The sequence below is a fragment of the Sciurus vulgaris genome (genome assembly GCF_902686455.1).
Source record: "Sciurus vulgaris genome assembly, chromosome: 19".
Lineage (NCBI taxonomy): Eukaryota > Metazoa > Chordata > Mammalia > Rodentia > Sciuridae > Sciurus > Sciurus vulgaris.
Genome location: NC_136480.1, coordinates 7,987,360 through 8,275,717, shown reverse-complemented (window position 1 = coordinate 8,275,717; position 288,358 = coordinate 7,987,360). Strand labels below are relative to the sequence as shown.

The 288,358-nt window shown below is 46.6% G+C and overlaps 2 protein-coding genes across 3 annotated transcripts; both read left to right on the top strand.

Moving 5' to 3' along the window:
- Positions 1 to 72,509: 72,509 nt before the first annotated feature.
- SLC6A11 (solute carrier family 6 member 11) lies at positions 72,510 to 199,270 on the top strand. Of its 2 annotated transcripts, XM_079122170.1 has the most exons (15): positions 72,510 to 72,819; positions 75,919 to 76,053; positions 76,175 to 76,315; positions 79,694 to 79,784; positions 103,643 to 103,775; positions 135,420 to 135,554; positions 171,652 to 171,755; positions 178,604 to 178,728; positions 186,187 to 186,299; positions 188,494 to 188,631; positions 193,194 to 193,296; positions 194,456 to 194,556; positions 195,596 to 195,766; positions 196,237 to 196,270; positions 199,038 to 199,270. In XM_079122170.1, exons 1-15 carry the CDS (start codon positions 72,558 to 72,560, stop codon positions 199,118 to 199,120), a joined length of 1,869 nt encoding a protein of 622 aa, XP_078978296.1. In that variant the 5' UTR covers positions 72,510 to 72,557; the 3' UTR covers positions 199,121 to 199,270. The 2 variants fall into 2 exon arrangements, with proteins under 2 accessions (XP_078978296.1, XP_078978295.1); XM_079122169.1 differs by lacking the exon at positions 196,237 to 196,270 and having other exon boundaries at positions 72,511 to 72,819.
- A 45,425-nt stretch (positions 199,271 to 244,695) lies between these two features.
- On the top strand, positions 244,696 to 287,664 carry SLC6A1 (solute carrier family 6 member 1). The gene is made up of 16 exons (XM_079122606.1): positions 244,696 to 244,873; positions 269,039 to 269,094; positions 270,122 to 270,451; positions 271,199 to 271,330; positions 271,781 to 271,881; positions 273,444 to 273,553; positions 275,758 to 275,890; positions 278,861 to 278,995; positions 279,230 to 279,333; positions 279,692 to 279,816; positions 280,621 to 280,733; positions 281,128 to 281,259; positions 282,614 to 282,716; positions 283,505 to 283,605; positions 284,529 to 284,696; positions 286,709 to 287,664. The coding sequence occupies exons 3-16, from the start codon at positions 270,214 to 270,216 to the stop codon at positions 286,811 to 286,813; spliced, it is 1,800 nt and encodes a 599-aa protein (XP_078978732.1). The 5' UTR covers positions 244,696 to 244,873; positions 269,039 to 269,094; positions 270,122 to 270,213; the 3' UTR covers positions 286,814 to 287,664.
- The last annotated feature ends 694 nt before the right edge of the window (positions 287,665 to 288,358 follow it).

Here is a 288,358-nt window from a genome sequence, read left to right as displayed (position 1 = left end):
GAAAGGGCCTCAGCGTGCCTTACCGACGCAAATGATAAATATAGAGCCCGGAGCAATTTCTCTTGGAGATTTCGTGTCAGTATTTTAATAATCGTTGAGCAGAGCCTTGGGAGCCAATTACAAAACTAGGACAAGTTTTTTTTTTTTTTTTCTAAAACTATTTGGTTCCCAACTCTGAAAACTTGTGGGCATCTGATACTGATGGGTCTAGAAACTTCTGACATAGTTTCCCCCAAGCATGAGTGACACAGAATCTGAAATTTTGTTCCACTAAAGCAGAAGCCAGGATGCTCCGTGATCCCTGCCTCCCACCTTAGCCTCCCTTTTAAAGCAGTCTCCTCACTATACTAAGTTACCCTAGGATTTGAACCTGAAGGTCGGAAGCTGCCCGATGGTGAGCCATAGGTGCTTGGAGCCCTCAGCCTTCACTGTCCTTGCTCTCTCTGCAAGTCCAGGGCCGGGGAACCTGTACCATTCACTCAGCTGCAGGGGACAAAGTATGGGGAAGCTCTTGGACTGTGAAGAAGGCCAGGCCTCCTGGGGACAGTCTCAGAGTCAAGGACCCTCAGGGAGCTTGCCTGGCTTCCCCTTTCCACTGGTGATTTCCTGATTTCAGGTGCACAGCTGGCGCAGGCCTGAGTCCTGGTAAAATTAGATCATCTTCCCAGGGTGCCTGTGGTAGCTGGGTGGAGCTGTCACTGACAGCTGTCACCTGTCAGCACAGGTCATCATCAGGCACTTGGTCATCAATATGAGACTTCAAAAATGTAAATTAGACCATGTCACGACCCACTGTCCCCTGTTCACTATCTCTCCATCATATCTGGAGGAAAGTAAAACCTCCTCTAAGTCCAGCTCCAGCAAACTTCACTGACCCCATTTCTTTCCCTTAACCCCTTTGCTCTGCCCATTGGCCACACTGGTCTCCTTGCCTCCTGTCCTGCCCCAGGGCCTTTGCACAGCTGTTCCCTCTTCCCCAGAGAGATGCATGGCAATTTCCTCACTTGATCAAGTCTCTGTTGAAATGCCACTTTCCCAGACACCCCTCAGCTAAGAACACCCCTCTCCCCTTAAGCTGCACTGTTTTATCATGATGCCAACTATTTCCCATGTAATTTGATTTACTGGGTCTATTGTTTGTCTGTCTCTCATGAAGGCTGGCCCCGAGTCTAGCCTTTGCTCACCATGGTATCCCCAGTCTGGGAGATTGAGCTTAAGCATTAAGCATTAAGAAATGCTTGCTCAATATTGGATAGATGGATGAACAGATGGATGGATGGATGGATGGATGGATGGATGGATGGATGGATGGATGGACAGATGGACGGACGGACCCACTGACAGAAGAGACAGGGAAAACTTGCATAGATTTTCCCACCCACCCTGCAAGGTAGGATTGCAGGCTCTCTGTTTAATGTCACAAAGGCTCATCCAGGAAAGAAGACTGACTTATCCAAAGTCACACAGTAGTAAGAGGGCCTGGGCTAGGAATCCATGACTTCAGGGACTCCAGGCCTGTGGCTGGGTGGTTACCTACTGAAAGCTCAGGTTAGGCCCACTGCAAGAGGGACCCTCCCATGGTGACAGAGCACAGCAAAAGGTCAGAACCTGGGGGGCAGGCGGATGGGATCGCTGTTGTGAGGGAACTGAGTGGTATCCCTAAAGGTAGACTGAGGATGAAGGCAGGGATATAGGCGGACTTCATGATAGGACTGGGAGCAAATGTTCAGTTCCCAGAGTGGGAAGGGGGATCTGAGAGACTCTAGGGACCAGAGCTGGTCTCGACTGGCTGGTCTCCAAATCTTTCAAGTCCCACACCCACGATTCATGGAGCTAGCTGGCTGCCATGATCCCACGCTGCCAGGATGGGCTTGGGCAGGGCTGATGTAAGAGGTGGCGGGGACAGAGTGGCTGGACTGGGGCTGCAGACCCTGCTGGTGGGTTGTCAGCTTCCAGCCAGGACAACAGCAGACGGTGCAGAACCACCAAGGGAGAGGGGTACTTGTTCACTGCTCAGAGCATCCCAGAGTAACAGACAGGAGTGAAAAGCGAGGACAGTGCGGGGCCCAGCACACTCCCAGAGGCAGGTGGGAGAGAGTGGTTAAGGTTTCTCCACTCCAAGCCAAGGAGGGTCCATCCAGCTAAGCACAGGAGAAGAGGAGGAGCACTGCTCCAGCCGGCCGAGCCTCTTCCACGCTCACTCTGCAGGGACACTGGTGTCCTTAAAAGCAGGACAAGCCTGCCACCCAGTGCTGCCCAGCATCACCACAGCAGCCAGGCAGCAAAGCTGCTTCTGGTGGCCCCACCTGGTGGCCCCAATCCCGTGCCTGGCTGCTGAGAACAGCCAAGGCCCTCAGGACTCTGTGATGAACCAGAGTTGCCTCACTCCCTCACCTGAGAACGGGATCACGTGCCAGATCCATCAATCTCCATCATCTCAGAAGTTCATCGGGAGGACGTGAGACCCCAGGAGGGAAGCCCTGTGGGAGATGTAGAACGTCACTGTGGAGCAACTTACAGCAACCAAATGAGCAACCAGGGCAGCGGGGGAAATGGAATGTCAGGCTCTCAGGAAAAACAGTCACTGTGAGAAAGGGGTAGCCACAGGATTAGGGGGCTTCACTAAACGGAAATCAACATTCTGCCTGGTTCGTCCTTACTACTTGGGGAAGATGGCTTTGGAGTGGTGGAGGGATTATACATATTTTTTAATGTTAGTACTACATAAGGTTACATAGCATACATTCTGTTATACTTCTATGTCAAATATAATCACATATTATGCATTTTATAAATATGTTCATAGTGTTTAGCAAAAGGTAATTATATTAAAGATATAATCAGGCACTGCTTAATTTCCATTCAATGATGAACAGCAATATGGGCACCTCGTGAGATTCTATCACACGGTAGCAACACGGCCATCTTAGCGTGAGTATGCTCTGTGATGTTCCCACAATGCATTTATAAGTGTCTCTCCATTATTAAGTAATGCACGAGTGCAATTAAAATAAAATTAATGATAATTTTCCTGCTACACTAGGACCTAGGAGCCCTCATTACCTGTACTTTGCAGATGAGGAAGCTGAAGCACACAGAGGTGAAGTGATGAGTCCAGGGTCTGAGCTAGGACAAGCCAGAGCTGGGATTTGAACCAGGTCCCCAAGTCCCCAGGGCAGAGCTCAGTAGCCACCATCTCATGGAGGCTTCCTGGTCATCAGTAAAATCCTGAAGAAAAAGACATTGCCTTGAGGAAAACTGTTTCCGAAATTACCACTACGATAGAGTTTGATGCACATTACTCTTTCGTTGTATGTGATAAGTAGTTTTATATTTCAAAAGGACTAAAAAGGAAAGGAAATAACACCACCAACAGGGCTAGTTGATGGTGAATGTGTGAAGTTCTCTCATCTCCCAAACCTTTGCTCCCCCCTTCTCTCCCTATCTGGGGTCCCGTCCCTATTGCTACATTTTGGGTCTGGAACGTCTCCCAAAAACCCAAGTGTTAAAGCCTCGATTCCCAGTTTAGCGCCAGTGGGAAGTGGTAGAACCTCTGACAGTTGGGGTCTGGAGGGAGGTCTTAGGCCCCTGAGAGGGTGTGTCCCTTAAGGGGAGGGGACTGTGGGACCTCAGCCCCTTCTTCTTCCTCTTTTCTTCTTCCTGGCCACAGGTGACTCATTCTGTTCCATGACACGCTCCCTTCACTGCCCTCTGCCACCCCACCAGAGGGGCCTGGTCTGCCCAACCGCGGATTGAGGCCCCCCAAAATCACATACTTAATACCCCAGGTTTGTTTCAGAGATGGAAAGCCAATGGACCCTCCCACCAGGGGCCACTTCTCTTAGTTCTTAAACATGTGCTTTTATTAGAAGACCTAATCAATGGATCAAAACAGTTACAGGCAGTAAGGATTCAATGTGGGATTTGGGGACAGGGGGATGGAAGGCAAGAGAGAGGAAGGAGTGCTGAAAGAAGAGACCAAGGGAGGAGGAAAGAGCTGAGGTTTATTAGGCTTCTGACAAAGGACACAGGCGTCTCAGGTGTGTTCTCTTATTTGGACCTTATCACCACCTCTGGAATGTATATGATTTCCTCCCTTTAAAAGATGAGGAGGCAGGGGCTCCGAGATATTTTGAAGATGAAGTCAAGCAGTTAGAAAGTGATAGAACTGAGATTTGCATTCAGTTCCCTTGATTTAATGTGTAGAGCTTACTGGGTATTCCTTGAGCCTCTGGAGGTGCCCAGACAAATCCAACCCAATTCCTGGCCTCCAACATCTTGGGTTAGACTGGAACTTACATCCAGTGGGGCTTGTATGACCAGATATTTTGTTCAGACTGGGCCAATCCTGTGTTTTGGACTGTTGGAATATCACACACCCATCCAAAAGGATCACGAAGGAGACAATGCTGTTCACCCAGATACAGTAGAAAAACTAACAAAGGAAGGAGAGAGTGTGTACCAAGAAAAAAGATGAGATGTGATCTTTTAAGTGACTCTGCACTTGGTTAGCAGAGGTAGGTCATTTAATCTCTCTGGGCTTTAGTTTCCTCATCTGTAAAATGGGTTTTCTTGTCTCAGTCTATTCCCTCATGGTGCCAGGAGAACTAAAATAGCATAATGGGTGTGAAAGCAACTATAAACTGAAAATGTTTCACTATCCAGGTAAAATTATGATTATAATAAAGTGTTACCAGTTGCTTTCTGAATAATTCCTATAAATTAAGCTGGTGCTAAGTGCTCAGTCATTACACGTGAAGAATGTGAGAGCAGCTTGGATCATGGGTGACTCTCCTGAGGCCCAGAAACAGTAGAGGGAGTATGGTGCCCTTCACGTATGCCTCCCAGCCTCCATCATTAAAATACTAATTTGCATATAGGTCCTCAGAACAATAAGCTTTCCCCCAACTTACAGATGGGGAAAATGAAATTCAACCTGCCCGGCATCCCTCAGCTTGAAAGTTAGAGTCCAGATATGCCAGGTTCTCTGCCCCTTTCTATACCTCACCTGCCCCCTCCAGCCCCCATATAAAAGATGAAGAAATGGGCTGGGGATATAGCTCAGTTGGTAGAGTGCTTGCCTTGCAAGCACAAGGCCCTGGGTTCAAATCCCCAGCACCGCAAAGAAGTGAAGCTGTAAGTGAGTCTGCCATAAAAAGATAACCCCACAACCTAGGACGCAGATTCTGACAAGCAAAGACCTCATTTATCCAACCAAAGACAGTCCTGAGAATAGTCAACTAGAGTAACGAAATCCCGAAGAATTCAGCACTCCATTTGAGAAAACTATTTTTGGCTGAACCAAGATGAAAAGACAAAAGAATGTGCACCAAAATTGAAGAGAAACTAATTTGGAAGACATAATAGAGAGCAAACTTCTCAAATTTCCTCAGAGCCCAGGAGACGTGATTATTCAAGAAATAATTAGATGCTATCCTGGGGGTAATGAAAGCTAAAAATGAAGAGGAGAGAAATTGGAAACTGCTAGAAAGGTCATGGGCTGATCTCAATATATATATATTTTTTCCCTTTACAGATTTGGAGATGCAAGAATTAATTTACAAAAGAACAATAAAAGCTGTTTAAACTAATCAGGGAGGAAACTGAAGTGGGAGGAGCTAAATATCTCACCCATCTATTCTAGATGATTCTACTGGGAAATCCAGGGCCAGGTGTACCTTGGACCTAGAATAAGAAGACCATCCTTTTCTCAGATGGCTGCAGAAGAGCAAAAGTATGTCCCCTGCCCAAAGTTGAACTATTTCCTGACCTGAGGGGTCAGCAAACTTTTTTTCTGCAAAAGACTAGTGAATATTTTAGGACTAGAAGAAATACAGTCTCTGTTCCATAGACTCTTTTCTACTTCTGTAGAGTGAAAGCAATAGTAGTCAGCATTTAGGTAAGTGTGGTCATGTTCCAGTAAAACTTTATAAAAATAAATAGTAAGTTAGATTTGATCTGCAGGATATACTTTATTCCATTCACCGAATGACTACAAGAGTTCCCATGTGGGCTTCCCGTTTGCACTTTGACCCACTCAAAAACATTGGTTATTCGAAGAATTTTTTGAGCTGGGTGCACTGGCTCACTCCTTTAATCCCAGCAGCTTGGGAGGCTGAGACAGGAGGATCACAAGTTCAAAGCCAGCCTCAGCAAAAGTGAGGCACTAAGCAGCTCAGCGAGTCCCTGTCTCTAAATGAAACACAAAATAGGGTTGGGGATGTGGTTCAGTGGTTGAGTGCCCCTCTACCCACAAAAGAAGAATTTTTTGAGACTTAATAAATGGTAGTGATGATAATGATGATGATGATGACGATAATCACAATTATAATAACAACGATAGAACAGCTTCTAGCATAGAATCAGAGTACTTATGTGCTAGGTATGGTTCTTAGCACGTGTATAACATTTACTATCCTTAAAACAAGCCTTATGAAGAAGACAGGGAACTAAGGTCCAGAGAAGTGGAATAACCTACCCAAGATCATATAGCCAATGAGTGTCAGAGGCAGGATTTGAACCATTCAGTCTGGCTCCAGAGTCCATGTTTTTGACTTACATGTTACTTCTGTTCCTTATATTTTTGGTTGTACTTAACTGCCTCAAGTATGATTAGCTCCAAATTCTTCAGTAGGTTCCCTCGGCTTACAGCGTCAGGTCTAAACCCTTCCACTCAGTATGCAAGGTCATCTCAGCCTCTGCAGCCTCATCATTTGCCCAGTCTCATCCCTGCCCTAAACACCCAGAACTACTTAAAGAGCCCTAGGCTCCCAGGCCTTCGCTCATGCTGTTCCCTCTGCCTGGGATTCCCTTCTCCTCCTTCATTCATTAACACCTATTCTCCCTTCCAGACTCAGCCCCAGTATCGGCTCCTCTAAATAACCTCCCATTTTCCATTGCAGGTAGATCGAGTCACCTCCCTTCTTTGGGACTTAGTTTCTGTTCCTACAGATTGGTGAAGAGTCGCAGAACGGCTTATTCCCCAGTTGCCACTAACACTTTAGTAGAAAGTACCCTATCAGATTAGCTTGGTGGTCCAGGAGTTTTAGAAAAAATGAAAAATGTAAAAAATAAGTGTGAGGAGCTGGGGCTGTAGCTCAGTGGCAGAGTGCTTGCCTAGCATGTGTGAGGCACTGGGTTCCATCCTCAGCACCACATAAAAATGAAACAAAATAAAGGCATGCTATCTACAACTACAAAAAATTTTTTAAAGTAAGTTTGAGGGTGGGAGAGAGAAAGGTTGTACATTGTATGACTCAATTTCTGTTAAAACTGACACTATGCAAGTTGGAAGCAACCAGGTTTGCCTGGGACCCTGACCGTTCATCTCCCTGCTGTGTTTTTCTGAACAGGGCTCTGTATTCTGTACCTGTTTAAGAAGAGCAGCTGTTTGCCTTGAACTCAGATTCCCTAACTACAAAAACAGAGTGATTTTTTTTCCCAGCCCCATACTATATAAAGAAGATATATTTGTCAGGCTGAGCAGCTTGATTAAAACTTTTTCTTCAGTATCCCGACTTCTTCTGCTCTAATTCTGATCCTCCAAGGAAACTTTAACCTATAAATTAGTTGTTCAAATCTGATATAAATCTGTTGTCCCCCAATGCACTATTCACTATTTTACTCTTTTATCCATTTCTTGACTGATAAGCACCTGATTTATTTCACTTAGCATGGTAGACAAAGACTGCACGATATTGTATATGTGAAATCTAAAACAGTCCAACTCCTAGAAGTAGAGAGTTAGGATGATAGTTACCGGGGACTGTGGGAAGCAGGAGATGTGGAAGACCTTGGTCAAGGGGTACAAAGTTTCAGTTACACAAGATAAATAAGTTCTGCAGACATAAAGCACAATGTGACCTGCAGTTAACGATACTGTATTGCATACTTGAAATTTGCAAGAAGGTAGACCTTAAATGTTATGTTCATTAGCTTGATCGTGGTGATTATTTCCCGATGTACATGCATATCGAATCGTCACCATGTTGCGTACCTTAAATATGCAGACCTTTTATTTATCAACTGCATGTCAGGGGGGAGGGTAAAAACTAACTTTGAAACTTAGCCCAGGAGGTGGACTCCTAATGTAGCATGTCATTCTCCCATTCTTCTCTCCACATACCCATCCTTGCAGCCTCCCATTGATTTCTCCATGCTTCCCTCTGTCATTCTTTCTTCCATCCATTTTTGACCCAACCCTCCTTCCATGCATTCTTTCACCTGTTCATTCACTTGAAAACTGCATGCCACTCTACGTCCCCTGACAGTAGGGTTCAGTACACAGAGGTGGACCCAGCAGATGAGGATCTGCCTTCGTGGTGCTCCCCTGGAGTAGGGAGGTCAGACGTGAGCAAGTGCTCGCTCTCCTGCCTGTGGATGTCCCCTCCTTGGCCACTGGCTATAGTCCTGTTTCCTGGGAGCACCCAAGGTCCTGCCCCCACCCTCGTCACCTTCCCTCCCCTCCTCCCCCTCCCTCCCTTTCCAGGCTAATTCCTTGAACTGGCTTCAGTCATTTGTTTTATCATTTAACATTTCTTTTCTTATTTACTTTAATGTTTTTATATACAACAACTACCCCCTTGGGATGAGCCACTAGAATCTCTGGTCTGGAACCTCTTCACTGGTTTCTCAGGCCTCCCCCCATCTCTTTTCAAGATGCTGATCCCCATAAGACGTCCGTCAGATATTGACACTTGCTGCAAACCCTGTAGTGGATCCCCATCTCACTTGGAGTGACAGTCAGGGTCCTTACCCTGTCCCTCAGGCTCCAGGTGATCCTGACCCACCACGTCTCTGGTTCTTCCCAGCTGCTCCCCCGACTCACAGCCACCCACACTTGGCTGTTTCTCCAACACACCAAATGCACGTGCCTTCCCTCCACCTGCAGAAGCTCCTTCAAGCTCTCACGTGGCTGGGGCTCTCAGCCCACTCGGGCTCACGCACAGATTCCCCATGAGCAGGACGTTCTCTGCAGCCCTGAAGAACTGCAGCACCTCACTCTCCCCAAGACTCTCTGTCTCTGTTCCCCGTCCTTTTTGATCTCAGAATACTCTGACTGGACACAGTGCATTTCCTTGTCTTTTGCTCTTTTCCCCCCATTAGAATGCAAACCCCATCAAAGCAGGGGGCTTTCTGTTTTTATTTACTGTAGTAGCTCTACTACCTAGACCCGTCCCTGGCACAAAGTAGGGCTTAACATACATCATAGGATGAATGAATGAATGAATGACTGTCCACCTCCTGACTGAATCTTTCCCCTCAGCCTAAGACATGTCCAGGCTGCATTCCTCAAAAAAAAAAAAAAAAAAAAAAAAAAAAACAAACCCTTTTTCTTGCCTCTTTGGCTTATTATCTTTGTTTTTCCTTTCACCACAAAATTACTTTTTGAAAAATTACTCAAAACATGTTTGTTGCATTCCTAAAAAGCATGTCTATTGCAGCCCCCTGTTCACAATAGCCAAGATACGGAGTCAAGTGAGGTACCTGAGGATGAGTGAATGAGTAAAAAAAACATGGCATATACACAATGGAATATTATTCAGTCATAAAAAAGAATGCAAGTCTGCCATTTGCAGCAATATAGATGGACCTGAGGATGTTATACTGAGTGTAAATAAACCAGCCACAGAAAAACACACACTGCATGCCTTCACTTCTGTGTGGAAGCTGATCAGTTTTCTATGTGAAAACTGACCTGAAAGAAGTGTAGAACAATAGTTATTTGTACCTGGCAAGGGCAGATGAGACAGGATTCCAGTTAACAGGTACAGGATACAGCTGGATAGGAGGAACAACTCCTAAAGTTCCATTGCACAGTAGAGCAATTATTGTTGACAACACTTAATTGAATATTTCAAAATAACTAGTAGGAAGGATTTTGAAAGTTCCCAGCACAAAGAAATATATGTCCAAGTTGATGGATATGCCAATTAACTTGATCTGATAACCACACACATTGTGTACATGGGTTGAAATGTCACCGTGTCCCCCAAAATGAAAAGGGTCACAAGGATACAGAGCAATAAAAATTAAAAATAACTTCATGATGTCATAGAGAAAAAAGAGTCACCCACGATCCCGTCACTATCCACAGCGACTACATTTGTCTTTCCCTGTGGACTCTTTCAATCCTTAACCAGATGCGCAACTACTTCCGACATAAATGCTGTCAGGGCGTGTAATTTTTGAGGTCTTCCTCCTCTCTAACCATCCCTGGTGGAAGCTGGCAGATGTTCCAGATGCAAGGTGGCGCAGGACAGCAGCTCCCATGTTCCCTTCATTCTTGTTACACTTCCCATCTCTTGATACATCCTCACCCTCCCTCACTCTCGTTAATTCAATATTTTTCTTTAAAATAACTCATTTTTTTAAATTTAAGTGGAGTTCTTTTTAAAAGAAACCTTATGCAAAAATAAGGTGACTGGCCAACATTAGACTGTAACTGCAAAAATAACGTAAAAATAAAACAATGTGATTAAATTCTAGATGGAGACCGTTACCTGCTGGGCCTGGACCTTCCCATCCTGACCCTTGGTTCCTGGTGTAAAGTGAGCAGTGAGTGTCAGAGATACATTAATATCCCAGGAGCTCCAAAGTGAAATCCTCCAAAACTCCAACTCATTTTTCTGAGTGGAGCATGAACCACTTTGGAAGATCCTTCTTGTCACTCTAACAAATGCCTGGGATAAACCAACTTATAAAGGGAAAAGCTCTAGGTTGGCTTATGGTGTTGGAAGTTTCAGGCCACGATCAGCTGGCCTGAGGCTTCAGGCAGCAGATAATGGCAGAAGTGTGTGGCAGAGTGAAGCCACTCACCTCATGGTTGAGAAGCAAAAGGAGGAAGTAGAAGGGGCTGGGGCCCCAAGATCCCCTTCAAGAGCATAACTTCACTGACCCGAGACCTCCCACAGGCCCCAGCTCTTCAAGATTCCATCACCTCCCCGTTGTGCCAAGCCTCTAGGGACCAAGCCTCTAGCACGCAGGTCTCTGGGGGACTATTCCAGACTACAGCAGTCCTGAGATGGTGGGAAGGGCACCAGACTTCCAGGCAGTTTGTGGGGCTAGTCCTGCCCAGCTACTAACATGTGCACAACCTCAGATAAATCACTTCTGTCCCCTGGAACTCAGCTGCTGTTGCTGTTGTTGTTGTTGTTAATTTTTTTTTTTAGTTGCTGATAGACCTTTGTTTTACTTATTTATTTATTTATATGTGGCACTGAGGATCGAACCCAGGGCCTTATACATGCCAGGCAAGTGCTCTACCCCTGAGCCACAACCCCAGCCCAGCTTCCTTGTTTTTAAGAGAAGCAAGTTCCTTGTGGGATTTCTAAGTTATAATCCACTGGGTTTTATGTTATCCTTGTGTAGCATTTTAGCTGAATTTAATATTCCACCAAATTAATACACCACAACCCACTTAACCTTACTATAGGACATTTATATGGTTTCTGGTCATTCACAATTCTGATGTTTCCTCCAAAAAGCACTTTTTCCATTTTTAAACTACTTCATAGGATAAATGTGTAGAATTGAGATTCCTGATTTAAAGCACGTGAGTCTTGAATCCCCAGAGGCCAATCTGCCCCCTCCCCCCCCACAACACACACAAGGCTTGCAGCATTTCAGAGCTGCAGACACAATCTGGGGAGATGCTCTGGAAGTAGGCCATGAATGTTAGGAATATCTGACATACTTTTTAGACACACTAAGTCGTCTGGGGCTTGGGGTAAATGTGAGAACTGGAGGGGAAGAGCTGGTCTCCCTTCAAGAAAAGTGCTTGGGTTCAGAGCTCAGCCCTCAGAAGCTCCAATGGTTGCAAATGTTTCCCCTCTTTGCCCAAATCTCTGCTCTTCCCTTTCTCCAGTTCTCTGACACCTAGAACAAAGTAAAGGATTCTGAGAGCAGCTTTCCCTCCTTGCTTTCTCCTTCCACTTGTTTCTTAACCTGCTTTCCTCCAGGGAGAAGGCTCCTAGCCCCCGTGCCCCTATCTCCCACCAGGATGGGAAACCAAAACTGCACCCAAGACCCTTGAGGTTGGCATGGATGTTTGGGAATATCTTATCCTTTGTTCAGAAGGAGGATGTGTGATCTTTCTAGAGTTCCTCTTGTTGCTTTCTCAGACTTGATTTCCCAATGCCAAGCAACAGTGGCGAAGCTTTCCTCTAACAGCAGCCCACCATTAACTCCTGCGTTTGTGTGTCAGCTTCTTGGGGAGGGACACATGTCTGTCTTGTTCACAGCTGCATTTCCTGTACAGAGAAATGCACTGACCCCTCATGGGGGTTCAGTACACATTTGCTGAATGAATGAGTGCTACAACCGCATTTCTCCACTTTGATGAGGGATGGGGTAGGAGATGGGGTTGCAGGAGCTTGGATCTGGAATGTCATGTGTTAAAGGCTTGGTCCCCAGCAAGGTACTACTGGGCAAGGTGGTGAAACCTTTAAGAGGTGGGAGGTCTTTAGTCACTGGGTCTGTCCTCTAGCAGGGGGTTGTGGGATCTATGCTCTTACCACCCCTTTCTGTTTCCTGGCTGGTTTTGCTCTGCCATACGCTTCCCAGAGGTCCCCAAACAAGACCAGTCCATCATGGATGGAACCCTCCAATACCTAAGCCCAAATAAACCTTTTATTTTATAAACTGTCCTATATTTGTTTATATAATAACAGAATGCTGAGTAACAAAAATCAAGCCATTTCAAGTCAAGCTGTCAGCCTCAAAGGGAAAGGAAATTTTCTAACCACCATGACAGGTAACAGAGAAATAAGAATTTTCTAGATAGAATTTCAGGATTATTGAAGTTCAAATTCATAATGTGAACAAAGTGAAATCCATACTAATCATTTTTTTTTCCAGAGGATAATTAGAGAGTATAGCTTTCTGCTCTTGGAGAAAGGGGTCACTCCATCTAAGAAGAAAAGGGAGAGAAAAAGATGTGAGGGTAGAGAAAAAAAAAAAAAGAAAAGCAAGAAGGATAATAGGGAGGAAAAGGAGAATGTTAAAGAATAAAAGCAAACAATGAATAGAAAGAAAAAAATTCCAACCCTAGGTTGAAATAATTAAACAGATTGTTTAAAAAAACACTGGGAGGAACTAGTTTTAAACCTGGTTTAAGATAGGTTTCTGAATGTGTTCAGGGTGATGTAGCAAAACCGTCCTGAGCTCTGGATTCTGACATTCGAGGCTGTGTCTTCAGGGGGAAAGTAGTGCAGGGATGCGGAGCCAGCATCTGGTACCGGGAACAGCAGCCAGGAGCAGGTCAGGACCCTGGAGAGCTCCAAGACCAAAGCCACTCAAAGCTCAGCCTCCTAAGGCAGATCTGACCAAACCAGAAGCGTTTCTGACTTTTAAAGTTCTGGAGCCTTCCATTCCTTGTGTTAATAAGGGATGCCGAGGCTAAAAAACGGAATCTTGGGATGCTTGGGTTGAAAGTGCCTGTTGATGATCTCCCTTTGAGATTCCAACCTCAGATCTGACTGCATTGCCTGATCACCACCTTTGAGTCTGCGGACTCGCAGGTCCAGTGCATATTTGATTCTAGGGACCAGTGATTCTCTACTTTGCCCCTGTTATAGGCAACTGAGTCCCATAGAAATGAAGTAAAGCAATCATGAAATGATGCCTCAGATTCGGAATGAGAAGCAGGCTGGGGATATAGCTCGGTTGGTAGAGTGCTTGAGTTGCAAGCATCAAGGCCCCTGGGTTCAATCCCAGTACCGGGGGGGGGGGGGGCAGAATGAGAAGCAGATGACCAAAGGGTTGGAGGGCTGTGGACTACTATTCCTCCATAAGAGAGTAGAAAGATTCTTTGGGGTTACCACAGGCATCCCATCTAATGGCCCCCTTCTCATGATCCAAAGGACTCCAATATGTGCAGTTCTGTGTACTTTACCTTACCTTGTTGTCCTCTTTCTCCAGAAGAATATCTACAATAGGAAAGCTACTTAAAAACCCACAAATGGCCTACTTTCTATGGGTAATGGTCATCATGCTTGTCATAGCTCACTGGATAGTGGCTGACTGCTCACGGCTTAGAGAACATATAAGTCCCCACTCAATACCAAATTTTCCATGGTTTGGGTCTGGCTGCAAATGCAGAATCTATAAGGCTCAGTGACCACAGCAGCACAAGACAGCTGGATTCTGGTGTCATTTTACAGCAGGATTCACAACACAGTTTAGAGAGAAGAAAAAAATGCTCAAGGTCAACAGTAAAGACACAGATCCCAGAGCTATGGTGGGGACAAGAACACAAAGTGCTCTGGATTCTCAAAGGGAGAGCCAAGTCTCAAAGTTAAGCCATCAAACGTGGTACAACTTGGGCTGGGGCTGGGGCTCAGGGGTCGAGCATCTGCCTAGCACCTGTGAGGTACTGAGTTCGATCCTCAGCACCACATAAAATTAAATAAATAAAACAAAGGTACTGTATCCATCTACAATTTTAAAGAAGTTTTTTTTTTTTTTTTTTTAAAGTGGTGCATCTCCCAGGGCCTACAGGGCACCCCCATGTGTGTTCAGCATCGGGTTTCACCCCCAGTATATGCTACAGGACGTATGAAAATGTAGTCTCCTGTCATTGAGTGTTCCCTCATCAAGGCATGACAAGGTCAGAAATTCCACTTGCAGATGACAGGTTTTATTTGGGATTGAGCACTACCCTTTCTCCTTGCCCTCACGTGGTAGGCAACCAGTGCCTGGCGGCGGGTGGGGGTGGACCCCAAACTTCCAAAGCTGGCCTGTGGTTTCAGGTGGAGCAGGGCTTCGTGAAGACCCCTCTCTCTCATGACCCTCGCATCCCATGGCCTGGCTCTACTCCCAACCCCTCCTAATACTGCTGCTATGTTGTACTATTATCTAGGAGAGGTCTGTCCTTCAGCTGCCTGTTGGAACCACGTGGGGAGATTACAATACAACCCAATGCCACGGCCATGCCCAGACCCCTAACATCACTTCAGAATCTCCAGGGATGGGCCAGGCCAACCTCAGTGGTTTTTAGAGCTCTCTGAGTGAGGCCAGTGCAGCCGAGGTCAAGAGCCACAGCCCTCCTGGGAGAACTGAGAGTGGTAATTCAATCACCTCCATCTCCACTGGGCTGAGCAGGTGCTCCACCCACAGAAGGCAGGTTTTTTTTTTTTTTTGTTTTGTTTTTGTTTTTGTTTTTGTTTTTTTTTTAATACTTTTTGCACTGACTTCTGTTGCAAGTAAAACTCACAGGATTTTAAATGACAATGCTGACCGGTTTAAGGTTTATTGTAGAAAAAAGATAAAAGACAGGAAGAGCGTTAAAAAAAAAAAAAAGATACTGATATGTATGACCTCCTTGTAAGGGATCCTGAGAGGCTGGGTGAGATCTCCAATACTGTGTCACATCAATATGCCAGCTGAAAACTGCCTCAGACCACGGTTACAAATCAGGACCCTCTTTGCCTTGATGCAGGGGTGGGGTGTCAGGACTGTGAAGGCACATGATCTGCAACTTCAGCAAAACAGCCCAGGCTGATTCCAGACTAACTGCAAAAAACTTTCAGTACACCTGAGACATAAATAAAATATGTTTCTAAACCTTAATATGCAGAGCGTGGTCTTGCAGCCACGGCATCAGGGTCGCCTGGCAGTTGTAGAAATGCAGAATCTCAGACCCCCTCCCAGACCTAGTAAACTAGAACCTACTTTTTAAGGATGTGTTCACCCAAGAAGCCCTCTGCACCGTCAAGTCTGAGGCTTCATCCCGGTCCCCATGCCCACGAGGTCAGCTCAGGCAGGCTGGGGTCTCCCTCGTGGGCTGACCCTGGGTGGGGAGAGTGTGGGTCCTATGGCCTGGTCCCCTTTGTGGGGGGGGGGTTCATCATTATCAAGGGTGGGTGACTATGCTGCTGGCCCAGGGTCACTGGTCCTAGGTGTCCATGAGGACACTCCCACCACTGGCCCTTTTCTTCGACCCAATATGTGAATTCAGATGAAGTCAGGTTAGGGCTACAGTCAGCAAAGCCTTCCAGGAGAAATCAGAATGACAAATTTGCTCTGAATACTACTTGTCACAACAGCTAACTCCTTGAATCAACCTATCCGCTAGGACTTCTTTGGGCACCTAATCCACACCAGGCACCACACCAGGTATCTATCCACATTAGCCTATTCCTCTGAACAACCCTACAGAGAGATGGTTGCTATCCACATTTTAGGGATGTGGAAACTGAGTCTTAGGTATCTTGTCCAAGGTCACAGACTAAACAAGTAGTGCCAGGACACATATTTAGGTACATGATTTCAAAGACTCCACTCTTATCTCCTGCCCTGCTCTTCTTTGGGAACTGACCCCACTGAACATTCTGGGTTATGGAAGCAAACATATAGCTATAAGGTGTACCTTTGTGAATGCTCCAGTCTCAGCAGGAGTCATTTCTGTGCACGTGTGGTATACACTGAACTTTGCTTATATTCAATCATCTATTTATATGACAATCTTAAAAAATAATTGAGTCTGTTAGTTTTCCCACTTTGCACACTGAAGCAGGGTTCAGAGAGGTTGAGTAACTTCCTTGGGATCACACAGCTGGGTCTAGTAGGGTGTGGAAGCAAAAAGTTCAAAGCTGTGCATTCTTGAGCCAAAATTTGGAATCCTCTACACTTCAATGGAGAGTGTCCTCTGCCACATTCTCAGGTTCCTTGCCCCACATTGCTGTGCCCTACTTCTTCAACTATGAATCTTTCCCTTTATCTGGCATGGCCAATGTGATGGCCAAGTGAACCAGTCCATGGAGGAGTGTAATCAATAGTGAAATGCTGATACATGTCAGTTACTTCTCTCCAATCTCATGACAGCTGCGAGGCCATGCAAAAGTCACACCCCCTTTGGGAGAACATTAGCAATAGAAAGTTAATATGGAGCATGAGAACTTTTGAATATCAGCAACATTTCTTAACATTTCCCAGCTCATAGGGAGCGTGCAGCCACAGACCACAGAGACGCAGCCCCTCTGGACCCAGCCCCTCTGGACCCAGCACTGGCTTCCAGGGGCTCAAGGGGCAGAGGCCAATGCAACAGTGCAATACATATACTGGCCACATGAGGGCAGCACATACCAACAAAAAGCGTGGCTCTAGCCACTGGGTTCCTGGGATGGGGATCTGGATGTGTCCAGAAGGAAGAGCTGCTGAGCTCATGCACAGAGCACTCTGGGAGGTGTGCCCCTTGAGCCCACCCAAACTACTCTGCCCAGTGTTCTTTCTCTCTCTCTCCCCTATTCACAGACAGCATCAAATCCTCTAAGGTCAGTGCTTTATTTGAGGGTTAAAGCCACAGGCTAAGCACCTTCCTGTCCCTTTCCATTCAGCAAATAGGAACTGCACCTGCTTCATGCCACATAGTGCCGCAGGTGCTGGGGATTCATTCATCACAACACAGGCAAAGATCTCCATCCTCACTGAGCTCCTGGTCTAATGGAATTTATTAACTGACTTCCTCCATACAGTGTACTGTGTAAAATGTTCAAATCTGCAGAAAATCATTTTTTAAAAGATTGTACGATGAATTCCATAAACCTACCACCTTATTAAATAACAGTATGCTCATTTATCCCTCTATCCACACATTCTAATTTTTTATGCTTTCCAAATAAGTTGTAGACCCTTCTAAGTATCTGTTGTAAATCACCATTACCTAGAGATCAGTGTTCACTCATGATTTTTGTTTTGTTGTTTTTGTTTTCTTGTACTGGGAATTGAATCCAGGGGCACTTTTACCACTGAGCTTCATCCCCAACCCTTTTTAATTTTTTGTTTTGAGACAGGGTCTCACCAAGTTGCTTAGGTCCTCACTTACTTGCTGAAGCTGCCCTTGAATTTGCCATCCTACTGCCTCAGCCTCCCAAGTTGCTGAGATTATAGGCAAGTGCCACTGTGCTGGGTTCTTTCATGCTCTTTAAAAGCATGAATCCAGGTCCAGTAAATGCCCAGACCTTAAGTGCACAGTGGAATGAGTGTTGACAAATGCAAACATTTGTGCTTCTAAAACAATCAAGATATAAATATCATTAGCTGTTTTTGACTAGTTTGGCAACTTTGGAATAATTCAATTTTCGTGAATTAGTTTTCTTACTTAAGAAAACAAAGTCGTTGAGAAAATTAAGTGAATAACATATGGCTACAATGAACATGGGTCGCAGAGTCAGCATGACTGGAATGGGATTCTCACCCTGCTAATCTGTTTGACTTTGGGAAAGTTGCTTAACCTCTCTAAGTCATAAAAGTGGTTTTAAAGCTCACTTTTTAGCCCTGGTCTCAACCCTGGATGACCTGAGGAACTTTTAAACATGATCACCTAATTAGTCCTAATTATTTGGAAAGGAATAAATATATGTTCTCATTGGAGAATGACTGGAGTTACCACTGGGTTCAGGTAACTCTTCTGCAGACCTGGCAGACGTTGGTTAAGTACACTGAAGCTCTCTGGACCTCAGTTTTTCCATCTTTTAAATGGCTGCATCATGGGCTTGTTGTGAAGTGCCCATGAGCTACAGATACAAGAGGTCAAGAACTAGAAAGTTTCTACCCTTATGAGATATTCTTTAGGAACTCTGGGGTCAGAAAGCACCTCCTAAGTCTTAACCTGACAGAATTAACCATTTTAAACAAGGAGAAGTAAGGCACAGAGAGATAGCAAACTTTTTAATTAATCACACCCGAGTTGATGCAACCTAGCCTGCTGATGCCTCAGACCCCTGGGGTGAGTGACCCTAAACCACTCATGTCTTCCCTCCTTCAGACAGCTCTCCTAGTCACACCAGTTTCTCTTTTCTATTTTGCTTTCTTTACATAATTAAGAAAGAACTTGTTACAAACACTTATGCTCTCTATTGTGTAGAAACAAAGAAATTAAACTTGTGGCACATAAACATCCACCACCCATTTCTGTGCCCCGTCATTAACAATGCAGGCTTGCTGACGTTTTCCCCTCTGAGTCCTTGGCTGTCTTCGACGTCTGTTCCACAGACTTCTTAACCAAACATGGCCAAATCATTAGGGCTGACAGATGAAATGAAACCTCTTTTGCCATTTTCCTGATAAGAAATTTGAAGAAATATTGGCTGGCAGTGTGAGTTGCTTTGCTTCTCCAAAGAGAATCAACTCTTCAAGGATAGGACCATGTGTTATTTTTTCTGTATTCCAATAAAGTACCAAGCAGGTTAGGAGTAAGTTGTCCTTAAGTCACCCCTCTTTGGCTGGAGAGGTCATATGCCATGGTGGGGAGCTCTTGATCTCTGGGTAAGACAGTCCTGACTTCTAAACACAGTTCTGCCACTTACTGGGACAAGTGACCTTCCATTCTCCGAGCTCAGTTTCCTTATCTATAAAACACGGTCTCTCTTGAAAGATTCTGTGAATCTATGTAGTTAAAGTCCCTTGCACAGTGCCTGACACACAGCAGGTGCTCAGAAAATGACATGTGTCGATAGCATGCTTACAGAGGTAGAGGAAGAAAGATGTGAGCCAAGTTAGATCGTAATGTGAGATTCACTCACCAGAACCTGATGCAAAGACTGATACTACTGCCTGAGATAGGTGAGGGAATGATAAGTACATTTCACTTTACATGGTGACTAATATAGGTATTTGTTACTACAAAGGTGATAACTTCTGGGACAGAGCTACATCAAGAAATGCTTGGGTGAATTTGTGTCTGTAGAGCACATGATATTTAGAAGAGGAGGGAGTGAAGATCAGGTCATGCCAATTAGCTCACTGTGTTAGAGAAGGTGTTGAAGAAGGTGAGCCTGCCAGGTGGGACTAGGTGTCAGGAGAGGGCAGCTGGTGAGCCATTCCTACCAAGGAGGATGATAGCAATACACGTCATGTGGGTGAGCCTATGGGTGAGCAAAACCACACAGCCACCTGGGAGCAGGTAAGAGCCAGGGATCCAGGGAGGCAGGCACAAGAGAGTTGTCACCTCTGAGTATGGAGGTGTGGAGGAGGGTCCCAGGCTTAGGGCCAGGGATAGCAAAGAACAAGAGCAAGGCAGACAGGAGGGATTTGGGTCAAACAATGAGGCTTCATTCAGGAAAGGCACCAAAGAAAGGGCAAGGTCAGAGAGCTGGGTTACCCATGCCCCAGAACCAGCAGTCAACCGCAGGGGCAACGGGCTGTACGGGGTACCCACCCCTTCCGCCACTCTTGCGGCTCTTGAGGTGCCTCGGCCCACCAGCTTTCCTGAGCAGCCCCTCTGGCCCAGCAGGGCTGAGCAAACATCATTGGCCTCTCCTTGTCAGCAGCTGTCAGAGCACATTTGTGACAGCAGCCTTCATCCACGCTTCAGGAGGTCAGCAAGGCTGGGCGCTTCAGGGAATGGCCATATTTAGTGATGTCTAATATCCCTGGATGACATCAGTGGACTCATTTTCTGGCCCAAGTAATGGAAAATGGGACTGGGAAAAAAAGAGAAAGAAAGAGAGATATCTATAGAGAGAAAACAGAAGAAAGGAGAAATCTATTCAAATGCCACCACCTTGATTGCACCAGGACTTCTTACCATGGTGGTCAGAGCCGAGGGCCCTCAGCACTTCTCCTGAGCTGCTACTCAGTTGCTGGGTGCTGCAGGAATCCCAGTTTCATCTCCTCTCCTGTGAAATGAAGGTAGCTATACCTTCCTTGACAAATGAGGCTTGGATGTGAGCAAGCTCTTCATGGAGCACAAAGTAAGACCAGAGATGACACATGCATGTCCTACTGGGCATCAACTTTGCATGGCAAATGGCTACCTGAGCACTGTGTTGAGAAGGATTCTGAAGTGAGATCATGCTAGGCTGAAAAGAGTGCTGGGCTCGATTAGCTATGCCTGCCATGGGTGAAGGACTGGAGGTGCCCCACTCTACCCTATACTAATCTAATGTATTTGCCATTTCCGTCCTAAATGGTCTTAAGATACCATCATTGTTGTTTCTTTTTCTTTAGTCTGAAACTAAAACCACCCCGAGAAGAGGTCAATGTACAAGGTTTCCATTCTAGGATTTTCTCCCTTCCTTTCTCCCTCACTCCATCCCTCCCTCCCTTCCTTTTCCTTTTCCTTTAAGGATCATTGTTAGGGTTTTTCCTTTCTTTCTTTCTGAGTAGCATAATCAGGTGATATAGACGCAGGTCAGATTCCAGAATCAGGACCAACCATGTCTAGTCTTAAGGTAGAAGAAACTTGAAGCCAAGGTCATGTTGGTAAAAATCTGCTGCCCTATGGGCAGCACACAAAGAGTAAGAGAAGACTGCAGAGGGGCATCAGCGCAGGGACCATGAGGAGAAAGGAGTCCTTTCTTTGCACAAAGGTCAGGCCCATCGGAGGTCTGAGTCCAGGGACAGGGGCAGCATGAGGAAAGTCAGTAATGGAGAGAAAACGGGTCAACTCGGTGGCCACTGGGTTCACACAAAAAGCAAAGGCCCTGCTGACTGCCCAGTACTCTGCCCACCTCTGCCACTTCCCAGCTGCCTCGCTCAGTGGATAGAGCCTCAGTTTCCTCACCTGGAAAGCAGAGATGACAATCCTGCCTCTAGGGGTTGTCGTGAAGACTAAACAGCTCATGTAGGGCCTGCCCGTCTCTGATGGCACCCCTCCTACCATCTTCTGGTGCCAAGTGTATCCCTGCAGGCCCAGCCCACCAGCTCCATCCAGGACACCCGGGGTTGAATGGGCCTGGGAAAGACAAGAACATACAGTCTGGGTCATCAACCACTGATGGCCTCACTTGTCCCTGCGCTCTAGATCAACGTTTGGAAGGTGGAAGCTCATGGCGTGTCTGCTCTGCAATTGTTCTGGAACTCCAGAGTCCCACATAGGGATGGTCACGATCCATCATTGTTCTTCGGAGTCCCAGCCTCTTCCCAGGTCTCAAACCCATTTAAGGGGCACCAACGTTGGGGTTCGCTCTCCAAGGGTCTTGAAGAAAATGGGGAAAAGGGACGAGGGCATGTGTGTCCGGGTCCATGGCCTGCCAATCCAGCGGGGCTGCTTCCTGGCTCGGAAACCTCTGGGCCTGTCTGGGCCTCAGTTTCTTCACCATTACCTCCCATCCAGAGGGTGACATGACTAAACTAGTGAAAATATACGAATGGGGTCTGTAGCCTGCAAAGTACTAGATATGTACTCGGCCCAGCCCTCCTCAAAATCCACGTACTACTTCCTAGGGGCTTGTTCAGTCAGGGCAGTGACTGGGAAGTAGAAGACTGTCTGGGTCACTTCACATGGTCATTTCACCTCAATGACTATCCCATTTTTCAGCTGTGTTCCTTCTTTACATTAGTTTAAAAAAAGAGACTTTCAGTTACTCTCTAATCATACCACATACGTTCAGGCCTCAGGTCTTTGCTCAAGCTGGTCTTCTGGCCTGGAATGGACTTGCCCTCGCCATTTGGCAAACTCCTACGCATTCTTCAAGACCCAATCCAGCCACAGCTCCTCTGGGAAGTCTGTCTGAGTGTCTAAAAAGCCTCCCCTAGGTCGAAGTGGGGAAGCCTCCCTCCCAGAGACCTCCAATGGGAAAGCTGCACTAGAATAGGACCACTGAGAACAAACTAAGTTGTCATGATGTGCATCTCCCCCACACTCCCCCAGCCCCCGGGCAGAGTCGACCTGAGCAGCCTCTGCCACCATGATGCTGTGTCTCTCTGTGTTGGGGGTGTGTGGCCATGGAGGGGCAGTGGTCACAGGGGAGCCAAGAGGGAGCACCGAAGGCCGCTTGTTGCCATGGAGACAGGGCCCCATGGGCCAGCCAGGCCTGGGCCGGTCAGTGAATGAATAAACGTGGCCCATTTTTCTGCCTTTGTTTGGAGCCTCCCTGCGGCTTCCTGCTGTCAGCCCCAGCTGTGGGGAAGGCGGAATTTGCCTGATATCGCTGAGCCGCCGCCTGGCAGCGCCAAGCCTGGCCTGGGCCGCCCCACGCCAAGATTCATGCCCAGCAAACAAGTCGTACTTTGTTCCTGTGGGAAAGTCCAGCCTCTCAGGAAAGAGCCCTCTCTCTGCCGGCCCCTGGTCTGGGGCGCAGTGAGGCAAACAAAGCCTCCATCCGCTGGCGACAATTCATGGGCCCCAACGTCCACCTCCGCACCGGGCGAGAAGACAGATCTGCTCTGGGAGGTGGAACTCCGGGCCATCCCTTTGTCCCCCTTATCCGGAAGGCCCCAGATGCAAACCATCTGGCAAAGGGTCTCTCTGGCCTGCCCCTGCCCATTCCTATCCTGCCTCTGGTTGCAGAGTGGGGAATGGATGTGAGGCAGGTGGGCCTGCATCAGGGCTGCATCAGGAATGGAAGCCAGCAGCTGCCTGAGGCTCCTCCCCTGCACCCTGCACTGAGGCCCAGGAAAGTGGCAGCCTGCTCATGCCCTGGTGCTGTGTGAAGTCCCAATGACACCACTGTCCAGATGGGTGGCCTTGGCCTCGTCACAGACACTCCTGAGCCTCAAGGATGCTGTCTCCTTGGATGTCTCAGGATCTCCTCCCAGCTGCCTCCCAGATGTCTCAGTGATCATTAACACAACCAGCAACAAGAAGTGACTTTACTCAGTACTGGTTGTGTGCTGGGCTCTCAGCTAAGGGCATCCTAAGAATTATCCCATTGGAAAGGTTCTCATGATGAGAATTCACAAGCTCAAATTCACAAGCACAGGTGTCCACAGGGAAAACCACACTGGTAACGTGAAAGAAGGATGCAACTCAGAGGGAAGGCCGCTGAGACTCTTGGGGATCCCTGCTCCATCTAGCAGGACCTAATGACCCAGCACTGGCAATTGTTACCGTGTGGGAATGTGGATCCAGCTATGTTGAATCTTCTGTTTTCCGAGAAGTTGGAAATATGGATTTTGATGTGAAATTTCCCAATTTGTGAAAATGCAAAACTAAGTAATATATTCTTTATGTCTAAAGTAAAACTGTATATAAAACTTAGGGATGAGAAACATGAAGTTCAACAGGTTGGTAACCTCTTGGGGATCGAGAAGAACTGGGAAGGGGTATTCAGGGGCTCAACAGTCTTGAGGTTGGTCTGTTTCTTCAGCTGGGAGGTGGATCCATGGATAGTTATTGCATAACTCTTTGTCTTATATGTTCATTATATATTCCTCTTAGGAATTCATAACGTAGAATCAGTAACAAATTATCTAAAAAAAACTACCCGGGAACCAGATCACACTTATTTGCAGGCTACGTCTAATCCCCAGGTCACCTGTTTGTGACACTTCCCCCTGAGACTCAGATACCATTTCATTGAGGAGAAAGCTTGGACCTCAGGCACTTAGGTCACATTTAGGACCTCAGTTCTCCCTGATTCTCCCAGAAGCAGAGTTTGAGATGAAGGTCTGAGGGATGTGATCCCAGATAGCACCAACTGCAAAGTGGACAGTCAAAGAGGCAGGGGGAGAAACCAAAGTAAGGGGAGTTATGAAGTACATGCAGGACCTCCAGGGAACAGAACAAGAACAGATAGGACATCGACAGAGACACACACGAGGGGAGTTATGGGGATAACTGGTTCAAGTGATTATGGAGGCTAAGAAACCCCACCAGGCCTTATGGCTGGAGCCCCTTGGATGTTTGTGCATGGCTCTGTACAAGTTCAAGGCTCTGTACAAGTTCAAGGCTCTGTACAAGTTCAAGTTCAAATCTGGGGGAGGCTACAGGGTAATTCATATTCCAAGGCAGAAGGCCTGAGAACCTTGAGGAGTCATTGGTGTCCAAAGGCCAGAGAACGTAGAGTTCTGATGATCAAGGGCTGGAGAAGAGTGACCAGCACCAGGGGAGAGAGAGACTTTATTTCCTTTGTCTTTTTGTTCTATCCAGGCCCCTAGCCAATTGGTTGGTGCCTGAAACACTCACATAGACACAACAAAAACTCATACTTTAGCAACTGCCTGGGTATCCCCTAATCCAGCCAAGTTGACACCCCAAATAAACTATCACACCAAGTGAATAGCCTCTTTGGGCAAACGGAGCTCAGTCCTACCTGGGACTTCTGGGAGATAGTGTAGTTATCCTGTCAAAGGACAAGGGAACTGAGGTATTTATATCCCACTCCCATCAGACATTGGTTCAATGTACCTGCTCCCAGGAGGCATGCGTTCTACAGTATGTCTGGCCTGTTGATTGCAAGGATAGAGTGTCTCTGGGGCCAGAGAGAGCCTTCAAGAAGGGACACAGTGATGGCAGGCAGGTGGTCAGAGTGAGGAGCTAGACCAGGATGCTGATGCTGCCTGCTACAGTGCTTGAGCCAGATTTGAAAGACAGGTTGCAGGGATTCCACTTGCCTGCTCAAATTCTTGTGCCTGAGTAGCTCCCTACCCTATATCTACTGAACCATGTACAAGATGGGGGAAGGTCTAAGTTCTTGTGTTTTCAGCGGTCTTAGGTAATCCTGATAAACACTGGAGTCCTAGAACCGTTGGTATAGAAGAGAAAAAGTGGTGCGTGGCCTGGTATCCAAAGTTGCCACTGCACTCTGCTTCCACCCTTCCCTATCCTCCCCTGTCTCAGCCCCCTGGGCCACGGCCCCCTCAACCTGCTCTTATGTCTTAGAGGAACGGCCAGCTCTGGAAAACGCAATGCTTGCAGAAAAGTTCATGCACAGCAATTTCAGACTTGTGGGATTTAAGAAACTGCCCAAATTGAGGGTTTCTGAAATTACTCCACTTATCTCTTCTTGGCCTTAAGATTTCTTTTTATAAATTGGGATGATGGAAATGTTTCGCTCTTCCACAGAGAGGCATAAAGGGAATCAATTCCGTTTTGTAACCCAAAACACAAGCTTTAATTTTCTATTTCCTCTGTAGCCACAGTAAAGCTGTTAATCTTTAAACCTGCACTGATATCCCCATCTTGGATGTTAAGGGGATCTAAGCTCCCTCTGCTCCCCTCTGGTTTATCTGAATAGAACCCTGTGAAACAGACATGGGTCACTAAGGCCTTGAGATCATTAGGGAGTCGTTCAAGATGAGGAGGGCATCTGTACTCTGAGGTACAACATTTAGTGAGCATCTACAGTGTGTCTGGCATGGTGCTGGGTTGTGGGGAAACCAAGGTAAGTAAGCACCAGCCCCCACCCACTGCAAGACAGATGGAGCACTGGATGACTTTCCTGCCATCCAGCAGGAGGGGAGACACAGGTGCAGGGCTGTGAACCTGACTATAGTACCCTGACCCAGTGAGATACCTAGAGTCATAACGGTAACACTGACCACCTTGTCCCACTTGGGGGATGAGCCACAATCAAACCTGATGCAGAATCTGACTGGGGCAATTTCTGTGCTAGCCCCTCCCTCACTCTTTTTAGGCTCCTACTGAGCATCTGTAGAGTTTGCATAGAATGCTCAAGTTTCAGCCTCTGTCTTTTGGGGTCTTCCAGTTTCTACATGGGAAAAACACCCCAGTCAAGAGCTAAGATGTCTTTTATATCAAACATTTTGGTTCTCAACAGAAGATCCCTGGCAGTTTCAGGGATCAATGAAGGCCATTCAAACCAGTGGGCTATGGCTTTCCTTAACGTCAGCCTTTTGGTGATGACTATCTTACTATTCTTGCAAGGAAGGTCAGGGGACACGATGTGAGAAGCAGAAGAGTATCTCAGTGTCAGTGGGTTCCTCAGTTCTCCTCGCACGCTTCATGACATGCTGGGGATGGAGTATGCACCAAGCACCAACGATCCATAAAACACAAATTTTGAGACGAGCCTTTCTTTAGGGTCAAGGAGTTCAAGGACCAGTAGTACCTAGAGGCCTTTTAGAAGAAGGTTTATGATCCAGGAAATGTGAGAACATATACATGGTTGTGAGGGTCCCAGCAGGATGAAGATGATATTGACAGAAACTCACCACTAATATAAAAAGATCTAAAATGTTACTAAAGGCAAAGGACAAAGAAATGAACATGTTTGGTCTAGAGTTCAGTGATAAACCTGGTGACAGTACAGCAGGTACCCTGGTGGGGGCTCAGACCTCTGCCACCTCCTAAGTCCTCATAGAGACAGTGAGTCATCTATCTCAGCAGCTCTTGGTGTAAAGCTTCTGCCAGCATCAGAACCTTGATTCTTTCATTCTCTGGGATCAATATTCTCCCCTGACCCATCTGGCTGAAGTCTGTCTGCTCAGCAGGAACAAAAATCTTCTTGAAGTCAACTGCAATCCCTTACTGAATGCTGTGCTGCTGGACCAAGTTTGTGGAAGGGCAATTTCCAGATTTATCATCCTCCAGCAATGGTTCCCAAATGCCGTTGCCCATTGGAATAGCAAGAGGAGCTTTAAAGAATACCTATAGAGGGTCCCACCTGAGGGATGCAATGTGTCAGTCTGGGGTATAGCCTGGGTGTCATGATTTCTTTAAAAGTGAATCAGGTGACTCTAATGTTCAGCTAAAATTATGAATGCTGACATAGAATAAGAAAGTGGTCCATGTAACTCTCCCTCTTGAAAACCAACAATGTACATTACATGAAAGGCCCTGAGAGAAACTGAAAGAAAGAACCCCATTTTTAAAATTTATTTAACTGTTGAAATCTTTTATCTCTGGATACCTACTGATATGGAGGACAACTGTATCTGCAGAACACATGTTAGGACGTGCTGGGGACACAGCCAAGGGACTACAAAATAAGAGGCTTTCAGACAATCCGTAGGGTGAAGGGTAGTGGGAATAAAAACTCTACAGAGGCAGGGCATTCTGCTATTTGCCCAAATGGAAAACTGTAGAGTTGATCAAAATAGTCACTCTCCCTACACTGACCTCTGGGTGGGTCAATCTGACTTGCTCTGGTTAAAAAAATGTGAGAAGGAATGACATATGTCCTTTGGAGTGTTAAAATATGAAGAACCACTGCCTGGTGTCAATGAGTTCTCTAATTTTCTTCTATCATGAGGCAGCAACATATAAGACAGAGGCTTCTCCCTTAGCCTGGATCCTAGAATAAAGGAGACATGGAATAGAAGAAAGTGATCCTCAGCAGACAAGTAAGACTTGTACAAGAAAGACGTCTTTGTAATTGCAAGCCACTGAGATTTGGGGGACATTTGTTATTACAGCATAACTTATCTTAAACTGACTGATGACCCAAGGAAATGATGCTGATAACATGCTTGTTTTTTCCATAAGGAGCTAAGCTTACACTAAATGTGATTCAAACTATCTGTATGATTTGAATTTTCCCTCTTGAGCATGTATTTCATTAGAAAATTTAAAAAGTATTTAGAAGTGTTTGAAGATTGACCTTCATAGATGAAATCTTCCTTTTCTGGCTGGCAGAGTCAATTGGAAGCTCTAAGTGCATTCTTTGCTCAAATAAGACAACAAAATGCCTTTCCTGGAGGAGATGCCTAACCTTTAAAAAATATCCTTTCAGAACTTGGATGTGCAGAAGGAAATGCTTTGGGGGACATGACTTTAAAATCAGTGAATGCTATTTTTGGTCTGTGCCCAACACACACAGGCTCTGGGTCACCCACCTGGAGGGGAAATGGTTCAGTCAAAATGTCAAGGCAATAACTTCCACAAGACCTTTCAGTTTCCTGCTCTGGGGACAATTAGGCAGCAGAGAGTAATGTATACACAACCTCAGAAGAAGTATCCAAGAACAGCATGGAGCTCATCCTTTGACTGACTTACTTAAAGCCAGCTGGATCCCCTAAGTTTGACCCCTATTGAAAAATATCTCCCTCAATTAACCTATCACAGTGTCTGTGATTCCACCATTAAAACTTTATCCTTCAAAGCCTCAGGCCTTCCACAACCTCTATGATAGTACCTTGCCAAGTGCAATCTGTGAGGGAGACTGTTTCCTTGTGAATAGGGACATGAAATCGGCATCAGGTTGGGGAACTAAAGGGTGATATTATGGGATGGAAGTGATCCATAGGAATCACCAAGTGTGGCTCCTTCTGTGTCTAGGCAAGGGGGATCCTGAAGGAAGAACAAGCCTGGCCATTGTTTAATGGCCATCTGGACATTCTCTTTGTGAAGGGCTGGTCAGGGTGGTGTTCAGCTGGAATGGAAAGGGGAACAAACCTACAGTTAAACAGCTGAACCAGTTCCCTTCTAGTGTAAATAGGTGCTATCGTTGAGGTAAAGCTTGAATGGGGAAAACTTGAGCACAGGAACAATGATGGGACAGCCCTAGGTACCTTCTGAGGTCTACCCCTCACCTCACTCTCCTAAGACTCCTTTCTATTGAGTAACTAAAGAGAAGGGAGCCACCTGGTCAATGTACATTTTAAAAGTGTATGGGTATTTTGTGTTGCTTTGTTTTCCAGCTGAGAAAAGGCCCAGGGAAACAGAACCAGAGTGGTGGGTTACCAAAAAATTTTAAAGAAGAGGCATAGAGAGAAGGTTTAGCGGGAGGGAGCCAGAGACAGAGTTTTCTAGCTTCTCTGAAAGAGAAGCATGAGCCTCTTGAATAATCATACTCAATGGGTTTCCATCAGGACCAGAGCTCCCAAAGTGAAATGTCTGAGTGAGAGGTGGGGAACCTTTGAAAAAGTCCTAAATTCCTGAGTATCTATCATATATAAAGAACTCCTACAAATCAATGAGCAGACAACTAGCCCAACAAATGCCTTGGTAAAGGACTTAAACAAGCCCTTCTAAAAGAGAATTTCCAAATAGCCATTAAGTATCTGTAACAAGGTGCAACCTCATTTCTGATCAAGGAAAGGCAAATTAAAACAACCAACGTAACATCAAAAGACAGAAGCTTAACATGAAACACTATATACTGTAGGTATTGTTTACGTCATGTTAAAAAGCAGAATGGTGGAACACAAGTCCAAAGTTGCAAAAGCTCTTCCTGTGCTCCCTCTCACTCCCTCCAGATACTCTGGTGTTCCCAACCCCTTCTGTTCTCCCACCCTCAGGGAAAGGATTCATTTTCCCATTATGTGACTTGGCCAAGACCCCTTTTCTCTCCAAGCCTCAACCATATCACTCAAAAAACAGGAAATCTGAACTATATAAATTTCACAGTCTCTTTCGGTTTTCATATTTAGAAATTTCCCATTGAAAATAAAACTCCCAGCTCCTTCCCTACAGATTAAAATTAGGTCCAGGTTAGGGTCAGGGATGGAACTTCCTTACATTTCAATACAACCCCTGAGCAACTCTAATGCCAATTAAAGGCAACTCTCTATGGCAATGGGTCCCAAACACAGTTCAGAATTTCTTGAGAGTATATGCTGGTAATTGAAATTTTAAAAAATGTTATTTTGTGCTTTATTGACACATGATAATTGCACATATTTATACAGTGTAATGTTTGGATAGATGTATACATTATATAATGACCAAGTCAGGGTATTTAGTCTATCTTATCCCCACCTACATTTATCATGTGTTAGTGACTGCAGGTAATAATATTGTAGTGCATATTCCAAACTAACTAGAAGAGAGGATTCTGAATAGAAATCAGCATCTTTAAATACCTCCCAGGATATTCTGATGAATTGAGGTACAAGAAATACCAGCCTCCCATTAAGAAAATTTCTGCTGCCCCCAGCTCCTCTAATTGGGACCCAAGTCTTCCTATCTACCTGTGCCTCAGTTTCCTTATACTTGAAGTGGAAATAATGACTTAATTTAACCTCTGACAGGTGGACAGAGACACAGTTGGCTCCTGCAGCAGTGAGGCAGGGTGCCTGATCCAAGACCCCCACCAGGGAGAATTCTAGGCTCTGTGGCTCCTGGACAAGCCTGGCTTGGGGTGGGGAGGAGGGAGGCCAGTCCAGGCCCACCTCATAAATCACAGGCCAGGAAACCAGGGCAAGTGCCCCCGCCTCGATATATACCACGCATTAGATGCTTCACTGGTGTCCCACAAGCGAGCTTTGTGAAGCAAGGCTCAGGGAAGAGGGTGGGCAATTACCAGAAATCAAACTGCAGGCCAGCTCACCCCCAGGGTCTCCAGTTCCACAAGTCTCCTCACGCAGGGGCTTGAAACATGGCTTTTTTTTTTTTGAAGGGGAGTTTTTGGCTCTGAGTTTGAGGGCACACAAAAGGCCCTCAAAAAGAAGACAGAAATCTATTACCCGCCTGGCCAGAAATAGCCCCGGGTGAGGCTGGGCTATAGCCAAGTGCTGAGAAACAGACCTTGGGGAGGGGGAGTCCTCAGCAAGGGGAGCAGGGCCTGGTGGCTGTAGGGAAGGGCTGCAAGGGAACGCGTTAGCCTCAGGAAATCTCGGAACAGCCGCTTTCATTCCAGACTCCCCAGCTGTTGAGGAATCCCTCAAAGGTGTCAGAAGCAGTGATGATCAGCATTCAGGTGCCCAAGCCACGCACCAAGTAGTGGGTTCAGGTGAGCCTGTACCCACCAGAGAGGGCGCCCTTGACTCATTCATCTGCCGGAAGGTGTGCCTTTGCCTCATTTATACAAAGGCTCTATACAAATAGTAGGAAGCTCTGGCCAAACTTACCTCCAAGGCAGCTTTGCCTAGCCAAGGGGAGTGTTGAAGGAAAGTACAGGGTGTGCCAAGTGGCTGAGCAGGAATCCACAGATTGGTCAGCACCCGTCGGCATACAGAGAATGTCCAGGTCAAGGTCAACAGCACCTGCCCTGCCCACTGGGTATTATCCTCAGGCTCAGAATTGTGGGGAGGCACTGGATGATGGCACCCAGGTTACTAGCATATTTCCTGGATGGGCTTAGAGACTGGAGTGATCCTGTGACTGCAAGGTAAGTGTATCCTGAGATGGGGGATGAAGTGGGGAGGATGCCTGAGCTCAGCCACCCTCCAGGGCTCCCCAACATCAGAAATCATTTATTTTCACTCTTTCTCAACATCTCAGTGCTATCCAAGTCTACATCTAGACTGTGTCGCTCCTATCCGTCAACTTGGCAAGAAGCAGAGGAGGGAGCCCAGAGCATAGCAATTTCCTGCACAGGGATCAGGGTGGTTAGGCAGGTACCAGGAGGTCAGGAAGGCTCCTACTAAAATAAACAGCACCTCCCCACACGTGGCTGGCCCAGCCCAGAGGCCACCCTTGGAATCACACCTCAGAGGTCTTTTCTCTCCTACTTCAAAAGGTTCCATGGGAGATCAGCCAGAATGAATACTCAATTAAATGCATTTAAAGGTAATGAAGTGTAATGTCCCTGCTGGAATTGCAAAGGCAGCTGGGAGACAGGGGGAATAGCAGCACTACCAGCCAATTCTTGGTGTCCCAGTTTGGTGGCCAGATAAAGGTGGAGAATTTGGGGGAAGTGGGAAAGGATGCTAGACACGGGCACATGACTCTGAACGAGGACACCCACTATAGATGGAGGGTAGGGAAAATGTTCTATGGACAGGAAATGAAGGCTGACACCCAGCAGTGGCAGTATTGGAGCCCTTCAACCTGCCTATAGCGGGCTAAGGGGAAAAGGACACTTGGGATGGAGATTCAACTTGGAAAAGCCTACATGACAACTGTTGAAGAGACTGAGCTTTGAACCAGACATAACTGGCGTCAGACCCTTGGTCCATCACTCACAAGTTAGCTGATCTTGACTAAAAGATTTCACCTCTTGAGTGTCAGTCTCCTTATCCATAACATGGGAACTGAAAGTTTTGTACTTATTTCTAGGGTGGTGTATTAGTCAGAGTTCTCTAGAGGAACAGAATCAACAGGAAGTATGATTATAAAAAGGGGATTTATTAGATTGGCTTACACGGTCAGAAGCTGGATAGTCCACAATGGCCATCTTCAGCTGGAGAGCTGGAAGAACCAGCAGCTGCACAGTCAGCAGAAGGCCTAGAACAAGAAAGATCAACAGTGCTACCCTAGTCTGAGACCCAAGGCTTCTGGAAACTACCTTGAGAATAACTGGCAGAGTCCACTTTGGAAGAGTGAAGAAGTGAGAGTCCAATATCCTCAGATGATCAAAGCAGCGATCAAGAACCCATTCAAAAATCCATTTAAGAAGCGCGGAGTTTGCATCTGCATCTGCTTCCTTGTTCTTCCAACTTTTATTATATCCAAGCTATCAACCTATTGGGCGGTGCTCTGCACGCTTAGGGAAGGTCTCCACTTCAGTTCACTGTCCCACATTCCAATCATTCCTAGACACACCCTCATTGACACACCCAGAAAGCTCTTAATTACCTAATCATTGGCATCTCTTAATCCAATCAAGTTGACAATTCAAATTAACTATTACAGGCGGGCAGGAAGATTAAATGGGAAAAGGCATAGAATACCTAACTGTGACTGGCACTTAATTATCACTAAGAAAGACAGATGTTTGTGGTCTAATACAATCAATAATAGCATATGGATTGCCTACTATGTGGAGTCCTTACCAAATACTCTATGTGCATTTACTCATTTACTCAAGCAGGGAGCAGGGGCAAGCAGAGCCTAGACAGACTAACTCAGCAATAAGGAAGGGCTCACATGATGGTCAGCAGGGGAAAGAGGGCACACCACTCTTCATGGGGGCAGTCAATATGCATCCGTGTCAGAGGAAGAGGAGAATCCAGGTCATAGTGGTCCTTGGAGCCTAGCAGGTAGCAAACATGGCTTCACTGGGATGCCAAATCTGTGTCCTGCATGCTACCACTCTGCAACCTGTGTCTCTGGTAGGTATAACCAATCCATCACAAAATGTTCCTGCTGGAAGCCTCCAAGTCCTTCTCAATAAGAGTTGCCAAATGATATCCAATCAACTTGCTCTCTTTGTACTCAGATGAACTCATAGGGAAGGGGTGGTGGGTGTGAGAAACAGTTCTCCACCTGACATAGGGGTTGCTGCTCTCAGAACCCCAGCCTTCAACAAAGTACAACCTCTGTGGGCCACTGGGATGCTCACACCCTCTTTTCCCATAACATGTGTGACCCTGTGGGTCAGGATTGTCTCGAGGAGGAGCAGGGACTGAGTCTGCAGGTTTAAGAGGTTCTAGGACTGCAGCTGAGCAAAGACTGGAAGAGGCAGTGGCCTCCAACAGTCCCTGGCTCAGTCAGTGCCTCTGTTTCCCCATTTCGAAAATGCTGAGGATGGCACAAGCTCTCAAACAGTCTCTATTTTCCTAAAACCAAGTTGGCCAACCCTGCTATGGGGATACCTCTAAAGAAGACATGTATGGCAAGGGGCATACTTGAGACCAGCCCCAAAGAGCTTCCCTGAGAAGAACTGAGGGTGCAGAGTCAAGATTAAAATCTCCAAATTCTGACAAGAGCCCAGCTGCTTTAAGCATACTGTGGCATTTCTCAGAGGTTCCCCTGTTGTCTAGTTCCAAGGGTGAATGGTTCATTTTATGCTTTCCCTGATCCAATCACTCAATTACCCAGCCAGCAGGTGCTACCTCCCTCTGCTATGTCACCCCTAGCATGACTCAGGAAGAACTAGAAATTTCTGCCCTCCAAGGACTGGCATTGCTTCTGTTTTACACTCTCCAGGAAAATACAGTCCCCTGCCAGTTTCTTTCTTATCACCCCTCATTCCCAAGAGTGTCTTTGTATTTTCTTCACTTTCATTTATCTTTCTCAGCTCAGGGTGGTATAACTTAAAATTTATTCTGCACTATTCTGGGTGCATTTTGACTGGTAATATGTGTCTTGATGCCTTCTTATAGGCTAGTCAATGAATCAGACTGAGTATATACACAGATTCCTAAAAAGGATGAAAGAATGGTGTAGATTAGATGTAAAAGCCATTACTGAGATTTTTTAAAAGTGTCAAGTCTTCACTTTTATGGCTAAAAGGCTCTTTTTCAATACTCCAGCTTTTGGTTCTCTGGATACTTCTTCCCTTTAAACTTGATCATAACATGACCAGAATGATTTTTGCCTCTTACTACTATCTGGCAACAGGTCCAGGAGCTGGTGAGCAAGCTGTAGTGTACTCAGAGGAACCAGAGCCAGCAGGGGTAAGGGGAGGAGTCTGAAGATTGTAGCCAGGATGGATGGGGGAATGTTTAGCTGAGAATGCAGGGTGACAGCAACAGTTAATCAGTCACAAAGCAAGACTGGACTGGGTGTTAAAAACCAAGAAAACTACATCCCTCGGTGGTGTCTGAAATCAAAGTCCCCATAATCAAAGTCTTCACTGTGGACTACTCCATACAATTCAGTTCCCCCTAGCAAGTTACACAGGCTTTGTGTTTGTCTGTTTGTTTTGTTTTGTTTTGTTCTGTTGGCAGTGCTGGGGATCGAACTCAGGGCCTCACACATGCTAGGCAAGCACTTTACATCCCTAGCCCTACAGAGGCATTTTTAAGAGCAAAATCCATTCACATCGTAAGCAAGGGATGTTGCCTCACATGGCTCATTGTGTCTACATTTGTGCACATCTCACACTGTAAGCTAGACTATATGGTTGGAAGCAAGGGTGCAGAGTCCCTGTCTTCTTCGTAATGCCCACAGAGAAGGGCAGAAGTAACAATGATCCTATAGTTGGCTGCCATAGGTTTGCGCAGCAGGTCTTCTACTTAAGGTCATTTTGAGGATTGATGAGACTATATGTAAATTACAGGGTAACTGGCTGCACATAAAAATTGTCCATCGTCCATTCTTCTTTCTACTAATCAGTATATGTTTACAGATTGCTTTTCTTATTTGTTTGCAAGTGTCAGGGCACAGAAGCATAGGGAATGTGCTTATCCATCAGGTAGCTTCTGATATTTGGGGGTAAAAAAGAGATTCAGAAAACAGTAACTGACTCTTAGTGGCAGGTATAGCAGCATGAATCATGGACACTGTAACTTAATAATTTGAATGGTCACTTTGCCTTCTCTATTAGATTGCTTGGGCTGTTGTAACAATGTACCACAGACCAGCTTCAGTCTTAGACATTTTTTTGTCTCCCAGTTCAGGAGACTGGCAGCTTAAGATTTGAGTATGGTTTCCTCTGAGGCCACTCTACTTGGCTGTCTCTCTTGATCCCTCTTCACGTGGTCACACCTCTGAGTGGTCACCTCTGAAGTCTTTGTTCTTATGAGAACACCAGTCACTGGATTAGGGGTCACCCTAATGGCCTTATTTTACCTTAATCACCCTTCTATCAATCCTACCTTCAAAAAGCAGCCACATTCCAAGATACTGGAAATTTGGGCTTCAACATATGGAACAGGGATTAGGAGCACAATTCATCCCCTAACACCTTCCACTCCTTCTAACTACACCTTGCATGAGTTTTGTGCCCTCTGAGAGTTCTGCAGTTTGCATAATTCCCTGAGAGTCACAGTAGCCTGTGAGTTCTGGCCCTGGGCATCGCCTTTACCAGGCTCACAGTGTCTGTCTCCGTCCTGCCCTGCAGAATAGCTGGGTGCAAACTCACTCTCATACAACGCTTGCAACAGCCCCTGTTCTCTCCCCACTGGGTCTCACCTCAGCCATGCTAACTGCTTATCAAAGAACAGCACACACCTTCTGGACACCATGAAAGGGCCAGAGTCAGGGAAAAGCTGGTGTGTGAAACTTTCCATGGCTCTCGGCCCCCTGGACTCTGCTAATCTGAAATCTCCTCCTGCTCCAGAGAGTGGAGAGAGACAAGTATTGGCCAGACGGATGGGTGGGGCATTTTAGCAGGGGTGGGCCATTTACAGGATCCTAAAATACTCCTGCCATACTGTCAACACTACGAGCTGACCTGGGAACTGCAGAAGCCTGCACTGGAGTCCTGGCTCCACCACTAGGAGAAGTTATACTCCATCCTAACTTTGGTTCCTTGTCTTTGGAATAGGATTACAGGTTGCTGTGAGGTCAGAAAAGGATCGTGGAATTTGGATGGAAGGAGCCATTACTCTTGCTGGGGAGGTATCCCGTGCAAGAGTGGGGAGGTATTGTCAGTCCTGCAATGTAAGGCTGGCCCAAAGACCCACCTGAGGATGGCACATGAGGCACTGAACCCTTGGGCTCCACCTGCTTCCTAGATTCATCTGCTGTTCCCCAGCAGGCAAGTCATCTGTCTCTTTACACTTGCTCAGCAATAACTTCCTCCTGAAAGCCCTTGGCCCTTCCTCCAAATTCCTGCCTCGCCTACCCTGTTCTGCTCTGCTCCTTCAGTATGGGACTCGGTGCTTTGGGAGCAGACCTTGGTTCTATCCCCTGTGCCATCACTTACCAGGTGGGTGGCCCTGGTCATGTTACAAAAACATACCAGGCATTTTATCTTTTTTAAAAATAATCCCCTTTTGAGAACACATCTGGAGTTAATTCAGACCTCACATTAAATTTCCTCCATCTTCCTTACTCATCTCTATATCCAACAGAAGGACAAACGCATGACCAACCTTGATTAAGAAAGACAGATCCAGCAACATTTCCTGGACACACGGGTAACATAAAGCCCCGATGGCTACCTCGTGACTGGAATAAGGGGATACTCACCCTCAGCTGCTCATGAGAGCTTTAGACACATGGTCCCCATTTCCGATGGTTCAACTTAAGACAATTTGACTTCAAGATGGTGTGAAAGCACACCATACAACCATTCTCTTTTCAACTTATAGTACAGTATTCAATAAATCACATAAGATGTTCTCCTTATTAGAGAACAGGCTCTGTGTCAGGCGACTTTCCCAACGGTTGGCTGCCATGAGTATCTGAGCACACTGAAGGTGGGCGAGGCTGAGCCCTGATTCTGGGTAGCTGAGGCGTGTAAGATGCAGCGTGGATGTGTTCATTTTGGATATGTTCAATGTATGACGAGCCCACTGTACTTAAGAGTATCTGGGCTCTGTCACTCCACCATATCACCCACAGGTGCCCTTCAGTGCTCAATCCAACATGTTTTCTCTTGGTTGTCTCACCCACCTCCTCAGATTCATATCCACCACTACTCTGATGACATCCAGTATATTTCCCACATGAGCTTTCCCACAAACCCAAACCCATGCAGCCAAGAGTCACCTGGACACATCTACCCAGATACCCCACAGACAGTACACAGGTAACAGGTTCAATGCCAAAGTCATCATTTCCTCTCCTCACCATTGGCTCTTTCTCCTGGGTCCCCCAGGTCAGGAAGAGAGCGCTGTTCAGTTACCCAAGCCAGCTGTTCCTTCCCAAACCCATACTATTTGTCAGGTGGCTTTTTCACTGGAGACTCTTTGCTGGTCTCTAATGTCCCTCCCTGATGTAAGCCACTTATATCTGTTGCCAGGACAACAGTAATAGCCTCTTCTCTCCTTGCCCTTCTCTTCCATCAAAATCTTTCACTCCGCTGCCATCCAGGTGATTTTTCCAAAACATAAATATCTGATCTGGTCATCCTTCTGCCTCTGCAAGTTCAACATGACTAGATGATGTGTCAAATGAGAACTGGGACCTCATTTACCATATTTACGAGTCATGGTCCTGGGAGAAGACAGATGGTTCATACACCAAACTGGATATTGGGGGAAGTCTGATAGAAGAAGTAGTGACAACAATGTGAACAGAGTTTAAAGAGGGCAACAAAGAAGGCAGAGTGCCCGGGGCAAGTAATATTGGGAGCCATGGCCAACCTAGGCCTGAAGGGTGAGGAAGGGAGGTCACCTTCACCCAGAGAGAATGGCCTGCCAATACCTGTGGCCTGGGAGATTGATTCACTGCTGCCCCCCAGGGACAGAACTGGCATGATAAATCTCTCTCCCTTCGCCCTTTGGTCTCTTGCTAAGGCCTTTAATTTGTCACCTCTAATCAGCAGCCAGAGGCATGGATGCCTACTGAGGCAGTCAACCTGCAAAGTAAGCTTTTGGGGACACAGAACAATGCAGAGAAGGGTGCCCAGTGGGCCTGAAGGAGGCAGTGGAAGATGCCCACGATGACATCCAGACATATTGGCTTGGCATTTAAAGTGTTCATAAATCTAACCCAACCCCTGTTTCCACATGTCCTAGGCCTGACTTCCTACTAGGATGCTGCCTCTTGTCCAACAAAATGGTACCCTGTCTAGGAAGCCAGTCCTCACTGCCCTGGAATGTTAGTCACTTTTCCATTGACATAATTTATTCCTTACAGGATAAATTGCCTTTAATTCAAACTTCTTTACATGTCTCTCTCTCCCCACCATTAGAAGCACCATTATATTTATCTCTATATCCTGAGCATCTGGTACCTATTACATGCTTAGTAAAACATTAACTAGTAAATTAATTTAAAATGACAGAAGAGAATTATGAAATATGATCATTTCTAATGCCTGCGTTGGAGGCATTGAGTTTTTCTGTTCCTTGCCAAAGATGGTAAGGGCTTTTATACCTTCTGTTTTTTTAAAAATAGATGCAATATCTCATGAATTTGAGATCAAAAGTTGATTCAATTTTGTTAATGAATAATCAAGGTGAAAGACCCAGAGGATGCTTTAATTCAGGCCTAAGCAAAGCCACACGCAGGGGAGTTGGAATCAAGCGAAGAGTTCCCTCAGTGGCAGTGGACTGTGCCAGCTTGCAACTCCTGCTTTGGCATCTCAAGCATCATAAATTAATGGAATTGAAAGCCACTGTTCGGAAGCAAAGTTTACAGTCCACTTACCGGTAGAGAGGCATTTTGTGGACATGGGCTATGAAACTTGTTTTCATTTTGATGTTTTTAAAAATCTAATTTCCATGCAAATAGGAAAGGATGTGTTTAAGAGTGTCAACTCTGGGATTTGTTTGAGCGTCAAGCAGCATGACTAATATTTGGGACTTGGACCATGTCCAAGGACACTTAAGGAATTCCAGTATTACAAAGGAAGCCAAATACGTTGTGATGAGAGAATTCACTGTCCCCAGCAAACAAATGAGCTGGCTCAGAAGAAGAGCTGTTTTGCACTGTCCATTGGCTTCTGGGCAATTTTGTTCCCAACAATCTGAAATCATGGAAAGAGAATCGCTGTTGTAGCCGTGGTTAAAAACTATTTTATTCAAATGTTTTTAAAATGGGATTTTAAATATTCAGATGAAGGAAAAATGCAAAATTTTAGGTCTGGTGTGGGAAGGTCTCACTAATAAAGTTTTAACAAGTAATTCATTTTTTAATTTAATGCAGTGAAAAAGCAACTGAGAAGAAACCTGAACTTTAACAGTGGTAGTAAGGAGGAAGGTAAAGATTGAGTTGCCCAGAGTTGCCCTCTTGAGGATGAAGGAAAAGAGTCAGGTAGGAGGAAACTGGACATACAATTTCAGGTTTTAAGAAATCTTTCTTAGAGGATGATACACAAGAATTCAGTTTTGCCCTGAGGTATAAAGAAAGGTCCTTATATTTAAATGGTAAAAATGAAGTAAGAGAGGTAGGTAGCATTGGAAGTTCTCAAGTTGAAGTTTGAAAAGTGAAGTCACCTTATTCTATCTGGATTAACCAGAGAATACAGTACTTAAAAGACTTCTGAAATAACCAATTTTAAGTCTCCACACAGAGAAGCAAGAAGTCGAGATCACGACTCAGGAAGTCCAGAAAGCACTGTTTCCTGTTTCTTCCTAACATTACTCCAAGATCAAGCTCAGCATATGCAATATTTGAAATTTGATATGAAAAAGATGCAGCTTGGATTTGTAAGTTTCTGTTATTCTTTCTAAATCTGACAGTAAGACCTCATATTTAAGAGTAGTTGGAAGGTATTTTTCCATTGCTTTTATAAAGAGTTAGATTTTCCTCAAAGAAATAACAATAATGCATACATACGATTTGTTCTTATTTAATACCCTCCAGTTAATCGCCCCAAATCTGCACTCATTGCTGCCGCCCCTAGTGGCCATCTCCATAATTGCAGGCCTGCATCATATTATGCCCCTAGGCAAAGGTACTCCAGGATCATAACTATCAAGAAATTTGATTTTGCAGAGATTCTTGATTTCTAATTTGTCTTAAGGTACACTGACACAGGAGTATGAGTACCAAATAGGCTTTGGACCTTTCTTCCTAGATTAGAAAGGTTGGTTGTATCTGAAAGTTCTGTAGCTTGACATCTATTGATCTGATCCTTTGTTTTATTTTTATTCCTGCTCCAAGAACCCCAGGTTTGCATTTCTGTTACTAATTTAGTCTAGTAATCTAGAAAACACTCTAAGGTACTCTCTGATAAGAAAAGCAGAAGGGATACAGGGAGAGAGGTTTCTTCAAGATATATGTGTGAAAAGGAAGCAGGGTGGACATGAGTGAGAGTAAAGTGGGGAGGAAAGAGGAAGCAAGAGAGGGAGAGAGGAAAAGGAGAGAGAAGTGGGAATGATGAGAAAGGAGATCATTAAGGTTTGGGTATGTGGTATTTCCCAAGAGCTCATGTGTGAGACAACACATGAACATTCAGAGGCAAAATGATCGGACCATGAGAGGCATAGTTTAATCCACTGAAATGGATTAGCTGGGTGGCATTGCAGTCGGGTAGGGTGTAAGTGGAGGAGGCCAGCATTTGGGGTACATATTTTGTCCCTGGTGAGTGGAGTTCTTTCTGCTTCCTGATTGTCACGTCCTGACCTGCTTTCCTCTGCCACACCCTTTGGCCATGAAGTTCTGTCTCGCCTCGGGCCCAGAGCTATGGACTGAGACCTTTGAAACTGTGAGCCAAATAAACTTCTTCCTCTAATTGGTCTTGTCAGGGCTTTTGGTCACAGCAATGAAAAAGCTGACTAAAACAGAAATGTGAACAGAGAAAGTAAATGGAAGAAAAGGGGCTGAGATGGAGAAAGGGCAGGCAGGAAAGAAAGGGCCTATGTCCTTTGAGCTAAGTCACCAACAGGACTCAACCCCTCACAGTGACCCAAGACCAAGAAATTAATGCCCTGACATTTACCCTACATAAGGCAGATAAGGATCACCTAGGGACACTGGGACACAGGGATGTTAGAACCCAGGACTACCCCTTCTCCCTAGAGAGGAGGGTCAGGCAGGCTGTTGCTCAGAGGTAGAGTGCCCTCCATTAGAATATGGATTTAGGGCTTTGTGCCTTCCCCTTGTTTGTTTTTGATCCTGACCTTGCTGTCCCCACATCTATGTCCTGGAGAGTTCTTCTGAGTTCTGACTCAGACTTTTTACTGATCCCAATTTCTAGAAAGTTCTTGGCTTAAGTTTTGTGGAGATTGAAGGAAAGGATTTTCACAGAGGTGTCTTTACCAACCAAAAAGAGCTCAACTCCTGGCTATTCTGGACCTGGTGCAATGTATTTAACAGTTTTCCCTGAATGCTGGGAGACTCCGACAACCTTTATTCCCATCACATCTTTTTTTTTTTTTTTTTTTAATATTTTTTTAGATGTTGATGGGTTTAGCAAAAGAATGCCTAAGGCCCTCCAAAATAAGTCCCAACACTACTAAAACCAATTATCTTTTTTTTTTTTTTTTTTTTTTTTTGGTGCTGGGGATTGAACCCAGGGCCTTATTCTTGCAAGGCAGCACTCTACCTCTGAGCTACACCCCTGGCTCAAAACCAATAATCTTTAAACACGCACTTAACAAGTAACATGCTATCACACAGCACTGCAATATTTTCTTCCAAAAATGTTGAGATGACCTTTCGGGACTTGTCCACTGGCATAGTGATTATGTTGATAAGTCACTTAACATGGTGCTGATGTTCACACCAAAGGACTGAAATCAGTACATCAAAGGGATATTTGTACTCCCATGCTGATTGTACCAGTATTCACAATAGCCAAGATATTGAATCAGACTAAGTCTCCATAAGTGGATGAATAAATTTTTGAAAGTGCTACATACACACAATGGAATACTATTCAGCCTTAAAAAGAAGGAAGTCCTATCATTTGTGACAATATGGATGGACCTGGAGGACTTCATGCTAAGTGAAATAAGCTAAGTACAGAAAGACAAATATCATGATTCACTTATATGTAGAATCTTAAAATGTTTTTTTTCAAAGAAGTAGAGAATGAAGGTTACCAGAGGTTGGGGGTGGAGCATAAGAAGTGTGGGGAGAGGAATCTATTAATCATTGAGTACAAAATTTCAGACAGATAGAATAAGTTTTGAAATATGTTGCATAGGTGGGTGACTAGAGTTCATCATAATGTATTGAATATTTCAAAATAACTAAATTTCAAATGCTTCATCATAAAAAAATGATAAAAAAGAGAGGTGATGGATATGTTAATTTGTTTTAATAATTTCACATTGCAAGAAAACATTGTGTATGAAACAATATGATTATGATTTGTCAATTAAAAATAATATTAATCCAAAATACCAATCCTACGTATCTTACACAAAAGAAAATGAATATCCCAATCTTTTATTTTGACATGACATGACATAATCGTGATACCAAAAACTAATAAGGATACTATTACAAGCAAAGAGCATGATAGGCCAGTATTGCTCATGAATACAGATGCAAAAATTCTGAAAAAAATTAGCAAATTGTATACAATATATAAAAAAGAAGATCTATCATAACTGAGTGAGGCTTAATTTTAAATGTAGGGATTATTTAATATCCTGTCAATATAATTCACCATATTAACAGAAAAAGTCATTTTTCAACAGAATAAGAAAAACATCTTCAATAAAATCAACATCTATGCATGATAAAAAATCTCTCCACATTAGGAATAGAAAGAAATTTCTTTAGACAGATAATGAGTATGTTTTGTATCTCCACAGCTAACACTGTAGTGAATGATGAAATATTGCACTCTTTTCCCTTGTGGTTGGGAACAAGATAAGAGTGTCCATATCTGGCTCCTAATCTAAGGGCCAAAGCAAACAATTAGAATAAATAGGTGAAGTTGTCAAGGTTACTAGATACAGAACTGATATACAAAAATCAGTAGGTAGAAAATAATTTAAACAATATAAATTATGTTCTTAAATCACAATGGAATAAAATCAGAAATTAATACTACAAAGGTATCTAGAAAATGCTTAGTATTAGGAAAGTAAACACACTTCTAATTCATCTATGGGTCAAAGAAAAAATTACAGAGGAAGTTAGAAAATATTTTCAACCAAAGGAAAACAAAAAGAACAAAATCCGTGGAAGCAGCTAAAACAGTAATTAATTGAATTTTTATACTGAGAAAAAGGTTACATTAAAAAAGTAGAAAGGTTCCATAAACTAGGGTTTTAATTTAAGAACCCAGAATAAGAACAGAACATCAAATACAAAATAAGCAGAAAAAAAATCAATGAAATAGAATAAAAGAAATACAACAAAGAAAATTAAAATCTGGTTCTTTAAGAATATCAATAAAACTGAGAAACTTCAAGCAGACAAACCAGGAAAATAAAAAAAGAGAAGATATAAATTACCAATACAGTAATGAGAGAGGATATCACCACTCTACAGCCGTAAAAGTTTATTAAGGGGATATTTTATGCAGCTTAATATTGATACATTCAAAAACTTAAATGGACTGGAAAATTTTCTTTAAAGACATTAATTACCCAAGCTAACCCAAGATAAATATATATCCTAAACAACCAAAGTAGTTTAAGATTGAAGTTAAAATCCTTCGCACAAAGAAAACTCCACCCAGAGAGTCTGTAAAAGTTTTTTTAAATTAATAAAAAAAGAAAGATAATACCAATTCTATATAAGCCTTGGAAAACTGAAAAGAGGGATCACTTTCCAATAGATTCTATGAGATCAACAGTAACCTGATAGTAGACCCAGACAAAGACATTATAAAAACTTAACCAAAAAAAAAAACAAAAACAAAAACAAAAAAACTTAACAACAGGGCAGGGGTTGTGGCTCAGTGGTAGAGCACTTGCCTAGCACATGTGGGGCCCTGGGTTCAATCCTCAGCACCACATAAAAATAAAATAAAGGTACTGTGTCCACCTATTAAAAAAAAGATTAAAAAAAAACCTTAACAACAAAAAACAATTCTCTTTATGAATGTTGAGGTAAAAATGCTGAATTTTAGTAAATCACAACAATAACGTATAAAAATATCATGACCAAGTGGAGTTTATTATAGGAATAAAATTTTGTTTTTACATCTGAAAATGAATCAATTCACCATATTCATAACATAAAAAAGAAAATAAGAGTGAAAGCACATAATGATCTCAATAGATGAAAAAATTTAAAAAGCACCTGACAGAATCCAACAAAAATTTATGATAAAAACTTAAAGCAAAATAGCAATAGAAGAAAACTTCCTCAACCTGATAAAGATGATCTGTAAAAACCTACAGCTAGTATTACCATACTCAATGATGAAAGACTAAATACTGTCTCCTAAGATCAGAAGAGAGGCAAGGAAGACATCTCTCACCACATCCATTCAATATTATGCCAGAGATCCTAGCCAGTGAGATAAGGCAAGATAAAGGAAGAACAGGCATAGAGTTTGGAAAGGAGGCATAGAACGTGGAAATAACTGTCTTTACTTGTAGCCAACATTAAAGTCTTTGTAGAAAATTCATAAAAATTTACAAAAACAAAAACAAAAACCCAGGAACTATAGGTGTTTTTAGAAAGGTGATAGGTACAAAGTTAACACAAGAATTAATTTTATCTTTATATACTAGAAAAAAGCAATTGGAATTTTTTTTTAAAAACACAATTAACAATGGCATCAGAATTATGATATATTTAAAAGATGAAATGCTTACTGATAGATTTGAAAATAATACACAAGCAAAAGCTTCAAAATACTACTGACAAAAATGAAAGAAAACCTAAACAGATGGAGAAATATACCATGTTCATGAACTGGAAAACTAAGTATATTAAAGATATTGATTCTCCCCAAATTGATCTATAGATTTAATCAATACCAATCAAAAACCCACATGAATTTTCTGGTAGAAATGGACAAATGGATTCTAAAACTCATATGGAAACTCAAAGAATCTAAGATACCCAAGATAATTTTGAAAAAGAACAAGTTTGGAGGACTTGATCTCACTTGATCTCAAAACTTCTTATAAAGTCTTGAGACTTTATAACTGTGATCAAGGTAGTATGATATTATCAAAAGGACAGAGAATCCTATCAAGTCAAAATGGCAATTATCAAGAATACAAGCAACAATATTTTTGGTGAGGATGTGGGAGAAAAGCTACACTCTTACATTGCTGGTGGGACTGCAAATTGGTGCCACCATTATGGAAAGCAGTATGGAGATTCCTCAGAAAACTTGGAATGGAATCACAATATAACCCAGATAGTCCATTCCAGTTATACTCAAAGGACTTAAAATCAGCATACTACAGTGATGCAGTTTATAGCAGCTCAATTCACAATAGGCGAACTAAGGAACCAACTTAGGTGCCCTTCAACAGATGAATGGATAAAGAACATGTGGTATATATACACAATGGGATATTACTCAGCCTTAAATAAGAATGAAAAAGTATGGCATTTGCAGTTAAATGGATGGAGCTGGAGCATATCGTGCTAAGCAAAATAAGTCAATTCCCAAAAACCAAAGGCAAAATGTTTTCTTTGATATACGGGTGCTTATTCATAATAAGGGGGGCCTAAAGAAGAATAGAGGTACTTTGGATTAGGCAGGGTAGAGTGAAGGGAAGGGAGGGGTATGGGTGTAGGAAGGATAGTAGAATGACCTATGCAACGCTACATCATGTACAACCAGAAGAAGAAGTTATAATCCATTTATGTATGATGTGTCAAAAGGCATTCTACTGTCAAGTATAACTAATTAGAACAAATAAAGGACAGAGTATCGATGAAAGTGAATGAAAAATCTAGAAATAGACCAACTGATATATGGTCGATTGATTTTCAACAAGGTATCAAGAGAAACATTATCTTTTAAAAATGATCCTTGAACAATTGAATATTCAAAAGCAAAAATGAATCCAGGCCCTTCCCATATCACTCTATAAACAAGCAATAATTCAAAATGGATCACTGACCTAGATATAAAAGCTAAATCTACAAAACCATACCAGAAACCCTGAGAAAAAAAGTTTAGTAACCCTGGGTTTGACAAAGGTTTCCTTAAAAAAAAAAAAAAAAAGAGAAAAAGAAAAAGAAAAAAAAAACATCAAATGTAAAGGAAAAAGTAGGTTAACCTAGACTCAATCAAAATGTAAATCTAGAGCCAGGCACAGTGTCACACACCTGTAATCCTAGCGGCTGAGACAGAAGGATCTCGGGTTCAAAGCCAGACTTAGCAAAAGCAAGGTGCTAAGCAAATCAGTGAGACCCTGTCTCTAAATAAAATACAAAATAGGGCTGGGGATATGGCTCAGTGGCTGAGTGCTCCTGAGTTCAATCCCCATTACTGGGGAAAAAAAATAAAGTAAAACTAGGGCTGGGGATGTGGTTCAGTGGTAGACCGCTTGCTTGGCACATGTGAAGCACTGAGTTTGATCCTCAGCACAACATAAAAATGAACAAATAAACAAATAAATACAAGTAGTTTTTAAAATGTAAAACTAGTGGTCTTCATTGATACTGTTAGAAAAATGAAAAGGCACTGCCACAGGTCAGAAGAAAATACTTGCTGCATATTGTCTAACAAAGGAAGTATGCCCATACCCCAAGAAAATAAATGGGCGAAATCTTTAAACTGACACTTCACCAAAGGAGATACATGGAGGGCAAATAAATGCATGGAAAGATGCTCAACATCATTAGCCATTAGGGAAATGCAATTTCACACCACAATGAAATGCTATCACTATGTAACCACTGGTGTAACTAAAATTAAGATGGATCACTCCAAATGTTGCTGAGGATATGGGCCAACCAGAAATTTCATACTCTGTTGGTGGCTTTGGAAAACAAATTACAATTTCTCAAATTGCTAAATATACTTCTACCATAGGAATCAGTCATCTCACTCCCTCACTCCCAGTTATTTACCCAAGATAAGAGAAATGAAAATAAATGCCAACAGAAAAGCAGGTACCTGAATGTGCATAACCCCCATTGGAAATACCTCAAATATGTATCAGCAGATTTAAGTGAGCTGCGTTGTACCTATGCAATCACTACTCAGCAACAAACAAGGAACCAAGTGGTCACACGAAGCAACGTATGGAATAGGAAGGGACAAACTGCAAAGAGTCACAGGAAGGGCTGGGGAGATAGCTCAGTTGGTAGAGTGCTTGCCTTGCAAGCACAAGGCCCTGGGTTCAATCCCCAGCACTGCAAAAAAAAAAAAAAAAAAAAAAAGAGTCACAGGAAATTGGGGGAGTTGATGTTTCCATTATCTTGGTTGCAATTATGATTTCTGTGTGTGTGTGTGTGTGTGAGAGAGAGAGAGAGGTGGTACAATGGTATGCACCTATAGTTCCAGCTACTCAGGAGGTTAACTCAGGAGGATCAATTGAGCCCAAAGTTCAGGACAGCCTGGGCAACACAGTGAGACCCCCATCTCAAAAAACAAAACAACAATAACACCCATCCACTTCAACCATATAGAGTTTTTTGTACCTCAATTATACCTCTGTGAATCTGTAACACTCAATTAAATTTACACGACTGTACTTTTATATACTAAGCAAAAAGGAGTGGGAAAATGAAAAAAATTTAAATGTCATTTAGAAGAACACCAAAAAATGTAAAATACATAAGAACAAATCTAACAAAAGCTTTGCAATCTTCCACACTGAATATTATGAAACATGCGAAAACATCGAAGGGGTCTTAAGTCAATGGCAAAATAAACATGTTCACAATAGGCAGACTCAACACTGTCAGAGCAGCAATTCCCCTTGAAGTGATCTATAATTCAGTGCAATCCCAACCAAAACCCCAGTGACTTCTTTTAGGAGAAACTGAGAGATTATTTTTTTAAATGCATATGGAAATGCAAAAAATCTAGGACAGTGAGAACAACCTTAAAGATCAAAATAAAGTTGGACAACTTAGGTTATCAGATTTTAAGACTTAGTAAAGTCACAAACAAACAACCACAATAAAAAATAGACTAGAAAGTGTTAGGACAGTGTGGTTGGTACTAGAACAAGAATAGATAGATCCTTGAAAGAAAATAGAGGGTCCAGGAAAGAACCGCATGTCGGGTTAAACAGGAGAGCCACTGTAATTTAGTAGAGAAAAGAATTTATTTTTCAAGAAAAATCCTTTCAGAGCAATTAGATATCATATAGAGGAAGGAAGAAAAGAAAGAAAGAAAAAAAGAATGAATCTTGCCATCTTGCCCCCAGCTCCTATCTTAAAACGAGTCAATTCCAGATGGCTCATAGATTTAAATATGAAAGTTAAAACAATATCACTTTTAGGAAAAAATACATATGTCTTTGAGTATGCTAAGACTTCTTAAACTGAAAACAAAAAGCATAAGACTTGAAGGGGGAAAAAATGAATGGAATTACATTAAGAATAATTAAAAGGTTGAAAAGGAAAGTCCATAGTGGGAGAACATGCTGCAATACAAACACCTGGTGAGACAAACATGAAGATGAGACAAACTCCCCAAATTAATAAAAATTCCACAAAAAGCAAACTTAAAAGACAAACAACCCAATGGGAAAATTGGCCAACCACCTGAAACAAGCATTTACAAAGGAGGCTATCCAAAGGGTCAATAAACATTTGAAAAGTTCCAAACATCATTATTCACCAGAGAAATGCAACACAGTGCATTAAAAACCCAATACACGCACACAGGAGAATGGCTCAAATTAAAAAAGGCAAACAATACCCAAGTATGTGGAGGCAATGGAACTCACACCTTACTGGTAGAAGCATTAACTGTTAAAACCATTTTGAACACTCTTTTGCAGAAAAACTGAACTGGGATACATAGATTCTTTGGTCCAGCTTTTCCACTTCTTAAATATATACCTAACAGGAATGTGTGCATATGTTCACTGAAAGATGGATACAAAAAATGTTCCCGGTAGCATTATTCCTAAAGCCCAAAATGGAAACAACTCAAATATCCTTCAACTGTAGAATAAACAAGACTATTTATTAAACGAACTCTAACGACATGGGTTGAGTTCAACTCAGATAATGTTGAGTGAAAGAGCAAGACACAAGGGAGTATATATGATAGGATTTTGTTTATATAAAGTTTGTACACAGGGGAGAGTGATTCATAATGCTGGAAGTCAATGTAGTTGCTATTGTTACAGAGGACGGGGACTGGGAGGGAGCATGAAGAGTTCTGGGTGCTGGCCCTGTTCTGTTCGTTGATCTGGGTTCTGGGTATTTTAAATTTTGTGAAAATATCCCCAGCTGTACAAATAAGATTTGAATACTTTGCTTATGTGTGTCACATTAGGAAAAAAGAAAAAAAAAAAAAGTTTGACTAACTGTAGCAAGCCCTGAGATGAAAAGCAGCACAGAGCTGGAGAGAGAATTTGGTTGGGGTAGTCAGTCAGGAAGGGATCCTTGGAGGAAGGGGAATTTGGCCGAGAGCTAGAAGGAGAAGAGAAACCTGCTATGAGAATAGCCGCAAGGGAGAGCCTCCTAGGAGGTGAAGCAGCACGGATGAAGGTTGGGAGGCTGCGGCTGACTGAAGCAGGGACATGCAGCTGAGCCAGTTCTAAATATCTCACCCCAACCCTGGGTTCAGTGAGGTCACTTCTTTTAGTCAACTTTTCCACCGCTGTGGCCAAAACACCTAACAAGAACAATTTTAGGGGCAGAAAAGTTTATTTTAGGGCTCAGGGTTTCAGAGGTCTTGGTCGATCGACAACCAACTCCATTCTTTGGGGCCCAAGGTGGGGCAGAACATCATGGAACAAAATACATATACCCCAAAAAAACACCCCTCAATGATTCACCTCCATACCTCCTCCAGCCATACCCTACCTGCCTACAGTTACAACTCAGTTAATTCCTATCAGGGGATCAATTCACTGATTATGTTAACACCCTCATAATCCAATCAGCTGACCTCCAAACTTTCCTGTATTGTCCCACACGTGAGTTTTTGTGGGACACCCAATATCTAAACCATAACAGTCATGTTGGTAGCTTGGAATATGCAAAAGTGGGTAAAATCAGCAAATTACATAAATCTGTACTTTTTTCCTTCCACTAATTAATTGGCAGGGGGGCAATAATCTTAGCGTAACAGACTTACCTTGGTTGATCACTTGACATCTTTTAAAATTCACATGTCCTAGGATTATGGTTTGGTTCTCAGCTTCCTTCTGCTAGGGGAAAAAAAAAAACGACTTTTGCTGAAGGCAACCAAAGAAGACATCTGCTTTCACTTGTCAGTTCACTGTTTTTCTGTAGTATAGAACAAGAATTGACAAACTATAGCTTATGGGTCAAATTTGGCCCATGCCTACTCCTGTAAAGAGATATATTTGTTTATATATCATCTGTGGTGGTTTTTGTGCTGCAGCAGCAGAGTTAAGTTGATGCCACAGAGCCTACATGGGCTACAAAGCCTATAATCTCATCTATCTGACCCTTTAAGTAAAGAGCAAGCAAACCTTTGTAGCTCTGCAATAGTCATCCAATCCCATTCATCCTTAGGGCTACTACTTCCTGTATGCCTGCCAGTATATGCCTTTCTACAGGTACATCCTCCCAGTCCTCCACCAGAGAAAGTGGGCTGCCTCTGCTCAATCAGACACCAGGGATGGGGACCTCATCTCAGCCAGGCAGTGAGTAATTCAACTCCCAAAGCCTAGCTTATCACCTGCCTTTTCAGCACCAGCTGCTGGAGGATGTGTTCCCCAAAAGTGCTGAAATGGGGGTTACGTTCATATCTTGATTAGGGATCAATACTTATGGATGGAAGAGGGAAGAGTCAAAGCCCAGTGAATGCTTGATAGATGCAGCTGATGTGGGGGGTGGTGAGGAGAGCTCTGGTTCAATTCTAATCATCAGTGTCCTGTACCAGCTATGATGGTACCTCTGTATCCCCAGCTGGGAAGGGCATGTCCTGGGTGAGGGGGTTCTCTACCGCTGAAGCAGATGCTGATGGAGCTGACAGCTGGAGATTGCACCCTGCAGCTGGGAAGCAAGGCCTTCCTGAAGCAGGGTCTAGGCAGCATGAATTAAGGAAAGTCTACCATAGTCCCACCTCTCATGACAACCTCGTATAATTTCTTCTGCCTAATTTCTAAAAGTCTGCACCTAGCAAACTAACCACACTGATGAAAGGGGGTGAGCTTACAATGATTGGTGGGCTACTGTGTGCCAGCTGTTTTATGGATGTGACCTCATGAAGGTAAGCCCGTCGTAATGCAGAGACTGAGACTGCCAAATGAACTGGACTGGACTGCCACATGAATTGATTTGCCCAGGGTCACACAGTTAGAGAGCTGGGATTAAGATACAGTCTGCCTGACTTTAAACCTCATGTTTTTTTCACTATCACTCACCACAATAAAGCAATTATTGTGCATTACAACAATTTATCAAAGATAAGGGGGACATTGAGTCTTCCGACCTGCATGAGTGGGCAGTCTCTCATAAAGACATAAGGACGTATCTCACTGGGCATCAGACATTGTGATAAGTGCTCAACATGAACAACCCCCATAGCAGTCCCTGAAGAAGGTGCTACTTTATTCCCATTTTACAGATGGAAAAATGAGGCTTAGGAGAGGTCAAGTGACTTGCTGAACACAAACTGTCACACATAGTCTGTTCAACAACTGCACATCATTTCTTCCTATCCTAAAGGGAAGAAAGTCCATCTCCAACAAAAGCAAGTACTGTGTTAGTTTTCTTGTGTCCTCCTAGCAACAGGAGACTGTAAAATTTAAGCATTTGGAAATATTTAAAATAACCCAAGAAGTTCCATAATTGTCTTCACAGAGCCCCTGAGACCCAAGTACACAGCATGAGACCTACTTGATATGGTTGTGACAGGGCTTGGAAAAGGGGGACAGAAGTGGTGTCCCCATGGCAGGAATGATAATCAATTTGGGGATCCTTTTCTTTGTCCAATGTTTTTGTCTATTGCTTCCCCACTTAAATATCCAGCATTATATGCTGGTAGCATTTACCTAATCTCATTTTATAATGTGATCATGGTAAACAGCATGGGCTCTGGATCAGCATTCAAATCTGGATTCTGCTCTTTACTAGCTGTGACATTCCACTAACTGATTTTACTTCTCTGAGTCTCAGTTTCCCCATCTGTCAGGTATGGCTTCTAATATCCCTATTTTCTGGTGTTGTCAGGAGATAATTTATAAAGTTAAACAGAGAGCACAGCATGAAGTAACACTCAGCAGATCACTATGGGACCTGGTCACTACATGACCTCAGTTCTTTGGACACTCAGGAAGATGCCTCCCAGATTGAGCCCAACATCACCCCTCTGCACATAAGCCCTGCCCTAATTCACACTCAGGTTCTTCCTTTTCATCTTCAACTGCAGTTGATACCCCCTCCCTGATCCCTAATAAAGTATGAATTCTTCCTATAACCTATCAAGAATACCTTCTTAAAGATGCAACGTGAGAAGAAGTGGGCCTCACAGCCGGGTTGGTTTGAATTTCATCTCACTCACCACTTGTTAGCTGTGTAACCCTGGACGTTTTTCTTAACATCTCTGAGCTTCCAATTTATCTTCTGCACGATGGGAATAAAATCATACCCACTTCATTAAATTGTGAAATCTATGGGCATAGAAATGAAGCCTCCTCATACCTAACAGGCATACTGAAGATGATTGACAGGTATCTGTTCTTTTCTCCTGTTTCTATTCCCACCTATTCTAAGCTAACACTCCCCAATGACCCCTAAGAGGGCCTATCTTAGCCCAGGCCTTGCTACACTTTTGGTAGCAGGTTGGCTACAAAGAACAAAATTCAACATTTATTATCTAATCAACTGTAACAATAACAACAATGGTTAAATACATTGTTTAAAGTGGACGCAGTTCACACTCCCATGATGCACACAGTCTTGTGGGTACAGACTTATTCATAAACATAATATCTGAGAATTAGAGGAATGTGTGAGAGACCCTATAACTTGAACACTATTTTGTACTAATGTGTTAGGTGAAGAAACTAAGATTAAAAAGGCACACTGGAAAAAGGCAGAAGTAGGATTCAGTCTCAGGTACTTCTTGCCATACTTAGGCTGTGAAATAAATATAGGGTCAGTGGATGAACCTCATCAAACTTGCAATGAAATCTAGGCTGATTATTCAAAATGTTTTTATTTTTAATTTTTTTCATGTGCTGGGGACTGAATTCAGGGTCTTGAACATGCTATGCACATGCTTTTCCACTGAGCTATACCCTTGGCTTCAAACTTTTAAACAGGAGTCAGCTTCAGTCATTAATATTGTCATCTGAGGGCTATCTGAGAAGGAAGGAGGACATGTGCTGCCAAAAGTTAGGTATATGATACCTTGTTTTAAAAAAGACAGGTCTGCTGGAATCATACATCAGAGGTAGAGGAGGTTGAGATGGCTGGTGGTCTAACCTCTTCATTTTGAAGATGAGTGAAACAGGGTAAGAGAAGGGAAGAGAACTGTTTAAGGTCACAAAGAAATCACTGCAATGGGTCTCCATAGTGGCTATCTATCAATCCAAGGGAAGACTCTTAATTGGCTCTTTGGGGTGACATGCTCATTCTTACACCAATCATTGTGGCCTTGTGGCCAGAGGGTAGCCCTAGCCATGAGAAGGGGACAGGGCAGATGTCTTGAGTGACAGCTGTGCCAAAACACTCCTCCCTGAGATGCCACACGACTGGCTTCTTCTCAGGGCTCGGGTGTAAATGTTACCCCTTCTGACAGGCCACCCCTAACCACTCTACCAAAAGTAGAACTCTCTTCTTGCCCTGTTGGCCTATTTAGTGTTCTCCATATAATTTCACATCTGTATATTAACTTACTTTTCCTTTCTCACTAGAATATTAAGTGAGTTCATTGGCAAGAAAGGCCTTATCTGGTTTATTCACTACTGTATCCCCAGTGTCTAGAATAGGACTTGGTAAACCAAGGTACTCCACAAATATTTTTAGTTGAAAATGAGGACACCAAGAGAAAAGGATGATCTCTTCAAATGCTACTTGGAAAACTCAACAGTCACATACAAAGAATTAAACTGGATCCCTAGGTTACACCATGTACAAAAATTAACTGAAAATGGATCAGACTTAAATATAAGACCTAAAGCCATAAAAGTCAAGGGAAAAGTTCATGATAATAGCCTTAGCAATGATTTCTTGGATGTGACACCAAAAACAAAGAAAACAAAAGTAAAAACAGACAAGGGGGATGACATCAAACTAAAAAATTTCTTCATAGCAAAGGAAACATTTAACAAAATGAAAAGGCAGCTACCTTTTTCCCCACATCCTCGCCAACACCTATTGTTGCTTGTGTTCTTGATAATCACCATTCTAATTGGGGTGAGATGGAATCTTAGGGTAGTTTTGATTTGCATTTCTCTTATTACTAGAGATGTTGAACATTTTTTCATATACCTGTTGATTGCTTGTACATCTTCTTCTGTGAAGTGTCTGTTCATTCCCTTTGCTGGTGGCATTGCAAATTAGTGCAGCCATTCTGGAAAACAGTGTGCAGATTCCTTAGAAAAGTTGGAATGGAACCACCATTTGACCCAGCTATCCCACCTTGGCCTATACCCAAAGGACTTAAAATCAGCATACTACAGAGATACAGCCACATCAATGTTCATAGCTGCTCAATTCACAATAGCCAGATTGTGGAACCAACCTAGATGCCCTTCAATTGATGAATGGATAAAGAAACTGTGGTATATATACACAAAAGAATATTAACCATAAAGAAGAATAAAATCATGGCATTTGCAGGTAAATGGATGCAGTTAGAGAATATCATGCTAAGTGAGATAAGCCAATCCCAAAAAAAACAAAGGCGAATGATCTCTTTGATTAGCGGATAATGATACATAACAGGGGGTGAGAGGGAGGCAAGAATGGAGGAAGGATGAATTGTATAGAGGAAAAAGAGGAATAGGAGGGGTGGGGGGAAGGAAAAATAACAGAATGAGACACGCATCATTACCCCATGTACATGTATGATTACACAAATGGTGTGACTCTACTTCATGTACAACCAGAGAAACAACTGTTGTACCCTATTTGTTTACAATGAATCAAAAATAAATGTATATAAAAAAGGCAGCCTATGCAATGGAATAAAATATTTGCAAACCACATATATGATGAAAGGTTACTATTCAAGAGATCCAGGAGATTTCTACAACTTCATACAGAAACCCCTGCAACTTCATAGCAAACACAAATAACCCAACAAGTTAAAAATGAGCAAAGGAACTGAGTAGACATTTTTTCAAAGAAGACAAATGACCAAGAGGTGTATGAAAGGGTTCTCAGCCTCACTTTCAGAAGGTAAATGCCAATCACCATCACTTCACACCAGTTTAGATGGTCTCCATCAAAAAAGTAAAAGATAACTGTTGGAAAGGATATGGAGAAGAGGGAAGTTTTGTACCCTATTGGTGGGAATATAAACTGGAGTAGCTACATGTAAAACAATATGGAGTTTCTTTCAAAAGAATTTTTTAAAACTCCCATATGATTGACTGCAATCTACTTTTAAGTATGTATCCAAAGGAACTGAAGTCAGGATCTTGAAACGATATCTGCACTACTATGTTCACGGCAGCCTTATTACAACAGGCAGGAAGCAAAATAAACACCCACAAATGGACAAATGGATAAAGAAAAAGTGATATATAACACAGTGGAATATTATTCAACCCTATAAAATAAAGATATCCTGTCATTTGTGACAACATGGATGAAACTAGAGGACATTAGGCTAATGAAATAAGCCAGATCCAAGACAAATACAAATATGAGGAATCTAGAATAGTCACACTCATAGAGAGAGAGAGACAAGAGGTAGCTGTCAAGACTGGGCGGGGGGAACAGTAGGTATAAGTCAGATGGTATGAAGTTTCAGTTACACAAGGTGATTAGGCCCTAGAAATGTACTCTATAGCATAGTGCCTACAGTTAACAGAATTGAACTATATACTTGAATACAATACTCAAATCTATTGAGTACAAATCTTACATTAAATGTTCATATTGTCATCACTGAAGCACAAGAGGAAACTTTAAGAGGTGATGGTCATGTATACAGATGATGAGGGTTGACAGGTGTGTACTTAGCACCAAATTCATCAAGTTACATAAACTAGAAATGTATGGATCTTTTAAAGTCGATCATCCCTCAGTAAAGTGGCTTACAAAAACCAGTGAGTGGGGTAGAAGCTTCCCAAAAAATCTAGAAGATGACAAAAGGGGAGAAAGGGAAAGCAGTATAGTCAGATGGCATGCCAACCTCTTATGACAGCCTCCTATGAGGCTCTTAGCAATTTATTTTTAGGGAAATCAATAAAGCAATTACTTTCTCAATAAGAAAACAAAATGTGAGGTCAGTGGGATGTCTGGAATCTTTGGTTTCTCATCTATTTCCCTAGCTAGATGGCAGAAATGAGGACATATTTATCTCTGCATGCTTGGCACTTAAAGAGCCCGGGGCAGAGTAGTTGCTCAAATCAGGGTTTTGGATGAATAAACCCACTTGTAATGTCTTAGTACTGGTTTCTAAAATGTTAAAGTGCATTTGAATCATCTGGAGATCCTGGCAAAATGCAGATTCTGATTCAGCAGGCCTAAGGTGGGACCTGAGATTCTTCATTTCTAGCAGCTCCCAGGGACTGCTGCAAACCACACTTGGAGTGCAAATCTCAGTCTACTGACAAGGAATCTGTGAGCATTCCACCGTGAAACAGAGCCAAGAAGGATTTCCAGAAAGAAAAATGGCAGGGAGATCAGGAAAACTGGATTTTAGAGTCAGATCTCCTACTTAGGAGCTGCTCAACTTGGAAAAGTTTCTGTACCTCTCTGAATCTCAGTTCCAGTTGCCAAGTCAGGATTTGCTAACCTGCCCAGCCCTCTTCAGTGTCTGAGCTGCCAAAGTCGGGGCTGGGAGCTGGAAGGGGTGGCATCTAAGGCCAACTAGATCCATCACTGCCCTAAATAAGCTTTAAGATCTTCTACATTAATATGCAGTCAAGAGTTAAGACCAACACACACCACAGAAAAGAATCCTAGAACTCTCCCAGCTGCCACCCAGCATGCTGACCTCAAATTTTGTATTTAACCCTACTTTATCAATCATCTTCCATTCACATTTTGATGATTTTCTTCCTTCTTCCTTTCTCTCTTTTTCTTATCGAAGATTGGACCCAGGGGCACTCTACCACTGAGCTGCATCCCCAACCCTTCTTCTATTTTGAGATAAAATCTCACTATGTTGCTCAGGCTGGCCTTGAGCTTGCAATTCTCCTGCCTCAGCCTCCTCAATTGCTGGGATCACAGGCATATGCCACTATACCCAGCTGGTTTTCATTTTTCTAGTAGAGTTTTTCTAATCAGCAGGCCCCTGTTCTTTTTATTTTTTTTTCCCCAATGCTAGGGATCAAATCAGGGTTTTGTACATGCTATATAAGAACTCTACCACTGTTAGGATCTGGGAATATTTCCATATGTATAATGTGCTACCTTGGGAATGGCAGCCAAGCTGAAACATGAAATTCATTAATGTTTCATATACAGCTGGTACACACAGCCTGAAGGTAATTTTAATACATTTTCAGTGAGACTTCATTTTAACTGTGACCCATCATGTAAGGTTAGGTGTGGACTTTTCTATTGTGGCATCACGTCATTGCTCAGAAAGTGTTGGGTTTCAGAGCATTTTGGATTCTAAATGGATAAATAAAATGCAATGGAACACTATTCATCCATAGAAAGAAATATAATAATAATAAATGCTACAGTGGGGATGACAAGGCATCTGTGGGCATTCCACTGTGAAACAGAGAGCCAAGAAGGATTTCCAGAAAGAAAAATGGCCAGAAGATCAGGAAAACATTATTTATGTTTGAAAACATTATTATGTGAAAGAAGCCAAACATGAAAGGTCACATACGTCATAATTCCACTCACACGAAATGCTCAGAATAGGCAAATTCATAAAGAACAATTAGTGATGTCTAGGGCTAAAGGGAGGAATGGAGAGCGATTCCTAAAGGATACAGTTTCTTTGGGGGCAGGTAATAGAAACTGGAGTGTTTGAGTTTCCTGTACTAACGATTGTACCACTTTGTGACTATACCAAAACCACTGAATTGTATACTTTAAATGGGCAATTGCATGGCATATGAGTTATGCATCAAAGCTGTCATTAAAATGTATAAAGAAAATATTAGATAATACAATTGGCATGTGAATATGAAAAATAAAACAATGAGAGACAGCAAAGTCTGAAAAACACTGGATTATATCAGCCATAAGTCTAATAACCCAATGAGATGAATGTTATTTTCCCTATTATAGAGGAAACTGGCCTCCAAGAAGCAAATCAATCACCCAAGGACATAGAACATACAACTTTTGAAACCAGGCAGCGGACTCCAAAACCAGTGCTCCTGCCAGACATGCTATACTACTTCCTAGGCCCCAACTCCCAAATCCAGTATCCGGTCATACTTTCTTTTTATTTTTTTAATTCATTTTTATTGTAAACAAATGGGATACATCTTGTTTCTCTGTACATGAAGTAGAGGCATACCATTTGTGTAATCATACATTTACCTAGGGTAATAGTTTTTGATTCATTCTGTTATTTTTTCTCCCCCCACCCCTCTTATCCCTCTGTAGAGTCCCTCCTTCCTCCATTCTTGCCCCCTTTCCACCCCCTATATGTGTCATCATCCACTTATCAGTGAGATCATTCGTCCTTTGGTTTTTTTGAGATTGGCTTATCTCACTTAGCATGATATTCTCCAACTGTATCCATTTGCCTGTGAATTCCATAATTTTAAGAGAAATGCAAATCAAAACTACCCTAAGATTCCATCTCACCCCAATTGGAATGGTGATTATCAAGAATACAAGCAACAACAGGTATTGGCGAGGATGTGGAGAAAAAGGTACACTCATACATTGCTGGTGGGGCTGCAAATTAGTGCAGCCACTCTGGAAAGCAGTGTGGAGATTCCTTAGAAAACTTGGAATGGAACCACCATTTGACCCATTTATCCCACTGCTTGGCCTATACCCAAAGGACTTAAAATCAGCATACTACAGTGATGCAGCCACATCAATGGTCATAGCTGCTCCAGTCATACATTCTATGAAGATTTCCCTTATCAGTCTCTCTTATACCTGATCTATACCAGTGGGCATCACATACTGTTCTGACTTGAGTTGGAAATCGAGACAGATGGTAGTTACCAGGCTGTGGAGACAAACAAGCGCATTATACAGAGAGACACTAAAGATCAGGTCACATAGGTAGTTAGAGACACCACTGAGACTCTGGGTGAGTGGTCTAAGGTCAAGATAACCAGCTGGTCACCACATATCACTCCTTCTATATGTAAAACTATCTGGAAGAAATGTCTTCCCACTTGGGACCACATTACCCAGATTCCCTTGCAACTAGGTGTGGCCTCAGCTGAGCAAAGGGCTCAAATATGGATTTATTGACCTCTAATGTAGCCCCAACTTTGCTTGCTCAATGCTAATTGAAATGTCACATAATTAATCAACTCAGACTGCTGTAACAAAATTCCATGACTGGGTGGCTTAAACAGAATTTATATCTTAGTTCTGAAGTCTAGAAATCTGAGATCAAGGTGTCAGCAGGATTTGTTTCTCCCGAGGCTTCTTTCTTCTTAGAAGAAGCCAGAGGAAGTTGTTTTAGTGCTGTCTGTACGTGAATTTCCCTATAAACAGGCATTGCTGGCATCTCTTCTTATAAGGACACCAGCTATACTGGATTAGGGCCCCACCCATAGAACCTCATTTAACTTTAATCATCTCTCTTCAAATATAGTTACACTCTAAGGTACTAGGGATTTGGACTTCAACTTAAGAATTTTAGGGTGACACAGGATTCCATAGCAATTATTTAAAGTGTTCTGGATGCCTTGTTAAAAATAAGGGAAAAGATGAAATTAATTTAATAGTATATTTTATTTAATGCAATATATGTTATTTTTCAACATGCAATCAGTATTTAAGACACTGACGGGGTATTTTACATTTGGTTATCAGTCCCAAGTCTTCAAATTCCAGAATGTGTTTCACACATCAGTTGGGATCAGCTATATTTAAAGCTCTCAGTAACTACAGGTGACTGATGGTAGCCCTATTGAACAGTAGTTTTAGGTTGTGGCATTGCCAGGTCTACCAGGCACTTCTATACCTTAACCTACACTGTTCTTTGGATCTGAAATAGCTTTCTCTCCTTCCCAGAGTTGAGTTCTTGCTTATACTTCAAGGGCTTGGCATAAATGTCACCTTTACCCTTAAGTCTATACACAATCTCCCAGGGAGAGGTTGACATTCCTATTCCCACCTCTGCCTGAGTGACTGCCATGCTGGATAGCTATTTTTTATGTCACTGAAAAGCAAGACCATTTCTGAGTGGTCACCTCCATGTAGCACATGCGTAGCATATGGTAGACCCTCATAATTGTTGCTGGTTTTAGAAACAACTGTGGAGCACTCTCAGGGATGAGGGTGTTGGGTTATCAGAATTTCGTTAAAATTTCCAGTGAATTGTGTGTGTGTGTGTGTGTGTGTGTGTGTGTGTGTGTGTGTGTGTAAGACAGGTTATAATTTAAAAAGTGATAGAAAACATGGCTTGGAGTATCATTGTTAACAAAGAGACTGAACCAGAAAGCTACATGTTTATACAGGCACACAATACAACAAAGTGGGACTGCATGCATCCCTTTTGGTTTTGTTTAAATTAGAAGTTTATTTCTCTTTTACATAACTGTCAGAAAATACACTGAAGAATCAGAAAGTTGACTCCTTCACCAACTTGGGGCTTCCACCACCGGGTCCAGGTAGGACTGAGGTTTCAGTTCTCAACCAGGAAGCAAGTAGTGGAGGCAGGGTATACATCATGGAGGGCACATCCCATCCTTTTATTTTTTTCAATATTTTTCCATACTTTTGATTGGCATACTATAGTTGTGCATAATGGCGGGATTTGTTGTCACGTGTTTGTACATGCACACAATATAATAATATAATCTGGCCAATTATCACTCCCCAAGACTTCCCCTCGCCCTTTCCCTCCCCCTCCCACTCTTTAGGTCCTTTCCTCTGGAGATCTGCCCGTAGGTTTTTTTCCATTTTCCTCTCTAGCTTCTGCATAGGAGAGAAAACATACATCCCTTGACCTTCTGAGTTTGACTTATTTCAGTTAACACGGTGGTCTCCAGTTCCATCCATTTTCCTGCAAAAGACATAATTTCATTTTTCTTTATGGCTCAATTAAACTCCCTTGTGTGCGTCTACCACATTTTCTTTATCCATTAATCTACTGATGGACATCTAGGCTGGTTCAATAGTTTGGCTACTGTGCATTGTGCTGGTATAAACACGACATCCCATTCTTTTAAAGGTAAGGCTTGGAAGTGGTGTACATCTCTTCCGGGTATACCACATTGTGCATATCTTAGCAGCTTGGCCACACTGACCTATAAGGGAAATTGGAAAAGGTAGTCTCTGGTGAGATGGGCATGTGTCCAGTGAAAACTATTACTGTGATAAGGGGACAATGATGAAATTAGGGGAAACAAAACTAAGAGTCAAAGATCTGAGTGCCAGGATTTGCAGTTGTCCATCACAGAGGTATCTGGTCACACAGAATGCAAGCTGAATGTGCCCGTGAATGCTCCCAAAAGCAACCTATAATCAATAATGAATGGAAGTTGTTGAATAAACATGCCCACTTTTTAACCCATGGTTGGGATAATTTTGAGACATTCTAGAATGTTCTCACAGGTACTGAGCTAGTTACTTACATGGTAACCTGTTTTTCTCCTGTTTCATTTCCCAAATTCTCTATTCATGCTTCCTGGGATCATCTCCAACATAGAGTGCTTACAAAGGAATTCTTGATTCAAGTTTACTTCTGGAAGAGCCCAAACAAGCCAGTTCTGGAATTCCTAGAAATGCAGAGGGAAAATTAACAACGTAACTGTTGTATTTAGAAAGCAGAAGACAAATCAGTTCTCTAATTAAGGCAAAGCATTTTTCTCTCCCCTACCCTTTTCTACTTCATTTTAAGCAGTAATTACCACCCTATTTCCCACTGTCTGGTCTTTTGTGGTATTCATTCATGTTTGTTTTCCCTCAGGCCTGTAAGCTCTATGACCCTTCATTCTCCAATCCCTTTTTTAAAAAAGCTATAATTGTTAACTGTAATTATTTTGTACAAATTAATTGAGAGAAAACGTGATACTTGTCTGAGTGACTTTTAAGATGAAGATCTCCAGTTCTATCCATATATTTTCTTGAAAATGACACAATTTCATTTATTATGGCTGCATAATACTCCATTATGCACATATACCACATTTTCTTTACCTGTTCATCGGCTAATGGGCATCTAGGTTGATTTCATAATTTGGCTATTGTGAATAGTGCCGTGATGAATATGGGTACCCAGGTATCTCTATAGTATGTTGACTTTAATTCTTTTGGATATATACCCAGAAGTGGTATAGCAGGATCATATAGTAGTTCTATTTTTAGGTTTTGAGGAAACTGTACTATTTTCCATAGTGACTGTACTAATTTACATTTCTACCAATAGTATATAAAGATTCCTTTTTCCTCTCATCCTTGTCAGCAGATGTAATTTTTGATTTTCTTGATAATAGCCGTATTGACTGGAGTGTTGAAATCTTGTTATAGTTTTGATTTGCATTTCTCTGATGCTTAAAGATATTGAGCATTTTTTTCAGGTATCTACTAGTCATCTCTTCTTTTGAGAAATGACTATTCAACTAGATTGCCCATTTATTACTTGGATTACTTTTTTTTAAGTTCTGCATATACTCTGAGTATTAGTCTTCTTCCAAACAGCTGGTAAGAATCTCCTCCCATTCTGTTAGCTGTCTCTTCACCCTGTTTATTGTTTCCTTTGCTGCGCAGGTTTCTAATTGGTTGTTAAGTCCATTTATCAGTTCTTACTCTTATTCCTGAGTTATCTGAGTCCTGTTCAGGAAATCATTACTTATTTCTAAATTTTGAAGCGTTTCCCCATGTTTTCCTCAGTAGGTTCATTTTCAGGTCTTACCTTAAGGTCTTTGATTCCTTTTGAATTGATTTTTTTTTTGTACAGGGTGAGATATAGATATAGGGATCTGGTTTTAATCTTCTACAGGTAGGAGTTGAATTTTCCCAGCACCATTTGCTGAAGAGGCTGTCTTTTCTCCTATGTATGTTTTTGGATCCTTTGTGGAAAATCATATAGCTGTAGATGTGGGTTTATTCCTGGGTTTTCTGTTCTATTCCACTGATCTATGTGTCTTTTTTAGGCTAATATCATGTTTTTATTACAATGACTCTACAGTATATTTTGAGATAGAATATCATTATGCCTTTGGCATTGTTCTTTTTGTTCAGAATTGCTTTGAAAATTCAAGGTATTTATGCTTCCATAAGAATTTTAGGATTATTTTTTCTAGTTCTATAAAGAATGGCATTGGTGTTTTGATGGGGGATTGCACTGAATCTGTAGATTGCTTTCAGCAGTATGGCCATTTTAACAATATTAATTCTCCCAATCCATCAATTTGGGATGTATTTCCATCTCCTTGTGTCTTCTTCAATTTCTTTCATCAGTGGCAAAACCATACTAAATAGTGAAAAACTGAAAGAATTTCCTCTAAAATTAGGAATAAGAGTGTCCATTCTCTAAACTTTTATTTAATACAATATTGAAAACTTTAGCCAGAGCAATCACGCAGGAGAAAGAAAGGTTACAAATAGGAAAGGTTACAAATATAAAGGTTATAAATAGGAAAGGAAGAAGCTGAATTATCCCTGTTTAAGATGAGGTTCTATAATTAGGAAACCCTAAAGAGCTCTTAGAACTGATAAATTCAGTAAAATAGTAGGATATAAAATCAATATAGAAGAATTAGTAGTTTTCCTATGTACCAACAATGAACTTGCTGAGAAAGAAAACAAATCAAAAATCCCATTCACAATAGCCTCAGTAAATAAAAAAGCAGATTGCTGTTTGTCTGGCAGGTCCAAGGTGCTGGGGGACAGGCCACATGGGGGGAGGCAGAGCTTAACCCGTGGGGCTCCAGGTAAGGTATCCCAGGGCAGCATGGATAGATTTGCCATGGCTGTGTTCAGTAGACTCTGGGGCCCTTTTACTAAAGAGCATTCAGCCAGCAGTGTTTTAGTACCCCTGGGAGCCTCAGTGCAATTGAGAAAATGATACACTTGCATGTGTGGACCATGGCACCCTGGGGAATACCCCATATCATTACCCTCCTTGGTGCATCTATGTCTATAACAAGAATGGGGTAGGCAGGTTCAGTGACTGAATACCGCTGGTGATTAGAGGACAGAAGAAAAAGGCATTCATTGTAGGCCATCCCATGCCTGGCCTTTCAATGACCCCCAGGTTTGATTCTAACAATGTGATTCTCATGGAGGACAACAGGAACCCTGTGGAGACCCAAACTGAAGTACCCATCCCCAGCAGCCTGCACCAGAGGGAAGGTGAATATTCCAAGATGCCCGTCATCACTCAGCACTTTGTGGGAGCAGAGTCCAGACATTCAGGTGCAGGTTACACATTAACAGTTTTAAGAACTGCATCTTTGCTGAGAAGGAGTCAGGGTTGCCATGTGGTTGCTATGTGGGATCAGTGTCCTGTGAGAGGATAAATATTTTTATGATAAAAAATTAATTAATTAATTAATTAAATAATAATGCCTAAGAATTAACCTTACCAAGACGATGAAACACCTCTACAATGAAAATTATGAAACACTAGGGTTGTATGCATCTTGAAGAGTCAGTCAGTTAGTTCTTGATGTACTATCTTAATACTGGAGTAACCTTGATATATAGATAGTCCCCCTTTATGTACTTTCTAAGTCAGCCACAGTGTGGAAATATTAGTGGAAATTTCCAGAAATAAATAGCTCATACATTTTAAATAATTTTAATTATAATAAATTGTTAATATTGTTTAACTTTATCATTACTCTTTGCCTAGTTTACAAACTAAACTTTTTCATAGGTACACACATATAAGAAAAAACAGTATATGTAAGGCTCAGTACTACCCATGGTTTTAGGTATCCATTGAGAGTCTTGGAATGTATCCTCCTCAGAATAATGTTACAGCTACAAGGCACTGTCTCTCCAGGGCCAAAAAGATGTATGATCAAGAAGTACTTGATTTATTTCACAAGGGACAGCATGGCATTTTACCTGGGGTCAGCTGTGGCCTGTTGTAAGGGGCTTGGGATCATCCTGTCACACAATTCCAGGGGGCACTACAGAGTGACAACATGAATGGTGTCCCAGGAGTTGAGCCTGTGTGGCAGATTCAGCAGTCCTGGAAGCCCCATCTCTAGGTAAATGCAAATATCTGTTACATGACACTGACTTTAGACATCTGAGCCAGGTTACTGAGGAGAGCAGATAAAAATCACAGGAAATCTTAGAACATAAGGAAGCATGTGTCTTCACACACAGAGAGGCTGGCCAACTCGAGAGAGAGTGATGCAAGTATAAAATCAGTGTTTCGGAATTTGGAATGCATTCTCCCATAGAAACAGGGCCCAGAGCGGGGCTGGCTTCCCTCAGGTTGGCATCCAGGATATAATGATTAAGTTCTGAGTTAATGTCTGTGGTTTAGTACTCCTTAGAGGAGGCAGAGGATATGAATTTAATCTTTCATCCCCTACTTTTTCCACCTAGATCAAAAAGAAGAAGACAAGTCTATGTGGTCAAAACCACTAGAAGAGACCTGAAGTCAGACCTTGCAGGATACAGAATATAAGTCAGAAAACTGTGTTGAACTCTGGCTCCACTATGTGATTCTGAATAAGTTGCTCAACCTCTTTAAGCTTCAATTTCTTTATTTGTAGGACCATGCCTATGCTAAAGTGTGCAGCATAAGAAAGATGGGTCCTATGAAGGCCCAAGTACAGTCCGTGGCAAGTTTATCCATCACTTTTTCTATGTAACAACCTCAAAATTTCAGTGGCATGTAACTGTAAATATGTCTTGCTCCTGTGACTGTAGGTTGGCTGTGGTTTTGAGGTTTGGTTAGGGAAATCTCTGCTCCATTATCTCCTTTTGGGACCCAGGATGGAAAGGCAGCAGCTACATGGGGCATGTCCTTTTCATAGTAAAGACAGCAGATCACAGGATGAGCCAAACTACGAAAGCATATTTCAAACCTATGGTTGGCCAAGCCTAAAGTCAAAGGCTGGAGAAGCAATTTCTGCCTACCATGTAGCCACAGTTAAGAGTTAGGATGATGAATACAATTATGAGGGACTAATTATTCGACCTACTACTGTATACAAACAATTATCATTTGCTCATGTGCATTCATCCAACTATTTCAGTGGAAGATCAGGAAGCTCTTACAGTATTCTTTTCTTTCAAAATAAGGTTGTCCAAGGCATGGTTGCAGAAGATAAGCAGATGGGGTAATCACTACCTGGCTAGTGTTTTAGTTAGTTTTTTCACTGCTGTGACTGAAAGATATGACCAGAACAATTTTAGAGAAGGAAAAGTTAGAGGGCTCACGGTTTCAGAGGTCCAGTCCATGGACAGCAGGCTCCATTCCTAAGGGCTCAAGGTGAGGAAGGACATCATGGTGGAAGAGTGTGGCAAAGGGAAGCAGCTCACGTGATGATCAGGAAGCAGAGAGAGATGTCTCCACTTGCCAGATACAAATATATATCCCAAAGCCATGTCCCAATTCCCACCTCTCCAGCCACACCCTACCACTTCAGATAATCTGTATCAAGGGATTAATGCACTGATTGGGTTAAGACTCTTACAACCCAATCATTTTTCCTCTGAACCTCCTTGCATTCTCTCACACATGAGCTTTTGGGGGAACACCTTATATTCAAACCATAACAGACAGTTTCTAAATGTGGTGTGTAAAGGTTGTAAAATGTTGGTTTATCCTGGGTGTTATGATAGCTAGTTTCTGAATATGGTGTGTAAAGGTTGCAAAATGTTTCTTTATCCTGGGGGTTACCATCACCAAAGAGCCCTGAGAGTTTCCTCCAGAATTCATGAAGGGGAGCGCTAAACTGGGTTTATAAGAGCTATATATGAGCAAAGGGGAACATTTGAGAAGGAAGATGCAAGCAAAAGTCAATCCTGAAGTAAGGCAGCTGTGGTGCATAGTTGAGGAATAGAACCATCAACTGCTTCATAGGATGTTGTAGTTAAATAACCCAAGAGACATACCTGATACCTGAGACATACTTGATACCTTCCCTTCCTTTCCACACCACCAACCCTGGGTCAAGTCTTATGGATGTACCCCCACAACATAACTAATTTTCCACCCTCCATAGTCTAATGTGCCATCATCTTTTGTCTGAACCACTACAATATCTTCTTTGCCATTCCCTCCCTGCCCTATAATCCACTTTCACACTGGTAACAGTGGTCTTTACTCAAGGTGACTCTGCTCTCATGTCAATCACTGCTAAAGACATTTCATGTTCAGGAGCAACATCCTCCACACTGTGCATTCCAGCCTTGACCCCTGTGATTATCTTCAGGACCCTCAGCCTCCTCCTCATTCAGTTCATTACTACTTTCTCTCCAGGCTTCCAATATGTGTCACTTGTTCAGGGAACCCTTCCTGCTCTACTTGACAAGGTCAAAGCCCTCAGTTACAAGCTCCTCCAGCATTGCTGACCTCTCCTTTGCAGCACCTCTTAACTTCCCATTCATTTCTCTTTTTAAAATATTTTTAGTTGTAGATGGACACAATACCTTTATTTTATTTATTTTTATGTGGTGCAGAGGATAGAAACCAGTGCCTCACACATGCTAGGCAAGCACTCAGCTACAACCCCAGCCCCTTTCCATTAATTTCTGACTGGTTGATTAACATCTGCTCTCTCCATTACCCTGTAATGGTGCCACACACTGGCTGGTAAAGTGGGCTGATCTGCAGTGTTTGCAGATTTCCATGGTGTAAATACAACCACCATGGCAGATTTCAAGATATCAACAATTGAAGCTTCCCCAAATCCCTGAAAATCTAATAATCACCTCTCATGAAGAATGGCTCCAGCATAATATTAAGGGCAGACCTTGTATCTAGTTTTGCATCCTAGTGGCTAATAATATGTCTGGAAAATTAATGGAGAGTCAGAAGTATTTGGTGAAGAAATGAGTGAGCAATGCTGATGCTTAAATGAACCTTCAGCACAGCAACTGCTTTGAATGCTTGCCCAAGAAAGGAATAAGAAAATCATGACATCTCAGTTCTACTGAAGACTATATATTTATTTAACAAATGTGTCTCTATCAGAAGCGACTCAAGTGCCCTACAAATACTAATCCATTTAGTCTCATAATAATGAAAAGATAGGTAATATTAGAACCTGACTTTACAGATAAGGAAACCAAGGCTCAAAGACATGAGGTCATTTGCCAATGTGATAAAGCTGGTCTATGAACCCAGGCACTGAACTGCAAAAGGCATGGGTTTCCCTGCCATGTTGTGCTGCATTTGTGTCTCAATACAAGTTTGTCCACCCCACGGATGATGGCATGTGCTCTTGAATCCACTGTACCTGGACAACAAAATAACAAAAAAGTCAAGAGATGAGGCCCTGGAATGATGGAGAAGATACAGGCTCTTCTGGATAAGGACAATGTAAAAAGATTAAGACTTATCAAGAGCCATGAAACCACCAAGGAAACTAAACTTTACTTACTAAATTCAGACAGTAGGAAATAAAGGGAAACATTAAAATCTGAGGGAGTGAGTTTGGTAAATTAGTATTTATGCAACATTCTCCCCTGCATGTTGTATCATTCAAAACCATTCTGAGACACAAGGAGAATAATGCTCATTTGAGTAAAAACCAGGATACCAAAAACTCAGAAATGTTGAATGATATACACAAGGTCACAGAACTATTCATTCCAGAATCAAGTCTGGGTGCAAGCAGATGATATGGTCAGTACTAGGTCTCTCTTTGGTTCCAAGTTACTTCCCAAACACGTCTTGTAGAATCACAGCTGTTCAGATCACGTCAGTCCCTACAGTTAATGATGCTGTGCACCGGTACAAATAAAAATGTAACTGATTTGAAGGAGGTATACAAAGATCTGGGGTGATAGGCTAACACTGCAATACTAAGACTCAAGAATATGCCTCTAATTTCTGATGCAGTTATTGATTTAACAGATGAGTTCCTAGCTACTATGTGGCTCCTGGGCACAGGAACTATATGCAGCAATGGGGATCACCTGAAAGAAAATGGAAATACTGATGGTTTTGCATGTGAGGAAAATGGCATTAATTTAGAAGGAAAGGCTGGGACAATCAGATTATGTGGCAATGTGAATGAGTTCAGAGATTTGGTTTTATCCTGTAGGAAAAGTCAATGAATGAAGGCTTTTAGCCTTCTTCCTCCTCATCACAATAAAAAAATGGCTACTGTTCACAGAGGACCTACTGAGGCTATTAGTTCTGACAAACCTTTGAGGTCAGAACTAATATGAACCCAATTGAGAAGGGTAAGGGGTCTTAAGCAAAGAGGTAACAGAACTCCTCAGGACACAACATGGGTGCCAAGGTGTATCTTACCCTGAACACCCTGTAGAACCTTTGCTTTCAAACATACTCCAGAGAGCATGGGTGGATGAGGGGGATCGGGTGTGAAGAGATTTGGGAGCCATCAACACTGGGTTGGCTCAAGGCAGGAGAGAGAAAAGAGAACCAGAGAGGCAGGGGAGAAACGCAGCTGAGGCTCACAGAGTCAAGAAAACCACACAGGCAGAATTTTCCAAAGGCCAGGAGGGATAATGGGGCAGAAAGTTACCTAGAGGTCAGGCAGGATGGGGATGGGAAAAGAACCACAGGATTTGTCAAATAAAGAGGGCTTTGGGGACTTTACAGACAGCATTTTCAGAGGAGTGGTGGGGGAGGGCGCCAGATTGCCGTGGGCTGAGAAATGAGTGGGAGGTGAAGACAGGGCCGCCGCTGCGCTGCGACTTACTCTTTCAAGAAATAAGACGGGGCGGGGGGGCGGGGAGTGAAGATGGTGGAAGGAAGGGTTTTCAGTGGGGATGGAGGTGTGGAGGGACTAGTGCAGCTGGGAGCCAGGATTAAAGGAGAAGCAGGCATTTGAGGGCTGCAAGAGGGCAGTGGGGGTGCGGGGTGGCTCTCCCGGGAAGGACCAGAGGGAAGACCAGCCTGAGCTCCCGCGGTGGGGGCTTCTCCAGGGCTGTGCAAAGACAAGGGGTGGCCTTCGTTTTCTGTTGGCCTAACAAAGCTCAGATAATCAACTTATAAAGAGGTAAGGTTCATTTAGGCTTACAATTTTGGACCTCTGCGTCCAAAGTAGGCTGGCTCCTGTTGCATTGGGCCTGACGGGAGGAAACGCATCACGGGGGCAATAGGCGGGAAGCTGCTCCCCGGCTCGCCTCGAGGAGAAGGGCGGGAAAAATGGAAAAAAGAGGAACAGGAGGGGCCAGACTCCCACAGTCCTTTTCGAGGCCACACCTCCAATGGCTGGAAGATCTTCCCCTCAGCACCATCTCTTAAAGGTTCCACAACCACCTAATCAGCACCACAGGCTCGCACCCGAAGTATTGACACCTGGGTTTTTGAGGGACACCTATTCAAACCATACCAGCCTCCTTTTCTTTCTAGCCACCAATGCTTACTGAGCACATACTTTGTGCCACGTCTTGTCCTAGGTTCTGTGGCTATCATAATGAAGAGGACCGCATATATATATATATATATATATATATATATATATATATTCCTTACAATTGACTGGGGAGACAAATATTAAGATGCATAATTAAGATGTGTGTGTCTAAACATACATTAACAATGGCTAATGTTCATTGAGCACTTCCAAAGTGTTAAGTACTTTATAATCATTTTCTTAAAAACCTTTCACCAAGAAATCCTACAAGGCAGACACTGTTGGAATTATCTTTTGTAGATCAAGAAACTGAGGCACAAATAGGTCAGATGACTGTCCAAATTCATGCAATCAGGATAAGCGGATAAGGAATTTCGTCCTAGATTTGCCTATCTCCAGACACAAGCACTTAACACCTCACTGTCTGGATGCACTGTGTATTCGAGCAGGGGGTCCAGCAGTATCAGCTTCACCTGGGAACTTGTTAGAAACGCAGTCTCCAACCCACCCCACCTACCAAGGCCAGGATCTTCAGTTTAACAAAGGCTGCAGGTGCTGAGTGTGCACATTAAAGTTGGAGATGTCTGGCCTACTTCTTGCCTGAGGCCCAAGCTTTAGAAGGTTACAGAGACTGGTGGAACTTCAGGGTTTGGTTCTGGAGTCCACCTAGACCTGAACGGGTGCTTCCACTCTTGTCCTAAGAGGCTAGTAGGGCAGCAGGAAGGATGGGCACCACAGGTGCTTGGTGCGTGCAAGGTGCTCTGCTCAGCGCGCGCAAGGTGTTCGGCGCGCGCAAGGAGCTCGGCGCGCGCAAGGTGCGCTCCCGGTTCTCGGGGCCCAGTTGGGCCCCGGCAGCGTGGGCGCCCTTCGGGCCGGGCCGCCGCGTCCCATTCTCCGCACTGGCCCGGCCCGGTCCCTCAGCTCCACCCCCTGCCTCCCCCTCCCGCCCGCTCGCGCCTCCTGAAAAGCCAGCCCGCCCGGGGCGGCGGCGCAGAGCCGGGCCGGCGCACGAGGCAGCCAGCGCGGCCATGACGGCGGAGAAGGCGCTGCCCCTGGGCAATGGGAAGGCTGCCGAGGAGGCGCGGGAGACTGAGGCGCTCGATGGTAGCGGCGGCGGCGGCAGCGGGAGCGCGGCGCCCGCGCGCGACCCGCGCGACAAGCGCGACAAGGCTGTCCACGAGCGTGGCCAGTGGAACAACAAGGTGGAGTTCGTGCTGAGCGTGGCCGGGGAGATTATCGGGCTGGGCAACGTGTGGCGCTTTCCCTACCTGTGCTATAAGAACGGAGGAGGTGAGGCGCAAGCGACAGGGAGAATGGGGGGGGGCGGGTTGCACGCCCAGTGGGGGCGGGGAGAAGGGGGGCAAGCACGAGACCCCCTCCTGCGCCTGCGTGCGGAGGGACCTTAATGGAGAGCCTGGACCCCAGGCCACCTGGTGAGTGAGCTACCGCCAGGCATGGCCCACCTGTTCCACGGTTTGCTTCGCGCCTCAGTGTGCCACCTGCCAATGCGCGGGGACTTACCCGCCAGGGGCGTTCTGTCTCCAGCATGAGGTAAAGGCTGAGACCAGCAGGCCCTTAATTTTGGTATTTTCGTTAGCATATCGACAGAAAACATTTAGTCCCTTTGAGCCTCAGCGTTTCTCACTGGCAAGGGACTCTGTTATTACCTCAGTGGTCTAGGTTTGGGGGAATTTGCCCCAGTGCCAGGCACCCTGCTAAGCTTTCCCTCCTCACCTTAGCTTCACCGTCACCTTTGTAGGCGGTGACATGCCCGTCTTGCACATGACAAAACTAAGGGTCAGAGAAGTTCTTCATTTAACCAGTGATTAAGATGAGATTCTGGAGATGCTAAGCAACTCAGGGAGACCCTTGTCTCTAAATAAAATGCAAAAAAGGTCTGGCGATGTGGCTCAGGGGTTGAGTGCCCCTGAGTTCAATCCTCAGTACCCCTCACCCCGCCCCACATAAAGGAATTCTGGGACCAAAGGCCATGTTTTAAACTGGGATTGGGCTGACAACAGGGAGAACTTTTTGTGTGAACTTTTGCTGTTTGGTTTTTTTTTTTGCCCCATCTTTTAAATTTGCTCTCAGGGCCATTTCTCAGGCAGATATATTGGGCCTGTGTGGTGGAAGAATTGGCACCAAGCAGTTACATTTTTTGACCTCAGAGTCACCCACAACACAGAGCAACGACACTGATTTTATGTTTATGAGATGCTTAGAGATTGTGGAAGGGGGAGAGGGAGAGGAAGGTGTTGAGAGAGTCATTTCTAGTAACAGCATCTCCAAGTCAGTTTGCCAGAAGAGGCAGCCATGAATCCATGACTGTCAGTTCAGAGAAAGGGCTCCAGACTTCAAGACTGCCTTCTATCATATCAACGGGGCAGCAGGTCCTTGGGAAGGGGGTTTCTAAAACCTTCGGTGGTATGATTTCTCCAAGAAAAAGCCTGTGCTAGTATATCCACTGACATTTTGTGCCCCCCCCCCCCATTCCTTCAGTAAATCCTTAAACCTTAAACAAGGTGGCTCAGAAGTTGTCTGGCAGGGCCAGTGCTAGACTTCCTGTGCGAGCTGTGGCAGGGAGGAGAAGGGTACTACTGGGCAGGTCCTTTCTTTGGAGACATTCATCTTGAAGGTACAGGCTGCTCCAAGCCTGCTCTGTACTGGTAATGAAGTGGCAGCCGATGTTGGTGGCTTGGCAAGGGGAATACAGGAGTGGAGTTGGAGACCCCAAATGTGCCCTGTGCTGTCAGCTGTGAGTCCTGCCTCTCTTGGTGGATTCAGCCTTTATAAGCTTCCATGTGCACTTAGAAACCCGTGGAAACTCTTCAGGGTAGTCCCAGGACCCTCCCCCCCCAAACCCCCCCCCCAAAAAAAAAGTGTGAATATCTTTGTTCATCCAGGCAATTATGGTGCCAAAACAGTAAGTGTTCCTAAAAGCAAAAATTGAGTAAATTGGGTTCATTAAAAATTCTGCCACAGATTTTAAAAATGTTGTAGTGAGTAAAGTTTAAAAATGAGTCATCGCTGGATTTTCTCTTCCTCTCTCTGATTTGCCAAGAGTCTCCATCGGGTACACAGATACCCTGGTTTGATTGAGTTAGTTATTTTAAGGATTATAGTACAAGCTTTATGAATACACAGGCCAGAAGGCTTTTACAAAGTGTCATCTGTTAGGTTTCAGAGGATTCACAGGTAAATTGCAATGTATTAAGGAATGATTGTAGCTTTTTAATCAGTTAGATTTAGATTCAGTAGACCTATACTCTTATTTCCTTTCACACTTTTGCTTTTTTATATAGTTCAATTGTCTGTATATTCTCAGTTTCTCTTTTCTCATAATCTACATAGCTCTACTCATAGATTCCAATGATAGTTTAAAGTGTTTCTTTCCCAATGTGAAATTTTGAAGTAGTTCCTTGCCCAGAGAAATCTAAGACCCTTTCAAAACCTTGTAAAGAGGACCCTGCTATCAGGATTGATCAAAATTGTTGCTATTAATCCTTGCAGTTAAAAGGGCTTCATTTAGCAAAAAGCAATTTCAGTTAAAGGCTTCATTTGTGAGATCAGATGGTCAGGAATAGCATGTTTTCATGCTTTGTTATTAGACTGGAGAAAGAGAATGAGGGATTTGGAAAAAATCCCCTTCTGCTTGTAATAGCCCATGCTCACCTCAGTTATTTAATTTGTTTTGCAGAAAAGCCCAGGCAAGGGGTATTGTGTTTCAAGACAGGAGCACTAAAACTTAGGGTGGTCTTTTCCCAGACTGATCCTAAGCCAGACTTATTAGATAGATTCTTGTTGCAAATTCCATATAATTCACCTCCACACCTGGGACTTGTGTATAGGGATGTTTAACTCTTTGAAGCCTGATATTGTTCATGGTATAATTCCCTGAGAATGCTTTTCATTATGAAAAAGTTTTTTTTTTTCAGGTCACTCTAAAAGTAAATAAGAGAAAGGGGTCTCCCTTACCTAGACGGTTGACATCACTTTAGAATTTAAAACAAGGGTGCAATATTCAGGATGGAAATCAACCTGACCTCTGCCAAAGGATGGAATGCATAAATTTAAAGAACTGAGCAAATAAAACCCTTTCTTTTGTGTTGTCTTCATAGTTGCACAATCATTCTGAAAGATAAGCTATGCAGACATTAAGGACTGAAGCCCCAATTTACAGGTGAGGAAGCTGAGAATCAGAGCTATGCAGCAGACTTGTTTAAGGTCACAGATGGCTGAGAGCACAAACCAGGGGCCATGTTTTCTGACCTAGTCCTCAAGCTTAGAGAGCATCATGACTTGCCTGCAGTAGGTGTATATTAAAGATTTCTTGTGCCAAACTCGAAATGATGGGAGCAGTTTTAATCTCACTCCTTCACATCCTTCCAGGGGCATTCCTGATTCCCTACGTGGTATTTTTTATTTGCTGTGGAATTCCTGTCTTTTTCCTGGAAACAGCTCTGGGGCAGTTCACAAGTGAAGGAGGCATTACATGCTGGAGGAAAGTCTGTCCTTTATTTGAAGGTAAGTGTTGATTTAATGAGAAATAAAGTTTTGCCCCCAAAATGTCAAGCTCCAAAGAGTAGCTGAAGGCTGTTTGGAAAAAATAGAAACTCAAATTGTTCCCTTTCCTTTGTCCTTTCAGGAATTGGCTATGCAACACAGGTGATCGAGGCCCATCTAAATGTGTATTACATCATCATCCTGGCATGGGCCATTTTCTACTTGAGCAACTGCTTTACCACCGAGCTCCCCTGGGCCACCTGTGGGCATGAGTGGAACACAGGTATGACCTCCAGGGAAGTTCTCTCTACTGGTCGTGGTGGAGGACCTGGGATTGGGGATGTATCCTTGGGCTCTAGGCTCTTGTCATGAGTCCTGTTTCCTGCAAGTGGCCTTACTGGTTTGTGAATGTTCTGTGAGTTACAGCCTAAGCTGAACTTTGGTCCAGGGGTTGACAGGCTTAGGTGAATGGTGATGCTCTTGGCCTTCTTTGCTAGATGCAGAGATTGAGCCCTTGGGGAACAAGGTGTCAGGTATGAAGAAGTGTTAGACATTCAGAGGACCAGAGCCCCAGTTCCAGCCCTACCTCTCCAAATGGCCAGTTTTCCTCTATAAAATGAAGGCGTTAGACTAGATTAAGGGCTACAGACATAGGGCCTTTAGGCTGATCCATCTTTAGATGTGTGAACAGCAAATTGAAAAATGTATTTGGTTACCAGAATTTAAAAGTCCAAATACTTCATGTGAAAAATCCAGATTTCCATCTTCTCTTTAAAAATTCAGAATTTTGACAGCATTCCTGCTTGACAGAAATGGCTACAGCTGAGAAGCGACTGTTGCCTTTGGGTGACACATCTGTCCTCAAGTTTCCAGTGACCCCACCCAGATTTCTTCGTTCATTTGCTTTACCTGTTCAACCTAGCTAGACATTTGAATTCAGCAGCTGCCCCCTTCCCAGAATGGATAATACTCCTGATTTGATAAACTGTTGTGTTTTTAAATTGATCATCCTATTAGAATTTGAGTATTATAATCCAGGGAAGACATCTGTCCAACCCATTTCTGAGATGGTTGTACTTACAGCAGACATCACTAATTGATTACAGCACTCTTTTCTTTTGAGTCAGTCTTGGCTTTGGAGTGCTTCAGGCAACTGCTGCCTTTTGACTGGAATTGGGGCACACAATTAACCTATTCACCAACCATATCATAATCTGTGGTGAGATCATGTCTGGAAGTGTCCTCTCATGCTGAGGACCAAGATGTAGCAAGACTGGGTAGGATGTTGGTCACCAGCAGATGAAACTGAAGGCATTAGACCTCGAAGTTCCTGTGATCTATTTTCTACCCCTGTGTGACTCTCCCCTGACAGTCATATTTTGTGGTGGCCTCGCTAGGTCTCTTCAGAGCCCATGTTCTTAACCTTCCTTTGGCAAGTGACCTTAGAGAGATGTTCATCAAGCTCAAATTCAAGGGCATATTCTTGGAGGCCTGTGAGTCTTCCGTGATAATTTAATTGTATGTGGATATTTTGAGGATACACTTAAGAAATATGTGAATGTTCTGGATCTTAAGTACAGTCAGCTAATAACTGAAAATGGTCGGGAGATTCCACTACCTGAATTTGCACGGGTTTGTAATTTAAGATGAAATTGTGGCATATAGAAGGAGAGTAGCCAAGGGAAAGAGAGCAGAGAGGTTTAATTCACAGATGGTGTTTTGGGGGACTGGGGCTTGGTTCAGTGGTTGAGTGAATGCCCGACACGCATGAGTCCCTGGGTTCCAACCCCAGCACAGCAAAAATCAATCAGTAAATAAGGTGCATTGGTACTGAGCGAAGCCCAGTTGACAATGCCATAAACTATAGGAATGAAGTGTGACCAGTGGAAACTGGTTGTAGAATCAAGACTCAAATAGTCCATGGAACAAATAGCCCATTTCCACAGCAGACTCTAATGTTTACCTCTCATGTCCATTTTTTTCTGTTGGGGGAAACAATTTAGTTTCTCCAAAAGGCATTATTCTACACAGCCATGTGATATTATCACTTCGAATTGAGTTGGTTCCACAGTTGAGATGGTATTTAACTTGTACATTTAATTCTGCTTTTCTGGTTATATGACTAATAAAACACAAAACCTTCACTAGCCCACTGCTTATTTGTACATGATTAAGTATCATTTTAATAAAAATAACTGGTGAACCTGGGGTGTCTGAGATTTTTTTTTTTAACTTTAGGAAGTAAGATCTTGAGAAAATCTTTTTTGATTGATTGATTTTATTTGAGCCCAGGAAAAGGCCCAAGACACATCCATTCATTTTACTTATAATTTCAGTTTTCTAGACTCTTCTTAAGACTGACGGTGGACTTCCAGACCACTTCCTTCCAGAATATAGTTAGGGCTTGCCAAGAGGAGTTGGAAGGAAGCAATGACAGAGGCATTTCCCCCAGTGGTCCACGGATCTCTTTCTTCTACTGGTTTGCAATTTCCTTTCTCCAAGGCATGAGAACAGTGTGCAAAATATCACACACAGAAATATAATTCCTTCCTTCAAAGATGGCAGATGTAATTTGGATGGCTTTTATATATGTGAGAAGAAAAATAGTGCCAGAGCAAAGTGGGTGCTGGCCACTGTTCTGAGGTTCTGAGGGAGCAGAGACAGGAAGCCCTGCCCTTAAGCGTGTTGCAATCTGGTGACCCAGGTGGCTCTAAACTGGTCCCAGGCATTGACCATACCAAAGAAAATGGAGCCCTGGCTAGAATCTATTCTCAGTTCCTTCTTTAACTGGCTGGTGGCTTTCTAGAGGAAAAAAAGGATGGAGGTGGCAGTGGAGTGGGGGTGGGGGTCCTTTGACTTTTTATGGACCTTAGATTGTTTCTTTTCAAAATAAATGGAGTTAGAGAAGGTAATTCCTTGGTGAACCTTTGAATTCTGGCTTGCTTAGAATTCAGGGGAAGGAGATCAGAGACGGCTTCCTGGAGGAGTAGGAGGGATTAGTGAGTTGCTCTGGGCCTTGACCCATGAGCACTAGTAGCACCCTTGGCCATCACGTTTCTGAGGAGAGGTCTTCAATGAGTCCTTTCTGACGAATTGAATGCTATAAGGGAATGATGAAGAAACCAAGGATCTTTTACACATGTAGCTACTCACCATTTTATCCAATCCTAACATCTTTATAAGGCAGCTTACAATATCAGTCCCTTTTTATACATAAAAAAAATTTAATCTGCATTTCTGCCCTACAGATATCATGACTGGCCCATTTCCTTAACCACCACCACCGCCCCCAGTCCAGTGAGGGCCACTGGGCAAGAGAGATAAATACCATGGACTTAGGCACAAGAGTGGAAAAAAGCGAAAATGATTTGGGAATGAGGCTGGAGGAAAGAGCAGGATAGGCCCTGTTGGCTGGGAATGGAAGAGACTTGAAGCGCCCTGCCCCCCACTCCATTCCTCCCATGCTGGTCAAACCCAAGCCTCTCTTGTGAACTGTTGGTAAAGCATTGATTTTTTTTTCCCCCCACTGTGCTCTTGGAGTCATGTTTGCTTGGAGCGGCGAATTAAAGCTGCCAGCGTTGCGCCACGACTGAATGTTTTCCCAGCTTCACCTCTCCTGAAGGTTAATTTTCTTGTATGTCTTGTCTTGTTTCCACTGTAGAGAATTGCGTGGAGTTCCAGAAACTGAATGTGAGCAACTACAGCCATGTGTCCCTGCAGAACGCCACCTCCCCTGTCATGGAGTTTTGGGAGTAAGTGGAGAAGCACTGTCTCCCTCGGTTGGTGGGGGACTCTGTCCTGGTTCTGCTTCTTTGGCCTTGCCCCCATGCCTGGGCAAAGCCTGACCCTTCCTCCAGCCTGGCAGTTCTTGGCTTCTGTGGGCTTTTTTTTTTTTTTTTTTTTTAATTATTTTTAGTTGTAGATGGACACTAATATCTTTATTTTCTTTATTTTTATGAGGTGCTGAGAACTGAACCCAGTACCTCACGTGGGCTAGGCAAGCGCTGTACCGCTGAGCCCCAGCCCCAGCTCCTTCTGTGGACTTTTGATTATTTGAGAAACAAGTGTGGAGATCTTCTGGGGTTTCCTGAAGGGGCAACAGAGAAATACCTTCTTGTTCTGTGATAACGTGTCAGCATGCCTTGTTGCTTAGTAGGGCAGGAAGTGCTTGATAAAAGGATAGTTTAAAAATTCATCTTGAACAAAAGAAGATAGAGCGTGTTTGCAGTAAGCAAAGTCAAGAGTATATTTAGCCTGGCAGTAGTCTCCAGGGGGGCCGGGTCTGCCTGTTCTCAGTAGCTGTGGATAGGAAGTAGATCCACTTTAATGGATAGAGGTTACAAAGAGGTTTCAAAGGTGCTTAAGGAAGAAGTTGTCTGAAACTACTTCAGAAGATTGGTGAGCACCCTTTACCTGGAAGTGTTTGGCCAGCGTTGGGCTGCCAATTACCGTCGGAGATGTATCAGAATCCACTAAAATTCTAAGCAGTGATTGTGTGGGCGGGCATTTTCCTACAAATGGGCATAGTTTCATCAGAGTTCCAAAAGATTGTGACCCTTACAGGGCTGCTGCATATAGTTGTCTTAGTTGCACACTGAACAACCTAAGGAAGCATTATATACTTTGTGAAATGTGCACTCCAGGATCATATAGAACAGAACCTGTATAACTGTACCCAGAAGCCCTGACTTTGGAATTTCTATAGAAGAAGTAGGATTATCCCCTGTCCCCGGGTATTGAAGAAATGTTTCCTGTATGAGTCAAAGTCTGAACTAAATGCTTTCTCAGATTTTTCAGGTTGAAAAGACCTAGTTTCATTGAAGAACCCTTCCCACCCCTGATGCTAATTAATAATAGTGTTTATGGGGGGTGGGGGCAGTGGTTTCATGAAAGATTTTAATTTTTTTTTTTCCAAATACCATTTTTCTCTTTCCCTCTCTAGAAGTCATTATGCTGAATTTAGATTTGTCATCCTAAAGCACATTTTTTAACTTGTTTATGCCCCTAATAGTACTGAGGTCCATCTAACATATTTAAAAAAATTTATATTGATGGTATCCATTACTTACATGTTTTATGACAACTTTGTTTCTTTGCTTGGTATTGGTTTGGAGATGTATCCATATTGTTACATGTAGCTTTGGTTCTTTTATTTCCCCCCACTGCTGTACTGAATAGTACTGTATTGCATTGTCTGAATAGATTATATTGTATTTATCCAGGTCCTCTCCATGGGCCTTTAGAACATTGCCAGTAGTGTTAGGCACACTGAGTGAATGTCTGCTCCAGTGTTTTCTTGAGTACTTGAGTGGTTTCCAGGCTGTGTAACTATCTTGTGTGTTTGCTGGTTCTGTGTCAGAAAACCTCAGACATGGTAACTCACAAAGAATAGGGAGTTATTTCTTATAGATCTAGAGCTTGGAAGATGCAAGGCCAAGGGGCTGGCATCTGGCAAGGGCCTGCTGTTGTTATTATCCCATGGTGGAAGGCAGAAGGGCAAGAGGGCATATTTGCTTGAGCAATCAAGGGGGCCAAACTCATCCCTTTATCAGGATCCCACTCGTCAATAACTAACTCACTCCCATGATAATGACATTTATTCATGGGAACGGAGCCCTCATGACCCGATCACCTTTTGAAAGTCCCACCTTTCAGTACTGTTGCATTAAGGATTAAGTTTCCAACATGTGAATGGTAGGGGACCATAGTAATACCTAGTAGTGGAATTGGTGGGTTGTAGGATACATGCATGGTAAGTTTTATCAGATATTAGATAATACAAAGGGATTCTCTCATTTACATTCTAAATGTGTATGTGTGCACCAAAATTTCTGCTGCTCCCTCTTTATGGAACACTTGGTCTGGTCAGTTCTGTTTTGTTCATAAAATGGGCATGGGTTGGTATTTCACTATTTTTATTTTTTTTATAATTTTTAAACAGAGTTATGATCATTAGGCCGTCTTTAAAAAAATGTTACTGTATTTTTCATCCCTTTATTTTGGTTTATTTACATTTATGTGGTGCTGAGGATTGAACCCAGTGCCTCACACATGCTAGGCAAGTGCTCTACCACTGAGTTACAGCCCAAGCCCCTGGTATTTCACTATTTTAAATTTGTATTTCTCTAGTAACTTGTGAGGTTGAGCACTTTTTCATGACTTTTTTTATGATTTCAAATCTTCAGGTTTCTACACTTTTCTATTTGGATCGTTTGCTTTTTCCTGTAGGTTGGAATTCTTGATACAGGCTAGATGTTATTTATTGTGCTGGAAATATATTTTCCCAGTGTGTGGATTTTCTTTCTCATTTATGGTGTACAGACTTTTGAATTTTATTGAAGTTATATTTGTCAACCTCTAAAGAGATTGGTTTGCATAACTGGCATCTAATTTAAGATATAGTTCCCTACCTCAACGTTGTTAAAAAAAAATTCTGTATTTTCTTCTAAGAGTTTTGAAGTTGTGTTTTCCCACATTAATTTTTTTATAAATTTTGTAAAAAAATTATTAAAATTTTTACTTTTTGTAAATTTTGTTAAAATTTTATTTTATATAGGGGAGAAATTCAGTTTTATTTCCATATAAAAAGGAAATTTTCCCAGCAGAACTTCCTGATCATTCATCCTTACTCTACTGATTTATAGTGCCATCTTTTATACATAATTTTCCTAAAAGCACAGGTCTATTTGGAGTTCACCGTCCTGTTTTATTGTTATGTGAGTCTATCTTTGGGTCAATACCAAATCTGTAGTTTAATGCAAGACAAGCTCTGGCAAGACAACTTTCTCATTTTTTCTTTTCCAAAGTGTTCTTAGTGTTCCAAATACATGTTAGAATCAGTGTATTAGGTTAAACAACAGTAACAACCAGAAAAAATAAAAAAATTCTGGGATTTCAATTGGAAAAGTGACATCTTTATGATTGAGCCTTTCCATCTATTTATTTAGGACTTTTTAAATGCTCTACTAAATAGTGCTACTTAAATGCATTTTGCTGAGCAGCAGCATTCAAACTTCCTAATTATCTACCCTAGATCTAGTGAATCACAGTTTCAAATGAACATCCGTAAAGTACGTGCAGGAGAAGGGGCTTCTGTGCTTAGTGGGACTGTGTGGTTTATTCCCAATCCCATGGAACTATAATGTCCTGAAGGAGTGTCACAGAGACATATTTTGGGCTTCCACATTTAAGGGTCTGCAAAACACTGTTTCCATACTTCCTTAGGTAACCCATTTCAAACCCCTAGACCAGACATAGTCTCTGTGTAAGTTCCTGAATTTTTTTGCACCATTCATTCCCTCTGTAACATGTATACAAACCCTTGGTTGAATCATTAGTCATGTAATGTATTTGATCATTGTGTTTCCTGACAGGCAGTCATGAAGCAGCACCTGTCAGATTTTACTCACCACTGCCAGGCTATGGAAAGCCCTCTATGAATATTTATAGAATAGATGGGTAGATAAGAAGTAGGCAATATGTTCTAGAAAATACTATATGAGAAGAGCCAAAGGGGGCTCTGGCAAGAACTCATGCTGTCATTAATATTCCCAGTCAATAGCATTGATTAGTTCCAGGGCCTGTTTGCAATATCCATATCACTCATTCATTTCACCACCATGTGGCAGGAAGGAACAGATTGTCTGCATCCTCATGTGTAAGGACCTTTTTGCCAGCTACTTGGCCATTCTAGATGAATGTGCATGGGAGAATGAACTCACGATCTGGTTTTCTATTGAGGTTGCATCTGTATTATCTATGCAGTGTTGAATTCTGTATTCTAAAATTACTCCAATGCTGGTGTGACTCTCATCCCTTCATAACATGCTTTTATCAGATGACCCCAATTCATTTTTTTCTCAGAGATGAGCTTGGAATGTGGAGACTGTGTGAGATGTTGATAGCATCCTATGACAATCGGTTGAGCCACGGAAGCTTGAGGAGGTCTGAAAACTGTCTCTGGGTGAGAACATCCATGTACCTTAGACTAACCCAAATCCTCAAATTTATTTTCCTGTAGAATAAGTTGGAATCTTTTCCCTACTCCCCCTGAATTCTAGCATTTCACTAACCTCAGTCTGGAGAATACTTTGCTAGGAAGAAATTCTTCTTTAAATTCAATGGAATGTTAGTTTCTGGGACTTTGGATAAAGCATTTCTAATTCCTTTTCCATGTGACAGCCCTTTAAATATTGGACCCATTTCCTTAAAAAAAAAAAAAAGTTTCCTCACCAGTTCTCTTTGCTGTCCCCTGATGTGGCTGGTTCATGGATTCTCCACTTTTGTTTGTGACTTTGGTGTGCTGACTTCTGTCCTTGCACTGCCTCCAACCCCAGGGAACTCATTCAGGGTCACACTGCTTGGTCAGAGTAGAAGCTTTGGCTGTCTGCTAGTTCATTCATTCAACAAATGTTTGCATTCCTGGTGTGCATAAGAAAGATACTGTGCACATTCAGCAGAGGCAGAGTGAAAGATGACATTCTAGTCTCTGGAAGCAGAAGTGAAACCAGCCCATAGATTACCATAAAATCAGTAATAAGGTGCCAGTTTCCTATCCACAACTGGATATGGCTTTGCCTTGCCATGGGCAACCCATCTCCCATCTTAAAATTTAACTTTTAAGGATGTAATTCATAGTACTGGCTTAGCCAATGTGAAATGCTCAGACCTCAGATCAGTCTTGATTCTGACCCTGGCAGGGGGCCTGTGAAGCAGGGACAGCTTTTCTTCTTCATGTCAGATTTCAAAACCAGACCATCCTGGTTTCCCGTAGTAACCCATTATGCCTTGGCTGCATGCATTTATCTAAATATGTTTGCATTTCTAAATTTTGAATCTGTAACCTCCAGTGGCATTGAGTGCTCTTAAGTGTGCAACTGAAGTGTTGTGACATGACGTGGACCTGGAGTTGTCTTCCCTTTCTCAAACCCCCGTGTCTTATAGGTCCAGGGTTTTGTGAGCAACCTCATGCTCACTTCGTATACAATCAAAATCACTCTTGCATGGCTTCCATTTGAGGAACATGTGTTGAGCACATATTGTGTGCTCAGCCTGATTTAAACTCTAAGGGTATTCAGTTCTATTTCTTTATTCAGAAGGATGAGGCCTTGTCTTTCTGCATTATCTTCACTAGAAGAATTTTTCTTTTTTCTTTTCTTTCCTTTTTTTTTTTGTCTTTCTAAGTCATGTGGACATTTTATTTTTTGGTGGGGAGTACGAATGTACGAATTGTTTTATTATCATCAACATGGAACTTAAGTAAATGAAGTCTTGTCAAGTACATGTGGGTTGGGTTTTGTTTCTGCATCTGTCACTTGGTGAAAAAGTATGGAATGCTCCACAAATTGGCAGGTCATCCTCTTCACGGGGACTGCGCTGATCTTCTCTATATGGTTCCAATTTCAGTATATGTGCTGCTGAAGTGAGCACTCGTGGACATTTTAATTGATTTTCTTTGGACGTGAAGTTTGGGATCAGAGGTGCTGGAGTGAGAATTGATTCTTTCTGGGGGAAAAGGCACCTCCCTGTCTCCCTCCTGCACTCATCGTCCTCTCTGCCTGCCCTTTGAATGTCCTGGGAGTGTCCCAGGATCATTCCTTTGGCTTTTGTGTTCCCTTTGCCTAGAAGAATCCTCTCGAGATCCTTGTGTATCTGGCTCTTTATTAGTACTGAATCTTAATTCCAATGTCATTTGGGAAGCCTGCCCTGACCAACCCAGCAGGATCAGCACCTTGGTCATGCTCAAACCCATCCCTCTGTTTTAATATCTAAATAGTTCTTATCTGAAATCATTATATCTTTGTTAACGTGTTAATTCTCTTCTCTTCCTCCCTTATGAAGCTCCACACTGGCAAGGACCACATCTGATTTATTCATTATTGTTTTGCCAGCACATTCTAGGTTCCCAATTATTGAAGTGAATGAATGGAAGAAGGAATGAATGAATGAATATTTCCTAAGCCCTTGGAGTTCAGTGTCCTCATCTGTAAATTCCAAATGAGGCAATGCCCACCTGATGATAACGGCGATGATGATACTTCTTCCTGTACTCCATAGTTCTTCGGAAAGCGTTAAAATGCATAAGCAGAATGTTGACGACTGGTTCTCCCATCTGGGAAACGGGGATTGTGTTAGTCGACTTGCTGTTGCTGTGAGAAAATACCTAAGATAAACAACTTAAAGGAGAAAAGGTTTAATTTGGCTCATGGTCTCAGGGGTTTCAGTTGAGGGCCCTACTGCGTTGAGACTGTGGTACCACAGTACATCATGGCAGGAGCATATAATGGAGCAAAGATGTTCACCTCGTGGTGAGAGAGATGGGACAGGGCCAGGTCCCCATCATCCCCTTCAAGGGCGCACCCCAGCAACCTAACCTCCTCTCACTAGGACCCATTTCCTCAAGGTTCCACCACCTCCTAATTGCACCATAGGCTGTGGCCCAAGCCTTTAGCAACTACGATGACTCCCTCTCCCTGCCTGATCAACCTCTCTGGGTTGCTGTGAGCATTAAATGAGATAATGTATTCTGAGACCATCGTTAGTCGGGTGTGTGAGTTAGTTCCTATCATCTGAGGCACAGCATCCTATCAGACCCATGTCTCTGCAGGTGCAAATTCATAACCAGGCTTGAACTGCTGAGTCCCATGCAGAGCCAGCCTCTTTGCCTGAGAAGGACCTTATGCCTCTCATTTCAGGGTCAGACCTGCTCCCAGACCCTTCTCCTACTAAGCACTGTGTATCACCACCTAAGTTCTGCTAATTTAGATTACCTACCTCCACTCAACCCCACCCCCACCTGATCACTCTGCACGTGATTAAGTGTAGGTTTTAGTGCGCAAGTTTGGGAGCCCAGTCTCAGTCATTGTCTTTTCCACTTGCCAAGTGTGTGTTCCTGGGCAACTTATGTATCTTCTTGGGGCCTCTCTGTGCTCCTCTGAAAATGTGATAAGTCTACCCACCTCTTAGGGTTTTCCAGAGCATCAGATGAGATTATGTTTAGAAAGCATCCAGCACATGGTAATTGCTCAATTAAAGATAGCAAGGAAGTCTTCATCCAGATCTTTGGGCATCTAAGTGGGTGCTTTTCAGCATTGTTCAGAGAAGGCTCATCACCCAGGCCTTCTTGGTCCCTCATAGTGGATGTGCTGAACTCTCTTAATACATTTCAGTTATTTCTTTCAAAATTCTCTGAGCATCTACTGGGTGCTGAGCACCTCATCTGTAGCCAGAGAGATGAAGACCACACCGTCCCTCCTTGAGGGAGCTGTGTGCAGAAGCAGCCTGGTAAAGAAAGCTGGGAAGTGTTAGAAAAAAAAGTTTTTGAAATACAAGATGACAGATATCTGTGGGATCCTTGCACAGAACCAAGTTGCTTAGATGCCTGGCCTTTGGGAAAAGATTCCTGCAGATGGCGATACTGAAACTGGGTTTTGATGGGTAAATAGGAGTTCATGTGCTTCATTGTGGACTGAGTGACTGGTGTGCTAGGTAGAGGGAATGACATATGCAGAGGAACAGAGACCTGAAGTTGTGTATAGATTTTACCTACAATGCTACTACTGCACCTGGGGCCTGGGGAATGAAGGGGGACTTTGCTGAAGGGGCAAAGCAGGGCCAGAGCACCTGTTCAATTCCAGTTGCTCTCCCCTTATCTCTGGTTTCAGTTACCTATAGTCAACTGCAGTCAAAAGAATTCAGTGAAAATTCCCCCAAACAGGTCATAAATTTTAAATTGCACATCATTTTGAGTAGAGAGAGAAAATCTCTTTCTGTCCTGCTCCATCCCAGCAGGATGTGAATTCATGCTGTATATGCTACCCACCTTTCAGTCACTTAGTCGTCTTGGTTATCAGATCAACTGTGGTAGTATTGCAATGATTGTGTTCAAGAAACCCTTCTTTTATTTAATAATGGCCCCAAAGTACAAGATTAGTGATGCTGTAAATTCAGAGATACCAAAGAGAAGCCATGAAGGGCTTCCATTAAGTGAAAAGGTAAGAATTCTTGGCTTAATAAGGAATAATAATCACATTATTAATAATCACATGCTGAGGTTGCCAAGATCTAGAGTAAGTTATTGTTATTCTCTTACTGTATCTAATTTATAAATTAAATGTCATCATCGGTATGTATTATTGGAAAATGTATAGTATATGTAGGGTTTCTGTGGTTTCAGGCATGTACTGAGGATCTTGGTATGTTTGCTTCACAGATAAAGAGGGGTCGCATACAGGCCTTTAGTGAGCACCTACTATATGTCAGGCATCAATTTAGGTTCTGGGATGTAGCATGAGCAAAACAAAGACTCATCCTGATGAAGCTGACTGTGCAAACAACCAAATAAGCAGAACATATTACATTAAGTCGAGACCATTCTCTTAAAATGCCTGCAGGGTGTGGGATTAGAGAGTGTCTGAGGGTCAAAGTGGGTCTCTGAGGCAGGGGGATTTGAGCAGGGACCTGAAAGATAAGGCAGTGATCTGTGGTTGTCAAGAATAAACTGTGAGACCAAGGGATCAGTGGGGGTGGGGAGTGATCCCACATTGGGAGAATATATGCATGTTTGGAAAACGGCCAGGTAGCCAGAGAGGCTGGAGCACAGCAGAAAGGACCTGGACCTTTCTGAAGGGTTTAAAATGATTCTGTAGGATGCCTTGACAGGAGTCATACACTTGGGTCTAGGAATAAGGCAGAGCCCCCAATAAGGCAGAGCCCCAAGTTGCTAGGGGGAGGTGTATGGTGTGGTCCAGGTGTAGGAATCTGAGGAAGAGGGAAGCTGGGGGGCACTGGGGCCTTCAGCTGTGGGAGAAGGCAGGGGCAGAAGCAGTCTTAGAGGGTGATGGGTCCTTTGGCTTGGCCCTGGCATGTACTAAGTTCAGGTAAGAGACCTGTCCCTCTGATTTCTTAACATTTCTGCAGACGCCCACCCGATGTAAGGTACCTTCTAACCTCACATGTCCTTGGAGGGCTTTTCCTGATAGAGGCAGATGGGAAGCTCCAAATTTGCCTGGACTCCATTTTTTTTTTTTTTTTTTTTTTCCTAGACAGCAGTAGCAGCCAAGTTAGCAATAGCTGTCAGCGTTCGGCTGCACATATGCTTCATCCCCAAAATCTCACTTGTGGAAGTTTATTCTGGGACATGACCACATTAATTATGTACATCCTGAGCATGTCCATGGCAGCACTGTTTGTGGTACTTAAAAGAAAAAAAAAAAAAGACAAAAGACACTTGTAAAATGGCCCTAAATATGATACCCGATAAGTTATTAACTACAAAACATTAAGGAGGCAGAAGGTGTGTTAATATAGAAACGGTTTGTAAAACTAAAATGAAAAAGTGAGGTATAGGAAGTTGTATGTGCAGGTTGAATATTCTCATCTGAAATGCTTGCGAGCAGACGTCTTTTGGACTTTTTCTTTTTTTTTTTTTTTTTTGGTTTTGGACTATTTGCATATCCATAACGAGATATCTTGGGAATGGGACCCAAGTCTAAACACAAAATTCATTTCTGTTTCACATACATCTTACAGAGCCCGAGCATAATTTCATACAATATTTTTAGCATGCCTGCATTTCGACTGTGACTGTCACATGAGGTCAGGTGTGGAATTTTCCACTTTTGCTATCATGTCGGTCCTCACAAAGTTTCAGAGTTTGGAGCTTTTCAGACTTTGAATTGTCAGATTAGGGATGCATAAAAATATACTTGTATGCCTTTATGCCCATAGGACATCTCTGGAAGGACACACCGGACACTATTCACAGATTACCAAGGACTAGAACCTGGGGATTAGAAAAGAGATGGTGGGGACTGGGGATATAGCTCAGTTGGTAGAGGGTTTGCCTAGCATGCACAAGGCCCTGGGTTCGATCCCCAGCACCACCACCACCACCAAAAGGGGGAAAAAAAAATAGAGGAGATGGAGAGAGAGAGAGAGAGAGAGAGAGAGAGAGAGGAAAAGAATAAAAATCACAGCCCAGGTTTTACCCTGCTAATCTTTATGTATTTGTTTACTTATCAAATCAGTCTTATTAATATTGGTTCATTTAAAATTTAAATTAGCCCTCTGAGGTGGGCAGAAGAAGAAATCTCCATTTGCCCTTAACTAAGGGCATGATTTTGAAGGCACTGAGGGATTGCCCCAGCTCATGTACCCAGAACCCAACGCTAGCCCCTCTTTGGTTCCCAGCACCCTTGGGGCAGCCCCAGTGTCTGCTGCCTCTTGCTGAGTGTGCTGATCCTGGACACAGAGACGCTCATCTTCTCTTTAAGCAGGGATCCTTTTGCTCTCCGTCCCCACCAGTGAAGCACCGAGGACCCCTGAATGCAGTTAGGAGGAACAGGGAAGAAGTCAGGAGATTCACCAAAGCAAACCCAAATCTGCACATTGTCACCAGAGCAGGATTGTGACCATTTTATTCTAATTGTTGAATATTTAACTGATTGCAAAAACAGTAAATGACATAAGCAATTAAAACCTAAAGGTATATATTTATATAACAGATTATAAATAGCTTGTAAACGTGTTTCTCCCCACTCCAACCCCTAAGAGATCAATCTGTTAACAAATCAGAGCCTGCTGGCATTTGGCTGTACCTTTAGGATCATTCTCCTCTCTTTAAATTCTGTGCTGTCAAAGGATGTACGTTTCTGGGTTCAGAAATCTAATTCACCTCTTATACCAGCTCCCTTTCATAGTTGTCACTTCTCCAGCCGATCCTTGGTTTCCTTACTGCAAAGGTGATCTCTGTCTTTTTTGTTTTTTTTGGAAGAAAACATAGAAAGTGTATTTAAGTAAAAGAAGAAAAAACACAATAGGATTTCAGTTTCCAATTTGCTGAAGTAGGGGGAATCATTGCCAAAGTTCAGCATTCCAGCGTCCTTGTGTCCACTGGACCCTCTGCTGGTGGCCAACCCAGAAACCCAAAGCAAGCTTTCCATTCATCGAGTAGCATGAAGCACTCCTTCGCTGCCAATGAAGTTCAAGGGGTGGAGGCCTGAGGGAGAATCCAAGGTCTCTCTCTTGCTCCTACAGGAAGCCCACTTCCCTTAGTCATCCACACTTGGGGTGTTTCTGGGCCCAGAGCCCCTTGTCCAGGAAGGACTTCGGTTCATGCTTCTGAGGATGATGCAATCACAGCACCTCACTGCAAACCCAGCTCAGGGAAGAGGCACTGCCTGGATGCACAGTTGTTGACATGCTATGTACTAGAACCACGATGTGGTGTGGGGACCTAGAGACTTGGGACTGGGGGCTAAACAGCAAGAATTTCAGCCCAGTTCCTTCTACTTTTTAACCTTGGGCTTGGTGCTGAAATTCCCTCACCGTCTTTATCTGCAAAATGGGAATAATTGTTATGGCAGAAGTAGTCATCACTACTGTTGTGCATTCTTGATCACTGAAATAAAACTTTTTGCCGATGAATTCAGCAAGGCAGGAATTGGCATTTTTACTTTGAGGGTCTTCCACTCTGTAATGGAAAAGAGCAATTTTCTAAACTGGTAGTTTTGTCTGAGGTTCCCTCTAGGTCCTGATGGAAGCAGTGGGGAAAGGGAGGTCGTATTTAGTTATTAAGCACCTACTGTGTACCCTGGCCTTGCACACAGCCCTCTGGGCGTATTTCTTCCTTTAATCTACTTTCCCAGAGGATAAATGACATGATACCACTATCCAGATGCTCATCCCACACAGGGCATCTGAGAGGTTAAGGGACTTATCCCCAGCACCTCTCACAGTGAGCCAGAGCACCAGCAGGACTTTCACCTGGCCTCCGATCCCCACCTGGATCTCTCTGCTCTTGCATGCCCTTCCAGGCTCTGCCCCAAATGCAGTCAAATGCCTGTTTCCACAGGCTCAGTATTTGATTGGCATGTGGCTCCTCTCCACAGCCCAGTGCATCAAGCTCATGAAGGATGTTTTTCAGCAGGTGGAGAGTATATTTGATAGAAAAAGGAAAAGAGGGAGGAAGGAAGAAACTTACCAGCAGTGGCTTTACAGAAGGCCCCAGTGGGTGGCAGAAACAAACACAGCTGTTGGGTCATGTCTTCCTCAGGCTTCAGAGGGTTCCTTTAGGTTCAATGACTTGAATCTCTCGTTTTAAAAAGAATACTGTGGCTTCCAGCCGAGCTGAATGTGAGACCCATCCTGACTCTAATCTGCTGTGAGGACAAGGGGTAAATTGATGCTGGCCTCTGGTGTGTACCCTGCAGCCCTCCAGTTGGTGGCAGGAGGGATTAATGAACTGATGACTTTAATTCAGGGTTAGGAACAGAATAACTCAGAAATGACTGTTGCTAAAGTGCTATGATTTGTTATCTTCATTTCAGATTTTTTTTTTTGGTACCGGGGATTGAACACAGGGGTGCTTAACCACTGAACCACATCTCCAGCACTTTTTTGTATTTTATTCAGAGATAAATAAATCTGAGGACCTCGCTAAGTTGCTGAGGCTGACCTTAAACTCACGATCCTCCCACCTCAGTCTCTCAAGCAGCTCAGATTATTTTTTATTACACTTTACAGATTTGTGTGCGCGCACGTGCACATACACACACATTTGCTTATCTGCATCTTGTACTCTTCTACTGAGTAGCAAATGACAACATCCAGGAAAGGGAAGAATCGTCCTTGCTGGGGGCAGTTTAACTCTTCCAACTCCTAGTGGGGACCTTTAAGAAGTAGTGCTGAACTTTCATTCCCTCCTGGGTAGAACAGCAGCACCACAGACAGACCCGAAGTTGAGTATTCAGCTTAAGATTTCCAATTTGATGCTAGTGCAAAAGTGATAAGCATTCAGTAGACTGGGTTTTTGAATCTTGAATTTAGATCTTTTGTCAACAAAGTGGTGTTTGGTCACATTCCTTCTCAGTGTTGGGCAAAGCAGCCAGCCCAGCTCCCAGCCAGCCTCATGATCACAGGGAGAAGCAAGTGACCCTCTACAGTATACCGTGTCGCTTAGCCACAATGCCCTGGAATTTAGGTGTATTCAGTTTAGGGTATGATCAACTTCATGAATTTATCTGATGGGATCTGATCATCAATCCAGGAGCATCCGTCTAATGCTTCAAGGTCAGCATTTAGGGAGTGGAGGACGATGTGCATCCATCCCTAGGCCTCATGAGTTCCTCTCAGTCTGTGCACCCCTCACCCCACATTCACTTTTATTTTAGAGCTGAGGTGGTTACAGGTGACACTTGAAGAACAGAACAGAGGGGACCTTCAGCAGACCCCACTCCTACCTCCAGTGCTTCTCCTGAATGCCATCCAGCTGTGACCAATCATGGCCCTCAGCCAGCCTCCACACAGAGACCTCAGAGGGACCGAGTGGGGCAAAGGTCTAATGCCTTTGTCTGAACTCTCAGTTGCTCATTAATGCAGAGCTGCTGTACCTGGGGACCAGGGTCTGAGGGGTCACCTTTGGGCGACCTAAGTCCTGTCAAGGAGGAGGTTTAAGTGTAGGAATCAAGACCCTGCAATCCCAGGCCTGAGAGGGGTGAGGCCCTTTCTGCTGTATGGGATCTACCTTTCTTGTGTGGGAATGGGCTGCTATAACCTGTGCTGGGTTTCCAGAAGTTGCAGCAGCCCTGCTTCTGTTTCTCAGCCTTCCCCTGCTGTACTCTGTCCCCTGACTTCCAGTACCTCTATCCACTTCTTCCAAGGAGGTACAAGTTTGGGTGGCTTTCCTCTGTGTTTCTGTTGCTCAGAATAGTCCCCACTTCAAGACTTTCCTTTTCTCCCTCCCTCCTGTTTCCCTGGGTCTCTCCCTATAGCAAGGGAGGAGCAGGACAGGCAATAAACTTGGGTTGGGGAGGCTGGGGTGCAGGCACAAAAGCATCCAGTGCTTTATCCCAAAGTGTGTGTTCTGCATGCCAGTAAGTACAACCGTTCCCCCTTATCCTTGGGGGATACATTCTGAGACCCCCCAGTAGATACCTGAAACTGTGGATAGTACCAAACCCTGTAATATTTTTTTCCTATACATACATATTTATCCTAAGGTTTAATTTATAAATCAGTCGCAGGACAAGATTAACAACTATAAAAACAAAACAGAAAAATTACAATATACGGTCATAAAATTGCCAGCATCACTGCTTATGTACTTTGTGGCCATTACCAAGTAAAATAAGGGCTAGTGCAATGCAAGTTCCAAGATACTGGGATAGTAGAGTTGATAACTGAGACAACCATTAGGTGACTGACAGGCAGGTAGCATATACACTGTGGACACACTGTCAAAAGGATGATTCAGGTCCCAGAGAGGAGAAAGCAGGCCAGTTCAAGAGTTCATCACTCTATTCAGAATCTTTTACAATTGGAAACTTATGAATTGTTTATTTCTGAAACTTTCCATCTTATATTTTCTGACTATGGTTGACCATAGGTAACTGAAGGCTTGAATAATGGGGCAGGGAGTGGCAGGCTACTGTAATTGCTTTGGAAAAGCAGAAACATGCTGGGAGGGTTCATCTTTCCCAACAAGTTTTTAATGGGCTTATTGAGGAATGCCATAAAGGATACACCTGTTAAGCAGACAGTTCAGTCACTCTGAGTAAATTTACCAAGGTGATGCCATCCCAGGACTGGCTTCACTTGAATAGGACCTCTTGCACCCATTTGCAGTTCATCTCCATTCCTGCTTCCCAGCAGCTACTCATCCACTTTATGTCTCTGTGGATTTGCTTAGTCTAGATACTATATATACACAGAATCCTAGAACTTGTGGTCTTTCATGATTGGCTTCTATCATAAAGCTTAAAATGTTTATCCATGAAACCTATGGTATGCATGGATCAGAGCAGGTTGTCCCTTATCTGCAATGCTTGGTACAAGAAGTGTTTCAGGTTGCAGATGATGTAATATTTGCACATGCCTAATGTGATATCTTGAGGGTAAGTCCCAAGTCTAAGCACCAAATTAATTTGTTTTGTAGACACCTTGTACGCATAATGCGTAGGTAATTTTAGACAATACTTTCAGTGTGTCTGTGGTTTTTATTGTGACCTGTCCCTTGAAGTCAGCTATGGAATTTTCTACTTGTGGTATTAGGTCGACACAAAAAGTTTTAGATTTTGGAGCATTTTGGATTTGAGATGAGGGATGCTCAACCTGTACTTTGTTCCTTTTTGTAGATAAATATAATTTCGTTGCATGGATATATCATACGTGGTTTATCCATTCATCAGTTGATGGACATTTGGGTGCCCCCCCCCACGTCGGGCTATTAGGAATAATGTTGTAATTTATAAGCTTTTGTCCAATGTGTGTTTTCTGCTTCCTTGGGTATATATCCAGGAGTGGAATCGCTGGGTTTTGCGTTTAACTTTTTATGAAAGTACCAAACTGTTTCCCAAAGTGGCTAAACGGTTTTACATTTCTACCAGTAATAGAACAGGGTTCCATTTCTCCACATCCCCCCCTCCGCCACGGTCATATTGTCCCTATTTTGTATTGTAGCCATCCCAGTGGGTGTGACGTGGCAATCTCATCATAGTTTTAATTTGAGTTCCAGTGAAGAGCACTTCTAAATAAATTTGGGGAACATCGGGTTAGACAAAGCTATATAGACGTGGACTTCTCCGAGAGTCTTTAACATTCTAATAAGCATTGAGAATCCCTAAGGAATTCTGGAGTGTGCAGTGTTTTCTCAAATGAGGTCCCAGTATGATCTGAGAAGCCAGGACGTCTGGGAGGATCGGTGTTCTTTGGGAATCATTAGCCTAGGACGGGGGTCAGCAAATTATCTGCCAATTCCCATCCACTGCTGTGTTTCTGTAAATAAAGTTTTATTGGAAGAGAGCCACACCCTTTCATTTACAAATTGCCAGTGGCTGCTTTCACTCTGCAGGGATTGAGCTGAATAGTTGGATAGGGCCTGGATGGCCTGCAAAGCCTCAAGTATTTACTGTCTGGCCCTTTACAGAAAAAGTTTGCTGAACTCTGGTCCAGGAGTGCCTGGTACACAGGGAAGAGTCCACTTCACATGTAGGTGGACCTAACATTATGGCTGGGGACCAAGGAAGCACTCGGTGAGCTGCTTGTGGAATGGATAGAATTTTGATAGCTGGGGAGAACCAGGAAGGACATTCCCTGCCAACGGACCAGCAAGTTTCTTTCTTTTTTTAGTACTGGAGATTGAACCCAGGGGCACTTTACCACTGAGCTACATCTCCATCCCTGTTTATTTTTTATTTTGAGGGTCTCACTATGTTGCTTAGGGTCTCACTTAGTTTCTGAGTCTGGCCTCAAACTTACCATCCTCCTGCCTCAGCCTCCCAAGTCCCTGGATGCATCACTGCACCCAGGTTTCTGCAAGGATATAAGAAAATTGAAGAGGTAGCGTCAGACTCCTCAGGCCAATTTAGATTCTCAGGTCTGCTCCTCGGCTCCCAGGAGTCCTGACTCTACTCACAAAGATACGATTCTGGTTCATCTCCCCCAAGATAAAGTGGAAGTTCTGAACTCTTGTCTCTGAAGTTCAACACATATGGCTCCCTGTTCTGCCTCTGCCTTCCTGGACATGTCACCTCCCTAAGCCACAGTTTTCTCATCTGTGAAAATAGGAAGAAGAGTTACCCTCCCCTCAAAAGGTGAGGTGACCTTCTGAACTTGGCACGGTAGGCCCTAGTAGGCAGGTGGGAAATGCCAGCTGTCACTGCCCTTGTAGTCTTGCTACCTCTGGATAGTAATCTCCCCAAGGGCAGAGCCGACTGCTCACTCATCCCTGTGGCTTTGGTCCTTAGGGGTACTCAGCATATAGGTGGCACCCAGTAAATGTCCACAAAATGAATGTACCAAGTTCTAAAATTCATGCCCAGAAGTGGCCTCACCCCATATGCATCCCCAGCTTGGTTTAGGGCCCTCTGCTGTAGATATTATAGGGGTGTCCCCATGCACGGGAAGAAGTCAGGGAACTGCACTTCCCTCTGCACTGAAAAGTGTGAGCAGAATCCCGAGGCGGCTCCCCGCCCCCAGGGGCAGGAAAGGCACACTTGTTTTGGTGATGGGCCTTTTTTGTTGGTGTATTGGTTGCTTTGGGAGACCAAGCTAAGCTATTTATAGCTTCGCCCCTCCGCGCCAGCTTTTAGGGCAGTCTCTACGTCCCTGGCAGCACTTTCCTCCATGGCAGGTTAAAGAAAGGTGATCTGTTTGTGGGCTCCGTGCAGCCCATGAAGATGAGGCCTCCCCAGGCCGGGCTGGGAGCTGTTCCCGCAAGGCCTCTCCCAGGCTCCCCGCTGGAGGGAGGGGCTGCGCTCTTCTCCAGCTGGGTTGTCTCTGGTCACACCAGCCCTGGCTGCTCTGGGAGGCCTCTTCCCTGAGCCATCCCCTCTGGGTATGTGAGGCACGAAGAGGGAAGCAGGTGTGTCAGCATCAAAAAAGAATGAGGTTCCAAATTCTGGCACGGGCAAGCTGGGCAATTGGTTTCACCTCCCTGGGCTGCAGTTTTGCAATATATAAAAGGGGTCAATAGTCAACCCTCTGTACCCATGGGTTCTGAACCCCAGGATTCAACCAAGCATGGATTGAAAATATTTTTTAAAAATCCGTTAGACCTTTTTCTTTTTCCTTGTCATTATTTCCTAAACGATACTGCACATTAACTATTTACATAGCACTTGCGTTGTCTTGGGCCGTGGCAGCGATTTAGAAATAACTTAAAGTGCACAGGAGGATGTGCACAGGTTATACGCAAGCAAATACTGTGCCCTTCTGTATAAGGGTCTCAAGTTTTCGTGGACGTGGTATCTGCAGGGCTCCTGGAACCAGTGCCCTGCAGAGGCAGAGACCACTACGACGGTTCCCTAGCAGCAGCTACTGGCCGAGCGAAGGGAGAAGGGAACCTCTCCCCTAGCACCCGCCACAGTCCCCTCCACTGCCAGCTCCTTCCCATCTCTTCATGTGGAAGCGTACGGTTTGCTTTTAAGTTCACCTCTTGGTTTTCCCGACTCCTTCCCTCCCTCCCAGTCCTGTGGAAAGAACATCTCTGAGCCTGGCTCATCTAACACCTCCACTTGTGGAATCTTTTCCTGCCACCGTCTCAAAGCCTGTACATGCTTTCCTCCTCTCCTCCTCATTCCCCTCTGTATGTGAAATGTCTCCCTCCCTGTGCACCATCTCCGTCACTACAACCTGAAAACAAACTTAGGTAAGAGAGGTCATGAACCCCATGGCCCCTGTAGCTACCCTTCAGAGCTAAACTTCCTAAAGGAGCCACCTCACTTAGGGTCTGTCTTCCCATCTGCTCCCCCCGCAGTTCCCCTCACCAGGCCCTTCTCCCCCTGTCACACCAGGCTGCACCAAAGCATTTAGCACTGAGCTGCTTGCCCCCAGGAAACTCCGTCTCCCTTTGCCTCTGGTGGCTCGCCTCATGTGGTCACTCCCCTGGCTTTCTGCACACTCACTCCTTGCCTCCTTCAAGCGCTCCCCAATTCCTCTCTCTGCTACCCTCGAATGTTGCAGTCCTGAGGATTCAGGTGCAGGCCTGTTTCTTCCCTCTCCCCGACTCTCTGAGGTATCCTCCAGTGTGACTCTCCTCGCTGCCTCTCTCTTCAAAGCTTTGCATCCAGAGACCCAGTAGCCTCTGGGTAGTGCATGGACCTCGTGGTGCCCACTCACCCACCTGCACCTCAGAGTCATCTTGTCTCAATGATTGGCCACTTATCTCCTTCTACTTCACCCTGCTCAGCCGATGACCTGCTCTCTGTCCAGGTGTCCATGTGGCATGAACCTGGTGTCAGCCCAGCGCTCTTTTTTCCCCCACGACCCACCATGCCAGGCAGTTGCTTTCAGTCTCTGCTGCATTAAAATCCATTCATCCCTCTCTAGTACCTTTCCCCTACCTGGATCCAGACCCTCCCCATTTATTGCCTGAAAGCAAAATCCTCTGCACTGGTCACCCTGCCCTGTTCCACCCTTCCTGTCCATTCTTCCTGCTATAGCCAAAGAGGGTTTCCTGAAACGTACATCTGGTGGATTCTCATCCCCATTTAGACCCTTGTGGGCTTTTGCCATCCTCAGAATGCAGCCCCAGCCCCTCAGCAAGGCCCACCCTTCACCTCACCCTCGCCCCTCTTGTCATCCTGACATGGCTGCACTGACCAGGTCCACCATGACCTTCCTTGGCCTTGCTGAGCTTTCTCTGCAGCCTACCAGCTTTTGCCTTTGGCATGAGCCCCAACTGTCCCCACCTTCTTTGCTAACTTTCCTCCTACCTTTAAGGACCCCATTCCTACCCTCCCACACCCTGATACTGCCCAGGAGGGTCCCCTGCCATGTCTTGGGGCTTCATCACCCTCACCTCTCCATGCTCTGCTCTGACTGCTTTCTTCTCTGCCTTTCCTATTAGGTCATGAGCTCTTAAGGACCTCTGGGCTTGGTACAGTAACAGGTGTACTTGATGGTACTTTCATAAGAATTACTTGAATAAATTAATACCTGCATAAATGGTTGGTGTTATATACTCCTTTTTATCTGGTGCACAGAGACATTTAAGCTAGCTTTGGGGTGTGCATGGTCTGTAGCTTTAGTTTATAAAGAAGAAGACAGACAGTGGGCATTTCCGGGTTAAGAGGAACCCAGGAGCTAGCCCTAAGGCAAAAAGTGTGGGCTCTGCAGCCAGGATCCCTGGACTATAGTCCAAGCCCTGTTGCTTGCTCATGATGTGACTCTGGGTGAGTTCCTTAGCACCTCACTGTCCCATCCTCAAGGTGGTGATGACTTTTGAACTATCTCAGGGATCATGGAAGGGTTAGATTCATGCATGCTTGGAGAGCCATTGAAAGTAGGCATCCTTATTCCCATTTTACAGGTGAAGAAGCTAAGCCCCAGACAGATGATGTTACTCACCTCAGGTAGAGAAACTGGCAAGAAGCAGAACTGGGATTTGAGCCCAGCCTGTCTCTGCATGTGCCAAGGGCCTGGATGCTATACCTCTAAGCTCTGAGATTTCAGCCTCTGGGTGGAAATCTCCAGAAATATGTTCCTATGGCCTGAAAACGTCGCTTCATGAAGAATCCGCTCCAGGGGCTGGCGTTGTGGCTCCGTGGTAGAGTGCTCACCTAGCATGCATGAGACCCTGGGTTCAATCCTCAGCACCACATAAAAAAACTAAAGAATCTGCCCTAGTGCCTGGCATATGATAGAGGTACAATAAATATTATTTGCATACATGAATGCCCCTGGAGAACCTCAGCTCATCATCAGCATTTCCTGTTCCCTGAGTGCTGTTGGGAGGTCCGTTCCTAGGTCCTTGTTGGCCAGCATGTTGGCAGTGAATTCTCCCTTATTCAGACCTCTCTTCTGTCCCAGCGCTTCATCAGGGAGGGTCATTAAGAAAACTTTTTTCCCAGGAAGAGCAGCGCTTTCCCCCAAGTCTCAGAGATGAGTGTCCCAGCCCCCACGCTCTCAAAGGCTGCCCTTGTGGGTTTCAAAACAACTCCGCAACCCGGCAGGCAGAGAACTGGCTGCTGAGCCCCCTCGTTCTCTGAAATCCAAAGAAGGTCCATTCTGGGTGAAAATCGTCACCAGTAAATTCATCTTCCACGGCTTTTAGTACTCTGCTTCCCATTCCAGGAATGAGATCGTTCAGTTATACGTGAGGGCACCAGAGCAGACTGCGGGACTCAGAAGTTGGTAGCATCCAGAATGTGGAAGACGGGGGACCGAAGCCAGCTCACTCCTGGCAGCTCTGCCCGTTCTTTCTCACTCCATCCCTATGCAGTTTTCATTTTCAGGTCCCCGGTTCAGAAGACAAGCATATCTGCATGGATGGGGTCTGGGGTTGTGGTTCAGTGGTAGAGCACTCACCTAGTACATAGGAGGCACTGGGTCCAATCCTCAGCACCACATAAAAAATAATGAAATTAAGTTACATATATATGTATTTTTATATATGAAAGAATGCATGGATATGTGTGCATGCACCCCTCCTAGTAAGTGACAAGTTCTGAGTCTGGAGTGGAAGAGTCAGGGCACACAGGTTATTACCGTCTGAAGCAACCCAGGGATAACCCTGGGTTATCCCTTCTCATTCACCACCTGCTGGGCTGTCGTTGGGAGTGCTTTGGGTGACAATATGTAAGGCAGTACATATATGTCATCTGTGAGGCTCCTAATCTGGGGAGGAGAGAGTCAGTGAGCACCCTCAAATTCCCTGAAGAATTTTGGAAGTGACTATTTCTGGGGAGAATTCTATCCCTGCAGTAATTACTCAAAGAATCTATATAGTGTGAGCAAGAAATAAACTTTGTTCTTTTATACTATTGAAATCTTTGGGGGCTCTTGTTTCTGCAACATAACCCAACCTATTCTGACTATTTCAGAGGGTCCTGGAGGAAGTGATAATTGAGCCACACTTTGAAAATGAGTGCAGCTGAGCCAGGAGAAGAAGGAAGTAGACGTTTCCTTCCAAAATTCCCTTCTAGGAAAAAAATAGATCTTAAAAACTACTTGGGGGCAGGCTGGGGAGATAGTTCAGTTGGTAGAGTGCTTGCATTGCAAGCACAAGTCCCTGTGTTCGATCCCCAGCACCACAAAAAACAAAAACAAACAAAAAAATACTTGGGGGCTAAGGTGGTAGTTCAGTGCTAGAGCACTTGCCTAGCATGTATGAGGCACTGGGCTTGATTCTCAGTACCACATAAAAGTAAAATTAGAAAAAAAAAAGGGTCCATCAACAACTAAAAAGTATTTTTTTAAAAAACAAACAAAACACTAATTGGATGGCATTTGTAGCTCATTCCATTATGACCAGGAAATCTACCTCTGTGGTGCTCAAACCTCACTGTGCTTAAGAAACTCAGTCTGTAGCTCACAGGAAGTCATTCTGCAAAGATTGGGGTTCCATGGGTCTGGAGTGGGGTTCAAGAATGTATCTCTGGCAAGCATTCCAGGGACCATGCACTGGGATATGCTTCTGTTATAATATAGATTCTCTTAAAATCCTCTTCTATAATAATACCTAAAATTTTTAAACAAATTGAAGTGGAGAGACTGCTAAGACCAAAGAAGCAAATCAAGTAAAGGTCATTATCATAACAGAGCAGCTTCCTTCTTGGAAGAAGTAATAACTTGAGCTTCTTTTCTGTCTAACTTATCCTAGTAGAGCGTAGGAGTCACCTCATGCTTACCTTTAATTCTCAACCTCTAATATCATGCCTGGCACATAGTAGGTGCTCAGTAAAGCTGTATCAAAGCAGCTGCTCCACTTCTCCGGGTATGGGTCCAAAAGCTGGTTTCCTTTCGAGTAACTCTGAGTCTGCACACGGTCTGATTTTGTCTGGGGGCCTGCCTGATTTCGCCTGTGGGGGTTGGGGCTGGAGGGAGCCTGCCGACCAGTGCTAATTGGTGTCATTGAGTAATTAATGCAGAATCAGGCCCCGAGCGGATTCCCAGGGCGACAGACACTGAGGGCTGCTTTCATGCTTGGTGGGATGGGAGCTCCTTTCTCAGAGGACGTTCTCAGAGCACTGAGGTGACTGGCACAGACTGGTGGGGGGTGGTTTGGCAGCCAGAATGGGGTTCGTGGAGCAAGTTTGGGGAGGGGGTTGTTGTTGGTGCCATCGTTCTGCACAATATGGAGCGTGGCGAGTTTGACTTTAAAGAAACACAAACCCCAGGCATGGGCTCTGGGAGCCAGGGCTCTGGGAGTTGACTCTGAAGAATTGATGGGTTCCAAGGGAAAGTCTGTGGCTGGAGGCATTTGCTCAGCACACCCAGGGTCCCCACTGTCCTATGACCTGGGCCCTCTGGATACACTTACCCCTTGGTGTGATATTAAAGGCTCCCCCGAACACCCAACTCACTCTTCACAAAGCACGCCCGGCCCCTTCTTCCAAGTTGAGCTCAGTCCGTTTCCTTGACCTGAAACAATCTCCATTCCCTCTTTCTCTTGGCTCAGTTCCACTCATCTTTCAACGTGGGGTTCACATATCACTTCTACCAGGAGCATTTCCAAACTCCCTGAGGCAGTCAGGATGGGTTGGTTTTTGCTGCAGTAATAATTGCCCAGAAATCTACACAGCTTAAAACAACAGAGTTTAATTCTTGCCCACTTGGTCTGTGACTTGGGATGGTGTGAGAGCTCAGGGAGTCCTTCAGGGACTCAGGCTTCTCAAGGCTCTGTCTTGACACTTGTTTCAATAACAATAGCAAGGGATGCTGGAGAACTATGCCACCTGGCTCTGGAAGCTTATCTCTGAAGTGACTCTTGTTCCATCATTTGCCAAGCAATGGCCAAAGCAAGTCCTGTGGCTACCCTTAAGTTTGTCAGGATGGGGATAGATAGTCTCCCCTAGGAATATGGAATTTTATGGATGATAATATGGTCTCCTAGGCACCCCCAAGATAGGTAGGTGCCTCTAGTTTTCCCTAAGCCCCTGTATATTATGTCTGTGCCACAATTTTGCCCCCAGGAGAGTGGATACACAGAGGCAAGGTGCTCGTTCTTGTTCCTTTGAGACACCCATGCCCAGCCCAGGGTTTGGCTTAGAGAAGATGCTTGGCAAATGGCAGGGTTGGGTGTGTCCCTTCTCTGCAGGCCTTGACTTTGCTGCATGTGGCTGCAGTGGGCCCCCTTCAGCCCCATGACTCTCTACCTGTCCCTCTGCAGGCGCCGGGTCCTGGCCATCTCCGATGGGATTGAGCACATTGGGAACCTCCGCTGGGAACTGGCCTTGTGTCTCCTGGCAGCCTGGACCATCTGCTACTTCTGTATCTGGAAGGGGACTAAGTCAACAGGAAAGGTAAGGGGTCTCATCTTTGAGCGTCCACGGGCAGGAGATGTGAATTGCCCTTGTGCAAGCTCACAGATGTCTGGGACCATGCCACAGAGTTCTGATTGTAAAGACCAACTTTTCCAGTTGGGTGGCAGGAAGAGCACTAGACTGGAAGTCCACTCAGGAGCCCAGAGTTAGCTCCACCGTGTATCTGCTGCACACCTCAGGGTTGTTCTCTCTTACCTTCAGAGCTTCTGTTTGCTCATCTGTGAAACGTCTGATCTTTGTGAGCCAAGAGCCATGTAAGGTAAGGTGGAGTTAAAGTGGGTCGAAAACTGGGACATGCTAAACTGCTAGGATTGATTCTTTTATCATCAAGACATGGCTCCAGGCATGCGCTAGGGCAGGGGGTGCTGGCCATCGCCACTGACAGGTCCCCAGAACTCAGATTGTCTTTCTCACTCACCTATCATCTGTGGAGGGAAGAGCAATGGCTTCCATCCTGCAGCCTCGCTGTGCCACATGCTACAGGTGGCCTCCAGGATTGCCACCTGGTTGGGGCAGAGAAGTGGAAGAAGGTGACTGGCTCATAATCACCTTGGCCTGGAAGTTGCACGTGGCTCTTCAGCTGACTGGCCTCTGGCCAGAACCTGGAGCACTGCCTTACCTAACTGTAAGGGAAGCCAGGAATTGTAGGGGAGCACAGAAACCTTTGGTCAGTGAGTGTACCGTGTGCTACAAGGATCAATACAGAGGTTATAAATGTGAAGTTCCTGACTGAATCCTGCTCAGTTATGTATTTTACTTAGAAAAAAGAGGGGGTGGGGCAGAGAGAATTAAATGCCAACATTTAGAAATTAGGAGATTTCACATGGGAAAAAAAAAAAAGAAATCTGATTCTCTTGTCCTTTGGATAGTAAGATTTGGCTACACCAGACTTTGCTTACCCACAGCAGCATGTGAGTGAGTGAGCAGTAGCCTCCTCCTCTGAGAATGTTCTGGATGACCACAGTCCCTGCCATTCCTTGTCGCCCCTGATGCTGTGACTAAGTGCCGGTGCTGTTAGTTTCCTCTTTCTTGCGTCCTAATAAAGAGGCAGATGAAGTATTCTGTGTGCCTGCGTCACCCTGACCATGTCATTTTTGGTTGTGATAGGATGTTTCTCCTAAGCCGTGTCCTAAGTGTTTGACTGGGGCAGGGGCTAGAGATAAAGCCTTCAAGGAAAGAGGAGCTTAACCACTTGGGGCCTTTATGCAAAAGACGGGTTTTCTGTTCCTATGGGGTGGGAAGGATGAAGAGGAAACTGCTAGAATGTGAGAGGTAGACTGACCTACAGGGGGAGGTTAGGAGAACACAGCTGCATGTCAAGAAGGAGGATGTACTAAACCTAGTCAAATGGGTGACTGCAGAAAGTAGAACGGGAACAGGCATGTCCCTTCAGCCATGGTGGTTCTGCTCATTCTTGCTTTCTCTAGCTTGTATCATAAAGGCAAAAGGGCTCTTCTCTTTTTCCAAACATGAGATCATTGCATTTTCCGTCAGTCTGCATCCATGCTGTTCTTCATTCCCCTCTTCGCCACCTCTTCTGGCCAAAGAAGAGGGGACGGAGTGGAGGGGTTAAGAAGCAGGGTCTGGAATCAGCATTCAAACCCCAGGTCTGTCACTCACTTGCCATGACCTTGGGCGCATGAGTTCACTTCTCCAAGTCTCCATTTCCCCTTCCATGAAATGAGGTTGGCAAGAGAGCTTGCCGAGTGAGAGTCAGCTGGGAGGATGTGCCATTGAGTGCTTAGCAGTGTGTGTGACTCATAGTTGATGCGGAATAAATGGGGGCTTTTAAATTTTTTGTTTTATAAAGATAAACCGTACTCATTCAAGAGAAGTAGTTTCTGAGTATCTACCACACACCTGGCATTATTCACTGGGTATCCCAAATTGAGTACAGCACAGCTGGCATCCCACCTAGGTAACACATGGACATGCCTTGTGGCCATGAAGAGAAGGGAGGAGGTACTTTTACCATGGCAGCCACCACCTCTTGGGATTTGATGGGGAGGCCTGCGGGGCCTTGCCAGAAGGTGACTCAGTGTGGTTAGGAGGAGGGCTTCCTGAAGAAAGTTTTGGTATATGGCTGTACCCGCATGTGGCGTCAGTCTCTTGGGTCAAAGCAAAACGTGTTTCCATCCAGCCCCCTCAGTAGGAGGCTCAGTTCCTTGGTGGGTTCCTTGGTGGGGCCATAGGGCACTGGCTGGGTAATGGAGCCTTGAAGAATTCCAGTGCGAGAACTGGTTTCCAAGAAGGGCAGACAGGCTGTGGTCTTGGAAATCTCAAAGAGGCTTACGGGGACTGTGAGGAAGTAACCGTTCATCCTGTCTTCTACAGGCTTGGCATTCTGCTGGGGAGTTTTTCCTCTACATTAGTACCTCACATCACCCCAGTGGCGGAGGTCATTGCCATGTTCTATAGGCGGAGAACCAGAGGCTAGGAACCATTAAGCAGCCTGGAAATAGTGATATGGCAACTCTGTACCTCAGCGCTGACCACAGAGATACTTGACCCTTGCCTCTTTTGGGCTCTTGATTGACATGGGAACCTTGTGGTGTTTTGAGTGATCACCCTACACACATCTTCCCAAGCTTCCTTTCTCTCATCTCTGGTAGAAGTGGTAATGGTAGCAATAGCGACAGTGATCTGCAGTAAATAGCTAACTATTTATCGAGCACTTTATCCTGTTTCACATACCCGTTCCACTCAGGCCTTGGAAACAACCAAGTGAGGCAGGAGCTATTAGCATCCACATTTTATAGATGAGGAAACTGAGGCTTGGCTGGATTAAGTAACTTGCCCAAGGACCCTCTAGTAGGAAGCAGAATACTGGGATGAATCCAAGCATTGGTGAGTGCATAGCCCATATTCTGAATACATCATTGTTATACTGTCCTATGCAATGCAGGGATAATAATGATTTTCTTGTGTGCTGGTTAGGAAGAGGTGATTAATGAGATAGCTTAGCATTTAATAAGAGTTCTATGATTATTTATTGCAGTATCTAAATGGTGCTTTTAAGGGAAATGCTGAAATCCAATGAGCCAAGGATTTTCTTCAAAGCTGGGTTCCATAGATGCTGCATGAACCGTGCCCAAGGTGAGCACTAGCATCCATGACAAGATATGGTTTGCCAGAGCTGTGAGACTCCTTGGAAACCATCTGGCCCACCACTTCCCTTATTTTATGCATGAACAAACTGAGGGTCACAGAGGGGAATGGACTTGTCCAAGGTCACATAGTGTCAGGCCAGGAATGGTAGCCCGGTACCCCAGGTTCCTAGTACTTTATAAATGATGAGGTCCCCTGGGTCATATCTTGAGGGGATCCAGGAGTTCCTAAATCATCAAGTGGACTCTTGAGAGGACAATGTGGCCTGTTTGTTCCTGTTTATTACTTGCTTCACCTTGGAGATGAGCCCAGTGGCCAAAGGTTTTTTTGGGTTCTGTACACAAACAGCTAAAAATAAAACACTGGTTGATCTGAGACTTCCAGAGTGGACAGAGGTGGCCTGTGGACCCTAGCCATGGGACCATGAGCAGAGCCACTCTCAGGGAACTCTAAAGGAAGGACTCCATTTCCCCAGTACTGTCCAGGTGATAACTGAGTTGCCATTTCCTCTTCATCTGCTCCCGTGAGGTTCAAGCCTGCTTCCTGCAGTCAGACCTTAGCAGAAATTTCTGTTTGTAATAAATGTTCATTGACGGGATTAAGTAACTTGCTCAAGGACCCTCTGGTAGGAAGCAGAAGACTGGGATGAAATCCAAGCATTGGTTCCTAGTGCCCTCTTATCTCCAAGGTGAAAACTCTACTTCCAACTTCAGCCCAATGTAGCCAGCACTTCCTGTGTTCACAAGGTGGATGTCATAAAACTGGGCTTTCTGCTGACAGATTTGGGACCAGGTCACACATAAGCAGGTGAGATAGTTAGAACACCACAGGTGAACAGCAGTACTCTCCAACAGGGTCATCAATGCATGGACCACAGAGGCTTTGCTGGTATCAGTGTCTCTCTCAAGGACAATTGACATCACAGAGACTAGCATTCCAGATTGCCCCAGAGTCAGAAGAGCAATCCATAGTCTTAGATCCAGAACCTCCTTGGAGCCAGAGAAATAGTCAGTAGGTCCCAGCTTAAGTGTATAGCAAGATGCCTGCTCTGCACCTGTTGCTTTGTAAACAGGTAGAATGCCTGAGTCCCATCTGTGTGTTGAGCTCTGTGGAAGAGGTTGGGGATACCATGGTGAAGGCAGTAGATGGTCTGGTCCCCACAAAGCCTACAGCCCTCTAGGTCAGGACACAGGTAAGCAGTCCTAATGCAGATAGTGCTACCTTTAAAAAAATATAACAGCTGAGCCAAACAGATCGTAAGAATGGGAATTCTAATGGCTGAGAATTATCTACGGAATATTGCCACATTGCATATTGAGAGCTGGAAGGCATCTGGGTCTCATTAAGTGGAAGCCCTGTTTTATGGGAAGTAGAGGCTCAGAGAAGGTTGTGAGGTTTCCCTGAAGCTACCTGCTTGTACGGGGGCATAGGTAGGATTCAAACCTGGGTGTGACCACCTTCCCTAAGTCAGATCTTCCTCTGTTCTGTACCTCCAGCAAGGAACAAATGTGCAGATTCAAGGCAAACACATTGTTCGTAGTTCTGAACACGTAGAAGGTTCTGTTTCTTGCCCTTCCCCAGTAAAATAGCTGTAGTTTTAGTCCTATGTAGCTATTTTTCTGCTCTCTAGACTCTATTGGAAGTTCTAGAAATTCCCTATGGACTTAAAAAAAGAAAAACTTTCTCAATCATATATTAAGTCCTGAGGAAACAGGATGCTGAAATGCTAGCTTGCTTCAGAAGTAAACTTCAAGTTGGGACTTGTCAGCTTCCACTTTCACTCAGGATAATTGAAACCAAGTGACCAGATTGTGGAGACATCTTTGTGGTTGTCCCACATATTCTTGCTTTATTGATCACCCAGTTTTGTCTTGCCCACTGCTGCCACCAGCTTCTCTTCCTGGTCTCAGAAACCAGAAGCTACTACGTCGTTTTGGACAGCCACCCACACATTCAGCAAACATTGAGCATTCAATAGCTCCCCAGTACCTCTAGAGGAAAGACGGATCTCAGAACTGTCCCTTTTGTGGAAGCATCTTGCTGGGTTGCAGATGATACACTTGAAGTGCTTTATATCCTACAAAATAATAATTTCATATTAATTTGAGGGGTGCCTCTTTTCACTTTATTTTATCATACTAAAGTATATGCAACAGTGTTACAATTTTGTGTTACTCTCCTAGTAACTCTATATACTTCTGTTGAAGACTGAAAGGCCCTAAGCAACTTAGGTTAAGTGAGATCCTGTCTCAAAATAAAAAAAAATAAAAGGGCTGGGAATGTGATTTAAGTAGTAGAACATCCTTAGATTCAGTCCCCAGTTCAAAAAAAAAACAAAGAAAAAAAAAAAAGAAAAAAATGAAAGAAACAAACAAACAACAAAAGACTGAAAAAACTTTGTATTACTATGTATCCTCTTGTGACTTTGTTAGTCCTTGATATAATCTTATGATTGACTGTCTATGGCTTGAGGGCCAACTGCCTATGTTTATAAGTAAAGTTTTATTGGAACATGGCCACATCCATTTGCTCACATGTTGTCTTTGGCTGCTTTTGTGTTGCTAAAATGGCAGAGGTGAACAGTTGCAAAAGAGACTGGGTGACCCACAAAACCTAACATATAGATTCAATATCACTGATTGAAAAATCTGAAGTCCGAAATGCTCCAAATTCAAAGCTTTTTGAGCACCAAGATGACAATACGGGTGGAATGTTTTACATTGTGAAACTTTGTTTTGTGTACAAAATTATTAAAAACATAGGTATTTGAAACAAATGAATTTCATGTTTAGACTTGGGCCCTATCCCTACAATATCTCAGTTTATATATGCAAATATTCCAAAAATCAACCAAAAAAATCCAAAATCCAAAGCATTTCCGATCACAAGAATATTTTTCCTTTTTTTGGGTGGGTGGGGGGCAGTAACTGGAAATTGAACCCAGGGGCACTGTACCAATGAGCAACATCCCCAGTCTTTTCAAAAATTTTTTTTTAAATTTTGAAACAGGAATCTTGCTAAGTTACTAAGGCTGGCCTCAAACTTGTGATCCTCCTACCTCAGCCTCCAAAGTTGCCGGGATTACAGGCATGCATCCCTGCACCTGGCTGGTCCCCAGCCTTTTTTGATAAAGTTTGGATATTCAACCTGTATTCAGGATCTGGTCCTTGACAGAAGTCATCTGTGTACCAATAGTATAGTCCAGTCTCATGAACTAATTTATGTAAACTTTCCCACTTCACAAGAAATGCATATGCAAGTTGCTGTCATCCAAAGTATGGCTGCTTGAATACCCAGAAGTGACACTGATGGTTTGCAGGGGAGAGCTTTTCAGAAGGAGCCTTAAAATCACAGCCTTTTAGCCCCAAGTGTTTCATCTTCTGTATCCAAATGCTCAAGTTTGCTAGGGATGCTGCTCATGCACACATTCATTCTGTCGCTCATTCCATCAGTGTTTATCATGCACCTACTATGTTCCAGGTACTAGACTGGGGGTCCTTTTCAGTGGTGAGTGAGCCCGACCATGGAGCTTATGGTCTTGGGGGTCAGAAATGGAAAATAAGCTGCAGATAATGCCACAGGAGGGAGGGAGTGGGCAGTGGAAGAGAAGTATGAGGGTGGGACCTTCCCAAAGAGGACAGAGCCTCTGCACACCACGCAGGACAGGACAGAATGGCTAGCTAAGGAGCACCTTGAGGTTCTCAAGTGGAGAGTTCCTGGCAAAATAAAGAGGCAAAATAAAGCCAGGGCTGAAATCAGTGATGGAGAGAGAGGGTGGCATGAGATGAGCAGAGAAGTGGGCAGCCGTCAGGCCTCGTGGGCCATGGGGAAGTGGGGAGGATTTCTTCCTGAGTGATGCGGAGAGCCACTGAATGTTTTTAAGCAGGCGGGAAGCATGATTTGGTTTTCTTCCTTCCAACCTCGTTCCACACCTGCTTGGTGTGGATGGATTGGTGGGGGACAGGCAGGGGCCACAGACATGTCTGTTAACCGATGATCAGGGAATTGGTGGCCACAGAAAGGAGAGGCGGTCAGATCCGAGCCCTCTTTCAGGTGGGTGTCCTCTTCCTATAGGGCCTGATGCTGTGTAGGGTTCTGAGACCTTCACCTTTTGAATGAGAGTGTCTGGCTTGGACGTTCTGCCCTCTGTAGACAGCTGTCCCCACCCACCAGGTGGTCACAGTGTCCCCTCATGCTGCCCCTATGCTGCCTCCCCAACTGGCTCTTGTTCCCTTCTCTCCCTCCTGCCTGGTCCTCCTCCTGTCCTCCTCTTGGTGGATGATTTATGGATTTTTCCCCCTCGTTTCCTGGTCTCCAGGAGCAGTGGTTGGGAGGGGAGGGCCCTGCAAAAACAATTCTGATCCTTCCCCGCCTCCTCCTGTTGCCCCTTTAAAGGAAGCTGCAGGATTAGCTGGGATTTTAAGAAGAATCATGCCTTTTCACTGCTTTAGGACTCTGTTTTTATTCTTTTTAAAGCTCTAGGACACCAAGGCAGGAGGAAGGAAAAAAAAAAAAAAAAAAAAAAAACCCACACACAGACAGACACACTCACCCAGAAACAGCTGCAAATAGCCTTGAATTGATTTTTTTTTTCCATTGCTTTCCCTCATTCACCAACAAGTGGAAGAACGGGAGGTGACATAAGGACTCTCAAACAGACCATGCCGTCTGGATAGTGGTAATATTAAAGCAAAGGCTGGAAGGGATGCCTTCTTCCTCCAGGGATGTGTTCTGAGGCCTTAACTCATTCAGTCCTCATAACACACCTTAAGGAAGGCACCGCGATTCTACCCATTGCACAGATGAAGAGACAGAGGCTCACTGGGCTTGTGCTTTCAGCCCATGGGGGGATGAAGTCAGAATCTGTCAGGGCCAGGATGGTGCCAGGTGGGCCCTGGGCTGATGGGAAGTTGGCAGCAGTTTGCACACCCTGGAGCTGCCAGGTGAAGGCCCAGCCTGGAGGGGCTGCGGGAGGCTCCTCCTTCCCCCACCAGGGAAAACCATCGGGAGCCCCACACAGACAATTTATTCTTCAGGAGCACCCTATAAAGTGTCTAATGGGTTCAATGAGGCATAAAGCAAGAGTAAAGGGGGCAGAGGGAAGAAAAGGGAGAGATGTGTGAAAGAGCAGAGAACAGGCCCAGGAAAGGAACTGGGCAGCGCTGTCCCTCGGCCCTCAAGTGGCCTTTGTTGCTGCCTGAAGCAAGTAGGAGAGCGGCCTTGGTGGCAGGGCTCTCTCCCAGCGGCTGGGGCTGATGTCTGCATTCAGAGAGGAAACTAGAGCGTTCATGAGATGCATGCAGAGCACCCAGGCAGCCAGCTCGGGGAGATCCCCTGCCCCCGGGGCCCCCAGAACTCGAGGACACCCGAAGTCGCTGCCGAGGGGTCCTTTGTGCAGCACTGGGAGTGCTTCTCACACAACTGCGCTTCGGGGAGAGTGGTAGATGGTGACATTAAGTCAAAAAAGAGTTCAGCATCTCGATTCAGCCCTTTCTCTGGCCTTGAATGACGGGGCTTCACCTTTAGCAGGAACCCTGGCAGCGAGGAGACTTGGAAAGGAGGGAAGCTTTGCGACTCAGTAATACTGTCTTTATTAAAACACAAAGGCCCCCCAAAGTCCGAGTGATTGCTGGAGGGGGGGGTGTTCTGTGGGGCTGGCCAGCTCTGGAGAAAGCTTCAGGGCTCCTGAGCGGGGCCTGGCAAGAGGTGGGCACTGTTAACCCTTACTGGGCACCTCCCAGGCACCTGGCGCTGTGTGGCCGGGCCCTGTGTGCACGGGTCTCCCAGGGATACAGAAAGTCACCTTCCCACGTGGCAGGCGCAGAATCATCAAAAAAGCTCTGCTTTCAGTGCAAGACAAAACCCAGGGCCGTTGGGAAAACGAAGCCAGGAACGAGTGAGGAATTTATTTTGCACCTACTGAATATGAGCGCCGTGAGAGAGACAATGAAGACACAGTAAAGGGGAGCAGGATGGGCAGGTGCAGGGAGTCAGGGGTCCTGCCCATCCTCTTGCCAGCCACGTGCTTTTGTGGAGGCCACCCTGCGCTTTTCTGGCTCTGCCTGTGCATGTCATTTTACCTCTTTGGCTAATTTACCTCCCGTTTTCCCTGATGTCAGGGTTAGCTCCGTCAGTGTTAAAACCAGTAGGGAGTTGTCCCTAGCAAGAGGACAAGCCCATGTTGGGCATTCAGAACATGCGACAGAACTTTAAGACACTGTGGGTCAGCCTGTCTAAAAGGCTCTGGGCAGGGGTGTCTTGTGGGCTGGTTCTGACAGGTGGCAGGAGCACTCATAAGCAAAGGTCCACAGGGGCATTTGAGTTGGTGGTAAGGGGCGCCAAAACCTTGGCAGATAGTGGACTAGATACTTAAGTCACAGCTGGCATATCACAGAGGCACCTGCTGTTGGCCAGCTTCTCCTCTCCCTTGCCCAGTGCAGGTGGGCTGGATGGAAGCTACCGTCTTCCTCCAGAGCACCTGCCAGGTCTCCCTGCCTCCCCATTCCCATCACCACCTGGGTGGGCCAGCGTCCAGCTGGAGAAGAGAACCAGCAGGAGATAAGCCTGCACTGTGTAAGGATGCTTTAGTCCACAGAGGACCACATAGACAACGATGGTCCCATGAGATTAATAACAAGGCTGGAAAATGCCTACCCCCGGTGACGTCATCGCCATCATAATGTCACAGCACAACATATAACTCACGTGTTCAAGGGGATGCTGGTGTAAACATACCCAGTGCACTGCTGGTTGTGCCAAATACGATATACACAATCGTTTACAATGCGTACTTGATAATAAGTGACCACGTTCCTGGGTTGCATATTTCCTGTGCCATGCTCTTTAGGGTTATTTTAGAGCACACTCCTCCTTCTCATTAAAAAAGCCAGTTGACTGGAAACAGTCTACTGCATTACATGATCCTTAGCCTCATGTGTCTCGTGTCCACCACATCTCTCGATTGCATGTAGAGGCCACGTGGAATGAGTGACCTGGACCGTGTAGGTTTATGAAACTGTTCTCTGTGACATTCCTCAACAGAACCACAGAGGGACACATTTCTCAGAACATGTCTCCGTTGTTAAGTGATGCATGACTATAGAAGAGGTGCAGGAAGAACTGGAGGTATAGGGGTGGGGATAGACAGGGCTGAACCCCAAAGGGCCGGCTGCAGGAAGGGCAGGCTGAGACCCTCCTGCACAGGCAGAGGTTCTACCCCACCTGATCAGTCTCAATCATGCTCTGCAGTCTTCCCCCTGACTGGTGGAGGCTCACCCAGGTTGTCTAGCATAGTCCCCGTCTTGCAGTCAGCTGACTATGTGCACATCTACAGAGCTCCTTCACAGCAAGAGCTTAGGTGAGTGTTGGAATGGCTGGCAGGACTAAGACACCCTGCACATTTTAGGATCTCCCTAGCACCTTCAGGCAGGTGTGCCCTGCCTCGCACCTGTGAGCTACATCTGCCATGCACCCTGCCCCTCCCATCCTAGCTATTGTGTCTGCCACTGCCAGACTCCACTTCTTCTTCCCTGTGGCTGGCCTCCTGTAACTCTCCTCCTCAGACTTCTATAGTCACTCTCCATCACCCTGTGCACCAACCCTGATTTTTGTAAGTTGCCAACAGCAGTGTAACACCAGCTGTGTCAGAGTGAAAGGATAGTCTTCCCAAATCCCACCACCATAAATTATTTTTCTGCTGTTTGCTACATGTGTTTGTTACACCTATCTAGCCAGGGCAGGCCTCCATGTAGGTCTGTCCATCTGTGCTGAGGTGGATGCTAAACCCTGCACAGCATGATCTCCATTAGCTTTTGCGTCAGTCTTCTGGAGGTCACACTCATGTCCCTACCACCCCTGGTAAGGCAGGGAGAGGTTTAGGAACTCATTTGAGGTCTCGCAGCCAGTGCGCATATTCAGACCCAGACCTGTGTGATGCCAGAGCCCTTGCTTTGGTATCACTTCTTAGCCTGGCATTCAAGGCCCTTCTCAGTTTTAACTCAGGCTTCCTACCAGCTGTATCATAGACTTGGTACATTTATAAACTTATGATGTGCTTGTGCGACATCTGAGCTTTAAGAAAATAAACTCCTGAAATTCAGGGTTGCTAGCCCGGAACCCAGAGCTTAAATTAAAAACAATGGGTAGGTAAGTAGGTGGATGGGTAAACAAGTAGGTGGATGCAGAGGGGCTAGATAGATGCATGGGGAGGTGGCTGGGTGACAGAGTGCCTAAGTGGGTGACAGACAGAAGGTACTCAGATAGCCACGTGGACAGGTAGACCGTTTGAGCTTTTTTGCTGCTCTGAGTTAAAGACTTGACCAGAACAATCGTAGAGGAAGAAAGTTTATTTGGGGGTCAAGGTTTTAGAGGTCCAATGGACAGCTGGCTCTGTTCCTCGGGGCTGAAGGTGAGGCAGAATATCATGGCACAGGAGTGTAGCAGAGGGTAGCGGCTCACATGATGATCGTAAAGCAGAGAGAGAGAGAGACTCTATATGCCAGACACAAGATATATACCCCATAGGCACACCCCTAATGACCCACCTCCTGCAGCCACACCCTACCCACTTTCAGTTACCACTCAGTTAATCCCATCAGGGGATTAATTCACTGATTGGGTTAAGGTTCTCCTAACCCAACCATTTCTCCTCTTGCATTGTCTCACACGTGACCGTCTGGGGAACACCTCACCTCCAGACCGAAACGTGGACAAAAAACTAATCATCTAATTCAGCCCTGTCCTTTCCCTGGTGAGGTTCTGGTGTGCTTGAGAACACACAGCCAACCATTAGCTACATAAAACACCTCTCACCAACATTCACAACGAGCACACCAGAAAGTAGGCACTCAACACCCGCTTGTTTTTGCAGATGTGAAAAAGGAAGGCTCCAAAGGTTTACATCACAGGTCAAGGTCAATTCTTGGTGAAGGAGCAATGACCGTGGTTCCAGAGCAGCTAGCTGGTCCAAGAACATGGCAGACCCAGACTCTCCACGCCTTGTTTATCCTGCCACGGTTTGCGTGTCTGGGAAACCCCTGACCTCTCCTACCCTCGGCCTTCTCAGCCTGCTCCCACGACAGCCCTTAGCAGCAGCAGCAGCAGCTGCCCCGAGATTGCCTCTGCCACGTCATGACCATCGGGCTTGGGGGCCCAGAGAGATTTCTCATCACGTGGGGCAAATATTTGCTGAGCATGTCCTGTGTCCTGTGCCAGGGACTGCAGATACCAACTCTAACCAAGTTTACAGGCTGGAGCGGGAGTCAGACAGGTCAACAGGCAGTTATAAAATCCCCCTGGAATGAGGACAAGCAGGACCCCAGGAAGCAGTGCATCCCTCACTGAGGGTGAAGTGGGGGACTGCGTTTAGCTACCCACAGGCAGGGGAGAAAGGGGATTCTAGGGGAAAAGGAGCAGTGTGGACATGGGCCAGAAAGCCAGCTCATTTCCCTCTTTGCTCCCTCCTCTCTTCTGTTTTCCTTCCTTCCTTCCTTTCCTCTCTCCATCCCTCTTTCTTCCTCTTTATATATGTTGGTCAAGGGGGGGTGGGTGTCTCGTTGCATGTCAGAGATGCTAAGAGCATCTGTTACCTTGTCCCTAGGGTAAGTCACACAGGGTGTGCTGCAAGTGTTCACTGGTTGGTCCATTTCAAAACACCAGTATGTCGTGCCTGTCATGGGCTAGGACCCATTCGATTGATGGGGGTGACAGTGCAACAGGCTTTCCTGGGGCAAGTCTTCCTCTCTGCCCACAGTGGCTAAGGAAACAGCGGAGGGGAAACCTGTCCTGGCGGAGAGGAGTGGGAATTAAGCAGGGCAGATAGAAGCTTGTGTGTGGCTCCCACTGTTCTCAGTTCCCTCATCCAAGAACCAGGAGCCAGAGGAGCATGATGATCATAGGTGGAGGGGAGATGGGGGGTGGGCCTCACAGAGCAGTGGAGTCAGAAAGACCCAGGTCCAAAGCTCAGGTTCTCCCTGTGGAGCTAAGGAACATCATTTACAGAGCACCTACTGTGTGCCCTGCGTGGGGCTCAGCACTCCACTTTCTCTACTTAATTCAACTTTCACAAGAGGCCGGTCAGACGAGTGTTGGCAAATCTACTTTATAAATGAAGATGCAAAAGCCCAGAGAGGAAGCAATAGGCACCGGGTCACAGAGCTAGCGAAGGAGTCAGCATTTGAACTCAGGTGGATCCTGAACCGATGCTCAGTGGTATCAAGTACCACTCTCCTCACCGTAGCGATCTGTCACTCATCCATCAGGGGGAAGAGAACAAAGGCCAAGGGCTCCACCTCTGGGTCCAGGCCAGAGTGCTTGAATCCTAGTTCTGCCTGCAGGGTGATCTTGGGCCTTTCTTTGCCCCTGAGCTGCTTCCTTAGCTTCAACTGAGAACATAAAAGCACCTGCTTCCTTTCCGGGCTCTTATGAGACGATGGTGTGGAAGTACTTGCAAAGTGCTGGTCTTCCAGGGAACACACAGGTGTTAGCATCTCTGTCCTTACTATTTTTATTGCTGGTAATTTTTTATAAACTCATTCCCAAACTGCAAAGCATTCTCAGCCTGATGGGTAAGTGAGATTGGATTCACTCACCTGAAGATAATCCACATGGCTTTGTAGTAAATGCTCGTTGTTAATGGCATAGTCAGCAGGGAGTTTGGCTCAGGAAGTTACCGTGACCCTCGGTGACTTGGAAAGGCCTCCTGGTAGCAGTGAGACTCAAGCTTCATTTGGAAGGACAGGCAAGGGGAGGGTTGGAGCTGGGTCTTCCAGTGGAAGGGAGGTAAGGAAGGTGGAGCCTGGGGTGGCTGTGGAGGTTGGGAGGCAGTCGGCTGGTTCAGATTTCAGAGTAGGGGGAACATAGATAGGCACTAAGGAAGGTCCCATGAACATTGGAGAGCCATTGAAGGTTCTTGAGCAGGGACATATTCTGGGAAAGTGGACGTGGCATCGACAGGCCTCACATGGTGCTGTAAGCTGTGACAGCAGCTGTCTTCCTTCCTGTTTGACAACCCCTGATGTGTGATGAACAAGAACCCCCAGTGAGAACACTGGAGCAGACGAGAATATACTGCAAACAAGAACTTCATCCTCAATCATAATTATGTCATGTCACAGTGATGACCAGCCCAGTATATATTAATAACCATAGTGTCAACCCCCAGACAGAAGCACTTACTCTTTGCCAGCCCCAGTACTGGAGCCTCTTCAAACCCTTAGCAATTCTTAAGCCATTCACTGACCCAATACCCCTTGCTTATCCCAAGGACCTTAAAACACACCTTGACCAGCCTGCAGTGCAATTCATAAACAGATCAGTTCAAGAAAACAGTGACACAGTGGCACATGCCTGTAATCCCAGCAGCTCAGGAGGTTGAAGCAGAAAGGATTGCAAGTTCGAGGCCAGCCTCAGCAATTTAGCAAGGCCCTAAGCAACTCTGTCTCAAAATAAAAAATAAAATATAAAAAAGGGCTGGGGAAGTGGCTCAGTTGTCAAGCACCCCTGTGTTTGGTCCCTGATACTTAAATAAATAAATAGACGACGGACACAATGCCCTAGCTACATTATGGGAAAAGCCAAAAGGAAGCAACTTCTAAATAAAACAGCACATCTTTCAAGTATTTAAATTATCAGGCACATCAGAAACTGTAATCAACTAAACAAACAGGCATAAACTTGTGAGGAATATGTAGAGATGTGAGACAGGAGAGCCCATGATGTTTTGTTGCATATTGTCAATATCGTTCCTCTATGTTTGACATCTTGATATAAGAGCTAACCACATAATATCATTTTGGGGTCCCTGGTATTGCAACAGTTACAAATGTAGAATGACAGGAGTCTGTTGCATTGGTCACTGAGATACCACAGTCTGTATTAACATCAGTGGTACGACAACATGACTTTCCAAAGTAATGACCGATGCTTGGTAATGTACTGGATAAAAGAAGGTATGTCCTTTTCTCAATTTATATGATAATTTTGTTTCTAAAAATTTCAGCATAAAATGAAGTTAAAAAATAAATTTGGTGTGCAAAGCCCTGGATTCAATCCAACAATCCTTTGAAATCAGTATTTTTGCTCCCACTTTATAGATGTGCACACTGAGTTGCCACAACTTGCTCAGGGTACTGTGTTTCTGCTTCACCATTTCATTGCAATACTGTTTGTTTTATGGAGCAATATGGCTTCAAATGAATTCAACCTGCATTTATTAAACACCTCATGGATTCTAGGCATCCTAAAAAGTCCAGAAGACATGAAAGTAAATAAGACTTGGTCTCAAGGGGAGAGACAGGCTGCATGGGTTGGCTAGGGGCTTGTCAGTGACCCTGGTAAGAAGTTGAGAACAATGGAGAGTCACTGAAAGGCTTAAAGCCAATGGGTGATGTACTAAGCTTTCTTTCTTCAAAGGTTGGGTAGCCAATGGAAGGCAGCCAAGTCTAAAACACAGGTTTCAGGTAGGAGATGGTGACAGCTTTGAGCTGAAGAGCAGAGGATGGAATTAGGAAATATGCTGGAGTATGAATTAACCCCCTGTGTCTGAACGTAGAGAGTGAAGGAGATAGAAAAGTCCAAGATGAAACCCAGGGTCCAGGCCTGAGTGACCAGTGCTCGATGGTGCTGTTGGGTGAGATGAAGACATATGGCAGGAGGCAGAGATGTGCTGGAGTTGAGGGAACTCATTCATTGCTTTGGGGACTCATCAAATTTGCAAGGGGTGATATTTAGATGGCAGATGGGAATATCTGAGCTCAGGAAACAGGCCTGTGGAGTGGAACCACTTGCCTCTATGTTGGGATTTCTTTACCTGGGCTCATAGATGCTTCAGAGGTCCTATGAATCACTTATTTATATAAAAATTATGGGATCATGTGGATATGTATATTTTTCTAGGGTGAGGATCCCTAGATATCATCTGGTTTTCATAAGGACCTGTGTCCCCCAAATGAGAATCTCTGATATGATATATCTCATCTCATCTAAGTTACAACGTCATTTTGTACAGCAAAAGTTATATAATGTTTCCCATTGAGAAGGACATTTATCAGAAATAAGAATGCCTCCAAATAATCTGCTGTATATTACCTTGACATTATTCCTGTGTAACACATGAAGTAGTCACACAGGACTCTGGTTGTTCTGAAGTGGTCTTTTGTTTTTTTGGGTACTGGGGTTTGAACCCAGGGGCACTAGACCACTGAACCACATCCCCAGCCCTATTTTGTATTTTATTTAGAGACAGGGTCTCACTGAGTTGCTTAGCGCCTTGCTTTTGCTGAGGCTGGCTTTGAACTCGCAATCCTCCTGCCTCTGCCTCAGCCTTGCAATCTGCTGGGATGACAGGCATGGCCACTGTGTCCAACTGGGTAGCTTCTCTGGTCTTCAGATGTATCATTTGCAGTATATTTTGGCAGTCAGTTTGCATGTCCAGTGGTATCAGAACATAAGGCAGCTTTCATCTACTTGGGGTTATCTTTTCTGTTTTTATTTATGTATTTATTTTAAATATTTATTTTTAGTTGTCAATGGACCTTTATTTATTTATACGTGGTGCTAAGAATCAAATCCAGTGCCTCACACATGCTAGACAAGGGCTCTATCACTGAGCCACAACCCCAGCCCTCTCTTTATTTTTTTTATTTGATTTGTTGTGCAGTATTGGGGATGAAACCCAGGGCCACTAAACTCCATTCCCAGTCCATTTTGTTTTATTTTTTTTTTTGTGACTGAGTCTCACTGAGTTGCTGAGGTTGGCCTCAAACTTGAGATCCTCCTGCAACAGCTGCCTGAGTTGCTGGGATTACAGGTATGCACCACCACGTGGTGGGTACCTTAGATACATGGGTGTCTTCTTTTATTAGACCCAGGGACTACTTGGTTGTTTCTTTTCAAGAAAATATAGAATCATGATCTATCTCGAATGATTTAAATTTGTTTTGTAGTATCAAATTTTGCAACCTATTTCTGTGCCTTTCTCTAGAAACAGTGATCTTTTTTAAGACATTCTAGGGGTTGCAATTGTGGCTCAGTGGTAGAGCGCTTACCCAGCATGCATGAGGCACTAGGTTCAATCCTCAGTACCACATAAAAATAAATAAAGGTATTGTGTCAATCTATAACTAAAAAAAATTGAATAAAAGATATTCTAAATATGTTAACAATTGGTTTAAATTAATTTAAAATATGTTAACTAACAAAGCCCATGGCTCAATGATAGCAATGACAATAGAAACAACTTTGACTTCAATGTCTTATACTTTGGCAGTGGACACTTCATTATTGCTCCCACCTGGAGGATTTCCTAATTTACAGAGATAATAAGGTGAACAATTACTATGGATTGGGTGATTTATCCTCCAAGGGTTTGTGTGTTTGGAAGCTTGGTCCCCAGAGTGGTGATGTTGAAAGATGGTGTGGAACCTTTAAGAGGTGGGAGGGGTTTGAGTTAGTGAGGAGGCATCCCTTGGAAGTGATTAATATAGCTCTCACGGGATCCCTGAGCTCTTACAATAGCAAACTCAACCACTAGATCACTCTCGGGCTTCCAGTTTTGCAATGCAACCTCTCATTCATGCTCCCACCATGATGTCAGGAAGTCTTCACAAGAACTGAGCTGATACAGGTGTCATGTTCTTGAATCACCCGGTGATCTAAACAAATCTCTTTTCTTTATAAAGTTAGTCTGCATCAGGTATTTCATTATAGTAACAGAAAATGGACAAATAAAGCAATTTTGAAAACACATGCCTTAGAATTGATGGGGTTGCAGATACCTAGGAAGATACCCAGGAAGAGAATGCAAGAGAGTGGAAGGGGAAACTTGGGGCTAAGAGGATGAGAAACCAGAAAGGAAGATGGTGAGAGGTTCTCTGAAAAATAGAGAAAAGCCAGACTGATGGCTTATGGAGATATGGAGAAGTCTAGGAAGTGGGTGAGGGCTTGAATGTATGAACTGGGAATGTCCACTGGAACTGACAAGGATAAGCAAGAGTGTGAACAGCACTACAGCTTCATGGAAGTGCCTTTCTCCATTTCAAAAGGTTAATTCATGCAGAGGAGGATAGCAGGAAACTGAGATCAAAAAGGACACATTGGAGTTGTAACTTGAGTGACACCACTGTCCAAGAAGGGGACACAGAAAGAGGGTCAGATTTGGGAAAGAAAATAATGACTTTGGAGTTGAGCATATGGAATTATGGGTCTTCTTAGGAAATCATGTGGGTAGACATATGGGATTTGAAAATACGAGTCATCAACTCCAGAGGTACCACCTGACTGGTGAGGGGGTTGAAGAGCATCAGCACATTGGTAGCTCCTAAGACCACAGAAGAAAGGAAAAAACCCAAGAGAGGGTGTGATAGGGAATAGAAAAAGGGTATCTTGGTCATTTTTCTGCTCCTATAACCAAATATCTAAATCTGGGTAGTTTATAAAGAATAGAAGTTTTTTTGGCTCATGGTTCTGGAGACCAGGAAGTCCAAGAGCATGGCAGTGGCATCTGGTGAGGTCTTCCTTGCTGCATCACAACATGACAGAGGGCATCACATGGTGAGACAGACCCAGCATGCTAACTCAGGTCTTTCCTTCTTAAAAATACACTAATATTGTCATGAGGGTCCCATTCCTCATGACCTCATTTAATCCTAATTACCTCCAAAAGCCATACCTCCAAATATCATTAACATGTGACTTTGTGAAAGTCTCCAGTACATGTACTTTTGGGAGGTACATCAAATCCATAGCAGGGGTGAGTCTGGACTTTGAGGAAACAGCTTAGAAATCTGCAGAAAGCAAGCCACAGAGCTGGAGGACAGGGCTTGCTCCTGGGCCCAACATACTTTCTGGTACTTAATAGAAGCTAATCAGAATCGGCTGGTGGGTTGCTTGATGAATTGACTCAAAGAAGACATGAATCTGGGAAAGAGACTTAAAAAATGGAGAAGGGAAGCAGAAAATAAAAGTCTAATAAAGGCAAGTTTTAAAACTGCCGGATAGAATAAGGACAAATTCTAAGAAACTATTAGGATGAACTGTATAGGAGGACCCCAGTGTTCTCAGCAATGGCAGCCAGATAGAGAGCTGGGAGCAGAAGAGAAATTGCCATCAACTAAGAGGAGAACAGGATGTGAGCATAGATCTTTCCCAGAAATGGAGTGATTTGGGAAAAAGCACCAGCATGAGAACCTGTGAAGGATCCTGTGGTGCTCAGGACTCCTGAGGAAGGGCCCAGAAGAGCCCCAAGTTCTTGGTGGATTGAGAGCAATCTGCCTTTGAGAAGAGGGGGTGCTCACAGGAACCAGGCAGCACTTCACTGCAGGTGTGGCCCCTGAAGCCTGCTCTCTTTGCACCTTCATCAGCACAAGTGTAAGGAGTAAAGGGACGGGGTGGTATTTCTCACCCCTGCAGCAACCCCACCACTGGTGAATCCATACCAGGGAATGGTTACCATGGTGACACCAGCCTTCTAATCCAAGAAGATGGACAGGGTTTAAATCATTCTTAGCCAGGATACCAAGTGTGTTTTCCAGGCAGTAAATAATAGCTCCTAATACCAGCACAAGCTTGGCTGGGCATGGCATAGAATATTTATGTTGCTTGGGCTTGTTTTGTTGTGTTTATGGTAGAACTCTGCAAAAAAAAAAAAAAAAAAATCAATAGCACTGACTCCCTGGCTAATCTTAATTCACCATGAAATAGGCTTAAACAGTAGCTTCCCCCATCCAGTGACTTCCCAATATCCTCTAGACAAGGATTTAAATTGGGTCCAACCATCTTAATGAGCGTGGTTGCTATTTAAGTATCTCATACCCTGGCATGCAGTGTTTGTTTCTTACCTTGGAGGTGACTTTTCTGAGGTAAAAGCACCCTGCCTTCTCCATGTCCTGAATCCTTATTTTAAGGAATTTTTTTTCCTGCTCTAGATCAGGACTCTGTAAGCAACCAGAATGAGAACATGTCGTTCCGCCTTCAAAGCCAACCTCCAGGAGCAGCTTTCTTGAATTTTCCCCCGAAAAGCTCATGTGTTGAAGGTCTGGTCACCAGCTCATGGTGCTTTGGGAGGTAGTAGAACCTTCAGAAGAATGGAGCTTAAGGGAAGGAGTTTGCCAAAAGTTGGTATAGAAAAGTGCCAGAGACTGGATGTGAGCTTTGATTTTCTACAGTCAAGACCAATCCCTAAATCTATGCCATTATTGCTCAGCGTGCTATAGGCTATTTGAGGAGTGTTTTGTTCTGCCTGAGTGGTTTGTATTGAGTCCTGGGAGACATAGTAATAACTGAAATGACCTTGAAGGTTGGCATGATTTCGGTAGATAGGGAAGGAGGAAAGATATTCCAGGTCAAGGGTAGGGTGGAAGTAAAGGTCTGCAGGCAGGGAAGTACAGAGTTTGTACTTCATAAGTTGTGGTATGAGGTGATCCTGGTTGGGTCATGGGGGGCCTTGGACTACCCAGGGGTTCATGCAGTGCTGGAATGCAAGTGGTGGAAGGCTTCAAAGTCAGATGGATCTGAGCTTGAATCCTGCATTTCTCTGCCCATACAATCCTGGACCAATACATAACTTCTGGGTATCTCAGAACTCAGTGAAATGGTCATGTCTTTGTTTATATGATTAAATAACATGAGAACAAAGCACACAGTGATAATAAATATTAGTTCCATTAGTAGTATATCCTGAACTGGGTACTTTTCCTTCCTGAATCCTGTTTCCAACCTGGCATCCCTGGTTGTCAAATAATGGAGTCATGGAATCTCAGGGTTGGAATGAACCCTGCGTGTAGGTGATCTTTGTGGTCTTGATCATCATGGAGAACAAAGAATAACCCCATTCCTGGAGCTCCTGAGAGATTTGATTCCTTGCCCATAAGGCCCCAGGCACTGAAGATTCTCTTGAGAACTATCAAGAACTGGGAATGGCATTTCAACATTAGTATCTGAAGTCTCAGCAATTTTACTTGGATGAGCGTGCCTGAGTTCCCAGCAACTGAGATCTCCTGAAGGGTGGAGGGTGGGGACAGGCTCTTTCCTTATCAGGTTCCTGGTGTGTCATCAAGATTGACCATGTGCACTGGGGATATAGCTCAGAAACAGAGTTCTTGCCTACCATGGACAAGGTTCTGGGTTCTATCCCCCAGATCACACACACACCAAAAAAAAAAAAAAAAAAAAAAAAAAAAAAAGAAAGAAAGAAAGAAAAGATCAAACATTTTCATTGTCCTTAGCTTCTCCTGAGAGTCTGGCTTCCCCTTTTATAGGGCAGGTTTTATCCCCATTTTCTATTTGTCTATCATAAACACACTTGAGTCCCATCCTTCTCTTAAACTCAACTTCTGAATGTCTTTTTTTTTACCCTTTTAAATTGGAATTTGGTGGTAACCAGGGTTCATCCTGGTGTAATTTCTTCCATTCCGTGTAAGTACCATCTGCACCCTGGCTCCTGAGCTGCTCCAGCTGCTGGCTGGAGTTGGGATTCCAGAGAGAATTCTCCAATGGCCACTCCAACTGACTCTTAATGCTCTCTGACCTTGCTTTGAGAGTAGCTGCAGCAGCTCCTCCTGGCAGCTGTATATATTTCCTTCTGCCCTGAGATTTTTCTTCTTCCTTGATTCTATCCACCCAGATTTTCCCAGCCATTGACTTCAACCTTCCACTCTTATCACATTGCTGATCATCCCCATCTGTCAGTGGGAAGATTCTGTAAGCATTTCCAAGAGCCAGTTCCTGTCCCCACTGACAGCTGAAATGAAGCTGACTCTGGCCACTCTGTCTGCATTCCTGAACCCCCAAATATGCTGTTCTCTGCCAGCCAAGGCCACTCAGTCATGGGGTTGGAGAGGCCTTGTTTAGTGCCAAGTGCTGGCCAGCAAAGCCATCCCTGACTTTCTCATTATTATTATTTTTTTTTTTTGACTTTCTCGTTATTGAGCAATGTGTTCATGTCATGTTTTGCATGGTGATCTCTAATCTACCTTCACATCATCATGTGAAATGGGCATTATCTGCACCTCACCCATGAGGAAGAGGGAAGCTCATTCAGGTCTCAGTAATCTTCCAACCCATGCCCACACCTTGTGCTCGGTGATGGGGCTCACACCAAATATAGCTCCTCCATCAGTTTCTAAAATGATACAGAGAAGGTTAACACAGTGGCTTCTAAAAATTGGTGGTATCTTTGGCAGGTCTGTTTTAACTGCTCCTTTAATTTTACAGACTAGACCTTTCTAGAGTCTTCTTGATTCTATTTACTGATGTTCATGCTTGGTTCCAGATGGAGAAGATGGTCACTCTCAGTGGTCCACCTTCAAGATCCTCAGGTCATCCTCAGAAACTTCTCTTTGTGGGTCATAGGAGAAGTGCCTTCATTTAACAAGAAATAATAGAGTGGGAGAGGACTTCCCCAAGATCACAGAGGCAATGGGTGATTGGATATTTAGGTTCCATGTTTGACTCTTATTATGGAAACTTCAGAGAGCAAGAATGTAAGCAGTAGCTTGTTTCTCTCTCCCATAACAGTCCAGGTGTGAGCTCCCCAAGTTCAGGGACCTAACCATCTTCTCTTCTGTTGCTCAGGCTTCCTTAGGGTGCTACCCTCCTTTATATAGCCTAAGAGAACTGGTCTTCATTGCAGCCCAAGGCAAGGGCAAGAAGGTAGGGGTAGGATACAGCCTTTCCCTTTAAGGACCTGACCATAAAGTTGTATGTAGTACCTTCATTCATATCTTATTGGCCAAACATGGTCACATGGGCCCATTTAGCTGCAAGGGAGTCTGGGAAGTATTATCTTTTCTGATCATGGATATGATAAGAAATGAAGGGTTTGTTATTCCAGAGGAAAGATTAGATATTAGCAGAGGGCTTATGGTCTCCATGCTGTGATAGAAGGGTGACTAGAACCTTCTTTTCCCACCCTGTAATCTCCTTCCCACTCTAATCCTATATCTCAACACCCACCCCCTTTTCTTCCACAACCCAGTTCAGGGATGATCCCCTGAAACCTGCATCCTAAAGCAGGCCATTATTTTATTATATTACTTTTAGTCTCTACATGTTGTCTAACTTCCAGAGCTAAACCACTTCTTGTTCAAAAATTATAACTTCAGTTTCTTGTGGAAATATGGCTGCTTTGTTAAAATACTATTACGTCTCAGAAGAAATATCTTTATTTCCCAGTGAAAACATGACACTACCTATTTAGAATTTGATTGCTTAAAATAAACAAGTTGCCAAATTTGCAATTTACAAATGTCCTACCTTTACAATTTCTATGTTAGAATGTTCTAGAATGGCAACTCTAAATGCGGTAAAAAAAACTTTTAGGGAGGCCAGGTGTGTCCATGGTGGCCTCCCTTCTTCAGATTTACATTTTCCTAGTATCTTTTCCCAGTGATCCTGTATTGGTGGCTATGCCAGACTATTTGGTGACTGCTATAGTGTTTTCTCCTGGGAACTTGGGTAGTGGCCTCTGAAAAGCTGAAGAGTGTGGGGAGGGGTCTGTTAATATTCAAAAGAGTGGTTGTTTAAAGATTGGATGTTCCATGCCATACTTTGCAACCATATGGGATGGGCAGATGTGCCCCAGGCATAGAGGTGGGACTAATTAGAAAGGGAAGTGAGCAGGGCTTGTGATGGTGTTTCCCTGGCTGGGTTAGTGGGCAATGGATTTCTGCCAAATGTCAGGCAAGCAGATGGTTGAGGTGAAGGACAGCCAGAAGAGAAGACAGGAGTTGAAGGTAGCTCTAGAGAACACATGCATCATGTGCGGCGGAGAGAGGGAACTTCTGAGCACTTCTAGCTCTGTGACATAGGACAAGCCACCTTCCTAGCTTTCTGGGGTTTAGTCTACAAAGTGGAGACAGAACCCATTTGAGTGGTATGAAGATCAGTCAGAGACACTACATGGGACACCTCTGGCACCCAGTAGGTGCTCAAGTTAACAGCAAGGCTCTGGTTAGCTGTCTCATAGGAGGTTCAGGCCAAATCAGTGTCAGGACCCTGGAGAGCTCCAAGAAGGCCTGGTTCCTTGAGAAAAGTGTTGTGGTTGACAATTGTTCTCTTCTAGAAAACACTGTGACAGCTGGGAAGGACTTCATAAATCATCCATCTGGTCTTTCTCACACATGCAGGGAGAGTCTTCCCACCATCCATCCACAGGATGATTTTAGTGAGGCACAAACCAGATTGAACAGCGTCCAGTCACCTCGTGAGACAGCCACCCCCTTTTCATGTCTCCCAAGGCGAAAGGGACACTGAAATGCTGGTTTACCTATAGCACCCCTGTCGGACTTGCTACTCTTGCTTTGAACAAAGACTGAACACAGCTCTGACTCAGCACCTCTGGCTAGAATTTCATCACATTCTATTTTCACTGCATTTAGTTGTTTGTGCTCGGACATAATCGTTTGGTGTATGGTGATGATTAACAGTTTTCTCATCCTGCATGTCTACTAGCATAAGATATCTAAAAGATTTATGGAAAACATTAAGTAAATAATACAGAGGAATACCCATACACGCACTGGAAAATTTGGATTAGTCTGCTGCTGTTCCTTTGCAGATGGTAAGATGCCATCCCAGAGGGGTCAGCACTTGCCCAAGCTGCAGCCCACATGTTGGATCTGCTGACCCTGTGGTCCTGGGTTCTTACTCCCATGCCATCTTGCTTTCCAAATGCCTTTTGAACAACACTCAAGTTTCCAACTGACCCCATTAGCCCGAAAAACTTCGGGAGGGGCGGCCCTTCTACGACTTTCCTGGCATTCCCAATGATCAGACAGTCTCCCTGCTCTGAAATAAATAGTTGTGTCCTGGAAATAGGGGGAGAAACAATTCCCCACAATTCCAGTATTGGGATGCAAATGAGCAATTAGAGTCAATTAAGACAGGATACAGTATAATTACCACCAATTGCGCTAACCTTTCTATTCAGAAGGACTTGACCTGCTCAAAGGGAATTAAACAATAGTAAAAATCCCTTCTTAACCAAGGGGTGTGTTTGGGGGCAGCCAGGCCTCATGTCACAGGCCTGAGATGTCTGACAGGTTAGACCCTCCTTCTCCCACGCCCACCCCTCTGAGTCTGAACCACCCCCCACAACAACAGCCAGGCTCGATGCTACCTTGTCAGAGACCTTTTTGTGCCCATCACCAAACGCTGTATAATTTAGCAGAATGCCTGGGCCCTGCAGCCACCTCTTGCCTCTTCCAAACAAATACTGGGTCCTCAGACATCTTCAGCGGAACCCAAGTTTGCCCAGAAGCACCTTGCACTTGAACTTTCCTGCCCTCTGTACCTAACCTGGGTTGTCTTTCAGAACAAAATCCCTCGAGACATCTTTAGTGATAAACACACCTCTTAAACTCTGGTCCAAATTCCTAAATCCTGATTTATGTGGATCCTGTATTTCCTGTGGAGACAGAACAAAGTTGTGTTCTTAAAGACCTGCCTTCTAACCTGAGATCCACATCTCACCCTGCTTTTTTTTTTTTTTTTTTCATTCATCTAATAAGTATGGATTAAGCACAGTTGATGGTTCTGTGGGTGCAGCATGGAAAGTAAAAGACAAAAATCCCTTATATCTTAGAAATCTTAAATCTTCACAAGGCAAGGAAACTGCTGGCAGAGAACACTTCTAGGTGCCAGGAGAATTCTGGAATGCCAGGGTGATGGATGTGGAGTGGGTCTCAGGGAGGATGTGGCAATTGTCCTTTCCATCACGTCTGGGCAGACAGTGTGGCTTACGGGTTAAGAGGAGGGTGGCTCCTATAGTAAGACAGACAAATTTCAAACTGATCACTCTGAGCCCCTGCTTCCAGGCCTGTCTACCACAGGACAGGACTTCTTGAGGGAGGGCAGGACATCTGAGTTTGAAGAGTCCTCAGTCTTTTCTTATGTGTGGGGATATAGACATACAGAAGATGAACACCTTGGGTGGCCGAGGACTGGAGACAGATTCTGTGGACAGACAGAGGCTGAGAAGAAGCAAGAATTCCTTAAGAAGCCTGGCAGGAGGCTGGGCACAGTGGTACACCTGTAATCTCAGGGGCAGAAGAGGCTGAGGCAGAAGGATCGCAAGTTCAAAGCCAGCCTCAGTAACTTAGGGAGTCCCTGAGCAACTCAGCGAGACCCTGTCTCTAAATAAAATATAAAAAGGGTTGGGGATATGGCTCAGTGGTTGAGCACCCCTGGGTTTAATCCCTAATTACCACCCCCCCCCAAAAAAGAAAAAAAGCTGGCATGTTCCCTGACAGTGAAGAATCTGGTGACTGGAGAAGGGTAGAGACAAACCAAAGCACACAGGAAGTTTGAGCAGAGCTGAACTTCATCCCAGGGTTATCTCACTCAAAGCCCAACCTTTTCACTAGATCCCACCACCTTGAATGTGGGACTGGGTAGGGAGTGGGTAGTCCCAGAGGAGCTGGGAAGAGACATAGTGGATTAGTATTTTTGCACCTTGGGCTGCTGTGTGAACCTGTCACAGTGACTGAGAAGGAAGCTGATGAAGGGCCCAGGGATGGGGAGGGATGGGGTGCAATTTCAGAATATAGTTGGAGATGAGATGGGCAGGACATGGTCACTGATTGCATGTGGGGCCAGCTGAGGAAAGAGGCAAGGCTCACTCCAGCCTGAGCACCTGGGTCACCACCTGAGGGCTCCTAGATGTCCCAGAGGGCAATGTTCTGTGTCCATTTCTGCACTCTTGGCTGCTTGACTCAGCCTCTCTCCCATTCCTCTTTATACTTGGCAACTCAGCTCCTACTCACTTTTACAAATCCTATTTCAGAGACCCTGGAAGTGATTTTCCTACCTATCTCTATAGTCTTCTTTTCCTATCTGATCTCACCTGTGTGTAGCCATGACCCTGGGTGTGCACGCACACAAGACACCAAGTCTTTCCTTGAGGTCAAGACTGAGGTCTCAATGTGGTAGAGCGAAATGGGAACGTTAGCAACTTAAGAACTGACAGGCTGTGGTTTTGCATGCTGACACACAGCAGCTCTGTTTACATGACATTTAACCCTAGAGGCTTGCAGTGGCTGACAGGTACCTGTAAAAGGTAACCACAGTAGCAGAAGCAGGAAACAAAGCAACAGGGGCAGGACAATCCTCCTTTAGGCCTAGTGCAGTCAAAGTCCCTACGCTGTATGAGCTAAGAGTCCCTAGACTGTTGGCAAGCTTGCACCCGCATAAGGAATGTAGAATGCGCCCTCCTATAGAATTGCACCAATTTCCTTGCCTTGTTGTACCCAAAACCTGCTTATGTATAAAAGTAAAAGCCCTGCTTGTGTTCGGTTTCAGACTTTGGGAATTATCCCTCTGGGCCGTGGTGCCACTAATAAAGTTGCTTCCAGATCTCTGTGTCTTGACCCTCATTTCCTACTATGTTACCACTCCGTTGAACTTCAGAAGACTCTGAAAAAGTACAGATGAAACATGAATGAGATCACGGTTAACAGAGAGAGGGATTTCATCCCAGCTGATTATGGGGTCTGCCTGGAGGACTGTGTGAAGGTGTTTCTGAGGCTGTATCCAGGCTTAGCTGCAAAAAATGCTGTGATCAATTAGTGATGCCTGACAAGAGCACAGGAAGGACAAATGGCAGCATGCATGTCATTCATGAGCAATCTCTTGATGACAAGATCTGTATGGGTGTTGACAGTCTACAGCTGTTCTCAGGGAAAAAAAAAAATCATAAGAATGTCCAAGTGTCTGGTGTGGCCAAGGATAAACATAGATTAGAAGGGGCTTTTAGAAGAACTAGGACCAGCAACATATTTGACTGTCCTCTGCATTACATTTACAGCTTTCACACCACCCTCCTCTTATATGCATTACATAATAGTGCCCCTAAACCACCTTTTGTACCCTAACTCGAGGCTCTCAAACCTTAGCTTACAAATGAATTTTTCTAGGGTAATGTGTGCCAGCCAGTGGTTTAATCTTGGCAGCTAAACTCGTCTGCACTCAGGTCTTTGGGCAATTCATTTGAATATTTTATTTCCTTTATGGTTTTGTAAAAGGAGCATAAAAGTGAAGTTGTGGATTCCAGTGGAGGGAATGTGGCTCTCCTAAAAGTAACTGAGAAAGCAAGAGCACTAATTTAGACCTCTAAACGGAATTGCTTCAAAATAATCATCAGCCACTTAATGAGTCATGTCACCGTAGTGGTTGCGGAGTCACCTATGTGGGTTGCCTGGGCACAGCCTCGGTACATTTAACCAGGTTATAAGTGCCCCTTCCCTGCTGCCTACAAACCCCCTAGAGACCCCATAGAGACTGGGCAGAGCATAACTGGCAAGTTTAGTCACATCAAGGCGGTCTCACAGGTGAAGAACAAATCTCTAAGATTTTGAGTTGTTCTTGTGTTTGACATGGTAATGTTCTGTTCCTTAAATTGTCTGAGCATGGGGGGTTTAGATAGCTAAACTGCAGAGATATCATGAATCTAGAACAGGTCAACTCCTGGCCATTGCAGATAAATTAATCTGCCATTCAACAGAGACAACTGGAAATTATCGAGTGAAAACAACAAATTGTTAGCCTTAACCTGACTTATTGTCAGGTTAAGGTCACTGACTGAGGATGGGCATTCATTTTGGAGGAAAAAGAATCAAGAATTGACATGAAGGCTGGGGTCGTAGGTCAGTGGTAGAGGGCTTGCCTCGCTTGTGTGGGGCACTGGGTTCCATCCTCAGTACCACATAAATAAATAAAATAAAGGTATCGTGTCCATCTACAACTAGAAACAAAAAAATTAAAAAAAAAAAAAAGAATTGATATGAGATGCTGAAGATCTATTCTAGATAGTGCCCAGAAAGCTAAATGAAAGCGGAGATTTCATAGTACTGGGCGTGAACCATCAACCTTTATTGGTTGCTGACCTTTTATTTATTATTAATATCAATTGCTGTCCTCTTATTTTTTGTTATTAATATCAATAGCTCTTCTATGTTTGACTCGTGTTCACCTTTTCTGGATTATATATGATAGCAAGAATTTATGTTGAGTTTGTGACATGGCAGTCGAACTAGTGGTTGACTTGGACACAGGGATGCAGGAATTGGTGGGTTGGGGCTGAGAGCTCTGGGGACAGTGCCATCATTGTCATTGATTATAGAATATGTGGATAAAATGATCCAACCTTCCAGGTTACGTCCACAGGACCTATCATCACTATCCTCTGTTGGTCCTGATTTCCTACTTTCTGAGGTCTGGGATTAAATCTCTGCTTTGTCACGTGTTAATGGAACCACTTAGCTTCTCTAAGAGTCTTGTCTCCCAAACAGAAAAAAATAACATGGTGTTCCTATGGCTTGTCCTTGGAGTCAGGCAGGGCTTGCTGTGAATCCCACATCTGGTCACCATTCATTCTCTAGGCAACCTTGGACACATTACTGGTGACCTCTCCCAACTTTCTCGTGTGTAAAAAGAGGACCTCGTCAGGAAATGAAGTCCTACACAAATGCTTGGCATAAAGCAGGAACTCTGTTTCCCTCTTCCTTCCATCCCCATTTTCCATGTCCTGAACTCTTCTTGTCCTCTGTGGGCCAGCATCTGGGTCCCCTCTTTGGAGGAGCCTCCCCTGACTGCTCCTGTCATGAGCTGCTTCCTCTCCCTTCCTCTTTTGCCCTCCCCTAATTATACAACCCATTATCTGTCTTTCTGCATGTCTGTCTTTTCTACCAGTTGAAAGTCTCTTGGAGCAGAAATCCCATCCCACAAGTTACACATTCCAGGGCTTCGCTCAGTGCTGGGTCCATAGGAGCACTTGTGGTATCTGAGTGAGTGTGTGAGTAGGCGTGTGACTGAACAAATGTGAACGAATGAATGGATTGAACTCTACTGGCCAAAGAAGACTTGGGCTGAGCAGGAGCAAGAAGTGAAACCAGAGCTGAAGGTCTCCGAACTCAGGGAAACTGAGTCTGCCCATCACAGAGATTCATTCATCTCTGTGCCTGCTCTTTTGCTGGGAAGGCCCAGAGCTGTCCTCGGATTCTCAGAAATGTCTCTGGCTTCCTGCCAAGTTCCTGGTCTAAACTGATGGAGCTGTAGGCCCCACCAGGGGATGCAACCAAGGCAGTGGAGAGAAGGTGACAAAGGAGAAAATATCAGACCTGGCAGGACACCAAGCCCTGCAGGGACCTTAGGTGGGAGGTGTGGCCAGTGCCTGAGTGCAGGCCCCAGGACTGGGATTCCTGTAGCGTGCAAAGGTCTAGCTGGTTCCTTCTAGGCAGCTTTTGTGCAGGGAAGGTTTGTGTGCCTTCCTCTCATCTCAGTTCTTACTCTGAATCTGCCAGCTGAAGGGGTCTCCCAGGTTCATTGGGTCCAAACACCTGCCTCCAAGCTGAGCAAGCGGAAATGACTTCAGGCACATGCCAGCACTTTTCCGCCCCCGCCCTCCTAGCCCTTCTCTGCCCCAGTTTTCTTTTCTCCCCTCTCCTCTCTCCCTCCACTCTCTTCTCTACTTTCTTCCCCTCTCCTATCCTGTCTTGGGTCCTAAAAACTTGATTTTTATTAAGAGCACTATTTTTTTTTTTAAACCGTGGGTTGCGGCTCACTGGTGAATTATGAAATGGATTTCAAGGATCCTGACCAGCTTTTTAGAAAATGAAACAGAGCCAGGCGCCGTGGCACATACCTGTAATCCCAGCGGCTCAGGAGACTGAGGCAGGAGGATGGCAAGTTCAAAGCCAGCCTCAGTAACAGTGAAGCACCAAGCAACTCAGTGAGACCCTATCTCAAAATACAAAAGAGGGCTGGGGATGTGGCTCAGTGGTCGAGTGCCCCTGAGTTCAATCCCTGGTATCCAAATGAATAAATCAATAATGAAAATAAATCTCTAAGTGTACGATCCATTCTTGTTGACTCCAGGTACAATGCTAGGCTGCAGATCTCCAGAGCATATTCCTCTTACTTGGTGGCAAACCTGATGCTTATTGACTAGCAACTGTCTCTTTTTCCTCCCTCACAACCCGTTTCAAGTTCATTCTTTGATTCTGTGAATCTGACTGTATCTGATACCTCGTAATAGAGAAACCATGCAGTTGCAGTTGGCTCTTGGTGTTGCATCTGTGGATTTCACCGAAGAGGATAGAAAATAATCCTTAAAACCTGAGCATGTAGACTTTCCCCTTGTACAGTAAAATTACTTTTTTTTTCACAGTTTCTGAGTCATCGAACGATGATTTCGAGGACACAAGAGGATGGACCCAGGATCTCTGCAAATACTAGGTCATTTTATATAAGGGCCGTGAGCATCCACTGATGTGGGTGCCCTCTGGGCTGCTGCAGTCAACCTGCTTGGTTGCTGAGAGATGGCTGCATTCACATTTCTGTGACTGGGTCACATGAACAAATACAGAAACATAGAACATACACACAGTGACACACCAGTCAGCCTTCAGAAGGGACACTGTGCAATGTGCAGCCACATGGAGGAAGTTGGGGATGTTGTGCTAAGCGAAGTAACCCCGGCATTGTCACCCCTTCTTGAGTCTGTGCTCTCCTTTCCCTGGGCAGGTTGTGTACGTCACCGCGACATTCCCCTACATCATGCTTCTGATCCTGCTGATCCGAGGGGTGACGTTGCCGGGGGCCTCTGAAGGCATCAAGTTCTACCTGTACCCTGACCTCTCGCGGCTCTCAGACCCACAGGTAAGGGCTGTCTGCTCCATGTCACCCACAGCCAGTGGAAGCTTTCCACAAAGCCCTGTCCCCAGCTCCCGAGGCTCAATGGCCAGTTAAACAAGTCGGAAACCTGTGGATCTCGTCTCAAAATAAAAAATTTTTAATGCATCCATTACATTTGTAGGAATAGAAGATATGAAAATACAGTTATGTTTTGCAAAAGGCAAGTTTGCCACATAGATTATATAGGCACTTTTTTTGTGGTGCTGGGGATTGAACCCAGGGCCTTGTGCTTGCAAGGCAATCACTCTACCAACTGAGCTATCTCCCCTGCCCCACTTTTTTTTTTTTTTTTTTTTTAATCAGTACCTTAAGTAGCAAGATCCGCAAGCAGGTCTGACAACTACCGGTTGAGGATTCCTTGTGCAAAGTGCTTGAGGTCTGGGGTTTTAGCTCAGTGGTAGAGCGCTTGCCTAGCCTGCGTGAGGCATTGGGTTTGATCCTCAGCACCACATATAAATAGATAAATGAAGGTATGTGTCCATCTACAGCTAAAAGTTTGTTTTTTTTTAAATGCTTGAGACTTGAGACCAGAAATGTTTCAGAATTTGGATTTTTTTCAAATTTTGGAATATTTGCATATACATAATGAGATATCTTGGGGAGAGGACCCAATTCTAAACACAAAGTTCATTTGTTTCATGTATATCTTGTAGACATAGTCCAAAGGTAATTTATTCAGTACCTTTAATAATTTTATACACAAAATGGAGTTTCACGGTGTGGGGACTTTCATTTGTGACATATCAAGGCTCAAATTCCCAGCAACTTGGGAGGTTAAGGCAGGAGGATTACAAGTTCAAGGTCAGTCTCAGCAACTTAGGAAGGCCCTAAGCAACTTAGCGAAACCCTGTCTCTTAATAAAATATGAAAAGGGCTGGGGATGTGGCTCCGTGGTTAAGCACCTCTAGATTCAATCCTCTACCAAAAGAGTCAAATTTTGGATTCTGGATTAGGGAGGCTTGGTACCATGAATTCAAAGCAATACTGAGCATACGTGACATTTTGAGGTAGCAGTCATAGTATGAAAATATTTGGTATTTCCATTGTAGATGGTACTAGAGGTTATTGCCTGCACTTGCATTCATAATTGAAGAAAATGGTTTAAGTTAGGAGTTAGTTGAAATTATAAACATTTTTTTTTTTTCCTATCCAAGATGACAGAACTCTGCAGAGGTACATCCTAGTGAAAGAAACTACCCCCTGCAAGTGGTGGCTTGCAGAAAGAAAAAAAAAAAAAAAAAAAAAAAAGGAATTAGAGAAATTGGCTAACCTATTAATTGTCTTTGGTAAAGCATTGGCTGTCCTGAGTAGCAGGTGGTAGTGTTTATGCCTAAGCTTCTCTAAGTGGGCACATGGCAGTGTGCTGGGAGTACATTAAACAAGAGAGAGAGACAGGACACCTGACCCACCAAGCCCAGTGGCTCTCAGCCTCCACTACATGACAGAAGTTTCTGGGGAGCTTTTAAATGTTCCAGTTCCCAGAGCACAACCCAGACCAAGTAAAACAAACTCTCTGGGGGTGGTTCCCAGATATCAGTATCTTTAAAATTCCCCAGGCAATTTCATTGTGGACAATAACATACTTAAAGACATCTGGGTGGGCCAGGAGGCACCCATCTTTCTCCTCAACATAGATGGATCACATGGAATCTCTGTATAATCTAGGAGAGTTGAAACTTGCAAGAAATATCAGGTCTGTGGTTTTCGACCTCCCCTGTTAGGGGAGCTGGGGTGGGAATGTCCGTGGAGTGCTGGTACATAAACCTTCATCATAGTGAAAGAAAAGGATGGTGGCATGTAAAGAGTGCTCATTTTTGTCTCAGTGTGCCCCCTGCCTTGCAGCTCAGGGTACCTGCAAGCACCTGAATTGCATCCTGAGTTGTAGGCAGAATCCCCAGAAAGAAGGAAATTGGCTCCTGACTGTTGATCTTTGCCAACTACAACCTCTCATGACAGATGCTCAGTTGAAGCATCAGTTTTGGAAAACACTGGTCTGTGTATTTTTGTGAGATCTGCACTTTCTCTGCCTTGATCCAGAACAGATTTCCTTCATCTCTCTTTGGCTCCTAGACTTCCTTTTCCTGGTCCTTGAGATAGTCAAAAGGTCCTGAGCATCCCCCAGAGTTTTCAAACCTGATTGATCATCAGAATACATGGGAGCATTTTTAAATGCAGATTCCAGACCCCAATCCTGGAGATTCAGGCAACTGAGCATCCGTCTGTCTATCCGTCTATTTTTGTGTATATGTGTCCGTCCATCTGTCTATTTTTGTGAATGTGGTGCTGGACATCAAACCCAGGGCCTTGTACATGCTAGACAAATTCTCTACCACTGAGCTACATCCCCAGTCCCTTGGCTTCTATATTAAGAAGCTTCAATGGCAAGAGAACTTACCTAGCGTGTGCAAGGCCCTCAGTTTCGTTCTCAATCCTGAAAAAAATAAGAAGTTTCAGAGGTGATTCTGATGATGAAAAAAAAAAAAAAGAAGAAGAAGTTGAGAATTTGAGTGCTGTGGTGCACATCTGTAATCCCAGCTACTCAGAAGGTTGAGGCAGGAGGATCACAAGTTTAAGACCAACCTGGGCAAATAAGCAAGACCCTGTCTCCAAAAATTAAAAAAAAAAAAAAAGGTCTTGGGATCCCCACAGCTCAGTGGTAGTGTATCCCTGGGTTCAATACCCACATTGCAAAAAAAAAAAAAAAAAGTTCAGAAATCTGGTTGGCATCTATGACCTTAGAACCCTAGAGAGAGAGAGAGAGAGAGAGAGAGAGAGAGAGAGAGAGAGAGAGAGAGAGAGATGGTATGGCCAGGCTGTTCACCATTCATCTCTTCTTCCCTAATCATCTCGGTTTCCTACCATTTCCTTCCTTTTGGGCCAGTGCCTATCTGCAGGGCTGTCCTATGGAGCAGTCATTTTGGAGCACCAGAACCAGAGAGCCCATTGAAGTGGGAGTTGAGAAGTAGGTTCTCCTGGTTCTGCCACTCATCCTAACCTTGGGCAGGTTCCTTCTCGTTTCCCTTCTGGGCCTGAGTTTCTTCCTTGATGATATGAAAGGTGTGAATTCAGTCCATGGTTTTCAAAGTGGAGCCAGACAATTCACTTCCATGAGCAAACTGTGGCCCTTAGTCCAAATCCATCCCTCTGCACATTTGTTTTAGTATTTAAATTTTTTTTTTTACTTTTTACAGACTACATTTTGATTCGTTGTACAAAAATGGGGTACATCATTTCGTTTCTATAGTTGCCCTCCGCACATTTTTACAAATAATGTTTTTTTGGAACTCTGCTGCACTACGTGTTTACACATTGTCAAGGACTACTTCGTTGCTGCAAAGACAGAGTGGTGTAATTGAGGCAGAAGCTGTATGAACCCTGTGTTGCGGGTCCCAATCCTTCTAGTGAATCACTCGATTGATAGGACTCAGAAGCAGTTATGGTTTATTTCAATCATCAGCAAGACAATGGGGCTCATCAGCAGAGTCTGCAGGAGTCCAAACTCCTCTGCTCAGTTTCTCCTTCTTCTGGGAAAAGACATCCAGAGCACACTCTTCCTCTAGAATTCCAGCTTTGAAATACCACAGCCATGCAGCTTTTCTACCCAGAGACACCTGCTCGGGGACTCTGACTCTGAGTCCGGAGTTGTTTTTGTTTTTGAAACATTATTTATAATAGCAAAAGTTTGGAAAAATCTTATTTTTCCATTAATAACAGATTGGTAAAATTAGCAATGGCAATATTTTTCTCTATGGAGAAAAAAAAAAAAAAAAGAAAGAATAAGATCTCCAAGGATGGATATAGAAGTGACTCTATTGGTGAATTAAAAATGCAAGATGCTGCCGGATGCAGTGGCACATGCCTATAAGCGGCTCAGGAGGCTGAAGCAGGAGAACGGCAAGTTCAAAGCCAGCCTCAGCAAAAGCAAGGCACTAAGCAACTCACTGAGGCACCATCTCTAAATAAAATACAAAATAGGGCTGGGGATATGACTCAGTCGTCGTGTGCCCCTGAGTTCAATCCCCGGTACCCAAAACAAACAAGGAAAAAAATGCAAGGTACTGAATAACTTTTTTTTTTTTTTTAGTTGTTAATGGATCTTTATTTTCGTTTATATGTGGTGCTAAGAATCGAACCCAGTGCCTCACACATGCCAAGCAAACGCTCTACCACTGAGCCACAACCCCAGCCCTGAATAACTTTTTTATTAGTACGTTGTGACTATATATAATAGTGGAATTGTTACATATTTGTGCATGCACCAGATTTAACCACATAATTTGACACTGAGTAACTTTCAAAGTTTCTGACATTTTGTAAAAGAAGGGGGACATAAAAATAGGTATTCATATTTGCTCGTTTTATTTGCATAAACTAAATAAAGACTAAGAAAAGTGATTCTTCACAGCAAATGGACTCAGAATTAGGGGGAAAAAAGTCTGTTTTAATAATTCCCAGTCATGTTTTCAGAGCCTGGAATTTTAATGGGGGCACTTTATTGAGTGCAGGGTTATGTCTGCCTAACATGAGCCATTGCAACCTACAGAATTCCAGGCTCTCAGAAGGAAAAGTTTGTGCCCCACCAATCACATTGCTCATTAAAATGGTCTAGGTGTCAGCCTACGTGGAATTCAGCACCCCACGCATACAAAACGGCCACATCGGGGAGCACCACAGGGAGTCTCTTAAAAGCTGTATTCCCAAATATCAGCCAAGAACCAGACCTACAAGTGGGCTTTTCCTGCATACCTGCAAAAACTCAAATATTTACTGTTTGGCTCTTTCTAGAAAAAGTTCTCTGACCTCTGCTGTAGAGCACCCCCACAGGAGCAGGGTCGATGGCCTCTGACCCTCGCATGACCCCACTTTGTCCATGTGGCTCTCTACCTCTGCTGTTACCACCCTACTTCAGGCACCATGAGCTCCCGTTTGCAACCCAGAGTTGCCTGCCAACTGGTCTTCCAGAAATGACTTTTGACCCCTTCAGGTCACTCCCTATCTAGCAGCAGAGTGATCTTTTTGAAATGTGAATCCTTTGGGCACTTACTGCTTAAATCCCTTCTAGGGTTCCCTGTGGTCTTTGGAATAAGATCCAAATGGTGAGGCCCCCAAGGTCTTCCAGAAGCCTCTTTGTTGCTGCATCCCTCATTACACTATCCCTCTTTGAATTCACTCCAGATAGTGGCCTCCTTTTGGAACCTCAAATATATGTATTCTTTCTGCCTCGGGGCCCTTGCACATGCTTTTCCTGTATTGGAAATATTCCCCCCATCCCTAGACCTGCCTTCCCCCCTGTGGCTAATGTCCACTCATCCTTTAGGATTCAGTTTAACCAGCCTTCTCAAGCAAGTTTTTCTCAACTGCCCACCATGCACACCCCCTAGTACTCCATACTTATTTCCCGAAGTACCTATGTTTGCAGTGAAACATCTGTATAATTAAATATGTATGTGTGCATATTATTGATGTGATTTTTTATTCGTTTGATATCCATTTATTTAACAGGTATCTGCTGAATGCCTCCTTGGTGTCAGAGATTCTCATGAGTATTTAGGATAATGGTAGTTAACAAAATTGATCTCCGCCCCAGGAAGCTTATATCATAGTTAGGACAGAAGGCAATAAAGAAAATTGAAAAGCAAACCTAGAATCCACTAGATGGTGACAGGCACCCTACAGACAAAGTAAGGCAGAGGGACTGGAGTGCTAGAGGGAGAGAGAAGGGTACTCAACAGAGCGACCGAAGAGGGCCTTGCTGAGGAGGCAGCTTGGGACTGGCCCAGTGCCTGGTACATAGTAGGTGCTCAGTAAATGTTTGTTCAATGAACGTAAGAGCCAGAGCCCTTTTGGTGTTTGTAAATGTTGTGTATCTTTAACAAAAAGTCTAGTAACCTCAAGTTACCAAATCTGTAAGCTGTAATGTGTTCTCATTCTCTCTTAGTGATGGCCAAGAAATGTAAGGGCATCTATGTGCATGTTCCCTAAAGCACCTGTTAACTGTCTGGGGAAGAGATAAAGACAGTGATCCCAAGAGGGAAAGGGGGAAGAAACTACTTGTAAGCTGGGTTTTTGTTTTATTTGGAAACTGGGATGTGGTTTAGGAAGAGCCCCAACATAGCCCAATTCCAGCTGTCCCCATTTGTGAATATCCCAGACTATGAAAAGACGGAAGGGTTCTGGAGTTCATTCATGCCCTCTCACTGTCGATGGTGTGGTTCTGAGTTAGGTTCCTCACCTCTCTGGGGTCAAGTGCTCTCTTCCCTAGAATGAGGATCACAGATGGTACCTGCCTGTTCCAGTAGATGACCTTGAAAGTCAAATATCAAGGAGGGCTGGGGATGTAGCTCAGTGGCTTGCCTAGCACACACGCAAGACCCTGGGTTCCACCCCCAGCCCCACAAAAAGAAGGAAGGAAAGGAAAATAGTAATCTCTGATACATATCGTGTGTAGCCTCATTCTAGCCATTCTTAACAATAAGGGCATGGTTTTGACATCCGTTATGTCCCAGGTTTACCTCCTCATGCAAATTAAGTAAATGCATAATTATAAAAGGAAAAATAATGTTTCTCCAGCAACTGAGTCACGGTGCCTGTGATATGTGTTTCACACAAAACTCGTCCATGCCAACATAGCCATGCTAGGCATGCATGCATGCATGCATATATGTATTGTGTGTGACTTAAAAGAAAGGTTCACTTTAAAGGCAAATATTAAGTAAATATTAGAACAAATATGGATAGACATGGCAAAAATGGCTCAGGCGGAAGGCAGTTGGGTTGGCTAGCATTTGGGACACAGTGCCGCTGGAGCTGTTGAACCATAGAGGGATACTGCTAGGACTTGAGGTGGCCACAGAGTCACCTAGACACCTGAGGCACGGCTCTAAGTCAGGGCAGGTTAGGGGAGCTGCCGGCTGGGAGCATTTTCTCTCAGGAGGTCAGTATAAGGCTCAGTCTCATCTCTCTTGACGATATTCTCCCCCAGTTCAGATTGGTTTCCTTCTTGTATTTTAATGATCCCGAGTAACGATCCTGACCTGGTTTCCCATTTGCACTCCCAGTTGTATCAGGAAGAAAATTTCCCAGAAGGGGTGGGTGGGCTGGTTGCTTGGCTAGTCTGGGAGCGTGGGCACCCCCGTTTCTTTGGGGATAAACTTGAAGCTGCAGTGTTCAGGCCTCCTGAGGCTGAGAGGCACTGCAGGGGTCACTATGCAGCTGCCAGAATCCTCCAGTGGGCAGAGAGCCAGGAAGGAGAGCTGATGGAGGGGAAGGAAAGCCCCAGGGGCTCAGGGGGCTGGGTTCTGAGGTGAGCTCCAGAACACACTGAGGTGTCCAGACTCTGAGACCCCCAGGCTTCCTGGCTACTCCATCCAGTCCCTCGGAGATGGGGCCTCCGGTGGACTGGGGACTAACAGCGGGTAAAACAAGCACTTGAGGGGAAGTCCTCCCAGGTCGGATACTGTGACAATCCTTTGTGCTGCTCTTCTGTCCCCAGAGCCCGGCGACGTTGTCCTAAATTTATCCCATCAGGAGTGATCACGTGTGGGCGTGCCCGGGTCCTGGGTGTGGGAGCACATTTGCCCTCCTGTCTCCAGGAACCACAGTCTGTGGGGAAGTGCAGGCTCACCACTGCTCTTCCGGGTGGTCCCTATGGGCTGGGTGAGAACAGAGCTGGACCATCCTCGAGGTCGGTCGAGGGCAGGTGGCAACCTGTGACTGGTAATCCCCAGGCCAGTGCCTGCCAGCCGCTGGTGCCTCTGGTGCAGCAGAGTGGGGTCCGAGTGCGGTGTCCACACCCTTCCTTTCCCTCTCTTGTCTTCCTGTGGGGGCGGCAGGGAAGGCTGGTGGCTGATGCACCTGGTGTTAGAGACAACAGGCAACCCGGGTTGGCCCGTCTCTTGTCACCTGAAGAGCCGGCCTTCGCTCTGCTCCTGTCACAACTGGGGTGATCTATGTCATTATCACCAGGGTCGACTTCTCTCAAGGTGGGCCTGGGGCCAGAAGGGCAGGGCTCTTGCGGGTCATAGGGGAAGTGAGTCAGTCCCCAGGATGCTTTCTCCCACTCTTCTATGGGATGCCAGGAGGAGCCCCAGCCAGCCCCACGTCTCTCCGCAATCCAGATCTCCATTACTCGCAGACCTGGGCCACCTCCCCTTCCCAGCAGGCTTGCATGAGGGGCTCAGGGTGACCTGTTCTTCACTGCTATGTCATTTACATTTCTGAAGGGACAGCAGGTGTCTGGTGCAAAGCTCTGAACCTTGCTTGCCTCTAGGGTCCAAGAAGAAAGTCTCCACCCATAACAAGCCTGCCTGTCCCCTCTGGGCTTCTGTGACAAGAAACTTGCCGGAAGGTGGTGGAGTATTAAGATGGAGAGCATATTCATATTACCCCCTCCCCTCTCCCCAACCAGGGAGGCCAGAGTGTTCCAGAGTGGGTGTCGACAGACAGCTCAGCCCACCAGGAGGCAAAACGAGTTATTTCCACTCCCTCTCTTTGAAGCCTCACTCATCTGTAAAATGGGGATAATACCTTCTTCGTGGGTTGAGGAAGATAACCATGGAAAGTGTGTAAAAGCCCAACTGGGCCATTATAGTCAGAGGTCTCCCTGACCACCCTGTGTAAAGGTCAGCCTCTTCCTCACTCCACTCCTGGCCCAGCCCGTCCATTTCCCCAGCTTGGTTCCCTCCCTAGCATCTGCCAACATCTCAGACACCTTTCCTCCCACCGTTCCGTGTCTGTTACACTCACAATTGATTCTCCAGCCCCTGGGAAGGCACCTAGGATAAAGTAGATGCTCCATAGGTATTTTTGAAGGAATCGAAGGAGAGAAGGAGGGAGGGAGGACAGACGAGGAAAGGATGAAAACTCCTAGCAGGGCCTGTGTTATTTCGTGTTAGATGATATAGCGTAACACTATGACAGAGCATAGTGGCTTTGCTCTTCAGAAACGGTAATGGAATCTAATGTTGAAGGAAGGAAATTTGAGGCTCTCTGCCATTGCCCAGCTGGGCAACCTTTAGCCCGTGTCTTTCCCGCTCTGGGCTCTGGGTTGGCACCTGTCCCTCGGGAGTAAGAATACCCACCGCACAGGGTGGTTGTGAGACAAATGTGCAGACAGCTTCCGAAGCACCCCGGGTTCCTGTTCTCAGTGCCCAAGCCCAGGGCCTGGCCTGTACCTTTCTAGCTCTGGGCAGAACAAGTCCAGGCCCCACAGCCCAAAGGGGGGCTTTGAACTCAGAACCAAGTGCCTTTATTTTAGATCCAGTAAATTAAGTTTCTCGTCAAGAACTTGAAGCAACACAGCAGCTCGGCCTCTTTGTCCTCCTGCAATTTGCATTCCGTGGTCTGTTATAACTTTCTAAACATCTATTTGTCTTCTCTGTCAGCCCTCTGTTCTCTCTGAAGTGTGGAGTGCTTCCACTTCATTTTTTTTTTTTCCCCCTCAAAAAAAAAATTTTTTTTTTCTTTTTTAACTTTCTTGTCTTTTCAGTCTTTGGGGAACCAAAGGGATCTTGCAAGAAAACCCATTGTCCCTGCCCCAGATTCTGCCACTCTCCTCTCTTCATTGTGTTTCGAGTATGTATTTTCAGGGCAAGAGCAGAAAAGGCCGGTCACAGGTCCAGATGGTGGGGTCTGCTTTCCCAGGGCACTGGGACACCGGTTACCAGAGTCTGCCTCCTCCAGGGTCCAGGGAACTGGAGCCTGAAGCCAAAGGCGTCTGAATCCTGGGACTGAAGTAGACCTCAGAACACCAGATCTCTCCTACCTCCCTGGGCCCCACAGGAGACCAAATCAGGGGAAAATAAGACTGCCTAGTTCAAAACCCTACCTGCCGGAACCTGCAAATGTGACCGTGGAATCTGCTGCCACCTGGTGGCAGTGTACTCTGATTCTCAGCCAAGGACCCCATGAAAAAGGGGCCTCCCTCTAGGCTGCAGGAGTTTTCAAACCAATATGTCTTTATCAACCTTCATTTGGAGACGTATCTGAAAAGATTGTAAACATCACCCATGCGAGGATCACTCCTGGGACTGGAAAGCCCACAAGGTTCCCCTTCAATATGTTTGATTCTGGGTTTGGGTCACTAGACTGTTCCACCAGAACTGGTTTGCCGTGCACTCGGTACCAGGAACTGGAGATGTTCTTTTCAAAGACATTCCGGGCTCTTGGGACTTATAGTTAAGTCTGTGTAACAGTGGTGAAGGGCGGTGCTGGGTTGGAATTGACCTGGCAGGTGTGTGCCTTCCGGTCTGCAGGTAAATTCCTCAGTAATTAAATATTATCTAATCTCATGCACACTTCAAGGTAGCAGCAGATCTTTGTTCTTTCTTGACTCCTTAGGGTTCCTTGAGTTGCCCCCTGTGGGATCAGAATTCTTGTATATCCCACTGAGGTTCTGTGCACTGCTGAGATTCTGTGAAGTTAAATAGTTGACCTACAGGTTTGCTCCAGGTAAAGTTTTGTGGTTTTTAGCTCCGAGTCATTTTAGCAGCACCTTATCATCGGCAGTCTTGGTGAATAAAGAACTATGTGGGTATCTATAAAATCTGGGGCTGGGGTTGTGGCTCAGTATTTGAGCATTTGCCGAGCAGGTGCCAGGCACTGGGTTCAATCCTAAGCACCACATAAAAGTAAAATTATAAAAAAAGTAAAAAGTTTCTTCAAAGCATCAGTCTTGGCAACATTTAAAAAAAATGAGTGACACTGGAGACTGTGGGTGTTAGCCCCATGGTAGCACAGTGCTTAGCATATGTAAGACCCTAGATTTGATCCCTAGTGTAAAAAAAAAAAAATGTAGTCATAGTAGTTATCATGTATGCCAGGTACTGTGCTTCATAAACATGTCATTTAATTCATTCAGCAAATAGTTACTGAAAAAAATATGTTCTGGACTTGGAGACTAAGTGCTATGTACAAGTCAAATTCTCATTGACCTCTAAACTTTAAACTTGCATCTCCAAGCTTTTATAAATGAGGGAACTGAGGCTTACAGGGACTAAAGCTTGTATGGTTAGCCCTTGAACCCAGGTGAATCTGTCTTAGATGGCAGAGGGTGCAATATGGAAACTCTGTTGGATGTGATTTTCTGACTTCTCTATGTCTGCCCAGCCCTGGGCTGGCAAGGTTGGCGCTAGAGTCTTTGAGCGTCTTAGACCTGTATGACTACTTTGCCAGAATCCTAGAATCTTAGCATTAGGCAGGTTTAGTACCAATGTAATCTTCTCAGGGACAACCTGCCTCTGAGCGGTTCTTCCTGTGATGGGGAGGACCCTCACCTGTACTTATGTGGTTTCCAACATTGAGACATGCATTCTATTCTTTCTTGTCTGCTCTGATTTGTCTGAGTTCCACTTTGACAGTATCCCCATTGAACATACTAAATGAAAAGCAACCTGAACAAACCAGGCAGACTAATAGAGTTACTCTATTAGCCTCTGGGCTAATAGAGTAACCTCCATGATGGGCTCCCTGCTTCCTGTAGTTCATGGCAACTCCCTCACAAGATCCCTTTGTAAAGGGATCCTGGGTCATACAACTTCTTGCATTCTTCTTTGAATGTGTTCTCCTTTAAGTCTTTGAATATATTTGTAGTACCTGCTTTAAAGTCTTTGCTAAATCCAAAGTCTTTTTTTCAAGAGGGCGAATCCTGTTTTCTTGTTTATTTGCATGTCTGATAGTTTTTGATGAAATACTGCATTTTATGGGTATGTTGTAAATACTCTGGATTCTGTTATCTTCCCCTGAAGAGTGTTGGTTTTTATTTTATTGATTTTTTTGTTTTTAATTATTAGCTAATCACCTTAAACTTGCTTAGGCTCACCTGTGTTTTCTTAGTGCAGATGTGTGGTAATCTGAAGTTATTTCCCAAGCTCCTGTAACTTCATAGAACTCAGTAGGACTTGATAGCTTTCCAAACTCTGTGTCTCCTATAGGTCTTGTCAGAGCTTGGCTTTATGCTTGATTAAGCTGGGTGTAGAGTAGTTTTGACACTAGAGCAGTGGTTCTCAACTGGGGAAATTGACTCCCAGGAGACATTTGGCATTGCCTGGAAATATTTTTCATGATCAGAGTTGGGGGTGCTACTGACATCTCCTCAGCAGAGGTCAGAGATTCTGTTAAAACATCCTACAGGACACAGGACAGCCCCCACAAAAACAACAAAATACTGTCAGGGTCCAAGGTCAGTAATGCCAAGGTCAAGAGACCCTTCCAGGGTGAGGCCATTTTGTGTCTCATTTGGGTGCCAGAGATGTTGTTGACCATATCTCCCCAGCCCAGCAGGTGAGCTCCTCTGTCCCCTGGTGGTGTTCCTCCCCAGCCAGTGTTTGGCCCCCAGTGTTCTCCAGTGAAGTTTAGGTGGTCTCACACCAGGTGGTCATAGCCCATCCTGCTACAGCCTCACAGGGAACCTCCCCATGAACTTCTGCCCCACCACCCCACACACCTTGCCCCTTCCTGGCATCCCTTACTGTGGATTCCAGCTATTTCAGCCATCCTACTCTTTATGCTCCTTCCTGTGCTTGGTGAGAGCACACAACTCTGCTAGAAGAACCCAGGCTTTCTGCAACCTGTTCAGGAAATTATCCCCAGGCAGTAGGCTGAGCATCTTGCCCCAGGGCTAGCAGTCTTGCCCTAAAGATTTTCTACTGCCTGAAAACAGTAGCCTTCTATATAGTTGTCTGCTTTGACAATTGCTGTGTCAGGAGGTCTATTATGATCCCAGTTACTCCAAGAAACCAAGGTCTAACTCCCCTGCTTATGACCTGCCCCTACTAGTTTAGGATTAAACTCCAGACTGCTCTCTGTGGCCAAGGGTAAGGCCTGGTCCTCAACTCCCACATGGCCCAGGGCCTCCCAGGATTGTTCCTACTTTAGGACCCTGGCATCTGCCTGGGTCACTCTTTCCTCAGCTATTCCTATGACTGGCTGTCTCTCACTCTGTAGGTCTCAGCTCCAATTTCAGGTCACCTCTGACCAGCTGAGCTCAATCATCCCTCTGTAAACCCCATGACTTTAACAAAGCCCCATTTTCCTTTATTCTCAGGGCTGATAGCTTTCTGGAGTAATATCCTGTGTGGATGTGTTCACTTTTAGTCCTCTCAGTTAGAATTTCAGCTCTGTGTGAGCAAAGAAATTGTCTGTCTTGTCCACTCTGGACTCCCTAGCACCTGGCACAGAGTCAGGTATGTGGGAAGCTCCAAGGCAGTACTGGATGGATGAATGGATGGTCAGTGGATGAATGGGTGGCTACATGGTAGATGAATGAATGGTAGATGGGTGGATGGTTAGTAGATAGATGGATGGTGGGTGGATGAATGGTTGGGCAGATGGATGGTGGGTGGATGGATAGATGAATGCATAGTAGATCAGATGGACAGATGGCGGTTTAGATAAAGGAATAGAAACAGTCCGAGGAGAAAAAAATTATTTGTAGTTGCATGTCCTGGAGAAGACTTTATGAAACGGGTAGTCTTTAATCTGATCTCTAAAGGATGAGGAAGGGAATGCCGTTTGGAAGCAAGCAAGGACCAGAAGTAGAAAAGTGTGCAGGACTCGGTCTATCCAGTGACTACAGGATAGATTTTGTGATAGGAAATCATAAGACCTAAGGTTAAAACAACAGACTGAGGGCCCTTCAGTGGGAGCCAAAGAGTTGAGACTTCATTCAGTGGTCTGTAGGGAAGCTATTCAATGTTTCTGAACAAGAGACCGGCATGAAAAGTGCTGAAACTTCAGACAACTACTCAGACAAGAAGGAGGCTCAGCAAAGCCAGGCAGCAAAGAGCACACGTTTCGGAGTTAACAGCTCTGCATTGCTCTGTTTTTGAGTCCACAGAGCTGCTCACTGCCCTCTGCTTTGTGACCATGGGCGGGAGACTCACCCCCACTGAACTTCAGTTTCCTCTCTGGTAAGCTTCCGGGGGGCAGGGACCCATCTTTTATTCACCTCCTGTCCCCATGCAGATGTGGTAAGTCTAGATGAAGCCACATGTGTGAGCTCCTCCGGATGTATAGGAAACACGAGCGAATAGAGCGAGTCGGGGAAAAGATGAAAGAATTAAAGTCACGTATCAAATGGCCTTGAGTTTGGGGGGAGTCTGGCAAAGAAGGAGTCTTTGTGCTGTGGATGGAGAAGGCCTTGCAGTCTGGTAGGGGTACAAGAAGAAGCCCCGCAGCTGTAATGTTATGGAGCTCAGTGTTTGTCTAGCTGCTTCTAGAAGCTCAAAAAGCTCCGCACAGGAAAGAGGCAGCAAGGGCATTTCAAAGAGCTGTCGGTAAACATTCAAGGTGTGCACATGGCCGAGCACAGAAGCACCGGGGTAAAACGGGCGGTGCCCTGCCCTTGAGGATTTTGCAGTCTCCTAGAGATGAGAGCTGTCACTGTGATGTAGCCATAGGAGAGACCAGGGAGAGCTCCAGAGAGCAGTGAACCAAGCTGTACCAGCACAAGAGGAGATCAACCGGTGCCTGTATTCAGAGATTCTCATAGGAGACATTTTGTTAGAAATCCCACCTTATGTTTATTCATCAGGAAAATATTTATGGAGCACCTGCTCTGTGCTGGGCATTATGCCAGGCTCTGCTTTTTAAATGAATCGACAGAAATGTACCAAGTCGTCTACTCCCGCTAGACATTTGCTGGGCACTGCGAGGGGAGAGTGGGGTGGATGAAAAAGACAAGGCTTCTGTTTTCTAGGACAGGAGTTTTCAACTGGGGGAGGGTCTCGGACCATCCTTTCTGCAAACTGTATGTAAAATATTGTGCAGTAAGCATGCTTCAGATGGATATGTTTTTAATTTTCTTTTTAGCAGTTTTAGAGAAAAATCAAACAGCACTCTCAGTTTCCCTCACATCTAAGTTTCCCCTGTTATTGTTAGGATAGTACTTTTTCTTTTTTTATTAAAGCTGTATTGATACATTGCTGTTAGCTAAAGACTGGTTTGCATTAGTGTTCCACACTAATGGTGTTGCACATTCTGGGGATTTTGACAAATGTATAATGGCATGTGCCCAACATGATAAAATCATGCACAGCAGTTTCACTGCTCTAAAAAAAAAATCCTCTGCATTTCGCCTTTTCAACCCCTCCCTCCTACTGAACTTGCTCCTTTCTCCATATTTTTACCTGTTCCAAAATGTCACATAGTCAGAATCATTCCAAAGTTGGGAATGGACGTGGCCTTTTCAGATTGGCTTTTTAAAATTTTTTTCTCACTCAAACATTACTACCCAAAGGACCTCCAGGTCAACCACTTCAGGGAGCTTGTCAGATGTGCCAACCTTGGGACACATCCCAAATCTGCTTGATCAGAATCCTCATTTTAGCAAACCCTGCCACAATTGCCCGCTACTGGACTTTGTGCACACATGAAAATTTGAGTAGTTTGGTCTCAAGAAAACTGTTATGGTTTATATCTGAGGTTCTCCCAAAAGCTCCTTTGTGAGACAATGCAAGAAAGTTTAGAGCCGAAAAGACTGGGTTATGAGAGCCTTAACTTAGTACATTAATCTACTTGACTGGATTCCCTGGATAGTAACTGTTTGCAGGTAGGGTGTGGCTGGAGGAGGTGGGTCACTGGGTTTTGGGGTTTATATTTTGTCCCTGGTGAGTGGAGCTCACGCTCTGCTTCCTTGTCATGGCCTGAGCTGCTTTCCTCCACCACACCTTTCTACCATGCTATTCTGTCTCACCTCGAGCCTAGAGCAATGGAGTTGGCCGTCTATGGACTGAGACCTCTAAAACCATGAACCCCAAATAAATATGCCCTCCTCCACCCTATTCTTTTCCAGTTTTTTTGTTTGTTTGTTTTGTTTTTTGTTTATTTGTTTTCTCTCACAGTGGTGATATAACTAACTAAAACAAGAAAGGCAGGCTGAAATCTGTCAGAGAAATCACTGAGATCTGTTATCGGAAGATTTGAAAGAGGTCCAGGACTGAGTAATCCAAGCAAGAAGGATTTCCTGGTATTGGGGCCATCTTTCTGTCCTTGCTCCCACAGAGTTTCCTATAAAAGGAATGAAATGGGCCCCTCTAGGGGTCACCCACCTTCTGGAACCACAGGAGTGACACACCATATCTGTTTAAATTGAAATTAAATAAAATCTGCAATTCAGTTCCTCAGTTTCACTAGTCAAGTTTCAAGTTATCAATATCCACATGTGGCTAGCAGCCACCATATCAGAGAGCATAGAGACAGAACATTTCTGTCATCTCAGGAAATTCTATTAAACAGCAGTGATTAAAAAAAAAAAAAAGACCCCAAAAGCAGGAGAGTCTGTGAAAACTGGAGCTCAGATTGAACTCGGTGCTTGAAAATGGAGCATATTGTCAGCCTTTGTGAGTTTCCTTCCTCTGCCACTCAGGGTCCTGCTTATTTCCCTCGGAGTTCTGGGAATGCACATTGAAGAGTCAGGACCAGAACGGTGTCAGTGGTTGCCTTAGGCATTAATGACCGCGGCGGAGATTTGCCTGTGAAGTGCTGCAGGAGGCCGTGGGGGCTGCATATGCAGTATCATCAGGAAAGGGTCTGCCCTTGAACACAGGGAAACACGAGAGATGTAGGTGCTGACTCAGTCAGTGTGACTGTAACCAACTTTACACCCTTTCTGAACAAGAAAATACCTCAGAACACAAATTTCCCTCCAAATTCCATAGGTGCTCTTATTATCCCTGTATTGTTAAACATCTTAATTCTGCTTTATGACTTTTTAAGAGTCAGTACTTGAATTTTACAACATGATTTACCAATGTTTTTACTCTTTTTTTTATTGTAAACAAATGGGGTACAACTTGTTTCTCTGTTTGTACATGAAGTAGAGGCATACCATATGTGTAATCATACATTTACATAAAGTAATGGTGTTTGATTCATTCTGTTATTTTTTTCCTTCACCCCACCCCTCCCACCCCTCTTTTCCCTCTACACGGTCCCTCCTTCCTCCATTCTTGCCAATTTTTTTACTCTTTATTTTCATTCTTCTCTACAGGAATTTTCTTCTTAGTGAAGTTACATCCTTTGGTTTTTTTTTTTTTTTTTTTTCCCACAAGGACCTCAAGGAACTAAGCACTCTTGGTCTCTGTACATACTCTTGGTTTGAAAGACATTTGTTTCACTAACTCTCAAGTGGTAGTTTAGCTGGGTATAGAATTCAAGTATGTGGGGTGTGTGTGTGTGTGTGTGTGTGTCTGCATGTGTGTGGTATTGGAGATTGACTCCAGCGGTGCTTTACCACTGAGCTACATCCCCAGCCCTTATATTTTTTATTTCAAGACAGGGTTTCACTAAGTTGCCAAGGCTAACCTCAAACTTTCGATCTTCCCACCTCAGCCTCCTAAGTTGGTTGCATTATAGACATTCAACACCATACCCAGCCATGGCAATTACCATACCCAGGATGGTAATTTTTGAGTTCCATTTGAACTTGGGTGCTCATATTGTAGGAGCAGCCTGTGGTTATACTCATACTTGGCACTTGCATGCTGAGTCATAGTCTGAAGGATAGGGTTTTCCATCTTCTTCTTTGCTATACAATATTCCCTTTCTGGCTGCTAGTGCTTTGCAGTTAGCCCATTCAGCTTTTCGTCATGCCTAGAGCCTGTAATCTTAAATCTGTTCTTGGAAAGGAATTTAAATCCTAGCGTTTTAGGCTTCTATTTGCTCAGATAGTCCCATGGATTGCTGGGTCTATTCCTCCTCCTTAACTTTCAGTTTTGCTTTCCTCTCAATTCTGGCATTTGGAAGAAGTTGCTGACTTCCTTTCAAGCCAGGCTATAAATTTAAAATGCCAATTATTTATCATAATTGTGTTCCGTATCTTCCCTAATTTTTTAAATTGTCAGCATTTGCTTCTCTTTATCTGTTAGTCTTTTTTAATATATGTTTTCAGTTGTAGATGGACACATTACCTGCATTTTATTTTATTTTTTTTGTATGTGTTGCTAAGGATCAAACAGTGCCTCACACATGCTAGGCAAGTGCCGTACCACTGAGCTACAGCCCCAGCCCTCTATCTGTTAGTCTCAATCATGACAGTGAGTACCCACAAGTGATCCAAGGACATTCAATAGAATGTTCAAGTAACAAATTAAAATTAAAGGAAACACCACCTAGTCATTCACACTAAATCCAGTAGCTCAGTTTTAATCATAAAGTCATATGTCCTTGGTGATGAGGTCATATTTCACAATGTCCAGGATTATATATTTTCAAATATGTTTTTAGCTGTCAATGGACTTTTATTTTATTCATTTCTTTATATGCAGTGCTGAGAATCTGCAAGGCAAGTGCTCTACCACTAAGCCACAACCTCAGCCCCCACGATTATACTTTTGACAGCAAATTTGTTTCTGACACATAGAGTGAAATTATATCCATCAGGATGTTGAGCAGAGAACCACATGTAGCTCATTTATTTGCTCCTTTATCAAGTTGGAAAGCCAATAAATAGGTCCAGCTGCTGTTTTTGTAGATGAGTAGCTGAGTATCAGAGAGAGGTCATGGATCACTGGTGCCACAGATTGTGCAGAACTAGACCAGGACACAGAATCCCCACTCAAAACACTCGCCACCTTTCCAACTTTGTGAATCTCTTTCCTCACCTGTGAAATGAAGAGGTCTGACCAATGTGGAATCAGGTCTAGACTCACTAGCTTTGTGACCTTGGGCAGGTTGCATAACCTCTCTGGGCTTCCATCCTATAAGCGCTACCCTCTCAACCTCAGAGGGTTGCGGAAATTGTCAAACCCACTGCCTTGTAGGAATGAACTCTGAGAAACACAAGGGCTACAGAGAGGTGGACGTCATTCTCGTCATTAAGAGGCTGTGACTGGTTTCTGTAACTCCTCCGTGGTTCAGAAGGCATGAGCTCTGCAAGTGTGATGATTTCTGACCCAGCACAGCTTCAAGAGAGAGCAGGGATTTCTTCTGTCTGTAAGCAGCAAGCTGACGGGGCTTTGATACCTCTTAGTTTGCAGGGACTGTGACATTTGATGTCCTCCTCTGTAAAAACTCACTGGCGTGTGAATCTCATGTTCCATTTCTCTCACTTCTCATATGCAAGTCAAGCGCTGGAATGCCCTGCAGGGCAAGCGCCTAGTGCTGCATGATGTTCACAACGAGGTCAAACATAGCTCTGCTCCTTGATTAGAACCTTAGTGACGTTCCACATGGCAGAGGAAAGCGGGCTCAGCTCAACCTCCAGAGTCCTGTATGCCCGGGTCATTGCCTTTCCCACCCCCATCCTCAGGAGGCAGTGTTGCATGGTGGGAAATTCCTCAGCCTAGAATCAGGGGCCCCAGCCCTGTCACCGACATTGAGCAGTCACTGTCCCTCCCTTGTGCCAGAGTTCCCTCAGCCATAAAATGAGGGCATTGAGTAAAATCACTGGTTGTCAATCTTTGAACTAACCATAACCCTTTATTTTTCTTTCTCCCCTTAAGCCCTGCTGCATAGGCTGTCTCATGCTAGTAGGAAGTTCCTATTAGCAGTTGTACATGTCCAGTTGATAGAAGGTGACAAAGCTCAGGGATTAGTCTTTGAAACGTCCTTTGCGGGAAACAAGGTTCAGAGAGAAGAGATAATTTATCTGTGGTCAAGCCAGTGTTTTCACATCCTGTGTCAACTTTTCGTTGCTGTGACCAAGAACATCTTAAAGGAGGAAAAGTTTATTGTGAGCTCATGATTTCAGAGGTTCAGTCCATGGTGGGTCAGCTGATTCCACCACTTTGGGCCCAAGGTGAGGTAGAGCATCATGGCAGAAAGACATGGCAGCTGATAGCTCATGGCAGCCAAGAAGCAGACAAGTGAAAGCGAGAGAGAGCGTGTGCCCACAGTGATCCAAGGAAAAGGTGTAAACCCCAGAGGCACACCCCCTGTGACCTACTTCCTCCAGCCACACTCCACCTCTCCACCTGTGTACGGTTATCACCCAGTTAGTCCATTTAAATTATTAATCCACCAAGTAGATTAATCAAATGATTTGGTTACAGCTCTCATAATCTGATCACTTCACCTCCCCAAACATTGTCTCTTGACCTTTTGGGAGAACCCCTTATATTCAAACCATCACCCACCATAAACCATCCCAGAGGGGGGGGAGTTTCATCTCCAAGGTTACACAGACAATACTGAATTAACATTCTTCAAGGTCATGGGAGTAAGTAGACAGAAAGGCTTGGATAAATGTCATTCTAAGCCAGCACATGGTTAGCATCCTTGAGGTGATCCCTGGCTGCACCTGATCACCGCCCAGGAGAACCAACCAAAAACCTGGACAGCATCTCACTCAATTCTGCTTCTCCAGGGCTGCTTCTGCCCAGCATACAACAGGTGCTCATTACATGCTTGTCGTCAGACGCTGTTGTTGTGTCAAGACAATACTCCTGCCTGGGAAGGTGGGTACCATAATAATCGTTTAAACCTCCAAAAAGGTGACAGAGCTGTTGGAGAAGACACAAAGTGGGGGGGGGGGAAGCAAGTGCTCCCTAAGAGACGCCAGTGGAGGAAATAAGTCGTAGACATGGGCTTCGTCAGTGAACACCTGGAAGAGAGACCCAACGTGGAAGGAAGCCCGAGCATGCGCCACGCAAGGCCACACTCGTGGATGCAAACTTGGTCCTTCTGGTCCCTTTCTCCCTGGAACCCTGGAAGACCGTTCCCCCTTATCCCAAAGGGAATTTGCAACTCAAAGTCAGGTTTAAGAACAGCTCAGACAAATCCCCAAGTTGCAGAGGGATGACAGCAGAAGTTCAGAGTTGTTTTTAATCTTTAACGTGCTGTCAAGGAGGAGACAACCGAATCCCAGAAATCTCTTCTCAGATTTTTCAGGTCAGGGACTGAACACTGGTTCTGGCTCCTGGCATCCCCTGAGCAGGGCAGGGATTTCCTCGGTTTACCCTCGCTGGCGCACAGGGCATCACAAAGTGTGTGTTCTCAGCAGATCATCCCTAGGAGTGCCCACCCTGGCCTCCCTCCTGACCCTGCCAGACCCCACTGCTGGGATGGGAGTCTCCCTCTGCCACCAGGTCAGCTCGGTCGCACAGGGAACACCCACTTGCCCACCCGCTGCATGCCACCAGTGGTATTCCTCTCCATTTGCCTCGTCACAGACCTCTGCAGCCTCCTCTCCACCTGTCTGAATTCCTCATATACATTTCAAAGTCAGCTGGAGGTGTCAGTGCACTTCACCCCGCAACCACGTCTCTCGGTGTAGTTTTGACCCACTACATTGACATCCATCTCTTGGTTTGTTTTTTAAATGATCATTCTTGGTCTTGCAGCTCAAGCCAGAACCCTGGTGGGGAGGTGCCGAGGGAGGCCTGAGGAATGAGGACATGAGTGCATTCACTGTGGCTTTGCCCCAAACCCCAGGCCGACGTGTCCCAGAGCACCCTATGGGAGCCCATCAATTCTCGTTCGTCGCCCTGGAGTTAGCCACCCCTCACGTTTGCTTGCCCTGGGAGACCTCGCTGTGGTGAGCACTGTGGCCTCAGAAACTGCAGGCTGGGGAGGCCAGCTGTCCCGCTGTGCTCATTCACTCACCCCAGATGGATGCTCCCGCTGCTCTGGGCACATGGGGCTGCTGTGTTCGTCTGACTCCCCAGTCTCTGACTTTGCTAAAGCCCTCTGCTCTTCCCTGCAGAGGAGCAGAGAAGCATAAGCAGGTGGCCGTGTGACCTTGAAGGCTGGCCAGAATTCTGAGAGGTAGAAAGAGAACAGTACTTGAGAGGAGGCAGCTGGTCACTCGATGTCGAGAAATGAAATCCATATGGACGCTGGGCCCGTGGATAGCAGAGAGTCTGGCAAGACATGGGGTCTGAGAAGGGACATCTGTGCCCAGCCACATCTCTTGGTGAAGGTAGAAGTGAGGGCTTGGGGCAGGCACAGGAAGACGGATGCCTCGTGTTGTCCCTCATCTATAAAAAAGTCAAACTAATAGATGCAAAGAATAGAAGGGTGGTTACCAGGGGTTTGGGGTGGGGCACAGATTAAAGAGATGCTGGTCAAAGGATCCACGACTTCAGTTAGATAGGAGTGAGTTCAAGAAACCTGGTGTACAATTTGGTGATTATTGCTCACAACAGTGTTTGAGAACCGTTGCCTCCACCTCCCCACCCATGGGCTCTGCACTTGCAGATCAAACCAAACTTGGATTGAAAATATTCTGTTGAAAGAAAGAAAGAGAGAGAGAGAAAGAGAGAAAGAAGAAAGGAGGGAGGAAGGAAGGAAAGAAAGAAATTGCATTTGTACTGAACAAATGCACTACAGACTTTTTTTTTGTCATTATTCCCTAAAAAATATAACAACTATTTGCATCATATAGCTCTGGCAGGAGTGCCACACCAGGGTCGGGGGCAGGTTAGTTGGGGCTCTGGGAACAGCTCCCACCCAGGGCCCAGGAAGGCTGACTTTTCTTCTGCTTCCCTGTCCCGGGCATGCTAGCTCAGCCCCCAGGCCCTATGAGGATGTTTGCTCCATACCAAAGTAGTAAGCTTTTTTGGTCCACTCTTGCACTTACTGTGAGCCGGGCCATGCATCATCTCATATTGTCTTCAGAACAGCCCAGAAAGCTTACAGTTATCCTTATCCCCACTGTTCCCACAAAGGAACTGAGGATCAAAGAAGTGACCTCTGCCTGTCACCCAGCAGAGCTAGAAATCTTCCAGCTTCTGTGCCTCCTGGGCAAAGTTCTTGTCTGCCTCTTGTTCCTTGTGTGTTTGCTGAGTTCCTAGAACCTAGGCAGAGGAAGGGGGCTGTCTTAATTATCTGTATATTCTACATGCCCGGCAGATGTATAATGCTCAGAAAATGTTGAGGGCCATAGTCCCACTGAGTGTGAAGCTTCTTAGCAGCAGAAAACCCTACGTATCTTGCACTCCAGATTCCAGTGCAGTGTGGGAATTTCCTCACCTACATCCCCAACTCTTCTTGGTTACCTCTAGGCACAGGTAGCTCAGCCCAGTGCTGGACTCTTGGTCAAAAAGGAAGCTCTTCTGCTCTTTACTATGACATTCCCCATTCCCCAGCCAACACGTATCCCCTATGGAAGGTTCCTGGGGACAGGATTTGGGGTATGCTTGTGTTCACTGTCAGAATTCTATTCCATGTGGAATTGAGAATCATCTTCCTACTTCCTTGCCATAGCTACCAGGGGTTTTTTCCTGCTTGGGAGCTTCCAGCCAAAGATACATTGATGGATAATAAAACACCAGCTCAAATTCCATGGGGGCTCTGGAAGGTCCATCCATCCCCTTCCTGAAAAATATCCCTGTTAGAAGCAAAGGTCCTCTTTTCATCCCTTGGGATTCTCCTCTGGGAAGCTCATGTGACTTCTCATGTCCATTCCATTCTCATTTCTAAGTGCTGCCCAGAGCAAATGGCTCCAGGGAGAACAAGGGACCCCCCAAGGGAGTCCTCAGATGTTGCTCTCTGGGAGTTGTCCACTGACCCTGGGAGAGGAGATGTTGACCCCCTCAAAGGAATCTGGGCAGGGCCATTTCCTGACTTCCTGGGCCTTAGCTTATGCCATTTGCTCCACTAGAAGAGACTTGTTTCCTTCCAGATTTCTAGGCCAGGATAAACCCCCAAATCCATCAAAAACATCATCTCAATGAGCATGACATTGATTTCCTTCTTTCATAAGGGCTTTCTGACTCTTGCGTTTGGCTTGATGTTTGCCTCTGGGGTGGGGCAGGAGCTTATACAGCATTCCAGTATGTTCCTGGACTTTCTGCAAAGAAAATGGGCCAAACTAATCCCAAAATATATTCTTGCCTGGAATGTCTGGGTTGGGTGACCACCTCTGTCAGGTTTTAGCTTGCTCATCATCTCTGGTGGTAGACATCTCTCACCATCGCTGGATTGAGGGCAGAAGAGTACTGAGATTGATTAGCAGTGTCTGCTCTGTGCAGGGATGGGGGTGAGATGTACATGCCCCATATTTGCCCTCTCCATTGCAAATCCCAATGTTACAGATTGGGAGATAGAGTCTAGGAGAAAAGAAAGAACTTTAAAGAGACCCCGCGGGAACTTTGGGGGCAAACCACAAGAAGAAGCAGGTGTCTTGTCCCTTTCAGTCCTGCAGGTTACCTCCCTTGGCCCGACAACTCTGAGTCCTGAAGCCTCCCTTCCTGTGTGATGGAGACTCTAAGCAGCTGTGGATGCTCAGTGAACATTTCTCTAGTGCTGATGCAGTGAGGGCTGGGGGTGCAGCTCTGCAGTAGAACACTTGCTTGGCATGTGTGGGTCCTGGGTTTGATCCCCAGCGCTGGAAAAAAAAAATGCTTAAAGGTCTTCATTCCTTTGCCTGAGATAGAAACACAAGGAGGTGGCTCCCTCTGCCCCCCATCAGCTGGCTGTTTTCTTTTTTTCACTTTCCTCCCCAGGGAGTCCTTCCTATAGACTAGAGGATCTGCTGCCCCGTGGCTCTTGCAGGGCACAGAGCCTCCGGCCTGCCATTTCTTTTCTTGGCTCTCTGCCTTTGAGCCAGTGCCATAGTTATTAGAGGAGAGAAAGCGTCTGCAGGGGGCAAGGATGAGGCTGCCTTGCCGGGCTTGCTCTGCTGACACAGGAGAACATTCGTGCCAGCTCAGGGCTCAGTTGGGGAGCACAAGTCTGGTTTGGCCTGGTGCTGCCCTGTGGGAGGCGGGTTCTACAGCCCTGCTGCTGTTGCCAGCTCAGGCCACCCTGCCTCGGTGGCTCTCACCCAGGGGTAGGTAGGACCTCCAGCCCTGGGGTCATTTAGAAATAGATGGGAGCATCCTTTCCATTGCCACAGTGACTGCTGGTACCTCTAGCCTCTAGAGAGTGGAAGCCAGTGAGATAAGCAATTAGTACGGAGCTGGGGGGGCCTCCCGCGTAACTGAGGCATCCCAAAGACCCCCCTCCTCAAACCCCAATTCTTATGATTGAGTCAGAAAGATTGCAGACATGTTATTCAGAGTAACAGGAATGAGTTTATTGAAGGGGTAGGGAAAGGGGAGTGAGTGGGTCCTCTCAGAGAGGAGAGGGACAATATGCCTCTCCTGTGCTCCCGTTTTATTGGGGGTCCCAGAGTAATTACCAGAGAGTCCCGCCCAGGTCCACCTCTTGACTTTTGACTGACAGCAGGGTGACATAAAAGACTTTCACGCCCCACCACCATGGCAACGCTCCGTCACCTTGACCCATTCTGACTGAGATTCTTAACCATATACCTTCTTCCAGATTTTATGGTTAGGAGGAACTGTCTGGTCACAAAAATCTCCTACGTTCCTCCCATTGACACTGTCTGGGGCCTACATTTCTCCTGCAGTGAAGAGGTAGTTTGCTGGGGACTGTGACATATCCTGTCCACTGAGGCTAGGTAAATTGCTTTTTAGAAAAGAAAGCATATGGGGGTCAGTACAGTGTGCCCAGTTTGTAGACTTATTCCCTTAACCTCATGTTCCCACCATCCTCAGCTGTCTGTTCCCTAACACAATGAACAAGACGGTTTTGCTTGATGAATTACATTATCCTAAATGCCAGTAGCAGGACTGGGAGGTAGCTCAGTGGTAGAGTGCTTGCCCAGCATGTGTGAGGCCCCTGGGTTCAATCCCCAGTACTGCCAAAAAGGAAAACAAAACCCAAAATGCCAATAGCATCCCCTGGTGAACTTCTGCTGGGGGGAGGCCTTGGCCCAAAGCAGAGCCCATGAGCCTGTGTGGGCAGCTGCAGAATTGCTCTGGGCTGACAAGTCACAGTCCAGCCTCGCTGGTGCCCGTCATCTCTCTGAACCTCCTTCATTTCAACTCTTTGAGGCTCGGATGTCCCCTCCGATGGGTTAAGGAGTGAGCACGCACAGCATCCCCAGGATCCTATCACGTAAGACACGGAAGTCATTGCCATCTGCCTGGCGCCTTCAACTGCCCACCCACCTCCTCTGTTCCCTGTGCCTGGGACAAGGGGTGTCCAGCCTCCCAGGCAAAGCCCAGTCACAGTGTCCACCTGCCTGCCCAGACTCCCCCTGCATGAGACAAACGGCTCCTCACCGCCCACAGTGCAGACCTTCAGCCCAGTGACACTTTACTGGCAGGGCCCCAGGTTGACCCCAGGGCTGGCTGCCCAGGAAAGGGCTTGGCAGCTGAGCCAGAGGCCACAGAACATGTCTCCAGTGGGGCTTCCAGGCCAAGAGCCTCAGCCCCTTCCCACCACTGTTCCCGCTGGCCCTGCCCGCCTGCCCAGCACATTAGCATCTAAATACATCCAAAGTGTCTCCACCAAAGCCTTCTTCCCTCATTGAAGCCACCAATCCTTCTCCCAGACTCCCCTTCCCTCAGAATGGCCATACTGTATTCATCTGCTTCTGTATGTGGCATTAGCAGAAAGAGGGAGAGAGGGTGCCTAGCAACCCAGAGGAGGCTGAGAAAGAGGTGGGAAGGAAGTGATTTTCATGTAATTATTCACTTCGACAAAAGCCGTTGTCAGGTACACACTGGAAACACAGCTGTTTTATTATTCTCCTAACCTACTTTTAATCTTTTGAGAATCCTTCCCAATATAAAAGGCGAAAAGAAAGGGCTTAATTCAGCCATTTTCTGCCCCGGGGCCGTTATAAGTTATGTTTTTGCTTCAACTGAAGGGCCCCCACTTACAAAAGTCGTGTTGTGTTTGTGCATGCGTGAGTGCGAGTGTGTGCAAGTGTGTGTGTGTCTGTCTGTCTGTCTGCCTGCTTAAAAAGAAAATGTTAAAGTAAGAAATGGCTGTGAGCCTTGAGCACAAGGAGGGCTCCTAAGCCCGGTCCTGGCTCCTTGGATCCAAAAGCCAAAAGCCACGTGTGCTGTTGGGTCTGGCAGGTTTTCATGCATCTTCTTGGCCAGGGCATGGGGACCACAAGGAGCCGAGGAGCAGTGAAATGTTGATTCCCTCCATCCATAACTGGTGCCTGTGTGCGTGGCCCTAGGAGGCAGGAACATCTGCCCTAGAGGTGGACAGCTGCAGTATTTGATGAGTCTTAGAAAGCCAATCGGCTCACTGGGTGGGGAAGGTGGCTGGGATGCTGGGAACAGCACAGGGGCTGTCGTGATAGGATAATCAAGAAGTATCAGCCACCGAAAGGTATCAAACGAAGGGAATGGTACACGCTTTCCACCCATTACGTCTCGTTTTTGGTTTTCACGGACAAAGAAGCTCAAAGAGAGGAAGAAACTCACCCGGGGTTGCACAGCAGGTAACCAAAGAGCAGGGCTCCCACCTGGGTTGCCTCAAAGCTCTTGTCCTTTTCATGAAACCCCTGCAAGGGTAGGAAGGAGGCCCCTGACAGCTGTCTTAACACATGTAGTCCCCCTGGTGTTTTCTCTCAAGAGCACAGTGGTGTTTTCTCTCAGGAGCAAAGTGACTGCACACTTTGACCAAAGCACGCATCTTCTAAAGATGAATGGACCAGGACCTTCCTCTCTTGCTGCTAGCTCTTGCATCAGTACAGAGGAGGCCATAACAGCAGAGGCCAGGACAGTGAGGATGAATGAAGTGAGCTTACACTCACAAAGCCCTGGGTGTGTGGAAGGCTCTAGTGAAGGCCGTTGACGTCACCGCGGTCCTCGGTATCACCAGCAGCCTGCACCTTCTCTCACTGTGCTTTCACAGCGGGATGGACCAGTGTGTGTTTGTCAGACACCTCAAGGTATCAGCGCGCCCACTTCGGGATGGCCTCCCTTGCTGTCTTTGGTGCACGGTTCTTTGGCCCTGCCCGATGGCTCTGTTTGCAGACCTGAAAGCACCTCTCTACAAGGAGCTTCTTTCTGTAGCCTGAGCTTCCTTGGCTACCTGAGCAAAGCTCACTTTCTCTTCCAGCTCCCTTTCTGCTCCCCAGTGCAAGAGCTGCCCCTTCACTGGGTGCGGTGGGTCCCTGCCCCCAACTGCCCTCATCTTCCCTGCTCCTCCCCAGACTGGCCTCTCCTGCCAGATGGTGCTGACATCCCCATCTTTGCTTATTGTCTGTATCTCCTGCTAGTGTGTAAGTGCCTTGCAGGGAGGAGCTGGCTTAAGTTTGGTGCCTGCTGCAACCTTAGCGATTAAAAACTATGCCTGGCACACAAAGCATGGTTATTGTTGTGGGGGGAGAGCCTTTTATTTGCTCCAGATGTTCAAATACCTGCAGGGATGATATGTGAATGTGGGAAAGGACCGATGTTTGAGCAACCACCTCCCACTCAGTACGACTGGTGGACGGGCTTCTGAATCCTCTTCTGAGGCTTCTTCATGGTGTCCCAGAGCCAAGCCCTATGCCCACAGTGTCTTGTGCACGATGCCCACTTCAGGGCGGCACACCAGAAACATAGTCCTGTACACTGTAAAGTGCTGTCCTTGTGGTCGGAAGCATCCATCTTGACAAATGGAACCTCTGAGTGTGGGGTGGGGGAAGAATTTGTCCTCGTCCACCCACATGTCCTTGCTTCTGCCAGCAAATGTCATTGAGGACCTATGCTGTGCGACCCTGTGCTGGTTCTAGCTGGGAAGGCAGGTTACACCTGGATTGGTCACTCTCTGTACCTACTCTCTGCCAGGGCTCATTAGAATCAGTTACCCTGAAAGAGATGAGGTTGCCCCAGCGTGAGAGGGTGGGACCACTTCTCCCCTCAAGGGGCTCCACTTCCCTGTTCCTATGCAAATCTGTCCTCCAGACCTCTGAATGCGGACCGCCCCTGGCCACGCTGCCAGAACGCCCCCCATTCATTGCTACAGAACTTGGGGAGTGATTGGATGCTCAGCGGCTGACCCAGCTTCCTTAGCCTTTGCTTTCTGGAGATTATTTTCCCTTCAGATTGCAGTGGGAAAAAGGAAGCCCTTTCTCCTCTGTAGGCTCCTAGGAGATGCTGGTCAATGGGACTCAGTTGCTTGGTCCTGCATTCATCAAGGTGGGGCTGCCCAAAGCCGCTGAATGGCGTAAGTCCCAGCTGAGACTCCAGGACTACTCAGCAGACCAGGGGGCCCGTGCTTTTCTCCAAAATGTAGAGCAGGATCTCCATCAGTGGGTTCAAACCCAACTCTCACCCTTATAAGCTGTTTGATGTTTTATGGATCCGTTTCGTCTTCGGTAAAAATGGCGACCGTGATACTTACCGGGTGAGATCTGGGCAAATGATGAGAGTCCTACATAAAAGCCTTAAAGACGTAGTAGGCTTCTACAGACGTTAACTCAAGTTTCTCACTTCCTAAGGCACCATGAGTATGACAGAAGGGGCAATGAGTGTTGGATCAGCCTGTCCCCCCCTTTCTTCTTTAGTTCATTTATTCCAATGGTCACCATGATTCCATTCCATCTCTCAATGTTTGTAGAATTCCTAGTAGAAGAAAGTACCACCCTTAAGTGAAATGGACTTGAGGTGATACCTTAGTAGAGATAATGCTCTATGTCCACCAGCTATTTTTTTCATCTTCCTGGGTAAGTGGGAAGACCACTTTTCCCAGACTGTCTTCCCTCTAGGTTGGGACCATGTGGGTGGGCTTTAGTCAGCGTATGTAGGCAGAAGTGACAGAGCAACTCCCAGGGCAGGCTCTTTAGTACTCCTCCCAAAAGCCTCCAGTTCTCTGTTCCTCTGCCTTCCAGGCTGTGTTGGAAGCTGGTATTGAGATGATGTATAATAAAAAATTAGGAAGGTTTGCCTCGCCAGTCATAGAGTGGAAGAGAGTCCTGTCACAGTCTGCATGGAGCTTTGCGTAGTGTGTTAAGTCACTAAAATTTCAGGACTTAATGTGTAACCCAGCATGGCGTGGTAGTAGCATCTTAACAAATATAGCAGCTCACTGATGAGTTAATCAGTCCCTTTCTAGACAGAGTGGTAAGCCTGACAAGTGGGGGGCCCTGTTGCATTTTTGCAACCACAGGCATATGGTCAGAATGTCTCTTCTACCAGTCTGTTAAGGAGCTCAGTGATGCTGGCTCCATGCGAAGACCTAACATGGTTCTTTGTGGGACTTCCTCAAGAAACTAATGATGAATGTTCTTGGACTTTACTCTACCCTAAAAGCATTCGTCTCAGCAGAAATGTTGATGTTGACGGGCAAAGAAACTGAACAGACACTTCACAAAAGAAGAAATGTGATTGGTTAATAAATATATGAAAAAATGGTGAACATCACTAGCAGTTAGAGAAATGCAAATTAAAACTACACAGATATTCCATCTTACTCCAGGCAGTGACAATTATCAAGAATACAAGTAATAATAAACATTGGTGAGCATATGGGGGAAAAGGTACACTCATACATTGCTGGTGGGACTGCAAACTGATGCAACCGTATGGAAAGCAGTATGGAGATTCCTCAGAAAACTTGGAATGAAACCACCATTTGACCCAGTTATCTCACTTCTCAGCATATACCCAAAGGACTTAAAATCGACATACTACAGTGACACAGTCACATCAATGTTTATAGCAGCTCAATTCAAAATAGCTAAGCTGTTGAACCAACCTAGGTGCCCTTCAACAGCTGAATGGATAAAGAAATTGTGATATATATATCCAATGGAATATTAGTCATAAAGAAGAATGAAAGTATGGCATTTGCTGGTAAATGGATGGAACTGGAGACTATCATGCTAAGTAAAATAAGCCAATCCCCAAAACCCAAAGGTCAAATGTTCTCTGTGATATGCAGATGCTGACTTACAATAGGCAGGGGTGGAGGTGGAGGTGAAGGATAAGAAGGAGTGGAGGTTCACTGGATTAGACAGGGGTGAATGGAGGGGAAGGGGGGGATGGGAATGGGAAAGACAATAGAACAAATCAGACATAAATTTCCTGTGTTCATACACGAATACATGACCAGTGTAACTCCACATCATGCACAACCACAAGAATGGGAGGCTATACTCTATGTATATATGATATGTTGAAAATATACTACTGTCATGTATAACTAAAAAGAACAAACAAAACTTTTTAAAAAGAAATTTTGATATCAACATGTGTTACCCAAATGTGGAAAATAGAAGAAACCAGTGGAGAAAGTTCTGGACCTGGAGTGAGGAAGATGTTATTACTAAAATCCCGATGCTTTTCAAACCTGCCTCTTCAGTCCAGACCTCCGTGTTTAGCCCTTGACTTTCTACCTGGTTCCTGAATATCTCGCTTGATGTCTCAAACTTGCCTTCTCTCGATTTAATTCTTACCCATTCCCCACTTTCCACTCCCTACTCCTTTAAAAAAAAATTGGCTCATCCTCTAATGTCACATGCCCATCTACCATGTTACTTAAATCTGGGTATTCTTCTCTAACCTCCTGTCATCAACAATTTTATATAATTTGTCTTCTAAAGATTTCTTGAGAATCAAGGAGATGAGATGGGAACAAAAATATATATTTTTTAATTTCCCAGAATGTCCCCAGAGAAGTAAAATAGTAAAAAAAAAAAAAAAAAAAAAAAAAAAAAAAACTATGAGCAGCCACTGCAGCATAATAAGGTAACCCCATGAACCATGATACATGAACAGGGGGCCCAACACCAACAGCAGTAACATCTGCATGATCTCAGTTCTAGAGGAGATGAAGGTAAGCATGAAGACAAAGGGAATTCTGCAAGCTGAACTGCAGGGAACCCAGAAAGCTCTAATACACTCACTCCAAGGAAAGGGCTGTGGTGGGGAGCGGGGGCCTGGGGGGCCTGAGAACATTAGCCCAAACTAGGAGGCTGCCATACAGTCTCCAGGTCCTCAGTCAGTAGGGAGAGCTGCAGGTTCAGGTAACCGCCAGGAGCTATCAGGACAAAGCAGCTGAAGCACCACTTCAAGAAGACCCTGCATGGAGGAGAAGTTACTGGAAGCAGAATCCAAGTTGAGTGGGATAGAACCCACTAGAGGAAATGAAAAGAGACATTTCAGATCGAAGTGTAGAAAGGGAATAGATAATAATAGATTCATAATGTACTGTTCATATAGTCATAGTTTTGAAGACTTATTGGTAATAACAAAAGAGGGAACCCTAGAACTGCAAAGATGGAAAATCTACTCTGACCCACCTCTGTTCCCAAGAGTAAAGGAAAAATTCATCTCACCTACACGTGTACAACAGAAAAGGATTGTGGTCAAATCCCATGCAAAAAAAAATTGTGAGATAGGGTCCCCAGAGATAATGAATTCATTCTACAAAGATGGACCCATGAAACAGCTCAACACCAAAGCTTAATATTTCTTGTTTGTTTGTTTTGTTTTTGGCACTGAGAATTGAACACAGGCGCACATAACCACTGAGCCATGTCCCCAGCCCTTGTAATTTTTTTTTTCTTTTTTTTTGAGACAAGAGTCTTGCTAAGTTACTTAGGGCCTTGCTGTGTTGCTGAGGCTGGTCTCAAACTTGCAATCCTCTTACCTCAGCCTCCTGAGTTGCTGGGATTATGAGCATGTGCCACCATGCTTGGCAAAACTTAATATTTCAAAATAAGTTAAAAAAGAACCAAAGAAACCAAAGGATACTGTGAGCAAAATAGCATAAATGTAATTGCCAGACAAAAGAAGATTTGAAAGGAGTACTGACAACAAGGATAACTTACAAAGGGAAAGCTAGTTCAGGAAAAAATAACTATATACAAAGAATAAAAGAGTGAATAGTGACTGTGGGTAATATCATAAGGTAAGGACAGGAAGGAAGAAAATAAAAAATAAAGCCAGATAAAAATGAACCATTTTTTAAAAAAACCATTTTTTTTTAAAAATGCAAGAACAGGTGATAAGCATAGATGATAGACAAAGAAGATCCAGTATACATACAAGTCCCTAAAGAATAAGCAAAACATGGGAGAGTAAAAAGAGTAAACAATTTTTTTATAAAAAGAAAACCTGCACTTGTATGTTTTTTAAATGTATTTTTAACTGATACATAAAATAAAAGCATAAAAATTGTACATAGGAATGGGGAACCATGTAATGTTAAGGTTAATGTTTTAATATGTGTATACATTGTGTCATGCTCAAATGAAGGTAAACATGTCTGTCTCCTCAAATGTTTGTCATTTCTGTATGGTGAAAACTTTCTTCTAGCTTTTGAAATGTTTAGGGTCAATTGTTAACTATAGTTCTCCTGCTATACAATATTTCACCAGAATTTCTTATTCCTAATTGTAGCTTGGAATCTGTTGATCAATCAATCCTTCCCCATCCCTCCCACCCTCTACTCTCCTCAGCTGGTAACCACCCTTCTACTCTCAACTTCTATGGAATCAGTGATCTTAGATTCCACACATGAGTGAGATTGTGCACTACTTATCTTTCTGTGTCTGACTTATTGCAGTTAGTATAGCACTCTCCAGTTCTTTGTCCATTGCTGCAAATGGCTGAATAGTTGTTCATAATATATATGTATCACCATTTCTTTTTCCATTCATCAGTTGATGAAGACTTAAATTTTTTTCCCATTTCTCAGTTATCTTGAATAGCACTATAATGAACAAGGGAGTGCAGGGAGTGAAGAAGCACACCACAAACATGGTTTGTGTTGAAAACAGAATTTTCAACATTAAGACATATTCCAATAGAACTATTGGGTTGCCAAGAGAGAAGAAAAACCCTGTTGGGTATCCAGACAAAAGAAGTGGTGCATTTTAAGGGGAAGCAAATTAGATAGGCATCAGTCTTCTCTAGGGCAGCACTGGGTGCCAGAAAATAACTAAACAACGTATTTCAGATGGCCAGGAAAAGAGAGCTGAGGATTTAACATACAGTCCCATGGACTTTCAGGTATGAAAGCCACAGATTAATTATTATGCACATGCAAGAAAACAGGAACAGTGTGGACTTTTACCACACTGGGAGTGGGGGTGATTGAAGTGTCGTTCTGCCGAATGATGGGCTGCAGTCATGATGGGGGCACCAGCTTTCTCACCAGTCCGGGGGCCTCTCTCACTCTGGCCTGCCCCTCAGCCTGAGGACAGTGGGGGAGGGATCTTCAGTTTGCAGAAGACTCAGAGATGCGCGCGCATGTGCGGGCACCCGGCGGCTCAGTGGCTGCACACCGGGTCTATCCTGCTTTCTGCCTCTGTGCGGTTGACTTGCCTTTCTGGGTAGAAAGGGGAATTCGCTGGAGATAGCAAATGGGGAAACTGAGGCAGGGCAGGAGGCATTACAAATACATCCATCTTTCTTCTGAACCCTCAACAAATTTTTTCTCCATATAGGACCCTTCCTATAAACATTTATGCATTCTCAGTCCCCCCACACCCCTTTTTTTTTTTAATTCCCTCCTGCCATTGCTTCCTCTCCAGTCTGCTGGTGTTCTCCATCCCCAGCCCCACTTCATGAAATAGCTCTCTCTGCATTCCTCATTGAGCTCCAAGACCCAACCCAATAAGCCAGTTTAGAGGAGAAAAAAAAATAATAATAATCCATGCCTTCGATTGAGAGGCAGCCCTAGGATCTATGCACGATGTAAGGGATTTGAGCAAATCCAGAGCAGAGGGACCTGAACCAGGTAGTCAGATCCCCTAGAGAAGACAGATAGTTTACCTGGAAATGAGAGAGGCTGGGGGTTCAGCAGGGAGCCATGATTTCTTCACATCTCTGAAGTACCGCCAGGTGGAAGAGAGAGATGTGGTGCAGGTGACCCCAGCAGTAGGAAAGGAATCCTTGTTTTAAAACATGAGCTAACAGAGCTCTCTAAAGAAGAAAGCGGCTGTGTCTAGACATGGTTCACTCCCTGTCATTGACAGCTGTCAGAGACTATTCTGTCAGAAGTCCTTAGAAGAGAGTCCTATGTTGGGAGAGAGGTTACACCAGGGGCCTTCTGAGACTGATTCCAAATCTGAAATTCAAGTTGGGGATGGAACTCAGTGGTAGAATGCTTACCACTGAGTGTGTGTGAGGCCCTGGGTTCAATCTCCAGCAATGCTAAAAAAAAAAAAAAAAAAAAAAAAAACCCAACCCCAAATTTGAAATTCTGAGACTCATGAGGCATGCATCTCTAGAGGTGGGTCTCCATGGATTTGCATCTGCCACTGCCCAGCTGTGAGGTCGTGGGTATGTTACTTAACCTCTCTGTTTATTCCTCAGTCTCCTCAGCTATAAAAGGGAGCTAGCAGTCCCTCCTGCACATTCATGTTGCGAACATTCACATGATCAATCAGAAAGGTTCAGCGAGGTGCCTGGCACATCCTAAGTGCCTAATAAGTGCAGTTTTCTTTATTTAGTGCCAAGTGCCTTTTTGTAGAGGGCACGTGATGCCCAAGCATGAGTCTTATCAGCTGCATTTGGGTTCTTTTAAAAAAAAAACATTTTTTTTACATGTTGATAGACATTTATTTTACTCATTTATTTATATGTGGTGCTGAGAATCGAACCCAGTGCCTCACATATGCTAGGTAAGCGCTCTGCCACTGAGCCACAACCCCAGCCTACCCGTTTGGGTTTTAGCTGTAGATTTTCCTTGGTAGGTTCTAAGAGCTGGGCTCGGAAAGGCTGTCCAAATGCATGCCCTACGGTGTCTCCTGGCTGCTCCTGTGGTCTTCTTAACTACCAGGAAACATTGTTCATTTGGCTTATATATGATTTACCTTAGGAGCAAGCATGGTCCGCCCAGGCAGCGGGGGGAGCCTTGTACTCCTTACTTGCATGACAGGCAAGTTCCTTGCCCACTTTGCAGGTGAGAAAACGGAGCCTCAGAAAGCTTAAGTAGCTTTTCCAAAGGCTGAAACCAGGGTCCTTAACCTCCAAATTCATTCCATCCTGTGAGCTGTCCTTCCATAACCTCTGGAAAATTCTGGAATTCACTCAGGACATGTATATTTCATCAGGAGGCCCACAGAAATAGAACTTTTAAAAAGGGATCCTGGGCTGGAGTTGGAGTTCAGTGGCAGAGCGCTTGCCTAGCACATGCGAGGCACTGGGTTCCATGCTCAGCACCGCAAATAAATAAATAAAAAAGGTCCATTGACAGCTTATACATATTTAAAATTTTTTTTTATAAAAAGGGGTCCTTTAGGAAGTTTGATGATCCCTTTGTGGAGGTTTTTATGGTGGGTGGGGGATATCAGCAACACACACACACACACACACACACACCCCTACCTACCTGACCTCACCTCTTCATGCCCACTTCTTTTTCCTTCTTGCAGGTGTGGGTCGATGCTGGGACACAGATCTTTTTCTCCTATGCCATCTGCCTGGGCTGCCTGACTGCTCTGGGAAGCTATAACAATTATAATAACAACTGCTACAGGTGAGCCCCCCTGGGCCCTGCCTGCCTTCCTCCCTGCTCCCGGACCCCTCTGCAGCATCTGTAGTTCCCATTCAGCTGTCTGCCTTGCAGGGACCAGGAGGGAACAGGTGGGCTGCTTGCTGACCTCCTCCTGCCCAAGGGTCAGAGAGGGGCCCACCAGAGGAGGTAGGGCTATTAGTGCAATCAGAGTCTGCCACAAGGTGAATCCACCCCAGAATCTCTCAGGCCTCAGTGTCACCTTACACTGAGGCACAGATTTAGCCAAGAGTGGACAAGTAACTTGCCCAAGGTTGCGCATCTCATTAGTGGCATTGGCAGCACGTGACCCAGGTGTTCCAATATGGAAGGGCTTATCCTTCCACCTTCTATTCAGAAATCACCTTCCTTTCCCATCTCACTTGACCACAGGATTCTCTCCTATCCTGCCTATAGTGACTGGCACCCTGCCTTGTGCCTCGGCCTGACTGGCCTCACTCCCTGGCCTCCTGTGGCTGGCCACACCCAGGTGGCAAGGTGACCCCAGGCTACCTGTTCTGAGACCCACACAGGGTGAAGGGTGTGCCCAGAGATTCCCAGTAGCATGTGAGTGAGTGAAATTTGTACCATCATTGTCTGTTGGTTGAAGTCCCTGCACTTCTGGACTCAGTGCCTGGCCCAGGATAGGTGAATACTTACAGGTGGACGGTGGAGGGTCTCTTCCTTAGACCCTATGGCCATCAGAGATAAGACTGGAATCATTGCAGCAAAGCTATCCCCCCGACCTCCGGTCACATGTTGGTGGAGAGAGGAAGGGGTTTGGAACAAGTGATTCTGAGATGAATAAACCTCATCCCATATAGTCACATAATATGATTGACTAAAGAGTTAAATTTTGAAAGGGAACCATCCTAAAATAAGGAATAACATATTGATTTTGGAATGGGAAAACATGTAAAGAACAGGTTCATGTAAAAATGTACACCTCTTTTTTTCTGCGGTGGGTTCCAGGGATTGAACCCAGGGAGGCTTTACCACTGAGCCACATCCCCAGCCCTTTTCATTTTTTATTTTGAGTCAGGGTCTCAATGAGTTGCTGAGGCTGGCCTCACATTTCCGATCCTCCTGCCTCAACCTCCTGAGTCACTGGGATTACAGGTGTGCACCACTGTACCTGGCAAAAATCTAAAACTTAAAATTATTAAATGTTAGACTTCTAAACTTAAAAATTTTTCCATAAAGAAATAAAAAAAAAATAAAAAAAAAAAACTATTCAAAATAGCCACCTTTAGAGACTAGGCCTGGAAAGTCAGAGGTGGGAAGATGTCCTCCCCTGCTTTTTACCTCCTATAAGATTAAGATGTTTTTCTGGGTTTTTTCCTATTACTCTGAGTGTATCTTGCTTTTAATTTTTAACAAAAATAAGTTAGTACAAATATCATCTACACATTGTATTTTTTTAGATGTTGATGAACCTTTATTTTATTTATTTTATTTGCATGCAGTGCTGAGGTTTGAATCCTGGACCTCACACATGCTAGGCCAGCGCACTGCCACTGAGCCCCAGCCCCAGCCCCCACACATTGCATTTTATCTCCAAATAAAATATGAAAATCATCTTCAAAATTAAAGGGCACAGTAGTAACATATAATATGATATTCAGTGAGGTTAGATCCATCCTATGTGAAGAGAATGAATGTGTCAATCTGAAAAACACTAAACTACAAAAATAAGCAATAACCAGGTGCAGCGGCACGCCTATGATCCCAGCTACTGAGGCAGGAGAATGCACAGGGGAGGCCAGCCTGGGCAACTTAGCAAGACCCTACATCAAAATAAAAATTAGCAAGGGCTGGGGCTGGGGCTCAGTGGCAGAGCACTTACCTAGCACGTGTGAGGCACTGGGTTCTATTCTCAGCACCACATACAAAAATAAGCAAATAAAGGCATGCTGTCCATGTACTGCTACAACAAACAAATAAATAAAAATTAAAACAAGGGCTGGGAATGTGACTCAGTGGTAGAGCACCCCTAGATTCAATTTCCAGTACCAAGAAAGAAAGAGGGAAGCAGGGAGAGAGAGAGAGAGGTGGGGGGAGAGGGAGAGAGGGAGGAAGGGAGGGAGGGAGGGAGGGAGGGAGGGAGGAAGGAAGGAAGGAAGGAAGGAAGGAAGGAAGGAAGGAAGGAAGGGAGGGAGGGAGGGAGGGAGGGAGGGAGGGAAGGGAAGGGAAGGAGGGAGGGAGGGAGGGAGGGAGGAAGGAAGGAAGGAAGGAAGGAAGGAAGGAAGGAAGGAAGGAAGGAAGGGAAGGAAAGAAGGAAGGAAGGAAGGAAGGAAGGAAAGGAAGGAAGGAAGGAAAGATGGTAGGTAGGAAGGAAAGAAGAAAGAACACATTTGGGCTGGGAGTGTAGCTTGGTGATGGCGTGCTTGTTTAGCATACATGAGGCCCCGGGTTCCATCCGCAGCACAGATAGGTACATAGATGGATAAATAAATAGAAAAGGAAAAGAAGCAAAACACTTTTCTAAGAACAAGATTGTTTTTCTCAACTCAGAAATTGGCAGCAATCCAAAAACGAACTCCCACTGAGTGAGGGGGAGGGCACGTGGGAGGAGCTGGTGGCCCTGGGCTGGGAACTGATGACCACAGAACCTGAGTACTGCCTGGCTCACGTGGAATCACCCCTGGAAAGACCTTTGCGGACACTTCAGCCCCTCCCGCATCCCACCCCCCACCCCTGTCTCTGAGAAAGGGAAATCGGGGCTCCTGGAGGTGGTCTCCAGGTGGAGGTGGTGGAGCCTGGACTCTAACCAAGCTCTCCCCTGTGTCCCTCCCAGGGTTCTCTGGAAGCCGCCTTCGTGGTCACTTCATGAGCCCGTTTGTTAAGACAGCAGAGTCTGCTGTGAAGTCTGCGTCCGCTCAGCATGAGGCAGTGGAACTGGCAAAATGGGAGATAGACAGCAGTGGCTCCGTCTGTCGAGTTTAGAATTTGGGGAAACTGAGGCTCGGAGGCTTTGCTCTTTTTTTAAAGCAGGCAGATCCAACATGATGAAAAGAAAAGCTACCATATAATTCAGTGTGCCGTTAGGCAGCAAGTGCCATCATTCGTGGGGCCTTTGGGCTGAGGAGCAGTTGGGTGTGGCTGGAGGACAGGAGGCTGGAGAGGTGGATGTTCCGGCCGGGTTTCTGTAAGATCCTTGCTGTGCTCCGGGCTTTCCCAGAGGAGATGGGTCTGTGGGATGAGAGGTCAGGCAGTCTGTCAACCACAGTACGAAATGTGAACCACAGACAGGAAGGGACAGGCCCTCGGCTAGGGACAAGCAGGCTCCCAGCCCAGGCTAATGGTGACGCCCTTGGGTTGTCTCAGAGGGGTGCTGGCACTTGGCGTGGGACCCTTGGGGCTGGGCATTGCAGGAATTCCCCGGGTCACTGACCATCCCTGCTAGCCAGACCATTGGTTGCAGGAGGACACCAGTGGGGTTTCTCATTCTCCCCTGTATCCCACGGACCTGGTCTGGTGTTGGCTTTCGCGCAGGGAAGTAAGACACCCATTCTGAGTCATACAGACGAGGAGACGGTGGCCCATGGGATTTAAATCTCTTGCTTGTGTTCCCATTGCTGGCGATGGAACATGGCTTTCCTGGCCCTGGTACCCCTGTTCCTCACAAGGATGACCAGTTCTTTCCCAGCTATTGGAACTGAATATGGCCAAGGCTGTCTTGTCACTAACCTGGGTCTCTGGGCAGTTGCTTCTTCCGGATGTGCACAGGAGTGACATACACCAGCTACCACCAATCCCTTCTGCTTCTCTATCCAACAGCCAGGAATATTTTTTTCCCCCTTTCTGTCTCTTATCAGAAGAAGAAGCAAATACTCTCGGTGACATTGCAAAATCTGAAGGCTCATTTTAGTCCTATTTCAGAATCGTTCTGCAACCGGGTCTTTCCCATCTCAGACGGAGTAAATTAATACCCTCTCTCCTGACAGCATAATCGCTTCTGGAGGTCTTACCAGCCCGGCTCAGCTCCTGCTGACTTCAAAGCACTCGTTACATAAGGCTTTCACCTAAGCAGTGCCCGTACTTGTACCGGGAAGGAATTAGAGGGATGGGAATGGACCCAAGCAGACAGCGTCCACTTCAGGGCACCTAGCGCTGGGCTACATCTGCCTGAAGGTGCATACCCTGGGGGCTGGCGGGCAGGTCACAGGGAGAGAAGGGCCCTAACAGCCCTTGAAAGCTTCTCTTTCTGTCTGCCTGTCACTCTGTGGTTTGAGGAAGTCACCCAAGAGACCTCTGCAGGAAGATGGGGATTTTGTCCCTGGGGAGATTTTGTTTTATACCGCTCCCACCCCTGCCCCGCCGCACCGTATGGATGCCCAGAGATAATTGTACAAAACCCCCGGACTTTGGGAAGTCTTTTTAGGGCACATCATTTTTGTTTAGCTTCTGGAAATAGCATCTGAGATATCCCAAACTTCACAACAGACTGCAACACTTCCAGCCTCAGGTCTCAGTGAAACCTAGTCTCCAGAGCATAGCCCACGTAGAGGCAAGGCTTCCTCACCACCCCCACCGCCCCGTGCCCCCAGTGCCATGTCACGTCACCCTGTTCAGTAACGCAGGGCCGTTTTTGCCTCAGACTTCAGGAAGCAGGCAGGAAAAGCAGATTTGTCTCCACCTTCAGAATAGCTCAGCCCTCATCTGGCCTGGGCTGAGTTTCCTTTTCAGAAGAGGTAAACAAGATTTGCAGATAATGTCGCAGGGCTAGCAACCCAGCCAGCACTCACAGAGTTCTTTAAAAAAAAAAAAAAACTGTATCAGTCATCCACTGCCACATTAATGCTGTGTAACAAACAGCCCCAGACCTCCAGGGGTTCGATCATAACAAACATTTTCTTTTATGGCTCTCCAGGCTTCTGGTCAGCCAGAGAAGCTCTCCAGGCTGTGGGTTGAGTGAGTTTAACTCCAGGCCAAGCCCAAGTGTATGCCATGTGTGTGCATTCTGGGGTCCAGGCTGAAGGGATGGCAGCTCCCCCGAGGAATTCTTCTCATGGAAAATCACAGAAATGATAAAGGACACTTCCAATTATGCCAGCACAACTCAAGCCTCTGCTTGTGTCACATCTGCTTACATCTCGTAGTCCACAGCAAGTCATGTGGCAAAAGGCCAAAGTCAGTGGGGCAGGGAAATATACTCATCTCAAGGGAGAAGGGAGCAGGAGTGACTGCTTGCTGAGAATGATTCAATCCAACACAAAGCCCAAGAGACCCAGTTATCACAACACTTTGTCTTGTCGTGGGCGAGCTCCCACCCAAAGAAAAGATACTGCAGGGAGAAGTAGAACCCAAGGGTCCTGACTCCTGGTCTAATGCTCTCCCTTATACTCAGGATCACTGTGTCAGTCACCAACAATATTCTTATCATCTTTGGTTACATTACATAAAGCACAGCGTAGGGAGAAGAGGAGGTGAGCGTCTCACTCTGTTTCTAAACCTAGCGCTCAGTCCTGGATATAACTGTTGAAGAGGAGCTTGGCGAGCTGGGGTGTATTAGAGATCAGGAGCTGGACAAAATTGCTGGTAAAGGAACTGGGATGTTTAACTGGGAGAAACTCAAAGGAATATAGGTCCACTTTGTTTGCATCTCTCCAACCTAAAGGAGCTCCAGGGTGTTTTCAAGGGTAAAACCAAAACTTCCCAGAGAAGGCAATCTAAGCAGTAGGCATGGTTAAACAAGAGGAAGGGGCTATTTTTTTTTTTAAATATGTTTTTAGTTGTCAATGAACCTTTATTTTATGTATTTATTTTTATGCGGTGCTGAGAATCAAACCCAGTGCCTCACACATTCTAGGCAAGTGCTCTGCCACTGAGCCACAACCACAGCCCAAGAGGAAGGGGCTATTGATAGAGGAGGCAGGCTCCTGCAGAGGCCAGCTCACCTCCCACCATGGGACTGTCCTGCCTAAGTCAGGCCTCTGGTCGGAGGTTGGTCAGGGGGCGGGAAGCACCTCCCCTGTAAAGCGGGCATGGACACAGGCTGCATTTCTAAGTCACAGCCCCATGCTCTTCAGTGGCTGGGCTTCTATGAGGCTGATTCCCTGACTTGGGAACAGACTGAGATGTCCGGGTGCCATTTCCCCCATGTTGACGAGACCCTGACATTTGTCGTCTGATTTCTCTGGGGTCATGGCTTTGTGCAGGTGCTTCTTAGCTGGCGAGTCCCTCTCAAGAGCAGAGGACAGCCACTGCCCCAGTAAATCCCTTCATGAGGGGGTGGGGTCCAGCCTGGAAGGGGCCGCTCCTCATGGCAGTGGAACCGAGACTGAGCAGTGAGTTCTGTGAGATGCAGCTCCTGTCCACAGCTGGGCCTGGAGGGGTGTCATGATAAGACCTCTTCCCCCAGAAGCAGCTGGCACTCCAGGCGTGAGGTCTGGGTTGGTCCCCTGGCTGAGAGGCAGCTGTCTCTCATGGAGGCTTCTTGGGAGAAGCTTTGTGTTCTCAGGAACATAGTCCTCTCCTGCTTTTGCCCTGGATTTCTTTCCTTCCAGGGATTCAGGGGAGCATTGGTTTATCTCCCAAGTTTCTTCTCATTCAATCTGGGTTGTGCCACACACCAGCCTCCCTCCCTCCCTTCACACCCCCTCTCCATGCTTTTGATCCATGACCTACCTCATCTTGGAGAAATGCGGGAGAAGCTGTGTGACCGTGAACCAGTCACCTAACCTCTCTGAACTAAGGGTGCTTCACCAGGAAAATGGGGCTGTCCATTCTCACACTTTGCCTGCCCCCACCGTACTCAGGTGGAGAATGTCCCGAGCAGTGCACCTGTCCTGCCCACTCTGACCTGAGTCCCTCTTGCTGCTTCCCCACAGGGACTGCATCATGCTCTGTTGCCTGAACAGTGGCACCAGCTTCGTGGCCGGGTTCGCCATCTTCTCAGTCCTGGGCTTCATGGCATATGAGCAGGGGGTACCCATTGCGGAGGTGGCAGAGTCAGGTAAGTTTGTGACAGGTGACGATATAAGGAGCCCCAGGGGAGATGGATGTTCGCAATGCCAGCGTGGTCTTCATCTCCTGGGTTCAGATCTCGAGAAGTGGTCCCATCGCTCACCCACAGTCCAGGATCTCAGGAGGGGGCAGCTGAACACTTCACCTCACTCCTGTACCCAAAGTCTTTTTAGTCCTCTCATCGTGCTATACTTGTAGCATAGGCCAGGCTCCTGGGGTTTCATCCCCCCCACATCCACTCTGCCCCACTTCAGGGGTCTGTTCCTCTTCTGCAACATGGCTCACTCCCTTCTACCACAGGGCCTTTGCACATGCTGCTCCCCCTGCTTGAAGTGTGTCTCCCTTTCTCCCCTGTTCTAGTTGTAGAATCACCACGGGTATCACAGCCTTCGGTGTAGATTGACGTGTGTGTGTCAGACCCAGTGTTGTCAAGGTGGTGGTGCTAAAGGTGAAAACTCTTCCCTCCATTTTCATGGTGTTTGAAATTCTGGGAAAATACAGTACATATATATATAAAAATACTAAAATATCGGTTTATCTGATGTATGAAGCTAGACTCTGAGCTCAGATAAGCGCAGATAGGTTTTTCACATACAAGAACATCCAGTGAGGTGGTCTGTCAAGAGTAGCACAGGGTGTCTAGCCTCCTTGTCTTCATCTACTTCATGCCAGTTGGGACAACCACACTGCCTCCCCACGGACCCCTGCTGCAAAGTGCAGCTGCCTTTGTCTGATGTGCACAGTCAGGGCCGGCATCCTCTGACCGCCAGGTGAGGCAGGTCTGTGAGCGTGGGCATCACAGGAGGAAGCTGGCCTTGGGGTTCTACTCGATGCCTGCTCAGGGTCCTCCTTCCTCTGGATCATGTGAATCAGACACAGAGACAGTCCCTGCAGAAATCAGAGGTCCACAGCTAAACCAGAGGTATGCAAATGCAGACAAAGCTCTGTCACTGGGCACCTTCTCTTTGGGTGGGAGCTAGCTCACATGTGATCTCATATGATTCTTAGCTCAAAATATCTACACTTAGGTAGCTTCCAGAGCATTCAAAAGAATGTTCCAGCACACCTGTGAGATTGAGCCAGGGAGACAGAAAGCACTTTGTGCAAGACTCATTTTATCCTGCTTTAAGCCCAGTGCCCAAGATCTGCTGACCTTCCTTGGATATTCCCTTTGTCTCCCTGATACTTTTTACAGTCCAGGTGTTCCTTCCTGTTATAGAGGTTTTTACATAGCTTATAGTCCAGTCTTATTTTTATATACAGACTGATCATATTCTGCCTTCTAACTGGAATATTTGGTCCATTTTAAAATTACTGATATGTTTCAAAGAAGAGAATGTCAGAATAATAATCAGAAGTGGAAAGTGACAGATGTGTAGAGGAAGTACAAAGTGACATGTCATTAACTTTAAGTAGACTTGGCTAAATTACAGATGTGTATTGTCAGCCCAGCTACTTAGAAAATAATAAAAGAGGGCCGGAATTGTAGCTTGATGATAGAGCCCTCACCTGGCACATGTGAGGCACTGGGTTCAGTCCTCAGCACTACATAAAAAGAAATAAATAAAGTAAAGGTGTTTTGTCTATCTACACCTAAATTTTTTTTAAAAGAAAATAATGAAAGAGAGCTAAATAGCCACCAAATAAAATAAAACTGAGTATCACAAAACAGAGTTCAACAGAAAGCCAGAAACTCACAACAGAGTAAAATAAAGCAAAATAAACAAACAAAAGAAGACCAGAAGGAAAGCAAACACAAAAGAATAGGTAGAATCTCAACTGTACCAGTGATACACTAAATACGAATGGACCAAATATGTCAATTAAAAAGGAGAGATCATCAGAATGGATTTTAAAAAGTCAGACTGGATTTAAAAAAGTAAGACCCAACTATAAAATGTCTAAAAGAGGCACACATTAAATTAAAGGCATAGATAATTTACCAAATAAAGGAAAAGACATACCATCCAAACAATGTGCATAGAAAATTGACTTGGCTATATTCGTGTTAGAGAAAGTAGACTTCAAGTCAAAGGGTATTTATTAGAAAAAAAGAGGGACATTTCATAATAATAAAGGGAACAATTTATTGAGAAAATATAGCAATCCTAAATGTGTTTACAACAAATAATAGAGATTTAAAATACACAAAGTTGTCAAGTGTGGTATCACACACCTGTAATTCCTGAGACTACGCAGGAGGCTGAGGCAGGAGGATCAGAAGTTGAAGGACAGCCTCAGCAACTTAGCAAGGCTCTTAGCAACTTAGATCCTGCCTCTAAATAAAAAAAAAAAAAATTTGAAAGGGATGCAGGGCTGGGGTTGTGGCTCAGTGGTAGAGTTCTTGCCTCATATGAGGCACTGAGTTTGATCCTCAGCACCACATAAAAATAAATAAATTAAATAAAGGTATTGTGTTCATCTACAACTAAAAAAATATTTTAAAAAAAGGGTTGGGGAGGTAACTCAGTATTAAAGTGCCCCTGGGTTCAATCCCCAGTACCAAAAACTGAGTGAATGAATGAATGAATGATAAAAACTAAAATTCATAAAGCTAAAACCAACAGAACCAAAGGAGAAAACAGACAAATCCCCAATCATACTTAGAGAGTTTAACATCCTTGTCTCACTAATGAGAGAAAAATAAAGTGTCAATAAGGTTGTAAAATCTGAACATCGTCAACTGCATTGACTTAATTGACATTTATAAAAGTCTGTACCCAACAACTGCAGAGTATAATTTTTTTTTCAAATGGACAGGAAATGCTCACCAAGATAGACCATGTCCTAGGCCATCAAATGAGTCTCAAAATATTTCAAAAGATTGAAATTGTATAGAACATGCTCTCTGGCCACCACTGAGTTAAATCAGAAACCCGTAACAAAATAATATCTAGAAAGCTCCCAAATACAGGCAAAGTAAGCAACATATTTCTAGATATTCCATGGTTCAGAGCACAAAAAATTTCAAGCTTCGCAGTAATTAAAACACAACCTATCAAAATTTGTGGGATGTGGTAAAAGTAACTCACAATGAAATTTATAGCTTTAAATATCTATATTAGGGGCTGGGGATATAGCTCAATTCGTAGAGTGCTTGCCTTGCAAGTACAAGGCCCTGGGCTTAAAAAAAAAAAAAAAAAGCACCTAATTTTTTATCTAATTTTTTTTTAAATCTAAGTTTCTATCTTAAGCTGGAAAGGAAGTACAAATTAAGCCAAAGGTAATTAGAACAAAAAAATAATAAAGATAATTATGTTAGCTTTGTGCTGCTGCTGTGATCAAAATACCCAACCAGGACAGCTTAGAGGAAGGAAAGTTTATTTTGACTCATGGTTTCAGAGATTTAGTCCACGGTCGGCAGACTCCATCCATTGCTCTGGGCCCAAGGTGAGGCAGAGCATCATGAAAGGGACAGACACAGTTTAAAGGAATGATCATAGCTTCCAGGGGAAAAAAAGGCAAAAGAGAATAGAGAAGCACCCTCCGTCCATTAGGTGGTGCAGGAAAAAACAAGAAAAAGAGGCAGAAACCTGTAAAACAGCAACAGCAACAAAGAACCCTAAAATTCAGAAATAAAGAGGAGAGCTCACTCTTCCCCCAGCAGCAAGACAAAACCCCGCTAAGTCCTCATACTTTACAGATGAAAGAGGATGCTGTTAAGCTAGGAATATTATCAGATACCCAGTAACATCCAAATGGACTCAACTTCATGTATACAGAGCTACCATAGAAAGTCAGGAGTAGCCAGTCAGAAGGGCAGTTATCAAAAATACAAGCAACAGTAAGTGTTGGCAAGGATATGAGGAAAACGTACACTCATATATTGGTGGTGGGACTGCAGATTAGTGCAACCACTCTGGAAAGCAGTGTGGAGATTCCTCTGCTAACTTGGAATGGAACCACCATTTGACTCAGTTATCCCACTCTTCAATTTATACCCAAAGAACTTAAAATCAACATAGTACAGTGATGCAGTCACATCAATGTTTATAGCAGCTCGGTTCACAATAGCTAAACTATGAAACCAACTGAGATGCCCTTCAACAGAGAGATGAGTGTATAAAGAAATTGTGGTATATATTCACAGTCGAATATTACTCAGCCTTAAAGAAGAATGAAATGATGGCATCTGCCAGTAAATGAATGGAGCTGGAGAATTTGCTAAGTGAAACAGCCAGTCCCCAAAAACCAAAGCCAAATGCTTTCTCTGATATGCAAATGCTAATTCACAACAAGTGAGGGTGAGCTGTGGAAGAATAGAGGTACTTTGGATTAGACAGGGGAGTGAAGGGAGGGAAGGGGCATGGAAGTAGCAATGGTAGTAGAATGAATTGAACGTTATCACCCTATGTGTATATGTGATTACGCACGCAATGTGTGTAACTCTACCTCATATACAACCAGAAGAATGAGAAGTTGCACTCCATTTACGTAAGATGTGTCAAAAGGCATTCTACTGTCATGTGTAACTAATTAGAACAAATTTAAAAACATTAAAAAAGGAGAAGTTTCCCACAGATCAACAGAGCTATAACTCCTCCTCTGAAGACCAACTGTGAAGTAGAAAAAGATTGTAAGTCAGCCCTTAACCTGTCTCCATCCATTTTCCATAGTTATCACAGAACACCTAAGACTGGGTAATTTTTAAAGAAACGGGTTGATTAGCTCTCAGTCTGGAGACAGGGAAGTTCAAGGGTGGTGGCTTCTTCTCGTGAGAGCATCTTGCTGTGTCACAGCGTGGTAGATTTGGTGTCTGTGTAAAGGTGGGGAGCAGGGACATGCTGGAGGGCGGGAGGGGACCAAGACACCCATTCACTTGATCCCAGCCTGCTCTCAAGAAAACCTCTCCATTCTCAAGAGCACTAATCGCGTCTTCCCGAGAAAGACACTAATCCCTCTCACTGACTCCATCACTGCTCTGCCCCCCAAACCACTGTTCCACCAGATTTCAACATGAGGTTTGTCAAGGTCAAACCACATTCAAACCTTAGCACCCACCGGACTGACGGAACTCAACTAGGAATCTGAGGATCTGGAGGGTAACTTAAACCAGAAATTCAAAACTTCCAAGTGATGGGGGTTGGGGGAGGGCAGAGTGGAAGGTGGACAGGAAGAAATCAAAAGAGGAGTTCATTGAACTTGGGTGGGGGGATGAAAAAAGAAAGAAAAGACAAAATTATCTTGGGCATGAAGAAAAAAATGACAAGGTGTCCCCTGGAAAATAGTCTTGGTAAGGAACATTGAAAGAAAAATAGCATAATGCAAGAGTTTTTTTTTTTTTTTTTTTTTAAAGTAGAAATGGACTACAGGCAAAGAAATAACATTTATATCATCAGAAAAATAAATAAAAGGGTGAAAAATCAATAAAACGGTGGCACAGAGGTGATGTGTAAGACTCTGTTCCAAGGAAGAATTTCAGAAACGAAGAGCTGAGTCTCCACATCAAAAGAGCTCCTCAGATGTCACGAGAGATTAACCCAGAAGGCTGAACTCACAGACGTTCTGTTAAAGCCCTTAGCCTTGAAAGGCAAAATCCTCAGTCAGCAGGCAGAAGAGACCCAATAACTTCTAAAAGCAGAAGGAGAAGACTGGCATCCCACATTTCAAAACTGATTCACCCAATGCAAGCAGGGCCACACGGGAGCTGCACTTTGATCTTAGAGTCCCCAAAAGAAAACACAGATCGAAGCTTTAATATCCAGCCTTGATTTCCCACCCCCAACATCAAAGTCACAGAAATCCATTCTTGATGTTAAAGAACATGGGAGCTCTGTGCCCATCAGTCCTCGAGGGAAATCTAGTACGGGTGACTTTGAGCCAACCTAACAGTGACCAAAAGAACGTCAGATAAGAGATGTACAAGGAGCGCTTAAAGATGCTTAACTGGGGCTGGGGAGATAGCTCAGTTGGTAGAGTGCTTGCCTTGCAGGCACACAGCCCTGGGTTCAATCCCCAGCACCGCAAAAAAAAAAAAAAAAAAAAAAGCTTAATTGTTGCTGAGGAAGTAGCTCAGTGATACAATATGTGCTTCGTGTGTGCAAGGCATGGGGTTTCATCCCCAGCAACAATAAATAATAATAATAGATTGCTATGTGTCACACATGTATATGTGTGTGTGTCTAAGACTAAAAGCAATGTAGAAAGAGCGAACTAATGTACAAATTCTATATATTATCTGTCACAAAGTAGAAATAATTCAACTAACATATGGAAAGAAAGGGGAAGAAAAAGAAAAAGGTTGAAAAAAAACTTGTATAGGCAATAACTATGTTAAAGAATATGGGTGGGGAGAAACCTGGGAAAGCTGAAGTAATAAAGGTTCAACTAGGAAAACAAGGGCTTAACTGCATTTTAAAAATTTATAAGTATAAAAATAATCACTGGAACACAGCCTTCCTGAATGCAAAAAAAAAAAAAAAAAATTCTACATAACAACAATGCATAAGTCATTGAAAAAGTAACAAGTATTTAAAAAAAAAAAACCCATGTAACTAGAAAAATGACTCAAAATGGGCAGTTAAGGCCAAACATACCAATCATATCAATAAATGTGCGTAGGCTTAACTTACCTGTTAAAAGGAAAAGATTTTTGACTAGACTCACAAAACTAGATCCAAGTCTCTCCTGCACAGAAGAGTCACACCTAAAGCAAAGTTGAGTCACAGAGGCTGAACATAAAGGGACAGACAGCAGACAGCAGTAACAATGCTAAGATCAGAGCAGGATCCACACCCAAAGGTGTTATGCATCACAAATAGGGACACTTGTGCGTTCCAGTATATAACACACCATGGAAGATAAGCACCAACTAACACAGCGTAGCCTGCGTGAGGCAGAAACTGCAGATGCAAGGAGATGTTGCTAGAAACAGAAAGCACACCATACGAAGCCCGTTCCAGCTTAGAATGGAAAGTAAACTGACTTTCCTCCTCAAAACACACACAAAAAAACAAATGAACAAAGTGAACCATGAAAAAGCACGCGGAAGTGAAGAGTAAAAAGAAAAGCAGAAATTGGTGAAATTGGAATAGAAAAAGCATCCAATTAATAATTAAAATCCTGGTTTAAAAAAGCAAATAGACAAGTCACCATTCAATCAAGATTTTTTAAAAAGGGTCGGGCATGGTGGTGCACGCTGTGATCTCGGCAACTTAGCTAGGCCCTGAGCAACTCAGGGAGACACTGTCTCTAAAATAAAATATTAAAAGAAGGGCTGGGGATGTGGCTCAGTGGTTAAGCACCCCTGGGTTCAATCCTGGGTACCAGAAGAAAAAAAAAAAGGCATCAGCCTAGTCTCAATTGCACAGAGTGACGGGGAGATGATTTACTTGGTTTGAGTGGGAATCAGGCAGAGCAGGCACCCTCAACCCCCGCTGGGTTAAAATACTGATGGGATGAGGGACTGACCCCATCAGCCGCTTTCTCTGTCTCTCTTTCTTCCCAGGTCCCGGCCTGGCCTTTATCGCCTACCCAAAGGCTGTCACCATGATGCCTCTTTCCCCGCTGTGGGCTACCCTGTTCTTCATGATGCTCATATTTTTGGGCCTGGACAGCCAGGTAAGCAGCCCAGAGGGCCAGGGGCCAGGGGCCAGGGAGGCCAGTCACTCTTCTTAGGAACAGCTCTGGTCCTAGCCACCACCTCTCCTGGTAACTCAGAGTCCCACATGTCCTGACCAAATATCCGAGGACACCAGAGCCCAGGGAGGCACCTCTTCCTTCCTCCCTCTGTGTTGGGGTCACCATGACACAGGCCATGTGACCACTTGGTTCTCGGCGCCACCCCCAGCCCATGCCTACCTCTGTGCTCAGAGGTCCCTGTAGGCTCCTCCCCGGCCCTTGATCCACGTGGATGCCTACTGCTTACCTCCATGCAGATGTCTAGTTAGATCTAGCAGTTTCCAGAGAGCTCACCTCTTCTCCCACGCTGTGCCCAACCTCTCCCCCTCCATGCCTGCCCTAATCTTCCCCAAGGATTCCTAGCCTGAATCCTGTGGCCCCCACTAGCTCAGCAGACCCAGAAATCTTCCTGCTGCTCCCAGAGCCCAGGAGAACTTCCTTCAGCCAAGGCAGTAACCCAGCCATCCTGCTGGGGACCCTTGGCAAGTGGGTGCTGTTCTGGGTGGGAGGCTGTACAGGCAAGATGCTCAGTTTTAACAAGATTATACAACTCCCCGCCGAGCCTCCTGGGCTAAGGGGAAACACTCCCCCAGCCCAGCCTGTCCAGGACAGTGCCCAGGGTGGCCTGGCGGATGCTGCCCCAACTGTGCTTTGTACAAGTCACTTAGCACCCAAGCCCCACCCTCCAGATGTCTGTCAACCCAGCCAAGTCCAATTTCTCCCCCAGAGCTGCTCCTCAGAAACTGCTAAGCCGAGCCACTGAAGCACCGGGTGCTTCAGCTGATAATCTTTTCATTGTCATGGGCAGAAGCCTCTGAGGGATCAGGGATCAGCAGCTGGGGCATGACAGGACAGGCTGCCTGGCAGAGGAGGCAGGGCTGGGGCCACTTGCTGTGGCTGCGCTTGCTGTGTGCCTGGGCTGTTTTCAGTTCATGGGCACAGCAGTCACATAGGCCAGAGACCCCTTTTGTTGTCCCCACTATACAGAAAGATCCAAGTCTCCAAGATGCTGAGTGACTGGTCAGGATGTAGACCCGAGTCTGTCTGCCCCTTAGCTATACGCTCCAATGTCTCTTCCTCTCCCTCTTTGGATAAACCATCTTCCTTGAATCCCCTCTCCCTCCCGGGACCCTGGAGAAAGCATGAGCAATGCCAGCCTTTACTGTGGAGGCTGAATCTGGGCCAGGGCTGGATTGGAGTCCCACTGACAGAACTCTCACCAGCTGCGTGTCTTTAGGATGATCACTTCACCTCTCTGTGCCTCATTCCTTTGGTCTGCACAGTAAGGATGGAGATATCTTTCCTGAGAAGGTAGAAGTGAATCATAAAGGATTTAAGGGAAGGTGCCCATCAGAAAAGAAAATTTGTTTTTGCTTCTTCTCCAGGAAAGGGCTCATGCAGGAGATCTGCCCCCAGTGCCCTGAGAACCCAGAGGAGGGGGTGGGTATGGTGTTGGGGTATTCAGTGTGGGTATTGATGGGCAAGAGGGAGTTGGACTGGGACTGCTTGCCTAATTGTGTTCAGCACTTGGGATTCAGATTCTTAGTGGCTCAAGTTCAGCCATCAGTGCCTGTGCAGTCTGGCCAGAGCCAGCAGAAACACAAGAGCTGGTTGTTGTCTCGCCTCTGATTGTCTTCCACCTAGCAGAGGGATGCTCGCCTGCCAGAACCAGAGGGCAGGGAACTACCACAGTCCTGGAGATGACAGAGCCTGATCAGAGCCTGCCTCCAGCAAAGCCCTGAGCTCCCAGGACAATGACAGAGAGGGACTCCTGCCTTACCTCAAGGGCCGGGACCAGATCTCATTTAAATCATTAACTCCAAAAAAGGGGCCAGCACCTAGACCCAGGACAAAACTCTGCATGCTGAGCCACCTTGGGCAGGTTCCTTCCCCTCTCTGAGCAACTTTGACCCTGTGTGTTAAGGGGGCATGTGGGGTCTCTATTAGTGCTGGGATTGCTGTCATAGTTCCCAGGCCCTCCACCAGGAGAATGAGTGTGGATGGGAACACAGGTTGGGCTGGGTAGATAGGAAGCCCAGGGTTTAAATCTCTACGACACTGACCCAGAGCCAGAACCACCAGGAACGGCCTTTTTCCTGGGTTTCACGCCATCGTATCTCCCCACCCCATCCAGTTTGTGTGTGTGGAAAGCCTGGTGACGGCTGTGGTGGACATGTACCCCAAGGTCTTCCGGAGGGGCTATCGTCGGGAGCTGCTCATCCTGGCCCTGTCAGTCATCTCCTATTTTCTGGGCCTGGTAATGCTGACGGAGGTGAGTGACATAGGTAGCAGCCTGCAGATGCTGAGCGCCTGGGCTGTGGGGCTGGCAGATCCGACACCACCTTCCTCCTCTGGCTCCGACCAGCTGCAGGAGCCTGGGCGGGTCTAGAACCTTCTCTGCCACTCAGTTTTCTCCTCTTCCCGATGGGTCATTGTGAGGACAGAATGCAAGTTCTCGCTGGGTCCTTGCCACAAAGTCTGCGCTTGGCTTACAGTAGCTGCCGTTGCTGACAAATGAGAGTGAAGCCACGGGGTTGGGGGGCCGTTGGGCTTCGCCAGCGTTTTCGAGCGTGCAGATGCCTGGGTCATTTCTGGGTAAAGGGAGCAGCGTCAGCTGCTAGTGCCTAAACCGGTTGCCTCTCCTGGGACTCAAGTTCAAAGCAGGCTTTTTGGGGGGTTGGGAGGCGGGGGACATGTTGCTGAGAATTGGGGGTTAGGGGACACGTCACTGAGAATAGGCATCTGTGATATTGGGCACCTTCGGGCCCCACATGTTCCAGCCTCAGTTCTGTGTGTGGCCCCGTCTTAGCCAGCTTTTCCGTTGCCGTGACCAAAGTACCCAGCAAGAACAACTTAGAGGTGGAAAAGTTTACTGGGGGCTTATGGTTGCAGAGGCTCAGTCCATAGGCAGCCAGCTCCATTTGCTCTGGGCCCAAGGTGAAGCAGTGCATCATGGCAGAAGGGCGTGGTGGAGGAAAGCTGCTCAGCTTGTGGCGGGTTCAGGAAGCAGAGAGAGAGAGAGAGAGAGGAAAGGGGAAGATGCACCTTGCTGGGGCACCTCCCAAGTGACCTACCTCCCCCAGCCCCACCCCACCTGCCTACAGTTAGCACCCAGTCAGTCCATTCAAACCAGGATGGTCCAGTGAGGTCAGTCTTGTGATCTAATCATTTCACCTCTGAATACTCCTGCATTCACAGGAGCTTTTGGTGGGGGCACCTCACATTCAAAGCAGAACAGTCCCTAGTGTGGCTCTGGCTGGGCCTGCAGGCAGTTAAGGGGGCTCTCCACAGCCCCACCAAACCAAGACTGTCCTGCAAAACCATGCTTCTCCCCCCTCCTGCAGCCATCCTGGCAGAAACTTCCTCAAGAACCTTGGGAGGGTGAGATTAGGTGTCTTTCTCCCCACATGCACAAAAGATAAATTAATTAAAAAAAAAAGAACGTTGCTGAGAGACAAAAAGAGATTTTGTAAGAAAGGAAGGAGGGAACTTGGCATCAATCAAAGCAGCTGATGTGAAACTGGGGTCAGCCTAGAAAGCAAAGCCCACAGGCGGGGCGGATGGTTGGCTCCTTGATGAACCTCCTCCTCTTCCACTTCCAGCTCACACCTCCTCTCCGCAGGGATACCGCCTCTGCCTCTGCCTCTTTTCTCTGTCATGCCCCCACCTTCCAGCAGGTTGTTCCTCCCTCCCACATTACCACCACCCCTCGTCCTGATCCGCCCACCTCCCCATCCGGTCCCAGGGGTCTGTGAGAACCAGAGCTGACCCTTATCCAGGTTTGTGCCCCCCCAGAGCCAACTCAGGGCCTGGCCCCAGGCTGGGGGTGCTCAGTGTGGAGTGGCTGGTATTATTACTGCTCCTGGTCATGGACATGGTAATGAGAGTGATAATCAGCACCTGAATAAGCGAAGGGACGGGTGCAGCGTTTCCTGGTCCCTCTCACCTCTCCCCACACAGGGTACCAGGCACTGCAGTGAGCAGAGCCTCATGAAGCACCAATTAATCACGCAAAGCAGAGTCTCTTGTCACACGCAAATCGGGGGGTTAACCCGATGCCGTGAAAGGGCCAACCAGGACGGGGTGACCAGAAGAGCAAGTGCTGGCTCGGTTGTCGCTGCCTTGGAAACCTGCCTTCCTCCCAGTTGCCCCCAATTCACAGAGCCTCTCCCTTGCCTTGGGTCTGCCCACCGGGTGCCTCAAGACCTCCAGGGGCCATCAGGAAACCAGTGCTGCGGCCAGCTGCAAGGCAGATGCTCTGGCTTCACACGCCAACCTTCTGCCTCCACGGGGACCATATCTGTGGGCGACTGCACCAGGGAATTTCTTAAATTGCCAAATGGGCCGTGTCCACTGCTGCCTTCGCAGTAATTGCTGACGGATCTTCTCCCTCATTTAAATACATTTAAAACTCAGCTCTAGGGAAAATAGAGGCCAGTGGTTTTATCATCCTCCCAGGAAGTGTGGAGGGTGGGTAGGCTCTGGGCTCTGCTTGGGTGTACTTCCAGCCCCTTCAGAGAGCCAGCTGATGACCCAAAGCAGGGATTCTCACCATTCTGTGCCTCAGTCTCCCCTAGTAATCGCTGGGGATAACAACAGTGCCTAATTCGTAAGAATGTCAGGAAGGACCAACAAGTGGATTAAGACACAGGAATCAGCCAGGTGTGGTGGCACATGCCTGTCAACCCAGCCACTCAAGAAGCTGAGGCAGGAAGATCCCAAGTTGGAGGCCAGCCTTAGCAACTTAGCAAGACCCTGTCTCAAAATAAAAAGTCATATGGGCTGGGGATGTGGCTCAGTGGTTAAGTGTCCCCAATAATAAAAGACTGAAAAAAAAAAAAAAAAAAAGAAGAAGAAAAAGAAAAGAAAGAAAAGGAACAGCCTGGTACTGCTGAGCATGACGGGAACATGTTCTGAGAAATCTGTCATCAGGCAATTACATTGTTGTAGGGACATTATAGAGTCACAATGTCACCAGGCAATACAATCTTAGGAGACTGTCATATATGCAGTTGATTAAGAAATATCATCAGTTGAGACTTGACTGTACTTGATAAACCCTTAAAAAGTTTCCTTGTTCTATTTGGTTGTTTTCTTTTGATTTTGTTTTGGTACCAGGAATGGAACCCAGAAGTTTTTGTTTGTTTGTTTGTTTGTTTATTTGTTTTTACCACTGAGCCACATCCCCAGCCCTTTTTACGTTTTATTATGAGACAGGGTCTTGCTTAAGTTGTCGAGGCCCTCGCTGAGTTGCGAAGGCTGGCTCTGAACTCCCAATCCTCCTGCCTCAGTCTCTCCAGCCGCTGGAAACCTTCTGTTTTTCACGGATAATGTGCATGGAAGGAGAGCAGTTTAGGAAGGTGATCTTAATTTTAACTGAGAAAACCAAACCCACCACTAGCCTTAGGGGTGCCTCAGACCTGTTTCTGTCACCCACAGACCCTAATCTGCTCTGTGGTGGTTATACATGGGAGACCTCAGATCACATACAGCCCAGAGTTTTGTGTCCCCCTTGACACATTCTTTAAAACGTGAAGAAGTCACCAATGAGAGAAAAAATTCCCTTGAAAATCCCCAAAATGGTATCTCCTAAAAATCTGCAGATCTACTGTCCTATTGCAACTACACACCCCCCTCAACAACCATCCCCCAGAGCTTTGTGGCCAGATGGGGTCTGTGATCTCCAGTTAGCCATGTTCCCCACCATTCCCCTATGCCCTTCCTCCCATATACTTTAAATCATCTCTAGTTGATGTATTACACCTACTACAATGTCAATGCTGGGAAAATAGTTGTTATTTAAGGAATAATGACAAACGAGGAAAAAAAAAGTCTGTCCATGTTCAGTCCAGATGTAGTTTGTTTGTTTGTTTGTTTGTTTGTTTTCCAAATTATTTTACCCTGAGGTTTGTTGAATCTGGATGCAGAACCCGTGGATGCAGAGAGCCAGCTATCTATTTCTGAGGCAGCCTATTCATCCCCTTCATCCCGCAAAGACTGACTGTGCACCTCATATGTGCCAATCTCTGGGGCACAGCTCAGGACACACCAGAGTCCCTGCCCCACAGACCCACACTCTGCATGATTCAACACACATTTGTCAGTGACCTACTGTGCTCCAGGCCCCATCTCAGGGGCTGGAGCCATGAAGAGGACCAGTGTGTGGGACCAGGCCAGCAGGAGCTGAGAGCTCACAGAGCAGCTAATGGGGAAGTACTTTTTGTTTTGTGACTGTAAATCCATAAAACATGTTTCAGAGGCCCAAAGAAGGAATGAGGTTCGGAGGGGTTCTTAGAGGAGGTTACATTTGATCTGAGCTTTAAAGGGACTTTCTAAGTGAAAGACAAGGCTGTCCCTTGCTCTGTCCAAGGGGAAGAGAGGCGGACAGCAGCCCTGACTTTAGGGAGCCCGAGGGTGATTTTAAACTATAGAACGACATTGGTGGAAAGGTTCCTCAGAAAGCTGGTACACAAAAGCATTGGAAAGGGTGAGACTGGAGGCAGGGAGGCTGTTCAGGAGGCTGTTAGAACTATCCAGGGAGAGGTGCTAAAGCTGCCCAACCTGACTCTGATTTTCTGTTGTTGTTGTTGTTGTTGTTGTTGTTTTTGGCCCTCAGGCAGCTGGGAATGGAGGGACTGAGGCAAGACAAACCCCCCACAGTCCCAGCAACTCACAGAGGACGGGCTTTGGGGACGTACAGGTGCAGAGGGCACAGTGTTCAGGGATAAGCAGACTCCCAGCCAGTGGTAGCCGCAGAGCTGTGGAGAGGAGTGGACCTGCCAGAGGCCCGCTGGCTGACCCTGCTCTCTGGCATGTCTGTCCCCACACCTGCAGGGAGGCATGTACATCTTCCAGCTGTTTGACTCCTACGCTGCCAGCGGGATGTGCCTCCTCTTCGTGGCCATCTTCGAGTGTGTCTGCATCGGCTGGGTGTATGGTGAGTGGACTGGAACTGTGCCCACCCCAGCTACCTGCCTCCACCGGGGTCCTGGCTGGCTCTGGCCAGTCCTGGTCTGCGTCTGCCTCTTCCCCTTTTCCCTTCTGGGACGCCTTGGCCCCTTCCCACTGTGGGAGACCTTCCCGCTTTTACATACCTGCAGCACAGGGAGGGGCTCAGGACCCAGGCACTTGACCTTGGGCCAATCCTTCTTCCCTGAACCTCAATTTCCCCCTCTGTGAAATGGAGCTACCATAACCCTATCTCTGAGTAGGAGACAGTATCGGCAAAATATCCTGAATGGTATGCCTGGCCCTCAATTGACACCTGCCTTCTGGTCCTTCTGTTCCCCAAATCAAACCTAGGTGTAGGTTGCCAGGCTCAGGGTGAGGTGGAGTGTGGCAGGAAGTAGTCACCTCTGCTCATTACAGCCCAGCCACGCCTTTAGGACCTGCCCCCTGCCCTTGCAGGTCAGCACCCATTGCGGAGGGCTCACCTTCTGAGCCTTTCTTCAGAATCTCCTCGCTATTTTCTGCACCTGGCTGCCTAAGCCAGGAGAGCCCTTCTCCAATCAGCCATCCGGAATCCCTCCTACTCACAACTTACTCTGAAACCTTGCCCACATGGGTCCACGTGGATCACTGTAATGCAACACCTGAGTCAGGCTCCTTGGGAAGTAAGAGCTGAGTTCATTTTGGCTCATGGTTCAGGATCTACTGCTCTCATGAGTGAGGGCTGCACAGTGTCAGGAATGCATGTCAGGGCAAGGTGTTGCATCCCAAACCAGGAAGCAGGGAGAGAGGTCAGGCCCAGTCCCACAGTCCCTTTGGGGGGAACACCTCCCAGTGACCTATGGGCCTCCCATAAGATCCCACCTCTGACAGGTCCATCCCTACTCCCAATAGCAAGGCCCTAAGGACCCAACCTTTACATAGGTAATTTTGGGGGACATTGGACATCCACATCCTACCACTCTGCTAGGTTTTCTGTGTTCAATAAGGTCCCTGCTGCAATTTCTCCATCTCGGTGTCAGACAGAGTTTTGCCTTCAGGGCAAACACATCTCCCCAAGAAAGCAAACAAACAACAACAACAAAAAAAACACACCTAACCTCTCCTGTGTCTTGTACTTGGGTGCCCATCTGCTTTGTTCTGGACAGGAAGCAACCGATTCTATGATAACATAGAAGACATGATTGGCTACCGACCACTGTCGCTCATCAAATGGTGCTGGAAGGTCGTGACCCCTGGGATCTGCGCGGTAAGAACCCCACCAGGAGCTGCCTCCAGCCCCTCCAGTTACCCACCCACTGGGTCACCCTCTTTTCCACTTCGTAACCCTTCAACCTAGCCGAGACTGGGCTGAGAAGGCTCATGACCACCTGCATCCAAGCCGCCTGACCGCTTGGGCAGCTAGGGTCACAGGGCCAGGCTCTGGGCTTGGTGAGGCAGGGCCCAGCTCTGCCTGCCACCAGACTGGTAGGTGACCATGAGCAAGACTGTTCTTTCTTAACATGCAAGTACACGCAAGCTGGGTGCTGGGACCTGATCCCTGGGGACAGAGGATTATGTGAGCAAGAAGGTCTTGCTTTGTCATTAACAATGAAAGTGACAGAGGTGGGGATCACTGGGGCCCATGCTCTGTCTCTAAGACCAGACCACAGAGGGCTTCGATGAGACCATTTTTATTTAATTAAGGAAAAAAAAAAGCAGCCAAGCACAGTGGTGCACACTTGTAATCCCAGTGGCTCAGGAGGCTGAGGCAGGAGGATAGCAAATTTGAGACCAGCTCAGCAACTTAGCAAGGCCCTGAGCAAATCAGCAAGATCTTATCTCCAAAGAAAATATAAAAAAGGGACAGGGGATGTTTCTCAGTGGTTAAGCACTCCTGGGTTCAATCCCTGGTACCAAAAAAAAAAAAAAAAAAAAAAAGCTCATCACTCTTTACTCACTTCTTGGCTCTGGAAGTATTTCAAAACATCTTCACAGATGATCAAAGGTCTGAAGAACAGCTTTGAAACTAGCCCAAAGAAGTAGATAAGAAAAAATAAAAATTCCTAACTGGGTAGACATTAGGGAAGAGATAGACTCCTGGGGGTGGGTAGGGAATGTCCCAGCCCCAGTGACACCCCAGGATCTCTGGGAGTCTGGGACCCGGGATCCTGTTCTCTGTATGAGAGGTGACTGTGGGGTGGGCCTCCAGGTCCTTCTGCCCCACACTCACTGTGGACATAGGCAGGACCTGTCGTGGGTAAGCAAGGCTGAAGACCATCCCCAGGGACCCCTCTGTCTCTTTGCAGAGCATCTTCATCTTCTTCCTGGTCAAGTACAAGCCACTTAAGTACAACAATGTCTACACCTACCCTGCCTGGGGCTATGGCATCGGCTGGCTCATGGCCTTGTCCTCCATGCTCTGCATCCCGCTCTGGATCTTCATCAAGTTGTGGAAGACAGAGGGCACCCTGCCCGAGGTGAGACAGCTCCAGAGCAGAGTTAGGAAGGCTGCCCCCAGGGGCAGAGGGGGAGACAGGGAGGGCTGGTGAACAAGAGCAGAGCCCAGCACCTCTTTGGGTCTCAGCTTCCTCATCTGGACCACAGGCATGATGAAACTTGCTCCTACCTGTCACACAGGGAAGCCGTGGCATGCCTTCATCATTCCAGTTGTGTCGACCATGTCTTGGTGAGGCCCTGGGGGTGAGTCAGTTGTGGGCTCAACCTTAGTTTCCCCAGCTATAAAATGGAATAACAATAGCTCCTAACTTATAGAGCTGATGAGAATGCTAGGAGCCATTCAGGGAAAGCACCTAGACCAGGAACTGGACTTGGAGTAACCAAGTGTTAATGCTCACTCTTCTGTTAATTCTATTTATCCTGACATTTGGGAACACCTATTCTGCTATTCTGTGTCATCTCTACCTGCTGTATCTTCTGCTGTCCTCAGAGCAAACCAAGGCATCATTTTCTACAGTTAACAGGTAAAGGAGATGGAGACTCAGAGAAGTGAAGTCTCTTGCCTGAGATCCCACAGCCCAAAGTTAGCAGACCAATTTTTTAAAAATAGTCTAAAGTATATATTACAGAATTCATTTGTTTCAGATATACAGTTAAATATTACTTTAGTAACTTTCCACATACTAAATACAGTCATCACTCAAAATTAAAAACTATGAATCGTGCATTCACAGTTGAGCCCTGTTCCCACCTGACAACCACTAATCCACGCTCTCTATCTGTGGATTTGTCTGTTCTGGACACTTGCTATAAAGGAATCATACAGTGTATGGTCTTTTGTTAGCAGAATGTATTTTAAACAAGCCCATATTATCCCTTTACTCTCCTTCCTCACCTATGAGTGAGTCAGTCAGATGGTAAGTCACTTTCTGATTATTTGGCAGACCACAGAGTGTTTGCTTCATGCTACACACTGTCCTGTGTAGTTTACAAATACTGTCTTAATCCTGTGAGATGTAAATGCTTATCATCTATACAAATAGAAAACTAAAGCATAAAGAAGTAAAGCAACTTTTGCTGGGCACAGTGGTGCACACCTATAATCCCAGCAGCTCAGGAGGCTGAGGCAGGAGGATCATGCATTCAAAGCTAACCTCAGCAACTTAGCAAGGTGCTAAGCATCTCAAACAGACCCTGTCTCTAAATAAAATGCAAAAAAATAGCTGGGGATGTGGCTCAGTGGTTGAGTGCCCCTGGGTTCAATCTCTAGTACCAAACAACAACAAAACTAAAGCAACTTTCCACACAGACTCTGATAAATGGAGCCAGAACTAGAGTCTGTGTTCCTGAGCTTTGCTCCCTCAGCTTCTTTGAATGAACTCACTATGCTGCATTTCAGGGCTCCATCTCTGCCCCAGGGCCATATCAGAGAGATGGCAGAAGTTGACTTTTGTCTCCTAGCCCAACGATAGAGGGAGAACAGAGTAGGAAGTGTGTGTGATGAAACAAGTTCAAGCTCAGAGTCAGTGTCACCCAGTTCACCTGCTCACAGAGGGCCCTTGGGCACCCAGTCAAAAAGAGCAAGCCAGGAAGACAGGTCCTTAGCAAACCTGCTCATGCCCCAGAGCAAGTAAGGCTTCTAATTGCTTATAAGGAATGTTGAGTCAAAGGCAATTGGTTAATTCTGATCTGAGACCAAACATGTCCAGAAAGGAGCTGCCCTGGTGGCCTTAAAAGCTCACCCACTGACGAACTCCCAGATGACCTCTTGATGTTTGGAAATGCTTGGTGCTTCCTGCTAAATATCCAGAGATTGTCTCATACTTCATGTGTAAGAAAAGAGGGTACAGGCTGCTTTCCTGAGTTTCCTCCATCTCCCTGAACCTATCCTCTTCTGACCCAACCTAGACAACATGACTTATGAAAGAGCAAATTTGCCAGAGGTGGTCAAATCCAGCTTCCAGGCCTTTCTTACCTAGACAACTTGTGCCAGTTAATTCACCTTCCTGAGCCTCAGTTCTCACAAAATTCTGCTGACAGGAAGGCCCTGGAGGGAAAGTAGGGACAATAGGACCTGCCTTGGAGAACTGCTCTGAGGAAAGATCATACTAACAGAAGTAACATGTCAGTGCCATGACTGGTCACCTCCTCTGAGTCTCATGACAATGCTAGATGGCAGGTACTATTGTTATTCCCTTTTGCAGATGAGGAAACTGAGGCACAGAAAGGTTAAATTTCTTGTCCTTGTGCAGTGGTGTGACTGGGACACAAACTCAGGCTCCTGTGTCAGAGCCTGGGCTCTCAAGCCTGATCTAGGTCAAGAGCCTGACATGGTGCCTACACAGGAGGCACCTATTAATTAGCCCCAGTGCATCAGCCTTTTGATCCTGTCTAGACACTGTCGGTTCAGCTTCTGATGCCTGGAAGGGTCTGAAAGAGAGGGCAGAACCTTAACTTTGAATGAGTAACCTCCTCAGTGTTTTTGCAGCCCTCCTCGGGCATGGGTTTCTGATCAGAAAGAGCCTCCCAAATCCTGAACTTGTGTCTTTCCCTGAGAGAACCTGAGAAGTCCTGATGAAGTTGATGTGGAGTCTCATTCTAAGAGGCAGGAGATAGGGGATGATAGCCATCCAACTGTGTCCAACCTGCAAGACGGCGAGCATTGGGATTAGTGATCACATTTCTGCATTCAAGCAATGCCCTGAGGAGCACATTACACATTCTGTGCATTTCCCTGTATGATGGCAGCGTGATGGCATCCTTTTTGTGGAACGTGTGCTCATTTATCTGGCAGATATTGTCTCAATAGCATAGAGCAACAGATCTTCCAGGCAGGGCCCATTTCATAGATGAAGAAAATGTAACTCAGTTCACAGAGGTTAAGTGCAGTGACTGAGCAGCAATTCAAACTGTAGCTTCTAAGTCCCCCACTCCCAGTGGATCATGATTGTAACTCTCAAGTCTTGATCCCCTCTCATAGGCCACATAGGAAGGCACAGTCTTCTGCACATGCCATCAACTCCTTGCTCCTTAAAAGCTCACCCACTGGACACCCACTGACGAATTCCAGGGACAGGGACTTATGTTGTCCCCACTTCCAGAGGAGGAAACTGAGACCCACAGAGTCAATACATCATTCAGAACAGATCAGTATGTCAGATTCAGGGCCTGGACCTCAGTCTGATGACTCCACAGCCCTGAGGCATCCACCTATGCAGATAGGGAGAGACAGAGGCTGGAGCCCAGACCCCAGCAACCCCTCTCAGACCATTCTCCTCTCCAATCGTCTAGAAATTCCGGAAGTTGACAGTCCCCAGTGCGGATCTGAAAATGCGGGGCAAGCTTGGGGCAAGCCCACGGACGGTGACAGTTAATGACTGTGATGCCAAGCTCAAGGGTGACGGCACCATCGCCGCCATCACAGAGAAGGAGACGCACTTCTGAGCCACCTCCCGCCACCTCGACGCTTCTCCCTTCTTCTCTTTCCCCCATGTGTTAAAAAGAAAAAAAAAAAAAAAAAAGAATACCTGAAACACATACTTCTCCTAATGCTAGGGGCTTGCTCGTTTTGCACAGGATGTATTAACAAGTTAATTTCCAGCTGGCCACCGTACACTCTGGTTTAAAGTCAGATCCCCTGACTCGCCCCACTCCCCAGTGACTATGGAAGTATCCGCTATGAGATAATACTGTACAGTGACTAGCAAACCCTTCTTGCCCTCGGGTGGTTTTAATTAGTGTTTTCTAGGAATTAATGTATCATATTGTAAAACTTTTATACTTGGGCTGTGGGCAGGTGGGATGGGGAGTGAGGCCTGGCCTCCTCTGTTGGCCTTTGAACCCACCGGTCCACGTCTGCACTTGTCCCTGACCATAGGCAGCTGCCCCTCCTCTGTGCCCCCAGGGAGAGTTTTTCTTCCGAGCCTTTCCTTTTTCATGGACATGGGGTCTGCAGACTGCAAGGTCACCTGGCAGAGAAGGACTCCTGGGTTGTAGGACCCCTCTCTGCCCTGATATCTTGGGTACTACCTTCCCTTCCCTGGGCCTCAGTTTCCCCATCTCCCAAGTTGGGGAAGGAGCTAGAGCAGGTGATCTCTTTGCCTCACTTCCAGTGATATCAGCTTCTTCTGAAGACCCACAGCCATCTCTATCTTCCCTGCTGGACCCCAGCCCCACCTGCTTATTTAAAATCAGATGTATCACGGGACAATGTGCCGATGTGTATTTTCCCAAAAACTCTGGTTTTATCTCATCCCTATTCCCTGAAGACTGGCTGGTCCCCAGCAGGACTTCCTTCCTACTGGACCTCCTCATCTCCAAGTTGTCTGCTCTCACCCTCAGTTCTGTCCCTCCATCCCAGGCAGGACTACCTGGAGTGGCCATGGGGGCTGCTCTTCTGGGTCAGAAGGCAGCCATCTCTTCTCCTTACAGCTTCTCCAGCCAGAATCTGTGGTTTAAGCCCCTCCTACAGCCTCCCAGGGAGTCTTGGAGCCGGGTTTCAACCTAAGCCCCTCTGTGTCCCAGGCCACTCCCTCTTGCTGCCCCCATGCTTCCTATTCCAACTGTCCTGGAGAATCTTGTGTGGAGGTTTCTTCCCCACCCTTTATCCAGGAGCCATCCCATCTGCCTCTATCTTCATCTCCTGCTAGAGAGGACAACTGGGCATCCCCACGGGCTCTTCCCTCAGTGTGGACTTGGGGTCTGTCGGAGAGGCTGGCACTGCACCCTCCCAGCCTGGCTCCAGGCCTCCCTGGCTGATACCCACTTCCCTGTTCATTGGATCTCACATCAAACCTCTGCCTCTGCTTCTGGGGGTGGGGAAGGTGCATTCATTTTCCTTTTTAATTTAAGAGCCCAATTTGATCTGTTGGAAATCTGAGCTTTCTCCAAACTAAGTCCGCCTTTTCCTACAGGGGACTATGTGTTGGATTCACCCCCAAAGTTTCTAAACTCCCAGCTTCTCTGCTTTGACCAGCTCCCATCTAAAACTGGAAATTTGCTCAGAGGGATGCCCAGCTCCTCCTCTGCACAGGTTGGGGCACCTTGTTCTAGAGCCAGTCTTGTGCATACAACCCAAGCCTGCCCATTAATTGATGGACAGGCCAGTGTACTCCTCTTGGGAAGACCAGTGTCACCCTGAGCCCTCTGGCCCAGTGGACCCAGGAAGATGGCCTGCATGTGTTGGTCCTCAACTGCTGTCCTCCTAGTAGTCCAGGGAGGGGGCTTCCCACTGCTGCTACCTGTCCTCCGCCACCAATCCCTCAAGGACAGACTGACAGATCTCCAAGATCTGTCCTTACAGACACACATGGTACATCTGGCACTTAACACTTGACACTCTTAACACTATTCATTGAGCAGGGTGGAGGGAGGCGATGGGTGTGGGGGGTTTTGTTTCTCTTTCTTTTTTTTTTTTTTTTTTTTTTGTAATTTCCTACTAGTATTTGGGTAACTTCAGGTGGGTGGGGTGGGCAGCGTGGGGGTGGGGGGAACACATCATTGTGATGACATTTTTGATATTCATTAGAAACAATACATCCTTTCTGAGATATTTACGGTATTATTAAAAAATGAAAAAGGTTGTACTGTTTTGCATAATGAACGTTTTTACTGGGGATCCAAAGGGCACAAGACTGCTTACTCATTTTTAAAAATTAAAGAAGTGAACTACCAAGTTCTGGTTCCCAGCAGGGTGGTATTCTTTGAGTTTTTCTTCCTGTTTTTTGTTGTTATTGTTGGTTATTATTTTTGGGGGGGAATAGTTGTTTTACTCCCATGATATGCCTGAAAAACCATCTTGGTTCCATCTTTGGAGTTTATGGTCAGCATTACAAAGTGGAAACAATCGGAGCTGCCGTTTCTTTCTGTTCACATGTTCACTGTTCATGTAGCAAGAGCTGGCCACTTGATAGTAGCAGGTCTTCTGCCATTTGCCCACTCAAGCTCACAACTGACTGGTAAAGCTCTCTGTCTACACTGGCTATTATCCTGAAGGAATAGTTCCCAAGCTCCAACAATGTTTGTGATATTGCTTAGAACTTAGATGAAAATCTCTAAATTTTTATCTGAGATTTCCAGATATCCACTCAAGACCACAGAGCACATTTTGTCCTGCCAGTCCATAGTACAATCAAATCATCTCACAGTGTCTGCTCATTCCTGTTCTGGAATTTGATTTCCTTCCAATCCTTGATCTCAGTGTTCACTTGAACCTGTCTTGGTCTCTCACCATCTCTGAGGGGGTAATATCTGCTCACAGGAAAAGCAGCCCACAGACTTGATAGCCCACAGACTCTGAGGACCTCATAATTTCTTAGAGCCACAGGGGTTGCTACAATCATCTGTTCCCTGCCATCTCCCCCTCTACCATGTCTGAAACACACATGTGGGCAGCAAGACAAGAGGCTGAATCAGAAATGTGGGTTTCTCTACTTGCCAGGAAATCTGATTGATAGACTTTAGACCTACAGAATTAGTAACATGAGGAATTAATTTACCTGGTAGAGCCTCAGGCTGCAATGTGAGCTAGCACCCCTTACTGGCCAAGTATGCTTCTGCATCCTAGCTCTGTTAGACATTACAAATGACCAGAAAAAGGGAGGGGAGCTTTGGAAGCAAGGTCAATGCCTCTCTCAGGCCTAAGTTTTCCTGTGGGATGGTGAAGAGGACCAAGCACCAAAAAGGAGGCATTTTCTGCTAGGAGCTACAAACTCTGGAACATTGGGTCCATTCATGCATTTAGCAGGTCTTTACTAGTAAACACCCACCATGGCCTGGATCTAATACTAGGATATGGAGACAAGTGGGATAGCCCTTTCCCTTGAGCGTTCCTGCCCTTTTTAGTCAAGAGGAGAATTGTCCAAAACCCTCTGAACAGGAGTAGGTGTATAGGGAGGAGCCGTTTTGCCTTTTTGTTCCCAAATTTGTCCAGCTGGTTTGAGCCTTGCAGCATGGCATGGAGCGAGTCTGTCCTCTTCTCTGGGCCTCAACTTACCCATCTGTAGAATGGTGAAGAAATGAGATCCAGAGATGGCATACAGCTGGCCCAAGTTTCCCTTGACCTGCCACGTACCCTCATGTCACAAACAGACCCCTGCACCATCTCAGGCCTTTAAAAAAGAAATGAGCCCTCAGGTTTGGCGACCTCATCGCCCAGTATGGAAAAAGTCAGTCTTTGTTGCTAACTCTGGCAACTTCTCTCTCACTTTTGACTAGGTGCACTTTGTAGGGGAGACTAGGAGGACAAACACATGCACTGCTCTCAGAGCTTCCAGGCTAGCCAAGGTGTCAGGATCACACCACGAGAAACTACCAGGTGCTCAGGGAGTGCCAGAGGCAGGAATGACAACTATTTATTGAGGAGCTACTGTGTTCCAGGGTCATGCCTGCATTGCCTCATCAGAGCCTCACAACAAATCTAAAAGGTAAGTGTTAGTAGTCCCACTTTTCATAGGAGGAGACTGGCATCATTAACTGTCAATAATTTGGCCAAGGAAACATCAGGCAGGTGGAGGAGGGATTAGGTCAAGCTTTCCTGGGTCTGCCTGGATCCGAGGTATGTGGGCCTTGAGCTGCACCTTGAGGGATAAGGAGATCTGGTCAGGAAGGGAAGGGCATTCAGGACTAGGGAATGGCCTGAGGAATGGTAGAAGCAGATGGAAACCAGAGTTCTCTCCATTCCGTGGCTATTTTTTTTTATAACCTGTTGTGCAATTTCACCTTCATTGAGGCTGGGATGAGCTTCCCCAATCTCTCTGACAGAGCGAGGAGAAATAAATAAGTATCAAAGGCCTACTCCATGGGCCCTTTCATAAGAGTGACCGTATCCTAAGCTGCCTCAGGGTTTGGCATGGTGTTCACGTTCTACCTATGAGAAAACTCTACCCACCCAGGGTCACAGAACTAGGGGGAGAGCCACAGGTATGTCTGGCTCCAAGGCCCACATGTGTTCCACAGAACAGCTGCATTAGGATTTTCCAAACAGAATCAATAGGATGTCGGTATAAAGATGCATAGAAAGAGATTCGCTACAAAGGATGAGCTCATGATTATGGAGGCCGAGAGGCCCTCCAGTGTGCAAGCAGACCTGGAAAGCCAGCGATGTAGCTCCAGTTCTGACCTGAAGGACTGAGAACCAGGAGCTGTTTTAGTCAGCTTTCTCATTGCCATGACCTAAATACCTGACGTAAACAATTTTAGAAGAGAGTTTATTTAGCTCACACTTTGAGAGGTTTCAGCCCATAGACAGCCAACTCCATTGCTCTAAGCCCTAGGTCAAGCAGAAGGATATGCAGGAGGAAAGCAATTCAGGACATGGCAATCAGGAAGCAGAGAGCAGGATAACTCTGCTAACCAGGGACAAAATATAAACCCCAAAAGCATTCCCTCAGTGACCCACCTTCTCCAGCCACACCCTAGCTGCCCTCAGTTACTACCTAGTTAGTCCCTATCAGGGGATTAATCCACTAATGGACTTATGACTTTCATCATCTAGTCATTTCACCTCTGAATGTTCTTGTACTCACACATGAGCTTTTAGGGGACACCTCATATCTAAACCATAAGAAGTTCTGATGACTGAGAGCAGAAGATAGATGTTTCAGCTCAAGCAGAGAGAGCAAATTCACCCTTTCTCCACCTTTCTCTTCTACCTGGGCCTTCAACAGACTGGATGTTGCCTGCCACCCACATTGGGAAGGGAAGTCTTTTCTACTTGGCACCAAGATGCAAATGTGCATCCCTTCCAGAATCACCCTCATGGCTACACCTTGAGGCAATGTTTTACTGGCTATCTGGGCATCCCTTTACCCAGTCAAGTTGGCACAGAATGACCCTCACACACCATTTTGGGGAACCTCTGAGTGCCAACCCAACTATCACTAGGGACAGATCATCAAGGCCATGGAAAAGCTACAGATGGTGGTGGAGGCCTGGAAAGAAGCCCTGAGTCTTCAGCATCCTCAAAATCCTTTGGTCACACAAGGCACCTCTTGAAGCCTCCATAATTTCGCAGAAATGATAGACGCCACTGGAGCTTGCTGAGAGGGACAAGGGGATATCTGAGGCCAGCAAGAAGCATTGAGGATAGAAGGTACCACCTGAGCCCCTGGAGACATGGAAGATGCTGCAGGGTCTTGGGAAGCCAATAGAATCATGGAGTCATAATGAGTGATGGAGACTTGAGGGACAGGAGGGACCAGAATTGTAAGGGGCTGTTGAAAGAAAGGGAGAATCTCGGGGGAGCTTTTAGGAGTTGCTGGAGGCCATCAGGGTAATAAAAACTTCAGAGTCCTTGGTCATGATTGAAAGGCATTTCAGCCATCTGAAGTTCTAGGGGGCATTTGGGGTGATGGTCCTGCCTCTGAGGGACATCTTGCAGGATGCATCCTGGGGAGGGGGGAGGAAGGGAGCTCAGGAATGTTCCTACTGTCAGAGGCTATGAGCAGAGCTGGGGTAAATGGAAATGTAGAAGGTGATGCCTGATTGGCAGGATGGAAAGGCCCAGACAGAACCACCACCCTGAGGTAGTGGGTGGGTCTAAGAGTCCACAACATTGACCTTCCTGAGTGGGTGCAATCCTGGTCTTCCTGGGGAATCCCCCGCCCAGGTTAGTGTTCCATACTCTCCTAGGGACTTCCTCTGCCTGCATTTTGAGCATCTCTTCCAAAGCCACCCATTCCTGCAGAAGACTCATGTGGCTTGGTCTGAGCAGGAGGCTGGGCACCTCCAGAGGTGGAAGATTGTGGGGAAGCCCAGCAAAGGCAACTGGGACTGATCTCTCTCTGGGTCCCTGGTTAGAGGGTGGAGAGAGGGGACAGGAAACTTTAGCATGAAAGAGGAATCAGTTATTGATCACTTAAAGGATCATTTACCTGGGACAAGACCAGGCATTTCCCATGAGCCTCAAAACAACTGCAATTGTGATTGGTTCCCATTTTACAGATGTGTAAAACAACTCAGAAGTAGGAGGGATGCCTCCCCAATATCATGCAGATGGAGCTGGGATTTGAAGCCCCGGGTGATCAAACCCACAGTCCTTGGTTTTTCCTTTCTTCTTTTCTGTCATACTAGACTTGGCCTCAGGGGCTATATAGCAGGGAGGAGTCAGTCCTGAACCTCTCCTCATCCTTGTCTTCCCACTCAGAGTTCTGTGTGCAGACAGGTTGCAGAAAACCAACCACCAGGTGGCGCTATTGCTAAACCCAAGCTGGGACCCTCCCAAGAGACTAGAGGGTTCAGAGGTCCCATCTGGTTGCCCCAGTGAAGGACAGAAAGGCTGCCCTTGACACAAGGGTGTAAATTATCCTCATACCGCCCAACCCCTACCCCATCAGCCAGACACACCTGTGTTCAGCTCTGAATTCGACCTCCTGGCTGTGTGACCTTGGGCAAATGACATCACCTCTCTGGTTTCAGTTTCCTCATCTATATAAATGGACAGAATCAGCCTGTTTTAGTTAGTTTTTTCACTGCTGTGACCAAAAGACCTGACACGAACAATTTTGGAGGAGGAAAAGTGTATTTGGTAGCTCACAGTTTAAGAGGTCTCAGTTCATAGACAATTGGTCCCATTCCTTAAAAACTCGAGAGGTGAGGCAGAACATCATGGCAGAGGGTGTAGCAGAGGAAGGCAGCTCGAGACAGGTAATCAGGAATCAGAACTCCGCTCACCAGTGACAAAATATGAACCCCAAAGACACGCCCCCAGTGACCCACCCCTTCCAGCCATACCCTACCTGTCTAAGGTTACCACCCGGTTAATCCCTAGCAGTGGATTGATGCACTGATTAGGTTAACACTCTCATAACCTAATCATTTCACCTCTAAAATTCCTTGCATGGTCTCACACATGAGCTTTTGGGGGACATCTCACATCTAAACCCTAACACAGTCCCCCTAGATTAAATGAGATGATAGAATGCACCCAAGTGGCTGACACCAGGAAGAATGTGATTCCCACTACAGGTTACACTGCTCAGCATCATTACCCAAAGGGCCCTGGCCAGTATCAGAAGACCCCAATCCTAGTTCCAAATTTGCCTTGGCTGGGAAAAGGTCATTTTGCTTCTCTCAGCCTCAGTTTCCTCGTCTGTAAAACAAAGCTAACCGCAGGATCTCCGTGTTTCTGTTATACTGAGAATTAAATGACACTGTGACCAGACGACATTTGTTGTCTAAAGCTCCCAATGAACAGGAAAGGTGATTACTGGAGATATTAAAACTCGTAGGGGAGTTCTTGGGGAGGAGAACACATGAATGGTGGTCAACCTACCACTGACCTGACACAAGGCACAGATGTGTGTCCAGCAGTCACACAGACCCCTCCAGCCAGGCCCTGCCTGCTACCTCTGTGCTCAGAGCCCTGTCTCCAACCCACTTGGATGTGAAACTCCATGAGAGTGCTCACCAGGGACAAAGAGGGGGAAACCCATAGCTAAAATGGAGTTGGTGACTTTTTTTTCTCGGGGAGAAGTTTGGGGCTGATTTTTGTTTTCTCCTATTTTTTTTTTTTTTTTATTTTGTGCCAGGGATCGAACCCAGGGGCACTTAACCACTGAGCCACCTCCCCAGCCCCTTTTATATTTTATTTTGAGGCAGGATCTCACTAAGTTGCTGAGGCTGGCTTTGAACTTACCATCCTCCTGCCTCAGCCTCCGGAGCCACTGGGAGGACAGGCGTGCACCACTGCACCTGGCCTGTGCTAGTAATTTTTAAAATGAAGAATCTCTATTGGTTTTACATTCCAAAATGCAACATCAACGAAGCTGTTTTTAAAAATCGTCTCTCGGTCATGGAGAGGTTGGTCCCAAGTGAGGACTCTGAGGAGAAGGAGAAATGATGATCCTCTTAGGGTTAAAAGAAATGGTGAGCGGGAGTGGGCAAGAGAGAGAGAAGAGGAGGTGTGACCTGCTAACGTGAACACTTTCCTCCTGTCCTGGGCTCTGGTCTCCTCTGGGCCATGTAACTCCTCACGCCATCTATAGGCATTTCCTAGGGGTCTAGCTTTTGGTTTGCCACAGCTGTCAGAGAGGGAGAGCAGGAAGCAAACAAGGAAGCTCCTGTTTGCCAATGGCTGATGAGGTGCTCGGTCTCGATTCCCTCTTGTCTCATCTGTACATTGGGCTAGTTCTCCCTGCAGATGCCCGTGGAGGAAGCTGACAGCAGCAGCCCAATGAACAGATGAGGAAACTGAGGCACGTGCTTGCATTGCTCACTGCCTTCTGGAATTTTCCTCTTGAATGTTCCTTCAGGCATCTCAAACCCCATTTTCCCAGCGGACTTCATCTCCTCCACGTCCACCCACAGCTGGTCTGTCGCGCCCCCTCTCAATAAATGACACACCATCCGACCACCTCCTTCATCTGCAAATATCAGTGAGGCACCCACTGTGACCCTGCCCTCATGGAGCTTGCATTCTAGCGAGTGAAGACAAGATAATGAACATCTAAAAAAACATAAAAGTATACAATGTGGCAGAAGCTGATAAATAAAAGAAAGAGATGAAAATAAAGTGGGTAAGAGGCACAGGGCAAGCCAGGGAGTGAGGGTGGGGTGGATGGAATTGTAAATACATTGACTGAGGAAGGCCACACTGAGAAGGCAAGAAAGGGAGCTTGTGGCTGATGGAAAAGGGCAGTCCAGGTTTCAGAAGCAGCATGTGCAAAGGCCCTGGGGCAGCCTCACTGCAGTGTTCACAGGATATTTTGGAGGCCAGGGCAGCAGAAGTAAAGCAAGCCACGGGAGATGAGAAGGAGATGATGGGCAGATCAGGAAGGACCTCAGGGGCCAGTGTAGATGTGAGTAGAGAACAGGAGGAACCACAAGCAAGTTTTAAGCAGAAGACGGACATGTTCTGATTTCTGTTTTAGTGAGACCACTCCAGCTGCCCTGGAGGGTTTGGGTGAGGAGGCTGTTGTAGTCCTGGAGAGAGATGATAGCATCTGGGCCAGGGAGGTAGAAGGGGAGTTGTGATCAGATTCTGGATATTTTGAAGGTAGATAGGATTTCCTGGTGGGTTGAGAGTGGGGTGTGGAGAGGGTCGAGGATGACAGGGTGGGGCCAGCCAGCCAGGTGAGAAAACCCCCCTGCTGCCCCACTCATCCCTCAGTGAGTCTCATTGGTTCTTACTCCTCTGAGTTGCAAACCGGCTTACTTCACTCCATCCCCAGCCACTGTGCTGGGCCATCTGCCATCTGGACCATTGCCACAGCCTACTCCTCACCCGCCAGTCCTGCCTCCCTCTTCCTGTGCGCCCTCCCTCAGCACCTACAGCCAGGCGTTGGACACCTGTTGATGTCCAGCAGGGTGGACCCAGAGCACTCCCTGGCTCACTCCCGACGGCCACTGGGGTCCCTGAGAGTTCCCACCCAATAGGAAATTGGGCGCTGAGAAGTCTAACTGATTCTAGGTCACCAAAGCCCCCATCCCTGTCCACTCCCCAAACTACCCAGTCCCCAGGGCCAGCTCCACAATTAGCAGGCCATGTTGCCAAAGAGGTCCAAGTGGGTAAGGGAGGCTTTCTGGGGACCATGGAAAGGTGTGAGGCTTCAAAGAAGCTCAGAACTTAGTGACATTGAATGTGGGCCTTGCCTGGTTGCGGTGATGCATGCCTGTGACCCCAGTGGCTCAGGAGGCGGAGGCAGGAGGATCATGAGTTCAAGGCCAGCCTCAGTGACTTGGCGAGGCCCCAGGCAACTCGGTGAGACCCTGTCTCTAAATAAAATACAAAAAAGTGCTAGGGACATGGCTCAGTGGTTAAGCACCCCTGGGTTCAGTTCCAGGTACAAAAAAAAAAAAAAAGTGGGCTTTTGACATCTCAAAGTTGTGGGTGTGGCTCTACCACTTCTATTGTCTGTATGCCTTGAATAAGTCCTTTCACCTCCCTGAGCCTCACTTTGCCTCATCTGCAAATAGGGACCCACAATTCCTAGGTCTTTTGCAAGACCTGGAAGTTCCACTAGAGTGTTGGCTTATGTGAACCCAGGATGGCATATCATAGGGCCCCAGAAAACAAAGAGACACAAGCTCTGGAGTCCAACATGCTGAATTCCCTCCCAGGCTCAGCCACATACCTGTCGGGTCAAGTGACCCTGCCTCTCTGAACCTTTATCCCTGCCCCTGCAAAATATAATTCACCTCTCACCAAAAAAGAAAGAAAAAGAAAAAGCAGCTGACTGTGTGCTCAGCACATAGTAGGTGCTCAGCCAAGGTGCTAGATAGTTTGGATTTCACCCCAGAGGCAGCTGGACGCATTGCTCCAGTGCCCCCCTTCCCAGCCAGGGCAGATGCAGGCCTGATGGGGTGTTTTCATCTCCAAGCCACAGTGGGCTCCGCAGAGCTCGGCAGAATCCCCGGGCGGGCGGACAAAGAGCTGTTGTTCCCGCAGATCTAAAATTGCCTCCCCCTGATTGCTGCTATACAAACCCCGGCTGCTGCTCGCTTCCCCATCCAGTTGGGTCTATTTCAAGAACACGCTGATTAGCGCTGATTGCGCTTTGATTAGGTGGCGAGCGCATCACCCCGCCCCCTCCCCAGGCTCAGTGGGGAGCGCATGCTCCTGGTTCCTTCCCCCCACAAGGCCCCACCTCCACCCGGGGACCACCAGATCAGGTCAGGGGTGCATCGCACCAGGCCGGTGTCTTCTTTCTACCTCCACCTCCACGTGGGACTTGGGACAGTCTCTCTCCCTTCCCTGCAAGCCTCTCTTCTGAATACGTGAGATAAGGGACAAAACAGTGTCTAGGAAAGGGGGGCTTTAATGGTGGGCTTACAGACCCTGTGCTAAATCCCCGGCCAGGGTAGTGATTCTTTAAAACACCCCATCATACACACTTGGGCACACGTATGCACACTTGTAGAGACACACAGATACCGACCACGTGTCTGACTGCACTTCAGGATGGATGGAGATTAATAATTAGACCTTCCCTATGCCAAGCATGCGACACTGACCTTGGGCACATGATCACATGCAAACCCCACAATCCTGTTTTGAGACATCCATTTTGTGCCCATCTTGCAGCTGAGGACCTGAAGCCAGTGGAGATATTTGAGGGTACCCCAAATTCTAGGCTAAGGCCTCTGCTGGGTAGGTTGACGCTTGGAGTAACCCAGAAACATATTTTTTTAAATGCATATTCTGACTCCATCCTTAGAAATCTGGAATCAGGAGGTCTTGGACAAGCCCACACATCTGCATTTTAAGACACTGTTCAGGTGACAGTGGGTATTGAAAAATCAGGGGTTGGTTCCCTCTGGGGAGAGCTGCCTTCCTCTGACTGGTCATCTTAAGCATCAATCAATCCTGCCCCAGATTCCCTCCCTGACAGCTGCAGCCATATGCAACACCTACTTTTAAATGATTTCTTCACACCCTCTGTGCTACCCACCATCTAGCCCAAGCCCCAATTATCCCACACTTGGACCAAGGCAGTCTTTGGTCCGTTTTCTACACAGCAGATAGAAGGATCTGCTTAAAATGCAAAATGAAACACCAACCCTCCCTCCCCTGCCAGCTTAACCATCAGTGGCTCCCCATTGGTCCAAGGATAAAGATTAAACCCTGCACTGCGGTCCACAAGGCTCCATAAGAACTGGCCCCTGCCCACTTCTGCAGCCTCACTGTACACGCCCAACTCCCTTCTCTTCTTGCAACCAGGAGAACTCTGGTCTTCTCTAGATTTTAGATTTCAACACATTCTGTACCTGTCTACCGCATTACTGTTCTTTTTTTCTGCAAGGAGCACCTTCTCTTCCCTCTTCTGTTTATCTCTTACCCATTTATTGGACAGAGCTCAAACCTCATTTCTAGCAAATACCCTGAGAAGGATTGGACTGCCCTGGGGATAATAAGCTCCCCATATGGAGAATGCAAGATTCTGCATATCTCTCTAGAAGGAGCTCATGGAGGGGATGTCTGCTTTCAGTCTGAGCTCTGGGTCCTTCTCCCTACCGAGGACAGCCTCTGCTTCTCCAGGCCAAGTGAGTCTGCCCTCCAGGGGCTTGGGAGTGTGTGTGCAGTAGAGAGCAGACCTTGGTCCCCAGAATCTGAGGCAGCCTCAGCCAAGGCTTGTCAGCCTACAGCACTTTGGCTCAGAGAATAGAATCCTCATTTGATTTTCCGCTTGGCCCCGGGGTCCCTAACGGCACTGGGATGTGAAACTATCACCTGTCCCCACTTCCCCGGTTTGGCAGGGTTTCACAGCCCTTGAGATTTCTGAAGAGTGTGCAGATTCGCGCTCTCTCTCTGTCTCCTCCCCTCTCTGCTGCTCTCAGGCCCCCTTCCCTCCCCAGCACCCCACATCCTTCTCTGACTCCCTCCTCTGTCTGCCGTCCTCTTTTCTTCTGCAGCATTTCAGATCCTCTCCAATCCCTCTCCCTCTGCAGCCTCCTCTCCTCTCTCCCTCACCCTCCTCTGCTGCTCTCCCTCTGGCCTTCGTCATACTCCCTCCTGGTCTGACCACCTCCCATCTCTCTTGGCATCTCTCTCTCCCATCTGTTTGCCAGACCCAAGAGGGCTGCAAGCGTTAGGACCTGCCAGGATATTTCTGCAAATGGTCTGGAAAAAAAAAAAAATGACCCTGTCAGTCCACAGGTCCCTGGGGCAGGGGACTTAAACCCTGCAGTCCTTTGCTGCTATCCAGGTAGTTCAAAACCCCTAACATCCCTGTTTGGGGATGGGGCTGGAATGTCACCATTACACAAGGACAAGAGGCAAACTCAAGCCCACAGAATCTCTTCCCTGATGTCTTGGTGCAGAGCAGAGTACCCTGGGGTTCAGGAGTAGGCTGTGTGGTGGTGGAGGAAGCAAAGCCGGGGCCCAGGGAAAAAAATTGTAAGGTTCGGAGTCAAGAGTGCAAGGTCTGGGTTCAAATCCTGGATGTGTGACCCTGGGCACATTCCCTAACCTCTCTGGACCTTAGGTCCTGCCTCCCAGAATTGTAGCCAGGATTTAAAGAGCTAAGGCATCACAAAGTACTTAGCACTAGGCCAAGCACACAGTGGGTACTCAGTACCTTTAATAGGTAGTTGGAGTCTGACCATGTCCCAGGCTTCACATCTGGGGTACAGGTGGAGACCCAAGGCATTCTCTGTATTTCTAGATGAGTCTTCAGGGGGATGAGCGGGCCCCAGGCAGCTTCACGCCAATCATCTTCATAATCCTCCTGATGATGAAGCCAACCACAGCAACTTTACTGCTGTGTAACACACAAAGAAACCCATGTTCAGGAAGGGGAGCCCATGTCTCGGTGTGTCCCACACAACCAGGGCTTGAACCCCTCCATTACCTGGCATTGCACCCCAGCCCCAGGGCTGGGGTGGTGTCTCCAAGGCCCATGTGTGAGACGTGGGACATAGGCAGGAGGCGCGCCTGGATCCCAGGATTCGGTCCCTCACCCCACTGCTAGGCAACAGCTGCTCACTGCTGAGGGTATGGGGGGGTGCGGAGCTGCAGCAGCTGGCTCTGTCCTTCACAAAGGCACCCATGGGAGCCGGTCCCAGTGAGGCACAGTGAACGCTGGAGCCTTCAAGAAGAGCAGGGACTTGCCCAAGTTCACTTGAGATGTAGATTCACCCAACCCAGCCTCAGGGCATCAGAGCCACAGGTTCCTTCGGAGTCACCCAGCACAGAGCACGCAGGCCACAGCCCTGAATTCCTGAGCCCAAGCTAGATGCTTGCTCAGCAATGACTTGGTTCCTTCCCGCAGAGCCCAAGCTGAGCCTCAGGATCCTCCAGTGGTCAGGCAGTTCTAGCAACACACCAAAGCTGGTGTTCATGATGGACCCGTTTCTTACTTCCCTTCTGCCCAAGCCCCTTGTTTTACAAGTGGAAAAAGAACACTAGAGGGAAGATGCGGAATGAAAGGCGAGTCGGATAAGCAGAGTGCTGAGCTCTGCCACCGTGCTGTGAGACTGTGGGCAAGTCCCTTTCCTTCTCTGAGCCTCAGATGCCACACAGGTCAACAGGCTTGAATGACAGGTAGCCCTCCCTGTGAAAAGTAAATTAAATGGGGGGGGGGGTGTACAAGAGGTCCCTGGATGCCAGGCACAGAGTGGCCCTCAAGGAATTCTTCTTTTCTTGTTGCTTTCCTCTAGTGTTCAGCCATAGCCAGACGGAAACCCAGGCATCCCTACCCGCAGGATGCTTCTTCTTCAGTCCCCACTTGGCCAGCCGCTCCGTCCTTGGGGTCAATGTTTGCCTGGCAAATGGTTTTAACAGTGAGGGAAGGGCTCAGATTCAGAGCTGCCTGGGTCTTTGGGAAGAGGAAGGACATGGCAGTGGCTTGCTGGGGCAGGGACAGGCGTCAGGGCTGAAGAGGGCAATGGCCACCTGGGGGTCTGTGCTTTCTGACTGCAGTGAGGTTTCGAGTCAGTGACCTTCTCTCCCTCTCAACTTCTCTTTCTCTTCCATTCTCCTGGCTCAGCCCCCAATCCCCAGCTCAGCTTCCATCATGGCTACTGGAGGGGACCTAGCAATAACAGTGCACACATAGACACACACAACCCCACAATACAACAAGAGTCACTGGCCTGGAGCCTGCCCCTCACCCCTGCCCCTCTTGGTCATGGCACTTCTAACCCCACATGGGGCACACCCAGCCCCAACCCACAACCGACACCTCCCGCCAGGCCCTGCCGACTCCCTTCCCCAGCTGCCCTTGGCATGGAAGCTCTGAGCCCCTGACAGGGAACTCGCCCAATCTCCCCGGCCAGACGGGGCTCCCTAGAGTCAGGGCTGCAGCTGAAGGGGCTCTTCTCACCCAGAGCACACAGTGGATGCTTTGTGTAAGTGCCCAGGGCTGGCCTCGGGGCACCATGCTGAGTGGATTCCAGGTCCATGGGCCAGATTCTGCCCCTGGGACCACCCCTCGGCTCCCCAGCCCTGTTTTCTCATCTGCCAGGATGAGGAAATGCTCAATCCCCACCCCAGATCCTCTGTGAATGTGGCTCATCATCTCAGGACCCGATCTCAGCCCCAGATACAGGTTCATGTGGAAGCACCCAATGTGGTTCATCTCCCACGCCCAGGAGGTGTGTGCTTGTGCCCAGCCTTTGCTAGGACAGGCCTCTGCCTGGGTCAGCAGGAACATCATGGCATTGTCTGCCCAGTGTCCTGGGCTGTTCAGAGGAGGGTGGTGTTGGAGGGAGCTTCCTGTAAAGGTTTGCTAAAGGGGAAGGTGGGATCTGAAAAGCGAAGGTCCAGAGGAAATACGTGCACCGGCACACTTGAGTGCACATGTGCATACATTCACATGAACCCAAGCCCCCCCCCAACACACATGCACAATGGTTGTCTTGGTTCTCCCCTAAAATGTTTCTATCGTCTTGTTCTCATCTCAAACATGGTCATTCCCAGTCCAGCCAAGGAACACAGGCGGTTCTGACTTTGTGGGCAGTGACCGTCAAGCCTCCGAGGAGGCTCCGTGCCCACAGCTGAGAGGAGGGCAGCAGGTGTAGGGTGCCCATCAGGAGTCTGCTCTCCAAGGCCCAGGCCAGGGAAGGTTTTCCAATCTGCAAGGAGGATCCCCAGACTGTACCAAGTGAGTGAGTCCTCTCTGCCATGGCCTGCGGTGGCTCTATCTGTCCAGCCCCTCGCTCTGGTCATGCCACTTCTCCTTCCTGATTTTGATGAAGGATTTCACCACAGCCTTTGCCTTGGGGACTCACCATAGAACCATTATTTGCCATCTCGTTCAGGACTTCTGTTTACTCTGTCAGTCTCTTTTATGTCCAAAAACAACAGTGAGACAAGGGCAGGAGTGGAGACCACGCCCATCCCCAGTTAGTCCCATGGGGTTGAGAACCTTCATGAATTGTGCACCAATTTCACTGAACAAAAGCTTATAGAGGTGTCCACTCCAAACCAACCACCATGCTAGGTGCGTGCTTTTGCCTCCTAGAGTAGATAAATTTAAATAAGCAAGAGAGGGCAGATATCCATCAGCAAATAAAATGATGGGAATGGCGTGGTCTGGAAAGGGGTCGTGCAACTGGAATCATAAGGCCGGTGGGTCACCTGACAGATGGTCAACAGAGGCTGCTTAGAAGAAGACTCAGGGGACATGGAGCCAGGCAGCAGCCTCCCAGGAAGAAGAAAACAGGTGTATGCAAAATCCAAAAGGAGGCAGAGTCCAGAGTCCAGTGTGTGAGAAGAGATAGTGCCACAGAGCTCAGCCCGCCAGGCAGGGCCTGGCCAGGGTAGAATGTGCCGGGAGGAGGATGGGGAGAAAACCAAATCGCCCGTGAGCTGATGTCTGCCTTGGATAACTGGACATCACTCCTACAATGGATTGAGGGCCTACTATGAGATGCACCAAGAGGTCATCACCCTGTCCCTATTTCCAGGACGGTTGCTATGGGGAGCCCGTCAGCATGATCCCAGGTCACAGGCCTGAATCCTCCTGCCACCCTGGGCCTCGGCTGAATGTTCAAAGAAGCAGCTGCAAAAACAGCCCCTCCTTGCTCTCCCGGCATGTGGGACCCCGCAGGTCGTCATCTGAGGCCCACCTGCCAGGACCTGGAGAGGATTCAAGAGAGCTGGGATTCCAGGAAGTCTGCCATTTTGTTCCCCAATCCAGGGAGTTTAGCCCAGGCGAGGACAGAAAGACACCTGGTCCCAGTTACCAGGAACCCCCCACCGCCAACCTAGAATTTACCTTCCACATTCAGAATGAGCTTCTCCTTAAAAAGGAGCTCCAATTCTACCAGAAATGTCTAAAAATTCCAGGCTCCCACCACCTATCCTTGACTTACCAGTTCAGAATCTCCCAGGAAATTCTGGATTTTTAATTTTTATTTACTTTGGTAAATAAAAATTATTTATTTATTTTGGTACCAGGGATTGAATCGAAAGGTACTTAACCACTGAGCCACATTCCCAGCCCTTTTTTATTTTTATTTTTTTATTTAGAGACAGGGTCTCACTAAGTTGCTTAGAGCCTCACTAAGTTGCAGAGGTTGGCTTTGAACTCACAGTCCTCCTGCCTCAGCCTCCTGAGCTGCTGGGGTCGTAGGCTTGAGCCACTGCACCCAGTGAAGTTCTGGATTTTTAACAAGCTTCCTCATGATTGGGAATCACTGCTCTAGAATCAAGCAATGCTCTCCATAGGCTAGAAGGGAAAACTGGAGCCCTGGAAATAGAAAGCCCCAGGTTTAAATCCTAGCAGACTCCCTGTGTTACCCTGGACAAGTTGCTGAACCTCTCTGAGGGTTCAAAGGGGAAATTGAATGTAACTCCAATCCCTCCATCCATTGCCAGGAATCTGTGTGCTGTATGCATGGCAAGTATTGGTGCATTGTGTGTGCTTAATCAGTGGCAGATGTTTTATAGCTGTCTTTTTATAAATATTTTTTTAGCTGTTATTTTATTTTATTTATTTTTATGTGGTGCTGGAGATTGAACCCAGTGCCTCATGCATGCTAGGCAAGTGCTCTACCACTGAGCCACAAACCTGGCCTTCATCATTGTCTTCTAGATGTTTAGACAAACAAACAAAACAAAAAACAAGACCAAAAAAAAAAAAAAAAAAAAAAAAAAAAAAACCCAGCCGTTTATCATGGCTCCCAAATATTTTTCAGGGCTGCTGGCAGAACTGCCTCCTTGTTCCTGCTCAGATGGGCATGCTGGAATCTCTCAGGCAGGTCTCCTTGGCTGCAGCCGAGGGCACCAGGCACGTGCTTTCCCCAGCAGAGGCAAAGGGGCAGAGAAAGAAGGGTCCCCCAAAGTCCCCGGCAGCCCCATGGGTGGAGGGACCAGCCACTCACACAGTCCTGATGGGAAGAGGAGGAGGAGGGGCCCGAGCACGGCTTAGAGAGCTCACAGGCCCCAAAGTGGGTCAGCGCCGACCTGGACGCTCACCCTCCTGCCCACAGCCCCGCTGGCCATGCCACTGTCATCCTGCAGACTCCCCTCCCCTGCCTGGGCTTTCGGCCCCATTTTTTCCCTTACCTCTTGTCCATGTGGGAAGAGGGAGGTTTGAACGGCCAGGCACACAGAACAGGACTGAAGGGAGACCTGTCACTTTGTGCTGGGTGTCCCAGAGGGGCTTGTCACCCACCTATTTGACTTCATCTAGTGGGGGGGACCAGGAGTCAGTGCAAAATAGTATAGGTTTTAGGGCCCCCGAGAGAGGCTTCTAAACCCACCAAACTCTCCCGCTTACGAACTTGAGTGGTCTAGTGCATGTTGGCCTGATTTCTTCCAAGCCTTTGTTTCCTCACCCATCAAATGGACTGCTGCAAAGGTTAAATGAGATGGTTTCTAGAAAAATCCTAACTTCGGGCCTATTTGGGATTACTCTAAGGTAACAGAGGCTATGCGTCTAGGTTTGGGAGTTAGTCAGACCTCGCTGGAATCCTGGCTTTGCCCCTCCTAACCATGTGATTTGGGACAAGAAGCACATCTTCTCTCTGACTCTGTTTCCACATCTGTAAAAGGGAGACCCTGGCCTCCTGGGCTTCTTGATCCTCAGATCACACGTGAAGATTTCGTAATGGACCCTGGTACAGAGGAAACTTACAGCCCAGAAGAGCTGTTAATAATGATAATCGGAAGTGATGTGTGGATTCATTTACTACATGCTCATCCATCAATCCACTGCAAGCAGGGCACTGGGACCTAGCAGCAAAGACTTATGTGCTCTGGGGCCAGATGATTCCAGTACAGGTTGGCCCTGAGACCCCATCTCCAGGACTCCATGTGGCAATGTCCGGCTTAGTTCAATCCCTTTGCTCATCAGAGGGATCTGAAAGAGGGTGCTGGGCCTAAGTCACCTAGATCTGGAGGGAGGCTAGGGGGCTCAATACCCCACACCACCTCCCTGACTGCCTCTGCCCCTCTTGATAATCCTCGGCTGCTGCCCTGAGGGATCGGGGCTTGCGCTTCCAGAGAGCGGCCATTCAGAAGCAATCAGAGGTACTTGTGACTTGGCCAGCTTCCCAGCTACCCGTGGCCCAGCTCCTCTCCTGCCACAGCTGCTCAAAATGAAGCCTGGAGGCCACTTGATCTGGGTGGCTATTTCTCAAGAGTTCTCGTGCCCATATCTCCAGGAAGTGAGCGCCTTTTCCCACCAGCCCCTGGTGACCAGGGTATGCTGAGACCCAAGTCTGGGCTCTTAGCCAGAGGCAGAGGGGAAGAACCAGGAGGGGTCTGCAGGGAGAGGTCCCAGAAGAGGCCTGTGGGGAGTTAAAAGGGATACTGTCAAGTTGGGAGCTCATTCTCCCCAAAACCTCAGTGCTAGGGACACCCAGACCCCAAAGCCCTCCTTAGAAATAGACCTGATCTACTGCTGAGATAGAAATATCTCATAATCTCTTCTGGAGGGTTGGGCAACTTGGAAGTAAAGATGTCACAGGGGAGCAATTAGTGAGTCAGATTATGGAGTTAGGTTTGTATTCAACCATCACCTCTTATTCCTTGTTTCTCAGTTTTCTCATCTGTAAAATGGAAGCAATGGTATTAGTAGTTGTCTTAGTCTGTTGTGTCTGGCTATAACAAAATACCTGAGGCTGGGTGCTTTATAGGGAAAAGAGGTTTATTTAGCTCACAATTCTGGAGGTTTAAGAGCTTGGTGTTGGCATCTGCTTGGATCTAGTGTGGGCCTGTGGGCAGATGACATCACAGAGACAGGAGCTTTTACACACATGGTGAAAGGGATTTAGGGGAGATGCCAAGTTCCCTTTCAGTACCCCATTCTCTCAGGAACAGATGCAGTCCTGTGAGAACTGCATTAATCTATGCCAAGGGTGATGTCCCCAGTGACCTCATAGCCTCCTACTAGACCCCACTTCTTAATGATTCCACCACTTCATCACTATCATAATGAGGACCCATCTTCTGGCACATGAACCTTTGAGGGATAAATTTAAACTATAGTTAAACCATAACAATTGTATTGACCTCACGGTACCACTGGGAAGTTTAAATGAGTCTGTTTGTGCAGGGTTCCACAGCAGGCCTTGGCACATGGCAAAACCTTAGCATGTCACTGTGATACCCAGTGAGAGTCCTGCCAGGGGTGAGGGGCACAGATGAGCTGAATTACCACACAGTGACTGAAAGGGAGGGTGATGTTAGTGACAGATGTGTTTTGGTGCCCAGAATGCATCTGACACCTCTGCTCCTGGCTCACTTGCAAGTGACCCCTCTGCTCTCAGGCCACATGGCTGGCAGATTCCCACATTGCACTGATGGGTCATGATCAAGGGCATGCTGGAGTCTTTGCCTAAATGCAGAGATGCCCACAAAGCTCACCAGTACCTCATGCACAAGGAGCTCAAAAGTACAAGGGAGTTGGAGCCCTGGTCCCCCATAACCCTCAAAACATGGGGGATCTGAGCTGTTGGACAGTACCCCTCACAAGATCCTGGCAGATTTGAGTGCTTGCTTCCATGGCAGCAACCTGGACCCTGCACCCTTATATTAACTTCTCTCCTTTCCTGTCTCACTCTTGGGGCTTCCTTGCTTCTGCTCCTGGGCATCGCCTCCCACACAAGTCCTTGCTCTGATTCTGGAGTCTGGGGCAACTGATCCTGTTTTTGAACAGTTATGGATCTGAGTTGTCCCCCAAATCTCCTGGGAATGCAGGAATCTTCAGAAGTGCAATGATTAGATTATGAGAGCTGTGACCTAAATAGTCCATCCTAGTTTGTATACACTGACTAGGTGCTATTGGCAGGTGGAGTGTGGCTGGAGGAGGTGGGTCACTGGGGGTGTGCCCTGGAACCGTGTGTCTCTTCTGTGGTTCCCCCCATGCCCCTTTCTCTCTGCTTTCTGATCCCACCATAAACCAAGTGGCTTTCCTCCACCAGGCTGTTCTTCCATGATGTGCTGCCTCACTATGGGCCCTGAGTAATGGAGTCAGTCATCTGGAGACTGAGAACTCTGAATCTGTGAGCCTCAAATAGGCTTTTCCTCCTCCAAGTTGATTTGTTAAGTTATTTGGTCACAGCAATGAAGTTAAGTAAAAGAAAGATCCTGGGTTCTAGCCCTGCATCTGCCATCTATGCACAGAATGAGCCTTTGCAGGCCAATAATCTGCTCTGGGACATAGTTTTCTTGCTTGTTCCATGAGCAGGTGTGACTCTGTGACTGGCCACAGGTGGCAATGGGGGATACAGGTATGGAGGTAAGTCTGGATGCTCCCCAGGTGGTCTTAGGATCTCCCCTTCCCCTGACCTTGGTCTGGACCCCTCCCTTATCTCCATGGTCTCCCACTACTTGCCCTTCATCTCACCCAGAGCAGTGCATGATGGATCTGGGGGCCCAGAGTCAAGTGTCTGTCTACTCACAGGTTCACTTGCATGCTCATGCCCACACATGTGTGTTCAAGTTGTAAACCTGCATGATGACCATTTCCTGCCCAAGGGCACATGCCTGAGTGTGTAAGCCCACACATAAACAGGCACATGTTTGACAACTTCCCGATGGTGACTGGGTGTGGCCTCAGGACTCCCATGCAACACACCTGCAGTTAGGAATAGGCAGAGGAATTCTAGGAGCTCTCAGTAGGAGGCTTGTAGCACCTTTCTGTACTTCAGACCTGGCCAGTCCATCCCAGGGAGAGCCAGTGGCAAGAGAGAGGAGACAGTCCAGGGGGAGGGATGGAGTAGGTGAGAGGGAGCAAGAAAGGAGCTCAGGGGGCTGGCATCATGGCTCAGTTGTAGAGCGCTTGCCTAGCATGTGTGAGGCACTCGGTTTGATGCTCAGCACCACAAAAAATAAATAAGCAAAATAGAGTTATAAAAAGTGTTTTGAAAAAAGATCCCAGAGGCTTGGGAGGCTGAGGTAGGAGGATTGTGATTTCAAAGCCAGCCTCAGCAATGGTGAGGCACTAAGCAATTCAGTGAGACCCTGTCTCTAAAAAATATACAAAATAGGGCTGGGGGGATGTGGCTCAGTGATTGAGTGTCCTGTCCCTAAGTTCAATCCCTGGTATACCCCAAAAAAGAAAAAAAAAAAAGCTCAGCCATTGGTACCCACTGTTTTGCAAATGTCACCTCCTCTTGTTTCTTCAAACACTGTGGGGTAGAGACAATAACCCCTCTTTATAGACAGGATAGTGGAATGTAGTTGTGTGGGGAGTCACAGAGACTCTAAAGTTCAAATCCTAGGTCTACCACTCCCAGGCTTTGGGAAAGTAACTGAATACTTCTAAGTCTTGGTATCCTCCTCTGTAAACTGGAACAAATGATTCCCCTCAAGATTCTACTAGTGTCTGAAAGAATTGCTTGTGGTATGCTTCCAGCCTTGTCCCTGGCACAGAGAACGTAGTTTCAAATGAATGATTTTTAACTAAGACGTAGGAGATGAGGCCCAGGATCTATGGGTCCAGACTCCCACCCTCCCCTCTGGGTTGTCTCTTTGCTGGTACCAGTCAACCCCATGTCCTTTCCTCTCCAACATGGATGGCAGCACCCATGGGGACCTTGTCCAAGCCCTCCCCTGTATTCACCCACCGCTCATAGGCAGAAAATTGAGGAAGGCAGCTACAGCACTCAAGCCCCCCTTCCAGACTCCCAGAGACAAAAATAGAATGTGTTCCTGTCAGACACATTATGGCACTGTCAAAGGTAAATGAACTCGTGCCAATGAATTATTAATGTCACAGGTCTATTCCGTGACAGTATAAAAGAGACATAAATGCTTATCAAGCGATAAAGAACTTTGAACAACAAACATGACAAAGAACTATGATGGTCCTTGGGAATAGTTGGTCATGAGCTTCCCAGAATCCAGGAGTCAAGAATGAGGGGAAACCATAGGTCCCCTGTAGGTAGTGTTTCAGGACCATGGAAAGCGACACAGGTAAGGAAGACATGTTCCTGGAACAAGCAGCGTTTCAGGACCATGGAAAGCGACACAGGTAAGGCAGAGCGGGTCATCAGCATGGTGGCCAGGCTTCATCCAGGTGCAGGGACTAGGTGGGGCCGCTGGGGAGCAGGAAGCATGCCTCTAAAATCTCTCTCCTCCTGCCACCATGTATCCTCAGATTTAGAAGACAACAACCACACCTGTGTCACCCTTAGCGCAGGGGCCTCCTGCTCCGACTGTGATTGACTTTGCCTATGCCGTGGTCAGAACCTGCGACCCCCACCAGCTGCAGCCATGAATTCCCAGACTCCAGCTCACCATGGAAACTGCTGGACCCTGTGCACACCTCAACTTCCTCCACAGCAAGAGTGGCTGGAGTGCCGTGTGAGGGTAATTGTCTTTCAATCTGAGGTAACTAATCAGCACCATGTTTTTTTTTGGGGGGGGGGAGCTTGGCCGCTGTGACTGCTAATGGAGTTAGAAGCTGTCAAACTGAAGGTGATAATTGTCTCCTTTAAAAAAAAACCAGTTAATTAGCATAATCAGAGAATAAATGGGCCAAGATTCCTAACCCAACTTGGGAGATGAATGTGAATCCTGGTCCCTTTGGGGTCTCCAGTGGAGATATTGACACCAGCCAGGAGGCAGAGGTCGCCAGGTCAGAAGGAAGAAAAGAAAAGTGCAGGAAATCTGAGTGTATGTGTTTGGGGCTGTGACTGTGTACGTGTCCCCAGGAAGTGTTATTTTGTGTAAAGCCCACCCCTGTTTTCAAGGCAGCAGTGTTCTTCTTGGCATTTTCCCAATCCATCTCTTTGATGTGTATTTACTGAGCACCTGCTGGGAAAAGAGCCAGGATTCCTTCTTAGCCAAAAAAAAAAAAAAAAAAAAAAAACTTAATTGGAGTTCATAGAGTGTCCTCTTCACCCCCCAGTTCCCTCATCCACTTTCCCACTCCCAAAGATGTTCACTTTCTGGGTTGTCAAGGAAAGAAGAGAACTTATTCTAAGTGACATGCCTGGGAAGGGCACCTAGCAGGCTCTGGGAATTGAAGGAAATCATCTCTTACATCTCTCAGTGTCATTTCTCAATCATGGCAGGCAATGATTCGTCTGATCTCTGGGCACTCAGGAAGACTGGGAAAGACATAATAAATCACAGGAAATCAACCTTTATATGCACTTGAGTAATATGTGCTAGGAGTTGGCAAAAACGTTCCTTTAGTCCTCCCCATAACACTATTAGGTAAGTTCCCTTAATATGCCCATTGTATAGAAGAAGAAATTGAGGAAGAATATGGTTAAATAACTTGCCCAATGTCATCTTTCTACTGAGATCCAGAACTGGATTTGAATATAAGAAGCTTAAATACACAGTTCATGTTCTGAAGCCTCAAATGTAGTAAAGTTATGTTTGATAAAGTCAAACATCCATGATAAAGGGAAGGAAACAGAAGGGAAGTGACATCTATTGAGTACCTCATATGTGGAGGAACTGGCCTGAGTCCTGAGGACACAGGGAGCCAAGACCTGGTCCCTCTCATCAAGACATCTGCAGGCTGAAGCCGGCAGTGATGGACATATACCCATTGCTGGTTCTTGGGTAGTCACTTCATGTGCTCTGGTCTTGTCTAGGCATCCTTGGGCAAGGGTCTGAGTTGGTGTTGTCCCCAAAACAAGGATTCGAGTTTCCATAGTTTGTTTGGGAAGCAATCCCATGAAATGTCGATAGTAATAATACCTACTGGATAACTACTTACTCCCCAGTGTGTAGTGGCTTCAGATAGCAAACACTTATTATCTAATTGCTTCTGAGTCAGGAATGTCAGAGTGGTTTAATGGGGTGGTTATGGCTGAGAATCTTTCTTGAGGTTTCAGTCACATTGTCACGTGGGCCTGCAGTTATAGAAAGACTTGGTGGAAACTGGAGGATCCACCCCCAAAATCATGCACATAGTAGTTCTGCACCACATAGACTTCTCCATAGGACTTCTCAGAGGAAGTTATGAGACAGAGAGAGATGAAGTGACATAGCATCACTTTTATCTATTGGTCACAAAGACCAGCCCTGATACTGTGTGAGAACACCAGAAGGTTTGAACAACAGGCAGTGGGGACCATCTTAGAGGTGGTCTTCAATAAAAAGCAACACGATAGAAGCCAACAAAACCAACAGAGGACACATTATCAAGCCAGGTTATCATGCTCCAGAGCTCGCCCCCGTCAACCACAGAGGAGACTGGGAAATTTTTTCCACTCAGTTGTCATTCATCATTGGTGGAGGGCACAGGCATGAACTCCAGTATATTTAGCTGTGATGGGGTCAGCCCTTCTCTGACCTTAAATGTTCCAGATCTATAAGTGAGGATGATATACTTACATGGCAGAGTACTTGTGAAATGGTTATTTCATGCTAAGTGTTCAATGACGCATGTGACAATATTGCTCAGGGCATCCACCGCGAAGGATGGTCATGAAGATAAACTGAGATGACATCACCGTCACCCTGGATAAGTCCCCAGCTTCTATTTCTCCTGTTCCCATCTTCTTTCCAGCTCTACACATCACTTTTCAGACTCCAGACATCCATACTTCAGAATTCAGCATACCAATATTCAGAGAAGCCCAGAGACAGACTGGGGATGGGAGTAAATTTTTGCAAAAGTTCCTGCCAACTTCAGTGTGTGTGTGCGCGCACACACACAGTTCATTTTGTGGAGTGCAGACAACCAGAGAGAGTTGTCAGTAGGAGATTCTGGCTCTACGAATGAAGTTTGGAACCTAAGTGGTCCCCAAAGTCCTCTTATTTCCAGTCCATTGGGTCTGAGATGCTCTCTGATTCGCATCTTAAGAATTTCCCCCCTCCTTCCTCATCTCCATTTATTTCTATTGCCATGCCATCTCCCCTCCCCACCCCTTTGCTCTTTTCCTCTCTCCATCTGTACTGATCTCCCTCCCTACACCCCCTCATTCTAAGGAGACCCAGCCAACTAGCTAGACTTGGAGGCCTCCCTACCCTCTTAGGCTCTGGTCTCTGCAACTTTGACCCTCCTCTGAGAAACACAGTCCCTGAATAAAAAAGGCTCTCTCTCTTGGATGAGCAAATCTCTTCAAAACTCTATTGTGGGGCTGGAGTTGTGGCTCAGTGGTTGAGTGCTTGCCTGGTATGTGCGAGGCCCTGGGTTTGATACTCAGCACCACGTATAAATAAATAAAATAAAAGATCCATTGAGAACGAAAAAAAAAAAAAAAAAAAAAAAAAAAAACTCTACTGCCCCTTCCCACAGGGCAACTGGAAAACCTTGAAATACCAGGAACTAAAAAAAACCTCCTTAATGGGGCTAAGATACCACCAGCCAAGGGCACAAACTGATTAGTACTGCCACTTGCCCAGAGCAGCACTAGGGACCCTCAGGGGCTCAGCTAGGGGCCCAAATCTAATAGACTGACAACTCTGGAGAGCCCTGAATCCTGCGGCAACTGTAGCTCTGGAGCATCCTAGATGTTGTAGACCTATGTCTGTCTTGTTCCCTACTGTGTTCTTGGATCCTGACACATGGGACTTCATGGTAGTACATTGCATGAATGAATGAGCTCTTGAGTCTATTCACTGGTTCATGAGCTAGAGGTGTTCTCCCTGTATTTTGTCCTGATCTATTTCCTCAAAGTCCCTCACCCCCGGACCATGCATGGTCTAAGGGTGCTGTGGAAGAATCTACCATTCCCCCAACAAATAAGACATTCGTTCAACCAAAGACACACTTCCCATGACCTATGATAATTCTATTTGGAGGGAAGAAAGTTCTTTACTTTCATTTACTTATTCTTCTCCCACATGGCCCAAGTTCCAATAGAGAGAGTGTGGGGCAGAATTTCGAAGGAAGTTGTGCACTGTGGCACACACCTGGAATTCCAGTGACTCTGGAGGTTACAGCAGGGGGATCAAGTTCAAGGCCAGCCTTAGCAACTTAGCAAGGCTCTAAGCAACTCAATGAGACCCTGTCTTTAAATAAAATATGAAAAAAAAGAACCAGGGATATGGCTCAGTGATTAAGTACCCTGATTCAATCCCCATGGGAAAAAAAAAAAAAAAAAAAGGAAAAATTTCAAAGGGGAATTCCAAGAACCACAGGGAGAACTGGACAGACTTGGCAGGGCTGGTAAAGAAGGCATGGCAGAGGTTTCCCATCATGACTTTGCCTCAAGAATCTACCTGCCTTACGTTGGGTTCCCCCAGGAACAGATCATGAGGTAAAGAATTGGAAGTCATGCAGCTTATTTGGGAGGTGATCCCAGGAAGCCCTGGTAAAGCCATGGGGAGAGGGGAGACAGGAAGGAAGTAAATGAATGGTCCATAGCCAAGCACGTTGGTGCTGTGGACGACTATCAATCCCTCCAGTGTGGTCCACTTCCACACATCCCACAGAGGAGGCTGGAAGCTGGGTATTCATCCTCCAATGCCCGTCCCACACGGACCAAGGGCTGCTTCCAGGGGTGAGAAGTTCCAGCAGATCCAGCATGCTCCTGAGGATCAAGAGAAATCCCTTGGTGCTATAGTGAAGAGCTTTGCAGGCAGAGCTGCCCATACCACCATGGCTGTCATGCACTGTCAACCATGCAGCCCCCGGATGCAATCCCCTTGGGTGTGTGTGCCATTCATGACCACGTTGTGACCCACACTGTCAGCATCAATGTGGAACTCTTTCTTCCTTTCCCAATCTCCACACAGCCCCAGAAAGTTGTGGAAATTGCCTTGTGCATTGGACAGACCAGGGAACTGAGGTGCAGAGATGACATAACTCCCCTAATGCCTCACTGCCAATAAGAGAACCAAAGCAACTTAAAATCCCTGCTTAAATTCTAGAGGAAGACCAGCAGATGATACTTAAGGCTTTTAAAGGTGATAGATGCTCTGTAGAAAAATAATGGGGGGCAAGGGATTGGGGAAACAGGGGGAGGGTGCGAAGTTAACCAGGGTGATCAGAAAAGGGTTCCCTGAATGACAGCATTTAAATCAAGACTTGAAGGACTCAAGGGCAGGAGGCATCTGTGTGACTGTTTGAAGGAACCAAGTAGCAGGGAGAGGGAACAGAAAGGGCAGAGCTCTGGAGTAGGAGCAGGCCCAGAGAGTGGAGACCAGGAGAGCCAGGGACCAGAGGGACTGAGAAACAGAGGTGGGTCTCCTAGGGGTTAGGGTTAGATCACACAGGGCCTGAAGGGTCTTCAATTTCCATTCTGAGTTGGCTTCTGAGCAGAGGAGGGACCAGTTCTTCTTTCTCTCTTCCTCCTCCTCATCCTCCTCCTTCTTTTGTACCAGGAATTGAACCCAGGGGCACTTAACCACTGAGCCACATCCCCAACCCTTTTGAAAAACATTTTATTTAGAGACAGGGTCTTGCTGAGTTGCTTAGGGCCTTGCTAAGTTGCTGAGGGTGGCTTCAAACTCACAATCCTCCTGCCTCAGCCTCTGGACTCACTGGGAGAGGGATAAGTTCTGATTGATATTTAACAGAATCTCTTTAGCTACTGAGTTGAAAAGAAAGTAATGAATGAATGAATGAATGAATGGACAGATGAATGAGTACCTGGCTCCCTTTTCACAAATTAGTTCTATCTACTTTAATGGAGAGCTAGAAGGCGAGGAGTAGGAAGGAGACCCTGGTGGAACATGCTCACTGCAGAGGAGTCTGGACTAGCGCCCAGCAGACAGGCAGCTGGACCTGGCGGGAAGCGGGACTCTCTGGGTCTTTGTTGTCCTCCTGCCCCTGTGCTCCTGCCGCCCGCCAGCACAACCCCAGGCCGCTGGTGTGATCACAGACATGAAAGCCAGTTCCACGCAGAGAAGATGATCAGAAGCCTTGTGACAACTGTTTTCGTTCAGAGAACAGCTTTCAAGATGCCCCAGGCTGTCCTGGGAAGCTTTCTCATCTTCCCGCAGCCCCGGGCAGTAGTCCCAGACCTTCATACTCCTTCGCAATAGGACAGCGCATGAGCTCACAGGTACCCAAATGATAACACACGGCGAGGGTATCCCTGCTTCAAAGGGAGGAGACCTGCAGCTGCCCACACAGCAAACTGCAGGGCGCTAGTTCAAAATGTGGCTGACAAATGCCTGAAATTTCCCCCAGTAGAGCATTTGTTCCCTTGAACTAAGCATTGCATGTTTTCTCTCTCTCTTCTCCAGGAAGGGAGGATAATGAGAAAAGGAAGAAGCAAGGAATGACAGGGAGTAGAAGAAAAGAGATGAAAGACTCCAGTGAACAGCATCTACACACAAGATACACATCCAAAGGCTTCCTATTCATTATTTCATTGAATCCATGTGACGACCCTCGGTAGGCCTATTTTGCAGATATGAAAAGTGATGCTCTGAGAGGTTAAGTCATCTGCCTAAAAACACAGAGAGGGGAAGAGATGGAGCTGGGGCTCTGTGTTCTGATGCTGATCCTGCCTACATCTAACATTCTGATGTGGGGCATGCTCTGTGATTCCTTGGCAGGGTCAGGCTTGGCACAGGAGTCTGGAAGAGGGGAAGATACCAGGTGAAGGAATCAGGGCTGTTTCTGTCTTGGGCCCCCAGATCTGATATCCAGTTAACAGGCCTCGCTTAGCTCCAAGTGCCCTGGTCTCTTCTTTTCTCCCACATGGTCTCCCCTCCCCTCCCCTCCCCTCCCCTCCCCTCCCCTCCCCTCCCCTCCCCTCCCCTCCCCTCCCCTCCCCTCCCCTCCTCCTCTCCTCTCCTCTCCTCTCCTCTCCTCTCCCCTCTCCTCTCCTCCCCTCTCCTCTCCTCTCCTCTCCTCCCATCTCCTCTCCTCTCCCCTCCTCTCCTCTCTTCTCTCCTCCCCTCCCCTCCCCTCCTCCTCTTCTCTCCTCTCCTCTCCTCTCCTCTCCTCTCCTCTCCTCTCCTCTCCTCTCCTCTCCTCTCTTTCTCTCCCTAACAGGGATTGAACTCAGGGGCACTCGACCCCTGAGCCACATCCTCAGCCCTTTTTTTGTATTTTATTTAGAGATAGGGTCTCACTGAGTTACTTAAGGCCTCACTAAGTTGCTTTGAACCCTCAGTCCTCCTGCCTCAGCCTCCCAAGCTGCTGCGATTACAGGTGTGTGCCACCATGCCCATCTCCCGACACGGTCTCTTAAAGTCTCACCTACTGCTGAAGCAAGTTCCACTCTGCCTTCAATTAGCATCCTTCAAGTTACAATTAGTCCAGCATTCCCATTGGAGATCTTATGTCCAATCCCACCACCACCACCCCCGCAAAAAACAGCATACAAATACTCATCTGAATAAAGCAGGTCTTTTTGTGGGAGAAAACAGGCTGCAGAGAGGATATGATTTTCCATACATTGTTACCCACCCCTGCAAAAAAGGGAAGAATATTGATTGTTTCAATTGGGGGACAGGAATAGAGGAAGAGGCTGACACTCCAGCAGGGGAGGCTGGATGGACTGGCATGTGACGAGTGGATTAGGGAGCAGGGGAAAGTGAATGGGAAGGAGACATTGGCCGGACCCTAATGAGGAGGCCAAGAGTCCAGGCTGGGCTGCTGGACATGCCGATGGGGCGGCCTGTGCTGCGGGCAGCATGACTGGCCTGGGCCCCAGTGGCCCAGCCAGCAGCCATCTCTCTCTTGCTCTGGGTGAGCACAGAGTTGCTGTTTGGAACTGTCAGAAGTGATTAATTCATCAAAAGAAAAAAAAAAAGAAGAAGAAGAAAAAAAGCAACTGGAAAACTGGCTCTGACTCAATGACTTGTTAATACGCCAACGCTGATCGGCTCCCAGATGCTAATGAAAGCCACTCTGAAGACATGGTGACCTCCTGAGGGCTTGGTCAGGAACTTCTCCCTCAGTTCCCTTGAAAAGGCACCTGTGGGCCTGCAAGAGGTGAGCACTGAACAGAATTCCAGGCCTCCCAGCCCCTGGTGCACACTGATGTGCCCACCATGCCAGGTGGAAGGACAAGGGAGGACAGAGCATAGTCACAAGCTTCAGCCTGATCCTGGGTCAGCAGGGCTCAAATCTGGCAACAATTTCACTATATTCAACTTTGCACCCAGCCTTCAGCCTAGGGCCTGGTACAAAGGGGCTTGACAGACTGATGAATGAGCAGACTCTAGTCCATGATGGAACATGAAGAGGTGTTTGAATCAGGACTCAAGTGTTCTGTGATCTGAAGGAAGAGATCAAGGCAGGCTTCCTGGAGAGAGAAGCATCAGATGTGGACCTTCCAGAAAAAGGCAGACTGGTCCAGCCCTGCCTGGGGCTGCTCTGAGCATCTTCTCATTTCATCCTCAAAATAATGTAATGATTATTATATCCATTTTGCAGATGGGGAAACTGAGGCAAAGTTAAGTTTTTTTTTTTTTTTTTTAAGTTCTGTACTTAAAAGTCCCACAGCCAGGAAATAAATAAATTGGGACTTGAATCTGAGTCTTCTTGACATCAACGCACACCTCCACAGAGAGCTGGAAGAATAACTCTGAGAGCTGTACCCAGGGGACATCTGCCCAAATCTCCCCCAGGATGGGGCTGCTCACTCCTCAGAATCCCAACACCACTACACCCCATGACCGTTCTCACCCTCTCCTGCTGTGGGCCCCAGTCTATAAAGGGGGTCAGGCTGTGAGTCCCACGGAGGTCTGCAAATGGCACCTTGATGCAGACATGTCCTCCAAGGACTGCTGTGGGGATCCTGCAAATGGATGTGCTCAAGGAGATGGGCTCAGCTCTTAGACACACAGTCAGCACTGCCCCAGGTCACCAGGGAATTTGCAGGACACCTGTAGCTCTGCTTCCTGCAGATGGCACCCTGGGACCCAGATTCCACAGGAGAAGGATGCTGCTCACCGTGGCAGAAAGAGGACAAGGAAAACTGGAAGAAGCCCGGACCAGTTCTTCAAGTTCCTGCCCAACAGCAGCAAGCGGCTCTTCTATTGCCAGGGCTGACATGTGGCCAAGCCTGGCTCCAACATGAAGGGATGTGTCATCTCGCCTCCTGAGGAGGAGTAAGAGAGACCTGTGAGCCAGAACCCAGCCAGAACCGCTGGCGTTCCATGTGCACAAGAAGCCAAGGCAAATGCACAATTACTTGGACAAGGGAAGGGAAGGGAAGGGAAGGGGAGGGGAGGGGAGGGGAGGGGAGGGAAGGAAAAAATGCAGCTCCCTCACAATGGTTTGTGGGAGAAGGTGCAGGTGTGCCAATCTTCCTATTGGAGTGCCTGTCCTCTGGTTGTGGACACAAGCAGGCTGGCATTTCTGGATGTATGAAATCGGGTAAGAGGTGTGTGTAAGAGCCTGGGACAATCGGACAGAAGTGAACAAGCATGTGGTGAGAAGAGCACAGGGCTGCGCATGCGTGTATGCGCACATGCGCACGCCGAGTCTCAGCACGGCCTGGGCCCCTCTGTATGTACACGGACTGGCCCCCACACTTCCACCTCCACACACGCTGCCTTCCACGGGGAAAAGTCTCTCACAGATGGGCGGCTAGATGCTCAATTTCCCAGCTGATCATTTAGCGGGTTCCTTCACCCCTCATTTGCAGCCATCTGTCACCTCCCACATGGTGGCTGTCTCCACCTGGTCTGCACTCTGTGGCTGTGGCACAGATTTGGTCTGCGGCTACCAACTCTGCAAATAGGAGTCCCCCTCCCAGTCTCAGGATGACACTAAGGGACAGAAGTGGGGAGCCGGGAGTCTAGGCAGGTCCAGTCTTGGAATTTCACCAAGACAGGTCCCTTCCAGAGAGGACTTGGGGGTCTCCATTTTCCCTCCTCCCATTCGGGCCCTCCAGCCAGGAGATAGCCCTGATGATCACTGAAAGGGTGGCTCCTGTCCTTGGGTGCTGGAACCCCTGACAGACTGTTATGTCTGGCAATCTATGTGTGTGTCTCATTGAAGGATCGTGAAACCCAAAAGACAGTTCTCCCCATTGATGAATGAAGAAACTAAGGCCCAGAGTGGTGCCCAGTCCTGCACAGGGCACTTATAGCCTAAGTGAGGCTGTGCGGAAACCTCTCTCTTCAGACCTTCTAAATGGGTCCAGGCAGCTCAGGCTGCCTCCAGGAAGCCTTCTCAACATGCAGCCTGGAGATGTCCAGCCTGGTTTGTGGCAGGATAGCAGCGGAGGGGGGGGGGGGGGATATTGGGAGAAGCAGAGCAGGAAGGCCAGGTGACCCTGTCTTCTTCTCTGACAACCACCTCATCCTTACTGTCAGTGACAGAGCATCCCCTGGCCCAGGTCCCTCCCTGGGCTTTGCTTTCTAATTCTAATACATCCTTGAAACAGGCCTTCCAAGCCTGTGGTTCATTTTGTGTCCCTGCTCAACCCCCAACCTGGTTCAGCCTTGAACATGGGATAGCTTGCCTCACTCCACAGGGAATTGTGTCCCCCAATGAACAGTAAGTTCCTGTTAACTGCCCTATTTCTGTTTAATCAGGGATTATTCTAGAGGTCAGCAATTTAAGAAGAGAAGAGGGAGGGTCAGGTGGGGCTGCCATTAAAGGAAAATGACAAGGATGTAGAGACCTGAACAATGAGGAGGAATCAGACATGCAAAACTCAGAGAAGGGATGACTGGCTCTGGGTTCAGCAAGTGCAAAGGCCCTGAGGTCGGTGTGGGTTTGGTATGTTCAGGGCAGTCACCTATGTGACTGGAGTGAAAAGAACTAGGAGAGGTGACGGACCAATAAGGTGGCAAAGGGTTTGTGGACTTTTTTTTTTTAGTGTTATCTTTGCTGTAGCCTGCCTCCTCTAGAAAGCCTTCTATGGCTGCCTATGCCTCTGAACGCCTCTAGCTTCTATGCCCCAGTCCTCTCTTGGCTCCATTAGATGAAGGAGTCTCAAAACTCCTTCCCTATCTTATTCAGAGGATGGATAAAGCAATTTGCAACTGGACCTTCTTCCAGTTGTGGATTTCACAGCTGGAGGGCATCTGTGGGATTTGGATAAGGTCCCATTCAGGTTACTCTTCTCCATATCAGCCCTGGCTCCAAGCTCCAGTTAGCAGATCCCTAGGCAGAGGGGGCTGGGTTGACTGGGGTGTGAGGCTCAGTTATTTATGGATTTCCATTTCCCCGGCTGGTTCCTGCGTCTATCAGGAGCATCACAGGGAGGCTTTAGAAAAGAATTTTGTCTGGGCCTAGTGAAGGGAGACAGCTGCCAAGTGAATCAAGCACCTTCAGAAGGCTCAGGGACAAGGAGAGAAGACACAAAGACTTCTAGACCTTGAATCAGAGAGACTGGGTAGCGTGTGCCCCCACTTTAGTAGGCAAGGCCTTCTCTGTGCCCCAGTTTCCACCTCAAAAAGGTAAGAGAGATTTATATAGGTTAAAGATGAAAGATCTGGTTTGTGAAAGGCCACATAGCAAATATTTCAGTTTTGAGAGCCATATCGTTTCTGTCACAACTACTCAACTGTAACTTGTAGTACAAAAAAAGTCAGAGATAATATGTAAGCAAAGAGCATGGCGATGTTCCAATAAAACTTTATGTAAAACAAAAAGGTAGTAGACCAGGGCTGGGGGGTGTGGCTTAGTGGTAAAGTCCATTGCCTAGCATGTGGGAGGGCCTGAATTCTATCCCCAGCACCAAACAAAACAAAGCAAAACAAAACCTCAACAAACAAACAAACGAAAACAGGTAATAAGGCAAATTTGGTTTATGGGCTATAGATTGCTAACATCTGATCTAGGTGGCCCTTCTGGTGTATTGGTCAGGACACTTTAGGATAGCCACAACAGAATCCCAAAGCCAACCAAGCTTAAGACAAATATTGTCTAGGGCAAAAGGACTTCTTGGGTCATGTAAGTGAAAAGTCCATGATGATTTCAGGCATGGTTGGATCCAGGGAATCAGAAGATATCATTAGGACTCACTATGACTGAGTTTCACTCTCACTACACTCAACTGCTATTAGCCACTATTCTGGCTTTGTTTTAAGACAGGCAACCTTTTTTATGGGGGCAGTAGCTCAGTGTCAGCAGCAAAAGCCCCAAAATTCATTCTGATTGGGCCAGCTTGAGTCACATGCTCTTCCCTGAACCAATCACTGTAGTGGTGAAGATAATTGGCCAGGCATTGGTCATATGCCCATCTCAAGGGACAGAGGTGAGTCCAGCCCTACCTAAACCACATGATCTTGGAAAGGTGGAGGGTGGTTCTGAAAGAACAGGTACTGGCTGGGCTGCACTTACCTATAGTGAGTTTAAATCAGAAAAGCACCCTCCTCTGGCAGACATAACCCCACTCTTTGGCTTGGCCAGTGGAACAGAGACTAGATTCAGATTCACTCACCTCCTCAGTCAGGTACCCACATACTAACTGACGTGCACCATTGTACATGGAGCAACCTGGAGATGGGCAGGACAAGATGTCCATGTGACCCACCCAAGTGGATAGTGAGGGGATAGTTGTATGGAGCTTGAGCCCTTTGCTTCTTTTTCCAATGTCATTCATTCCTGAATAATTGCAGCCAAGTGATACCTCTCAGTCCCCATCCCCCTCTCTTCCAATATAACCCACACAATATATGGTCACCAGATTAATTTTGCCAAGCTTTTCAAATTGTTCTCCTGCTCAAGAACCTTCCTTGGCTCCCCACTGCCCCATGAAGACTTTGTCTTCATGCCTTTGTCTAGGACTCAAGGTTCCCCATGGTCCCTCCTTAGTTCCCCTTCTCAGCCTCATCTCTTCCACCTTTTGATGCTGGATTAAGAACCTGAGTTAGCATCAACATTCACTAGCTGTGTGACCTTGATTAATCTCTGTCTTCTGTTTCTTTGTGCCTTCAGCTTCCTCATCTGTAATTTGAGGATCTCAATAGATTTATCTTGAGAAACACAAGTCATTTTTAAACTATAAGATAAAGTGCTATAGGCGCTATTGGTCAGGCACACAGGAGGACAAGAAAGTGCCCTCTCCCCCCTCCTTCACACCTGTTCCCTGGAGCTGGACTGAGCCACCAGGGACTGAGCCTCATTGCAAGTCCTGCAGAGGGACCCCTCCAGTTTTCACAGTGGTGCTTGTATGTCCAGTCCAGGGACTCCTACCTGCAGGCCACAATGCAGAGGGAACTCAGGGTTCTGTGAACTTGCATGGGAAAACATTATAGCTTTTTACATTCATTGCTTTCCAGTAGGAATGAGATCACAAACCACAGACATGTGAGCCGTACCTATGACCCTGCAGCCAATAGAAATCACGGATGTTTTTGTATCACTTTATGATTGCTGAAGAAATCTCTTCAAATTTGTTTACATTCATCACAGCTTTGAAATTCCATTAGTGGCCTCGTTTGAGGGTGCACTGTAATCCCAGTGGCTTGGGAGGCTGAGGCAGGAGGATTGTGAGTTCAAAGTCAGCCTCAGCAACTTAGTGAAGCCCTAAGCAACTCAGTGAGACCCTGTCTCTAAATAAAATATAAAAAGGACTGGAAATGTGGCTCAGTGATTAAGGAACCCTGGAATCAATCCCCTGTACCAAAAAGAAAGAAAAAGAAAAAGAAATGCCATTAGTGACTAGATTCAATGTTAAGTACTCATGGATTAATGCATTAACAGAAGGGTATATTTGTTTGACGTCACAGTTTCAATTTTTAAAATACTTTGAAGACTGTCTTCCTTTGCCATCTTGTGTCTTGTATTTTATGCATTTGAAAGCATCGTTCTTAGGAGGGGTCCCATGTTACACCAGCATGCCAAAAGTGTCCCTAATGCACAGAAAAGCCTAGCTAGATACTGCCTCTTAACATTCGGTTCTCTCCCATGCCTTCTCCTTTGCTCTTCTTTCTCCTCCTCTTCTTCCAAATTCAGGCAAAGTTCCTGATACCTTTTACTCATGAAGTAGCAGCTGTGGCACCTGGCCCTCCTCTTCCTCCTGGGCCACACCCACACTCCCATCCTGGTGCATTGGAAGTGTGAAACACAGGCCACTGGTTCAACGTGGGACAGTGGCTCCCACGCACCTCTCAGCTCTCAAGGGCTCACGCATCCCATTCATGCACCACAGAGAGAGCTTGGTTCTGCCCACAGGGCTGCTGGCCTGTTCTACACCCCTCCCTCAAAGCACCATTTCCCTGCTGCTGAAGTCGGGGACTCTTGAGTCGTGGTCCTTTGGGAATTGGGTTTGGATCATCTGATCTAGGGGGATTATGATGATCTGTTGGCCAGGCATGGTGGTTAAGTGATTAAGTTCCATGATCAAAATTAACTTCCGTCTTCAATATTGTAATAGTTTCTAAGGGGGATAAAACACGTGCATGCTTTAGAAGAGGGAAAGTGAAGAAGAACAAAAGAAGAAAAGAACCAAGAGAGACGGAGGCAGGAGGATCATGAGTTCAAAGCCAGCCTCAGCAACTTAGCAAGGCCCTAAGCAACTCAGTGAGACCCTGTCTCTAAATAAAATATAAAAAAGGGCTGGGGATGTGGCTCAGTGGTTAAGCACCCCTGAGTTCAAATCTCCAGAACCAAAAAAAAAAAAAAAGAGAGAGAGAGAGAGAACAGAAGGCAAAATGGAAGAATAGAGCTCTGGAGAGAGGGAGGAAGCAGGGGCAGAAACCTGGTGTCTCACCTCCCTGATCTGCCATCTCTCCAGCCCCTTCACACTGGTTGCACTCCAAGGGCTCTGCAGCTCCTCTCCTGCCCCCTGCCCTGGCCTCCTTTACTCCCCTTATCAGGGAGAGCCACGAAGGCCCACATGGCTGGCCCCAAGCCTGGCCCACTGATTGCAAATTGTTTCTAAAGGGGCGCTGAACGATGGGCTTTCCCATCCCCAGAGCTATTCTAGGAATATCAATAGCTTCCGCTTGAAATGAAAATGCTGAATCCGTATTTTTTTCTTCTCATAAATAATGATATTGTGATTGGCTGCCATTCTGATGGCAAATAATGAGAGCAGTGCTCACACTTGCTTTTTGTGGACTTCTGAAGATAGAGGCATACAGATGCTTCAAGGCCAGATGGGGCATTTGCTCCATGCCAGGCCCTGTGTCATGAATCCCTTCCACCTGTCTACACTGCTGCCGGGTGGTCATGGCTGTGCCCACGTAAGAGAGGAAGAAACCTAGTCCTGCAATAACCCCCAGCTGGGAAATCCCAGGACGAACCAAGGACTTCTGGCTCCCAGATCTGGATTCTTGACTCTATAGTCCACTGCCCACAGCTCTTGGAAGGCAGAAATTCCAGAAAATGAGTAACCTTTGTGGTGCCCACACACTAGAGCTAAGATCTGGAGGGTCCCTCAAAGACCCAACCTGCGTTGTTATTGGGCGGTGGTGGAACCTTTAAGGGGCGGGTCCTAGTGGGAGGAAGTGAGATCATTGGGGGGGGTGTGCTCTTGAAGGGAATTATGGGATGCTGGTCTCCCTCTCCTCCTCTCTTTTTGCTCCTTGGTGGCCAGGAGGTGAGAAACTGCCCCATCACATGTGCCTCCTGCTATGATGTGTGGCCTCCCCACAGGCCAAAAGCAAAAGGGCCAACCAACCATGGACAAAAACCAATGAAAGCATAGGCAATGAGAAACCTTTCTTCTTTATAAATTGACTATCTCAGGTATTTGTTATAGTAACAGAAAGCTGACCCACATACCCAGCCACCTTGCCCCTGGGGACAGGATGATTCTGAGGCATGTAAGGTACTGTTTCCTAGAGTTTCCCCCATAGGATGAAGCTTTAGTTGCCTACCCTGGCAGTTGCTCAATCATGTACCCTCAATGGCTGCCCTCTCTTCCTGATCTCCCTTCCCACTCCCCTACCCATGTTCTCCTGCATCCTGAATGAACCACTTGTATCCAAGTTCTCTTTGGACTGCTTCTGGGTGATCCCAAACAAAGACTCCATTAATCAGACTCTCTCTAATGAAATTTCAGTCACCAACCACATGCCTCTTAGATGAAACTTTCTAAGATTCGGATCTGATCTGCACCCTTCTCCAGGGTTCCCAAGATGAAGTTCAAAGTCCAAGGGTGGCATTTGGACACACAGGTTTTGTCTATTCACCAAGCCATTCACTGGTTCTGGTTATAACCCTCTGACTTGGGCATGGAGGTCTGGTGGGGATTTACTTCTCCAAATTCAGTCCAGACAGGACACAGGATAGCATCTAGGTCAAGACTGTGGTTAAGAGAGTGTGGATTTGAAATTGGGCACAGTGGTGCATGCCTATAATCCCAGGTAGTCAGGAGGCTGAGGAAGGAGGATGGAAAGTTTGAAGCCAGCCTCACCAATTTAACAAGACCCTGTCTGAAAAAGTGTGACTGTAGGGCCAGGACTTCCCTTCACTGAATCTCTTTTTTATACATTGGATGGACAAGGGTGTGACCTCCCACATACATCTTGTGGGGGTTAAAAGAGTTTATTCAAATAAAGGATTGAGGACAGTAATAGGCTTCTGAGTTTCTAATTTTTTTGGTACTAAGGATTAAATCCAGGGGCACTTTACCCCTCAGTCACATCCTAAGTTCTTTTTATTTTTTATTTTTTGGGGGTACTGAGGACTGAACTCAGGGGCACTCTACCACTGAGTCACACACCTAGCCCTATTTTGTATTTTATTTAGAGACAAGATCTCACTGAGTTGCTTAGCACCTTGCTTTTGCTGAGGCTGGTTTTGAACTCATGGTCCTCCTGCCTCAGTCTCCCTAGAGTGGGAATCTTTTGAAGGGCACTGAAAGTAACCTCATAGGGCTGCATGCCAGAAATGTATGTGGAAGGGGATCCAAGAGTCCCAGGATCCCTGGGAATCAAGGTCAACAGGTATGAAGCCCTATTGTGTACAGTTCTCTGTGGGAGGACGGTCTCTGTCCCCACCAAAGATACCTAAGTACCTAAGAGAGACAAAACCAAGATTTGTGTGGGAATTCCAGGAGAGAAGAAATCACATGCCACTGGGCAAAGATCAGGCAGGATTCCTGGAGGTGGCAACATTTGAGGATGACCTTGACCTTCAACTAGAATCTGGGGAGGTAGAGCATGGTGAGTATGGAGATTCCTTGCAAATGACAGCAGAATGATAAATACATACTGAGCACTGCCACATAGCAGGGCTTTATGGGACTTTCTCCTAGCAAGTTTGTGAGGTCAATACAACTCTAGTTCTCATGTTACAGGTGAGGAAAAGTGACTTCCAGAAAAGTGACTTCCCTTGCCCAAGGTCTGTCTAGCTCCAGAGTCTGTACATTACCCTCAGTGCTGAGTGCTGTCCCCTGGGGAAGGAGAGGCTGTCTCCAGGGCTGATCCTGGGTCATATTTGCGGGGATCGACTCTTTAGGAGCCTGTTGAAGTCTTTAAGTACTGATCCCAGCCTGGTCTAGTGTGCACAAATATTTGAACAGTCAGCCATAAGCCGCCACCAGCAGCGATGTGCCCCGTGTGACTCGGGGACAGGATAATGAAATGGTCTTATGTTCTATTATCTCCTGCGAGGTTTATTGTGGCTTTTCAAGTGGTTACACACATTACTGCAGTAACCCTTCTGCCTGCAGGGACTGTGTGGAGGTAACAGCATTCCTTCTGAAAACAGAACACAAGGCCTATTTCTCCCGACAGAAGAGATTTTCTTAGGTTGGAGGGGGGTCCCTCCATCTTACAATAATTTTGGCAAGTCTGGAAGATGGAATTGTGTGTTGTCATGGAGACAAAGCCTGCTATGAGCAGCGGATAGGGGTCCTGAGGAGGCCCATATGAGAGGTAGGAGAACAGACCAGACCATAGGCATGGCCTGCCCCACAGAGTATCTCACCTAGCTGTCTGGTGACTTGAGGTGGTAGAAAGAAGTGCAAGTCCTTTAATTTGCTGGTAAGGAAATGAGTTCAGAGAGGGAAAGGGATTTGCCTGAGGTCACACAGCAGGCTTGTTACAGCTTTGTGCATTTCCAAGTCAAGTCTCTTCTCACAGCAGCAACTTGGCCTGATGAGAGGCAATCTTGGGTGGTGAGAAAGTTCAGGGACATGACTGATAAGTTACTGGTCCAGGGGCTGGACCTGTAGCTCAGTGGCAGAGTGCTGTGTGAGGCATTGGGTTCGATCCTTAGCATCACATTAAAAATAAACAAATAAATAAAGGCCTCTGTCCATCTACAACTACAAAAATAAGTTTGAAAAGAAAAAAGTTACTGGCCCCAAACCCTGGCTTTGGAGGTGGCAAGGCTTCTGATTTTCTACTGTGTGTCTCTGAGCCAGTCACTCAATCTCTCTGTGCCTTCGTTTTCCCAATTGTCAGTGACTAACATGCAGAAAGAATTCAGAAACATCGCTAGTGGTCCTTGCTCTGCCATCAGATAGCCAGGCACCCTCAGGTGCCCCTCTCTGGGCCTCAGTTTACCCATCAAAGTGTTCAACTAGGTATTTTATAAAGACCATTCTCAGTCTGATGGCCTTTGAGTCTCTAAGTCAATTCTCCCAAGTGGAGAAAGAGAGAGGATTATAATAATGACATTAATGGTAATAGTGTCAACCTTTTTACAGAGTATGGACCATGTGCTGGGCACTCAGGTGACTCTACACCTCATATCTGTGATACTACAACCACCTCCATCCCGTCTTCTGACTCCCAATCTTCTCCCCTTCAATCCATGCTATATACATGACCAGTCTCAGCTTTCTTAAGCCCTATCCTACTCTTCTGCTCCAGAACATTCAGCAGCCCTCTCCTGCTTCTCAAGGTCAAGGTTCAATCCCTAAATGTGGTGCTCAGACCTGCCCACTCCAGTGGAATCTTCCAGAGACCGTGGTGTCCCTTGGTCTAGTCCTCCTCCATGCCTTGTGCTCAGGAGATGCACATTGGTTGAGTGAATGAACATATGAACTATTTTGCTGAATTAGACTGCTCAAACTTTAGTCATTTGCAAACCAGCCACAAGGGTTTTGCAAAAATCTGTGCACTGTGTCTATTTTTATTTACTTAAATATTTTCCTTATTTAGATTAAATAAATATATCTCAAAAGGAAACTTTACATCACACTGTCACTAGAAGACCAGTATTACTTGCCAGAAATAGGTCTCCATGAAAATAAACACAAGGACAAATGAGAAATGCATTTAATGCACATTGGATACTGTTTTCTACCAAGCTTGGAGGCACAGGGCTTACTGCCCCCTCTTTGTTGAAATGGGATTAGTCAATTCTTTGAAGAGGTGTTAAATATTGGTTAGCATCAACCTGAGTCTTGCTCATTGGTAGAGATCAAAAGGATGACTGGGAGATGGTAGGAAGAGCCTTTCACCCCAAGTCATTCCACCGAAAATTCTCCTGGCTACTGCCCGTGATTGGCAGTCTACATTCTGGGAATGCTGGTCTGCGGAGCTTGCAATCCTAGCTCACAGGGAGATGCACGTGAGTTCTCTGAAAGATCTTAAGCCAGGCTTTTTGGAAGGACACAGAGACCCTGCATGCAGCCACCTCAGTTTCCCAACATAGCGACCCTTAGCTGAAGTCCCACTGCCCTCCACCCAGAGCTCAGAACGCTACTGTGCTCAGAGTTTGTTGTTTGAAATCATCTGCCTGGTGTAATAATGAGCTCCCCATCACCAGAGGGATGAAGACAGGTGGTGGAGAGTTACGGAGGGGTCAGGTGGGGAGTGGGGAATGTGGTGGAGATAATTCAAGTGTCAGATGGCTAGGAAATTGACACACAGGTGGATTTCATAGGTAGGTTAAACAAATTTAGAGAGATGAAGAGATTAACTTCTGATCAAGAATGTAGATAGAATTATAAGTGAGGTTACAGAGGAAACAAGAAGAAAGAAAAGGGGATGAGGATGGTTATTCTTTTCTTGTGTATATATAATGGTTCATAGTTCTCAATCCTACACTGGACTCATGAGAACTGTTTTGGTTTTAAGCAAAGTAAACTGAACTCAAAATTGCAAAAATGAAGGAGCCTGGTGATTTAGATAACTGATACTGCCTTCAGGCATGGCTGGATCTAGGAACTCAAACAATGTTCCTAGAACTCAATCCGTCCTCTTGATTCTGTCTTCCTTTATGTTGGCTTCATTTCCAGGCAGGGTTTGCCCAAGGTATGGCAAAGGTGACTGTCACAGGCATGGCAGCTCTGAGCTTAAGAACCCTGGTGGAGATCAAGCTTCTTTGAATAGAAGTTTTGGCCAAAGTCCCAGGGAAAGACATTGGCATAAAATTTGTCACATGTCCTGTCACCAAAGTCAGGGTGATGTGCTCTGATTGTGTCCTCAAACACATGTCCACCCAACCACATGAATGTGAGTGAAGGCAGAGAAGTCCTCAAGTAAACAACTGAGGTGCAATCACCTGAGAAAGTCCAAATGAAAGTCAGGCAAGTGAACCTAACTCTCCATTCTTGCTACCCTCACATTCTTGCTCAAAGCTATGCCCACATGTGCATCCAGAGAGATCCCATTCATTCTTTGACTCTCAGTTCCATGGTACTTCCTTAAGAGAAAATTCCTGCACTGTTCTAAGATGGACAGGACCCTTGCCTGTGTGCTCCTGGAAGAGCTGGTCAGGTTGGCCTCCTAGGGTTATTTGAGAAAGTTCATCTCTCACACTGGACCTGGACAACCTTGAGGTCTGTGCCTGTCTGTCTTGTCCACCACCATGTCTGCTATGGTTCAAATCTTAAATATCCCCCCAAAGGCTCACACCTTGAAAGCTCGGTCCCCCGTTGATGGACCTATTGGGAAGTGGTGAAAACTTTGGTAGGTGGGGTTCAATGGAAGGAAATTAGGTCAATGACGCCAGGCCCTTGAAGGGGATATTGGGAGCCCATTCCCTACCTCTTATTCTCTTTGCTTCCAGTACTCCTCTGCCACGTATTCTCCACCATGATAGGCTGCCTTGCCACAGGCCCCGAGTGACAGGGCCAAGTGATCAATGGACTGAAATCTCTGAAACCATGAGCCAAAATAAGCCTTTTCTCTTTTTAAGTTGACTGTCTCAGGTATTTTATCACAGCACAAAAGGTTGACTAACACAGTGTCTCAGAGCCTAGGATAGTGCCTGGCACATAGAAAGAGCTCAGAAAAATGTTTATTTGAGTTACTGATGGCAGTCATATAGCACATGGACCTGGTGACCACTGAGGAGGGGGTGGTAGACAGGTCAAGGAAGAATCCAGGAATCCATGTTTATGGGTGAAAGTGTGGGGAAAGAGACCAGAGAAGTCAGGATGATCTTGGGGAGTCCTGGGGTTGGGACCCCAGGTCAGATGAAAGGGGAAGGGGAGGTAAAGTGGAGGCACGGGGTATAATTGGCTAGTGCCAGTCCTGAGGATAAGGGTGTGAGGTCAGATTATGTCAGATCTGGACAAAAATACTCTTTTCTATGAGACTTTGGGGAATCTGGAGGGAAAGGCAGTGGTGGGTATTCCCAGGAAACTATGGGGAAGAGTGTGGGGCTTTGACAGGGGAAGGGAGGAAATCCTCAGACTGGGATTGACTGGGAGGGGTGTTTCAGTGAGATTGTTCCTCAAGCCTTAAGAGCTGGAAGGTGGAGGGCGTCTGAGTCCTTGGCCTTCCCTGTTTTTCAAGGTCGTGTTTCCTTTTTTTGGTAATGTGTACTACCTGTACACACACACACACACACACACACACACAGATACACAGCTACTTATGTCTCCCTGACCAGCCCCTACAGTGGACAGTCTGGTAACTCCTGGTGGCATCAATCAGGGAGAGAAAGAAGAGGGTGACGGAGATAGAGAAACCAAGAGACAACCTAGGTAGGGTAAAAGCCAAACAGGAAATCCATGTTGAAAAAGACTGGGACCCGACCAGACAGATAGATGGGCGGGCCATCCCAGACCAAGGGAGGGAGGAGACCAACAGACTGAAAGAGAAGGAAGGAGGGAAAGAAAGCAAGACAGGGGGAAGGGCCTTGGGAGAGACAGAGAGGAAAGAGAAGAAGGGGAGATGGAGAGGGGAGAATGGGAAGGGGACATGGAAGGGGAGACTCTGGGAGGAAGGACAAAGAGGCGAGGTTCAAGGGAGAGGGACCAGGGTGCCTGGGCAAAGCAGCAAGACGCGCTGCGCTGGTCCGCACTAGCTGGGCGGTCGGGGCGGGGCGGCGGAGAGCCCCGCCCTCGAGTGGGCGTGTCGGGTTATAGGGCCCCGCCTCCTGGCACCTCCCCCTTGTTCCCGCCCCGCCCTCCCCCGCCGTCTCTCCTCCCGCCCTCGAAGACCCAGCGAGCGGCGAGGTTGCGGGCGAGCTGCGCGGAGCCGCGGAGCTGAGGAGCCGGCAGCGCAGCGCGGCCCGAGCCCGGAGCGGCCCCGCGCCCTGAGCGCCCCGGAGCGGCCGAGCCGCCCCGCGCAGCGCCTGCCGCGGGCCGCGCAGCCCCGGCCGCAGGTAGGAACAGGCGGCCGTCGTCGGGGCGCGGGGCGCAGGGCGCAGAGCCCGGGTCGGCGGGGCCAGATGGGCCAGAGCCCCCAGCCGCCGCCCACGGCCGGGCGGGAGCGGGGGCGGGCTCCCGGAGACTCCAATCCCTAAGCCTCTTCTCACCCAGGGCCACTGAAAGGAGCCCGGGCGTCGTTGAGACCCCGACGTGCGCTTCTGGCCATCCCCGGGGCGCGCGAGAGGGATGCAGGAGGGCTCGAATGAGGGTCGCAAGAACCGTCTGTCCCCTTCCCTGTAGCAGTGCCTCCTGGACCCGGAGCTGGTCTGGATTCTGCTGGAGCCGTCGAAGCGCCCTATTCATTCCTGAGGGCACCGGGGGTGACAGGGAGTGAACTGCGTTTGGGGACTGTGCGCCACCTGCCCAGTCTCTCTGAGTCGTCGCCTGAGTCCAGATAGTGCAGTGCTGTGCGCCTCATTTATTCTCCGAGTGCTACTGTGGGGCTGTGGGCCACCTGAGGATGGTACACCTCCTCTCCATCCTGGGACATCTCAAGCTCTCAAGAAACCTTGTCTTAAAAGCACGCGACAGCTGGGGCTGAGCGCACACACCTCGAGCCGCGCTATCCCGACTATACCCGAGGGTTGTGGGGTGCCAGAAGTGCCTCAAAGACCTGGAGGACCCGGTCTCCTTGCCGCCACGGGGAGACCGAGTTCTCCAGCCCTTTCGGCCCCTTAAGAAATAGGGTCGACACTGTCCGAGAGTGGGTTGCCCGGTAGGCAGTGATCATGAGGTCGCCATGCACCACTGTCCCTTTGTACCTGCACGTTCCCCCGGGGTGGGGTGGGGGTGGGGGGCTCCCACAGATGTCCTATTCTTCCCTTGGCTTGGTCTGTAGACAAGCCTGAGCTAATATCCTCCCAAAATAGACATGAACCCCAAGGAGAAAATTGGATTTTTAAAAAGCCAAAGAATAATGCCAAGTTTCCTCTGGATGTGGGGTGGGCGCACTCACTCCCTCTCCCAGGAAGCTGGGGTAGGGGATAAATGGCTCCTTGAGCTTTGATGGCACCTAAAAATTAGAGACTATGTCAGGGTGAGTAGGATTTGGGGTAGACCTTGTTTTTTTTCTGTGACACACAAGGTGGGTGTTTTGGCAAGAGAAAGGAGACGTCAGTATTGTATATTGCCTCCATTCTCTATCACTGAGAACTTTGGGGTGAGGAATGCATTCATAAGGGAGCCTGCCACAAGTTCCAAATTCCAAAACAAAGGAGGTGAGTGGAAACTACCCTATTTTGCAAGTGCTCTCTGTCTCTCTCTGTCTCTGTCTCTCTGTCTCTCTCTGTCTCTCTGTCTCTCTCTTTTTCTCTCTGGAGCATTTCCTCTGGGAAGGGTTAAGCCCACCCTCTTAGGTCCTGGTCAGAGCATCCTCAGACCCTGCCCCAAGCAGAGGAGGGAAAAGAAAAGTGGCCCTTTAGAGGTGTGAGCCCCTAGGGAGTGGGAGGGACCTTTTCCCAGAGCAGTCAGGCCAAAATGGCTGAGCCTCCCTTGAGTCTCAGAAATAAATCGTCAGGCAGGCGGCAAACAAAGAAAGTGTTCTGTCTCCAGCCAAGCGCTGGCTCAGTGGTCAGTCTTTAGAGGACAAACAGTGAGTCCCAGGCAGGGAGACACAGCTGGGCCTGTCTAGTGGAACATCCAAAGAGTGGGGTTCCCTAAGAGCTGCACAAGAGAGGGGTAGCCCCTGTGTGAGACAAAACAAGAACGATCTGTCCTGATGTGGAACCCTTTATTTAGGGGTCTAAGTTTGGTGAGAAGTGGGTCCCCAGAGACTTGATGGAACTAGAAGAGAGGGTCTCAAGGTAGGGAGAAGGCAGTTGAGAGGATAAAGACCAGGCAAAACCAAGTTCATCAAAGCTGAAAGATGCACAGTAGCTGTATGTCTTCTGTCTGCCCTGGATTTTACATGCCTGGTGACCCAGGAGCTTCAAGGCTGTGAATTTATTTCCGCATGGCCCAGCACACAGCAGGAACTCAATAAACGTCTTAGAATAAAGCCTGCCTGGATGGAAGGTGATGGAACTTGCAAAACCTACCTGTTTTATTAGGCCAGGAAAGCAATAAAATATCACCGCCAAGTCCATAGCCAGGAATGAATGAGCCCCATAGGAAGGTTTGCTTTGAGCTGGGGCATTGCTATTTCCTGGCCTGGTGACCTTGGCTAAGTTCTAGTCCCCTTTGGAGGGAGGGAATGAAGTGCTGAAATCTTTCAGTGTGCCAGGCTTATAATTCTTACAATAGCCTTATACAATGGGTACTATTCTAATACCTACTTCAGAGGCGAGGAAACTTAGAGACCAAGAGGGAAAGCGATTTGTCCAAGGTCACACAGCTGGGAGGAGGCAGGACAGGGATTTGAACTCTGCTCTTGTCATTCCCAAGTCATCTTTGCCCTATTGTGGGTCTCTGGGCCTCAGTTTTCACATTCCTGAAGTGAGGTAGCGGGTCGAGGGATGGTTATTGAGGACAGAATTTAATGGTTGACAGTGAGTCCCCTTGGACCTGCTCTCTGAGTGCTATCTGAGCAATGGCTGTTCCTCTACCTTCCCAGCATTTGATATGCCAAGAGCAACATTAAGTAAATCATAAATTTCAGGTGACTTCTTGCCATCCCATAAAGATACAGTTCCTAGGTTTGGCTGTGAGCTTAGCAGCTACTCTAGAGACATCCCGAGACACTTGGAATTTGGAGATATCTTCTCTTTCCCCTCTTTTGCTTGTGTGTGGGTCATAGGCAGAGTGCAACCCCAGTAAATTGAGCCTTGCCTGCCACTTCCAGCCTCTTGTATCTTGAAATCCACCCCCCCGCCGCCCCCATCCTTGGGAGCAGGCAGGATGCCCGAGCCAGTCCCTGTTGCCTGGCCCAGGGTGTGCTCAGCTTCCCCTGGATCCCACACGACATCAACCCAGCACCCCTCTCCCTCTGTTGCAGCCCCGATGCCAATCCAGCGAGAGCCCCTTCATCCCCTCACTCTCCATTTTAAGTGGCAGCAGGCCCGTCTTTGCCCATGCCAGAGCTGCCCCTTCAATGTTGCAGGAGCATCTCTGTGACTGGAGAATGGTGGGCAGGGTGCAGCCCCCGCTAGAAAGGAAGCAACCTTGAATCGACTCCATTTGTAAAGCACATCCCCCACCTCCACCGCCACCCCAGATGTTGAGATCGCCACATATCCACGGCTCCTTGGCACCGCCTAGGTACTTCTTTCTGCCAGCTTTATCCCCTTCTCTGAAGGGAGGTGGAGGGGAAGGGAAAAGGCTGGGAAATCAGACACGAACCCCTAAATAGGACTTCCGGGGAAATGTGTCTCCATGAGCTTGCTGGATATTCAACACCTTCTTCTATTCCCTACCCACCTGAAGACCTTCAGAGCCCGTGGGAGGGGGACGAGGCAACAGTGGGAAGCCAGCTAATAGCAGAGATAAGCGATTCTTGGCATAGGCTGTAGGTGTGAACGCAAGCTGTGACATTTCGGCACAGAACTAGAATTCAGACACAAACAGGAAGAAAAAAAATACCCACTCAATATCGTTCCAATGGTAATATTGTCAATTATGATAACAACGGTCAGTTCTTACAGGTTGACGATGTGCTGTGTGCTTTACTTATATGATGGCAGGTCATTTTCACAAGACCCCGTGAGGTCTGTAGTGTGATTGTCCCTGTAGAGATGAAGATATTGACAGGCAGAGCAGTGAAGGCACTTTGTACAAGATTGCTAGGCTAGTCAATGGCCATTGAGCCTCATCGCCGTGGTAAATCCCAGCTGAGATTCCTGCCACAGGAAGGCCCCTGGGCCTCGCTCACTTGGCAGTGGCCACAGCTCCCCCATTTAAGGAACTGCAAAGTTTACAAAGCACTTCCCCATTTGTGCCATCAATTGAGCCTTGCCATGGCTCGGGGACACCCGGTGCATGATAGCCACTGTTTGTTAACTGGGAAAGCTGAGGGACAGAGAGATGAACTTAAGCCCAAAGTCCCTCAGCTACTGAGATGTAAAATTAGGTTTGAACCCAAGTGTCCAGTCTGTGACAAAATATTTGTGACCTAGACTTAAAATCCACTTAAAGCTGGCATTGATGTTCCCCACCTTTCCCTGACTCTCGGGTACCTCCTAATTTGTCCCCACCGTCCCGCTGCTTGAGAAGCCGCTCCAAGCTGTCTGACAAAGCCATCAGCTCCGTTTACCGTGATCTGACATGACACAAAAAGTGGCATCCGATTTGATGCGAGCTGCCTGCAGCGAATGGCCTTCTATTTTTACATTTCTCACAAATTGGAAATTACAAGGAGGCCAGGTCTTGCAGAGTGATTGGCTGTGGCATTCTGGAAGCAGGGGATGTGCAGCTAGGTGGAACGGACCACATTAGGATGCTAGGGCCCTTTCGGCTGTGAAAAGGGGCCCCCCAGCTTCTGGGGCCGGATGCGATCTGGCTCACAAGCCAGACTGGGGGAGGCAGGAGTTAGTGGCTGCCTGGGACAGTGGCCTGCAGCTCTCCCCACCTGTCTGCTGCCTGGTGTCTGCACGATCCGTTTCTTATGCCAGCTCCCGAGATAACGTAGCCCTGACCAAAGGGACATTCAAGGTCAAAGATGCCCTGAAAGACATCGACAGCCGGTTGCTTTCGTGGCCTTATTTGTTTAATAAAGAGGATCTGTGCAGAGAGAAGGCAGCGGGCACAAGGAGGTGAGTGGAGACATTTGGTTGTCAGTATTACAGTTTGCTAGGACTTAGTGAGCACCATGCTGCTCTCGGGCATCAGAATAGCACTTTACAGTTTGGAGAAAAAAAAAAAGAAAGAAAGAAAGCTCTTGTGAATATTCTATCTTTTGATCCTGTGTGAAGTATTGTGTGTGGCATGTGCAAGGGTGTGATCCTTGAGATTCCAGGGGAGAATTCTCTATCAAACAAGGAAAGACTTTGCTAAAGCTAGTTTTCTCATAAGCCCAAATCAGAATGACCTTGACCCAAATGAGTTCCCTTTGGAACTTAACAATTGCATAGAACTTCATAATTTTCTGAGTGTTTTCTCTGTGGAAGCTTGCCACAACCCTGGGAACTCTCAGTGATTATCATCATTAATATTACTATTCTTATCCCCATCTTTTGGATGAGGCAATTGAGGCTGAGAATCCTGAACCTTCATCTCTGTTCCCTGGCTCCCCAGCCAATGGAAATCACCTTTACCAAGCCCAGATCTAAGTTTGCCAGGTAGCCCTACTAGAAGGAGCCCAGAAGAGCCCAGTTCTGGTAGGAAGCAGAACACATCATGTGCAGGAACTGAGTTTTTTTGGACAGCCCTGGAAGGCACAGCCCTGAGATTTGCATCTTTTTCAAGCCTTATCTGAGCTCTGACCAGAGGCAAGTATCTCCTTGGTCATGCCCAGAGTTGGAGGTTCCAAAGTGTGATCCTTTGGTCAGGGTGCATCCCGCAGTAGCCAGACTTGGCAGGGAGAGGAGAGGTTGGTTGCTCAGACACACCTGCACGCATGCAAACATGTTTATCTGGAAGAATTCAGGTGAAACCGAACACCAGAGCCCCATGAGCATGTGTAGAAGGACCTGAAGGGGTTGATCACCAGGAAGGGTGTGGGGAGGTGTTCGTGTGTGGGTCTTGGGGTTGTTTGGGACCTAGCGAAGGAGCCAGATGTGTGGTGTGGTTCTGAGTGATGCTGAGAAAAGAGGGTGACGATGTAAACCGCCCAGCCCAGCCACGTCCTCGCTCCCCTCTGCCTTCAGACTGTTGTCATGGTAAAGCTCATGACCTATCATGACTTTTAGGAGCTTTGAGAGTCAGGAGAGAGTGTCTCAACTTCTGGCTGCAAGGTGAAGAGAGAACTTGGCCAGTGGCCTGGATGGATCTGAGCCTGGAGCACTAGCCTGGGCTGGGGCTTGTGGGTCTTACTTCACTGAGGCTGAGGATGCTGCCAGAGGGCTGCTATACCTTCTCCAGCTGCCGGAGAACCCTAAGGCTCAGGAGAGTAGAGTCACTCACCCCAGGTTGCACCTAAGTTCTGACCTATATCTTGCTGATACCAACTCCTGGTTACTCTTCCACCCCATTCACCCTTCCAAGAAATACCTGAGTCGTCATAACAGTGCAGGGAGACTCAGGAAAATGGGGAATTTTTCTTTGCATTTGCTGCTTTCCATTCGTAACTGTACCATGCAAGGACTGAGGCTGAGTTAAAACAATGCAAAAGTGACCAAAACCAGAAAAACACCAGCTTCCCAGGTGCTGTCTGAACTCAAATCCCGCCGTCCTGCCTTGTCTGCTGCCTGAGCTGACTGGGACTTTAGCCAACTGAGCGCCTAAGTCGAGTATTTCAATATCTTGAGATCAAGAACCCTCCTATGGCTAGGTGTGGTGGTGCACACCTGTAATCCCAGCGACTTGGGAGGCTGAGGCAGGAGGATCGTGAGTTCATAGCCAACCTCAGTAACTTAGCAAGGCCCTAAGCAACTCACCAAGACCCTGTCTCTAAATAGAATACAAAAAGGGACTGGAGATGTGGCTTAGTGGTCCAGTGCTCCTGAGTTCAATCCCTGGTATCTTCCCCCACCCCCCCAAAAAAAGTTTAAAAAGGGACTGGGAATGAGACTCAGTGGTTAAGTGCCCCTGGGTTTAATCCCCAGTACCAAAAAAAAAAAAAAAATGTGGAGCTCAGAAAGAAGTGGTTGTTCTGAAGCATACTCTATAAAGATGCAATTTAAAGGCATGAATGTGTCATGGGACATTTTTAACAGGTTGCTGCATCCACAGGACTGTGCAGAGTGATCAGATATGGACATCCTTCAGGGTTGAACTGTGACCCAGATGCTGAGCCTAGCACTATGGAGCATTGCCCCAGGACCCTCAATAAGGAAAGTGAGGCTCAGCGAACTCAAGGAGTTGCCCGAGGTTGTAACGCTGACCCAAGGCAGAGCTGGCACTCAGATCCCGGTCTGCAGGACCTGGATGCCAAAGCTTGCAATCCGGAGAAAGAGGTGGGAGAGGCCACCTCCTGCCTGGCTTCTTGTCTGCAGGGGACCGTGGGCAGGTTCTTGGTCTCTAAAGCCAAGAGGTTTGGGCTGTTGGATAGGACAATCTGCTGCTCTCCGTGCTTCCCAGTGCCAGCGCTCCAGGCAGGGGTTGGGGGGAGGGAAGCTGCACACCCCACTTCCTCTCTCCTCCTCCATTTTCACCATAATAGTCTCCGAGACTAATGACTGGGGAAGATAAGAATCCTTTCTGCAAGTGGCAGTGAATGCTACTAATGACAGAGCAGATGCTGCACTGTTAATTATGCGGCGGGTATTAAATGAAAACTCCAACCCAAGAGGAGTTCAATAGTGTCGCTGGGCTGCCATCAGCCTGGGCCAGGGAAGAATGGCCCCCTCCCCAGCCTTGGAGCCAGACAGGAATCACAAAGCTGAGGGCCTTTCCGCAGCTCTGGGTCCTCAACCGTTCTGTGGACGTCGACCCGTGACAGCTTCGGGAGGTTTTCTTAGAGGCCACTCAGGGGGCTACACAAGTTCTCTTCAGGGGGAGATGTGGGCAAATAACTGGACCAAATAAAACTTTGAGTCACCTATTGTGTGCCAGGCTTTCCTGTGGGTCATGAAGATAATAAACCTGGCATTGTCATGCTATCACTGTGACCCTCCAGGATTAGGGCTGGGATTGGTTAGGAGACATAGTTTTGCCCAAAGCCAGGCCCTATAAAGAGCTGCTAACAGCCAAGACTAGGAAAATAGCATGCTGTGGAGTTTCAGGTGCCCAGTATAGAGAGAGACACAGAGTAGTTATTTCCCTCTGACTTTTGATTGATGGCAAGCTTCCTTGAGTGACAGTCAGAGGTGGGGACCAGAGAAAGATGAGCTGTGGGCTGAGGGGGCAAAGGGATAGGGCAGGGGGCTTCTTCCCTAGGAAACTGCAAGTTGGCCTTCTTGGAAAGCATGCCACTGGATTCTGAGGAAGAACTGAGCCTCAGTTTGCACATCTGCAGAATGGGGAGAAGGAAGGCTGGCCTGGCTTTGGGCAAAACTATGTCTCCTAACCAATCCCAGCCCTAATCCTGGAGGGTCACAGTGATAGCATAAACATCTACAAGTGGCACTGTGGGGACAACCTAAGCACATGGAGCGTTCCGACACGAAAGGCATCATCCAGCTCTTCCTATGGATTTAAATCCCGTTCACGTCTCCCGCCCATCTCCAGTAGCTCAGGTCGCCTGCTCCTTCTTCCTGGAACTACGGAGCTGTTTCTCAGGATTTTTTTTTTTTTTTTCTTAAGGCTTGGGAAAGTCACGAACCCACCCATCGCAAACACCCGTGTTACAGATGGGTAAACTGAGGCCTAGCAAGGAGTCCCAGGCCCTGCAGGTGCTAGGACCCAGAACCTCTCCCCCTGCCCCAAGCCGGCCCAGCTCCACTGTTGAGAAATTATTAAATAGAGTTGGTGGAAGGACTCCGGTTGCCGTGACAACGGAGCCTGTGTCCTCGGGAGATAATGGCATTGCACAAGGAGAGTGATGTGTGTTGAATGCTGATTTGGGAGCTGCTGGAGCGAGAGCGAATGAGAGAGAGAGAGAGAGAGAGAGAGAGAGAGAGAGAGACTGTGTCTAGGATTTGAGGTTCTGCAAGAAGGAAGCGTGGGACCGCGGGGGTGGGAGGGCTGCCGGGAAACCCGCCGTATCTCGCTCCTTCCTTCCTCCAGCCTCCTCGGAGAGGGAAGCTTCCCTGTACTTCATGGACACGTGGAGTCAGGTGAAGAGGGGGGAACTTAGCCCAGGTCACATGACCAAGAGGCAGAGCTGCTATTGAGCCTCCAGCCGCTCCAGTGCCAGGGTGGGGTGATTGAGGGACAGGGGCTCAGAAGGGGCCAGCTGTAAGGACCCACACTCGGACCACTAGACCTCTGTAAAGACTCCAGGACTGCGCTCATGGAGATCCTGATGGGCCAGGCAAAGTCTAGCTCGAGAGGAAGGGGAAACAGCCTGACCAGGGACCTGGAAGTCACCAGCTCAGGAGCCAGAGTCAGAGCCCTCCCTGCCTCTAGCTAAACTGTGTGTGTGACCTTGGGCACGTCACTGCATCTCAGAGCCTCCGTGTCTTCATCTGCCGAGTGGGTTTCATACCAGTACCCACCTCTTCAGCTGGTCGGGAGGATGCCTCAGGGAAGGCAGGTGAAGCACCCTGCCCCGTCCCAGCCGTCACTCAACCCAAAGAGGGATTCTAAGAACGTGCCTTAGCTTGTCATTTGTGGAGATGAAAGAGGGCAAGTGGCTAAAGGACATGCAAGTCCCGAAACGGGACTCTTCATTCTGGGCTGGGAAAGAGCAGTGGAATAAATGAACAGCCCCTATCACCAAAAAATATTCATCACTGTTTTGCCTTCGGAAAGCGTGAATGTGTGCACCTCCCTACACCCGTTGGCCTATGGGCTCCCAGCCCTGAGGGAAGTCTTTTTTGCTCTCTAAATGACCCCTTACCGCAAACCGCCTTTGGACAATGAGTACTCTCACCCACAGCCTTTATTTCTCTCTCCTACACAGCTGGCAAAATCCATTTACCTCCCGCATTGGGGATCAGAGAATGTGGGGTTAACACCCTGAGAAACCCCAAAGTGCATCATTTGCATGCTGGCGAAGAGGCCAGCTGGCAGACAAGCCTATTCCGTTTTGGAATCGGAAAGAGGGTTCTGGATCCAGGCATTTGGCTGTTTCCAAGGCAGTAGAGAGAGCGGGGAGCCTGGTGATTTAGATGCAAGCAACCATTTTGTTTGCTTCTACTAAACCCATCTGAGCAAATCCAGTCCCTGAGATAGCAGACCTGTCCCAGGGTCCCCTGACACAGAGGGACATTTTGTTCCTAGCCATTCCAGGGGGGCTGGATGACAGGGTGGGTGCAAAGCCACAAGCCAGAGAAAGACTTGGATCCTGACACCTTTGTCCCAGGCAGGCGGGAGAGAGGGGTCAGGGAGCTCATTCAGCACACAAATAAAGATAGTTGACAGTTAACCAGGATTTTAACAAATGTGCTGTTTGCAGGGTGCATATGCAGGTCCACTTTGGGGGCATCCTGTTTCATGAAATTTGCTGTAAAAATTTGATTTGATCAGCATCTCCCAGTAAATTCTAGCGTTCCCTTGTATCAACCACCTATAGTTTAAGATAATGCTGGTATTCCACCAAGGACTTTTCCCCCAATGCTGTCTCATAATAATAAATAAAATTATTTACTATTGAAGAATTACCAAAAAAGTGACTGCAGTGTAACACAAATCAGTATTTTTAAGTATTATTAATAAAAGTTACATTGTATTTCTTTCCATGCCTTATTCTTTTTAAAATTGTTTTTAGTTGTAGATGAACACAATACCTTTATTTTATTTTATTCGTTTTATGTGGTGCTGAGAATCGAACCCAGTGCCTCACACATGCAAGGCAAGTGCTCTACCACTCAGCCATGATCCCAGCCCCTCCATAGCTTATTCTTAATTCCTTTCTTCTTCTTTAGCTTAAACTCATTCAATTGACTCGTCATGTCTCTGTTTCTTCCTCCTTTCTTTAATTTTTAAGAAAGCTTTTTAGAGCATTGAAGTTATACATTGTAGTGGGGTTTATTTTGACATATTCATAAATGCATATAGCATAGTTTTCTCCATTTCAATCCACAGTATTCCCCCCTCCTTCCTCCCCTGATCTCCTTCCTCGACTCTATTGGTCTTCTATTTATTTATTTTTCAACTGGTGCATTATAGTTATATGTGACATTGGAATGTGTTGTGATCTGCTCGTGCCTGCACATAGCGTAATTTGGTCTACTTTAGCTGATTCTTGCCACCTAAGTGTTTTTGCTTTTACGTAAAGAAGGGATACATACTGTAAAAATTTTTTCCTTTTCAAACCTAAGTGAAGAAATCAGGAACAGATGCACTGGTGAAAGTAAGCATGCCTTTGAGTCTTATAAAATTAAAACCAGTTTTGTCTTGTGGGAAAATATTTTGAACGCTGGAATGTGAGTGGCCCTTCAACCCTGAAAATTCACAGCCCCCTCATCCTTGCAAAACACTCCACAGCAGTGTCTCTCTCAGACGTTTTCTTTAAAATCCAACTGAGCCCTTGTGAAAAGAACAGTAGGATTTGTTGTTTTCCAAATATTAAAAGTGTAACACTGAATATGCTTCACAAACTTCACGTTTAGGAAGATTGACCTGCCCCCAGGAAAGGGGTCACACTATCGTTGCCTGCCCCTCTTCTACCTTCTAGAGAAAGTGCTTTCTTAAGTGATTAAGACAGTGCCCAAAATGTTAGGATTGCAAACTGGCCATCTGACATTGAGAGCCAGGCAGGTCATGCAAATGAGGAGGGAGGTCAGGGGCAAGATGATAGTCATGGCCGAGCTTGGAACGAACAGGAAAATACTCACGCTCCTCTCCAAAGCATGCAAATTCTCATTTTAAAATTCAAAGCAGATAACCACTCAACTGCAACACATTTGGCCCAAAGGCTGCTGGTTCTAGATCCCTGTTGGCTCTTAGAGTGACCTTGTGCGATGCTGTTCCAAGGAGTATATCTCTGGGGCTTCAGGAGTTCTTTTGCAGAATGGGCTGAGAAAGCCTGCAGAGTTGTGGGAAGAGAAAATGAGGTTCCAGGTGTAGATTCTTGCTAAAGAACCCCATAGCTTCCAGGTGCAGTGGTGTACCCCTTGAATCCCAGTGACTCAGGAGGCTGAGGCAGGAGAATCTCGAGTTCGAGGCTAGCCTCCAGAACTTATCGAGACCCTGTCTCAAAATTTAAAAAAATAAAAATAAAAAGAGCTGGGGATGTAGCTCAGTGGTACAGAGTCCCTGTATTCAAGCCCCAGAACCATTAAAAAACAAAACAAAACAAAAAAATCCCAGAGCTCTGTCCCTGGTGTGCCTCTGTTACTAGTGTGCCACTCTGTGTTGCTGAGACAACCCTCTATTTGGGCCATCTCAGTGACGTGCATTACATATGCATTTCTGCATGTGACTTATTAAAGGTCAGCATTTAGTTCGACCAGCCCTGGCAGTATTATTTTTTATTTTTCCCAAACTTGAGTTCTTAAAGGGCCTTTATCATAATGCCCTCCAGAGCGTTTCAGGCAGATCTTGAACAGGAACGAAAGGTTCTTAAGCCCCAGGGGACTCTTACAAGTGTGTTTTACGAGGCAAAGAGCCATGTAGAAGAATGACAGGTGGTCCTTAGGTCTCTCGTATTTCCTGATCTGAATGAATCCTTTCTGGCTGGGTGAGCTCTAAGGCATTCCCAGGAACCAGAGTCCCCTGGGAAGCTGGCACCAGCTACAGGAAGGCAAGGAAGAAGGAACCTTGAACAGGACCAAGTGGGTGCAGAAGCCGGGACCCTCCACCCATTCCCCTGTGGTCCTGGTGGGCCCAGCACAGGGTTTGTCCTCAATAGATGCCTGAGCTGGTTTGGAGAGGCCCACGTCTGCAAGGAAGGTGGAGACTGAGGGGCTGGTCCCCACAAACCCCATTCAACCAACAAAAGGGAAGATGCTGACAGGCGCCTTGCAGCTTGGGTTGGAATCCCAGCTCCTCATTGCTTGTGACCTTGGCTTCTACCAACCTCAGACTTATTGCTGCTAAAACCTGTGCTCCATCGGTGGCAAGGACGCACACCTGTCAGCCCAGCCACTTGGGAGGCTGAGGCAGGAGGATCGAGAGTTCAAAACCAGGTTCAGCAAAAGAGAGATGCTAGCAACTCAGTGAGACCCTATCTGTAAATAAAATACCAAATAGGACTGGGGACATGGCTCAGTGGTCGAGTGCCCCGTACAAATAAAAGAAAAAAAAAATGTGGGCTCCCTGCCTCCCGGTTCTTAGGAAGATTGTACAGCAGACAGGAAATGGAAAGCATGGCCATCTGCCCCTCCTCTCCTTTGCTTTCCCTGGGTCTCATTCCCTCCCCAGCCTTTTTCCTCCTCCAGTCTTCCTTCTCCCCAGCCTCTTCCCCTGGCCTCCTCCTCCCATGCCGGCCTCCTCTGTCTCCCACCCTTTCCCACTCCTTCCTCCTCCACATCCATCCTGGATGTTGGCTCTGGCCTGACACCTCCAGATGCCTCCTGTCTGATCCCAGGATGCTGATGGTCAGTTTGACAGCGGGGCTTCCTGGCCGGCACCCTGGAGGGCTGCAGCGCAGGACCCAAGGCCAGCCGAGGAGGCGTCTGTCCTCCCGGGCCCTCCTTACAGGAAATGATCAGTACAAAACCAGAGGACTCCGGATACTCGCAGAGAACTCACCTCACCGCGCAAGAAGACTCGCATCAGAAGCCAAAGATCGCGTCTCCTTCCAACGCTAGGACCTCACTTTAGCATCTTGAATCAGTCCAGGTGGGACTGTTTGCTCCACGAGAATCAGTTGATGCCACCAGTTGCAATTTTCGTTTCATTTCCCGAGGACCTGTCATTACACGCTTAGTAGCACACCCGTTTTGGAGACCACAATACCTTGGCCCCCTGGGGCGGAACTCAGGAAGGCGCGCATGTATCTAGCACTGCGAGCGCTCCCATGGGGGATGACACCCAGTCGGTGCCAACACCCAGTCCGGTATGTGCAGAGGTGACAGGATAGCGGGGGAGCCGAGACCGAAGAGAGTTAGTAGTCAAAATGGACGCTGAGGCATGTGGAGCGACCAGGTCTTCCTCCTCCCATCTCCCAGCTCTGTTACCACAGCCTCCTCCCATCCCACCTCCCTGCCTCCCTTTCCCACAGCTGACAGGTGGCCTTGCCAAATAGGCATCGCACCAGCGCTCGGTCCCAGGGAAAGAACGTGTGAGGAGCAAGGACCTTGCAATCAAGCTTCCCCTGTGGATCGGGGACCAAGGGCAGCTTGCTTTCCACCTCAGTTTCTTCTTCTGTGCCACATGGTTGGGAAAGAAATGCAGTCAGCCATGAAATGCACCCAACCAGTCAAACACGTGGTGAACTTATGACGTCATCTCATTCTCAACACAGGATTGAATGCCGCCCCTTGACCCCCCGGCATTCACTGCTCTTTAGAGCTCCAGGCCTGCTCCCTCAATCGCCCCAGAGTCTGGCCAGCCATACCTGGGTCCTTGCTGTCTCTAGATACGTCAGGTATTTGCATCTATTCCCTCTGCCTGGCATGGATCAGAGGCAGGTAAGGTTTTGTGGCTAAGAGTGAGGATTCCAGAGCAACTTTTCCAGCTCTGATTATGTGCCTTGGTTTACCCATCACTACAAAGGGGCTGTACTGATAATAGCAAGTTAATGGACATGAAGCATTTCGAGAGAACCCTGGCCTGTTAGAGGTTCCAGCTCACCTCCTCTCCTCTGAGCCCTGGGGAAGTACTTAGATGGTGCTTGTCAGGGGTCCCTCTTCCCGCTGTCCCAAGAGCAGTGGGACCTGACTCCCTGGAGGTGCACAGTCCAGGCAGGTTGGATGGAATTGAAAATTGCCACGACGTGATGAGGGACTGCCTGGCATTGAGACACTCAGGGGCCAGCACAGACGCTAGTAAGCCGTGGGTGGTCTGAGTGAGACAAAGAGGATGAGACCAGAAGAGGTGCTAGAGGTCAGAGTTCAGCTCCTCTGCTTGCACACAGAAGGCAACCAAGGCACAGGGAGGGCAAGGCACTGATGTAAGGCCACACAGCTAAGGTGTAAGGTGAGGATTCAGACTCCTGTGTGTGGGGCTCCAGGATCTCAAGATCCTCCCAGCTCAGCCCCAGAGAAGCCTTCTTCCCACAGAAATGCCTTTAAGACTGGGTCCTGCTGTTACAAGGCATAGGCCTGCAGTCAAAGAAGAGCTGGGGTCTCCAGGAGGGGAGCATTACCCCCAGGATAAGCTGGCTCCTGTGAGATGCTTACCAGAGCCTCTGGTGCCCCAGCCTGCTAGGCCAGAATCTCAGGTGGCCTCACAGAGACTCCTCTGACACCTGCATGGTTTGTCTGACAAAAACGAGAGAGCCTTTTTGGAGCCATATTTCTGAGGCATGAATGCCAACAGCCCCTTGGTTTTCTTAAGAGCAGCAGGGCATAGTGGTGCATGTCTGTAATCCCAGTGACTTGGGAGGCTGAGGCAGGAGGATTACAGGTTGGAGGCCAGCTTTAGTAATTTAGTGAGACCCTAAGCAACTTAGTGAGACACTGTCTCAAAATAGAAAATAAAATAAAGGGCCAGGGACTGGAGTTGTGGCTCAGTGGTAGAGCACTTGCCTGGCATGTGCGAGGCCTGGGTTCAATACTCAGCACCGCATATAAGTAAATAAAATTTACTTATTGACAACTAAAATTTTTTTAAAAAAACATTTACTAGGGATGTGGTTCAGTGGTTGGGCACCCCAGGTTCAATTCCTAGTACCAAGGAAGGAAGGAAGGAAGACTGACTTTAAAAAGAAAACCAGCAAGATTTGTCCTTGCAGAGTTTGTCCTGGAGGAAGCCTCCTGCTGTGGTTGGGTCACTTTTGCACACACCAAAGGTGGGGTGCCTGCAGAGCCCCCCATTAGAGCAATACAAACAGCAGCCTAATTGCCTGGGTCCAAGTCTTTTTATTTTATTTTTTGGTACCAGGGATTGAACTGAGGGGCACTGGATGACTGAGCCACACCCTGGCCCCATTTTGTGTTTTATTTAGAGCCAGGGTCTCACTGGGTTGCTTAGCACCTCGTCATTGCTGAGGCTGGCTTTGAACTCTCAATCCTCCTGCCTCAGCCTCGCAACCCACTGGGCTGACAGGCATGGGCCACCGCGCCCAGCTGGATTCAAGTCTTGTTGCTCCTATCTTTTCCTTTGGAGGCCTTTGGCAAGTCGCTTTAATCTCTCTGTGCCTCGGTTTACCCATCACTAAAGTGGGGGTGCATTGATAATAGCAAGTTAACAGACTTGACGCATTTTGAGGGGGGCGGGCCTGTCATGTTGGCATGTCCTCCTCTGGGGTCCTCTGAGCTCTTCCATTTGGTTCATCATTGTTGATGAAAATGAGAGGAATTCTCATCTGGATGCAGCTGCAGAAGAAAGAGGGCCCTGGGTTTTCCTGCAGTTGTGGATGGGGCCGCCAGGCATCAGGATTGGAAAGGTGATGTTTCTGCCCTGGGGTGTTGGGGTGGGGGAGCCCGCAGCTTCTCCTATATTGTGCTTTTGGAGGTGTCCTAGAAAAGCCAAACCTCCAGGCTGTCAGAAGCTGAGAGTGGATGGGAAGAGCTGGAGCCTCAGTTTCCCCATCTGTCCCCAGGTGGTGGAGCCCAGCAAGCCACACTCTCATGGCCCTGCTGCTTTGGTCCCACTGGGTAGCCTCAGCTAGATCACAAGGTCACATAGTCTAATGGTTTCAGAGAATTCACAAAAGCAGGGTCTAGGAGGCAGGTGCTGGGTAAGCAGATCCACCAGACTCTGAGTCCTGAGTGACCTTGGGCAGTCATGTGGCCTCTCTGAACCTCATATCATCTGCAAAATGGGAGAGTAATGATTGTTTTCGCTTCTGTGTATTCAGTGCTTACTGGGTTAGGCTTGGTGCTAGAAAATTCACACACTGTATGAAGTGGATTCTGTTGATCCCATTGAGAGGGGAACAAAATTCTTGAGGAAAAAAAAAGATGAATTACTTGCAAGTCACAGTGAAGTGCTATGAAGAGCTAACATCCTGCATATAAGAGTAAGAAATGCACCTAGGTCTACAGTTACCTCTCAGGTGGGTCCAGGCAGCTCAGCCTTGCCAAGAGTTGTGGAGTGTCTTTCCTTCATCCCTTGAGTAAGAGCATGCAGTGGACTGGGAGTGGGGCACGAAGTTGGGTGTCTGGAAGGATCAAGCTATTCTTTTGCTGTGTGACCTTGAGTCAGTCGCTAGCCCTCTCTGAGCATTTTTGTTCACTTGTAAACTGCTGATGTAGACCAGGTGCCTCAGTGTGGCATGGAACAAGTCTGGACAGGAAGGAAGCTGCTTGGGTCCCGTTACACATGGGTCCCAGAGCGGGGCCTCCCATCTTGACCACCAGCTGTCTTTCCTGAAGTCTGTATCCCAGCCCACTCCTAGCTGACTTCTGAGGCCATGTTCAGACACTAGCATTGGAGACTGTCTCCAGCTGCCCCTTGTCCTTCTCCACGGAGCCCTCCCTGCCCTGCAGGGCACAGTGATAGAGGGCCACCCAGGCCACACTTCAACCCTCTCTCAAACCTTCTGCAGCTGATCTTCAGCTGTTAATTGGCCCCCAGCCTTGCACACGGTTTTTCTACCACAAAGCGCTTGCACGGCCATTCAGTTCTTTGAATGGCAGCCCGAGCTGCCTTTTTTTTTTTTTTTTGGCACTTCCTGTGAGCCAGGCTCTGCACGCTGGCCAGCCCCTTCCCAGGCATTATCTTGCTTCCGATTCTACTGGCTATTATGCAAAGTTCCAAGGACCACGTTTGCAGAAAAGGAAACTGATATCATGCAAGCTAAATATCAGCCCGTGCTGACAGACAGGAGCCAAGCCCCGGGAAATACTCTGGGTCATCCCATCTCACAGCCAGAGCCTGCTGTGGGGACCCGAACCACCAATAGATCTGGGATAAGAACCTAAGGTTCTTCATTCCTGATAGGTTCCCCCAGGGGGCACGGCTGCTGTCCTTGTCCCTTAGAGAACCACACTTGGGCTAGCAAGCCAGAAGAGAATTGCTAGACCAGATGAGACTCCTTCAGGATAGCTGCAGCTTGGCAGCCTCAGTTTCTTATCTGTGGGACCAGTGAAGCAGCTCTCGGTTCGCAGAGCTGCACGAGGCCCAGTTGATAAAGCATCTGTGACGTGCGGTGCACACAATAGGCACTCAATACATGCTAGCTCTTCTCCCTTGATAGGAGCTGGCGCGGGTCTGAGTACACAACAGATGCTCAATGAAGCCTCGTGCCGCGGATCGAGCCAAGCATTTTTCCCCCAAAGGGGAGAATAGGCTCCATTATGTTTCCACTTGGCGTGAAGCCAGACCCAATATTAAATTTTTTTTTCCCTTGAACCGCCGCATTTCAAAAAGAAATAAAGGCAAGTGGAGCGATTGCAGTCTGAAGCAAGCCTCTGTAATTTCTGTAATTACAGAACGGGAGCGAAAGGGAAGCGGGAGGCAGTGGGGGCTCTTCGCCCAGGCTGCACCCCCTCCCCCACTCCACCCCACCCCTCCCCCCTCTTCCGCTGCTCCTCGGGCTCCATGGCCCAGTCCTGGCCTGGGACAATGGCAGCCCTGAGTCCCAGGCCTTGACCCTTCAGTCTCTGCCTAGGTTCCCCCACCCCATGCAGTCGTCTGTCCCTCTGATGCAATGGGACAGAGAGAGAGAGAGAGAGAGAGAGAGAGAGAGAGAGACTGTCCATACGGTCCCCTCCTCCCCTGGCCTGCCATCTGTCCCAGGGCTGGGCTGCTGACAGCCAACCCACTAGCAAGGACTGCAAGTCTAGGAGCCGGAAGAGAACCCCAGGCCACTCCCCAGTACCTCTACCCTGCTGCCACCATCCAAGTCTCCATGGTCTCTTGCCTGCATGCCCAAAGCTCTGAACGAGCCCCTCTGTGTCCATTCTTGCCCCTCTGCAGCCTCTTCTGAACAGCCTGAGTAACTCCTCCAGCTAAGTCACATCTCCCATTCCCTTTAGAATAAAATCCTAACTCCATTGCGGGCCCACCGCCTCTGACTAGATCTGTTCCCTCTGTCACTGCACTGCAGCCACCTTGACCATGCTGTCTTTCAAACATGTCAAGCCTTCTCCTGCCTCAGGGCCTTTGCACTTGCTGTTTTGCTGTCCTCTCTGCTGTATCCCAGAGTGTCATATTTCTGGTTCCTAATTCAAACTGAATTTTTTTTTTTTTTTGGCTCTGGTCAAAAAAAAAAAAAAAAAAAAAAAAAAAAAAAAACAAGCCCAAGGGCCCATTTTGACCCATTTTGCCACTTCTGATCTGGGTCTTCCAAACTCCACATGTTTTCTTTCCCTCACAAAGCCTCGCCTGTTCAGGGAGTGGCAGAGGTATTCTTTCTGCTTGGTTAGGTCCCCCATTTTGGTCAATGGCTTTAGGACTTGGTCACAGAGGCCCCGGAGGAAAGATGAGGTGTCATGGGGATGTTTACTGCCTCCCTGGCTCAAATCTATTTTTGCCCCTCCCCACAACACTTTAAAAACTTATACTGAAAGGATGACATTTTTTTAGTTGTCGATGGACCTTTATTTTATTCATTTATTTCTATGTGGTGCTGAGAATCAAACCCAGTGCCTCGCACATGCTAGGCAAGCGCTCTACCACTGAGCCACAACCCCAGGCCTCAAATGTTTTTAACGTATTGTGCAAGTACACAGAGCAGTAGGATTCCTTGTTAGGTATTGGTTCATGCACACAATGTAACGATATCATTTGGTCAGTTTCATTCCCCAGGACCTCCTTCTTTGCCCTGATCCCCTTCCTCTACTCTATTCGCTTTCTTTAACTCCATCCTTCCCAGAGGCCCCTGAGTGATCTTCTTTTAGAATCCTAATCTGATCACTTTTTCGGCCCTGCCCATCCTTATGCCAGCATTCAAAGCCCCTCACCAACTGAGCTTCCGAGCTTCACACTTTCTCATCTTTGTCATGCATTTCCATCCACTTGGGGTGTCTTTCCCTTTCTGAAGCTGGATGAACTCCTATTCAGCCTTCAAAACCCAGCTCAAATAGTCCCCTTCTCTGACTCAGTTAACTCCTTCCAGACCCACACTGTCTTGTTCTTTTACTTCTTGCAGCAAATCAATCACAGGATATTATGGTAAGCTCTTTGCAGAATTATTTCCCCTTTGAGGCCATGACATTGTCAAAGGCAGGGACCTTGTCCTATTAATCCTTATGCCCTATATGTCCCCACCAGCTCCCTGCACATAATAGGCCTTCAGTAAATACACACAGAATGAATCTTCCTGCTGGCAGCTATCGATTTGCTGAGGTAAACTCTGGTAACCTAGGTGTATCTCAGAACACAAAACGCTTTTAAAACTGTTCTGATTTCAGCCCTGGGCCCAGTGAGGACCTGTTGAATGAATGAAGGAGGGACTGAGTTGGTGACTGATCAGAGGACTGGTCACTAATGGTCTCATATTAACAGTGTCCTTTCGAATGCTGCTTTGGTGGAATTCAGTCCATGGTGGTATATTAAACACCTGGAGGAATGTGTGGGCAGATTCTTGGTCTTCAGAAGGTTGTCACCTGATGAGAAAGAACAAAAGACTCTGCAAGCAGGTCTTAGGGAGCGTGCCAGTCATAAGGAAGCAAGAGGTGTTCCTCCCACTGCTTTACCTGCAAGTCAAGAAGGCAAGAAGGGTCACAACCTCACCCTGATAAGGACATCAAAGACTCATATGGCTCCCAGAGCCATCCTGCAACACTGTCCCCAAGAGCCACCAGTCACAGAGCTGTGTCTCGGGAAGAGGGAAGTAACAACTTGCAAAGAGGTTTCTTCTGGCCAGGTGCAGCCATGCTCACTTGTAATCCCAGCAGTTGGGGAGGCTAAGGCAGGAGGATTGTAAGTTGGAGGCCAGCCTCAGCAACTTAGCAAGACCCTAAGCAACTCAGAGTGAGACCCTGTCTCTAGATAAAAAATAAAAAAGGGTGGGGATGTGGCTTAGTAGTAAAGCACCCCTGAGTTCAATCCCCTGATACCATAAAAAAAAAAAAAAAAAAAAGAAGAAGAAGAAAAAGGAAAAAAAAAGTTTCTTCTGCCTCTGAGATAATGAATGTTCTAGAAAGACATTGCCTTGATGTGACATGAACCCGCATACACCTCTGCTTTCTGCCTGCTGTTTTTCATAAGAAAGGGAGGTGACACATTAACTAGAATCAGCATTTAAAATTCCCAAATAGCTCTGCCCTGGCACTTCCTGGGACCCCCTCGATAGAAGTATGGGGTCTGGGTTTGTTCACTAGCAGGGTCTTTTTGTCATTTTCTTCCCATGGACCCAATATTTTTTTTAAAAAAAAACAAACTTTAAACAGAATCATTCTTTGTTTTATTAACCAAACACACAAGTGCACCACTCCTGACTTCTGACTAGCCCAGTGATGAGCTGGACCCTTCTGAATTGGTAGAAAGTTACCCAAAGAGATGAGATGTTTTTTCTTCACTAGTTTCCCCATGGGGACTAAAAGAATGATTCCCATTGGGGTTTTGAAAATGTTGAGAGAGCTGAGTAATAAGCCTTCAATCAATGTTCGTTGCTGTTATTATTATAATTGCTCACGGCCTTCTGGAAAGCAAGGCATGCTGGCTTGAGAACCACCCATCCATAGATCAAGGGTAACAATAACAATGACGTTGATGAGATTTGATGGCTGAGATTTCCTAATACCCACAGGGTGCCAGGCCTTAACTTAACATGCATCACATTTGTGACATCACTCAGTCATTATGTCCCTGTGAGGGAGATGTGGTTATTATGATTCTCCCATTTTACTGATGAGGATCAGCAAGGCGGAGTAACTAACCCAGCACTACTAAGTGCTGGAGGGAGCCAGGCTCAGTCACCTGGCTCAGTACCAAGGCAACTCTGCTGCCAGGCAAGGGGAAGAGCCTTCTCAATCCTGAATCCTCACAGAAGTATCAGTTGTGTTTGTTCAGAGATTCATGTCATCTATCTTCATTTATGCTGCATCTTCTAAAAGAAATACACCATGCATGGTTGGGTGGCTTTTGCTACGGGGTAATAGGCATTTGGCTGAATCCGAATACATGTCCCCATATTCTGGAGATCACATGTGTGTCCCCCTCACCTGGAGCTCTTCAGAACTGTTGCCATCTCTGATCCCTCAGGGCTTGGCATGAGGGGGTATTGAGAAGAACTCATGAACAGGACTTGCCAGTGGACCAGAGGGACCAGGCAGAGATTTGAGATGGTAACAGGAATCTAAAATCCAGTGTAAGCAAGGAGGGGAATGTACTGTATGATCATGAGGGAGGTCTCAGTCCATTGTATGTTGCTATCATAAAGTACCACAGACTGGGTCATTTATTATGAACAGAAATGTTTTGTCTCCTGGTTCTGGAGAATGGGAAGTTCAAGATGGAGGGACCAGCATCTGAAGAGAGCCTTCCTACTGCTTCATCTCATGGCAGGACAGCGAGAGCAAGAGAAGGTTAAAAGTGCTTTCATAACAAACCCACTCTCACAAATAAAGACCTAATCCATTGCCTGCCCTGTGACATAATCACCTCTTGAATGTCCCACCTCTCAGCACTTTGCACTGGGGATTAGCTTTCCAGTATATGACTTTTTGACCCATAGGAGGGATGTTTTGTATAACCAAGAGCAGGCATGTAGCCATTCTCAAGGAAACCTGGAGCTGCACACCAGAATGCTTTCAAGAGTCTCTTCATTGATCTCTGTTTTCTTCTTCTTCAGCTGACCAACTCTCTCTGCTACTCTGATGGGTCAAGGATGGCTGCCTCAGAGTTCCAGAGTCACTCATGAGCCTGCCTCTTCCTTAATCACATGCCAAAATCCCAGAGAAGGGATTTGATTGGCTAGCCTCAGTCAGGTGACCAGCCCTGGTCTGAGGTGATTGGATCAATTGAAACAAATATGGCCACTGGAATTCACAAGACTAGATGGTTGGAACGGTTAAGGGCACCATGGTTATGACAATTCATGGATGACCCTGTTCCCCAGAAGGTTTCCACTTTTGCCTTTCCCCCTTTCCTGAGACTGCTGTCTCCTGCGTATCTCAAGGCTCCTTGGTGGACCCCAGGATTGGCTGCCTCCTACTTCCTGCTATTCTTGAGCATGGGTGGTGGGCCCTGGTGGAGCCCAGGGCTCTCTCTGACATGGCCATACCCAGACCAGGATCTAGATGGGTGTCCAAAACAAGTCTGCAGGCCATGGAGGAGCTCAGACTGAGTGAGCGATCCCTGAGGACAAGATACAGGGGTGGCTGTACAGTATGGATTGGCTGAAGGTGCTCTGGGTCTCCGTGAACCCTAGGAGGAAACAGTGGTGCTTGTAATGGGTTCTGCATGTGAAGGGCCAGAGGGTGAGTGCACAGCAAACTAGGGGTCCCCTTCGGGGCGGAGCCAAGGGGAGGAGGCCATCTGGGGCAGGGCCCAGGGCCCATGGCACACATTGCTTTGGCTTAACTACATCTGAGAATCCACAGGGCAGTGCTTCCTCCACATGTTCCAGTTGGTCCTGAGGGTTCCATAAGTTTATTTTGTGATTTTATTCATTAAAACAACTTGTTTCAAACAGTCTAGAAATCAGAGAAAAACAAAAAAAAAAGCTCAGAGAAGAAAAATAAATCACTCAGAAATGAATCATTATTGACATCTTTGGGTATATTCTGCCAGTGTGGTTTTGTTTGTTTGTTTGTTTGTTTTAATGAACAGATCTGGTGCAGGAGTAGGGGAGGACAAAACAGGATCATTAAGAAAACAAGTTTTCAAAATCTGCTTTTCTCAGTCTGTAACGCTCTTCCCCATGTTCTTACATGGTCTTGTATAACCTTTCTGCAAAATCCAGATGGAGGACAGAAAAAAATATCAGCTAGACTAAACTTGAAGCCAGGCATGGTGGCACACGCCTGTAATCCCAGTGGCTCTGGAGGCTAAGGCAGGAGGATTGAAAGTTGGAGACCAGCCTTAGCAACTTAGCGAGGTCCTAAGCAATGCAGGGAGATCCTGTCTCTAAATAAAATATGAAAAGGATTTGGGGATGTGGTTCAGGGGTTAATCACTCTGAGTTCAATCCCCATTACAAAAAAATTAAAAAGTTAGATTAAACTTTTAATGTATTAAAAAAGAAAAATGTCAGCTGCATTCATTGACTCCTAGTGGGGCCTGTGGACCTGCAGCCCCCTTGCTGGTTTCTCTTTTCCTTCTTATAAAATTATGGAACGTCTTCCTCACATGCCCTTGAGCCCACCCTCACAGCTGTCCTGAGGGCAGTGGGTCCCCTCCTGCATGTTCCTGGCACGCTATGGGCCAGCACTGTGCTGCATGAACCAGCTGCGGTCACCCTGGCTGGGGACACTCTGCAGATATGTGCACAGCCCAGATCCTCTGGCAGCTTCTTGTGCCCCTGCCACCCTCTGCCTGGAGCTGCCCTCAGCCCTGCCTGTGTCTTCACCCTCTCTCCCCTCCCCCTCTTCTCTGCTTTGCAGGTTTTCTCCTGCCGAGGGAGCCTTTTTGGAGCTGACCAACCATAAAAAACCATCAGGTAATGTCCACCACCTAGCCAGGCAGGGGGATGACTCTCTCACAGCCTTGAAAGCTCATTTTTCGCCACAACTCTGCTAGCCCAAGAGATGTGACCCCATTTGATAGGTGGGGAAACTGAGGTTCAGAGCAAACAAGAAAAGCATGTACTAGGAGTATCGAGTGGAAGTACTAAGTGGTGTCAGGCAGACGGGAGATTGGAACTCAGGACTGATCCGAGTCTGGTTTTGTACTCTTGTCCTCTACCCCATGCTGCCTCTGAATTTAAAGAAATGAGAAGGGTGCAGAGTTGGCTGGAACACCCCAGGGATGACCAGGGGCTAAAGAAAGAAGGTCCTCGAAACCAGTGATCCTTTCTCAGTTGAGAGACTGGGGCTGGGCTTCCAGTGTAAAAATCTCCTTTTGCAGACAGACTCAGGGCTTCTCTACAACCCAACAAAGGATGTACTATTATCATCCTTATTTTGAAAGATAGGAGAGTGGGGCACAGAGAGGCTCAGAAGTTTCCTCAAAGTCACACAGCTCTGAAGTGGTAAAGTGGATGGTGAGCAGGGCTCCTAACCTTGAGACCCCACCACTTCCCCACCGCCTGCAGCCAGGACCCCTCCCTATGGAGCTCCTCCATCGCTTGCCCTGAATCACAGCAGTTATGGCCTTGTGGGAGTACAAACCTCCTAAATGCATCTTTGGAGGCAAAGATAAGAATCACTTAATAGTAAAACATTTCTGTTTGGAAGTTTGGGTGGCCTTGGGTTTCTCTCCTGAGCAGGATTATAAGGGAGGGTTGCACATGACACAGGTGGCCAGAGTCGAAGCTTGTGCCGGAGCCAGGCCGGCACGACCCCGCCTCCACCACCTCTCTCCTGGCCCTGCCTTGCAAACTCCAGGAGCAGGGCCTGGCGGGAGGAAGAGGGCTCAGAGAGACCCTGCTGCAGCTGCCAGTTCATTTGGGGGTAATGTCGTTACCATTATTTGGGGGCAAGAAATCTCCAGGACCTTACTACTTATCTTTGCTTAAAACCACCTAGAGTAACCTTCAGCCGCAAAGCTGTTGTCCACGTGGACCGGGGCTGACATCGCACGTCCATCCGCCAGGACCCCTGTGTCCAGATTCCGAGACATGGCCGCCAATGGCAGCAAGGTGGCTGATGGGCAGATCTCCACTGAAGTCAGCGAGGCTCCCATGGCCAATGATAAGCCCAAAACCCTGGTGGTGAAAGTGCAGAAGAAGGCCGGGGACCTTCCCGATCGGGACACATGGAAGGGCCGCTTCGACTTCCTCATGTCCTGCGTGGGCTATGCCATCGGCCTGGGCAACGTCTGGAGGTTCCCCTATCTGTGCGGGAAAAATGGCGGGGGTAGGTGGTGGCCTGGTGAGCTCCCAGCTGGGACTAGACCTACCAGAGAGGGCCCTGCTTAGGCATTCTTAGAGGGAAAGGCTCCCTGGAGCCTTTTTTCCCCTTTATTGACAGATTCCCAAAGAACAATTGTCCTGTGTTTACAACATCAAACGTTCATCTCTTAATTTTTCTTTTTCTTTTTCTTTTTTTTTTTTTTTGGTACCTGGAATTGAACCCTGGGGCGCTTTACTACGGAGCTACATGCTAAGCCCTTTTATATTTTTTATTTTGAGACAGGGCCTCAGTAAATTGCTGATGCAGGCCTCCAACTTGGGATCCTCCTGCCTCAGCCTCCTGAGCTGCTGGGATCACAGGCATGTGCCACCATGCCTGGCCCTCATCTCTCCCTCTCTCTCTCTCTCTCTCTCTCTCTCTCTCTCTCTCTGTTTCTCTCTCTTTTCGTTGTGGATGGACACAATACCTTTATTTTATTTATTTATTTTTATGTGGTGCTGAGGATCAAACCCAGTGCCTCACACAGGTTAGACAAGGGCTCTACCCCAGTCCCTTCATCTTTTAATTTTGAAAAGAACAGGGATATAGTTCAAGCAGAAGACACCCTTTAGTGTCCGTGTGGCTTTGGATGCTGCTTTGGAGGCAGGGTGTAAGGCGATCCTGGATGGGAGCCCGGGACCACCATGCGCCCACTGAGAGATGGTTTCCCCAAGCCTAAGGGCCACGAGGTCTGTCTTCTTCATCTCACAGGGGCCTTCCTCATCCCCTACTTCCTGACGCTCATCTTCGCTGGAGTCCCGCTCTTCCTGCTGGAGTGCTCCCTGGGCCAGTACACGTCCATCGGGGGCCTAGGTGTGTGGAAGCTGGCCCCCATGTTCAAGGGTAAGTGTCCCCAGCAGGGTAGTGGGGGTGTGGTCGTGCCTCTGCCTGCAGCCTACCTGAAGCCGGAGGCTGCAGACACCCCCAGCCCCTCTGCTAAGAGGGAGCTGCTCTGTGCACATCTGAGCAGAGTGGAGGCCATTGCAAGGGGCCCAGTGACAACTGATGTCACTGGTGGAACCTCATGCTCGCCATGCCTTGGATCCCACCGAGCCTGGTAATCCAACACCCTGGCCCCACCTGCCACCGGTCTGTTCTGGACCCTGCACAGGTCCTGGCTCCCTGTTTCCAGGTATATGTGACCTCCAGCCAGTCACGGCCTCTCTTCTAACCTCGCTGTCCCCCATAAGGCCCGACTCCAGGGTCAGTGATGTCCTCAGACCTGTGGAACAGGCAGGGCAGTGCTGTCAGGATGTGTGAAGTGGAGGTCGTGACCGTGTGCTCTGCTCCCAGGTGTGGGCCTTGCCGCCGCAGTACTGTCCTTCTGGCTGAACATCTACTACATCGTCATCATCTCCTGGGCCCTCTACTACCTGTACAACTCCTTCACCACGGTGAGTGGCCCCTTTCACCACCAACTCCTGCAGAAGCCAGAGTCAGAGTGCATCCTCTGTCCACTGGAACCTCCATTCTGCAGGCAGGGCCGTTCCTTGAGGGGTAAAGGGCGTGGTTTGGCTTCCAGAGCCCACTAGAAGGGGTATCATCTGCCTATTTTGTATGGACCCCGGCCAAGCTGGGTTTCAATCCTGACTCTACTCTGTACTGGCTGTGCCATTTCAGGAAAGAGACTTACCCTCTCTGTGTCTTGCTGTCCCCATTTATAAAGCAGGAATAAATCTTTGCCTCAATTCCTTAAAAGAAAAATCAGCAAATAGAATTAATTATACGATGATCCAACAATGCTTAGAATGCCCCAAGAATTGACAACAGCATCTCAAAAGAGACTCAGAGATGCTTTTTTACACCCCTGTTTTCAGCAACGTTATCCACAAGAGCCTGCAGGAGGGAACAACCCACCTGTTCATCAAGTGGCCAAAATGTAGCATGTCCGTACAGTGGAATATCATTCAGCCTTTTTTAAAAAAGGAAGGGTATTCTGATGCCTGCTGTAAGATGAGCCTTCAGGACAGTGTGCTAAGGGAAAGGAGTCATCACAAAAGAACAAATGCTGTATCTTTTCCCTTGTCTAAGGTTCATAGCATCGTCACGCACATAGAGATGAAAAGTAGAATGGAAGCTGTCAGGGTCTGGGGAAGTTAGTGTACAACGGAGACAGTTACAGTTTTACAAGATGAAAAGAATTCTGGAGATGGAGGATGGTGATGGTTGTACCATATTTTGGGTATATTTAATGCCATTGAACTGTGCACTTAAAAATGATCAAGATGGGCCAGGTGTAGTGGTGCATACCTGCCATCCCAGTGGCTCAGGAGGCTGAGGTAGGAGGATCCCAAGTTGGAGTCCAGCCTCAGCAACTTAGCGAGAACCTATCTCTCAATAAAAAAGAAAAAGACCTGGAGATGTGGTTAGTGGTTAAGCACCCCCCACAACCCCAGTTCAATTTCTGGTACCGAAAAAGAAAAAGAAAGAAATGATCAAGATGGCAAATAATTTTCTGTGACATGTATTTGTACCACAAAAGTTGGAAGAAAAGAAAAACTGAAATCCACCCCATTAGGTTGTTGTGAAGGTTAAGGAGCAAATACCTGCCAAGTGCCTAGAGCCAGGCCTGGTATAGAGCAAGGGCTGTGCTCTTATCATGACTGTGCAGAGAATTGGATGGAGAAGGTCTTCTCCCCAGGGTTGCATAGCTGGGAAGTGACTCCAGGGTGGACACAGGGACTTGATGGTATGGCTCGGAAGGCTTTCTCCCAGTGAGCAGAATGAGGTTCAGATTTTGTCTCTGATATTTAATAGCTGTGTGATCTCAAGCAAATTGCTGCCCCTCTCTGATCTATAAAATGGGAATCACAGGCTAACCTGCCTCCCAAAGCTACTGGGAATGAGAGGTGGGATAATGGCTCTGAGGAGGCTCAGGGGATAGTTGAGGGTGGATAGGGTGAGCGAACCCCTTTTGTCAGCCCTCAGATTTGTCCTCATGGCTCTGTCCTTGCAGACTCTGCCCTGGAAACAGTGCGATAATCCCTGGAATACAGACCGCTGCTTCTCCAACTACAGCATGGTCAACACCACCAACATGACCAGCGCCGTGGTGGAGTTCTGGGAGTGAGTATAGGACCATCCGTGGGGTGGGGGAAAGAAGGGTCAGCCAGGGCCTTGCAGCAAAGGCACCCTCAAAAGAGTGATGCAAGCTGGGCGCGGTGGTACACACCAATCATCCCAGCAGGCAGCTGGGAGGCTGAGGCAGGAGGATCGTGAGTTCAAAGCCAGCCTCAGCAACAGCAAGGCGCTAAGCAACTCAGCGAGGCCCTGTCTCTACATAAAATACAAAGTAAGGCTGGGGATGTGGGTCAGTGGTCAAGTGCCCCTGGGTTCAATCCCTGGCACATCCCCCAACCCAAAAAAAAGAGTAATGCAGGAGCCCGGTCATAGCAGTATTTTCAGAGGTGTGGGCAGGGCAGAGGGAGCTGAAGTTGCTTCCTCCTCCAGAGGACGCCAAACTGTGAAGGGGCCCGCTTGACATAACCAGTGACCTGCAGTAGATAACCCGAGTCGGACAAAGTTGGGGTCCACCAAGGAGAATAACTCCCCCATTCTCTCTCCTCCAGTCCTCCCATCTCCCCTTGGACAACCCAGTGAGAAATGAGAGGGCAAGGGGACACCCCCCAGGATGGCTGTCAGCCTCTCGGGGCACAGAGCAGGGCAGAGAAGATCGGAGAGTGGATCCAGAGAGATACATGGAAGGGAATGACCGAGCTAGCCCAAAGAGTCACCTGGAGAGGCCAGCAACCCCTGGGTTCATCTCTTTGGGGTAAAGGAAGCTGTTGTGTTGGGTCTCTGTGAAGGACCTGGGAGCAACCCAGAAGGTTCTAGAATGCCAGGGATAAGGAAGGAGCTGTTCCCAGAAGGTGTCCTCAGAACAAGCAATGGCCGGTCTCTCTGCGGGGCCACGTCCTTAACAAGCCTCTTTCCTTATGAATAAAACCCGAATCCTGCTTTGGTTGGTCCTGGAGCAGCTCCTGCTTGGAGCTCTCTCAGACCCCCTTAGGCTCTTCATTCTGATGTCGGTGATGAGAATCAATCAAGGCCATTTCCCCAGCTGTGAAGAAGGAGCAGCCGAGGCAAGTGTAGAAAGCAAGTTTTATCTGAAGAATCGAACAGAGATAGGCTTCTCCACAGAACTGGGTGTCTGAAGAAGTGGGGGTGTCCTGCCCCTTCTCCAAGTTTCAGAGTTCCTTTATTCTTTGGCCCCTTCTTCTCCCCTTATCTTGCCTACCTGACTAGTGACCCAAAGGTGAGCCAGAAGGTGGGGAAGGAAGCCTTCCAGGGGTGCCTTTCCGTGTCTGCCCAAAGGGGCAGGAAAGGAGCCACCCAGGAGGTCCTTCATTAACAGCTTCTCTCAGGAGGAAGAGGTCCCAGTAGGCAGGTAACCTTGGCAACGGGTGGAGGAGGAGGGGGAAGGGCTCCAGAGGTATTAGCTTTCGATTTCCTTTCCTTTCCAACCAACCCCCATCTTCTCTATCTGACCCAATCATTTATTACTTACCCTGACTGTCTTTGCTCTGCCTGCTTTCAGTTCAACCTTTTATTCCTTAAACATTTCTCAAGTACCTACTATGTGTTGATGGGACCATAGACCCAGATACGCAAACAGGAAACAGCAGCACCCGAGGATGGGGGCCGAGGGAGGGACGTGCAGGAGCCCCTGGGAAGCTGCTGGACCAGCCTGGGATAGGAGTGGTATGACCCACGGTGTTGGCCAGGCAGGTGCTGGCAGAGGGCAGGTTAGAGAGGGCGTAACAGGGGTTCAGCCTGATGGGGGTCGGGGGGAGCTGGGGTGGTAAGTGCCGAGACCAGAGGGGAAGCAGAGGCTGATCACATGACCTTGGGAGGCCTCCCGGGAGTTAGTGCTTCATTCTCTGAACAAGAGGGAGCTATTCTTTGCAGGATTTTAAGCAAGAGAGTGACATGGTCAGGCTTGTAGTTTAGAAGGATCTCTGGAGCCGCAGTGGTGGCAGAGTGAAAGCAAAGTTCAGGTCCCCCTAGAAGGATGCAGTGGCCCCAGGTCCCCGTGAGCAATTATGGCTGCTGAGCTAGGGCCCTGGCAGGTCCTGCTCTCTTTGACTTCCTCACCAAACAGCAGTTTTCTAGTGATTTCTGTAATGACCTTCATAGTCCTCGTCCACATCACAGGGATCACCAGGTCTGCACCAGGGAGGATATTGTCTGTGCTCATACCCAGGGCACCCCTGGGTCACTCCAGCTCCCTCCATCCCACGTGATTTCTCTTCCCTCTTCTGTTCCACCAGGCGCAACATGCATCAGATGACGGATGGGTTGGATAAGCCAGGTCAGATCCGCTGGCCACTGGCCATCACCCTGGCCATCGCCTGGATCCTTGTGTATTTTTGTATTTGGAAGGGTGTTGGCTGGACTGGAAAGGTAGGGGATGTGGGTGCAAAGAGGGAATAGAGGGACTGGATGGGACAAGAGATGGGTCAGCAGAGGGATTTGTGATGTGGGCAAGGATGCTCCATCCAAGGCGGAGTCCCTTTAGCTCTTTGGATCTCAGTCTCCTTCTCTGTGAAATGAGAATAAGATCCCCTACCTTCCAGATCAGCTGTGAGCGTTGAAGACAGAGATGCAATTCCAGTCTGTAGCTGAGTTTCATCTTCATCATGAATCCCATGAGATGGGTCTGGTGGCTGTCACAAAGCAGGAGCCATATGTTGCTCAAGGACTATTGAACCCACTTTTCCTGAGCATCTACTCTGTGCCAATCCTTATTCTCAGTGCTGGGGCCCCAGAGAAAAAAGTTCACATCCTGACCCAGGACAGATACATGAATAGTTAAGGACTCAGGCTCTGTATTCAAACAGTCTGACTTGGTTATCTGTGGGCCCCATGACCTCAGGCAAAACACTTTGCCTCTCTGCACCTCAGTTTCCTCTTCTGTGAAATTGGGCTAATAATAATGCCTATCCATATGAGAACCAAAGGAACCAGCAATTTTGCAGAGCAAAATTTCCAACGAGGGAAATTATCATTCATTTTGTTTTATCACAGCAAGTGCAGTGCAAGGCCAAGCTGGAGTGTCCAGCCTGGGGGTGTCGGGCGCTGACCAGTCAAACAGGGAGGAGGGGAACTGGCCTCAGTCCACACTCTTCTCCTTTCCAAGCCCCACCCCAGGCATCCAGGGACAGAAGTCAGATGGGTTTCTCCCTGGCCCTGTTCTGAAGAAAACCAGGAGGGCCAGTGTGTGGGCTGAGGTTTTACTGTAAAGGACAGAGAAGGGGTTTCAACTGAATCAGGCCACTGGAAAATCAGAACCATGCAAGGGGCGGATATGAGGTTCTGGAAGAGGTCTTGGAAATGAGCAAAACAGAAGCTTTGCCAATTCCACGTTTGGGCAACACCCATGAAAATTACCCTGTTTCAGCCTGGTGGACACTTTGAACCCACCAGGTCCTCAGATCCAAGGCTAATGTCATTTCTGCTCTGTTCCTAGAACTAGGGAGGTCAGAGGAGGACACATGTATCTCCCAGTCTCACATTAGGAAGCAAAAAAGTGTAGAGTGTAGGGCTTTGGAAGAGAATTTGAATCTCAGTCCCCCTGCTCTTAGTGCTGTCCTCTTGGGCAAGTCATTCGACCTCTCTGAACCTTGGTCTCCTCCCCTATTAAAATGATCACGATAACACTATCTTACAGGGTTGTCATAAGGGAGAGCTAATCTGTGCAGAATGCTTAGCCTAGGCCTAGAGTATAGCTGATGCTCAACATATGGTATTAATTATAATCATTTGGGGGTGGTATCAAGGGTTCCTGCTATAGGGCTGAGGATGTGGCTCAGTGGTAGAGCACTTTCCCAGCATGCACAACACCCTGGGCTGATCTCCAATATTGGGGAAAAAAATTATTCCTGTTTACCTGTACATTGGAAAACTGTACTTCTTGGGGACAGAGAGTAGGGCCCCCTAGCTGCATCTTTTGGAGGTGTCACCAATATGCATTTATTAAATGCTTACTATGTGCCTGGCTCCGTACTGAACGTGGAAGACACAGGGAAGTACAAGATCTAGCCAACATACCTTAAAGGTGTTGTATGTCCTCATACAATCAACATTTCTGAGTAGCAAGGGTGATTGTACCCATTTTCCAGAAGACAAAGTGAGGCTCAGAGAGGATAAGATATATTCAACTCAAAGTCACACAGCTGTAGGTATTACAGATGATTCTGAATTCCCCTTTGCCTAACTCAAAGTACAGTGGTTTTTCTAGAGGGTCATGGCTGCCTTTCCTAATCTTGAAGGATCCCAGAGTCAAATCAGGGAGGTGAAGGTAGTACAGAAAACAACCCATGCTAACATGGAAATAGGGTCATATCAGACTCTGAGACCTAAAGGTCATTGAGCTCGAAAATTGCTCTTCTATGCTAATGAGCTAAGAAATGCAATTTCACACAGCATTAGCCTTTTGATTATCAATTTGACAAAAATAATTTTTAATATTAGTCTACTTAGTATGGGCACTGCCAGGAAGCCTCTCTAATGCTGAATAGAATTCCATTTCTAGAACCAGTCAGGCAAGATGGATCAAGAGCCTTAGAGAAGCATATTCCTTTTTATCAGTGATTCCACTGCTAGAGAGATTTCCCAAGAGTGGCTTCATAATTTTGTAAATCAAGATTTATATTCAGAGATGCTCAGTGTAGTATTTAGATCCACAAAAAATTAGAAGTAGCCTAAATGATAACAACAGGGGTGGGCACACTTAAAAATGGATAGACTTCCCCAGGGACTACTTTGTATAATGAATAATCATATTGTTCATGAAACAGTGAAACAAACTGTAGGGACTGCGTTTTTTAACCTTAAACCTGTTAAGCAGACAGTCAACTGCAAAATTTGAGTCTCATTTTGTAAGAAAATGTAAACAGAGGAGTCGCACAGGAGGCCGATAGAATGTTAACAACCATACCTCTACATAATTGTCAGACACTTATAGAGTGTCTACTAGGTATTTGGAGAGCAGAAATGTGAAAATATAAGTCCTGACTCTCATGGAACTTTTATTCTTGGGGCTGCTGAAGGCAACGTGTGTGTGTGTGTGTGTGTGTGTGTGTGTAATTTAAAAATGTTCCCTACATCACATGTATCACTTGGATAATGTACAGTTCAAAAACCAGAAGGAGACAGAAGGGAAAAACTAGGTGCTGATCTGATTGGTTCAGATTGTGAGGACGGGCTTCAGAAAAGTGGCTGCGCAGAGCAGGTTAGCAATGCAGGAGGGCTTCCTGGAAGAAGAACTGGACCCAAAGCCCCGAGCCAGAACAGGTATCCATGTAGGCAAAGTGAGGTGGGTGGAAGCTTGGGCACTTTGGAGCAGGCGTGACCCTGTCACTTTCCTCGCAGGTGGTCTACTTCTCCGCCACGTATCCCTACATCATGCTTATCATCCTGTTTTTCCGCGGAGTGACGCTGCCCGGGGCCAAGGAGGGCATCCTTTTCTACATCACCCCCAACTTCCGCAAGCTGTCAGACTCCGAGGTGAGCTGCACTCCTGGCGGGGCTGCTGGAAGGCACAACCCCGGGGTTAAGAGCAAACCTGATCTGAGCCCCCACTTACTAGTTACCGTCCCTCTCTGATGTGCGCCTGCAAACTGGGGTTGTTGTCAGATACCGCAGGTCTGTGAGCACAGTGAAAAAGACCCCGGGGGGCGGGGGGCGCTGCGGCTGTAATTATTACTGTACGTGGACCATTTTTGATCATTCTGCCCCCAGGTGTGGCTGGATGCAGCTACCCAGATCTTCTTCTCCTATGGGTTGGGCCTGGGATCCCTCATTGCCCTTGGGAGCTACAATTCTTTCCACAACAACGTCTACAGGTGCGAACCCCTTCCTTCCCAGCCACGCCCCTCGACCATCACGCCCACCTGTGGCCACGCCCCCTGGTGGTGGTCTGTGAGGTCCCTCTCTGACCACTTTGCCCTCTCAGTTACTTTCTAATACAGTCCCTCATGATCACCCCTTTCAGTTTCAACCCTTCCCTGACCCTGACCCTTCTGGCTGTACCCTACCCTGGCTTGCTCTGGGACGTGAGCTTCTGGGGTCACCCTAACCTGCAGATACCCTCCCAGGTACCCTCCTTCCGGCCCTGCCCCTGGATAACTGCAGCCCACTAGCCCCACCTTCTTGCCAGCCTCGCTCTCCCTGCTCCCTGACCCCGCCCCTCTGTCTCTCCAGGGACTCCATCATCGTCTGCTGCATCAATTCGTGCACCAGCATGTTCGCCGGATTTGTTATCTTCTCCATCGTGGGCTTCATGGCTCATGTCACCAAGAGGTCCATTGCTGATGTGGCAGCCTCAGGTCAGCACCACACTGTGGAGGGCCCTGGTTGCTGGGGAAGGAGGAGCTAACCCCGCTGGCATTTGTGTTCATTAGGAATACACACTTTGAGCCACCTGGAACGTGACACAAAGTCCCTCAAATTCATGCTTTTGTCTTGGCTTGAAAAATGTTCTCACCACGTGGACTGTGCCTGCTCTGCTCCCTACACAGCTGTCAATGGCAAGGGCCAGAGGATCCCAGGCGACTCCACCGCTTCCCTGCACAAGCAGTGGAGAGAGTCTCACTGTGTGCACTACAGAGGTCCTTGAGACTCAGGGAGGTGACACACAGAACTTGTCCCTTAGAGAACTAGGCTGGTCATGTGTAAAGGAATAGTTCCTGGCTGAGGTTCTCATCTCCCCTATCTTATCTATCTTATCTCCCCTTTGTTCCCCATCCCAGAGGGGTCCCACCACGCAGTGCCCAGACCAGAAATCTCAGAATCATCCCTGACTCTTTCCTCACCCCACAAGCCAGCCCATACCAGGACCAATACTATCCTGCCCCCTGCCTCCTATCTCTCCATCTGCCACCTCTCTGCACCTACATTATCCCTGCTGCTGGCCAGATCATTGCAGTCCTTCATTGGGATGATAGTCACAGTTCCTTACCAATCCTGTTACCTTTGGACCACAGCTTTGGTTCACCCACTCTGTTTCCTAAGTGGCTTACGACACTCACTGAGAAAATGAATGATACAAAGCTTGGAAAGTGAGTGTGTGTGCGTATCCTGTAGGTGCTCAATACCCTTTTTTCTTATTTGCTCTTTCCTCCAACCCACAGGTCCCGGACTGGCATTCCTGGCATACCCAGAGGCAGTGACCCAGCTGCCTATCTCTCCCCTCTGGGCTATCCTCTTCTTCTCCATGCTGCTGATGTTGGGCATTGACAGCCAGGTGAGAGCTCCCCCTTCAGGGACACCCCACCACGTGCAGCCTCCTAAGCCCAGGAAAAAAAAAAAAAAAAAAAAAAAAAAAAAAAAAGAGAAAGGAGGTGACCCCAAGAGGATGACCAAGAATTCCAGACCCCTAGAATATTCCATTGTATGAGACTTTAGGAAACATCTCAGCCAACTCCCCCATTTCCTGGAAGGGAAACTGACGCCCAGAGGGACAATGCCGTCCTGAGTTTGCGAAGTGAGCCAGAGGCAGAATCAGGCTGGATCCTGGGGCCTTCTGGCCCTGCTGTCTCTGTGCTACTGGGCCTCTTGTCTCCTCCTCCAGGGCTAGGCTTTGGGAGGGTTGGGGCTTGGGATTGCTGCAGGTAGCTGACCTCTATTCCCCACTGCAGTTCTGCACTGTGGAGGGCTTCATCACAGCCCTGGTGGATGAGTACCCCAGACTCCTCCGAAACCGCAGAGAGCTCTTCATTGCTGCTGTCTGCATCATCTCCTACCTAATCGGCCTGTCTAACATCACCCAGGTAGGTTCAGTGGGCATCTGACACACACCAGAATGGTCCCAGAGCTGCCATTACCAGCCCATCATATCCCATCTTCCATCTGTGCTCAGTGGTGCTCCATGCAGACTGAGCAATGAGTTAGATGGGGCCCCAGGCTGGTGACAGACACAGGCATGGAGCCAGAAAGTGTAGGAAAAAGCTAGAGAGGGCAGCACCTCACCTGTCCTGGGCACCAGTATCTGCTTCCTGGAGCTGAGTTGTGAAAGGCCCTCATTAATGAGATAATCAAGTTGGAATTGGACCTTTGAGGTTGACACTACCCAAACCTTCCTTTCGTTATCACTTTTCTTTTTTTTAATTGATGTTAATGAAGAATGTGCTCTGTAGTCAAGGCCCTTCCAGTCTTGTTGGGAGATAGACACATAACAGGTGAATTGTACAATAACTATAAATGGCTTTAAGACCGTAAGCTCAGCTTCGGGGACTCATCTGTGATCCACAGACCACCCCTGGGTCTAAACATGGTTCTGATCCAGAGTCGTTGTTTCCCCATTCCTACACTCACGTGTATTTGCTGAACACCTACCATGGTGTGTGACTCTGGAAATGCACATTAGCATGATGGGCACTGCTGTGTCTGCTCTCTTGGAGCTTACATTTTGGTAGACAAGACTGACACACAAATGAGATGATTCCAGAGAGTAAATACCATGAGAAAAGGGGATAATAGGATAGAAAGTGACCAGCAGGGATGAGTGGGACTGTACTTGGAACATGGTGGTCAGAGAACGTTGAGCTGAGATTTAAATGGTGAGAAAGAGCTGGGCATAGGAGGATCTAGGGGAAGAAAGCAGAGCATGTGCAAAGACCAGGAAGTGGGAATGGGCTTGGGAAGCTTGATGGACAGGGAAGAGGTCATTATAGTGAACCCTGAGGGAGTGAAGGCAGTGGATGGGGGATGCAGAACTAAACCATGCCAGACCTTAGGGGCATTTGGATTTGAATTGATATCTCACATATTTATGTTATATCATTGTCTTCTTTAAGCCAGAGAAGGTTTTAAGCAGGAAAGAGGCATGACTGATTTTCTTTATAGAAAAATAGCTCTAGTCATCTAATCCTCATTCTGCCCTCCAGCCCTACCAGAAATAGGGCATCTCTCTCTACCACCTGGACATTTTCTTCCCAATCCCCAGAAACTGAACATCCTCATCCTGTCATGCTCAAAGGGCCCTTAGTCCTCGCTCAAATCTACCCTTGGGCTTTCTTGCTGCAGTGCAGCCTAATCCCAACCTCTCCAGGGTCCGGGGCTTGAGTACACTGAGTGCTGGCTCGGGGGAAGTGGATCTGCACTCACCTTCTTTTCCTCTTGCAGGGGGGCATTTATGTCTTCAAACTTTTTGATTACTACTCTGCCAGTGGCATGAGCCTGCTGTTCCTCGTGTTCTTTGAATGTGTCTCCATTTCCTGGTTTTACGGTGAGCATCACCCCTCTTCTCTCATTCATTCATTCCTTTCTTCAATCATCTCTCAACAACACAGTTTGAACACCACCTCCCTTTTCTCCGCAGTAATTGACTTAGTCTTCCCAACCATTCAGTGAGATTAGCACAGGAGGCCCCCATGTTTAGGAGATTTGAAAAGAACAGCCAAATAAATTCATTTCTAATGGGAGCCAACATTTCTCCACCCAGTAAAACCATGGAAGAAGAGACTGTGAGGGATGTCAAATGGGAGGGACATTAAGAATAGGGAAGACACATTTTCTTTCTTTCTTTTTTTCTTTTTTCTTTCTTTCTTTTTTTTTTTTTTTTTTTTTAGCAGGGATTGAACACAGGGGTGCTTAACCACTGAGCCACATCCCCAGCCCTTTTTGTATTTAATTAGAGACAGGGTCTTGCTAAGTTGCTTAGGACTTTGCTAGCCTCAAAATTGCAATCCTCCTGCCTCAGCCTCCTGAGCCACTGGGATGACAGGGGCATGCACCACCATGCCTGGCTGGAAGACACATTTTCTAAGTATCCTTTTCTTGGTAGATATCTTCACATTCATGTGTCTTGCTTTCTTACTTGCTGTAGGGATTCAACTATTGAAAAATGCTTCAATAATCATAGCGTTAGTTCCTTGTTCTGGACGAGGAAATTGGGGCTCAGAAAAGTTAGGTGATTGACTTCTGGTCACAATGCAAGAAAGTAGTAGAACTGGACTTTGAACCTGCAGTCCCACAGCTCATCCACCCCTCCTGCTTTTGCTCTGAATATCTCAGGTGTCAACCGATTCTATGACAATATCCAAGAGATGGTGGGCTCCAGACCCTGTATCTGGTGGAAACTCTGCTGGTCTTTCTTCACCCCCATCATCGTGGCGGTAAGGACAAGGCTTGACCGGCCCATTAGGATGAGGCTAGCCTGGGTCTAGAGACAAAGCAACTCCAGAGAGAAATTTCTGTGGGCAAAGGCAGGAGGAAGGGGCCCTGGAACCCCTTTTCCCTACCATTTGTTGAGTACCTGCTCTGGGACCTGACATCACCCTCATGTCCTCAGTGAAACAGGCATCACTGTGTCACTCCACCACCAAGGGAACCGGGGCTCACCCAGCCAGCCTCACTCGGCCAGTTGGTGCTGGGGTTCAAAGCAGCTCGGCTTGACCCAGAAGCCCAAGCTCTTGGCACCAGGAGGCCTATTGCTTTCAGCTGCTCTCATTCCCTCCCACGAGGAGGAGCTGAGGTCCAGGTGGCCTGAAAGAAGCCACCCCAGGTCCTTGAAGTGGAGGCTGGGCCACTGTGTACCTTGTGCCTGCACAAGGGCACCCAGTCTTGGCAGGCAGGGAGCTGACACCTAACCCTTGCTCTGGAGGGAGGGGCCCCCCTTTCTTATGGGTTTTCTCAGAGGACATGACTTCCCACTGGCCTCTCCAGAGAGGGTGTATTTTCTTTCATTCTTTTTTTTTTAAATATGTTTTTAGTTGTAGATGGACACAATATCTTTATTTATTTATTTTTAATGTGGTGCTGAGGATCAAAAACCCAGTGCCTCCCACATACTAGGCAAGCACTCTACCACTGAGCTATAGCTGCAGCCCCAGCCCAGAGGGTGCATTTTCTATTATGCACAAAGGCATCTTGTGTATAAGCAGTGGTCTTGGGTACAGGACTCCCAGGATGCTGGGCCTTTGTAAGGGTCAGCCCTGGGAGCGGGGCAGAGGGGAGTGAGTCAGTTGGCTTGAAGGTCTAGGGAGGAGCCTTGATTGGTCTGGGTGACTGACTGCTCCCTCTCCTCCACCCTCCTCAGGGGGTGTTCATTTTCAGTGCTGTGCAGATGACTCCTCTCACCATGGGAAGCTACGTTTTCCCCAAGTGGGGCCAGGGTGTGGGCTGGCTCATGGCTCTGTCTTCCATGGTCCTCATCCCGGGGTACATGGCCTACATGTTCCTCACCTTAAAGGGCTCCCTGAAACAGGTAAGTGCTTTCCTACACTTAGAATTAATTGCTAGTTCTCTTCTCCCTCTGTACTGGACACAGCCTGAGGCCTTGTGGAACACAAAGTCTAGCTGTGGAGCCCAGACAAGTCATGAGAGTGTTAGAGGGTCATCACTGGGGAATGGGATGGGAAGGAGATGGGAGCAAGTAGCCCTACTTAGACCTTTCTGGCTTGAGGAGGATTAGAGAAGGCTTCCTGAAAGAGGGGAGATCTGAAGAAAGACCAAACAGCAACAGAAGCGAAAGAATATTTCTAGAAGGGGAAGGGGAGGGAGGAGAAGAGAAGAAGCATGTGCAAAGATCCGGGGGTATAAACTGCATTTGGTGAACTTAAGGAAGATCCATTAGCAGCAGGGAAGAATGAGGAGGAGTGGAAAGAGCAATAAGAGATGAGGTTGGGGATGTATGAAAACCAGGTCAGATCATGAAGGGCTTTGAAAATCAGGACAAGAACTCTAGATTTCATCCTGAGGGGTCATGAGGAGCCTGTAGGGCTTTGGAGCCAACAAAGGGTGGGCTCAGGTTTACTGAGGGCTTTTCTCTAGATCTCATTTGTGGGCTTGATATATAGGAAATGTAGTCTGATTCTCAAGGAAAAGTACATCATCAACCCCATTGTTACATACGGGTTGAGGATCCCTCATCTAAATTGCTCAAGACTAGAAGTGTTTTGAATTTCAGAAATTTGGGGGGTTTTGGAATATATGCATATATAGATATAGATATAGGTATAGATATAGATATATAGATACATAGATATATAGATATCTTGGTGTTGGGATCCAAGTCTAAATGTGAAATTCATGTAGGTTTCATATGCATGTATTCATAGACAGAACCTGAAGGTGATCTTATACAACATTTTTAGTGCACCTGTGCCTTGTCTTCGGCCTGTCACATGAAGTCAAGTGTGGAATTTTCTACTTGTGGTGTGACATCAGTGCTCAAAAAGTTTCAGATTCGGGAGCATTGCCGATTTCAGATTTTTAGATGAGTGAAACACAAACTGGTCCCTGCCGGGTCTTGTTGAATTGCATTGAATTCCTGAGTAAAGTCAGGCACTGCTGGAGGTGCACAGGGAAAAGAGACCCTGGTGGGATATGTGCAGGCAGAACTCACTTCACCCAGGAGGAGAGATGAGCAGAACTTAGGCCCAGTCAAGTGGTTCCCCTGGAAGCTTCCAGGGGGAGCTCCACTGCCAAAGGCTTGGGGAAGATGAGTGGCGGGTGGTGGTCCAGACCCTGAGTTGCTGGGCCAGCCTCCCCTTTTCACAGATGGAGAAACTGAGGCCCCAAGCTGGGAAGCTGCTTACCCAGCCTTTGCAGTAAGTTCTTAACAGCACCAGGGCATGCAGCCCTTTCTTCTGACTCCAAGTCTGAAGCTTTTGTCTTCCATGATCCACTGCAGAGCCCCAAAGGGTAATTGGGTCTTGAAATGGCAGAGAAACCAAGGGAGTGCATTGGAAAACACAGCCCATGCAAAGGCCCAGTGGTGGGAAAGGCGAAGGGTCAGGGTATCAAAGCTGACAGGGCAGAGCTGCAGGGGATGTGTGCAGTAAAGGCAGCCAGGGATTCATCCACTCAGCAAATAAGCAATGTGCCAGACCCCATTGCTTATTTGGGGACACCGCCATGAACAATACAAACAAACTCTGCCCTCATGTAGCTGACAGTCTAACAGAGGAAAATGAACAATTAACAAAATAAGTAGAAATGAGATAGGAGTAAGTACCATGGAGAAAAAAAATAAGTAAGTGAGGAGACAAAACACTTGAGCTCAGAGCTAAGGAGGTAGAGAGCAAGCTGCAGAACCAACGGAAAGGAAGGATGTGCCTGGTAGAGATAGTGTGTGCAAGGGCCCTGAGGCAGGAGCATGCCTGGTGTATGTGAAAAATAATGTGGCCAGAGGATAAGTGAGGGTGGAGAGGGAGAGGAGGGAGCAGCCCATCCCCCACTATCCCAGCCTCATGCCTCCCTCACTGGTACCCACAGCGCATCCAGGTGATGATCCAGCCCAGTGAAGACATCGTCCGCCCAGAGAATGGTCCAGAGCAGCCCCAGGCCGGCAGCTCAGCCACCAAAGAGGCCTACATCTAGGGGCGCAGGGCCGCTCGCCGACCGAACACTGTCACCCCCCAACCTGGTTGAAGGCGACCACCACTTGATGACTGAAGATACCTTCTATCTCCACCTACCTCAAGTGGCGAGTCCAGACTCCATCACCACACCAAGAGAGGGGCGGTGGGGGGGCAGTCAAACCCCTGGGCGGGCCCTGCCATGGACCATGTAACCCAGTGGCTTCCAGCATACGGCGGGCTGGTGACCTTTCTCATCGGGGCCCCATAAGCATCAAGCGGTCCGTTGACATTTGTAACTGCCGTGGTAGCTCATTTTTATCCCGCCAGTGAGTGTGAGCCGGCGAGGCCATACACACACACACTCCTGGCTTTTAGTCGTATTCCTGACTGTTTTATTGCCGAACCCTGTGACTGTTATCTTGGACTTTGCAGGAGGTCGGTTCCACCAGACGCTGTTCTGGTCACAGGACAGGGCATTTTGTATCATGGGGACTGCCAGGGAGAGTTTACTTTAGGTGGCAGGGAGCCAGCGGAACTCTGACTTTTCTTTTTTCCTCCTTCCCGAGGCAGCTGGACAAAACAACAACCCCCAAAGACCTCAGTTGTATGTATTCCCAGAGCTGCTTCACGAGTAGCATGCACAGCATCCCTTCTTTCCCGAGGGAATAGACATCTCTGCATCTCCATGTCCCTGTCCCTGTCCTTGCCAGCCAGGCAATTCTGATTGGACCTGGGCCAACTACCATCTAGGCCCCAGAAGGACCCACTTGCTGGGGCAAAAAAAAAAAAAAAAAGTGCCGCAAGCACAATTCATTTCTTTTGATCAACATTCCTAGGAAAACTCGAGGTCCCCCTGGGGACATTCCCCAATTAGAATCTCTAGTTTCTCTCAAGCAGCCCAGTTTTACGTAGCACAAAAACCACTGCAGAGTTGAAATCAAGGTGAAGGGTGTGTCAGAGGGTCGAGACCATTCCAATTGTCCTTCCGTTTCCCTCTTAAACTGTCACTCTCACTGCCAACCCCGTTCCAAGCTGCCACCTCCTCTCTTTCCTGGAATTTCCTCAGCAGGGGTCTCCTCACTGCCACTCAAATCTACCCAGCCCATGAACCAACCAAGGAGCCAGTATGAATCCAGAGACTCCACCCCAGCCCCACCCCCAGATGCCCAGACGATGTGCTTCCGAGATTTAAAAGTGCTTCATTGGGAAGTGTTATTTATTCCTTTCTGGAATTTTGGCTCCATGGTGCTGGCAGCGAAGCGAGTGAAGACAGTGTCTGGAAAGTTCCAGCAGCTCAGCCTTTTGCATTTGCCAGGAAGATGGGTTCCCATGTAGCAAAGCGTATGTCGTGCCCCGTAGCTCCTTAGCTCGTTAGCTGTTTTATTATGACTAATCCTTAATAACTATGATAAATAACTGTGACTGTGGGTTTTTTTAATCTCTTGTCATTCTCATCTGAAAGTGACCAGCATACCAGTTCTTGCAATAAGGTATTACCCTCAGAGTATTAAGCACATTATTGTAGAGAATAATAATATGTATGCACCTAGAAATGCACACACAT

What these genes read in the sequence shown, in the direction of transcription:
- SLC6A11 (XM_079122169.1), top strand. Translation starts at nt 72,558, where the DNA reads ATGACGGCGGAGAAGGCGCTGCCCCTGGGCAATGGGAAGGCTGCCGAG. An exon ending in TGCGGAGGTGGCAGAGTCAG is followed by an intron (nt 178,729 to 186,186) that starts GTAAGTTTGTGA and finishes CTTTCTTCCCAG; the next exon opens with GTCCCGGCCTGGCCTTTATC. An exon ending in TGACCCCTGGGATCTGCGCG is followed by an intron (nt 194,557 to 195,595) that starts GTAAGAACCCCA and finishes GTCTCTTTGCAG; the next exon opens with AGCATCTTCATCTTCTTCCT.
- SLC6A1 (XM_079122606.1), top strand. Translation starts at nt 270,214, where the DNA reads ATGGCCGCCAATGGCAGCAAGGTGGCTGATGGGCAGATCTCCACTGAA. An exon ending in GCCTGTCTAACATCACCCAG is followed by an intron (nt 281,260 to 282,613) that starts GTAGGTTCAGTG and finishes TTCCTCTTGCAG; the next exon opens with GGGGGCATTTATGTCTTCAA. An exon ending in TCACCCCCATCATCGTGGCG is followed by an intron (nt 283,606 to 284,528) that starts GTAAGGACAAGG and finishes CACCCTCCTCAG; the next exon opens with GGGGTGTTCATTTTCAGTGC.